The sequence below is a fragment of the Phaenicophaeus curvirostris genome, chromosome 4, assembly GCF_032191515.1.
Source record: "Phaenicophaeus curvirostris isolate KB17595 chromosome 4, BPBGC_Pcur_1.0, whole genome shotgun sequence".
Taxonomy (NCBI): Eukaryota; Metazoa; Chordata; class Aves; order Cuculiformes; family Cuculidae; genus Phaenicophaeus; species Phaenicophaeus curvirostris.
In genome coordinates, this window is record NC_091395.1 from 32,452,418 (window position 1) to 32,670,081 (window position 217,664).

A 217,664-nucleotide genomic window follows, 5' to 3' on the forward strand; every position below is an offset into this window, starting at 1 on the left:
AACAGGCCATGGCATTGGCCCAGTTGCAGTTTTCAAGAAAGAACTGAGACCTTTTCTACAGTTTTGTTCGGCTGAATGGCCGATGCTTCTAACTGTAACCAGGGGCACTTTGCTCTGCTCCAGAGGCTGTTGATGTGGCAGTGAAGTAGGGGAACTCGGGGGACCATGAGGGGATCTGGAGCCGGGGAGCTGGTAGAGATTGAAAGATAGGGGAAAAAGAGCTGTGGGAGTAAGAGGTGCTGATTCATACTTAGATGAATTTAATATTACATCTCATGTGGGAACTGCATACAAATGAGGGGCTCAGTGCATCCCTCATTACAGCAGCTCATTAAATTATCAAGAAAGACAGAAAGTTCCCATCACACCTCCCACAGTGTACAAGTCCAGACTATGTCATTCAAAAGAATCCAACGGTATCTTTCTAATCTGAGGGTATATGTCTGTGTGGACAGGTGCAGACAGCCACACATTGGCTCCGACCTAACCAGACACGAGTCAGTTCCAGGCTGGAGGCGTGTTAGCTCAGCACTGACCCTGAGCTCTCATACCACGGCTGTAATTGCATGCTCTTAGCTGGGCTTGCTGCCTCCAGCTATGTGCCTGCCAGCAGGGCTGTGCTGCTTCAGCATCACTGCAGTGAAGTCCCGGCTGTCCGCCCTGGGAAGACCTGGTCTCTGAAAGCTGTTGCTGCTGCTACACGTACGAACATAATCCCTGTGAGAGAGGCCCAACTAAACACAGCTCCTTTCAGATTTGGCTTTCAATGTTTTTCCATTAACTTGATACATGCTGTTTACATCCTACTGCTGCCAGTGCCAGAGATAACTGCCTTGGGAACAGCTCCCTACAGGTATTGTTAACAGCTGCTGAAAACAAAGGAGTTTGTTTTAGCCACGCCACTATCTAAATAGCCAGAAATACATTACTTTATTATTACTCATAAGACAATATTAAAAACTTTGTCTTGTTCTCCTGGCTGAAAGATGCATCCTGGAAATCTTGTGTGCTGTTAATGCTGGCAGCTGAGCAAATATCCCTGCAACTGCAGCAGAAAGTGACACTGAGGCAAAGGATGTGCGAAGGGTTCCTGTTGCAAGAAAGCATATTTCCTTTCCCAATATATGATTGCCACCAACCAGCACCAACTACTTGTAGTTAAAGAAAGTTGTTCCCTGCTGTGTAGTTGGTTTCTGTGCCTTTTCAGGCTGAGGTTGCAGGATATGCACTGCCTCAGCTGACAACTTGCTCCAAGTGAAAAGAAAGGAAATGTCCTTGTTAGCCTCCAGCTGCTGCTAACCCTCCTTTTTGCCCCAAACCACCGGGAACCATGGTGGGGACACTAACACGTTGGCTTTAGTGGTGGAGTTTAGGGTGAGGTTTGCAGTGCCTGAGCAAATGCTCTACAGACGTAACCTTCTCTGCATGGAGAGGAGAGAGTTACAGGCATTTCTGAGAACGTTTACCCCATCTGAAGCGAAGGCTCTGGACAGATTCTCTTTAAACAGAGATGTGTCTCTCCTGCTTTTGATCATGTCTGAACAATGTATCCTTTTTTATCCTATTCCATCCTTATTTATTGGGAAGAAAAAGCAAAAACTTTGATGACTCCTTTTGGGTTGAGTGGAGAAAAGATGTGAGCTCTACCTACTTTTTTTTTTCTTTAAAAAGAAAACAAACTACAAAACAACACAACAAACAATAAGGCCTTGGCTGTTAAATAAAGTTGGTAGTTTCTAATCACTCTCTGATGCACAGGGGCACTAGATATTTTCAGTGGCTGCAGTGATCCAGCAGCAAAACAGGCATTAAAGCTAAGACTGTGTTTATCTTCAGACAACATACAACTGACTGTTTTCTCTATACTCGGATATACAAATCCTAGCAACTGAACACAGACAATGCTAGTTTAGGCAAAAGGAACTGGCTTTAAAATATTTGATTACACTTCTGAATAATTGTTTAGCAATTTTTTTTATTTCCCATTTCATCATCATCAGATGTAAAGCTACCTTCAACAAAGAGCAATAAAGCAGGGCTGATGGGTGCAGAACCCTTCCTACCTACTCCCAGCTGCATCATTTTCCTGGTGCTAAATCCTCACAGTCCTTTTCTGTAGTGTTAAGGAAACAAATGAATTGACTGTTGATGTGCACTTTTGATAGTTTCTTCAGAGGAGTAAGATTTTGCATCTTTCCAGTGGGTTAGCACAAGTTCTGGGAAGGAACTAAATATGTTTCTAAGATGGATACGTGTGCAATAGGTGTTGCAAATTACTGAAACCCAATAATTGATGTGCTGCCTATGGAAATCAGGGAAATGCACGTAAGGGGAAAAGTGACAACAGATGGATAGGCTCAACTGGAGACACATTTTCAGAAACCACGTGGGTCCTTTCCTCTCTATCATTAGCATCCTCATCTTCCCAGAGTGTCTGCTCTTTCTGACAAGTCCAGGTTTAAACCAGTGTCTCCGGGGAAAATCGGGACTCCTCTTTGCCTGACTCCAGTGCATCACTGCATTTGGCTGAGATTTTCTGGGGGTCACCTGCGTTCTGGGGATGAAAATACAAACGTCACTAGCTTTATGTTTTAGTTTCTGGTATTTCTTCCACAGCATTTTAAACTAATTCAGATGTATTCCTTATGCAAGTCTTCAATCTCCCATTCTAGGATGAAAAAATGGTGTAAATATGTTTTTTATTTCCCCCCACCCTTTTACAGCTGTATTTGCCCCTTTACATCCCACGACCGCTTCCTCCCACTCCTATTTTCGCTATTACAATTTTCCATTCTCCTACATTAAATTTTTCAATCTCTGCTAATAACTCACAATCCTTTTTTGATTCTTTTCACATAGCAAACTTTCTGTACTCTTCCATTTGCTCCATTCTGCTTTTTTGCCATTTCTTGACTCTTCAGTGGCCATTTTACTCCATCACTTGCTTTCTTCTTTCTGCCAATGTGAGTCTTTCCCCAAACATCTGTCTACAAAATCTGCAAGCTGAGACTTTTTGCTGCCAACTTCCAGTAAGATGTGGGAATAAAGCAACAAAATGGATTCATATTTTAAGGTTTACATGTCTGTACTTTGCAGCTTTGTCTTGTCACTGCGAGCAAGTAGCTGGAGGTGGCTATCACTGAGCAGAAGTGCATCTTTGCATCTTTTTTATACAAATGTTGCTAGCCCTCTGTTCTGAGCAGCCTATGCGGGAACAGGAGGAAGGCCCTAATAAAAGACTGTCCACAACAGCTTAAAAAGCCATTAGGCAAAGTGATTCCTAACTCAGCCCATAATCTTGGTTCCACAAGCAAATAAGTCTGTGCAGTCACGTTGGTGCTGTTTCCGTGTGCATCAGGAGCAAAATAATTGTATTATTGTTTCTTAAATTAGCACATAGCTTTTCATGGTATGGGTTAAGGCTCCTGTAGGTTTTGGTTTTCTCTCACAGGGCTATGGACCAAGACCTTTTTAGAACAAGAGACAGCACTTGAAAGCCCAAAGATGGCCCTTGAAGGGTTTCTGCTCAGTTTTTCTTTCTGCTGGAAGAGATTAATCACCGGATAAAATGGAGAGCACTTGGAATGCATGCCTAGTATTTATATAGGGTACACACTGCTTATGGCTGCAATTGCTTGTACTCACACATGCACTTTCTAAGGAGTACTGAATCCCATTTGAGATGGTCTTTCCTCCTAGGAGGTTATAGTCTAAGACATTGAACAACTGAGCTGGAAAGGCACCTCTTAGAGGTCACCTAGCCCAGCATCCACTTCACAGATAGGTCACTTTGCTGAGTGCCACAGGGTGTTGTTCTTTGCACGAGGTGGTTATAAGAGGGTGGTATATGATTTTGCTCCTGAAATAACAGTGCTGAAGGTGGGAAAATACTAAGGAAAATGTTAGCCTTCTGTAAGCTATGGCTTGAAAAATGTTTGCCACCTCGTTCAAGGCATATTGCATTTTTTTTAATGCTAATGTGTCTTAGTTGGCTGATGGTGATATAAAGTCAGTAAGGCAAGTAAAGGCAGGAGTCAGGAAAGAAATCTGAGGAAAACCCAGAAAGCAGAAGGGGGAAGCTATGAAATGCAAGAAAGAAATGTTTGTGACTTAAGAGAAATTGGAGGAAAAATAAGAGTAGCAGAGACTTCTGGGAAAGGATGGACAGCTGCACTTTGGATGGACAGAGAGGAGGAGAGCTGAGAGATGTGCAGTAGCCACACTCATGGCTGTTAACCTGAGCACAGGTGAATGTGGGCAGCTGCTGGCAGCGCCGTAATTGATCCACAGGAAGCAGAGGAAGGGCCCTTGTGAGCTCTACAAGTCTGTCCATCTGCCCCAAGGCAAAGTTAGCTCTAGCTTAGCCCTTCCTGGCAGATATTTGCTAACCCTGTTCTTAAAGGACTTAAGGGCCGAATAGGGCAGTAATGTGATGTGCTGCCCATTTATGCATATAGAGCTAAGGCACAAGTCTTCTGGTAAATGTGACGCTTCTCATGGACGTCTTGCAAAGTGGCTTTTCTAATGAAATCAGCCCCCCACATTTACAATAGAGCCACTGCGGTCAGCCCAAGAAATTAAAATGCTCATATTGAATATGTAAAGCAGCAGCTAACTGGTGGGCCTAGAAATCTAGGGATTTTTTTTTTCATTGCAGAAAATACTGTCTGTGTCGCTCTGAAGGATTTGATGCAATCAGTTGCCAGAGACTTGTGAACTCACCTGGATGAAGCATGGTCCAGACAATGTGGCTGATTCTCCTGGTGCTTTCAGTGGCTGCTGCAATAAGTGGCACCAGTTCATAACCTGGTGGAGATGGCCACAGATTAGAGCTCATGCTCTGAAGGACCTCATATTGAGTAAGGCAGCAAGGAGCTGGCTATAGGGAAAACATGAGTCCTCACACCAAGTCTTTACTCCTGCCCTCTCTGTGTATACCTTGTAGTAGTGTAGCCATTTCTCACTGGCCACTTGCATGCACTAAACAAAATAAACAGCTAAAACCAGACCCCTGCAAGACAATTGGAGATGAATTTCCAGCTGCAGATGCAGCACAGAGGCAGGGATGAGTAGCTGGGAGCGGGATGTTAGCAGGGGGAGCTCTTTAAACTACTGTGAGAAATATCCCTGAGATCACGGTCTGCTCTTCATCCCGCACAAAGATGGTATCTGAAATTATGTGAAATGTGGCATAAGCAGCCCGTGGGAGAAGGGCATGTGGAAAAAGAGCAGGAGACTGTAACTGTAGAAGGAACTGACAGCATTATAAGAGACTATAAAGCAGAGATTTGCAAGAATGTGGAGCTTAAAAATGAGCATGAATTGGCAAAGTGGATCCATGACTAATCACAGAGGCCCATTGTACAATCGAGTCTAACCTCTTGTTTAATGAAAATACTTTTATGAATAAGCCTTATTTAAACTACAGTAAATATCTTTGAATAAAATGTTCAGCCTTAGCATATGATATTTTAAATGACAGAGAAGTCACCCCAACCTTTGGTAAATAGTTCGAACAGATAATCAAGCTCTCTCTTTAAAACTGTCATAGTATTTCTAGCACAAATTAATTGGGGTGGAGTGTGTAATTGCTGGTAACTGGATCTGTTACAATGTTGTGTGCCAAACTGGCAAGTTCTTATTGTCGGATTTCTGCTTCTCCGATTAAGCCTCTGCAGGAGAGGAGCTCTGATTTCCCCTGCTGAAGATCTGCAGTGGCTCTGGGGCTGCCTGTGCTCCAAGGTGCACAGGGTGCGCCAATGTGTGGGAGAGGGCATCCTGGTGTGTTTCCACTGCCCGGCTGAGGCAGGGGCACCTTCTTCTCAGAGGGGCACAGTAACTTCTGGCATCAAGGGCAGTTTTCCTGCCTGCAGGTGCTCGCTCTCAGCCTCTGGCTGGTCCCTTCGTGGCTATGCATGGCTGAAGGCTGCCCTGGGAGAGCAGCTCTTTCCAGTGGGCTGTCACCTGCCTGTCTGCTGGCCTTGCGACTGACCCACAGGAACTATTTAGAAATCTGCTCAGCAGAGTTTATTTTGACATGGGATGGAGGGTCTGGAAGGTTAGACCTGTGTTTGCTGCAGTGGTTTCCCAAACTGATCTTGGTAACCCAAGTTTAGTCTATGTCACATTGAAGAGGTGGCTAAAAAAAGGGACTGTCTGGTGTTTGTGTTTAAATGGTTATTTTTAACTGGGCATCCACTGTCTCATCAATTATGGAACCTGAATGCTACTGGAAATCACCAGGGCTGTCTTTTGTCACACTTGTACTCACTGTTCCTTTCTCCCTAATGGGAAAAATGTGGATACTGATAAACTCTACCGACTCATCCTTTTGTTATCTTCTGCAGCTGGCCTGCTGCTCTTTTGCATTTTGTAGTAAACCTCTCTCCCTCCCCACTTGGGACTGTGTCTAGTGTTTGGTTATTAAGGAGACAGCGATAGCATCTAATGATTCATTTACTGGTAATCCTTTAAAAAGGGAGCCATGACTCTGTCTCCTGTTTTCCTAGGCTTCCTTCCCTCCTTGCCTTACACTGATGAGGAGCCTGGAACTACACTGCAGCTAAAATGATAGCTGTGCCACCTACTTCTCAATTGACCTCTTTTTTTACTGTGTTGACCATTTTCTCTATTTTAAGGCTGCCTTTTAGAAATAACTTTTTTTTTCTATTTATTTTCTTTTTTATTTCTCAATCTTTTTCCTTTTCTGAGCCTACGTGAGCTGTGCTGCTCTCCAATCGCTCCTGTTTGCTGTGCCATGAAAGTGAAACATCTCTAGGTTTAGCACAACACCTTTGCTGCAGTGCCTCAAGGGGACTATAAAACACATGGCCTCATCCTGGGTGATTTTACTTTATTGATGTTATTGCAGAGCCCCATGCTATGGCAACGGAATTACTTGTACTCTTTGGAGCTGGAGCAGGGCGGAGAGAGAAAGAACTCTGAAATTACTTTTTGGGAGCAGCCCTGCTCCAGCACCCCGCCACCTCACTGTGGCACAGGTGTTTATCCAGCAAAGTGGTGACTCACAGGTGCCATGCTCCACCAAAGCCACCTGCGGCAGCTTCCCCGTGCATCACTGCAGCCTGAGAAGACTTGCAGCAGTTCCTCGGCCACCAGAAGGATGATCTCATTGCTTGCTGAGGGGAATAAAGATATAGTCACGTGGAGCTCTGCTCTCGGAGCTGGAAAATGGCATGCCAGCAAGGAACATGTAGGTGACCTAATCGGGCATGTGATTCAGTGTTATGAGACCAAACAGGGCAAAGATCCTTCCTACAAGGGAAGGAAGGAAGAGACCGAAAGGTACACACAAATAAATCAATGCGGTCTTCATAACAAAACCTGCAAGGCAAGGGGGAATGATACGGCATAGGGTCCACAAAGTACTTAGTTTTAAGTATTTCTCTTTGCCTTGCCTATTTTCATGTACTCTTACTCTCCAAGTAGTACTGCCAGTCCTGGGTGATCGCCACATGGAGTCTGATGCTGTACTCTTTGCATACCGTGTCCTGCTCGTTGAGCTGAGCTGAGTTATCATGGTACTGGTTCAAACCCATTTGCCAAACCCAGTTGAAGGATTTACTTAAGTTTAACTCCAGATGAAATCAAGTGCTTTTGCCTCTTCTGAAACGTTATTTCATAGCAGCTTTCCATTTCCATTGGATTTGTCATTATTTCAAAGAGGTTGCTGATTTCTGAGCAGGCATCAAGTAGTCCTTTCTGATTTCAAACATAAAAAATTAAAACCCTGTTCTCCTTCTCCTATGATGAATCTTGAAATGCTATCAAAAGTGTTAGTTATTTATTTAAAATATATGGTCTTGTAAAATCAGGACCAGTGCAGAGAAGGGATAGATTTTCTTTTTAATCATCTTGAAATTGTACAAGACCGAGAATTTTACAGCGATTAAAAATCAGCTCTTTTGGTTTTTTGTCAAGAGAGGCTGTCAGGATAGATTTGATGTAGGTGGAATTCACACCTGTGACAGTGGAAAAGTTCAGAGCTGCTCTGTCTCTGTTGATGGCAGCCGGCACACAGACCTCTGGAGAAAGAGGAGGAAACTTCATCCCAGAGATCCCCAGGGTTTTGAGATGCTGCAACTGGTGGTTCTGAAGCATGTGCCCAGACTATGGGAAGCCAGTGGGCTGCAGCGAGGAGCAGTGAGAAGGGACCAGCTCCAGCATATGCTCATTCCTTGAGCTGTGAATGTGATGGCCATCATTGCTCTTCCCTGACAAGGTATCCCCACTCATTGGTGCTAACTGGATAGTGCTGACAACCCCAAAAATAACATTGTGTTGGCTGCTTTTGGTTCCTTGACCCTGTTAGGTGTATTGGTGGTTAACCACATTTAATAGCCAATGTGAGATAATGAAATAGTTGGCTAAGCACTGATGGGATGAAGAAACAGATCCCAGATGTGACCTCCTGGCCACAGACCATCAGACTGTACCACCCAGCCTACCCTTCCTCATATCCACTAATTTTCACTTTCCTGCGCCCGAAGTTCATGTGTGTCACAGAAAAGTCTTGTGAGAATCTCAGCTGAGTTCTCAGCAGCACCTTGGTCCAAAGGTATCAAGCCTGAAATTTGAAGTACTTGTGAAAATTGGCCTTTTTTCCCTTTCTTCTATTCAGCTTCCCAGCCTGGTTTTAACACTTGTCCACCTTGGGGCAGCCTGATTGCTTCCTCTGCAAAAGGCTGGTAAACTAGCACAAAGGATCCCTCTGCACCTGTGGGATGCACTGCACAATCTGGGAATCTCTCTAATGATTTGGAAATAGGATGGAAACAAGGCTCTTTGCCTTATCTGGAACAGCAACTTTGCTAGGGCAAGTGTATGTCTAAGCACGGCCCCAGCCGCAACTGGAGCACTAAGGGCACTCTTTGCATCGCCTCCGTGGATTCCAGCTCTGTTCTGGCCTGCATGGTTTTAAGGAAGTGAGCTGCAGTCGCGATGACATCAGGCAGCTAATGCTGAATTTGGGCTCAGTGAACTCTAAATGTGCATGCTTCTTGGAGGTGAATCTGGAGCCTTTTGAAAGGACTTTTTCCCTCAGCCACTGTGCTCACCTTTTTGAGTCATAACCACAACGTGTGCGGTGCTGCCCAAATGCAGCGAATGATGCAATGTTTGCTCCTTCAGAGAGGTGTCTCAACAGCTTTCAGTGCGGCATATTGGGTAATCTTGGAAATACAGATATTTTCCTCCTGAACAGGTTTTTAAAAGTCAGAGTGTGTGTGTGCATGGGTGCATGTGAATGGGAGTGGGGCAGATGCTGCTCCCTGCAACTCACTTCTACAGAAGCTGGAATTGCAGCACCTGCAGCTTGTTCCCTAGGATGACCTTTGCTCTCTGAAAGCTTTAGAGACCAGCAGGTGGGCAAAGGAGTTCAAATCTTTGAGCCCTGGCTATAAATAGAAGAGGGTGGCTGATGTGTTCTCCAGCAAAATGGCTGAAAAGCAGAAGTGTCAGGAAATGTTCTGAGTGCAGAAGAAACAAGTAGTTCATTATCCCGCAGCTTTCTTGGGCCTGGTTGGTGCACAAATAGGGCCAAAAATTATTTTGAAGAGCTACATACCAGTGGCAAAGGATGAAGAAGGGAAGTTGGTGAGTTGCCCTGCTTGCCAGAGGGACAATGAAACCCTGAGAGCCTTGTGCTGGGGAGGGGATGCTCTGGGGGGAGAGTGATCCTGGAGGCACCCAGCCAAAGGTTAAGCACAGCTTGTGTGTCCCTGTTATTCACTGTAATACAGTCAGAGGAACCTGCTGTTAGTCCTTCACCCACACTTGAATTTCATCCGTAGCCTCTGGGCCTGGGCAGTCTGTTGTGCTGCCGGGTGTGTTGGCAGTGATCAAGCAGGGTCTGCAGCCCCGCTGCACGTAGGAGGCTTTTTGCAGAAGGGAGCACATAGGTGAGCTCCCTCTAGGGAAACTCAGCCCCTCTGCCCCTAAATCAGTGCTCAGACCTGCAAGCATGGGCACGGGCACCGTGTTTTCATTAATGGGAAAGCTCAGTGTCTCCCAAGACTTCCCCCGCCATCTCTTATCAGTTTATTTGTCATAATAAGATTATGTTAATGCTCATCTTGGCCTGATCCCAGGGGTGTCTTGTATCAGCTAGGAACAACCAAAAGCCACAGCCAAGCCTTTGAGTTTCAGGACAGGTATCTGGGACTATGCAAACCACGTGCCCTAAAATTAATGATGTGGCAACAGGACTCCTCGTTGTTGGCTTGGCGTGTTAATTGCTGCAACTTCAGCACAGCCCACTGTCTGAAAGGAGGGCTTTCTTCTGGTATGCATCTGAGTTTAACTAGTGAAATATGCACTTTACAAGGCACTTTGGATGAAGGAAATATGCTGTATGAATATGGTATATAATACTAATATTCTAAAGACTCCTTCCTTTCTTTAGAGTGTTTTACATAACCTGCTGTACACAGAGCTCTGCTGCTTCTCTGGCAATTTTTGATATTTTGAGGTTTTCACAAGTAGGATGCTGATGTTTTTTAGCGAGGAATCTGGGTCTACTACCAAGTATTTAAAACTAAGCTTTGCTGTTTATTTATTAAATTGTCAAAAGAAAGAAAGAAGAGCCTGGGAGAAGGCTATGGGGTGTGAGATGAGCAGATCCAAAGGCATCAGTGAGTAGTGACCAAGAGGCGTGAAATATGTGCAGGCAGGAGGAGGTGCCTGGTGTGATTCCTTGCAGAAGAAGCTGCTTCGGGAGCGGTCAGGTTGAGGCATGCACCATATAAGTGGTAAGCTGTTCATCATTACTCAGGGCAGCAAGACAAATGAGAAATCAATTGAACATCAAACCATTGTTGCTGATTGCCTCTGTTGAAAATAAATGATTCATCGAGTGTTTTAATTGATTCATATATGTGGCAAAGAGTTTAGTCTTGATTTACAGACCTCTCCACCAGTCAGGCAGGAAAGTCTTGCTCCCACTCACTTTATTTGTGCAACAAACATCCTTTTCTCTTGGCATGGATTAAGCCAACCCACTTACAACCTTTTTTTTTTTTTTCCTCTCTGATTGTTTACTTTGCGTTTAAGTGACTGGTAACTCCAGTCACTTAAATGGTTACATTTTTTTTTTAATTTTGATTGTGTAGTGAGGAAGCCTGGAAGGGATACGGGGATGCTTGAGTGCAAAGCACTGGGCTCTACGCCCAGCAGGGCACGCAGATGACCCCATCCTCAGCGAGCTGCAGTCTACACTGCACCATGGATTTACAGTGTCTGCTGCCAAATCAGTGGAAGAGGGGACGGTTGGAGATGTAAAAGCCTTTTGTAACCCATCGTGCAATATACCATGGAGTACTTTGTTTCTTGACATCTATATGCCCTCTGTAGATATAAGCAGTTTCTCACAGAGTTAGAACGAGGCTGTGCCTCCTCCCTGCCGCTCTGACTCAGTTTACCCACCAGCCCAAGGAGGAAGCGTTGGAGATCTGCCCCAGCTTTTCCACAGCGGTTTGATAGGGTCGTCAAAACAGAAAGGAAACAAGAGGGTGTTTGCTGTAGGTGAGGGAAAGGGATGGGGAGGGAGGTGTATCCCAGCTTGCATAACCAGTGGGTGGTACCGCAGTGGGGAAAGGTGTGAGGAGAGCTGCAAGGACAGGGAGATACACCTTGGCTGATTTAGGAGGTCAAGTCTCTGGAATAAGGAGGGAAAAAAAAATTTGACAGCAGCCCTGTGTGCCCTGAGCAATGTGAAAGGGAAACAACCTGCCTGCCCCTTCATGACCCAAGCCACGTGCCATTGTGGCTGCTGTTGCCATAGAGTTGCAGGGTTTCCACAAGGTTTTTCCATGTACCCTGAGTCCAGGCTGCAGGGAAGCAGTGCGTGTTATCTGAGGAGAGCCTTCTCCATCTGAAAATACTACCATGCCACCAAGCTCCTTGATCTGCCAGCAACCACAAGAGAGATGGTGACCAGCAAACTGAGGCTGAGACTGTGTGCAGTTTTGGACAGTAAAGTATAAAAAGGATTTCAAGCTACTGGAGAATGTCTAGAGCAGGGCCAAGAAGTTGGTGAAGGGTTTAGAGGGGAAGCTGTATGAGGGGCAGCTAAAGTTACTTGGTCTGTTCAGCCAGAAGAGGAGACTCAGGGGAGACCTCATTGCAGTCTACAGCTTCCTCACTTGGAGAGGAGGAAGAGGAGCAGGTGCTGATCTCTTCTCTCTGGTGACTAATGATAGGACCTGAAGGAATGTCAGGAAGATGTGCCAGGGGAAGTTTAGGTTGGATATTAGGGAAAGGTTCTTCACCCAGAGGGTGGTGGAGCACTGGAATAGCTCCCCAGGGAAGCAGTCACTGTGCCAAACCTGACAATGTTCAAGAAGCTTTGGACAACACCCTGAGACAGATGGTGTGAATTTTGGGGCTGTTCTATACAGGGACAGGAGTTGGACTCGATCCTTGTGGGTCCCTTCCAACTCAGGACATTCTATGATTCTAACAAAACAATGGCAATCCCTTGCAGTTATTTGCCCCCAAGCAGAAGAGTCATAACTCAGTTGTCCAGATGATTAAGGATGGAACCTGACTAGCTTCTAAATTGATACAGCCCACAGGTGCTGTTACAGGATGAACTGGATTGAGGAGTTTGTCTGGCTAAGAAATGCTTTCCACCAGGTTGTTTTTCAGGTGGATAATTTTTTTCCCCCAAGGACTTTGCACCAGTGCTGGGGCTGGCAGCATGGGAGAGGCAGCGCAGGAGAGGGGAGCAGCAGGGGTGAGCAGAAGCTGCTGGTTTTTTTTTTCTCTAACAGTTCTGCTTCACTCCACACCATCACTGTGGGGGCTTAGGCTGGCAGTAACTACACCAACCTGGCATAAAGGGTCTCCATCCTCTATATGCACAGGACTTCTTTGTGATTTGATCGAGTGTTTTTGGTTTGGTCTGTTTGGCAGTGAAATGGCTAACAGTTCTGTACATTTGTCTTTTTTTAGGTGACATATTTTTGCGTCATGCTGGAAAGAGTTCTTGTTCTGTGTCAGTCTGCTCGAGGGAGCCCTCACAAATGAGAAGAACAGACCTAGAAACACCTCCTGCGCCATGCCTGAGATGTCTCCTGTGCCTGTGAGCCTGAACCTCCCACTGCCTGACAACATAGCACAAGTATGTTATCCGCATTTCTCTTTCCCTAGTCAAATCCTGTGTTCTGCACCAAAAGGGTTTGAAAGCCTCTAGAGGGTGGCTCCTAGTCTTTTGCCCCCTGCCCAGAGAAGCTGTGCAGGGAGGTGCTGGTGGGAGAGTGCAGTTAAGGACTGAGGACTTTGACTTCAAGATAGGGGATTTTTGACAGGGAGATGAACTTTGGAGTTCAGAAAAAGTAATGTGTGGTGAAGAGGAAGAAGAGGTGCAGAAGATGTTGCTGGGCATAGATGTTGTGATCAGGTTGGTGCAGCCAGGGATCAAAGCTTAGAAAAATGGTGCCTGTGCTAATTGTTTTTTCTTTTTTTGTTAGTGATTAAAAGTCAGCGATGTAAATTTGGGGAGGATTTGGCATCCCCCATCTGAAGGACATACATTAGCAGAGAAGCACCTCTGTAAGCATTGCTTCGGTGCTGGTTCTGCAAAGAGGCTGCAGGAACTCATTATTCACGATTTTATCTTGCTACTTGAAATACATAAGTAGCCTAAAGGTTCCTCTGATGGACTTCTTCCAGTTCTTTGATGTGCCAAAGATAATTTTTGTACGTACTCCCTCAACCTGTCCCCACTCCCTACATATGGTTTAATGTTTCTGCTTGTTATGTTTACCTGTCTGTACTGGACTGTAAGCTCTCCAAGGCAGGGACCTTGCCATTTTTCATGTTGAAGTACCTTGAAGGAGTCATAACATCAACAGCCATAAAATATGATATAAATTATCAAAGCAGTGTCAACTAACACAGCTCAACTCTTTGGCCTCTTCTGCACCAGGTGAGCTTTCTGTGGGGCTGCTGGCTGCTCCTGACACTGGGTTGGCATGATCAGCGCCAGCAGTTCTGGCAGCCTGGCCCCAGTGGACAGCTGCTGTCATGAGAACATGTGATGCCCTGCAGCAAGTCCCATGGCTGTTAGGACAAGTGAAGTGCCCTATTGTGGTTATAGCCAGTGCCCTCCTGCAGCCAGGTTTCTTATGAGGTGCCAGCAGCAGATAAGCTTTTTGGGAAGCCTCTACCCAAGAGAAATCCCACTGCCAGCAGCAGGACCACATGCTCCCTTTGGTTTAATAATCAGTACTATACCCTGGAACTTTTAATAACTCAAGAGCCTCATGGCAATCTGGATTTGAGTTTCTGTGTGTGAGATTATAACAGTGGAAGCAAACAGATGCATCCCTGCCTACGGAAGCTAATGCAAGAAATCTCAAGGGCAAAGCAACAAGTGCTCCCCTGCCTCAGCTCCATGTGGCTCCGGGGCAAAAGCTGCCATCCTGCAGCACTTCTGGGAGCCTGCCGCTCACAGTGCCTCACAGTGCACTTGCAGCTAGGCCTCTCTTTCACCTTCCTTTCTTTGGAGATGGTTTCTTTGTGCAGCCTGGGATGTGTCAGGGAGAGACATTGTTTTTATAACCTCCTGTTATGGCTGGAGGTGAAGCTTCTGTGGTGACAGCTGGGGAGCAGACTTTGATCTGGTGCATCGATGCCTCCTCTGGGAATTTAAGCCTCTGAGTCTTCTTTGCCCTGGGCAATAGTCATGAGGTAAGTAAAGAGCCATCAAACCTTATCAGCTGTCTTGCTATTCCTGTGTCACCACCCCTTGAAGACGGCCACAGAGAGGTCAGGCAGAGGAATCTGTGGGTAAAAGCCCAGTGTGTGGCCCAAAGCAGCGCAGAACAGGCGGTACAAGTCCTGGGACTGGCCCAGCCCCTTGGCACCTTCAGCAGCTCAGGGACTAGCAGCCATCAGGCCAAGAACCCAAGTCCCAGCTAATTCTCTGCCAAGCTCATAGCTGCTCTGTCCTCCCTTTAATTCACGGCGTGTGTGGGCAGGCTGCTATCAGCAGTCTCGCCAGCAGCGGGTGAATCCCACACACTTAGGAAAAATCCCACACAGAGCCTGCTGAGCCCTGGCCAGCAGTAAGGGGGGCAAGATGGGCTGAGGCTGCGGGCGGGCAGGTGTTCAGTCCTGCTCATGCTCTCCAGATCCCACTACCTCCAACCAAACGCCGTGCTGTGCTGCTGTGGCATGATAAGGGATTGCTTTTGGATTTCTGCCATTGCATCCCAGAAAACAGAAGAACAGGGGCTGGTGGAGCAGCAGGGTTAGGGTTAGGAATGGGCAATGGGTATAAACTGGAGAAGGGCAGATTTAGACTAGACATTAGGAAGAATTTCTTCACCATGAGAGTGGTGAGACACTGGAACAGGTTGCCAAGGGTGGTTGTGGCTGCCCCATCCCTGGAGGTGTTTAAGGCCAGGTTGGATGGGGCCTTGGGTAACCTGATCTAGTGGGATGTCCCTGCCCATGGCAGGGGTGTTGGAACTAGATGATTTTTAAGGTCCCTCCCAATCCTAGTGATTCTATGACTCAGTGAAACTGGGACATCCAAGTTCTGCGTCTGACTTTACTACACACCCTTACTTTTCCTACCTGTAAAAATGTTGTTAATGCCTAAGTTTTTTCATGCCAGTTTGGTTTCTGAAGGATTGACTATGAAATCTGGAGGTAAACTAAGCTGAGCTATAGTGCTATTGCATATACAGGTTGCTTTTCTTCTCCAGTGAAGCTTATTTCCAAAGAGAGGGGAGTGGCGTGCTTTCAAAGGCTCCATAAACTGGTTCGCAAGGGGAGGTGCAGACCCTACACCCAGCCAGACTGCCTTGCTGGACATGGGCTCTGCATGAGACCTCAGAAACACCTGCATTTTTAGTCACCTCTTTTGCACATCTGCTCCTGCAGACTTCCCCCATATTTCTTTTAAACAGAGCTATTATTTCACTGACACAGCCCTGCTATTCACTGATGAATTGGATGCTGTTCACTGCAGCTTGAAATACAGTTTTGCTACTCTTAATGCTTTCCATTCATTTTCAATGGTGATTGGATTCATAACAGCAGATATGCAGCTTTCACTCATACTCCATGCAGCAGCAGTACCCTCAGCAAAAGCTTTTTTGTAAATAGGGCGCCAAGCCTTTCAACCAGCTATCATGGAAAGCCATAATGTCCTTTTTCTGCAATGCCCCAAGCCACCTGCAGTTTCTGAAAGAGCACATTGTTTCTCCAGTTAAAGAAACGACACGGGCAGTGTCTATGCTGCTTGCAAGGGAGGGCTCTGGGTGATCTCTTTTTGCCCTGCACCGTCCTTCACACCACTCCCCATCCTGCTTGAGGGTCAATTTCTGCCCATCGGTCATTCAGCTCTAAATGGGAGAATATTTGCAGGGCAGTTATTTTTAACCGCTAGATGAGCCTTGTGATGTTATGCTACCAGATGGGGCTGACTCTTCTGGGGTGCTGGAAGCAGTTCCTGGGTACTGAGATTTTATGTGAACAGCCATAGCTTTCTTCTCGCTGTCTCTGGAAAACCATATGCCTTTAAGTGACCAGTCAGGAATGTGGGTGTTACTTCTTTTCCCTTTTCTTTTTTTTTTTTTTATTTTCTGAAAAAAAGTAGCTTGTGTGGGGAGAAGATGCTGCAACACTTTTTGTGCAGAGAAAAGAAGTCTGACAGCTTAGCACAGCTCAGAGACAGAAAAATTACTTTTTCTAATGAATATGCTAAAGAGACGAAATAACAGGGCACAATCAAAATCTTGTTTAAAAGAATAGCTGTGTCGCTCCTGCTAAGCCAAAGATTTCATCTTTTGCAGAATAACCTTAGAGAAGGAAGGGTGGAAATGCCTGTAAATGCTTTTTTGCTAAAGAAAAGGAAGATTCAGGCTGTCATCCATGTTGGCAACCAGAGGAAAAATCTCTGCCCCGACAGATAAGCTGTGGTTTATTACAGGCACATCCTTCCTTGCTTGCACTTGCCTGTTCCAGCGACTGAAAACAGGAGTTGTCACCCTCAGCCTGGCGCTGTCAAGCACCACCCAGCAGCAAGGCGGCTGCCTTTGGCGTGGTGCAATACCAACCCCAGCTTGTTTTCCATAAACAGAGCTATGTTTGGAAGGGAACGGCAATGTTGTTTAAGAAAAACAGAGTACTTAAAGAAAGATGGATTATACACTGAGCTAGAAAAGCACCAGAGATGGCAAAGATAATCTTTGTGCTAGCTAGCTGGCATGCTGCAGCTCCCGCTGGGTTTCACAGCACCACGAGAAGTGGCTGGCAGGTTGTATTCCCACAGCTGAGAGGTACAGGGAGGAGAATCATACTTTGAATCATGGCTTTTTCTCTAGCCCCACATTTTGTCTTTCTTTCATGTGAAAAAGGAAAGCTGGAATCACCTCTGCACCTCAGGGGTAAGAGAAAGCCACCTTATGTGCCCAGCCCTTGTAAATATTCCCCTCCTTTCAAAACCTGTGGCTGTGTTGGTGTCTTGCTTTGGGCCCGGGGCTCTAGGGAAGCAGGGTTCTGGTGGCATGGTCCTGCCACAGGGCAGCTTGTGGGGTGGCCATCCCCCTGCTCCCAGGCATGGTTCCTGCTAAAGACCTGTGAAACAACACCTGGCACGGGAATAGCTGTCCGGGATTCTCCCTTCCTGCTATTCCTCTAAAGCACTGAGCCACTTGTTTGTCTTGTGGGAGAAGTCCGTAGCCACAGTTAGTGTTGCATATTTGATCCTGTCAGAAGTAATTTCTCTTCCCATATGTAATATTTCTATTGCAAGCACCTATACTTGTTTAATTGAGGTAACATTTACGATTGCTCAATGGACATATTACTTCTATTGTCCCCGTGATCTCAAATACAAATGTTGTGGCAGTCACTGATTCTTTGTGGGCTTAGTGAAAGAGAAGCCAAGAAACAAGGGCCAGAGCTAGCCATGGGTGGCATTCCAGAGCTGATGCCTGCAGAAGTCCTGCATGGTGCCACCACCCTGCCACCAAAAGCAGGGTTAGTGCTGAATGCCTCCAGAACATTTGCTGAAATGTCTGTAGACAGTTTTGATGCACAACTCACAGGGGCAAATTTGATGTTTTAAAGGATGCAGTACCCAATGTCATTGGGTCCAACCAAACAACCTCGGGGCTGCAGGCATGCAGGACTCCTGAACTTCAGGATGTGCTGGAACAGGAAAGGGCAGACAAAGGTATGATGGGAATGTGCAATGCTATCTTTATGAGCTGAGACTGAATCAACTTCAGACCAGAAAAGAGAGGACTCTGGGCTGCAGCAGAAGTCTACGCTGTGACAAATAGCAGCCTCTGGCCTGGACAGGCACACACTCTCCTGGGTGAAAAACTGGTTGGATGGCCGGGCCCAGAGAGTGGTGGTAAATGGTGTGAAATCCAGCTGGAGGCCAGTGACAAGTGGGGTTCCCCAGGGCTCAGGGCTGGGTCCAGCCCTGCTCAATGTCTTTATCAATGACCTGGATGAAGGCATTGAGTGCACCCTTAGCAAGTTTGCAGACGACACTAAGCTGGGTGGAAGTGTTGATCTGCTGGAGGGTAGGGAGGCTCTGCAAAGGGATCTGAACAGGCTGGACCGCTGGGCAGAGTCCAATGGCATGAGGTTTAAGAAGGCCAAGTGCCAGGTCCTGCACTTGGGGCACAACAACCCTATGCAGTGCTACAGACTAGGAGAAGTGTGGCTGGAGAGCTGCCTGGAGGAGAGGGACCTGGGGGTGTTGGTTGACAGCCGACTGAATATGAGCCAGCAGTGTGCCCAGGTGGCCAAGAAGGCCAATGGCATCTTGGCTTGTATCAGAAATGGTGTCACCAGCAGGTCCAGGGAGGTTATTCTCCCTCTGTACTCAGCACTGGTGAGACCGCTCCTTGAATACTGTGTTCATTTCTGGGCCCCTCACCACAAGAAGGATGTTGAGGCTCTGGAGCGAGTCCAGAGAAGAGCAACAAAGCTGGTGAGGGGGCTGGAGAACAAGTCTTATGAGGAGCGGCTGAGAGAGCTGGGGTTGTTTAGCCTGGAGAAGAGGAGGCTGAGGGGAGACCTCATTGCTCTCTATAACTAGCTGAAAGGAGGTTGTAGAGAGGAGGGTGCTGGCCTCTTCTCCCAAGTGATGGAGGACAGGACAAGCTGGAATGGCCTCAAGCTCCGCCAGGGGAGATTTAGGCTGGACATTAGGAAAAAATTCTTCACAGAAAGGGTCATTGGGCACTGGAACAGGCTGCCCAGGGAGGTGGTTGAGGCACGGGTGGATGAGGTGCTAAGGGGCATGGTTTAGTGTTTGATAGGAATGGTTGGACTCGATGATTTGGTGGGTCTCTTCCAACCTGGTTATTCTATGATTCTAGGAATGGCAGTGCTTGGTCATACAAGACCCAAGGGATGTTAAATGAAATCATCAGGCAGGTATTTTTTGAGGCATAGAGAAGGAAGTCTTTTCTGCACATAACCATAATTAATTGGTAGAATTCATTGCCATGGGATGCTTCAGGTGCCAAAATTATACATTGGCTCAAAAAGCAATTAGGCAAATTAATGGGATAGCAGTCCATGGAGGCCTGTTAGGGCTGCGGTTGCAGATGCAGCCTGTGGCTTGGGAAGTCCCTGCACTGCCGAGTGCTGGGGTTTGCAGGGTTGCACCAGTCTCACCCCACTCTTGCCCCCTTAACCCTTATGAGCTAGAGCTGCACAACAGCTGTAGTGTGTGTTCTCCCTGGGCTCACACACTCCCCAGCTTCATGCTGGCAGCAATGCTGCCTGACCAAGGGCAAACTGAGCCAACAGAAGGGCCAACAGAGTGGCTGCTGACATGGGTATGTGGGCTGTGGGGGCAGCAGGGCGGAGAGGGGAGACAGGATCGTGTTAGCTGGTTTTGCTGCACTTTCAGCCTTGCATCCATACATCTCAACACCTTGTCCTTCACCTCGGCACAGTCTGTTTGATTCTGGGATATGAAAGTGCCACTAGATGCGGGTGCAACATCAAGAATTTGCAAGGAAACAGCCCCCATGTATATACAGATGGAGAGGGAGAGAGGGGGAATCTGCAGGCTGTGATTCAAGCTCAGTGCATTTGCATTTTAAATGCTTCAGTGCTTAGTCAGTTTAGATAGCTTAATCTTTGAGAATTAGATAGCTTAATCAGACAGAAATAGAAGCTGCACAAAGAAGGCTCTGTAAAACCCTGGGGCTCTCAGTACAGGAGCCCCAAGCTCGACTTGATTTTTGTTTAATGCAGCAGTTTGCTAGGCACTTTATAGATAAATGTAAAGACAAAGCGCCGGAAAGAGATTTAATGTGTGGGGAATTGTGAAGCACAACCTGTGATTTGTTTATTATATTAAAGAACACAGTTAGGGCTTTAGGATAAAAGGGTATAAAATAAATGTCATAGGAACCCAATTGGCAGCATTTTTTGCCTGGCAAAGAGAGAGGTAGGACATGATTGTGTTAAGTCACCTCTTCTACGCCTGCCTGGGATTGAAGCAATACTAACATTGGCCCAAGGCCTGCCTGGTGCTTTGTAAGGAGTCACAGTTTTGAGGGTTGTTTTTTTTTTTTTTATGTGGCCATCCAGACCCAGTGTGCTGCATGTAGGGCATGGGAAACCAGATAGGGAGGTGGCTGTGGCTGCAGTGGGAGTCCTTCAGGTGCTATAGGCTTGGAGTCATAAGGACACTAACTCTTCTGGTAAGAAGTCAGTCAATGGGTGTGATCTACAGAAAATAAAATACAGAGCCACTGCAACAATTTTTATTGTAAACAAAAAATTACCTTTGGAAATTGGTCTTGGAAAATAACAGAGGTGACAGCAGTGTTTACCTGTGACATAAAATTCCTGGGCCTCCGCAGAAATTCATGGGCCCTGCTGTATAATTTGGTCTCACCTGGTTATCATACCTTGATCACTTGGAAAATCTGTTTTCACCCAGGAAAAATGTACTCGCCCAAAGGTGTGCAAGCATTGGATAATTTACCAGTGCTCCAGAAGGGTGCAGCTGCTTGGTGCAGGGCTGAGGAAGGGAAACTTCCTGCAGGATACTTGCCCTGCAGGGAAACTGTGCAGGCTCGGGGGAGGCTGTGGGGCTGTGCTCAGCCTTTCCACCACTAGGCAACAGGCATTTATTTTGCAGAACTGAGAGAAGTTGTTGTAAAGAAATGCTGGAAGGATCTGCAAGGTGCAGGATCATCTCCTATGCCCTTCACTAATCTCTTGGGTCTTTTTGTTTTAAACTCGCCATCCAGTTAATATCATACTTCTTCCTTCATGGTTTCTTTCCTCGGTTTATTCTCTTTTATTTGTCTTTTTCCTCTAATGATGATTGAGAAACACCAAAGACAGATTCTTTTCAGGCAGCCTCTTACCTCTTGTCCTCCCTTGCTTGCTCCCAGTGCACTCAGCGAGGCTTCCTCTCCTTCCCATTTGCCTGTTTTCTGCTTTGAGGGTGACCCCAGGGTTTGTCTCTGCAAACAAGCCACTCCCGGCAGGGTAATGGGAGCTCCTTGGGATGCAGCAATGTGTCATCACATCCCTGCCCTGTCCCTAAAGCTGAAGCTACACTTTAAGGCCTGAAGCAAAGCGAAAAATCTCTGCAATTCCCATTCCCTAGCCTGATAGCGTAAGGCAGCAGGAGGGAGAGGCTAATGTATCCAGGTCCTTAAGATGTGGGCAGAACTCAGCCTGTCCTAATGATTCCCTTTGAAATCCTATATATATATGTAATTCATCTTGTGCTCCAGTGGGTCCTGCCTGAAACTGGTATTGCAATTCTGTTCCTATGCATCTGCTTTTGTAGTCAGTAATTTGAGGTAGTTTACGTAAATGGGTGGCTTTAATTTGTGTTCCCATTGTAACTGCCTTGCAGCTGTGTGGGGCTAGGCCCTTTCCGCCCAGTCTTTGAGGTGTAAGGGGCCTTGGCTTTCACCTGGAGCCCTTCAGGAGGTACCAGCAGGCATGCGCTCTGCAGCAGGAGATGGGGCAGCCCTGCAGTGCTGCCTGCCTGGCCTCCCCTGGCCCTCCCTGCTGCTTGGAGGGGTCTGTGCCACCCACACCATGCAGAGTGGAGGGCAACAATGGTCAGCATAAGCCTGTGAGGGACATTGGAAGCTGGCTGGAATAGCTTTCCAAGCTAACTGGCTCTATTTGTACAAGGGTCTGTTTGGTTTCCTTTACGACTGATTTTGAAGGATCAAATTGTTCCCAGAACATGCTTTCCAGGCTGATAGGATTGCTATTAGCCATGACCTTACCCATAATCAGTTGTTGGCTCCCCTGACCTCTTCCACAACAGGGTAGAAACTGCTTGTGGCGGGGGGTGTGGGATGTCCCATACCAGTGTATCACTCCGCAGCATCTCCCACAGGCCTGCTCCAATCTTGATTTGGGGTCTTTGGATGAGGCCACAACAAACACTTCAGGAGAGGCAAGGCAGACCACTTCTAGGCGTGAGTATTTCTGCTGTAGAGACGGAGACAAGAGGGAATGGCCTCAAGCTCCGCCAGGCTGGACATTAGGAAAAAAATTTCATGGAAAGGGTCATTGGGCACTGGAACAGGCTGCCCAGGGAGGTGGCTGAGTCCCCTTCCCTGGAGGTGTTTAAGGGATGGGTGGACAAGGTGCTGAGGGACATGGTTTAGTGTTTGATAGGAATGGTTGGACTCAATGATCCAGTGGGTCTTTTCCAACCTGGTGATTCTGTGATTTTGGCAAAGCAGATACGGCTTCTGCATGCAAAGCTAGGACAGCAAGAGGATTTCCTGATAGTTGTGCTTTCATTGTTACCCAGCAAAAGTGTCCTAGGAAGAAGACACCATCCCGCTGCCGGCAGGGTATTTCACACCACTCAACCAGCTTTAATATCAGCAGTTTGACTCTGTACATGTGTGTCTTTCACTTCTACCTTTGTAGTGGAGGCTTTGCTGGAGCTTGTGGCCTGGAGTCTGGGTGCATGGCAGATGAACGTGAACAACTGATTCGTGATATTGAACACTTTCTCCAACTGCACCAATCTCAGCTAAAGCTGAAACTTTCACTGTAAGCAAAAAATAACAGATGCTGGACTTAATCTCTCATCTGTTTTGAGAGGGCACGTAACTCCTTTATAAGTGCAGGAACCTGTCCTCTGGGTTACAAAGCAGAGAAGAAGAGGAGGAAGGGAGGAAGAAACAGCACCACCATGTTTAGTGCGGAGCCTGTGATGAACAGTGTCAACAGGCATAATCACACAGAGAAGAAACACGTCACTTCACATCTTCCCTGGCTACATATTAAAAGAGATAGATCTGGAGTACTGTGTCCAGTTCTGGAATCCTCAACATTAGAAGAATATGGAGCTGTTGGAATGGGTCCAGAGGAGGCTACAAGGATGATGCAAGGGCTGGAGCGCCTCCCATACAAGCACAGGCTGAGAGAGTTGGGGTTGTTCAGCCTGGAGAAGAGAAGGTTAAGAGGTGATCTTATAGCGACCTTCCTGTACCTGAAAGGAGCTTACAAGAAAGCTGGAGAGGGACTGTTCATAAAGGCTCGTGATGATAGGGCAAGGGGGAATGGGTATAAACTGGAGAGGAGCAGATTTAGATTTGACATTAGGAAGAATCTCTTCACCATGAGAGTAGTGAGACACTGGAACAGGTTGCCAAGGGAGGCAGCTGTGGCTGCCCCATCCCTGGAGGTGTTTAAGGCTGGGTTGGATGGGGCCTTAGGTAACCTGATTTTGTGGGATGTCCCTGCCCATGGCAGCAGGATTGGTTCTAGATGATATTTGAGGTCCCTTCCAACCCTAACTATTCTATGATTCTATGATTCTATGATTCTATGATGTTAATGCTGGCTGGAAAATTGATTTTGGAGTTTGGTGGCCAAACAGAAAACCCAAGATGCAAAATATTTCTGGTAGGTCCAAAAAGTAAGGGGTCATTCTGTCTCCAGGTTGTTCAGATCTCCTCAGTGTCAACTGGAAACTGAGCAGCAGAACCAAAACAACCCCTTGCCATTTCATCCAGGTGACCCTTCTCATGTCTTTGCAGTTTTTAGCCAGGTTTTTCTATCTCCCAAGCAGGGAGCAGTGTTTTTCCCAGCTGGTCTCCAACATCACTGGCCTGGCAGCAGCCAGTACAGCTACCCCTGCATCTGGCTGGGCTCACAGTTTTAGTAAGTGACTATCATGGGGCAGAGGCTGCTTTTACACTTCCCTATCCAGCCACATGTGCTGGGAGGCAGGTAGCTGTGTGTAGGCAGTGGTTACAGGGCCACTGTGCCCTGGTTATCCCTGTCAGTGAGTGGACTTTTGAGAGATGCCTCCTGAGCCCAGGCTTCAGTTTGGACCAGTGTGAACATGTCAGAGGACAAGGGATTTTTCAGTCTCTCTTCCACATCAGCCCATGGGCAAACCCAGCCTGCCCTTTAGAGAGGAAGAGTGTTTTACCCAATTCCCCAACTAACTGAAAGGTGCTGTAAACCATGGCCACACAATGGAGACCTGGCAGCATTGTAAGTCCACCTGCTGAGACAGCCTCTCTTCCTGCTGCTCCCAGTACAAGCCACTGCCTTTCAGTGAAAAAAAGTACCTTTCATTGAGCTTACTGCAGCAGGTGACATGCCATGGACTCAGCTGTGCTGTGTAAGTGAGGGTCTCTGGGTGGAAACAGAGAGACCAGCTCCCCTTGTGTGCCTTCCTATGTTCTCTGACCAACCAACACTCTTCTTTCTTTGCTTGCCTTTTTATTCAAAGTCATGGTAAGGTGTTGCAGCTCATAGGCAGGATTGCCTTTTAAATGAAAGGTGATCTGAAACTGGCTGTCAGAAATACTCAAATTGCTCCCTGCCATGTCCCTAGTGCAGGTACCACCCACCTCACCCTCTGCCCCGTTCCCTTTTTTATCTCTCTCTCCCCCTATGTCTTCCATTTCTTGCGCTGAGATCCCTGGCTGTACTGTGCTGTGTGAACTTGTAGTAGGATAAATGTGAGTTGAAGCCTGAGGCTAAATTCAGCTCAGATTTGTGTCAAAAGGCACAGGATCCCCAATGCTGGAAAGCAGGCAGGCCAGTGGTGGCTGAAAGTGCTCATTGTTACAGCTGCAACATCGATGTGCAAGAGGTTATGGCAGGCTTGGGGAGCCAAGAGCTGGGGATCCCCTGGAAAGGAGAGTCACACTGTTCTTCCTCTGAGTCAGTGCCATGCTGCCACCATCCCCTTGTGTCAGTGAGAATGAGAGAGGATCTTCTTCATGGGCACCATGAACAGGGATCGAAATTAAATTTTGAGCAGTGTGCTGGATGCTCCAAGCCCCTTCAAAACTGGAGATTGCGGAGCCAGAGAGGGCCCCCAGCAAAGTGAGGCCAACATGTGTTTCTTACAGAGCAGAGGTAAAGCTTGCAAACCCCCTGAAGCCACGTCTGCACTTGGGGCAGGCTTTGGCATGCTTAGCCCTGAGATCTGCACGCTCTCGTGGAGTCACCTGCACTGCCAGCTGCGTAGCTGGGGCACGCAGGACTCAGTGCCATCTGCGTCTTGCTCCCCTGTCACTGCAGTTGTGAAGGGTTGGGCTTGCATAATGTTTCCCAAGTTTCCCCTCTCTGGAGAGTGCTCTGGGACAGCTGGAAGTCCTGACCAGTGGCTGGTGTGCAAGCAAACTTGGTGGCCAACGAGCCTCAGCAGGTCTGAAGGGAAGCCTCCTTGGTGGCATGGGCAATGGTGCAATGTGGGCCCTGGGAAACAGAGCACCTCTGCATGCTTTAGAGGGCAGCCTAGGAGGCTTTAATGTGACAGCTCCACATCAGGGCTTCCATTTGCCTGTGTAGCACAACTGAAGCCAAAGGCTGAAATACCTTTGGATAAGGATGCCATGTAAATGTTCTTAAAGTCCAGTTAGGTGAAAAAAAAAGTTTAATTTTCCATCTTCCTAACATCAAATTTAAGCTACATTTGCTTTCTGAAGACAAATTTAATTAACAAATTAGGTCAGAAATCATTAAAAAGCTACTCTGTTCATTACAGTGTAGTAATGTGTGGCCAGACCCTTGAAAGTGATCAGTCTCCTCAAAATGGTTCACCAGCTGCAGAGGGCTCAATTTTTCTTTGGTTATAATCTTAGAGCTTCAGTCCTGTAAATCAGTTCAGCTGTGCTCCTTGAAGCTTTCTGCAAGGCGCTGGATGGTCACATCACACTTCAGTGCCTGTGTGTAGCAAGGGTTGCTCATGCTTCTGTTTAGTATTAATGCGGTTACCAAATGTCACCTGTCACAGGTAGATAACCAATGTGACATTGGTGACTCACCCCATGTTCCTGGGAACACCTTAGCCACAGACACACTTTTGTGAGCATAACACACCCTTTCCTGCAGGCTTTAACACACCTTGACTGAAAAGCATCATAGTATTGTTGGCTTGAGAAAACTAGCCACTTGGCTACCTTATAGAAACCTACTACTGTGCAGCTGGCTTTGCATAATGTACCGTTAAAACACCTTAGTGGTGTTTGCCTGGAGATATTTTTAACTCAAAGAGCTGAGGTGCAGAAATCATTAATTTTATAACAATTTAAAACTGAGGTTACCACAATATGACACACATATGTGAAATAAAAAAATTGAGAGATGATTTATGGTAGCTCTATAGGTACATCCACTTGATTAGGTAAATACAAAAATAGACTTATTTTGGATAATACATTTAGGCTTGGACAGAAACAGCATATTTGCAGTTCAATCCAATGATTTATTAATGAATTGTTTTCCTCTCGTGAACTTATAGTTTACATAAATATGTTGCAAAATTTAAGATCTTATTCTGTTTTCACACAAGTTTCTCTGAAGTTTATATTAGACCCACTGCAGTGCAATTTAGCTAATCCCTATTCCCATTTCAATACATAACCTAAATAATATTCACTGCAATAAGCTGTGGTTTTATTCTCATTCTACTTCCAGCTCACCTTAGTCTGTGTTATTTGTCGATAGATATCATTGAAAATTAGCCTGACAACCTGCATTTGAAAACAATTTTAGATGTTGCCACAACCTGATTTGTTTCTATCATTTATTTTTACCTTTCCCCCCTTTCATTTCCACATTAGTTTATCTCCTCTGGTTATAACATCTTCAAGAAGTTATATACAGATCTCCCACCACCATACTTGTTTAGATATGGAAGCATTTCTAGGTAAACTAGTTTACAAAATAAATGGAATGGTTTTAACCACCTTTATGGTAGGATAATCCTTTCTGCTGTGGCGATCTGAGCACAATTAACTCTGCCTGCCTCCAAAAAGGTGGAAGGTTTACACTCTGTGTAAACAAGACCTGGCAGTGTCACTTCTTTCAGGTGGGGCATCTCAGGGCTGCATGTTTTCCACCTTGCCAGTTTTCCATCTCTCAGCAACACTACCCATGTGAAATGAGAGTGACAGTTGTTTTTCTACCAGATGTGCCCACATTTTGACTGTTTACCATCATTTTCTGCTCTGTCTGGACCATGGGATTTATGGGAACCTGGGATTTACCACTCCTTTGCCCTGTATCTGCTGACAGGGGACAGGACAAGAGGAAATGGCCTTAAGCTCCGCCAGGGGAGGTTTAGGCATTAGGAAAAAAATTTTCATGGAAAGGGTCATTGGGCACTGGAACAGGCTGCCCAGGGAGGTGGTTGAGTCACCTTCCCTGGAGGTGTTTAAGGCACGGGTGGATGAAGTGCTGAGGGACATGGTTTAGTGTTTGATAGGAATGGTTGGACTCAATGATCCAGTGGGCCTTTTCCAACCTGGTGATTCTATGATTCTATGATTCTCTCTCTCTGTTGCAGGACCCCTCACCAAGGAAGACAGGCAGTTTTGCATCCAGTGTGCTGTCGCTGGGTCATTTGAAAAGCTGGAGAGGCAACCACAGGGAAGCAGAGATACTTCCTACCTGTCTCACAGGCTCTCAGAAGGTTGTCGGTGAGTAGAAGTGTTTCATTTAAGAGCCAAGGGCTGTCAGACCCCCAATTCCCTGGGTAACCATGAGAAGCTCTACAGAGGAGGCTTTCCCACCCCATAAAACTTTTTCTCCGAAACCTGATTTTTGGCTCCCAAATCTACCCAGACCGACGTCATCCTCCACTCGGGGTGAATCAGCACGGCTGGGGAGTATGGTTTTGCAATCCTTTAACGACAATGCGCCACAGCTTGTCCCTGTATCAACCGGCCAGGGAAACAACATTGGAGCCCGGTAAGCAAGAAACATGTTTAAACCTGTGACTTAGGCAAAGCAGCTGATGCTGCAGCTCTGCACGTGGGCTGCGAGGAATTGTGTTGCTCAGCTCCATCTAGTGGTACTGTCTTTGGAAAGATGTCTGTGCCGTGGGAACGTGCTGTGGATGGTGGGGGTCCGTCAGGCATATTTAGTTATAGCTTTTCTCCTTTGGGATAGATGCATGCGTAAATTGATGCAGAGCTTGACGTATTATACGCACACAAAAACTATGCAGAAGTGTTGAAATGATGCAGAACCGCCAAAATTAGGCACAAAGCTGCTCTACGTAATCCCTGGCTTGCCTGTAACCCTTGTGCTTTATTTGGGGGAACATTTTACTCAGTTGCTGCATTTTGTCTCAGCTAGACGATGAGCTCAGGGGCCAATCACATCCTGGGCTGCATCAAAAGGAGCATGTCCAGCAGGTTGAAGGAGGTGATTCTGCCCCTCTGTTCTTCTCTTGTGAGACCTCACCTGGAGTATTGTGTCGAGTTCTGGAATCCTCAACATAAGAAGGATATGGAACTGTTGGAACGGGTCCAGAGGAGGGCTATAAAGATGACCGGGGGCTGGAGAACCTCACATACAAGGGCATGCTGAGAGAGTTGGGTTGTTCAGCCTGGAGAAGAGAAGGCTTCCAGGAGATCTTATAGTGACCTTCCAGTACCTGAAGGGGCTGCAAGAAAGCTGGAGAGGGAGTGCTTACAAAGGCTTGTAGTGACAGGACTGGGGGCAATGAGTATAAACTGGAGAGGGGCAAATTTGGACTAGATATAAGGAGGAATTTCTCTACTGTGAGAGTAGTGAGGCACTGGCACAAGTTGCTCAGCGAAGCTGTGGCTGCCCCATCCCTGGAGGTGTCCAAGGCCAGGTTGGATGGGGCCTTGGGCAGCCCAGTCTAGTGGGAGGAGTCCCTGCCCATGGCAGGGGAGTTGGAACTAGATGATCTTTAAGGTTCCTTCCAACCCAAACTATTCTATGATTCTATACACCGTCACTGGCTGTGCCTGGGCAGTAGTTCATGAGACAGTTCTTAATCCTGAGTTAGGGTACTCCCTGCTTCTGAAATGCAGAAAATAATAATCCAAAAGAGGGGGTGAGGTGTGGCAGCAACCAAAGTGAGCATGATCCTAAATAGCAGTGCAGTTTTGGAATCTATCTGTGGAACATTGGTCTGGGTCTCAGCATTGGCCCCAGAAAGGACCTGGCCAAAAAAAACTGGATAAGGAGTCACAAAATGCTCTTTATGCCTGGCCAGGGATTAATTTGGCTTCAGTGAACCTTGTGAAGTCGGTGTAGCTCCAGGAGCCAGAAAGGATAAGATTCACGTCAACTTGTTGGCAGGTTGTAACACTCTTGGAATTTTTGTGTTTCCCATGGCAACTTAGTGTAGGAGAAGCAGAAAGCGAGAGAGTGACTCAAAGCAATGGAGGAGACTTAATGCCAAAATCAGCAGGATTGTGAAAAGCCTATTTGCATTTTTCCCCAGGGATGCTCGTTTTTAATATAAAAAGGTGCTAAAAGTAAGGCTATTTGCTTATAATGACATGGGGTTTATTAATGACATCCTCAAACAGGAATTTCTTAGACATACTATTGCGTTTGCGGATTGGAGTGTGTAGCAGAGAGTCCCACTCTGCTAACTAGAGGCATATTTTGAGTGGCTTCCCGGGTCCTCAAGATCAACACATCCACATGAAAGTAATGCTCAGCTTTTGCACGCTGCAGAACCTTTCAATTTCAAACTGCTTTGCACATGTTAACCCATCTGAGATGTGTTCCATCATGAAACAGTTATGCCTTTGGTTTTTTTGTACCACACTATTATTACAGACTTTAGCCCAGTGCCTAGAGGCCCAGCGGAGCTCAGGGCTCTGCATTACACAGATAGAATAAGAAAACAGTTTCTCCTCACAGGAGCTCATGATCTACAAAAGTAGAAAGGAGTGGGAAAGGAGAAGGAGAGAGAGGCACCGGGAAGTGAAGTATGCCTTGTGTCACTCAGTCAGCAGCTTGTCGGGCACAGGCTTTCTGAGTTTGATGCACACGATCACTTGGCTTCCCTGCCTCCTGTTAATGTCAAAGTTGGCAAGAAAGCCCGACAACCGTTTTGTCTCCAGCTCAGAACAGGCTAATACAGACAAAATTTTACACGACACTGTTTTATGAGTCTTTTGCTTGGGTGGTTTCCTTCTGGTCCCTTAATCCAGACTAAGGGTTATTCTCATTGAAATTACTCTTTACACACCATATGCGAAGAAATCTGCTCAGTTACAGTGTCCACTGTCTGTGACTTCAGCGAGACAACTCATGCTTCTGATGTGCAGGGTTGTGTACACATACAGATGTGTATCAGATGTCAGGTCTGACATTTCTCTTCTATAGATTATCCTTGTACCTGCACTGCAGTGTCTTGAGAGCTTGGGCACAGAGCAAATGGATGGATTTTTTTAAAGGTGAAATTCTGCTAGAAAAGCTTTTCTAGCAGCTTAGATAGTTAATTTGTTCAATGCTTCGACGATACAAAATAATAGAAAGGTAACAAGTGTTACTATTACTAGCAGTACTTAGCATAAAGTAGTCCCCCGTGCCCATAGTAAATTCAGAAACATACATGTAAAGTTCTAGAGGACTGTGCAACCTGGGGCATCTTTGGGGGAGGGAAATAAAAAAAAAAAAAAAGGAAGAAAGAAAAGAAACACCATAAAGCTGCAAATACAAATAACTTGGTCACAGTCCATGTTTTGCAAATAATATCTCAGGAGACAATATATACAAGAGACAATGTTCAGATACTGGGTACTAAACTGCATGCTGCATTTGGAGACTTGCTACCAGGACCCTTGAAGCAGAGGGGCATGAGCTTCCTGGAAGTCATTCTGTGGAATATCAGCCATGAGGATGAGATAGGTCCTAGGAGTTTACGATAGACTGCTGGGTGACCTTCTTGTGGGATTTGATACTAATTTCTATTTCCGTCACAGATCTCTGGAGCAGTATAGAAAGGCTGGCATTTCAAACTACTTAGGTAGACGTTTTCCTCTTAGAATAATTTCCAGTGTATTTTAGAATAATATCTTAATATCACTTCCATGGCTAGTTCATTTGGCTTATATTTAATCCTTTTCTCTCCTACCTTATACAAGGAGCATGTAAGTCTTTTTAGGGTAGAAACTTGTTCTGCTTTTACGTGCCTACTATAATAAGGGCCCCACCTCGCAGGGGGCTTAAATAAGATTCAAATAAGATTAACCTCAAATAAGCTGAGTCAATTGCATGATCATGTCCTTTAACCATGTGGGAGGAATAACGCTACTGGACCTTTTTTTCCCGTTGTCAGTTTTCCAAAGTTTGCTTTGGACGTTCATGGCAATTCAGGCATGTGCTACAGAACTTGCCTGTGCAATCTGCCTCGGTGAAGAGCCCCACTCCTATGCCTTGGACCTTTTTTGGGTTTCAACACCTTTTTTAAAAAGTCACCTTCCACTCTGGTGGGTCAGCTCCCTCTGATGACTCTCTGTCCCTCTGTCCAATTCAATACTAGCTTGTTAATGGCAACAGGAGTAGACAAAGAGCAAATACACAAATTCTCTAAATTGTGGAGAAACAAATTAATACTTCTGAAGATTCTGCTTCATTTGTACTTTGCCTTTATGTGATTTATCATCTTTCAACATCTTGCCTGCACTTTTTAATTACTGCAGCCCTTCCATCATTTTTGTAATTTTAAAAAAGGCAATTATATGACAATCTTTATTGCTTAATAGTTGTAGTAAAATGTGCACATGTGTATGTAAGGATGATTGTTCTTTCTTGTTTGTTTTTGTACTATTCGCCTTTTAGATTTCTAGGTTATATAATTGTTCCCTTTGGCTTGCATTCAAATTTTGAGATTAACGATGTCTCTGCTGTAGCGCACTGGGGAGTTGACGTATGGCTAATCCACCTGACGGGCTCTGGCTCCTCATTTCTTAGAAGCATGTAGATGGAGGATTTTGCTGTTAAAATGGCACTGTCAGTCATGTATTAAGTGAAATCAAGGTCCTATCTCCATCTCTAAATCAATGCTAAGAACAACAAGTTCAGTGCTGGAACACAGTGCTACTATTCCTCTTGCAGGTGAGCTTGCAGATATGTAGGAGTCTCAGCTCCCTCTGGCTATTGGGGGGATTATACATGCTTAGCAATTCTGAAAATCAGATGTGTAATACCCAAACCCACTTTTGTTTCCCCCAAAGTAATCACAATTGAAAAATACCCTTTTGAGTCCTCTTATGTGTATAGGACATACGATATTTTGTATCCTACCTCCAGAGAAACCTTACTGGTGAGGTTTCCACCCCTCAATTCATTACATGTCATTGCTTTTGTGTATTGACAAGAGTATCTGGCAGACCTTCCAGCAGTACGTGACACCGAAGTGGTAAGCACCGAATAAGTTGAGATGACAATAGAGTCCATACCCTTTAAAGGGTGTAAAATTGAGACAAAAAATAATTTGAAATGTATACTTATCTTAAAACAACACTTAAGTGTAAGGATGTGACCAGGTTGTGCCCACAAACGCTCGCAGGAATGCAGACGCTCGCAGGAATGCAGACCCACGCAGACCACCAGGAACGGTTTCACGTGGGTATAAGGTATGTGCGCCCATTAACAGCAATTGGCAAGGGAGAGACCTGTTAAACAGCTCCTTTGCTGGCTGTTGTTGCATCACTGACATAATAAGCCAGTAGAAAAATAGCTTTTTAAAAAATGCTTCTTAGATACCCCAGGTGGTGTCCCTGCAGATGGAGAGGGACGGGTTTTTCTGGAACATGTATTTGCATTTCCCTCTTCAGAGAGAAGATGCTTGCAGAGTTAAAAAGACAAGTATTAAACAGTGATGCTAAGAAAAATGACATTTTCAGGATTTGTAAAGAGGATTATGAAAAGCAAAAGCCTTCAAGAAGGCCTGAGTGAACCAAAAATACAATTAGATTATCAGATCACTTTGTAGGTAACCAAAACAAAAAAAACCTTTTCATCATAAAAATTATAGCATGTATGAAACAAAACAACTGGGAAACACTGAGACACTGTCTTCCCTGTGGATAATGATCAGTTCAATGCTATCAAAACAAGACATAAGCAAAGCAATGCCAAAGAGATCGTGTAATGTAAGAAGACAGAAGTACGCAGTGAAACAAAGGAATAAGGGGAGTAAGGAATATTTTGGCTTGCTGGTGCTGCAGGTGGGGAAGCAGCATAAGGACTGATGATACTGCAGGAAGAGATAAGGAAAAGAGTGCACTTCTTGAGTGGAAAAGACAGAGAATAGGAGTCGATTCAGACCAAGTTTGAAGTCTGTAGGTTAGTAATCATTACATTTTACAGCTTAGTTCCTGCAGATGTTGAGAGGCAAGGTGTGGGGTTGGGACATCAGAGTTCTATACAGCACATGTATTGCTAAGAGCAAAGTAATTACAATTTGCAATGCATACCTCAGGAAAAGGGGTTTTAAAATGCTTGTAAGCACTGAATTCTGCTTTTTATACTTTTCATACCATTGTAATGGAAAAAAATTGCTGGCATTTCTGAAACTTTTCTTCCAGAGAGGTAGGACTGTTGGCAGAGCAAAATGCCTTATATTCTGATTTGTTGTGACATCATTTATTGATCTGTATTTTAGTCAAGATCAGGGTGGGGGAAATGCAAGACTTTAATCTTTTCTGCTACTCTATCTTAAACATAATTTAAAGGAAGATGCTTTCATTTTTGAAAAAAAAAGTGATGAAACATAAAACTTACCTTGATTTGAGAGCTATTTTCTTCTTATCTTCCCTAAAAAATGAAAAAGAAAAACAAAAAGACCAAACTTGTGAAAAAATAACACACATGAAGCTCAGTTATTTGAAAAGCTGCTGTCAGCTTACTATAACATCATAGATCAGTCCACTAAACTTTGAAGCTTTGTAGATTCTGTTCTTTGAGAAATGAACAAGCAGTTTTTGCGAGGGAGAGATGTGGGGTTTTTTTCAACTTGCTTTTCATTATTCATCTGCATTATACAATAGAGTAAGATGCTTTTTTTTTCTATAGTTTTGTGGGAATTGTTTTTTTTAATTTATCATTAAAATAATTTCACTTTTTTTTAAATTAAGTAAGTATGAAATCAGCCTTTATCTGAGTGACACCAAAATAAGCAGGTTACCTACCCCTACTTTGAAAAAACCATGATTAAATTATTCAATCCATTGAATTATTTCATGTATGGAATACCTGAAAAAATCAGTTTCTGGATAAGTTCTGCCAGGACTTAGATCTATTTTTGATGTTTAATAATACCCACTAAACAGAACCTATTCGAAGTGCCATGAGTCCTTATGAGTCCTTTGTCTGCAGCCAGGTTTGATTACAACCATGGCTCAGGAAGTTTCACACTAATTCTTTTTCAGAATTCCCTTATGTCTTGGACATTATTACTAAAATAGAACCTTTCTCCAGAACTTATTGATGTATTAAATCCTCATTATAGTTTTCAATAGGTCAGTTGAAGACAGTGCAAGAAAGGATATGGTTCTCTACTGCAACCTTGAACAATTCATGCTGGTTTTGTCACTGCAAACAGCTCCTCTGTAGCTGCCTCCTCTTGAAGGCTTTATAGATGGCAGAGAGTGGAAATATCTTACTTAACACAAAGTATAACAATAATAATGGTAATGGTAATAATAACAACAACAACAATAATAATAAAAAGATTTTTCACAGTGCTGCTCGTTGGGAAAGGAGCAACTGACTTCAGAATTAGGCAGTGACATTATTTTGTGGTAAGGAGAAGCTGAGCTGTTTCTTAGATGGAAAAAGTATCCCAAAACTTAGCAGGAGGCAGATGCAAACACCCTTTTTGTACCAGTCTGGAAACTCTCAGGGATGAGTGGGTCATAGTGTCAGAAGCTCTCAAGTCTGGCTCTCTTCTTCCGATGGGTAGAAGATTGTAAAAAAGGGAGGGAAAAGAGATTTACGTACACCAGCCACCCATTCACATCACATTAAAACCTGAAATAGTTCACCTACTGTAAGCAGCAACTCTGTGACATAAAGGACCATGTGCTTTCATTTAGCTCATTATATTAGTTAAGTGGTTGAAGGAGGCAACGAATCCAAGGACATTTGAAGATATTACTGTATCTCTTTGTTACACCCATTTCAGTGTGGTCCTACCACTGAGTTTTGGCAGCTGTTCTTAGAATAAAATTGCATTATTTTAATTATATAGCAAATTTGCAAGCCTAGGTCTAACAGCTAGGGGCACAGGAGAGGCTGCCTTTGACTTTTTTGTCAAAGTTGGGTTGGGTGCTACAACTAAAAGTGTTTGCTTTAAGTGAATTGTCAAAACTGATCTGACAGAAAGGGAAAAACAGAAAACTCAGTTTGGTTGCTTTATGCTTAGCAATGAGCAAACTTTGAAGCTTTGCATGCTACCATCACCAGGAAGCCTGGGGTGCAGCTGTACTAGTTGCTGCCCTGGAGAGCCCTTGACCGCAGCTTCAGTGGTAGGGCAGGTCACCAAAAGCCAGTGGATGCAGCTGTTTTGCATCATCTTTGCTAGCAGATGGAATTAACGGAGCTCTATAGGAAGCACCTGAGAGCTTTTTCCTTCTCTTTCTTGTTAACGGAAGAGGCTGGCCAAGGTTTAATTAACAATGGGTGTGGGTGGCAGCCATCTTGCCACAGGTGAGACTGCACCTTCAATACTGTGTTCAGTTCTGGGCCCCTCACCACAAGAAGGATGTTGAGGCTCTGGAGTGAGTCTAGAGAAGAGCAACGAAGCTGGTGAAGGGGCTGGAGAACAGGCCTTAATGAGGAGCGCCTGAGAGAGCTGGGGTTGTTTAGCCTGGAGAAGAGGAGGCTGAGGGGAGACCTCATTGCTCTCTACAACTACCTGAAAGGAGGTTGTAGAGAGGAGGGAGCTGGCTTCTTCTCCCAAGTAACAGGTGATTGGATGAAAGGGAATGGCCTCAAGCTCTGCCAGGGGAGGTTCAGGCTGGATATCAGGAATAAAAATAAATTTCACAGAAAAGGTCATTAGGCACTGGCAGAGGCTGCCCAGGGAGATGGTGGAGTCACCATCCCTGGAGGTAGTTAAAGACGGGTAGATGAGGTGCTTAGGGAGATGGTTTGGTGGCAGATAGGAATGGTTGGACTCGATGATCTTTTCCAACCTAGTCATTCTGTGATCTGCGAGGCTGCAGCTTAGCTCGATCCCCTCTGTTAAGGGTGGGGAGATAACAGCAGAGACGGTGGCTCTTCCGGCAGGGAAGCCGGCTTCCTCTGCTCCTCGCGGGAGGATTTAATCCTTCCCACGGCTTTTCCCCCCGTCTCTCCGGGCAGCGCATCCCGACAGCAGCGGCTCGGTTCCCCGCGGTTCCCGGGTCCGGCTGCAGCGCCCGCTGGGCGGCGCCCGAGCCCCCGTGGTGCGGGGATGCGGGGAGCCCCGGCGGTGCGGTGGGGGGGATGCTCAGCTCTCCTTCAGAGCGCAGAGTCCCTCCCTCTCTCCCTCCCGGGGAGTGTTGCGTGGGTTGCATCCCAGAATGGCAATTTAATCCTGCGGCTCTCAGGGGCGGGGAGGGTGCTGCGTGTTTCTGCAGAGCGGTGCTGGGGCACGGTTTGTCCGTGGGTTTCTTCCTTGCTGTACAGCAAGAAAACCAGTCTGCAGATGGAGGATGTGCAGGGTGGGTTTGTGAAGGCTCGCTCACCCACAGGGGCAGAGGTGGCGTGCAAGTTACGGGTGATCTTAAAAATGTTTACTGTAGCATGATCCTGGGATTTCTCTTCAGATTAAAAAGAGAAAAAAAGTCAAGACATCTGTTTCACTGGTTCTGTTTGAGAGACAGGGAGTGTGGAATGCATGTATTGGCCTGGAACAAGTTGTGCATCTTTTAGGGGCAGGGGAAGAGATGGGGTCAGAATTGAGAGCAGTTAAATGTCTGTCTTGCAGATTATAAGATTTTGTGATCTTCCAGAACCTGAAGGGGCTGTTTACAAAGGCTTGTAGCGATAAGACCAGGGGCAATGGCTAGAAACAGGAGATTGGCAGATTTAGACTAGACATAAGGAAGAATTTCTTCACTACTAGGGTGGTGAGGCACTGGCATGGGTTGCCCAGGGTAGCTGTGGATGCCCCATCCCTGGAGGTGTTCAAGGGCAGGTTGGATGGGGCCTTGGGGAGCCTGGTCTGGTGGGAGGTGTCCCTGCCCATGGCAGGGGGGCTGGAATTAGATGATCTTTAAGGTCCCTTCCAACTCAAACCATTCTATGATTCTATGTGTTATAGCTGTTTATCATCTGGATGGGGGCAGTTTGTATTTTCCTAGGTTTTTAGATATCTGTGTAAAAATGTTAATTTTTCTTTAATTGCATGCATGAAAGATGGTCGTACCTGCTCATCAAGCTGCTCAAAGACACACACAGTTTGTGTAAAGACAGCTGAGACTTGGTAGAGGTGAAGTTTAGCTGAGTGTATGTGACTGATAAAAGACTTGGACATCAGCACTGTGAGAGGGACCATGCAACTTCTGAAGTAAACTAGGGACAAGCACTACAGGCTGAAGGCTGGTGCTTTTGGCAGGGTTTCAATTTCATTTACCCCTTGATCTGAAGAGTCAGACTGAAGCTTCCGTTCTCTGTGAAGACATCCAGTCTTGGTTTGGAAATGCCAAGCAAAGATGAAAAAACTTCCCCCAGGTACTTTACTCCTCTGATTAATCACCTTGTAGATTACAACTTTGTCTGATTTCATGAATTAATTTTCTTGGCTTGAACCACAGGGGTTTTGTGTGTGTCTTTCTCTGCTGTGTTAAACATGTCTAATAATTTTCATTTTCTCCTTTTGAAAGATTTATATACTGCAACCAAGTAATCTCTTTTTCTTCCTTTTGATTACCTGAACAGCTGGAGCTCCATAGGCCTCTCTTGCAAAACATTTTCTTCAGCTCCTACCTCTTCTTTGTGGCTCTTTCTGCTTCCTCCCCAGTTCTCAATCAAAGACCCGAAGAACAAGCTCCTCTTCTACTGCTGCTCACCACCCCTGCAGCACAATACAAACACAAGGAAGGGGGTGGGTAGATGTGGAGGTGGGGAGAAGCACATTTTGCTTCCTCAGATGTTTGCAATCTCTTAATTTTGTGTAAACCCAAATTTTTTTCAAGTTTTTTGTTTTCTAGAATACACTCTCATCCTGTGAGGCCTGCTCTTTCTGTTCTTGCGTTTATTGCATTGCATTTGCTGGCGTACCATGTGTTACTAAGCTGAATTTACTTATGATCAAATCCTTTTACCCTTTGTCAGAATCAGTATGATAAACATATGCGTCAATGTATCACAAATAGAAACATATGCATACATACGTTATATGCATGCCTGTTTTGCAGAAGAGGAATGAAACCTTTGTAGTCTGTATATCCAGAATTCTGCAGTGTGTGCTTGCAGCCCAGAAGGCCAACCATATCCTGAGCTGCGTCAAAAGAAGCGTGGCCAGCAGGTCGGGGGAGATGATTTTGCCCCTGTATTCCTCTCTTGTGAGAACTCCTCTGGAATACTGTGTCCAGTTCTGGAATCGTCACCGTAAGAAGAATATGGAACTGTTGGAACAGATCTAGAGGAGGGCTACAAAGATGACCGGGGTCTGGAGAACCTTGCATGTGAGGACAGGCTGAGAGAGTTGGGGTTGTTCAGGCTGGTAGAAGTGAAAGCTCCGAGGAGATCTTATAGCTACCTTTCAGTACCTGGAGAGGTAACTATTCATAAATTCTGGGGAATGGATATAAAGTGGAGAAGGGCAGATTTAGTCTAGACATGAGGAAGAAATTCTTCACTATGAGAGTGGTGAGGCACTGGCACAGGTTGCCCAGGGAAGCTGTGGCTGCCCCATCCCTGGAGGTGTTTCAGACCAGGTTGGATGACGCCTTGGGCAGCCTGATCTAGTGGGACATGTACCTGCCCATGGCAGGGGGTTGGAACTAGATGATCTTTAAGGTCCCTTACAATTCTACAGTTCTATGAATTAAAGCCTGCAGAATCCCACTAGAAACTTCCTCAACTGATGTTTCCTCACTATTTCTGTGAGTTTGCCAGACAGCCAATTTTTAATCCATATAATGTGCTTTTATTGGTGTAGGATGAGAGCTACCTTTTAAAGCAGAGTACCCCGAAGCACTATGTCAACTAATCTACTAAAGTTGTTACACTTTCATGATTATCATTAGCAATCAATCCTACAGTCTCAGAAAATCCAATCAGGTTTCACAGAATCATAGAATCACCACGTTGGAAGAGACCCACCGGATCATTGAGTCCAACCATTCCTATCACACACTAAACCATGCCCCTTAGCACCTTGTCCACCTGTGCCTTAAACACCTCCAGGGAAGGTGACTCAACCACCTCCCTGGGCAGCCTGTTCCAGTGCCCAATGACCCTTTCTGTGAAAAAATTTTTCCTAATGTCTGGCCTAAATCTCCCCTGGCGGAGCTTGAGGCCATTCCCTCTTGTCCCGTCCCCTGTCACTTGGGAGAAGAGGCCAGCACCCTCCTCTCTACAACCTCCTTTCAGCTAGTTATAGAGAGCAATGAGGTCTCCCCTCAGCCTCCTCTTCTCCAGGCTAAACAACCCCAGCTCTCTCAGCTGTTCCTCATAAGGCTTGTTCTCCAGCCCCCTCACCAGCTTTGTTGCTCTTCTCTGGACTCTCTCCAGAGCCTCAACAGGTTTGTGAGTCAGTGTCTATTTTGCATGTAATCTAGTAGGCCACCCCTATGTATGTCCTCATCCTTTCATTCTTTATCCATTGCATTGCATGGGTTTTGCCATTATCTGGCCTTGCAATGAGGGTTTTAATTACTGAGGTCAACTCATTCTCCTCTTTAGTGAGTACCAGTACAATAATGTTCCAGTGCTTTGGCATGTTCCCAGCTTTTTGAAAGGGAGTCTCTTCTCAGCATAATCAGAAGAGGTATGAAATTAGATACCACTGCAGCTCCTGAGTCTAATGAGCAGATTGATGCTAAAGGCCTAGAGGAACAGAAAGTAGTCATGACACTGATATTCTGCCATATATCCTAGGGTTTGTTTATCCTCACAAACAGTTGTCTCTAAACCTTCATTTGCCCTTCACGTTCCTGTATATTTTATACTCTTTATGTAGCCTGGAAGGACAAGTGCTGTACTGTACTCTACAGCACCGTGTTTTGCAAAATCCCTGGCGTGTATTGAAGCTCCATTTTAATTATTAGGAGTGTATTTAGTCTCTTCATAGGCTGTGAAGAGTAACTAAAGGACTGTCTGGAGCATTTTAGCAAGCTGTAATCTTTAACTGGGACCAGACACGGTTATCAGAGCAAACAGCCATCTGTTCATATCCTCCCTTTTAGCCACTGTGCAGAGTTGTCTGAAAGATGCAAAGCAGGGGAGAGAATAGGTGGATAAACTGACCTTCAGAATGATCCTCCAAAGCACCTTATCTTTCTTTCCAGCACGGAAGGGACACGGATTGAATTCTCAAATCATATTGGTAATGAGGAGTTTAATAATTAATTTATTTCTGCTTTGCCTGATTCTGCGCAGTTGGAGCTATACCTTTTCTTAACTGGAGACCTTGCATTTTGGTGGTGTGCATTGTTTCCTGTTCCCCAGCCCTATGGATGGGTGCAGGCAGCAATTTTAGGTCCCAAGATATAGTTAAAACTTATCCTGTAAAAATAACTGGAGAGTTTTGGAAGAGAGATTATTCTCACATGGAAAAGTTTAAGTAAAGAGGGGTTTTTTATTTAATTGGGTCAATTGTGTGGTTAAACTTACTAGATTCAGTATGATGTGTGTGAGGGGGGCTGCCTCCCCCCGTTAGGGTTTTTAGTGGCAAATGTGCTTGAGGGTATGTCTCAGAGTCTGGAACAGGAGCTAAAACCTTACTGACTGTGGACAGCTATTTCATTATTGATTGGAATAGAAAGTCACTTAATGATGATGTCCATAATGTGCTTAGTGAACATGAACAGAGGGGTCTGATTTCAATCACACTGGTAATTTTTGGCTTTTTCATTTAATTCTGTGATGCACTGTGTTACTTTCTCTAGTGCTTGTGAATGGAAGAATTGTTTCATATGAGAGGTGCTTTGTGAACTTAAGAGAACAAGCTTGTTCTTCTCCCACCTCTGATTTTCCTGTTATTTCAGTCCGAACTTTAAGTCCTTCCCTGAAGTGCAGACTCAGCAGCATTGCGGATGGGAAGTTGTGCAGTGACATCAGGCAATTACATGTGCGTCAGAGCCCTGAAATACAATATGAGCAATTAAACGAGGCTCTTGGCAAAATTTGTAGCTGCTCTCAGTCTGTAGAACTGCAGCTGTTTCATCTGGTGGTGATGTCCCCTTAGTCTTGTACCTGTACAGGCACACACTGCTATCACTGCTCTGCTTGTGGCACCTGTGCCAGTGGTTCTGCTCTGTCACCAAGTATGAGGCTGTGTTGTGGAGGCACCCACAAAAGAGACAACCAGCCATTTAAAGATTCATTCCAACCAAAATCACTTAGCACTCCAACAAAGTAAGCCACAAGTTCAGATGTCAGGAGGGAGCGTTACAACTGTCTTAAGAACTGGTAAGTTTTGCAAATGAACCTGTAGGAGAATGACCTAAAATGTGCACTTTCACTCACTCACAGAAGGGAATCTCCCACTCAGGTGTACCCAGAAGGTAGAATTTCTCTCCCAAAGGGGCAAGGGCTCTGTCAGTGACATAAACAGAAGAATTAATCACTTGCTGAAAGGAGGATGAGGGCACTCGGTCCCAAGGAAGTTACCTTGGATATCATCTGAGTCTAAGGGGAGTCCCAACTGCTGACATGTAGCTTTGAGGAGGGGCTGACTTCAATCTGCTCTCTGGTGGGATCCTATTTTATACTGTAGTTCAATCTGATCTCTGGTCATCTTAACTGGCTGGGGACCTACATCTTCTGGGACTGCAAGCCTGGCAACAGTTCTCTTCATCCCCTGCTCCACCAGGCACAGGCACTCGTAATGGGGATTTCAACAGCCAGAAAACCCCAGTCTTTGTATCTTCAGCCAGACTGGTATTTGTCAGGTCCTTAGCAGGCCCTGATCCTTCTCAGGTCCTTTGGCAGGCCCTAATCTTCTGAGTCTTCCGTCAGGGTGGTCACACCTGCCACAAGCTGGTGTCTCAAAAGTGCCCGGAGGTGCAAAATGAAGGGATAAGGGGCAAGAGTGATATGTTGTAACAAGACAAGTTTCAGTAGGATGTGCAAGAAAATTCTTTCCCTTTGGAATAACAGTTGCAGAGCACTGGAACCGCTGCCAGAGACATGATACCTCAATCCACATTGAACATTGAGTGGATAAAGCCCAGGATGTTACCTAGCCCTCTGTGGGAAAGGTGTTTGGACTAGCTGACCTCCATATGTTGCTTTCAGCCAGAGTATTATTTTTTTTTTTATGATTCGTCTGCAGTCATTGATGCCCATTCCTCATATCAAAGTTCCTTCTGACTGTGTGTGATAAAGTCATTTTTTCATCAAAAGATGATTCAGAAGTGTCATTATGTTTCTTCCTGAAGTTTACCTTTTTTTCCAGTCTCTTCATATTTGTGGCTCCATCTCGGAAGTCACTCAGATTCCCAAAGTAGCTGAGTTCTTTTCTACTTTCCAGTTGTGTGTGGGGGTGAGACCTTATGCTTGAATGCAAGCTCCAGAGCATAAGCAATTAACAGCATTTATTGGAAGAGGTGACTCACGGCTTGTTCTTCCCTAATGTAAATCCTCTATTTACTTCAACTTAAGGTAGTTTAGGATGTAAACAGTAAATATTTCTTTAAGGCAGTGAAGCAACAACTGTATTTCTGGCTTCCTTACTGGGAGTTAGGCTTAGGTGATTAGGTTCATTGCTATTTGGAGCATAATCAGCAAGTATTCATTCTCCATACAGCTAGCATATAAAATTTGCAAGAGCTGCATATAGTGCATACTCAATCAATGTAAATCATTTAGCAGCTCACATAATGGACGTCTGGCTATTGGACTGGAAAATCCACTTGGTAATACAGGCAGATGAGTCATGAACAAGTTTTCCATTAATATATAAAATGATTATATCCACAAGAGACTCTGAATGCTGAACAGACTTCAGCTTTCCAGACACTAGAACAGAAGATGAAATGCTTTTGCAGTATTTTTATGTATTCTGAATAAGCTTATTAGGTGCCAAGACGGCATTTTGCTGCACTTAGTAATTTTTACTAATATAGCCTAGATCTAATCACTTGAGAGACCGAGCAATTATTTTCTGTTCACTGAGGGTGGTGAATGTGTGTAAACATACCTGTCTTGAAAGTGAGTTTGAACTTTGCACCAGGGTTTAGTAGTTGCAGAATCTTCCCTGCCTCAGTCAGAAGCTAGGGAATTTTCTCTGTGCCTGAGGAGCACTGTATATTTGTTGTGGAAGTCAAAGCTCAGCTAATAATTCAGCAGAGATTTCCTGGGATTAAACTATGAGTTAGAGTATGGCCTTCATTTAGACCACTGACATCAGAGCCGCTGAGTGTCAGCAGGGAGGGGAAGCAGGTGATGAGCTTTCTTCTTGCCAATGAATGTCAAACTCCTAAACCTTTTCACTCGCTCAGTATCTATTTGCCAGTCAGCAAATGCTATGAGCAGTGAAGCATAGATTTGAGCTCACTTTCATTCCTTTCTTGAATAGCTCCTGTGTAACAGGCGAGGGAATGTTGCCCCTTGCTTTCAATGTAACAGTGTTATGAATCAGTGGGGAAATTAAAGGTCTTACAGCTACTTATTTGAAATGAGAGCTTGTTTAAACTCTCTTAAGACAAGAAATCTCTTCACTATCAATTATCTTACCTGGATTTTGCTTAGATTCTCACAAAATTTTCTTCTATTGACTACATGAGTCCATCCACTCTCCGTGCTTGTTTGTACACCCATATCACAAATGAAATGGGCTTGTCTTTGTGAGCATGACCTTTAGCTGGTTTTTTTTGCAGAGAATGCCATGTGTCAAACTCACTGATTCTTAGCATTCCCCTGCCTTGACTCATGAAGCAGGCTTTGTCCCATAAGCCCTAAAGAAATAGTAGTTAGCAGTTCATTTTTCTGTGACATTTTGTTTGCAGATATGTTTTTTACTCTCGGAGATGCTGGTAGCTTAAAGAAAAAAGCACTGATCAGAGATTTTGAGTTATCCATAAAGAGCCTGGGAATCTCAGTTATAAGAGAAGAGAATCTCTTGGGTTTTAAAACCTATATACTGGTACTCAGCGCTTGTTTTCAGTCCTGGATCTCCAAGTGATCCATGGTGACAGAGACTTAGTGGGCAATACCTGATACTTTGGGAGTGGAATTCTGCTCCCATAGAGAAATATAGTTATGGAAAGCTGTCTTTTTAATGCTGCTACAAAAGGGCAAAGCACTTTACAAAGATCTGGTCTCCCCAGAGAGAGAGCTCTAACTCCAAGTAAGATAAATGATAACAATTGCTCATGGATGTAAAAGGGAGAGGAGGAATTAGAGAACGTGGATGGTAGATCAAAGCTGTAACATTTTGTAAATGATAATGTGAGAACCTCCTCTAGGCCATGGATCAATTTCATGCAATGTATCTTTTATTCCTGACTGACAGATTGGGCTCTCCATGTATACTTTTGTTTCTTCCCCTTCCACTCTAACCCCTCTTCTCCTTCACCTTTTCTTGTGCCTGGAAACCCTGATTGCAGGTCATGGTGGTGTGAGCTATCTGCTTAGCTGCTATGCAGAAGCAGGTAAAAAAGATCCCTACCAGAAACGGCTGAAAAGTGATTTGTATGAATCTCCCTAAATCCAGCCTCTAATTCAGTTCTTCTTCAGCAGTAATGGAAATTATTTCTCATTTACATGGACAGAACTGAGATGACAATTGGACTCTAAGTTGCCCTTTGAAAACCTGTAGGATTTGTCCCTAGGATATGACGTATGTATACATAGCTGCTAAAAAAAAAGGCATCCTGGTGTGTTTCCAGGTACCGACCTAGGCTGGTTGTGGAAGCAGTTCAAACTGATGTGACTCTGATATCTCTGTCCTGTCTTGCGTTGTGTCACAGCTTCAAAGCAATGAGCAGCAACAAACTTGAACATCTTAAGGAAGCTAGAGAAATTAAACAAAATCCACTAAAAAGGGAGAAAAAGGTCTCTGGTTAGGCAATTGATTAGATTAGCAGCTACCCACGTTTCTTGATTTTCTTTCTAAGCATGGAACAAAGGACAAACATAAACTTTTATTCCAGAAAAAGTCACTCTCCAGTAAGACAAACAATTTTTCCCCAAACTTTGCTGGTCACAGAAGACAGGGAATTGTAATTGATGAACTATCTTGCAGATGTTTACAAAGATTTACATGTGAAGATTGTTAATCCTGAAGATGCAGTGGTTTTGGTGAGGAAGAAGCTCACAGGATAGGGGGACATAACAAGTGTAAGCTGGTTTCCGACCTAAGAGTAAACTGCAAATTACCCAGCTGCAGTTCTTGGGTGGTACAGTGCTTGATACAGCAGACTAGGACATTTTTATACATTATTTTCTTGGTAGAAATAATATGTTCGAGTCTGTGACTAGACTGATAGAGGAAGGTAAAATTGTCATGTGCAATAAATATGATATGAGCCCTAGGTTACACTATTGAAATGTTGACATTCAAGTATTTTGGCGTTGAGCAATTTTTCAGCGTTTGTGTTGATTAATTTGATGTTTTGTGTCTGTGTGTTTGAAATTCCTGGTAGCACTGCCAGGAACTATGGTATCTAAAGATGCAAATAGCATGAGCTTTTAAGTATCAGGCATTACAGCTAATGGATGTTTGTGGCTTTCTCCTCTGAAGGCAATAAAGGCTTTGAAGGAACAATCTATATGGAGACTTCAAATAAAGAATAATAGAGTGAAAGGCTGTTTTACTTTCTGTGAATGTGGAGAAAAAAAATGGAAGAGTGCTGTAGTTTTAGGATGCTGATAAAGTCTCAGTGTTTTGAATCAATCTGGTGCTGAACGTGTACCAGCTAAGTACGGAAAAGATACTGTCTGTAGCAGAGAAGAAAATGAAGTAGCTCTTTAAATTCAAACTTTAGTGAGTTTCTATGAAGTAGTTACCATATGTGCCTACAAAAGCACTTTAATTCTTGACAGGTAATGTTGTACTAAAGAAACTAAAGTGGAATTATAGTGGGGTTTGGAGGTTATACGCTTCATGGGAAACCAGACTACTAGGATAAATTTTTCCACTTGGCTTAACCTGCTGCCCTGTGGGGCTCCCTGTTAGAGACTGAGGCAGGCCAGACTCCCCTCACTGAGTTGTCATCATTCCACCTGAAATGTGCCCTACTCTTGTACCTCCCTCTGCTAAGTTATCCTATAGCTATATATTTCCAGGCCTTTTGCTTCCTTAAACAAAAGCAGGCTTCTCTACTGCTTTTTAAAGTCACTGCTTAACCAAGATAAACAAATATATGAATTGAGTAGATATCCTGACACGCAGATCACCTTACAGGATTCATAAATTATCAGAGGACAGGTCCAAATCTGTCTGAAAAAGTCATTGAGATTAATTGTGTGTATGAAGCACAACATAATATTACACAGTACAACCCAAAGCAAGGTGAGGTGCAGAGAGTTAGGCAGGGTTCTTGCGTCAGCACTGAAACTGCCCACAGTGCAAGTGAGAGGACGTGCTGAAAAAGCAGCAGTACGCAAATGCTTTATGGCTCGCCCACAGCCTGCAACTTACTCGAGTCTTACTTTTTTTTCCTGGGACATTTATTTAAACGGAAAAAAAAAAAGCTTGACCCAGCTTTGAGGGGAACCTTAATCTTTAGCCTTGTTTTTGTTGCTTGTAAGTGATGGTTCTATGCACATCTCTTACAATGACACCCTGGTTGCACACCTTGTGTAGCTGGTGGCATGTGGCCAGCATTACCTACTTTCAGGCCAACTTAGCTCAATTTTTTTCAGTGAATGGACTGCTGAATGGAATTGTTTTTCTGCATGAATAGCAGTGGGTTGCATTTTGATGTTCATAACACGTTCTGTTAAATCTGACGGCAGGAGTTGTAGAGGAAAAAATGTGGTAGAAGACTCAACAATGACGTTTAGCTGTTGTGGGATTCACGGAGGCAGAGAGCTCTGGTTGTATGGATCAGGTTGAAGGCCTAGATAACTTTTGCCCTTTCTTGCAGGCTGTGTTCTCCTCACTTTTTCTATTTTGGTCTCTTTTATCTATTTTGTTTATTATCCAAGGTCCAGAGGGATATGGGTGAGGAGTATAGTCAGGACCCTAAATTTCAGGAAAGCAGACTTCCAGCTCTTCAAGGAAATACTCAATAGGACCCCCCGGGGATATGGTCCTTAGGGACAAGAGAGCAGAACAGAGCTGGCAAAGATTTAAGGATGCTTTCCATAAAGCACAAGAATGCTCAGTCTCCAGATGTAGAAAACCAGGCAGGGAAGGGAAGACACCAGTGTGGCTGAGTTGAGACCTGCTGGTCAAACTGAAGAGCGAGAGGGAACTGCACAGGCAGTGCAGGCAGGGACAAGGAACCTGTGAAGAATATAGGGAAGCTGCCTGGTTGTGTGGGAATGGAATCAGGAAAGCCAAGGCACAGCTGGGACTGAACTTGATGAGGGAAGTGAAGACTAACAAGAAGGGTTCTACGGGTACGTCAGTCAGAAAAGGAAGGTTAAAGAGAACGTAACCCCCCTGATGGGTGAAAAGGTGACCTCATGTCAACAGAAGAGGAGAAGACTGAGTTACTCAACAACTTTTTTTCCTCAGTCTTCACTGACTCCTGGGTCAATGGATGAAAGATGGGGACCAGGGGCATAAAGGCCTTCCCACTGTAGGGGAGGATCGGGTTCGTGACCACCTGAGAAACCTGAACATGTATACATCTATGGGACCTGATGAGATGCATCCTGGAGTCCTGAAGGAATTGGCTGATGTGGTTGCCAAGCCACTCTCCGTGATATTTGAAAAGCCATAAGAGAAGTCCCTGGTGACTGGAAGAAGGGCAACATTGTCCCCTACAAAAAGGGTAGAAAAGATGACCCTGGGAACTATTGACCTATCAGCCTCATCTTGGTGCCTCGTAAGGTCATGGAACAGATCCTTCTAGAAGCTATGCTAAAGCACATGGAGGGTGGGGGGGTGATTTGAGACAGCCAGCACGGCCAGCTTCACCAAGGGCGAGTCCTGCCTGATCAACCTAGTAGCTTTCTATGACGGGCAACCACAGCAGCGGACACACTAAAACCAACAGATGTGATCTATCTGGACTTCTTTAAAGTCTCTGACGTGGTCCCCCACAACATCCTTCCCTGTGAATTGGAGAGATATGGATTTCATCGGCAGACTGTTCAGTGGATAAGGAATTGTTTGGATGGTCATGTTCAGAGAGTAGTGGTCAATGGCTCAATGCCCAGATAGAGATCTGTGACAAGTGCTGTTCCTCAGGGGTCCATACTAAGACCAGTGTTGCTTAATATTTTCATTGATGATATAGACAGTGAGATCGAGTGCACACTCAGCAAGTTTACAGATGACACCAAGCTGAGTGGTGCAGTTGCCACACTGAAAGGATGAGATGTCATCCAGAGGGACATGGACAGGCTGGAGAAATGGGCCTGCGTGAGCATCCTGAGGTTCAACAAGGCCAAGTGCAAGGTCCTACACGTGGACTGGGGCAATCCCTGGCTTCAGTACAGGATGGGGGATGATGTGATTGAGAGCGGCTCTGCAAAGAAGGAGTTGGGGGTGCTGATCGGTGAAAAGCTTGACATAAGCCGGCAATGTACACTTGCAGCCCAGAGGGCCAACCATATCCTGGGCTGCATCAAAAGAAGCGTGGCCAGCAGGTTGAGAGTGGTGATTCTGCCCCTCTATTCCGCTCTTGTGAGAGCTCATCTGGAGTATTGTGTCCAGGTCTGGAATCCTCAGCATAAGAAGGATATGGAACTGTTGGTACGGGTCCAGAGGAGGGCTGTAGCACCTCCCATAGGAGGACAGGCTGAGAGAGATGGGGTTTTCAGCCTGGAGAAGAGAAGGCTCTGAGGAGACCTTATAGCGACCTTCCAATACCTGGAGGAGGTACAAGAAAGCTGGGGAGGGACTGTTTACAAAAGCTTGTAGTGATAGGACTAGGGGGAATGGCTTTATATTGCAGAGGGGCAGATTTAGACTACACATAAGGAGGAATTTCTTCACAACAAGGGGGTGGTGAGGAACTGGCACAGGTTGCCCAGGGAAGTTGTGGATGCCCTCTCCCTCAAAGTGTTTGAGGCTAGCCAGCCTTGATGGGGCCTTGGGCAGTCTGGTTTACTGGGAGGTGACCCTACCCGTGGCAGGGGGTTTGGAATTAGATAATTTTTAACTTCCAACTCAAACCGTTCTATGATTTAGGATGATGCCAGTAGGTTGCTCAGACTTTGGAAGAATTCTGAAAGTGAGACATGAAGTCAACTCAAAAGGCTCAATGCTATGTGTGATAAAGGATTTGGGTACTTGAAGGCTGAGTGTTACACATCTGGCCATTCAGGTTGGGAATTTCTGCTTCCTATCCTTGTACTTGGGTCGCTGTACAGATCATCAAGTTTCTTCCTGGATGTATCAATGCAACATGCAAATAGGTCCTCATGGGATGGGAATTTACAGAATAGCTGCAAATGATGATTTTTGTCTCAGCTGCTAATGCAGCTATTTCAGTGTGATGAATGGTTGGATTATAAGCCTTCTGGGGCAGAGTATGTTTTTCTTGTGTAAGTGGCTCTGGTATTCTTCAAGGTTCTTCAAGTCTTCTTAAAGACTATCCTACAGCATGCGGTTTGTCTGCTTTTGTGGTAATGGCATATATAGAATTAGGATTTGGAGGTGGAGGGGAAGCAGCAGGGGAAGTACCAACAGTTTACCTTTGACACGTGACCTAGTATAGCTACTGATAATGTTGATAAGCAGGGGAAAATGCGTGCAGAAATATTCCTTCCTCTTTGTCTATAAATATATATAACACACTAAGCATATTTCTGCATGCTTTTTAAAATTCTCTGCAGCACTCTCTCTTCTGTGAGCATACAGGATTATGCATTAAGGCAGAATTAATCCCTCACTGTGGAACACACAGGCTCAGCATATGCCACGGCTTTGCTCCAAGAAGGAGATTCAACCATAGCGGTAAAAGAACAGCAGATTCTTGGCAGGACCTTCTTCCATTTGTCTCTGAGAGTGAAACAGTTAATAAATCAGTCCTGCATCACTGCTGGATTAGCAATCACACTCCCAAATACTAATAACTGTTCTCACTCTTTCTGCTGAAGATTACCCTTAAATCCTATCAAAGGACAAGATGCTTTTTGCCTTGACTGGAATTAGCACCCTAGTGACCTACAGCCTAAGTCAGTAGTCAGTAAACTAACTCTCTGACATGGTGAAAGAAGAGGGTGCCATAACTAGACCTACTGTTTATTAAGATTGTTTTAGTTTCTCCTGTCAATGCCTCCACTTTCATATTTCTCCTTTTTCTTTCCTATTTCCCCCCCACATACACACCTTGGCCACTCAGGCAACGTAAACTGAAGCTGAACAGAAGGAAGTTTGCCACAATAAATCACTGAAGAGTCTTTTGAGGGACTGCACAGGCTGGGGGAGTTTTGCAAATCTGAAGACTCTGGAGGAGCTGGAAGAGAATTAGGAGAAGGTAAGTACTTATCATGTTCTTTCTTGTTAAGAGAGCAGATGAGCTTACTTACTTCTTGTCTGCAGTTAAATATGGTCTGTAAAACTGCCTGCTTCTCTTGGTCTGAAAGCAGAGAAACAGTACCAGAGATAGGTCATAAATTGATGAGAGAATTAATTATCTGTGAACTCTCCTTGTCTGCAGTTTTGCAGGAGACTTGCTTTAAGCTGAATGTTGGGCATATAAGCTGTTGGAACACTTTCCTTGGTTTTTGAATGCTCACCAATGAAATAGTTTGGTTTCAGCAAAGACTCCTTACTATACCTTGTAATTACTTCATGTTTATTTTTATGTTTGTTCATTATCACTGGGATTCATTTGCAAAAATACAGGAGTATTTTATGTGCAGAGAATATACGTAAAGCAAGATTGCACTAAACTTACCAAGCATTTCATTTTTAAGGAGCAGATATTTTAAACATAACTGAATTAGAAACCTACAAGATGTATGTACTATATTTTGAATAGTAATTTATATACTTATAGATTCATTATATGGAAGATTCATGTTAAAGTATCTTCATAGTTTTTCTCACAGCCTCAGAATATTTTTGCTAATCTGTTATTAGATTTAAAGGATGGTCTGAAGGATTTAAAGTTTCTTAGTTTGAAGACAAAGGTAACAGGATATAAACTGAAACGTATAAACAGTGTTTAAACTCTATCTTGAACATATAACCAATGATGCATGCTTGTGCAAGTAACTTTTTCAAGTGCTTCCCAGTAAATGTGCAACCACAGTATGTTTGCAGAGATGTACTTTCTGATATGATCCAGCATGGTTATCTTTTGGAGTGATCTATTAGATAAATAAATGGGCTAACATTCAGATCAGGGCTCATGGTGTCTAGCTCTAAGACTTTTGACTCTTTTGTTCAGAACTATTGAATCATAGAATTAAGTTTTCACCAACATTTTAGCAGCTATTTGGGAAATGGTGTAACTATTTTAGCTGAAACATGATTAAGAATATGGAAAGGCTTTAAGACTTCATGCTGGTAGTTTTCAGTCCTTCTCTAGAGCTTTGAACCCTGTAGTAGTCGGGACCTTTGATTTTTTTTTTAATTTTTTTTTATTTTTCATAAAAGCTTAAAACTTCTTGGCTTATTTTAAAACAGAAAGGAAATTACAAGATATTTTTGGTACCTCACACTTGTCTTTTTAAAAAGGAAGGAATTAGATGTGCTGTGTAAACATTTGCATCTTAGCTTTTAATATGCGTACAGACCTAGTGTGATGTAAAGAAAAGCTGTTTAGAGAATAGTAGACTCTAAGCACTGTGGCCATCAGGAAAATCCAAATTCCATTCTTGCTTTGCCAAGGTTTATTTTGGTTTTTTATCACCTTGGACAAGGTGCTTTATCAATCAGGTCTCTCAACACCTAGGCTACCTCTCTACCCAGGGGCATCACAGTGGTGAGTATGTAAGGGACAGTGAGCTGCTTCAGTATTGCTCTGATGGGCAGCATGTGAGTACCTACAAAGGTCACTCTCTCTCCCTGCAGCAGGTCCTGCCCTGAGGAAGGTGGCTTCAGGTCTCCGTAGATGATGAGTAATATTTCAGCGCTGTGGGTTGGCCCCCAGGCTAGTACTCAGCTGGCAATGGAAAATTACACGACCACAAAGAACCAAATGTGAAATGCTGAGCCGTATTGCCAAGCTGGAGAAAGATGCAGTGCTTCCATCTTGTGTCATATAGTGTGTACTCCATTGTGTTTCTTCATCCTCCCCAGCACTGCCTCAGGACACTAGAATCCCGAGCCATGACTAGGTTTTAGAGGTACTGTAGTAATACAAACACTATTGCTACCACTAACCAGCTTGATTTTGTTTCAATAGTGATCTGCTCTGCAAAACCACGAACCCAAGTTAATTACACAAGGCAAGGGAATGTGGAATTATTACAATAATTAGACCAGGACAGCAGCCTCAGTCCAGGAAAACAGCTTTAAACACAACTGTGCTGGAGAAAGTTCAGTCCAGCTCATTAGAACCAAATATTAAGATCACAACCCTTTCCTGAAACGTCTTTTTTAAAACTGCCTCTCCTATTGGCTGCTGTTATCTGGAGAACTGCACTGCCTCTGCTTGATAGCATGTCCTTTTCCTCTCCTGCCCAGCCAAACTGAGACCAGCAGCTCCTACCTAACCATGACTCTGCCCTCTGCACCTGCCCTGGCCTGGTAAGTCAGAGGTTGTAAACCTCCTCTTGTGCTCTTGAGGGTATTTTCATCTAACGTGTACTTGTGTGCTGATTTGTTTCAATAAACATCGATAGAGGAAAACATAGGTATGCCTATATTTGGGATTAGTATTTACACTTTATTTATGACACCTTCTAGTTCTTGAAATTCTCTGAGACTAACAGACACCTGGTGTTCCAATCATATCTTAAGTTAACTCTATCTGCAGAAGCTGATTTTTCCAGTTTTTCTCCTTCATCTGTTATGAGTACTGGCCTGAACTGACTGACCTTAACAGCTTCGCTCTGCCAAGTGAGGTCTACTGGATTTTACACCTGCTGCTACCTCACCTGTCTGGATGTGACTGCTATCACGTTGCCATAGCCAATGACTGCTCAGAGGGCTAAGGTTAGGCTTTTGAAGCAAATGAAGTATGTAGTCACCCAAGTCACATCAATTAGAATGGAAATTTTTAACTGCAACTCTTCTAAAGTTCAGTACAAGATTAGTATTTATGAAATGTTGTAAAACCAATTTCTTAAATCTCCAAAGAGTGGATTGTGTCCACAGTGGCATCTCCTCAGTCTGAAAACCTGTGAGACAGCATTTCTTGGGCTTTAAGGTGAGTCAGTTCTCACTAGGGAAGGACAATAATACTGCCTTAATGGATGATAACTTCAAAGAAATTGGTACAGCCCAGCTGTTCACAGCCTGTGGACTTCAGAAAAAATGATGTGTTTGATAGTGTTAGGAGCAGAGAAAGGCTGATGAGGAAAAAGACCAAAAGGAAAAAAAGACAGGGAATGACTAGATAACTGCATGGAGATGAGGAAGAATGCCTGAGGGAGTCAAGTAAGGAATACGGATGTATGCCTTATGAAATGGGATAGATGGGGTTAAAGTAAGAAAGTAATAGTGAGGAAATGTAGTGAATATGAGTATAGAAGAGAGACAACCTGAGAGGAAAAACATAGCAAAAAAGGTAATATATAATGAAAAAGGTCTTACTGAGCTGACAGAAAAATGACCCTAGAGGATAAAAATGCAAAACTATAAAGCCTGAGGCGAAACATTAGCCCTGGCAGCAGAGGAAGTTAAGGTCTTTGGAAGAAGGAAAAGAAAAGAAGACAATCTATGCACATTTAGAATTAATTTTAACTCATATCCTATTGAAAGTTTATTCATCAGGTATGATGCTAAAATACTTACGTTTTCTTTTCCTGAGTTGAAAAATCTCAAAAAGTTGAAGTTTTAAAGTACTGAGTTTTTTTAACAGCCTTTCCTACAAAAGGTCTCATGCTTTAATTACCATCACTGAATGGTATGGTGTATGATCCACAGAGACTGCCACCCAAGGACTTTAATTTTTTAGCAGGCCTAGCTTCCTTGATATGCCTGCAGTGTGACACAGAGGAGAGATTCCCCGGATGGCTTAATGCAGGCTGAATGTAGTTATTATTGCACTGTTGTTGAAGCAGCACAAGCCTCAGTGTGGCCTGTGTATGTCTGAGTAATGTTTGAGAGCTGAAATCTGTGCTGTTGTCATTGTACTTATTTAATGTGTACGTAACTGGTAGTCAGGTGCAGGACTGTAGCACAGATGTGTCAGGACTGAACTTCATAGATGCAAGAACAATGTCAACATTTATAAAAATGCAATAATCAACACATTTGCTTTTTCACCCGCTGACACAGCTTCATGTCTTGCTAGTCCTGGCTACTGCTAGGAAACTATGTGCCAAAAGAAAACATCCCGTTTTAACAGGGTTTACATCTGAGGGAAACTTGAGCTCCTGAAAGACTTAATTCACTTTAAATGTAAAATATAATCTGGGCAGTCTAATTTTTCCTAGCAGGAGCAAGAATACAGTAGATGATAATCTTATCCTCCAGGAGAGTGAAGATTATAAAAAGGACGTTTTTAGAAATGGTTTCCTTCTAGCTGAAGTATGAAATTTCTCGTAGAAGATGAGTTGCTTTATTCAGCTAAGTTTTCATGGAGACCATAAAATTAATATTCAAGTAGCTCAAACCTCTTAGCATTATTGATTCTAAAAATATGTATTCAGGACTTAATATTGTTTCAAGTAAAAGGGGTAAAACTCCAGTCTAGCCCTTTGTGGATATAGTAAGTAATATGTATTTGTTTCACGTTTACAAAGTAACTCTTTTCTTAGAGTTATCTTATACCAAACTCTGTTATGCATCTGATTTATGTAAAGCAGCTTACGTGAGTGCCACTGAAGAACTTCAGCTGTTATTATGAGTTCTTTACCTTCTCAGTATGTGTTAATTCTTGTATCCCCGCTCAAAACACTTATCCCTGTTCTTGAAAGCAGAACCCCATCACCTTACATCCTTTTACCTCATTGAAAAATGAGGTAAATTTTTTTGAAGCCCAGATGAAGAAAAGAAGACAAAAGTATCAAAGAGCAAAATAGAAGTTATTAGATAACTGAAAGAATATATACACTGAGTGACAGAGAATGCAGGCAAAATAAAACACATCAGTCAAAGCTGGTAAATATTCTAAGGCTAAAATATTCCTGAAAAGTTATAGTAGCACAACAAAAGCAGCTTTTCTTTGTTTCAGGTCTTTGGAAAATTTTATTACTAGCTTTAAGGGTCATTGCTGCAAGTTCAACCAGCCTAGAGAAAGTGTTATTTGTTCCTATTTCTAACAAACCACATTGATGAGACTCTGGAGTACTTTCCTCATAATAATCCCCTTGTTTGTTCTTGTATTTCTACACAATAGCTTTTTAATGTCTTGTCATGCCAACGTATGCCTTTCTATTGAGAAATTTTCCACATAGAAATTATTCTTGCTTCTTTTGTTGAACAAACAAGCTATGTAGTATAGCTTGTTTCACTTACTCATATTTACACTTGCTCTGAAGGATAAACTTCTTCGAGAGTTAAGGAGTTTGACTCCACCACTTAATTTCCTTGTGACTGTGGTCTTAGAGACATTCAGGACTGGGTGTTTAGTTTGAAGTGTTAATCATCAGGCTCTGGTAACATTTTCAGAAATGCTAAATGCCTGCTGTGATGACAGGATTGTTCAGGGGAACACCTAAACCTCTAATACTCAATCTTTTCAATAGCTTAATCCTGGAACAAAAACATTGGGGGACTCAGAGAAGAAGCCATTTTGGGATACGTAAAAAAAGAAGAGTCCTCATTTGCCTCAAGTAGTTAAGTGCAGCCAATTCTTATCACCCACCCTTGTAAACCCTTTTAAAATATGTGATTGCAAGTTTCTGAATAGGTGCTTTGTCTTGAGCCTGATAGTAGCAAATGTTCACACAGTGAGACTCCTGCTACTAAAAGCAGCTTTAATGCATATTCTGACTGAGACCTGTGATCAGTAAACTTACCCAAAACTTTGTTGTAGCCAAGCACTCATCCTGCTGTGAATGGCATAGGACTTGTAAGGTGACTGCTCCTATGCCTTTCTATTTTTATATCCGACTGGGCTGGGAGCACAGAACTGTAGCTCTTGAGCTGGAGTAACAGTAGTAAGTTCCATTTTATGTTGATATAAATTAAGATTTGTACCCTTGACCATCCTGTGCTGTCATTTGTCTCTAGTTCCAATGAATCAAGTTCACCTCCAGTGTCTAGAGACCCTCAGCACATTGAGCTAGGTGAGCTGAGCCAGATACCTGATGCATTCTGTGTTCAAATACCATCTGCACCCTCCTTTTTGAGAGTACGTTACCAGTCATTGTGCTTGGCTCTTGATATTTATTCTGGTGTGGTTTTAGAGTTTCCACTGTCCTTCTCTGAGAACATTGTGTATTCTGCCTTCATGACTACAGAAAAGGTTGCAATACGAGGAGAGGCGGGTCATAAGCATCTTCCTTTGTATATTTAAACTTGCGCCTGTCCGTCCTGAAGTTATGTTCCCTAGTTCAAGTACATCAACTAGAAGTGCTCAGCTCTGAATTCATGGCACTTTTTACTAATAAGCTTTGGATAGTTTTAGTATCTGCAAGTCCTGTCAGTATGACAGTGGAGTGCTGCAAAAAATTAAATAGCTTCCATACAGCCAGGTCCTAATAATTAAAGGTTCCTTTTAGGTTAGGAATGAGAACTTAAAATGTATGCTGTTTCACTAGATGGGAAGCTAGCAGAAGCTCTGCAGTGCTGAAGTTCATGTGCCCTTGTAGCTTGCTTGCAGGAATCTGGACATTTGCAGTAGGCCAAACTGGAACCTAAAGACACAGGTTGTGATTCTCCATCTGAAAGGAATATGGGTACAGCCTCCAGATTTATTAGCTGAAGGTGGAAGAAAAACCCATTTCTCAATGTTTTTCATGCAGGCAATTAGCATGGATCTACTGCTATCTTTTTAGCTACAGTTGCTATGGAAAATAGTAGTTAAGGCTGGCAAGACTGCACAAAAGGGAACTCTTGTAAATGTAATAATGATTCAATTGTTTTAATCCAATATTCTTGAAGACTGTGGTGGCTCTGCTGTCTGCCAGTTTTTAATATTTGTACAGTCATGGAATGGTCAAGGAGATGCTTGCAAAAAAGATTTGTCATGGAAATCCATTCTCTGTTGTTTGCTATTGATTATTTTCCATGAAGGCTCCAGCCAGCCACTCAGTGAAAAAGACAATGGATGAAAAGCGTACACATAACTCAAATAGTCAATAGCTGGTATGTTCATGAGCAACCAGCATCTCAAAAATAGGCCACCAAACTGTTCAGCAAAAGCGTACAGGGACAAACTGTGTTTCTTGGCAGTGACAAGTATTTGTGAGTGATTGTGAATTAGAGAAAATCAAAATTAGAGTCAGCTGGCAAATAGTATTCAGCCAGCTCCAACACTGGCACTTAAAGTCTCAAAGAAAGTGTAGAAAATAGTCTGCCTGTAGGGGACTATCTGATACAAAGATAGTGCCTCCTTTTGGTAAAACTTACACAGAGAAGATTCAGTCAAACAACATTGAAAAATACAAAGTTTCATTTTCTGCTGCTGTGCAACTTTGCCATTTGCATACAAATGTCTGGCGCTATCAAGTCTGGAGCATCAATATAAAGCTCATTATTACCTAAAGAAAACTACAGGGAAAAATATTAAAGCTACTTCAGTATGATTACAAGAAGATACTTTGTGTCAGTTTGATGTTAAATCAAAATGTCAATGTTGTTTCAGCAGTGGGATACTGCAAAATGATAAAAGCAAGACTTCTTTTTTTCTTCTTTTTTTTTTTTTTCTTCCCTAACAGAGCATTTGCTGGCAATTTAAAGGCCAAGCAGTGTATTGAAAAACAATATGTAATATGCAGGAAGTATAAGATGAAATGTCTAATAGACATTTTGTAGGTCTTCAGGCATCTGAAATAATAAGGCTGAGGATATGTGTAAGAAGTTACACAGACCATCTGTAGTGAGGCGATTATCGCACTAATTACAAACAGCATGATCCACAGGGACATGTAGGCATCCCTTTGTGGACTGCAGACCTAGTGCCTATATTGATTACTCAATAGAAAGCAACCATGATATTATGGTTTTGGTAATTTATTCAGGTATTTTACAGAGACTGTGGAGGCAATAGATAAATAGGATATAATAAATAAACAGATCTTGAGACCTACAGTGCTTCTACCATACTAGAAGTTCAGCACTGTGTAAGCACAGTATAAAAATCTACATATTGCAGACAGGGCTGTTCTGTCTTCCCTGAATGTTTCATTGCTTGGCTAAGTTAATTGTACACAAGCACAGCATGATGTTCCTTAGCTGCTTCCTTTCAAGCTGAGGGAAAACACTTGATAAAGGACAAAAAGACTGATTTGCAGCAGATCAGTCGAAGCAAATCCCATTTTAATTGAAAAATGAAAGCATTTCTTCTCATTTACTCTCATTTCCATTTATAAATGGAAAAGTTTAGGTGTATTTTTCATACTGCAAAGTTACTGAACTGCTTTTACTTAGATTTAATGTTTGTCTTTTTAAGGAGTCGCTGGAAATTGCTAGCTAGAGATGTGAGTTTCAAAGCTCTTCATAACTGATACTATAATATTATCGGGAGATAAGGAGAGATTAAAGGAACTTTCAATAGAATGTTTATTCACGTTGCTTCTTAGTTAATGAAATTGTTACCTTTGGTTGTTAGTTACCTACAAGGAAGACTCTTCATAAGGACTCTTTGCTGGCTTTTTGGATACCCAGGCTGTAGTTCCAGGAGAGTATTCTGTCAGTAGCTCCCAATAGCTCATTTGTCTTCATTCACTGGAAGCTACCTTACCCTCACTTGTGCCAGCGTGACTGACTTCTAACCTAAATCTGTGAAATGGTCCATTTAAAAATGACATATGTTCTCATTTCAGTAGGGAAAACTCATTTTGGAAGTCTGCTTTGGAATGCAGTCACACAAGCTGTTGGATTGTGCAGGGTATTAACTTCTGCCAAGGGGCTGTGAGGAACAGTGCTAGGAACCTGTGGCAGTGGATGTTCTGTTGAAGAAACAATGGCAAGAAACAACAGCCTGAAAATACAGACTCTCTTTAGAATTAAAAGGGTGGTATTCTTGCCATTTCAGCAGACTCCTTTAAGAGTATTTTCTCCTATTACAATGAAGGAGCTAGACCCTGTCTTAGGTACTTTCAAATTCCAGTTTTGCTAGGAGTGTGTTTTACATGCCATACATGTCAGGAAGAAGTTAAACAGCTTGTACATAAACTTGGAAGAAAAGATACATAAATAGGTGGGTTTTATTCTTTTAGTATCTGATCCAATGACTTCTTAAAGTTAGTAGAAAGTCACAACCGACTTCAGTGAACATTAAATCAAGCCCTAAACCAATAACTCCTGTTCAGTGCTACAGTCATTGAAAGACCCTCATCAAGTGGATAGAAATGCTTTTACAAAGGATTCCTGTCATCATATGGCTCAGCCTGGTTCCTTATCCTAGGTCCCTCAGCAGCATAACTGCTTTCATCTCTTTGCCTTGCTTTGCAAGAGCCTGAGGCATCATAAAATCCCTCAACCCTATACCCTTTGTTGAATATAAGCATATTCTTTGACAAACTGCTTGGAACAGGCATACTTCAGCTAGCATTGAAGTCTATCTAAATAGGAATGTTTTGTGGTTCTTTTGTTGCTGTTGGTCTTGTTTTGTGTGGGAAGATGATATGTTTTGTTGATTTAAGATCTTTCTGCAACTTTAGAGACTTCTAGTTGTGCATTTGGTGTTTGAAAGCAGCTGGATTCTTTTATCTCCAAACTTGCCAAATGGAATTTATTCCACAGACCCCTTGGCATTTTCCAGAATAAGCTGCCAACTCTGACTTTTTAAAATAACTCTATAGCTTTTTTCTTCTTCTTGTGCTGTCAGCTTGTTTTCCAGGTATTTTTGGTATAGAATAAAAGCTTGAAAACATATGCATAAAGCAGGCACATTTCAAAAGGAAGACTAAGTTTTTGAAGAAAAATAGAGTGAGAAACAAAGGCATATTGGAACATAGACCTGCCAGGCTTTTAAGATCAAATGTAAATCATCAGTATCATGCTGTGGCATGCAGAGAAATCTCAGAACTCACTTGAAGCTGGTAATTGAGCACATGGAAATTGTTCCTGTGAAAATGATAAATCATGAAATATTGCATTGCCCATGCAGTAAACACTGCAATTTTGTGAATCAGTTTTCTATGCAGATGTTTTTTATTTTGTTTGATTTGATCTTTTCATTAGGGGTCTAATTCAGAGTTCCCAGTGAACTAGGAAGTAATCCACATTCAGAATATTTGAAATGTCACCACATATATTTCTGTTGAGTACTGTAAGTGGAAACTCCAAAATTGTTGGAAAAGACTTCTATATTCAAACACGATATGGAGTACATACATAACTACAACTCATGAACATTGTAATACATAGCTTTTCAAACCTCTGTTTTTCTATTTGGATGTTTGTATTGGTGATCTTAGGAAAGAATAGTGATGATAAGCAAGCCAATGATGCCCCCTAAAGAGAGGGAGTATGGGAATCTGCTGTCTGCACTGCAGTTTTGTCATACATTGGACTTGGGGTTGGCGACTACTTTTTCAGAGAGAGAATTATCTCTTATATTTGCTGGACGAGGACCAACAACACTCAATACTAGGGGATATTCAAAACATTTCTGATGCAGTTTAGGAATATACATGTAGGTTTCAGGGTCTTGCTCAGTGCTGCCTGACTGCAATTGAGTACTATGACAAGAACCATTAAAGAGGTCTGGGTGGTAACCAAAGTCCTGTCATATTTCTGATAGGTCTCTTACATGCTGGGTATCTCCAGCCAATGTTATTCAGTGTATTAAATGGGGACAACATTTCCTCCATAGTGACACTGTGCACTGCCAGCTTCCCAGACATGCAGAGCAGCTTAGAAAAATTTTCTAATTAGAAAAATTTTCTTAATTCTATATGTCTACTTGTGGTGGGGTGACCTTGAAAATGGGTATGATACTCATGTCTTAATGGTCATCCACACCATCAGAGCAGAACGTTTTATTTATTGCTAGCTAACCTAAAATTCCCCATAAGATACGAGTGGCAGGATAATTTATTTACATAAGCCAAATATAGATAGCAAAGTTAGTAGGTGCAGAGGCAAGCCAAAAGAAATAAAAGCAAATCTTTATATCTACCTGTATTTTAGGTCATCTTGAGCTAACATACAGTCAGAAAGCTTTGGTGCTTTATGGCTTGGATACAGACTCTTTGCTTCACTGGACTGCAAACGAATCAGTAGTTCGTTGAGAAATAAATGTTCTTTCAGCTGACTGATGATGCTTAAACCTCAGTACGTAGTTCTTCACAAAGCCATATTCATATAAACCAACCAGATACAGACATGTAAGATAGATCAGAAATTTAGTACATTAGCAATTCTTGAGGCTTATCATGCCAACAACCAATGTGTTTGCTGAGACAGTGGATTAGAGAGAAAGATTTTCAGGCATTATTTTCTGAACCAGCAGACAAAAAGACATAGAAAGGATTTACTGCTTTAATCAACTTTTTATGTGCTGTGCAGAACTACAAAAATATTGTTACCAGTGACAGAAAAAAAATTTCCTGCCATATTTAAGCATGATCAGATTAAAAGTGCATTTTGCATGCAAAGACCCACTTCATAAAGACTGTGGATGAAAGCCTAACTCCGCTGAGACCTGTAGCAAATATCCTATTGACTTAACTGAAACCAAGATTTTACCCTGAATTTATAAAGTGGTAAAGCACTACTAAACCACACGCACCATAGCGCACTCCCAAAATTCTAGTGGTTTGTTTTCAAGGATTGGCAAAAGTGCTGTTGTGAGGTGGTATTAAGCCAGTGTTTCCATTGTAGGTTATCCACCTTTGTTGGTATGCAGAAGAATGTTGTTAAACACTCCCCTCCTAAAACTATTCTTAATGTCAAATGGACATTTTTACATGTTACTTTAGGTTTTAAATGCATTTGCCTATTTGCAGTCCTTTGGAATTTGCCTTTTGTGAATACATGAGATTTACCTGCAATTGCCTAAATATGTCACTATTTTGTTTTAACATGGGTTCAAAATATCACAGTTTTGCACAGTGTAGGGTAACCAAATTCTGAAGATCTCTGTTATGAGCTTCTCCAATTGTTTCTGGCTTGTTTCAGAATAACTTTGTCTGGGCACGGAAACAGAAGAATCCTAGGTGCTAAGACTTCCAACGAGGACAGTTAACTAATTCTATGACACCTTCTTCCTAGGAACTGAAATAATTTTGTACAGATCACTGTGCCTTTCAGAAGGTGGTACTGTCCATAACTTTTGAAATCAAAAGGTCTGTAATTAACAGCAACTCCAGTCTGTATTGATCTGCTCAAGAACTGAGCATCGTTGTAGTCATACAGGATGGAAGTGCCAGAAGAAACATGGAACTGTAATAATGGAGCTGCTTCCAGACAGTTTGCTAGGTATGTGAAACAGATGTAGATGCACTGTTACTGACACATTAAAGACTGTTGATGTTTTTTTTCATGGGCATACAGTGATTGCCCCAAATTACTAACCTTCTTAAGAACATGTTCAAGCCAAATTGATTTTTGTAAAGATTCACATTGTGGATTACACTGATCATCTTATGTCTCCATATTTAAATGGAGAATGAAGTTTCATTTACTGAGTTAAAGAAAATTACTTCCTGTAGTGGCAGTACAGGAGACTCCCTAAAGGTGTAGTTCCCCTTACAGTCGAAAGGTGGTAGTACAATTTCTATTCCAAGCGCCCAGTAACACAGAGCAACAGCATCCATTGCTTGTACTCATGGAAATGGGATATGGCAACAAAAGAAGGATGAAAATTCATAGATGAAATCGCAAGTAGTTGTTTGTCAGGAGGTGGTTATGACCATGATCTTCAGTAATTCTGAATGTGGCCATGATGGCCAGGTTCAATTTGCTCTAGTACAGCTATCAAGTCAGCTGGTGTCGGGGTGGACATGTGTAATGAAGGGCTTAATGAAAGCTTAGGGTGTTGGAAGAGCATAAAATGAAAAAGTTCTTCTCACCATCTCTGATGTTTTCAATAAAGTCTCTAAAGGCAATAATTGATGTAATAGAAGCAGCAAGTTAAATTAGGCCTAGGTATTGATTACTACAATGTTAATCTCAATGTGTTTTATAGTGGGGTGTGGATAGTTCATAGCAAGAAAATGGTGCTTCTGTGGAAAACAGTACTAGATTTTCCTTAATTTAAAAAGGAGAGAAATCACCATGCAGTAACTGCCCAAACAGAGATTTAAGACAGGCTGTTCCCTGAGAAATGTGGGCACTGCCTGGCACATTTTATTGCCTAGGAATACAGACCAAGTAAGATGCTGATGCTAGAGACAAAGAACTACTTAACCGCTTTTTTCACTGGTCAACAATGGGATTTCATTACCATTTTGTCTGTAATAAATCCTGCTAGAGCAGTTGATGGTTCGGCATAGTGCTGACTGTAGCAGTACCTGGAAAACTTATTTTGCACGAGGGATACATGATTTTCTTCAACAAAGTATAATCACTTAGGATCTAATATTCCTAGGACAGAAATATTTAGATGCATATGATACTGCATCCAAGCTGAGCAGGCAGGAACATGGCTACATGCAGTGTGTGCAAAGATTGTGATAGAATATTTGTATCCTTGGATCATATAGCAGGGATGCTACTGTGAATCTGCTTAGAAATAAAAATAATAACTTGAGATCCTGTAATAAAAGTGCTATGCTTAGAGATGTGTAATATTACTTCAAAAATACTGGCTCTGCGCTGCAGTGCCTATAAAAATTGTGCTTAGTCCTAATAGGTTCAGCCTTCACACCAGAATAAGGCACCCTATGGAATCAATGAAATGCCTTCAGTCTTAGCATAGAACTAGCAAAAAGAAAACAGCAAGCACAGGGCTTTGTCCAAATGTTCTTGCTTTCAGGAGCTAAGGTGAGGTTAAAAAGCCGCACATTATCATATTTGTCTACTGAGGATTCCCTTATGGATATCATCTACTGCAGCAGGGCTGTATTTGGAGAAGGCAAAACAAGTAGTGGTATTTTTCAATTCTCTGGCTTCCAGTTGAAGGGACAATGAGATATATTGCTGAGAAAGCTTGTGCAGGTCAAGGCAGAAGCCTGTTTCTGGGGTGGATGTGAGAATGTTATGCCACAAAACCAAGCGGGTTTTTTTTCTGTTCCCTGATTTCAGCCTCAGCCTAGGAGCAGGAGGAAGTTTGAAACTTCTGCAGACAAAAGATTAGTTCCAGGCACTGGGATTATCCGAGATCCTTCTATATAAATCTATGTATTATCTATGGAAAATAATGATAGGAGCAGACTCACACCTTTGATTCCTTCACACAAGGCCACTTTTAGAAATCAAGGAACCCTTTGTGCATGGAAAATGACTTCCGCAAAATCTGAAGGAGAGAAGATAGTGCTAATGTATCTCACTGTAGCTCTATCCTCCCTCTTCCAGCAGTCTTCGTCTTAATTCAGAGTGATTTCTGCAGCATTCTCTTTTTCTCTGGGAATTCATTTTTTTCAGGCATGGCATAGTGTATGGTTCCTAAATTACAAGTAATCCACTCAAATAGCTGATTTGAACTGGAGTGCTGGAAAAGATTGCTAATGATGGTTTTGAATAAGCACTTTCATTATTTCCATTCCACTTGGAACCCCCACATGCACAGAAAGCTACCCAAGTCTTTCTAAATTGGAGGTAAAGCCATAAAGAGTTCTAACTGGCTGCATGAGTCAATCACATTGGAATATAATTCTACTGGGGGATAATTTTGATTTATGTGTTTTAACTTGTTCCCTTGTACTTAACAAATGTAAAGACATTCTGAGTAAGTAGTGCTGTTAGTGGAAAGTTCCTTCTGGATGTCCTGGAGTGTGGAGACATCTATTTCAGTTCAGAACCTCTAGGGCACAGATGGTGTCACAGCAGGTGATGGTGTCTCTGTGCTGACTTGATGAAGCAGGAGAGCTAAAGGTAATTATTTCTTGTTCCTTTTTTGAGCTTCCTGGGCTAAAAAGGCTAAATGCAGAAGTCATGAATGCTGGTTATAGTGATGGTGTCAAGGTACAAAAATGCAGGGAGAATATGAAGGGTGGACAAGGCGAGGACCAAATGGTGATACCAGCTACTCATTTGTTCTCCAAATAGAAGCATGTTTGACTTATCTTTTACAGATGCACCTTCCCACATGTATACCAACAGCTTAGTTCCAATTGCTGTCTCCTATTTGCTGTCATGTAATAACTGTAAGCAAACCAAACAGTTTTATTTAATAATAAAGGCGAGTAGAGCTCTGCAAACAGGACACTGCATGTACTGTGTTCAAGAGGCTTTTGCTACATATACCGTCATTAAAATGTACCCAGATGTGGTTGAAATCACTAATGGCTGTTAAAGGCAGAACCCACAGCACTGAAAAAAAGGTCTTCCATGTGATTCTCAATCTGAGACAGCTAGGAAGCTGTGCTATGCATCTTGGACGCAGTGCTCTGTGAGGATGAGACAAATTCAACAGCACCTTTTTTATCTTCCAAACTTACATTAATAGATACAATCCAGAACTTAGCAAAGACATATTGAAACTCAGATAATTTTCTGCCTGAATTAGAAACTCCCTGTTCTGTAGAAGCTTGCAGACCTGTTTCCCACTTTTCAGTTATAATGATAATGGTTATGTATCTGGATTTCCTGCCTTTCTGGATAAGGTAGTGAGGCACGGATGAGGCTTTCACCTTTCACTTACATGCTGCTAGAATTCTATAATTTCAGATGGTCAATGAGAAATTCTACTCTTCTGTTTGTCATTATCTTGATGCAGATATGTAGACCCAGTGTAGCTGCTGCTTCTAGTCTATCCATTCTGCTCCTACAAACGTGATTGAGATTTCTAGCTAGCATTCTTCTTTTAATGTTATGGGGCTTTTTTATTAATTTAAGTTTCAATGTGTTATAATTCATAGGCATTAAATTTGGATTGAATCAATAAAGAAGAGTGAAGTAACACAATGTTAAGTGGCAATGTTTTCAGACAGGATCAATGTGTTTGTTTTAGTGATGTAAGAGGAAATCTAGAAGCATTTTAAGTAATTTTGTATTGAAAAGGGAAATGCTATTATGCAGTCTTTGTGATTAGAAACTTACAGAAACTCCACCCTGTAGGACAAGGAAGATCATCAGGGTACAAGTAGACAGTAGAACTAGGAAGATTTTTTAGGTCTAAGACAACTTTGCCACAAGTACAGACAACTCAGAGTTCTTGACATTCTGATGTAATAACTGACCCAGTAAAAGGAGGGCCATTCTGAAATATTTCTTGAAAAAGCAATCTTAATTGACTTCTGGACTTTGCATAGGAATAAAGGCAAGACATTCTGCCTGTGATGGACTGTTGAGTTTCTGCATTGATCTTTTGGATCTCTCTTGATTTTTCTACATCACTCAGCCCTCTTAGGAATGGATAGACCTGTATTTAGCTATTGGCAGGGTTTATCTGAGGTTAAGCACCTTGTTAGAGATGATGCTTTGCATCTTACATTGTCAGACTGCTCTGTGGAATTATATGGTATATGTACTGCTCTCCAGGCAGTTGAACATCATCTCCGCTTCTCACCCTAGGGAGTGACTTGTTCATTGGCCATGTTATGCAATCATATCACAAAAACCTTAGGGACTGTGAAACTACAGGCCTGTCAGTCTGACCTCAGTGCCAGGGAAAGTCATGGAGCAGGTGATCTTGAGTGCTATCATGAAGCACATGCAAGAGAACCAGGTGATCAGGCCCAGTCAACATGGGTTCACAAAAGGCAGGTCCTGCCAAACAAACCTGATCGCCTTCTATGACAAAGTCACTCGGCTGCTGGATGAGGGAAAGGCTGTGGATGTGGTCTTCCTGGACTTCAGTAAAGCCTTTGACACAGTTTCTCACAGCATTCTGCTTCGGAAACTGTCAGCCTCTGGCCTGGACAGGCACACACTCTCCTGGGTGAAAAACTGGTTGGATGGCCAGGCCCAGAGAGTGGTGGTAAATGGTGTGAAATCCAGCTGGAGGCCAGTGACAAGTGGGGTTCCCCAGGGCTCAGGGCTGGGTCCAGCCCTGCTCAATGTCTTTATCAATGACCTGGATGAAGGCATTGAGTGCACCCTTAGCAAGTTTGCAGACGACACTAAGCTGGGTGGAAGTGTTGATCTGCTGGAGGGTAGGGAGGCTCTGCAAAGGGATCTGAACAGGCTGGACCGCTGGGCAGAGTCCAATGGCATGAGGTTTAAGAAGGCCAAATGCCGGGTCCTGCACTTGGGGCACAACAACCCTATGCAGTGCTACAGACTAGGAGAAGTGTGGCTGGAGAGCTGCCTGGAGGAGAGGGACCTGGGGGTGTTGGTTGACAGCCGACTGAAGATGAGCCAGCAGTGTGCCCAGGTGGTCAAGAAGGCCAATGGCATCTTGGCTTGTATCAGAAATGGTGTGACCAGCAGGTCCAGGGAGGTTATCCTCCCTCTGTACTCGGCACTGGTGAGACCGCTCCTTGAATACTGTGTTCATTTCTGGGCCCCTCACCACAAGAAGGATGTTGAGGCTCTGGAGTGAGTCCAGAGAAGAGCAACAAAGCTGGTGAGGGAGCTGGAGAACAAGCCTTATGAGGAACAGCTGAGAGAGCTGGGGTTGTTTAGGCTGGAGAAGAGGAGGCTGAGGGGAGACCTCATTGCTCTCTATAACTACCTGAAAGGAGGTTGTGGAGAGGAGGGTGCTGGCCTCTTCTCCCAAGTGACAGGGGACGGGACAAGAGGGAATGGCCTCAAGCTCCACCAGGGGAGATTTAGGCTGGACATTAGGAAAAAATTCTTCACAGAAAGGGTCATTGGGCACTGGAACAGGCTGCCCAGGGAGGTGGTTGAGTCACCTTCCCTGGAGGTGTTTAAGGCACGGGTGAACGAGGTGCTAAGGGGCATGGTTTAGTGTGTGATAGGAATGGTTGGACTTGATGATCCGGTGGGTCTCTTCCAACCTGGTTATTCTATGATTCTATGATTTAATCTGCTCTTAATGAAGCCTGCCAGATCAGTTTACGCTATTTGTCACTATTTTCTGGCCTGGCTGCCAGAGCCTTGGCGATGATTTCTGCTTTTAAAACAAGGAAAGAAACAGGCCGGCCTGCAGTTGGGAGTGTTAACCGAAAACAAAATCTATAAGAAACCCAGGCAGAAATCCATCTTTAATCTGTTTCCTGTGTGTTCTACGCTAGATGAAACCAGATTAGTTTTAATCCCCATAATGACTATTTCCTTGGCTGAACTCAGGCAAGATCCATGCAGGGACTGAGGCCAGATGTATGGTCTGCCCATTCTCTGGGGTAGACTAAAGTTCAGGAACACTCTATCTGGAAAAGTCACAATGTAGTGCAGCCTTGTGCACAGTACTGTGGTTTGTTAGTGACCATGCATGGAGCCAGATTGTGTTTCTGCTCTGAGCTCTGTTGCATTTCTGGTTTATGAGTCAGTATGCAGATCCCTGCTGGCTCAGGTGACCTAGCTCCCACATTGTAGACATGGCCTGAAGTACCTAATGGTCACCCTGAATGCTTCAGGGTATGCTATCCTTACCAGGGACACTAAATACATGTTTCACAAGGCATTGTCTAATTATTGTGTAATTTTGTATATAAGATTAGTTCAGAAGTGGACATAGATATTCTGTTGAAATATTTTCTAGTTTCGTTTTTGGTTTTAGTTTTAGAAGGCAAAAGATTGTTTGTAATGCATTAGGTTTGGTGTATGTCCTATGGATAGAACATGAGGGCCAGGGTTCAAGGATCAAACATTAGGGAGGCCTGACTCGTGTATAGTGTTTAACTAGGAATGTGATGCTTGACAACTCTTAAAAGTTTTAGTCATGTAAGGTGCAGAGATTGTCCTGCTGGGGCTGAACTTTCTCAAATCTAGTTGAAGTGAACACCATACACCAAATCTCCTTTGTTTTTCCTGTGTAAAAGTGTGATAATATTTAACGCTTTCACATCTTCATGTAACACTTGAATTTCACAGACCAAAAGGTGCGTGTGCACAGCCTCTGACAAAGTACTGCCCTGTGTGACGGTCAGAGTAGACCTCCCATCTAGGTTAGCTTGGGTATTAAGTGCAATTCATGGGAGCGGTTTTCTTTTTTCATTTAAAAGTCAAACTTCTTCCAGCACAGGGAAACCCCTTTGGGGGATTTTGTGTTAAGGAAAGTCCCATCACCTGTGGCAGCAGCAGCATTTTTGTGAAACCCTGGCCTAGGTTCTTGAACCACCTGTTCAGAGGAGCAACATCCCAAACAACACCTCACCTTCAGGCAGCATGTGTCTCCTTTGTAGAAGTGTCTCCACTACACAAGAAAGGAACGTAAATGCTGTGGGGTTTGAAGCAACGCTTACTGCCTGCTTTGTCCCACCTGGAGAGCCCCTTTGCACAGTGGAGTGTAGGAGGACCTTGTGTAAATTTGGGGGAAAATGTTCTGTAGGCAAAATGCTCTCTCTTGTTCATCTTCTAAAAAGGAGTAGACTACAAAAATCAGTCCTCATGTATATTAATGTAGTTCACGCAAATAAAAGTTGCTAGAACGACAGGTCAAGAGAGATCTCAATCCACTGAGTCACAACACAGATACCATAGAGGTAGAGGTTTACTAAAGGTTCCCCAACAATATTTTTCAAACTGAAATCACTGATTTTGTGTAGCAGTAAGCAGGTAACTTTGCCTTCTTGGCCGTTTGACTTTTGATTTGCATTACCAATAAAATATGTATCTGCAAGGGTGGCTGCAAATAGGGGAGGATGGGGAGGCATCTACCTACCCAGGAGTCGGAAAACATTTGAGTTGTGATTGCCATTTTATGTCCTTCACAACCTCAGTAGGTCTTCAGCTGCTGATTTAGAAAGGAAAGCCCCCTTGCCCTGCCCAGCCCCATTACCAGGGCCCTAATCTCCAGTCTCCCTGATACAATCTGACAGATCTACCCTCCCCACCACAGCTGTGGGCAGGTTTGTCTCCTCTGAGCTGAGAGAGAAATCGTATAACAACAGCGTATCTTTCCTGCTTCTGCTCCACTGCACACAATGCCTCACTGACTCATACAGATCCTTCCAGGAGCTTCCTTGAGTTTTAATGTAGCACAATTTCATAATGTAGAATAAGTGACTTTGAGGCTGATATTTTGGTTTTGAATGGGGTAGATGTAAACGGTTTGGGTCTTACGTCATTAAGTGAGGTCCTGGTTGCTGGAAGAATAAACACACAGGAAAAAAAAATCCACTCTGTAAGATGCAGTATTGGTTGCTGCAGTCAGCCATACTATCAAGAAAATGCTTCCCTTCCTCCTTTCTTCCCACAAATGTTGAATAATACACCTTGTTTACCAGGATTTACAAATTATTTTTACTTTGTGAGTGATGCAGTGACAGTGGCCCCTACACTGTCATTTAATTCATAATACCCTTGGGTATTTTTACCCTACATTTCTAATGCGATTCTTAAATAACTGTATTTCTTGCCCTCTAGACAGATCAGTTCTAATTTTATAATGAGAATTTCAGTGTTGGATTATTTTAAAAAAGAATCTAGGCCATATACATTATGTAAGGTTGCCATAGTAACACTTTCTCTGAAGGGAAAAGTGACTGTCGTTTCCACAGAAACCACTCCCTGCTGAGACAGGTGTCTCCAAGGGAAGTGAAGGGAATATAAATGAGAGAGAGAAAAAGACGTTCACAGATGTCATATGATCTCTGAGGCATCCCCACAATGCTGCAAATTCATCTGTACATTTCTGGGTTTATTTTTAGTTTGCTGGTTTTGATTGTATGACTGGCACCTTTTCTTGTCATGTAAACTCTGGCCACCCTTCCCTCACATGGAACTGGTGTTGCAACTGGAGGTACGGCAATGCTCCACCTTGGCAGTGAAGTGACCTCATCAGATACTAAAATCCAATGCTCTAGGAACCACTGTGCGTGGGAGAATTTGAATGGTAAATGAGAATTTCCCCTCTTTTTTATTAGCTTTTATTTTCCTGAAAGAAGTCAGCAGAGACAGACAGGTAGGGAAAACCTTCCAGAGAGGAACAGGAGAGGAGTGACACTCGACTCATTTATCAGTCAATGGTTTTGTTCTTTTAGGGTACAAGCATGCACTGCTAGAAAAAATGTATTCTGAAATATCGGGATGTAGTAAAAAGGAATTAACTCAAGTTCTAAGATTTGTTAAGTGAGAAAAAAGGAGAAATTTATTTAATGTACTTTAGTGTCAATAAGGCAACTATGGATTTCTGAAATCCTTTTGCACATTTTTTTCACAAATAGTGTTGGTTTGGTTTTTTTTTTTTTCTTCAAGGGCAATAAAACTGTGGCATTAATTCAAGGCTTAGTGCAGCCATAACTACAGATTAACGGGCTGGCTACTTCATCTTCATCCTGTCATCTCTCTGCTGCTTTATAGGGAAAGCAGGCTGACATGGTTATTAAATCTGGCAGCTGTGTTGTATGCACATGGGGAGCAACTAGAGCACAGCATATAGAAAATGAGTAGCTTTCAGATAACAGCCTTCTTTTCACTGCTGCGAGGCTTGAAAGGCAGCCTAAAAAGCTCTTTCTCTTCTTTGTAATCACCAGTCCCTGGATCAGTGCGCAGATAACCACAAATACAGTTGCAAATGTAAGTATTCCTTGCCTGTTTGGTGCTTTCAGGTTGCTAATTAGGATTTCTACCTCAGTGTTCTGCTTGAAAAAGCAGAGAGATGAAAGCTGAAAACATCCTGACAGGGAAAGCTTCTCTGCAGTATTGTTCTGGCTTTCGGTGGAAGAGCTGCTGAGAGAAAGGGATGCACAAAAGCTTTCTGGAACAAAGAGTCTGTAGTTGTGTTTGTTGATTTTTGAGATGTGCTTGTCACTTTATCTGTGAGAAGAGAAGCCAAGCAAATGCAGGAGGTACTTCTAGGGAGATGGTTTCCTGCTTAGAGAAGATAATATTAGATATACAATGAGAAAGATACTTCAGCAGTAATAGATGTCTTGTGAATGCATAGGAGAGAAATCTACCATGGTATTTTTCACCTGGAGTATTTTCTTTAAAAATCCATAAATGCAGACCCGGACTTCTCATTAAGAAATTCGACAGTACCTTATTATCAGAAGCGCAAACAAATAGTCGTCATAAGGGGCACCAGTAAGTCTGCATCTGACTCGATAAGAACAATGAACATAGCACGGTGAGCAATGCATGTTTTTCACCAAATTCATTCTATCTGTACGTGAAGAAGATCTTTATCTGCTACCTGGCATGAAGGCAGGATAGTAAAGTGGTTGGGAAGCAGCGGAATTGAAGGTGTCTCACAGTGCTGTGATAATGCTGTAAGGGAAAGAATTGGTATTTGTTAGTGGCTTTTTGGTCTCATAGCTCTGAAGGAACAGCATCTTGGGGTGGGTTTTTTTTTAATCTCCTTTCTTATTCAAAGCTTCTGTAGTGCCATTGTCTATTGAGTTTATGGCTAGTGAATTCTTCCTGTACTGTGAATTAAATCTGCTTATTGAAAGCAGCCTGTGATCACTACCAACTACAAATGTCAGATAATCGCACAAGAAATGCAGACTGTAGCTGGTTTGCTTGTGTTGCCACATCATGTTTATTGCTTTATTTATGGGGAACATTGTGGTACTGTAAGGTTTCAGTGAGCCTTGTGAAAATGTTATCACAGTTAACAGGTGACTGCCATTAAGTGACTGGGGAGGCAGTATATATGCTGTGTCATTTGCTGCACATAGAGGACTAAACATATTCATGGTATAACCACCCTGATAATGCTGCTACACCACAAGTATATTTGGTCTATCTGTTGTTTTAAGCTGTGTTTGCAATACTTCAGCCTCATCTTACAGACATATGTGTAGAAATGCCTGTCTTCATTGTAGCAAGTGAAAGGTGAATTTGTAGCTTGTTTTCTCCCTCTTGTCGACTTTTTCTATCATATGCAGTCAGAAATTCATAGCTGTCCTGAAACTTAGCTGAGAAAATGGTCATTTTTTATGACAGCTGTGGAGCTAAGCTTCCCAAGTGTGCTTGGCAACCAGCCAACTGCTGAGACAAGTGGTGACCTTTCAGGACAAGGTCTCTCACAAAAATGTCAAAATATTAAAATGACAGACATCAAATACCATGTGCGTGGGGAAGGGTTGTCAGCTGGCAGGCTTTAGGCTGAAGGCAGATAATCCACTGCTTGCTTGGATTAAACATTGAAAGCCCTTGCCTGGGTCTCTAAAATGTAGAGAAATCATTCATATGTGTCCTGAATAATTTCAGAAATTTTTCTGGGAATATTTGGGACATGGATGGAAAATTTCTGAGGTGTTTTATTTAAAATCTGCTCAGGATCTTCCTGATGGCTGTCCAAAAAAAGGAGCTTTTTGCTTTTTCTTTTGCACTTTGCATCGTATGCTAGTTTCCCTATTCTTCTCACAATGTAGATGGATCCTGATGAAGCCTGAGCAGAGTTCATTGATGTGCAGCAGGATGCTGAAATTCTGACAACGTGTGTGCTGACTTCTTAGGCATATGCTCACTGAATATTAAACAATCCCCTGCTGTTCTTGGCGCTGCAGCCCTGAGCTGAAACCTCATTTACTATTAGATGCATTGATGCTTTTTAGCTTTCTTTGAAGGCACTAAGGTCTGAGCATTCTCATGCTTGCTGATGTGTCAGCTTCCAGATACCTTTACCCCCTGGTAAACAGATCAGTGACACTGGGATTGCCTGCCTTGTTGGCTTTCTTCCTGCTGCATAAATATTTCTGGGAGGTGTGAAACTGCCTGATCCTTTACCTTGGGCTGTAGGAAAGTCAAACAGTGTGCATGGTTGATCAGGAAACTAAAGTGTTCACCTTGTGGTTGATCTCACTTGGAGAATAAGAAAAAGTATAACAGTGGCTGCACCAAACTGGTCTTGTCTGGCCAGTTTGCAACTGGCCACAGTTCAAGAGAATTCTCGGCATTCTCTATGCAAAGCACAGGGTGAGCTGCCAACATAGGTAACCCCTGCAAAACAGGCAATGGCCAGATTTAATGGTGCCATATCTGTTGTTACTTACCAAGATGCTGAAAAGAAATAGTCCTTTCCAGTGTTTCTTTCTTTTTTGCTTCCTTTTTTGAGACAGGAGTTCTGTGTCACTCCAAGTTCTCTCTCTTGCTACAAGGAAGCAACTTTTTACAACTGTGTTTTAGTGTTCTTCACTTCTACTGGTGGAGAAGTTGTGTCCCACCCTTCCTGCCCTTTAGAACTGGAAATACTGCATTCCATGGCTGCTTTCTCTCTTCAGTAGTCATAGGAAAGACTAAGTCTCCATGTTGATCTTATCTTCCCAGTCAGTATTCTGTGATCATTCCTCCTTTTTCCTAATTCCCTACAAGAAGAATTAGGAAACAAATGAGGTAGGTAAGGACAAGTTCCCATTAACATCTTATATCCTTCCTTTCCTTTCTCATTTCCTTCTGTCTTCAAATTTATATCTGCTTTCTCACAAGCATTTCTGTGATTTGAGATTTACTACGTCCTAAAAATCTGCTTGATAGAAAAGCATTATGTTCACGTAGTTTAGCAGTAAAAACATAACTGAGAGACCAATTAATGGAACTTACCACAACACAGATACCTAGGCTGAGTTTTGGATTTTGATCTTCAAACAGCAAACCACACGTAGGCACAATCTATTTAATAATCCCCGATAATGTTACAAAAAAAATAAAACAGGGATGCTGCTGTTTTCTGTGGGCTTTGGATGAAGAAAAAATTCGAGGGAAATAACTGAATATATTCGTCAGGGGCTGTAATTTCTTTAAAATCTATTAAACAGGGCTTGGTTGTTTTGTAAGAACCTGTGCACTGTTAGATCTGTGTTAAAGATCAGTCATTATACCTGATATGAAATTATGATACCAATGGCAACAATGCCATTATCATTTTATTTTGCATTTCTGTTCTTATTACTCTTTACTATTTCTGCAGCATCTAGGAACACTTTTATTGGAAGGTCAACAAGCTAACTACTGTGTAGAAACAGAAGTTAATCCTTGGCCCCAGACTGCTTACAGGCTATTTTGAAAATAAAGCAAAACCCCGTTATCATACAGTTACCACCCTTCTTGTTTGGTGTTTTATCTAAATTCAGAATACAGATGTCAGTAATACGTTATAACTAAATTGGTCATCAGGATACCAGAGTTTGCCTAGGCACGGGCTTGAAATTGCATGTAATTAAACTAAGAAAATGGCATACTCTGACCTTATTTCAGAGCTGTCTTAATGATTCACTTGGAGTATCTCCCTTAGGCTGCTAATGTTTAGCTGTTAAATTAATGAAGTGTATTAACTGAAATTAAATCAACTGACCAAAACATGACTATAATTACAAAAAAGTTGTGGGTCACTGATGAAGATTCCTGTTAAAATCATTTAGACACAATTGCGAATTACTAAGCTAATGCTTATGATAAACTTGATTACTAAGGTAATAGTATTCATTATTAAGTTTAATGAAGCATGTTTACCTGTGGTTATTTACAGGATCTACATTTCAATATTAATTATTGATATGAAATAACAGAAACATGAGCCATGACCATCAGCTGGTAATTTACTTATGGACCACGTACTGTGATTCAGGCAGGTGAACAGTGGGGATCATAATGTGGGATGAAAGTCTTCATCTGTATTTTCTGTAAGACAAATTTTTCCCATATCTCTGCTCCTTACCCATCTTACAAGTATATTTCAGGAGAAATTACATATCTGTTAACATCATCTTTTCTGCTACCTTTTGTTTGAATGGTATGATGTAAGGTACACGGTAGATTTTATACCCATAAACTAGAACTGAATCTGCCATCTAAAACTGGTCAGAACAAAACTCTAGTTTGCAAATACATACTATAATACACTATTCCATTCTGAAGACATTTCATTTATTCAGTTTGTGCACTCTTCAGATTACCCTTCATAAGACAAGGCTGTAGCACGTGAATAAAAGCTGTAACTTAGCATTGAGGTATGACTATTGTATGCATCAAATGTCTTTTTTTTTGTGTGTGTGTGTACAGGGATCAATGAATAATCAATCATAAATGCACCTTGATCTGGATGGCTAAAGCAGTAGTTTATCAATCTAGTTAACTAGTACTTTGAAAGGATTTTGCAGAACTTATTAGTTCAGGAATATTAAGATCGGTGCCTCTTTTTTTAATGAGACAATAATATGATTCCAGAATGGATAAGTTGGAATGCCAAAGGCAAAATAATTTATCCCCAGGAGTGGTATGGATCACTGTTAAGAACATTCTGAAATCCTGTCCTATCATTCATGTATTTCAAAGCATTCCTAAAAGTAATGACCTGATTTTGAAGGCAGTAAATCAGAAATAAACAAATCACTGTAGTTTGTTTGAGTTTCCTTTACATATCTAGGGTAGTAATTAAAAAAAAAGTGAAATTATTTTTCTGTTCTGTTTTCTTCCTCCCCTTCAATTCAGTGGGAATTCACTCATGCAAGAGGCCTTTTTAAAACCAGGAGAGTCTACAGACTGGAAGTGAGCAACCTCTGTTGAATATATTGCAATGAATCAGCATCCATTCTTCTTTGAATGGAAACAGGTCCACGGAGATATGTCCTTGGCTCTGTCTCAGCAGAATGAAGAGAAGTATTTCCTCCTAGGTGGTAGGGCTAGTTTTTTGAAAGAGGAGGTTGACTTTGACTCCCTTGACTTTCTGAGCATTGCCCTACTAACATAACTGTATCCACAGGTTGTTACAGATTTGCTACAGTACTTGTAGCCCTCAGACAGATTTTATATTAGTTATTAGAAAATGCTGAGGCATTAGATAATTACTATGTAGAAGTGAAGCAATGAGGCTAAAAATTTATTAAATAATTAAATGAACTAATACTACCCAAATTATTTTAGCATGTTTGGAGTTCCCAGGGCAATATACGTATTAATCTTGGGCCAAACATAGCCATCCTACAAGTGAATGTAGCTCACAGAATCACAGATTCACAGAATGGTCAGGGTTGGAAGGGACCTCTGGCAATCATCTAGTCCAACCCCACTGCTAAAGCAGGTTCACCTACAGCAGGTTGCACAGGAATGTGTCAAGGTGGGTTTTGAATATGTCCAGAGAAGAAGACTCCACAAACTTCCTGGGCAGCCTGTTTCAGTGCTCTCTCCCTCTCAGAGTAAAGAAGTTTTTCCTCATGTTCAGTGGAACTTTCTGTGTTCCAGTTTGTACCTGTTACCTCTTGTTCTGTTGCTGGGTACCATTGACAAGAGTCTGGCCCCATCCTCTTGACACCCGCCCTTTAGATATTTATAGGCATTGATACTCATATCACACAGTCACATGTCAAAATTTTACCCTAGAGGGGCTTCCAACAATCAATGTTCCTGCCAAAGTACTCTTTTTCTCTATAAAATTAAAATTCTGCAATTTCAGATGAGAAACAGAAAAATTGCTCAGCATTTTTCATTTTAAGAGCATGTTGAGAGTTAACAAAATGAAGCTTGGAACATGGATAGCTTTGTATAGTGCTGATAATGAACACCATGCTATGGATGTTGAGGTCTTCTAGAAATCAATAATTATTGATGAGAAAAAAGTAATTATTTTCATTGTAATTAGTAAGAGATTTATGATGGTTTGGTTTGGTTCTGACCTTGATTGCTCATGCACTAAAATTAAAATTGCAGCAAATTCTTTTTTTTTCCAGAAATCTTTGTTTCTTGCTCAGCATCAGAGTGTGCAGGTAAGGGAGGACCACCATGCAAAACACTGTTATTTTCCTTTCTCGGGAAGTATGAATCTATCCTCTTGGGCCAACACCAGGCCACATCACTGTCCTTAAAATGTCTTCTGAAAGGCTTTACTTTGCTTTGTTCTTGAAGCTGTGAGGACAGATAGACACAGAGGGGGCCTCACATGATTGCAAGTGCTGTGGAGAGCAGAAAGAAGAAAGCTTTTGATCCTCAGCCAGCTAACCCTAGGAGAAATCAGAGCTGATGTTATGCAGTCCTGATTTATGGAGCAGGGAAAAGAATGCTTATGTCCTTCATCAGCAGAGACCCCATGCCACTGTAAGCCTATCATCTGGAAAGCCATTTCCTCTAAATACACTTTTCCTCCATTTGTCACTGAGCAAAGTTTGAGTGTTGCCAGAACAAGTGGCACAACATCACTATGTGATCTTCTGGTGAACTGTCCAAAGAAAAGTTTTTATAAAAAGCGCTCAAGAGAGCCCTTCAACTGATTGGTTTAATCAGGTATGGAGATTGAAAGTAAGTATAGGGCTGCCTATCAATCTGACAGTGCAATTCTCCAGGTCAGTGGATTGCTGTCTCTTTACAGGACCATCTGTCAATGGGTATGCGTACAAAGAAGTCCATAGTGGTTTGTTTATCTACTGATTCAGAACAGATGCTCAAATAGCACAATTTTCGTGAAGGAAGAATTGATAAAGAGTGCAGCTGGGGTGTGGATGGTACAAAAAACTCCATCATTTTCCAAAAGGCACAATGAATGGCTTAATTGTTGCTGCTAACAATTGTTGGCCATTTTATTTGCTATAGACAAAGTATGATCCTACTAAGAGCCAACTCAGAGAAATACAGTGACAGAGGAGTCTCTTTTCTCCGTTCACTTGGCTTCATTCACTGAACAGTTTCTACTGGCTCTGTCTGGACCAAAACCTTCCAGTATTGCTCACCTGCGAAGCCCACTTCTTGACCACCACGAGATCCTAAACTGATTAACATAGCTCTAAATAGGGAAGGAACAGCCATGACAGTAAGGAAATAGTATCAGTGCAATAAAAAGGGCAGCATTTCATGTTGGGGAATTTTTGTAGTGTGATATGTAAAGGTACTTTCTTCTGAGAGAGCTGCCAATGGGAATAGTTATCCTCAGATAACTATCCTTAGATAGCAGAGAGTTTCTTTTAGTGCCTTGTGAATTTAATCTGTCCTCTTTTGTTGAACTGTGTTTGATGTGTCTTGTTTAATACGTTTCTCTGCTGCAGAGTTTACACTTAAGGCCATCGCTGGTGCAACATTTTAAGTAAATTTGACTGCAGTACTGATATCTCTAGAAGTCTTTTCGGAGTATTTGATTTTTTTTTTTAATATCTACCTGAATGGGGTTTCTATTTTTATCTCTCTACCTATTATCAATCTTCTTTTTGTAATTGTTGATTGAGGCTTGCTACATAGAAATCAGTCTTATGAGTGGAGAAGAAAGGAATTTTCACAATAGAAATGTGTGCATTGTTTGGTCTCACCTAATCTCTTTTAGAGGTTTGTTCCATTCTCTTTGGCCAAAACTTTTGTGCCAGGTGTGCTAGATCCAGGTGTATGTTATCCTTATTGATTGTAGATGTTATAGTGGTTTGTAGATGGAAAAGAAAAACAGTGTGAATTTGACCCATTACCTGTTTTTGCAATGAGGACACAAGTCTTTAATTGGCATCAAAAGCAGACATCTTAAAGCAGGCTTTTTTCAGATATTAGTACCCTTGCAGCAAAGATGGGTAATGGTACCCTGGACTGCATTAGGAGAGGTATTGCCAGCAGGTCGTGGGAGGTGAAATTCCTCTCTATTCAGCACCAGTGAAGCCACAACTGGAGTGCTGTGTCCAATTCTGCAGTCCCTGGTACAACAGAGATGGATGTACTGGAGAGGCCAGCAAAGGGCCATGAAGATGATGAAGGGATGGGACCATCTCTCTTATAAGGAAAGGCTGGCAGAGCTGTTTAGCCCGAAGAAGAGAAGGCTCAGGGATCTCTTCAATGTTTATAAACACCTGAAGGGAGAGTGCAAAGAAGGTGGAACCAGGTTATTTTCAGTGATGCCCAGTAACAGGACCAGAGGCAATGGGCACAAACTGAAACACAGGAGGTATTGTCTGAACATCAGAAAACAGTTTTTCACTGTCAATCAAGCATTGGCAGAGTTTGCTTAGAGAGGTTGTGGAATCTCCATCCTTGGAGATATTCAAAACCTGACTGAACATGGTCCTGGGCGACCAGCACTAGGTAGCTCTGCTTGAGCAAGGATGTTGGACGAGATGACCTCCAGAGGATCCTTCCCCCCCCAAACCATTCTGTGATTCTGTAATTCTATTAATAAGCATCAAATAAGAAGACTAAACATAAATAGCTTTAAACATACTCATATCAATACATTCTCAGCATAAAAAAAAAAAAAGATATCAGTGTTATATTACACAATCACTAAGACAGGATAGAAAGAAAATGGCCTATTTCACAGGACACAGTTAAGTTAGTGTACATATTAATGTGATTTTTAAAAAGGCATTTTCTGGAATAGAGCCTCTCCCTCTTGTTTAGTGTTCAGGCTCCAACTGCAAAACAGGATTTTAATCATTCTCAAATAAAGGCACTAGAATTTTTATCATGCAGAGCAATCTGGTTTTATTTAGTCGTGTTCTCAGAAGGAACTCAATAATTTTGGCTAAATATTTTTTTGTAATGAGGCAAACATCAGGCATGCAAAATTTCACTCGAGCCACTAGACATTATCAGTCTGTTAACTGCTGAGAGCAGGGTCACTTAATGGAGAAATATGAAATTGCTATGCTTACAGATGACACTATCAACATGCACTAAAAATGCACAATTTACAACAAAATGCTGCCTTAGGCAGGCATCATGGCCTTCATTACCTCCATGTAGCAAGGACGTTCCTAAGTATAGCTGTAACAAGATTTCTTAAAAAAATTTGAATAGTAATTCATTCTGTTGAGGATGGTGTCAAACACCTCTGTGGATTCTTTTCCTTCTAAAAAGTGGTATTGCAACTAGCTGTGCAGGCTGGGATTTCTGTGGATGAGGAAGGAGTGCAAGGCAAACAAATTGGTCCATACATCTTCAGTTTCATTTTTGGAACTGCTACTGGGTAAATTTAACATTTTCCCCTTGTTCAAAAGTTAAACTGATTTTTGAATCTGCAGAATATTTCCTTTAAAGAGTGCCTGTGTCCTGTTATTCTGAAACGTGCACATTGCTGCTTTTGGTGGAATATCAAGGGATTCACATGTGTTTTGTTTTAGGCATCATCATATATAGAGATGCCAGTGGGACTGACTGGAATATAAACTTCCTTTCTGGCTGGCTTGTGCTTTTTGCTGTCTTTAAAATAACTACATTAATCCAAGCAATTACTTAATTTTAGCCATTATCTTGCAATAATCATTGCCTCCTTCTGTGAGGTCTCTTTCAGTTTGAGCCTGAGTGAGAAAGCAAGCAAGAGCAAACAACGATCCTTTCAAAGCACGAAGCCTCCTCTAAACATGCGACATTGCTGATCTTGACAAGCGCGCAGAGAAGCACAAGCGAATGCACAGAAATTTTTGAGGCCTGCTGTTCAGCCAGACACTGGGTACTATGCAATACTGCCTCACAACAGATTTTCTTCCTTCCATGCAAATGGAATCACGGTGTGCAAGCTATAATTTAATCTATATCATAGAAAGGGTCAAGGAACGAGGCAGCATATTCATTGTTTTGACAGCAATAAGAAGACTGAATGCTGAAAGAAGTGTGCTTTTTTTTTTTGTTAAAATAACAGAACAAAAAGCAGACTGAGATGGAACTGATTTCGTATTACTACAAAAATATCATAGTGATGCTGGTTATAGAGATTTTAATTTTATTTGATTCTGTATAGCTTCAGGAAACCTTTGCTATCTTAGATAACATTGGTATTGGTTTTGCACTTCTCTTAATTTATTTGCTTGAGATAGAAGATACAGTATCCCCAAACTTCTTTGCTGGGCAGGTAGTATTTCAAAAGACTGAGTTCCTTCCCTGCAGTCACCGCTTGCAAGAAATATATCTAGACATTTTTGGTTGCAAATAAAAAGATACAGTCTAGTTGATGCTAGGCTCATATGGAATAAAAAATAAAACGCCACATTTAATTCTTAATCGTATCCTTTGGACTTCCATATTAGTTACAAATATGTTCTTATGTAGATTTTTCCCCATAACTTAGAGGTGCTATGTAAAGATACAATGTCATACAAATATTTTCTTATGGAGAATTTATTCTAAATATGTGCAGAACTTGTAACAAAATATAAATTTCTGAAACATTTTAGCATTCTGTGAATTCCATTTCTTTTCAAATCAGTGAGAGCATATTGAATGGAATTCCATGCTTTCAGTATTAATTTAGTAGGTTTGCTTGGATCTCATAGACGATACAGAAATTTGTGAAACCATTAGTGCTTTCGCTCTGGAGTGAGCCATTAATCTATGGACTTGTTTGTTGTTCTTGCTGCTGCTAAGAAGCTTTGTGTGCTCAATCTGCTGATATTGTCTGTTATCCATTTATACCCAGGCTCTTATATGGGTGATTTGACTGAAGAATTACTCTGGGATTATTTTGACCCCCCAGTGCAGTTTTCTTAGGCTGCTATAAAATAGCACGACATAATGAAGTCCAGACATGGGGATGGTTTGGTTCTGATTACATGACAGCTTTAGCCATATGCTACTTGGATCGAGGGACTTTTGTATTTTAATTGAGTTCTCCTGCAAGCCTAAAATTCGTAATCTCTTTTGATATTAAGGTCTTCTTTCCCTCTCCTGCTGTCCAGAACACCACCACAACAGAGCTTTGTTTGAGAACTAGCATGGCTCTGTTTTTATAGAGGAATGGGTAATCACCAGGAACCTGACTTGAGAACACCTGGAATTCATCAAAATTTACTCTTAATATTTTCCTCTTAATAATTTCCTCTCTTAGTATTTGAGGATACTGAAAACTTGGACTGTTGTGTTTGCTTGCAGGCTTCTATGAGTACACATCACCATCTTTTAAAAGCATTTGTTCATTCAAGTGAATGATTCTGACCTTTGTTGCGCCTCTGCAGTTCTGTTTCAAGTTTTAATTTTTCAAGTGTTTCCGCATGCTGAGTAACTAGCACACTTTTTCTAGGATTGCTGGGTAGAAAAGGGGTGTAAAAGTAAGCTGGATATAGCATTTTTCTTAGTATCTCCCTCACTTCAGTTCAGCAAGTAGGCACATGACATGAAATGCATGAGTAGACTTATTCAAGGAGAGGTAAACTGCCAATGTATTTTGGGAGTGGGGACTGCACTGTGAGGCATAGACCACTCTGATCATTATGTAAGGTAAGTGTGTATGTGTGTGTGTGTGAAGGGAGTTAATTCCTTTTAGTTCCTGGATAAATCCATGGTTGACCTCATTGAAGTGGCAGTGAAATCAGTGGGAGTTCTCATATGCTTAAAAGGAAGGCACACATTAAAGTGCTTTCTCTGAAACAAGGTCACTGCATAGCTAATCAGAGCATTTCTCCTGTGATGGGCAAATACCTCCTGGTCTCTGACCATCCTTTGCTCTTGTTGATGCAGGGGTTTGGTTCAGTGCCAAAGAAGCAAGTGGGATATTTACTGCTGAGATCAAGATGAATAGGGTTTGTAATGGGAGCAGGACCTACTGCTGTCTTGAAGGCAGTCTTCTAATTAATCATATCTATTTGTTGTATGACAGTGAAGTCTTCACAGAAGAGTTCTTTTGAATATCCCCCTTGAGTTCTTCTGTGTGAGCTGGGCATCTCAGCTCACACAGAAGTGCAAGGAACTGGGGAGGCTATTTCTTTCTCCTTGTGGACAAGCTGGTATTGCAAAAGGAGACGCAATGTAAGTGAGATCCACCTAATAAGGGAGATAACATGTTTTTTCATACCAGTTTGTCTGTTCCAAATGTAGTCCTGAAAATAATGTATACTGTTATCTAGAAAAGCATTCCTTGGAGATGAGTTACCTTGTAATTTGAAATTAGAGTGGATGTGTGTGCTGCCAGTGTCAGCGGCTCTTTTTTGAAGTACCAAACACTCTGAATGTAGGTCTGCTCCAAAGCCAAAACATTTGTCCTTCTGAAATATTTTTGTGAACTCTAAAGCTAATTATAGCTGAGGGGTGTTTCAGCACTGTTTGAAAAAATCCCATTAGAAGTGCATGAATCACCCCTAAACAGCAGTGGAATTTCAATATTGTGTCTAGATTCATTCACAGAATTTATAAAGAAATGCTTGAAGTATAGTATAGCACGGCCCAAAGTAGCTTAGAGCCAGTTTGGGCATAGAAGCCCAGTTATGGCAGCATGGTGTCCAAGACAGGCTAATTTGCTTTGCTTCTTAGATGTCTGGGTTTTCCAGTACTCTAGCAGCACATATATTGGACAGCTAGGTTAGAGCCAGCTTTGATATTTCTCATTACAGTGCATTCTAGACAAACCTCGAGGCTCAAAAACTCTCAGAATACCAGAATGCCAGGTGAGATGAGAAACTGAGGCCTTTAGTCTTCAAGTAAGGCAGAGCACATCTGAATGGCAAATAAAAGATGTGCAGAGAGTAGTTTGTACTCGAATGACCTCCTCCCAGCTCTATGCAACTGGGGCCTGTGAACCACCTTTTACTAGGACACAGGTCTCAAGGAAAATAGGGAGAAATCTTGGAGAGATGGAATTTAAGCTTGTAGGTTTAGCGTGCTCTGCAACCCCAAAGTTAATCTTTACCCGTGGTATATTTATTTTTGGAAGCACCTCTCCTTTTATTAGTGTGTGTTATGTTTGGAATGAGTGACCTTAGAGTTTTAAACAAAACTTATCCTGCCAAAATAGTTATCCTATCTTGTTTATTGGCTTTCCAAGGATGTATTTCTCAAATCAGTAATGAAAGTAGTAGCAGTTTGTATGTCCAAAATGTCCTCGGTGAGAGCTTCAAAGCACTGTAAATGTATCCACATAGTAGTGTTGATGTACATCAGCTATATAACCCTTGTTTCTTTCCACACAGCTTCTAATGTTTGTGGGTTTTGTTACAGTTACACAGTAGGCTATTATAAAATTGTACTCCTGTGAAGGAGAGAAGCAAGTCTCTGTGTGCGGTGTGGCATTATTTACACTATTAAGTTCCAGGCAGGTATCTCTGGTTGATCTGATCCTTGGTGTGGCATTACTGGTGATCTTGGAGGAGACATGGCAAGCATTGATGAGAGGCACATTCTGGATGGGAGCTGGCAGATTAGGGGGAGATCCCAGCAATCGTTCAGCAGTACAGAAAGGAGTAGTTGTAAGCCTAACCCTTCTGTGTAGAGAGCCATGAATGGTGAGATGATGACAGCAGTTCTTTCATGAAGCCACTTTGAGCACAGGGATATTTCATGTAGTCAGATGTGGTTCCCAAGGGATAGACACATCTCCAGGGTCTTTTCTGGCATTTGCTAGACCTCATAAGGCACCACCAAAGAGTTAAATAGTTCCACAGCGTGTCCTTCACTCTCTAATTAGGAAATGGTCCAAGAGCGCAAAGTTCAAAATGCACATGGTCTGAGCTGGGACTAAGCCCAAGTTCCCACTGATTGCAGCCTCATGTGTTAGTGTGCTGCATCTGTACAAGATCCCTCTTCCCTTTGCCATTTCTGCTATTTGTTTTCCTCTTTTGAAAAAAAAAAATTAACTAATTCATCTACAGAGTTTCACTTCTATTGTCACTACCCCAAGTCTTTCATTGCTAGTGCTTGCGTGCTTTCTGTGAATAACTTGTGACCCACTTTATAATTGAAACCAGGCCAATAAAACAACAAAAATCTTCTCACTCCACTCCATTCTGCAGCATCTGTGGCTACTCTGGAGAGGCAGGACAAGTAGTCTTCTCCCATCAGAGGTGTAGATATGAACTGGTCATGCCTCAGCAGGGGGCATGAGGTTTCCTGTTGGCCCCCAAAGGAGAAGCAGAGGATAGGCAAAATAGCACCCAGCTGAGATTGTGCTTTGAGAGGAAAGGGCACAGTGAGGCTAGGCTGAGGCTGCAAAAAGTGAAAGGGAAAAAAACAGTTTTACCAAGTAAACAATAAATGGTAGAAGCTAGATGCATGGATGGTAATATGTAAGGGGATGGAGTCAAAATGTTACCCTGTGGAGCCTGCAACCTAGAGAGTGGGCGAAGTGAAGTTCTGATGATTCATAACCCAAATACTTTCTGTTTTCAGATGCAAAAATCATAAACATTTCCCTTTTTTTGCCTGTCAGAATCTTTCTCCTATTTGTTTTTTTTTACTTAGGACATTGAATAATAATAATAATAATAATAGTAGTTGTTGTTGTTGTTGTTTTTTATTATTATTTCAGAAACTTGCATTTAGTTAAAACAAAGCCGCACCTGCGTTTGAAAAAATATATATCAAAAAACATTTTAGTGCCTGCTGGAATCAAACTGGAGCTTTTGGGACCTTGAGTTTAAGAGTGGCATGGTTTGAGGGATCATAGCTTTTGGTCTCACTCCAGAATGGATGGTAGCTTCTAGGGATGGCACTTGGGTTTCTGCTTATGAAAAGGAAGGTGATGATTCTGGTCACCACCTCTTTCCTTCTCCTTCTTCCAGCCACTTGTGTTCACTGCTTCCCTCCCCTGGCTCTTGTGTTGTTTAATATGGCAGGGAGATGAGTCAGGTCATTAGCATGTCTGAAAAACATCTCCAGCAAGACAACTTTCGTCTGTGAGCTTTCACACTTTTCCTGGAACATTCATAAGGGAGGGGGCAGCTGGGAATGGCAATGAAGAGAGGAGGCAGGATGACCCTTTTGTAAGTAAGTTGTTAACTTGGCTTGGTTGTCTCACTTATCTGTTGCCTGGGTTGGTACTGTTGGCAGTGCTGGTAACAATTTTCCTGCATCGTACAAGGCTTAAGGACAAAGAGGCAGCTTCATCCTTGGCATAATTCTGTGAGTGGAGTTGCAGGAGTTATACCCAGGGTGACTATGTCTAAAGAGTGCCTTTTCAACATAGTCCACTAAATCAGCTCATTCTTGCTCTCTTTTGTTTCTTTATTTGTGGCTACACTGAATTAGCATCCTAAATAAATTGCCATGGGAATCAGAGATGCAATAGCTAGCTTGCTTTCTCTTTTGCATCTACAAACAGTCTTTTCATAGCAGTCTTTTCACAAACTCGTGTACAATGTTTGGGTACTTGATCCATATCCATCAAGGGCTTTTCTTGCCTATCCCATTTCATAAAAAATGTAACAATATAAGTAACATATCATATAGTTGATTGATAGAAAACTTGGGGGAGATATACTTTATATATGCAGATGAAATATCTCTCTAGAGTGACTTGTCTATATATTGTTCCTCACTGATGTATTATTTCTACGTTTTGTGATATGTGGATTGTAGAAAAGAAAGAAGAATAGATAACTTGATTTGGTGAAGCAGGACATCCTTTGCATAGAGGACAAGGTAAAAAAAAAAAGAGAGGTTTGTAGAAAGACAGAAGGCTGAAAAGACAGGCCTTGTGATGAAAAGAGCTTGGGGGGGGCAGATCAATAAGAAAGGAGAAACTCTGAAAAGACCTTGAAGCTCAGGACAAGAAAGTATGGCTTTCATGGGGATATAGGCAACATGGCTGCAATATGGAACAAAAGATGAGCTCAGTGGCTGAATTTTCTGTGGAGAAAAATGTAGGCGCATTGGGAATAAGATTCAGCGTCAGAAATCAACATAATTAAAGTAATCAAATACTGTGACCATATGGTGGATCTGGGCAAAGATTTGCACTTTAAAAATACTAGGAGAAGAGAGCTCTGGTAATATTATGTTGTTCATGTGGATAGCAAAGGGTTAGCTAAGCAAGCAGCCTGGATAAAAGTGTACTAGTGTACGTTATATACTTGGGTGACAGCTGATGGAGCCGTGTGATTGCACTAGAATCTCAGATACCATTGAAGAACATGCCTAGTGTGTCTCACTGTGAAGCAAAATTTGTAAATGGGACCCCAGCACACTGTGAAGCGGCGAGATGTGCCAGAATTCTCGCGCAGCTTGTCAGCAGAGAGCTGCGATATGCCTGCCCCTCTGAATGAGGTGCTAACTTCAGCATCTGCTTCTGCAGGGGGATCAGCTCCTTTACCAAAGCAGAGGGGGAGGGAATTGATTTGTGCCAAGACTATGCGAGTACGGCAATGAATGTAGTGTGACTCGACTGCTTTAATTTGCCCCCAGCAAAGGATCTTAAAATCAGGAGCAGTCAAGGCATTGAATGCAGTATGCCTGAAACACAGGGTAAAATGTGGCACCAGAGAAAAGCAGAAAGCTGAAAACCAGAAGTGTGTACTTGTAAATCATTGACATAAAAGTACAGGAATTTGCACAAGCAAATAGTAAAAGCTGGATAGAATATAACAAAAGGTAGGGTGCCTTGGGAGTGTGAGAGAAGAAGAGGTAGATGCTGAGAGAAGATTTAATCAGACAAAGGCCAAAGAATACACAGTGAAAGCCAAAAAAGATGGCATGTGCTTTAAGGAGGATTTTAATCATTGCTAAAGCAGAAAAGAGCTCAAAGAAGCTGAGGCTGAAGTACAAAGCATTATATTCATGCAGGGAGTTATAAGAAACTTGATGAGACTGATTTTGGTGGCAGACAGGCCTCACAGCCAAACTAGAGGCATAAGAAAGTAGGACAGAGCTAGGATGAAATGGGAGCAGCAGCTGTAATCGGGGTATTCAATTAACTGGGAAAAATTCAATTCAAACAACAAAGGAGAGAGGAACTTGGGGAGACAGGTGGGATGATAGATGGCTGAGGCAAGATCAGAAGGCACTTAAATTTTAGGGAGTAGTCACTTCATGCAGTACCTCTTCTGTCACTTTATTAAGATCACTAAATGGACAGAGAACTATTTGCTTCTGTGATACATTACCTTTCCTTGAAACGACATTGAGGGACTAACGGGGGGCACAATGCAGAGATGAAGAGGCTCAACACCTGCACTTCTGACGGCATTAATTTTCTGGACCAGCTTGGTTGTCTTGCAGAACTTTGCCTTAAGGTACTTCTTTTGTGACTGTGCTCTTCTGGGGAGATCAGAACCAAAAGAAAAGGTGGTTAAGATGAAGGTGATGAGAAGCTATCATAGAGGGATCTAAGAAGGTTGGGGGTCAAGTGAAGAAGGTCAGAGTTAAGTGATTTGTGACAGAGAAGTGAGAAACCCCAGTGTCAGGAAACAAAAGTGTGAGGAAGGATGAGAATAAGAAAAAGGATGGAGAGAAGGAAAGTCAGTGACTTTGCAAGTGAATATGGGCAAAGCTTAGTTCTGAAGTGTTTTGTTTGTTTTATTGACCTAAAAGGAACAATGCACTGAGGATGCCTATGTGCTTTCTAAGACTGTTTGCATGAATATGCAGCAAAGATGTGCTTTCTTTGTAATGACTTACTGGTTTTTTTCCTTCTGCTTTAAGCATTTTACTGCCTAGCGGCAAACTGTCAAACACTAGCCCTTCCTAGTCTGTCCCTCTTGTTCCCCTGCTTAATAATGAAACACAATATCTTGAACACCCAGAATGCAAAGAAGCTAATCATTGGCTTGCATTGTGGCTGGCAGGGCAGGCCCGCCTCTTTGGCTTGTGCTGACAAGCTGTTTATGTTTGTGCAAGGCCACCCTTTAACTCAGCCGCCTGATGGCCACAATGGGACCAACTGTCTGAATGCTGTGGGGAGCTAAATCTTCTGATCAGAGGCACAGTGAATTTCAGTCTCTGATACTCCAGCACGGACTTCATGGAACACTAGTAAGTAGCCCTCTGTCTCGCTGTGGCTTTTCTTGTAAGACTAAGCATGTTTTAGCAAGGCAGGTAGGTGCTGTCATTCAGAGAGGCAGCTATTAGAGTATTTTCCTCTGTCTGAAGTAAAAGAGCAGCTACTTTGTATGCAGTGTCATGACCACAAGGACTACGCTATTTCAAGCTCAAATGAGACGTTCCTGAGAGGCAAAAGGGAAGAAGTTAATAGATATACAACCCATTTAAACTTGCCAGGTTAATTTTTCAATATGACTTTAATTAATCTACATCTAGTTTTCATTTCTATCTGCGTTGTCAGTATTTGATCATATGGTTGTGTTTTAAACAGCAGCAGTTTTTGCAAGGTGATAAGTAGTGTCTGGAAAAGTGTGAAGGGGCTAGAAATGGGATACTATAAAATGTATGCTCCCCATAATGCTGATAGGAGCTCTCATGTTCAAAGATATACGCCTAGCACTAGAAAAAGCAAAGTCATGTTCAGAGATTTCAGTCCTCTTTGCTGGCTGCTATTAAGAAGTGTTCAGGAGGAAAAGACTGCAGAAATGGAACAAAATTGACTTTTTGTGTCTTTAATATGTTCAGAATTTTAAATGGAATATTCCATATTTGGACAGTGTTATTCAACTTAATTCTGCATTGCAGATATTGATGGACTTTTCAGATTTTCTCTTTTACCTTTTACACCAGCAAAGAAATGTCAGAGCAAGAGACTATGCAGAATCTCAGAACTAGTGTGGTCCTGAAGTTTTGGCAAGTCTGTGTCTAGATTTCATGTGGTAGCTGAGGAGCTCATCTCAAGATCTCAGTTTATAAATGGAGAAAATAAAGATAGAACACACTAAGTGACTGTGCCATGACCATAGAGCAAAGTAAGTGTTAGCACTCAACAGTACTACTGAGGTTACTGTAGTATGTTTTTTTTTTTTACTTCCTTTCATTGATTTTACAAAATCCTATCAGACAATGCAATTAGTAATTTCTAGGGATGACCGTGCGCACAGAGTTTAAATTGGTTAAGAGAAATGCCTCATGATGTGGCTGCATATCCATACTGCTCTGAGGTCAAAACTGGGTGGAAAGCCTTAAGCACAGTAGGTTCTAGCAATAATTTTAGTTCTTCCTTCATTTGGCATGGTTGGGAATGTCCCATATAGCACTATGACAGCACTTCAGCATTGCCAGGATGGTCCTTTCTCTAGGCTACTACTTCTTTAGCTCTCTGACGAACCAGAAGTGCCAGGATCTGAAAAAATTTCATCTCAGGCTTTAAGTTCAAGATAGCAGGGGGAAAAGTAGAAACTGTCACTGCAAATAAGCGTGTTCAGAATGCCTCTTTTTAAAAATCACAGGAGTAATTTTACTTCTAAGTTTCAATCAGGTCTCTGTTAGCCTTGAGTCATGCCAAAAAAATATAAGCAAATTGTACCCAATAGAAGGATTCCCTGAGGGTTGTGCTGCCGTCTCTGTCATGCTGCTTGTGTTTTGGGGCTCTGCACAGCTTCTGCAGACAGCCGTGATGCAGTCTGGAAACCTTTGGCTCAACTCTCCAACTCATCTATAATGCTTTTAAGGACTGCATCATTCAATGAATTGCAGAGGGCCAGTCAAGCAATATTATCTGTGGGAAGCAGTAGCTAAGAGAGAGTTAGACAGAAATTTGCGAATAAAACTGGTAGAATTATGGGCAGCTATTGTACTCAGTATACTTTAACTAGATGGGTCTTCATGCTTCCAGTTGTTCAGCTCTGAGACTAAGCCTCCTCTACAGCAATACAGTGCATGGGTGGTAGCGAGTGGACTAAAGCTAATTACAGCAATAAGCTGCTTCTCTGCCAGGCTATGAACACAAGCCAGAAGTTTTCAGTTACACTGTCTAAGTAGCAGATAGATGATAAACCTTAATTAGTAAAGACAAAAATGGAATTATTTTTTATCTATAGATTAAGAAAGCAGTATCTCTGTACTTAAATAACTATGTGAGCCATGAGATGCACATCAGGCATAAATGTACACTTAGTAGTTCTTGCTGTGCTCTCTCAGTACATAGTTAGGAGTAATCAATAAGCTTATCACATTGCCTCTCTTGACTAAAGAAAGAACTCCCTTGTGCGTCATGAGCTTAACACAACATGGCTTGCTCTGTAGGGTCACACTATACCTGTTTGATTTACCTCAGGGTAAACAGGCAGAAAATTAAAATTGATTTGTCTTCCTCCCAGAGAGATAATTTTCAAGATGTATTCACAGGGCTTGTTAAAACAGGGTGCTGAATCAACGTTCTTCATAAAAGAACTGACTACTCTTAGTCTGAACTGCCTATGCTATAATTGTACTTTCTGATTCTAGGATGGCAGGCAGTTTGTGAAAACAGTATTATTTACTAATACTCATTAACTGAGCTTGCTGATAGCCTGGGAAGCAGATAAGGATATCGTCCTCAGCCTACAAAGCAAGGAAATAAAATCTTCAAGAAAGCTGGAAATGGAAACAAGATCTGCTTCCTAGGTCTGTTACTTTGCTGCATTTAGTTTTCTTCTTCTAAAGGTGCACCATATGTTGACTGTGGGATTCCTGCCAACATTTTCCTCTGTCTAGGTCTGCAGGCATATTTGTGGTAAAGCTATTGTTCAGTTATTCAGCAGTTACTGGTAGCTATTAGTTTGAGGTTGACTGAAACCCTGACCTCTTACCATGACCTCTTACCAGTACTTTCCAAATATACTTACAGTTACCAGATTATAAAGCCTGTAACATTGAATCTGATTTACTAGATTCCCCCTTCTTTGCCCCTGATAATGTCAGACCACCTCCCAGAATGAATCGATCTCTTGGGAAAGAACAGCTGCCTAGGTTAATAAGAGTTTTGAGATGGTGGAGCTCTAATTCATGACACTGAGCATTTGAATTCTTAGTGAAAGTAAAAGGCTTTAATGGTGCTTTTAATCTCAGGGGTTTGGCTTGTTAGCAGGTGCTCTGCTGATGTGTCCTATACGCTAGACACACATCAATTAAGGTTATGATAAGGGGGAGCCTGTGAGTGAAACACTACATGTGGCCCCCCTCCCATCAGCTGTTTGAGTCGGACCAGAAAACTGAACTTCTAGGTAACAGGAAAAATTTAGCAGGCCTGAAAGAAGCAGTGGCAGCCTTCTGTCAGATTTGGACAGGCTTTCTTGTAAAATAATACACCATCAGTAATCAGGTCTCTGTGGGGACAGAGGATGAAATTTGCAAACAACCTCTCCTCGGTCTCCTTGGATAAGTTGTCCTCTTAAATCTGAACCCTCTAACTAATACCCTCTGTGCTAATATCCTCAACTTTTGTCCATACCTATGAAAGCTTTTAAAATCTTTCATTGTGGGCTTTTTTTTCAGGTCCATTTTCCCAGGTATTAGATCCATTTCTAGGTCAGGGATGTTGTTGTCGCTAAAATGGAACATACTGGTTAGTTCTAAACAATCAAAAATACTAAGCATGCAGCCTTTTCTATTAAAAAAGAAGAAGCTACAGGGTTGTAGTATTCGGATCTTAATCATACATCAACAGCAGAGGGTCCCCTTCTAATGTGTGCATTTTACTTTGGTAGTATTACTCAGAGAAAGCACTGCACTTAGGAAAGAAGAGGATTGCAAGGCTGGTTATATGTGTAAAATTCACCCCAGGAGAACAGAGGAAGTTTCTCAACCAGGAATTTGCCACAGGGCTGGTTCTGTAGGGTGGTCTGACTGAGATGTAACAGAAAACATAGCTCAAGGCAGAAAGAAAAGGGATCACTTCCTACCTTCCTTGTCTGTGGCAGAGAGTGAATTACAGTAGGTAAGTGTTTTTCAGGTCTGTGCTGCCTTAAATCTGTGTATACCAGAGTCCACTGGTTTCTTTCCCACCTGACATGCCTTGCCTCCCAGCTGGCCAGCAATGCTGAAAGAAATGAGTGTCAGTGGCACACAGATACTTGCACTGGCAGTGCTCTGTCCCTGTGCTGGGAAGATGTTCTTTTGGACTCCATAGGCAATTCCCAAGCTTTCTTCTTACTGGACTCACTGGCTTAAAGAACAGGCTCTCTGCATTGCTCTGATACTGTGTAAAAGGCACAATCTTAAAAACTAGTTTCTTTCAGGGTACATACAGGATTCTCTCTAGCTCACCTCTCTTGGGCTCAGAAAGCAAATAATATCCCAGTATGTGCTTAGCAGGCAGAAAATATTACAGATGCCACTGCTCCTTCCTCAACGATGGAGCTTTTAAATATTTCCATTTCTTTTCTTCTTGCTGATGTAGTTGGGCCAAAGGTCTAAGAAAGCAGCAACTTAAGCTTGTAGCATAAAATGTCCCTAATTGAGTGGGTAGCTTGCTGTGTTCTGTCCTGGTTGCTGTTGTCCAAACAAATTATCACAGCTACTGTTGGCTTTTCCCTCTTATGACTACTGCATCACAGCATGTGAAACTGAGAAGCATAGTACCTACTAAGATTCAAGGACTGCACTGCAGTTTCCCTCAGGAAATTGAAGCATACTGGGGCTTGCTTTCCTCCTAACATCTTCTTTCTTACAGAGTATCTTCAGTTGGCACTTTACCTACTGCTTCCTGAGGTATGTTATAACCCTATAATGTACCCTAATTGTAAGATGTTAGTGTTTGTTACAGTAATGTCCTGCTGCAGGTCTTACTCTGGCAAAACTCCCACTCGACAGTAGGGGGACTGGTTACTTAAGAGCTGAGATGGGACTGTGAAGACTTAAAAGTGGTTCTTGTAGGTGTGGTTTAATTTGTGTTTCTGATTGGGATGCCTACCTTTAGAGTGGTACCTTTACTTTTCAATTAGTTTTTAAGTGCGTAAGAGCAAGTTGATAGGTATTTGACGAGGTTAATATTAAATCCAGCACTACACTGGCTGAACTTTCAGAAGATTAGAGTTTTCAGACATTGCCTTCTTGAAACCATGTGTTTCTTTAAATCTGCCTCTTTCTTTCCATTGTCCCATCATTTTCTCCTGCTATCCACTCTCCTGTATCACTTTGAAATCTATGCTGGACAGTCATATACACTTTGGGACCCAGACCTACATGAGAACATTTCCTTGGTTCACAGTGACTATGGGAAACGTTAAGCTGTCACACACAAATACACAGATGGGAAAATGTGAGCCAAGGCTACAGTGGCTCTGACTGCAAAAAGAGGATATAGGAGTGGGAAGAGATGATCACATGGGTACAATGAGCAGGGGCAGCATTCTTGTATACGTGTGTACAGGCACGTACATTAGGGTATTCTAAATAGAGTTATCTTGTGTTCCCACCTGCCTCAAAACCCTGCACAGCTTTAAGCCTCTCAGCCTTTTACTCTGGCTTTGATATCTCCTAGCTTGAGGCCCCTCATCCTTAGACCCAGCCTCCAGTTCATGCCAGTGTAGAGCATCTAGTTCTTCCGTGTGGTCCATGCTTCCTTGCCAGAACCACATAGTTCACAGCCACTTCATCTTTCTGCCACAATTCCTCTCCTCCCATCCTAGAACTGCTTTTATTTTCCAGGCCTCCCAGATCTTATCCTCGTGAAGCTCTATGCTCCATACCATTTAGGATACTTGTTCTCCCTGCCCTGCAGTCCTTAGAAGCTTTCCCAGAACCCTTCATTCTTTGCCATATTCTCCTTCTACTTTTGTTCTTCCTCACTACAGCCCAGTGTTTGCAGTCTGAGAAACAGGGGACTGTTTCTTCTCCACTGGAGTCTCAAGTTATTCAGTACAAAGGTCTCAACATATCTTCTTGTTGTAATTGAAGGCAGGAAAATAGGACAGGTTCATAATAAACCGGGCACATACTAGCCACTTTGTATTCTATAAGAATGGATAGCTCCAGGCAAGGTCAGAGAACAACCAAACCAAGGAATAAATAAGCATGGTATATTTTTTTCAGAAAATGTAGCCCTTTCTATTTCTCTTGGCAAACAAAGTGTCCAGTATTCAACACGAATCTTGTGAACCAACTTTGAGCCCAGAGCTGCTTTTGAACTGTTTGCTGTGATTCTTCATGTGCTCATTTCTTTGTGTTACTGGTCACATGGTAACATTTCTGATTCTTGGATGAACAATGTTTTCAAACAAAAAGAGGGATTTGAACATATTACTTTTGGTTCAGAACTTTTCATGAATGCAGCCATATGAAAATGTGTTACATCAGTGTTTCCTGGATATTTGCTCTTGAAAGAAAGCTTACTTCAGTGATGAAAGTTTGTGAAAAAAACAGTAACATTGAGACATTATGATCTTGTAGAAGCTAGGGTTGGTTGTTTATTTCTGAGAGAAGTACTCTATGATTCAGGGCAGTACAGAGCAGAAGCATGAGCCTGGCACAAACTGAGTGTATGCCAGTATTTAAGTGTCATGGTTACCACAGAAGTGCAACTTACACCTTGAAGTAAGATTGCAGCCAGGAGGAGTGTGAGGTTTACTTACTGTTTCATGCTATATTTTCATAAGCAGCTTGAGCATTTGGCTCACAGTTTTGTTTCTTCCCCTGTTCCTGTCCATAATGCCCCATGCCTGTGTCAGCTGCGGAACTGAGCAAAGCCCTGTGAGCTAATTGACCTCACTCACCTTGCAGAAAATTGATGCATTTGGTTATGGGTCAATTTTCTGCCAGGCAATGAACTACATCTGTTCATTGGGAGTCCAAGAAGCACCTCAGTGCAAGGTAAGAAGTGGGAGTGTACAGCCACAGGGAAAAAGAGAACCATTGAGACCAGTCTAATGTTTGTCTTTTGAAAAAATGTTCTTCCAGTATTTGAGCCTCCTTGATGAAAACCACTGGGACATATGAATCTTGCGGGCTTGTTACAAAGAAATCAGAGAGATTACAAAGCATCCAGCCATTAACTCCTCTACTGTGGGGTTCAGGGTGGGGAAAAAGAGACTACCATTCCAGCTCCTCCAGAAGGGGAAAGGCTGCATGTGTCTGTCACCAAAATGCTCAGAATGAGATCACATGCCCCAGGCAAGCCCAGATCCCTGCAGTCACAGATGTTAGTGAGAGTTGATGGGAAAAAGTGGCTTAGTGCTATGCTTATTCTCCCTTTTTTTCTGGGGACAGCCAGGGGCTGTAATGAAAACGGCAGCAACCATGGGGCTTCTTCTGCTGCGACATCAAGGTTATAATGCATTATGTTTTTGTCTGAGCTGTGTATTTACTTTCTGTGGAAAATAAGTAATGCATTATAAAGCAAAATATGTACATTATAAAGCAAAATACCAAAAGCACTGAAGCAGCCCAATGCTCATCTAACAGTGGGAACAGGCTGCAAGGAATATCACACCATATTATCTCTCTGGAAAATAAAATGACAATTATTTGTCTTTCTGGGCACCAAGCTGAGGTACTAGAATAAAATATGTAGTAAGTGAGGCCAGACCAGCTGAGTACAAGTTCAGCATCTGAACTCAGACTCAAGGTATTCCATGCAGAGGCTTTAAAATGCTAGTGGTAAATTTATTTATAATATCACAAGTAATTAATCTTTAAAAATGGATTATTATCAGTGTAAAAATCTACATTACTTTATTTCACCAACAGTAAGTGAACTAAAGCTTCGCCTCAAACTCCTCCAAGAGTGGATGTTTCTCAGTTTATCAGACTTGTGTTTTTTCAGTCTGTACAAAGCCTGCCTGTCTGTTTGCATCAGAAGATTAATCTAGGGCTTAAATTATAGCTGACTAGAAATCTACATAAACATATTTAAAATCCTGCACCAAGTAGTCTACTGCTAAAATGAAAGGTGAACATGTAGCTGTAGTGCATCCCTGGTTTGTTAATCTGCCATCCTAAGTTTCTATCATTCAGGCAATTTCACAGATTCAAATTAAATGGCATCCTCCACTAAATCCAGACCTTTCACTTTTCACCTTTCACTTTCTCAGTATTTAAACTGCAAAAGAACAGGATGGAAAACAAATTGCTTTCATCTATACCTTTGCAATTCAGCAATCCAAATATAACCACACTAGACTAGATGGGAGCAGAATCCAGGCCAAGAGAGATACATATTCTGCCATCTACCGTGCATCACAACCTGTCCATCACTGACTGTGGAGGAGCACCTTTTCCTTGCTTTAATGAATATACAATGAGGTTTTAAAAAGCCTTTCAAGAATCTATGAACAAAGTTGCATATAAGCAGTATAATTAGTATTTAAGCTGCATCCTGCTCCACTCTTGTCTGACTAACATAGCTAACATAATTGATGGTGAAAAAATAAGGGTTGTTTTCTATTTACATGGAAAATAACAGGGTTGTTTTGTAGCTGGCATTTGAAAAAATCCTAAATAGAAGCTGCCATTTTTCTGAGAAGACAAATCACTCCTAGCAGGTTGTTTTCCCTGTCTGATCTGTTCTTTGAGGTAGTCTTTCCTACCTGAAGCTTTCTACAGTAAATTTTCTTTCACCATTAAAACTGGTATCTTCTATCTCCATTTCTCCAGAAATATAACATCCTTGTGCTAGACAGGAACATGGTTCTTGAATGCCTCAAAATTCATGGAGACAGAGTGAGAGAAAGTGGGCATCAAAAGATGCCTTAGTAATATCCAGGCAACAATAAGGGAACACAAAGCTAGCCTGCCTGGAAGCAGGAGCTGCCTATGGACGATAGGTTGCTGGCATCCTACACGGGTGATAAGAAAGGGGAAATGAAGAACAGAAAGGAAAGGAGAAAAAGATGATGAATAAGAATCATGCCCAGAGCCTGGAAAATGAAAGGTCATTTAAAATCAGTCTTCTATTTTTGAATCTTGAATTTTCTTCATGTTAAGCAGAGTTGTTATTTGTGAAAGCAGCCTTTAACGTAAACAGGCTAGGTTTTTTTGAGGGAATATATATTGCAGCATACCTGAGAGATCAGTGTAAATTAATGCATTTGCTCCTCGGGGAGCATCAGTCAGCAGGAGCATCATAAACCTAAAGTTGTTATTTCCACCTACTCTCCACTTTAACGCCATATCTCACCATAAAGAGTTCTTATTCCAAAGATAACAGTAATTCAGTTTCTCCTGTACTGTGATAGTACAGTGGGAAAGAGAACCTACGTGTTCAGAAAACCACACAACGTTTCTACTATACCCTATGAAATAATTTCTGGCCCCAAACCTGGAATTTTGCTCTACCAGGATCAAATAATTTGATTTAATAAAAAATGTCAGTCTTGATAAAAGCAAGATGTAGTCACTTCACCCACTTGTTTACTAAGCAGGAGAAAAACAACTCAGCTGTTAACAAACCTTGTTTGCTGCTGTTTCCAATAATATTATTTGTTTCAGCTGATTCCTGTACCTTTCAAGTGTTTTGCTGCTTACTACCTTGATGGGAAAATGGAACAAAAGAGAGGAAAAATGCTAGAATGCAGGTCAAAGATGCACAACTGTGTGGTAGCAGCTGAGCAGTAGGGCACATGAAATTAGTTCTCATGTACTTCTTGTTTGTGTAGGATGCTCTAGTATCTAATAATAAAACTGAGTTCATGTGTAGCCTTTCACATTGGATCATGGATCGTATTTCACTCATCTGGAGGGCTGCCTGTTTTCACAAAAACTGTAGGAATATAGCACCTTCGACATCTCTAGCATTCTGTCTGATGTGACTGAAATTATTCAATGGGATTGGAAGGAATTGTGACAGCATAGGCAAAAATGCATGCAAAGAAAATCTGTTAATTATTTTCTCCTTTGCTTCTGTCAATTAGAGCATTTTGTGGGTTTTGGTTTGGGTTTTTTTATTTTTTTTTTAATAACGCAACTGATTTTGACATTAACAGTCCAGTCATATCAATACTGGCTTGAGGTATCCAGGTAGGAGATGAACAGACAATCAGTGCAATCCTAATTGTGCAAAGATAAAAGACTGAAGAAGTGAGAAGTCTCAGGACTCTTAGGCAGAGTTTTAACAATGGTGTTTTTACCTTGTTAATGACTCACAGCAGTGAGTCACCCATGCTGTAGTGAAAGCCACCTTGTTATAGGGATTGTCACTGTTCAAATAGTGTGAGATTATTCCCAGTAGAAAAGCTCACAAAAGTCCTCTGGCAAAACTAAAGACTAAATAAAGCTTGATATTTTAAAGTAAAAGAACATGCATATCACAACAACATTAGTTTTAAGCAATGACAAAACTTTTTATCCACCATAGAATTGGTTCCCCAGGTTTTTATTGGGAAAAAAAGTCTCCTTCAGTACTGATTTAAAGGCCTTGAGGTATCCAAAAATATTGGTGACCCCTCAAGCCTCTAATATCTGAATTAACTTAGGACAGTAGGTAAATAGCTGAAAATTCGGACTGAAAGTGACATAGGAGCTTCAAGTCACAGACTTCGATTGAGTGTTTTCCGAATGTTGCTTGTGATAGTTTTGGTGAAATACTCATTCTTTTAATTAATGGATTGGATCACCCTACAGGTTCTCTATCAGGCAAATGTCTGCTGTCTCTGAGAGTTGCCTTATTAGAGAAAAAAACCCACCAAACCAACCTCAAACCTCCCAACACAATAGATTTGTTTCCCACCTGGAAGCATTTAAAGGATGTAAGTGGATCAGCATTCACTCCCCACTTTATAAAAAATAGGTTGTTCTAAATAGCTTGCTAAACTGCTGACCTATTTCAAGTAACACACTGGGATTTTTTTCCCCTGCTTCCAGAGAGGCAGCGGGGAGGAAGGGCAGCAAGGTTGGTTTGTTTCTGGCAGGGTGGAGGGGGGTGTGTGTGTGTGTGTGTGTGTGTGTTTTCTGAGGGGTCTGGGCTGCCACCTTCCTGAGGGGTGTGTGGTGCTCTTGGCTGCTGGAGGCTGCCCAAGGGAGCAGTCAGTCACCTCTAGGCGGGAGACCGTCCTACGTGGGGCTGGCTGTTTATTTGCAAAGCCGTTCTACCTCAGGTTACTTGTAAGGCTGATGCTTGGGGAGTTCTGCTAAAACTGGACTGTGTTTATTCCCTGATTTGCCTGTAATTTGCAGATTATGAAAACCAGACGGATGACTCCATGCTCTGCAAGTTAGTATAGGGATGGAAGCTTCTGATATAAGAGCAGCTTTTACAGAAAACACTGAGTTAAGAAGATTCAGGCTCAAGCTAGATTGCTTCTTCCCTCCCCCCACTTTTGTCTATTTTTACTGCATCATTGGTATGTGTCCAAGGAAAGTCGGCCATATCATTTGGAAATACAAGGGGATAAACTTTTCACTGTCGGATCTCTTCAGGCTGAGAGACTCCAGAGTAAATGAACTGGGAGGGAGAGAATTAAAAGGAGAGATTTCTTTAGGCAAACTTTTTTGGTTGTCTGCTCTGCCAACAGCAGTGTAGAATAACGAAGAAACTGCAGCAGTCCTTTCCCACTGCCTTTCTAAAGAATGTAAGTTTACCTTTTCAGATTTGTCTCTAACCATCTGTGTGCTTTTTCTGCTTCTGAGTGTTTTGTGAGAGCAGAGTTTTTTACAGCCAGTGAGTCCCTGCCAGGAGCTCCGCTGTGTGAATGAGTGAATTGCTTTGTCTTGCTTTCTCTTTTTTAAGTCAGGGTGGTAGCGTGGAAGCCGAGCTGTTTGACACCAGTTTCTTTGACAGTCATGCTAGCTCGACTTCAGATGTCTTGTCGAAACCTTTAAACCTTTTCAGTGTTTGTGCAGAAATTTGTTTGTAGTTGGCAAAAGACAATAGCAAATGTTTTGATTGAACTGTGTGTGTCAGGCCTGTCGTAAGAGCAGGCGTTTCAAAGAGGATTGTGTGATGCTGTGTAAACAGGACAGGATGTGACAAGGGAAAACAAATGTTTCCTGCTCTTTAATATTTAAAAGAAATAATTGAAACAGAGCCAAGGAGTTTGCCTAGGAAAGAAATAGTGATGTTTATTCAGAGCAAAATAATGACTCTGTGAGAGGACAATGTAAAGGTTTAATTAGGAAAATTCTGCTTTTTGCAGCTGTTTAGTTCTTTGATGTTGGCATCAATGTTGCTATGTTCTGCTGTTGTGCTTTTGTGAAGAGTAACTGGAGCCATTACCTGACGCATAGCTCGGTTGGTTTATTTCCCCTCTTCTAGGTTATTTTACTATTTTCAAAATGCAGTGTAGGCAGACTGTCAGGCAGATTGATAAGTTTAAGTAAAAACAAAGAATTGTAATGGTAATGTAATGGTAGTATACCAAGAATAAGATAATTGCCGTGAAGTCAAACGTTCATTAGGCCAAAACAATTACGTAAATGTTCATTTATATGGGGACAAGTAAGAAAATTATGGTGAAAGTTCAATGACTAAATAAATATATTTGAGGTAAAGATGTGGCATAAGAAAAGATGCTTTCTATTCCAGCCTTGGGTGTTTTGCCTTTAAGGGACAAAATGGATTTATTACCTGGATAACAGTTCTATGGACAATTATTGTGATTTAATAATCAGCTGTTTTTAATTAAAATTCCACATTACTGCTTGTGTGAGAACTGAAACTAAATTGATTACTGATACCAATGAGAGCTTCTAGACAATGTGAATACTTGGAATAAAATTGAGAATATAAACTGTAGGGCTTGAAAGGCACATTAAAAGGTTTTGTTTGTTAAAATCTGTGTAAACTTGTTTATTTTAAAGCTAGTCTCATAATTTTCTGGAAGATGGACTCATGATAGCTAAAGACTGGATTTTTTATACAGAGAAGGTCCCAGAAAGTTACTGTACCTGGTCTTGGGACTGCCTCATCCTGCTAGAAAACAAAGCCAGCAGAAAGAGGTGATTAGTTCCCGTTTCAAGAGTTTTTTTGGGGAATCAATCTGTTAGTTGCTGACAAAATGAAATAAGGCTCCTGTGCTTTAGACCTCATCCAAATGTGCTTACAATAAACTAAAGGAGTCCTCAAACTTCTCAGCATAGCATTTGACAAACCTGAGTTGTGAAGAAGCTCCCTGGTCTGATCTGGACCTGCAGTGCCCATAGTTTGGCCATAAAGAACATCTTGGGGTTTTCTTCATTGAAGGCTCATTTCAGTCCTTGAGATTCATCCTTTTTTCATGAGAAATGGTTTTGATACACCTTTAATACACCATGGCTGTCCTCAGGGAGAAAGCTAAACAGAACTTCTTTGTTGCTTCAAGGAGCACCATAGCGCATACTGCTTGAGGGCCAGAAGGAAACGTGAAAGTGGGTTTTATGACAGAACCAATTCTAGATTTTATATAGGACTTCTGGCAGAGGGAAAAATTAAAATAATGGAAACATTTATTTCAGCCCACTGGGAAAATTTGGTTTCTTTGTGTAATTCATAAAGGGAGACAGCAAATGTATCATGCCAAATACTTTATTCTGTATTTATGTTTAATGCCTTTTTAGAGGATCTTAAAGTTTTGTCTATTTCATGGTAGTTATTTTCCATGTACTAATTAGACTGTGTGAGTTCAGTGAAATCTTGGTTTTGAGGCTGGCTTTGACTCAAGCAGTGTCTATAGCCTCGCAGCACTTCTATTATGTCCAGAGGTGTGCACAGTGTTTAGAAAATTAGACATACCTGGACAAAGATGGCAGTATTTCTGGGAGATTACCCCAGCCCGTGATAGTGTTCTTTTTCCATCAATCCCTGTTTTAGCTTGAAGTTCAGTTATCTGGAAAATCCCAGATAACTGATGCTTGAAGCCACCATGAAAAAATGCTGGGCCTGTCTTTGCCTGATTGGTTTATTCCTAACAAAACAAGGATTTGGACAGCTTATATAAGCACAGTGATGCTCCTGATTCCTTGGAGGAAAGCTGAGGAATTAAATTAACTGAAGAAGTTTTATGTGTTGTAACACAGAGAAAAGTGTTGTGCAATACTGTAGGTAAGCCGAAATTTAATCATCTGCATAAAGTATTAAATATGCACAGTCTTGCAGAAACATGTAATATTGTGTCTAGATGCATGAACTGTTTATACCAAAATAAAGACATAGTGTAAGGTAGGTTAGGATAAATCCTTGAGCCAAATGTAAAAGAATTAGATTTGATCAGTTGACAAGCATATTGTCTCATCAAAATTAAATATGTCTGAGGATACAAGAGGAGCTAGTTTGAACTATTTGTTTATACACAGCAACAAATATATGTATTACTCCAAATAATAAATTCAGTTTATAAAGAATGATCCTTAATATAATTGCATTGTAGAACAGAATAGCTCTCGAGATTTAAATAGTGTTTTAGAGGCAGACCAAGATTCTGTATTATAAAGAGCCATTAATTTCAAATAATCTACAAATGTACTGAAAACTCCAACACAGTGATTTTCTAATTTTTTTTTAATTTTTCAAGCCCTAAAAATTTTCTCCTGGAATTTTGCCCATCCATGTTTTGCATGGTAGCATCTATGAACTTGTTTTTAAGTCAGTCTTCAGGGACCACGTTTAAGAAGTCCAGTGTCTGTCACATTGAAATCCACTATTGCAGACCCTACACTTGGCTGACACCTTCAACCAAAATTAGATATGCTATTTCCAGAGACTGCAGGTTGTGTTTGTGTTATTACTGGTGTTTATGGATTTAAAAAAAAAAAAAAAAGGGAAGGGGGGAACTAACCGTGTGAAATGCATGATGCAAGTTGTTGAAAAAAACAAGGCTCTGAAAAAAAATCAATATTTATTGAAAGGCATACATGCTGGAAAGGAAATAATGATTGTTTGGAGGTTTCACAAATACTGTAGGGAAAAGAACATGGCTTAGCATTCACATAAATGGACTTCACATCTCTGTACCTCCATTTTTGATAGGTTATGTTTTAAGACGCACTTTTTCTATTAGAAATGCCCTGCCCTTGTATTTTTTATGCAACATGAACAGATTGGAGACAGTCCCTTGGTGTGTTGTAAGGTTTATGTTAACATGTACCTGTAATGGAGCGTGCTTTGTTGCAAACACTTAGCAAATGCAGTTTGGAAGAATTCCTGTTTTGTGAGAAATCGTGCAAGATTTCTATCTCTTCCCCTTTATTTTTGATCAACTGGAATAAAGGCCACCTCCCACTGAACAAAAGTCAGATTAACCTTTGGAGAGATGAAAATGGCATTTCATGTCAAACTTTCTGAATTGCTTTATTTCTCTAAATACCAGGTTTTATTTCTGTGGCTTAAATAACTAAATATTTCATAAATTGTAACATTAAAGACACTTGTATTTGTTTTCTATCATAGATGGTCTAGACATACCTCTTGTCACAGAATCTGTTGACATATCTTGGCATTACATGTCATTCCTTCTAATCTGAGTGGTTGGCTGTATTTGGATTGGACATTGCTTATTTTAAAAGGAGAATTTACTTAGAAGTCAGTAATTACGTTTGATCACAGGAATAACAATTTGTAACTGAAATAGCATAAAGTTAAATGAATGACATAACATGTCAGCGTAATATACTGTGTGAGGACAGCCAAGGATCTAGTTAGCTGAGAGGTCTGCTGGCAACCAGGCAGCATTCCCACTTTCCAGCTGGACTTAAGGGCAATAACTCAAAAGCAAACCCCATTCAAAAGGAAGAATTGAAATAGCAATTGTAATATAGTTCTTGAGGTGCTGAACAGGTAGTGTGGCAGGTAGATATTGGGTTCCTCCATCCCTTTTGCTAGTTTCAGTATTTGTTAGTTGTAGAAGAGTTAGAAGAGACAGCTAAATAAGGAAGGAGACTAATCATAGACAGGTGAAGAATGTTAGCAGCATGTATTCTGGCACTTTGTATATTACATGGTGATCCTGTTAACACAAGCATCAAAATATATCCTATATAGTTAGACTGCTACAACAGTTTGCAAACAAATTGCTGCTGGAATGGCTATGATGGTTTGCTGTTATTATAGCCTAGGTTTAATATCTAACTTTAAGAATATGCCTTACCACTAGGAGAAGACAAATGACTTAATGTACTGTAATTATGTATACCTTAAATGTTCTCCTAGAAGAACTCTGGACAACTTTGCTTTTTCTGGTCAGAACTTTTGCTCATATGTAAAAGTATTATTCATTCTCTCTCAGTTTAAAACCTTCTAAGTATTATCAGGTTTGGATGTATATTAGGAGCAATTAATTTGGTAGATGATGATCTTCCATCCAGAGTGGATGCCCTCTGTGAAAGAGGCATAAAGATTTGAGTAGATGCAGTTACTTTTGATCAGGTTTTAAATGCATGTCATGAATGTTCAGCAATCTGCCTGCTCCTAATCCGGTATGGATTTATTTGTCTTAGTGTTATTAGTCTGCCTAAACACGTGTGTGATCAGTTTACTTCTGGGTGACTTTCTGTTCTTTTGTCATGTAAAGCTATTTGTTCTGTGCTACCATGAGCTTCTCTTCTTGATTATTTTTTTCTTTCAACTCTGTAAGCATAGAGTGACAATTCCCTCTTTTTCTGTTGTTATCTCTTTTTTTAGTTTTGTTTTGGTTTTAATGGAGGTTGAATGGTAGGTTTGAGGATTCCCTTAATTGAACTTGTAATTTGGAAAACCGTCACGTGTGGAATGATGGCTGTGAGAAAAAGTGCAAGTTTTACTCTCTGCAAAGATTTATACTGTGCCTGCCTCCTCCCATGTCAAAGTTTAGTAGAACTTGGTTATTTGTGAGCTTGAAGGTATATGGTATGTACCAGTATGGTCTGTGAGGCACTCGGGAGTTGATTTAGCATGGAAAGAGCACTGTGGGGATTGTTCTGAGCTGCACAACTCTGACTAGTATGAAAATATACATGTGCAAAAGATGCTTCTGCACCTTGTGCAGAACAAAACCTCTCCAAATCAGTAATAGAATCTTGATAAACTGCACTCGACACAGTTACTTACAGAATAGCAAAAAATTAAAAAAGATTGCACTCAGAAGATTTTGCTGGACTTGGGACTGCTCTTGAAAAGATACCAGCTGTTATGTTGTTGTGTGAATCTGAATGCACTAATCTCAGTAGTCGTCCTTGGAGAGACTTAGTATGTGTATCATATTTAGCCCCAGCCATATTTGGCCCATGATCTATATTATTAGAAAACTTGTATTCTCTGTGAGAAACAGGACATCCAAAGAGCAGATTGTCACCAGGTTCAATGATGTCAGGTGTGTTCAAGGCCACCCTGTTTTTTTCTGAGAATAGGTATGTATAGTAAACACTGTAAATCAGACTGCTTACAAGTTCCTCAGGAACTAAAATGACGCCCAGGAATTAAAACTCAGGACTGAGGAATGAGCCTTTTTACAGCATACATAGATTGTTGAAGAGGAAAAACTGCCGCAGTTTCTCTGCTTTTACACAGTACTTTCTTCTTCCTTTTCCAGTGAGAAAACAGTATTCATGAAATGCCCTTCTACAACTTTCTCTCCTGTAATCCCTGTGTTGGTGGAAGTGTTAATGTAAATCTTCAAGGATTAAATCCCACAAGATAAGCTTCTGCTGGTGGTTTGTTTGTTTTTTTTTTTGTTGTTGTTGTTGTTATCTTGAAACCAGATTTAATTTGATATTTAAAGTTCAAGTAATTGAACTGTACTGGGTTTGGGAAACCTAAGACCCCAAAATCAGGTAGAACCACAGCCTAAATTCGTACCACCTGAGGGTTTTTTTGTCCTTAGTTACTGTGAGACAATACTGTAATATGGGTTAGTGTTGTTAGTGTGTAGTCTTCCCAATGTGCTTGAAGTGTTTGCACGACCGTCTACAAAGAACAGGCTTTTCTTTTTACTTATTATTGAATTCTTAGTCTGCTCTGTGTAGTCTTGGGAACAACTGATCTTTCTGCATCTTGGCTCAGAAAACATTTTATAAGAAAGAGATAAAATTATGTGTTACACTATGAAGATTTCATCCTATTTATCAAGTATGCAGTAATTATTTTGCATCTAAAATAGCTGGAAATAAATTTTGACCGTGAAATACAAACACGTTCTGAGATACTTCATTACTCATTAAAGATGAATAATTTTCCATTCACTCACAAATATAATCTCCATCTTTTGATGGAGAGAAGTGCAATCCTTCATTACACAGAAAACACAAGTCAGTCTGTAACAGAGGACTGTTTTCTAAGAACTGCACTACATGTTCTGCGTAGGCAGAGAACCTCTTCATCCCTTAGTTTCCTCACTCTAATTAGCTTTTTAACTATTCCTTTCTAAAAAAAAAACAACAAAAAACACAGACTAGATCGATGCATGCAAAAATATTTGTATACAATGATATGAATTTGCAAAAACGAAGCGAGTAGTTACATTTCCTCTGCTTGCAAAGTCCAAAGTTTTTGTCTTAGGAGAAACTGACACGTTGCACAGTCATGAATACAAGTAGAAAAGCAGGAAGGCTTCTTCCTGTACTTAACTTTTGGGATGGATTTTTAACTGTGCTCCTGAATGGTGGCTTTTATCCTCTGAACGACAATCATTATTTTACCTCTGAGATGTGCCCTTGTAGAAGGGCTGCTCAGAAAGTGTGTACCCTCTGGAGGGACCTCTGTTGGGGAAGGTGGACAGCTTTCAGACTTTTAAATGAGGAGAACCAGGATAGTGATCAAGGCATGATTTCCCCAAGGTTTATGATGTTGCTTTTAGAATAATACAGAGTACGTCTGCAGAGAAACGAGACAAATGTCACTCTTGAGGAAATATCACTAGAAGTCTCTCTTTTTTATTTAAGGATAAAGTAAATTTGTAAAGGTAGGCGGAAGTAGGGAGAAATGCTAAGTTAGTATTGTGTTCACTATGAAAGGTTTCTCTGCTTGGGGTGATGACTAATCAGACTCCATTGTTGTGTGTCTTGTTTGTATGTCTTCAAAATGGGTGTATGCGCTAAAGCCACTCTGTAGCCCTGGGTGGCACTCATCATGGAACAGTAGTTTATTAAGGCAGCTGTCTGACAGATTCATGTCACCTGACATCCTGAAATGGCAGGGCTCTGCAAAGTGATAAACACAGCCCTGTAGAGCCATTAATGTCCATTAACTGCACCAAAAGGGAATGGCTACTATGACAGTTCCTGTGATGTCTACGCTTTTTGAAGGTCCACCTGGGTCAAATCAAAAGTAAATCTAGCCTAGCCTTATAATTTGGATGGCGGCAATGGGTTTCACAGCTGATAACATGTAAGCTGCCAAAAAAACCCCAGTGACTGCTGTTTCATCAGGCTTCCAAAAGCACTTAATTTATTTTAAATACATCCTAACATCCCCTCACTGTGTTAGAGTTTTTGCTTAGTCCGTGAGAGAGTGCAGAATCTGTAAGTCCTATTTTAACTCATGGTTACTTTTAACAGTAGTGCCTAGAGTGGGTTACTTTACATACACTTCTAAAGGGTTTTGTTGATTACTGCATATAACTGATATCAGTAACAGCATGGTACTTTTGTCACAGTCATCACAAGGACTACTTTGAAAGGGTCAGGCAGTTCTTATATCTGCTCACAGAGTTGGCAAAGGGATTAGAATACTAAGATTTGCTTCTGTTCTCTTACTGCAAAAGATTCAGCAAGATAAGCTACTATCTTGCACCTCTTTCTTTACAAAAATGGTAATCCAAATCAATTCCTGGCTAGGAAAATTAATTTCACAGTGTAGAAAGGTACGTAGTGTCACAGTTATGGTTAAATGGCAATAGTTGAATTGTGTGAGGCATTAAGACATGGGTTAATTATGCTTGTATAGGATATGTGTTGTGTGTATCTAGTGCTATCACAGTGAGATTCTGATATCTGGAAGAGATTTTCAAGTGCTATCACAATCCAAATAATAATATGGATGATTTAAGACAATATTGCTCTCAGGTGTTCTGATGCCAGTGTTTTTTCCGAGTGCTTTTTTAAAATTAAAAAATACAACTGCATTTGCATGGTTATTGTTATCTAGACTGTCTCCTAATTTACTTTTCATGTACTTCAAAATGCACTGGTTTTCCTGTAGAGCAAAATGGATGTATTTTCATATAGAAATGAATGTATTGTGCATCTCTGTTCAGCTTGGGAACGTCTTAAAATTGTGTCATATGAGCGGTTCAACTTCCCTCCTCTTTCATTAGCTATGCTTCGCAAGTTGTGATGTCAATTACAAAGACTGATATTCATGAGGAGAGATATGTATGAGAGTCTCCTGGAAATATAATTTTTGCACAAGTCTGATCTACATCAGTGCTGGGCATTTGCTTACGAGCAGCCTGGCAATGCCCCTGTAGGAGCTTTGGGCATCTAGCCTGAACCTGCCTTGCATGTTGAGAACCCAGAAGAGCTTAGCAAAGTTATTTTTGGAGGTGAAGGATGAAGGTGGACACCTTTTACTGCCGCAGCCACTTGCAGCTTTTGTCAGACGTAAAACCTTGTACCTCAAGGAAAAAGCTTGAGGAGAACCTGAGCTGAGCCAGCATGGCTGCTTGGCTACTAGAACTGTCTGGAGATGCGGCCCCCTTAGGGGTATGGCAGCCTTTGCAGTGAGGTAACTGCATCTTACTGAGGCTCTAGCAAAACTCTGCTGTGGAAACACATACTGGGAATCAATGCATTTCTGCAGATAAGGCACAAGGTACAGGGAGCACTTCATCTCTGCTGTAGAAAGGTTTCAGCTTTTTCCCATAACAACAGTTCTTTAAATAGGAACACTGGCCACCAATCAGCAAACAAGCATCCTTGCTGAGGACTGGAAAGACGTGTTTACTGGGTGAAGCTCAGCCGTTGGGTGTTTCCAAGTTTCAGACTGCTAGAGGTGACTACTGCTTAGTCAAATGGAGTGACCCTGTGAATGCGGAGGGGGAGGACACAATGTGGCAGCCAGCATGCTCAGGAGCTCCCCATGGGACCTAGAGGTGGCCTTTTGTTACTGTTTGGTCGTTCAGCTCGTCTGCCTACAACCCTTGTTAAAACCCATAGAGCTCCTTTTGCCAAGGTTATTCTGACATTGTTTCTCACTATCATTGGTGCTGCCAGACTACCTGCTGTATGCAGTGATGTGTTTACCTACTTGCTGTGAAAGTTCAGTGTTGAGTTTTTGCCAACATAAAGAACCTGCCTGGGTAAACCTCTGCCTGCCACTTAATGCTTGAACAAGGTTTTCTCTGAACCCAAGGATGACATAAATATTTGGACATATTGCTGTGGTTTTGAAAGACCTTTCAGTTAACAGGAAGACTTAGGAGACATAGAAGGTATCATCACTGGTGGGCTCTGCAGTAGAAAATGAGGTGGGTACTGTATAAAAGCTAAGGTAAGCATGGAGATGCAGCAGCCAAATTTCATCTTTTAAACAATGGAAGTGCTGCAGAGGATGTAAGTGCAAATTGAGCCTGCTTACAGGCCGGAGAGGGGCTCGTCCTTCACCCTCCTTCTCAGTCCCTCTCCCATAAGTGATTTTGGCTGAAACCATACCTGCTTGGGCAAACAGTCTGCTGTGTGCTAAGACATGAATGCCTTTGCTTTCTGCCTCCATTGTTTACTTTTTTTAACACTTGGATTCTGTCTGCTGTTTGTTGCTGTGGAATACCTGTATTTTTTCTCCTGGTTTGTTTTCCATGTGCTGTGTTTGCTGGGAAATGGGATTTTGAAGGATGCAAGCAAAAAATTCTAAAGGACTGGCAGTGCTTAAGTTAATTTTGTGAAGAAGTTACGTGGCATGTGGTGATTGCTGGGTGCTGCCTTCTCCCTTGCTGAATTGAACTTAGTGCTAGTTTAACAAAATCCCGTTGAAGTAAATGGAAACAAAAGCAGAGGAACTTTACTTTGCAGTGGTCAACAGAGAATCTATGACTAAGCTCCAGTAGCTGATGTGTATCAGCTCTCCTAAGGAAAAAAGGAAACTAAGATCAGAACTGTAAGATCAGGTAGAGATGCAGAGTGGGACAGATCCAGAGAAGTGTCGTGGGAGGCAGTGCAGGGGATGGACTCTGGGCAGTTCAACCTTCGCTACACAGCCCCGTACCAAAAGCACTAAACACTTGCTACTTGCTTTTACTCTTCTTGCCATTGCTCAGCAACTCTGAAGAAAAAGCCTAGAGTGTTTTTCAATGTACCTTGTATCTAACAGTATGCAGAAAAGGCCAGGGACTTTCTTTCCAAAAAGATTCCTGCTCAACCTCCTGCTTTTTCTTTGTACTGCCTGTTATCCTGTGCCTGGAGGGGTTAACAGTGATTAGTATGGAGTCTCCATGGAGCACTTTTATTTCAAGTAGCATTTCACAGCAGATGTTTATGTAAGCAGCAGTGATTTGATGTGCAGTTTTAATTATCTGTCAGTTCAACTTGGGTTTTTTGAGCCTGTGTGTCTGTAAAGGCTGAACAGAGGTCTGTGAGTGTTAACTAAATAGGTGGGCCTAGAGAATGAAAAATGTGCAGCTGTAAAGGTAATTTTAACAGCACTAGGTAGTTAATTGGGGAGGGTTTTCTTTCAGTATAGGTGCTCTGACTCACTGCTTTGGATGGCAATGTATGAGTTTAAATCCTCTTACTTAGGCCTGCATAACATCTAGGCCATGGGATAATTACTTGGACCTATCTCACTGAGGTTTTTTTTTTTTAATAGCTCACCTGAGAATATGACATTTTATTAAACTTGGAAAGGGCCCTAAATGACAGCTCTGAGGCTGTCATTTAATGTAATACATGACAGTTTAATCCTATCATTTCCCTTGGCGTGCCCTTTTCTACTCGCTTCCTACCCCTTCTCTCTGAAGTCTCATTTGTCAGAATGTTGGCAATTTGGTTGGGAATTCCTGGACTTCAGCTGCAAGCACTCAAATTGTCCTTGCATGTGCAATAAGTGTAGTGTGCTCCAAGTGTGCTGGAATTTATTGTGTGGTCCTGAAAAACTTAGAGAGCCTTAAAGAAGGTTCATATCTCAGCCGAATGATGACTGTGTTGATCACACAAGATCTAACCTGCTAGTCTTAGAACCATAGAATGGGTTGGAAGGGACCTTAAAGATCATCCTGTTCCAACCCCTTTGTGATGGGCAGGGGCACATCCCAGTAGGTCAGGTTGCTCAAAGCCTCATCCAACCCGGTCTTGAACACCTCTAGAGATGGGGCATCCACAACTTCCCTGGGCAACCTGTTCCGGTGCCTCACCACCCTCATAGTAATATAATTTCTTCCTAATATCTAATCTACATCTCCCCTCTTTCAGCTTAAAACCCTTATCCCTCGTCCTATCCCTGCACTCCCTGATAAAGAGCCCCTTCCCACCTTTCCTGTAGGCCCCCTTTAAGCACTGGAAGGCTGCTATAAGGTCTCCCCAGAGCTTTCTGTTCTCTAGGATAAACAAGCCCAGATGTCTCAGCCTGTCCTCATATGGGAGGTGTTCGAGCCCTTTGGTCATCATTGTGGCCCTCGTCTGGACTTGCTCTAACAGATCTACGTTGTAGATCTTGTCCTTCAGTGTGTGCAGGGCAGCCATCAGAACTCCCCTATCCATCCCAGGAGAGGAGAGCTGAGAGACAGGGTTTGTGGGGATGGAAGCAGGACTATTGCACTACCAACGGGTGGTGGAGAATGCCTCCCTCTGCAGTAGCCTTAAGTTGTGAGGAGGGGAAGAAAGAAGAGAAAGGGGTATTAGATGCCAGTCATAATCCTTCCTTCCTCTACAGATTGGAATGTGAAGCATTAGTATGTTGTTGTCTTAGGAGGCCCATCCATGTATTTCAGGTGCTCATCCTCTTATAAGCTTTGATTACAGACTGAGGAAAGAAAGGAGGGAAAACAAACAAAGCATTAAACATGTAGAATTATTAAGCAAGGTTTCATGTATAGCAGTGGCTTCTATTCCTGTTGTTCCTGTGGCTTTAAAAGAACCCCAATTCATGATATCAACACCTGGCACTTGTTCTGAAAGTGGAACCCATTGTGGTGGATGCCAGGAAGAAATTCCAGAATATTCCAGAATATTGTTTCTGTTGACCGTACTGCCTGGCCCTGCCACCTTAGTGGCAAATACCCAAAAAGGGAAAGAGAAGTAATAACAGAGAGGAGAGAAAAGCACTTTGTGTTTGGTGGTGCCTGACTTGCAACAACGTGACAAGCAGGCAGGGCAATCATAAAGGCAAAGCTTGGGCTGCCTGAGCAGGGAGGCTAAGCTGTCCCAGCCTGACTGCAGTTAAGCTACAAACACCGCAACCTTGGCAAGCTAAACTAGGTATAAGCAGAAGACAGAAAGAAATAGAGTAAGGTGGCAAAGGCATGGGAGGACGGGTGCTGGGTGTGCTGGGAAGGTCTCTGGCAGCCCTTTCAAGTTCTTTGCTTCCCAGGCATGTGTTGTGTCACAAGCTTCATGGAAAAGCATCTGCTCCACTGGATCACAAGATGGGGGAGCGGCGGTGGCTCCAGGCTAGTGGGGAGGAACCAGAACCTAGCAGAGCTCTTTTGGGGGCAGATGTTCCCTCTAGCTACAAGCCCACAGTGGGAGGGAGCTGTGGCTCTTCCTAGCCCTTTTAAGCTGTGGCCTGAGCTATTGGAGAACGTGGGGTCAGGGCTGGAAGTTGCACTTGCTCTGTGGGAGCTGCTGGGTCTGCATGAGAGTGCAGCTGCAGTGGGGAAAGGTAAAGGTGGCTGCACTGCCGCTGTCTCATCAAAGTGACTAAGGCCTTATGATTCCTAAGTGTGGCCATGGTCCCACAATGAGAGAGCTTGATTGTTTCACCCTACTTTCTTTCTTGGCGCCAAGATCAACTTAAGGACACGGAGCTGGGTGATGGCTGTAACAGCCCATCCTCTCCTCTATTTGTGTTCTCAAAGTAGCTCTCATTTCCAGCAAGACAGCTTTGGATAATTGTTTTCTGGTGTCTCCCACCTCTTATTTTCCAGTCTTAATTGCCAGGGCTGTTTTAGTTGGCCATTTAGTTTGAGTTAACCCAATAATTTTTTTTCTGCTGACCTTAAAATCTCTTTTGTACAGCAGGCTGAGTTAGGCTACTCTCCCTTCAGTCAATTTATAGTAGAGACTTGAGTACAGACCATCAGTCTTAACCTGGACTGCTTGGATGACTTATTTAGTATTAGGAAAGGATATAGCAATATCTGCCTATGAGTAAAATTAATTAACTGTGGAGGTTTTTTGTAACTTATTATTTATGGTCTCCCTAAGAATATGAATTCAGGTTATGTTTGGAACAGGGAAAAATACAAATTATTCCAAAACTATGACAGTTACAGGGGATGATAACAAGCGCTAGACCATCCATGGCACTATGAAGATGGCACGTGCCATATATTTTTTTCTCTGAGCTTACTTCCCTGGTAAGTCAGCAGGAATGATGATTACAGCAAATTTCTGAGGGAAAGTAGCCTATTTTTTTAAAAAACAACCAAAACAAAAACCAAAGTAAACTAAACAGCAACAAAAAACCAAGCACACAACAACAACCCACCCTTCCATGTCTCAGCTTAAAAACCACACGCATACAATAAACCTGTTTGAAGCAGGCGGGTAGTAACTGCTATGGGGGTAAAGTGCAAGATTGTTCACTGAGCTATGAATCCATTTCCTCTTCTGTAGGGAGAAGAAACCAGCATGTCAACATTCAACATATAAGAATAGAAATCTCAAGGGAAATGCTATGACTTTTGTTTCATTTTCCTTGCCACAATATCACATTTTTTCATTGAAGAAGCAGGATTATTTTGCAGGATATCAGATCATTGTCAGCAGGCAGCTTCTCACAGTTAATTACAAGAGAGCTGCACTTTGAAGCAATCTCTCATTTGGCAGTGTAGATCCCTGTGAGAGTGTATGCAGTTGTGACTCCTGCAGTCTCCTTTGGCCATGAGGTACTTTATGGGATCGGTTCTGATTTGAGGGGTATGTAGTCCTTACTACTGACTGTAAATGGAAATAGTAATTTGAGCAATAATTGCCATTCTGGTTTAGCGTATGTAAAATTGATGCTTGAAATGAGCAAGGAAAAGCAAGCAGCTAAGTGGTATCTGCACGCCTCTGTCCAAGAGTCTTTCACCTCAGTTCTGGGGGTGCTGCTGCTGAATTTCCATTCTTGATTTTTGTTTTAAGTGTGTCTTTGTTCCGTGGCAGAAACAAAAGGCCTTGTATCTCCTCATTGTGGGAGTGAAATATGTTGCTTGCTCTTTGCAATGGGGGTTCTGTAGACAGTTTAAAAAGAAAACAGAAAAACCCCAACTAAACATAAAAAACCACCCTCCAAAAATGTGCCTGAAATCTCTGGCATTTTAAAACTGTGAATCCTGTGCAGATGCCTGCTTCTTCTGACCTGCTGAATGTTGGAGCTAAAATGAAACAGACTTTGCTCTTTCTCTCTGACAGAGTTCAGCAAATGTTGAAGAAATCAGAGGATCAGTTTTTTGGCACTAGCACTGAAAATCCTAACATGCACACACGCTGCCTGATGTTTCATTTCAGGTTATAAACTGGATTACAACATGCTTTCACCCTGTAGGCATTACCCAGGGAAACCAGGCTGGATCTGCCTGATGCAAAAAACCAATCTGCCTAAATGATTGCTAAGTGGAAAGTATAAAAAATGATGTATTCAGAATCTATATTTTCAACAGGAATTTAGATTGCATTTCACTTATGCTAAATGTTTATTAATACTATCTACCTCATCAGTGCAAGAGTGGAATAAATATTATATTCCAGAAACTGTGCTTAAAGAGCTTAAGACAACATTTTAGACTTCTAAAATAACTATATCTGTCCTAATTAAGTCAGAGTAGCACAGACAGTATTTAAACCCCACATTTTTTTCTTCGTGATGCAAATGGGCCTCTGTGTCCTTTTATTTATGGGAAGCTTTGTTAGGCTTGGTTAGCTCAAATACTTGCATAGGATTTGTTTTTCGAAAAGAAAAGATACACTGTATTTAGAGATGCAAATACTACCTTCTCTGCAAAACCCACCAGCTGGAAGACAAAACTAATTCTATGTTACTTTACTTCAGTAGTGTCTCTGTATTCACAAGCATCTTTTTAACAACCTTCTCTGCACAGTTGAAATATACAAGAAGCCGCATTTCTTTTTATTTCCTTTGGTAATAGCCTAGTGAAATCTGTATTGATCTTTGATTTTTAATTTTTTTAAAACAAGTAAATAGATTTACTAAGAGAATACATCTTTGCATTAATGTTTGTACTAATACTAAACAGTTTGCGAGCTTTGATTCTTATGTTCCTTGAATATGAGTTTGCTAATTGCCACCTTAAAGATTTGATGAGCTTGAGGTGGGTCAAATACACAGCTCTGTAGCAGAAGAAAGTGGTGCTGGTTTGTGTGTCAGTAGCGCAGCTTTCTGTAGAGGTTCTGTACTTCTGATTTAAACATCTGGAGAGACAAAGAGCATTTATGGGGTCTTTTGTTGTTGCTGGAAGTTGGAGCTGGGAAGAATTACATTCCAAGAAGTACTCCGAATCCTGGAAAAATCAGAGTGGGATCATTAAGTGTTAAACTTTATCTTCTTTATAAATGGAAGTGCTTTCATTTAATCTGTGGCGACTGTGCTGGTAATGGATGTTACGTAATATTTACTCTCCCCTTCGGAGTTAAATCCTTTTTCCGATTTGCAAGTAATATTTGCATATGTATTTGTTCACTGCATTGACATGCCAGATGCACAGTGGTAGCTGTCTCCGCCTGCTAATCCTGTAATAACATTCTGGTGACCAAATTCAATGGCCCTGCGCGGAGCCTCGAAACAGCTGATTGCTGAGTAGGGAGGAAAAAAAAAATAACCCGGCGAATCTCATTGCAGCTCTCTGCTGCATCCCTATCCCACAATCCCTTGCACCATTTGCTGCAGTCTTTCTACACAGGCTGAGTGAGAAAAAGATGTGCTAAATAAAGATTGATTGGTTTGAATCCTGGAGGGGTCTCCCACTTGTAAATGACCCAGGGGAAAAAAAATTCATGACGACTTCACTGGGCCTCCTCTTAGTCTTCCATTTTTCTTTGCACCTGTCCTCTGTGTGGAATGGAGCATCATTCCTTAGAGCACAAAATCCATTGTGCATCTAAAAATTACTATGCTGTGATAGGGATTCTTTAAGAGTTTTATGCGTGAGGCTTGAAATATTAACAGATGATGATTTGTTCGTTTGGATTACTGCGGAACTGCAGCTCCGTCCCTGCAAGGATTTTATCTTCAGCACTGCACTGATTAAGCTATTTTTCTACAAAGATGGGTAGGTCTAAAATGCTCAGGTTTGCTCTCTGTTATTCCTGGTGGCTGCTGCTGCATTGCTCCTTCAGTTTTGGACCCTGATTGTTTATTATGCTTCTGCATGCTGTAAGAATGAAGAGGGTTGCTGTGTTTTAAACAAGGCACCAAGCTGATTGCAAGAGTCGGAGAGAAAAGAATGCAAATGTAGCTTATCAAGCCTTTTACACAAGTGGGCTGTGTGGTGGTTATGATATTAATTTGCTTTGTATGTTTTGTATCTGCTAATTTGGGGGCTGCTGCTAGAAATGGCTGGAACCTCTCCTTTATTCCTAAAGACTGTGGATGGGAGATGTATCTGTTATAAGGAGTTTTAAAACCTAACTCCCTCAATCCTTGAAGCAACGTTATTGACGTTCCCCACCCTTTCTTATGGCTTCTGAGGCCTAACTGTTCCTTTGGAAACGTTGCCCGTGGAAACCTATTCATTCATAATACATGAATAGACCCTCTGCGTTGTGAATACCATTGATAAGAGGAGGATGAACAATCTGCGAGCAATTTATTCTCCTCAGGCTGTACTTTCAGGCTAGTTGCAGCTCTGGCTGGGTGGAGTTCAGCGACAGCAGTGTATCAGCATCAGAGAATTCTGCTCTTTTAGGAATAAATCCTGGGAACTGAAAAGACAGTTATGTTTTCCCAATGTCTTTTTCTTGGCTGAGCCATGGAAACTGATAGAGAATTTGGTAACTGTTGAGGAATTTCAGAGCTCATTTGAAGATACCTGTAGGAGGGGGCACTTTATAGCTCTATTAAGCTGAAACAACTCTTCTGGAACCGGTATTTGCTGTACCGTAACAATTTGTTTTTCCTTTTCTAATACTATGGGGAGTTATTTTCATAAGGGTGGGGCTGCACCCTGGCTTTCGTTCCTGAAGTCGTGCATGCATGCACAGCAGGGCAAGGCTTTCCACTAGCTTAGAGAGCCATTGTTTTCTCCTTTCTTTGCTGTATAGTATATTTTGAATGAAAATCAACAGTCTTATCTCCAAGCAGAAGGAAAAAGAACAGTGTTACTGTTGGGGTGGCTGGAAAGATAACAATTCCTGACCCTCAAAGGGGTGACAAAGGCTGTACATTTCAGAACCTTTTTCGGCACTTGATTTAGCAAACCTTAACTGGGTTTTCAGTATGTGCTCCTTATAGGTAAATGGGTGGGGTTTTATGTTGTTTGGTACAATGTTTCACAAAGCTTTGGCTTTGCCTGTTTAAATTATGAAGCCTAAATGTATGGAGAAGTGATTCTCAGCCTTATTTTCAAAGTTCATGGTTCAGCTGCTCTTTATTAGATTGTGAGACAGAGTGAACATCCACAAAGAGCTCTGGCAGTTTCTGAGATCAGAAGTTACTACTACAAAAAAGAATGTTTTTCTTGTGAAAATAGTGTTACTTTGCAAAATCTCCTACTGCTAATGCACCCCAAACACATGTTGCTGTTTACAGGACCTGCTGCAAGCGTTGCTGTAAATCAGAATAAATACTGTCTTTGGCGAAATTCAAAAGCATTACTTAAAATCTCCAGCTCTTCCTCAAATAGTATTCAAGTTTACAGTTGCTTTTATTGAGTTAATGGGCAATCTTCCTTCTCATAGCTAAATCACATTCATCAAAAGGTGGAATTGGGTCTGGGAGGCTGCAGAATCTTGGAAATTCCATACTCAAAAAACCTGTTTTTAATTAATCACTTGTATAAGAAGTTTTCCCAGGTACTGGCCAAAGCTTGACACGTCCTGATTAAATTCTATTTTCAGGTGCATGTTTTAAAGCTGCTTTGTGTGAGCATAGGAGATGAATAACAATCATGGCCTGCTGTGTTCCCAGACAAAGTGTCAAATATTAAAAGCACTTATTTCTGAATTGTTAATGGTTTCCTTCACTGACAAAGCTTAAAGCCTGAACATTTGAAAATTAAAGTGGCTGACAGGAGCTTTGCGTATAAAATGCTCAGAATAATCTGATTTTGCAATGACACTGAAGGAATGTAAAAGACTAAGATGAAGATCAGATGAATCAGTACAAAATTTTTCAGGCAATATTGGTTTTCCTTGTATAAACGCTATTTCCTAGTGTAGCTGTACTTGATGGAGGAAAGACGAAAACATCTCATTTCAAGAGAACTTCTATGACATGACAGACAGCATTCACTGGAGACCTATTCTTTGTATTTTAAGTACAGGTTTTTTTAAAATAGGCTGTACTTAGTCTATAACAAAAAAAACCAACAAAACCCCCCCAATTACACTGTTCATAATGTATTGGCCTCCAGTTTGGAAATTTGCTTTTGAGAAGAAGTCTTCCTGCTTCTGATTATCTTCTGTGGTTTTGGGGGTCTCCACCCTTTAAATTTTGGGTCAAGAGAGTGGGAAGCAAATACAGCTGCATTAATGGTGAACTGAATTTTCTTTTGAAACGTATACTGAAGTTCTGCATGTCATACACCAAATACATGAATACATTAATGTGTATTTGGTAGTCTCCTTTTCCCACACTCATTTGTGATAGGTGGATATTTTTGTCTATTTCTTGTAATGCCATTTTAACTCAAGATTTTAAAAAATAGTGAGTTCCTAATTGATCTCCGAAGGTTTTTGTGTGTGATTGATGACATTTAAATAGTTCATGTTTATGTAATGTTCATATTTTATCTTATGGGGAAAGAAGTTATAAAAGTGAAACTAATTATCAATTTGGGAATCATGCACTTTTGGTTAGTGAACAAATATTATATTTTACAAGCATCATAGCAACTTTTAACCTTGAAGATTCCCCTTTCTTGGAAAGAAAGGAGCAAAAGGTCCCACTGTAAGTGTTGTATGTCAAATTACGTGTCAGTTACTGCTACTGGGTATTTTAATTGTGAATAACTTTATGCTGTTGTGCTTGCTAGCTCAAAAGTGATTCTCCCGGAATCTGTTATCAGAAATAGTCATTTACTCTGTGTAGTAAGTAAACCATACCTGTATGGCTAAATAAACTGTTCAAGAAGAACAGTAAGAGTTCAATTCTCCTAGATTAGTGTGCTGTGCATTCAGTACAGGAAGAAGATCTGATGTAATGCTGCTGATAAAATACTATGGGTCATGCAAATCATCGTGGAATCGAGTGACCTTTAAATGAGCACGATCAGCACAGAGGCAAAGGGCTTGTTATTTCTGTCTTGGAAAGCCTGAACTTCCCTCAAACCAAATATCAAATTGTCTGAAAGGGATGACATGAAAACTAGGATAGAAAATGTTTAGGGAATAAGTTACTACCTCAGGAGCTTTCCTGCGGTGAAGGAGCCCAGCTGGGCTTGCTGTTCACATGGAAGAGGAGTTCCTGTTCTGGTGTGAGTGCCAGAGAACTGGCAGAAAGTGCCGTGGCAAAGATGCTGCTGTTGGTTCTCCAGGGACTGAAGCTCTGTTTCCCAGTGCTCCAGCTGCTAGGAACACTGATGGAGAGGAGTTCTTGCTGTGCCACCCTGTCAGGACATCTGCTTGTCAGGTTTTTCTAAATTATTTTAGCACACAGCTCACTTTTCCTTGAGCTTGCTTCCTTCCTTTTCCTCCCCATCTTCTCTTTCCACGTATTAATTCTGTTGGCTAACATCTGTACCTCCAACTGAAAAGAAACTGTTTTTCTCTGCCTGTGACTTGTTCCAGCTCAGGAGGTGTTCCAAGCCTGCTGGTGTTCCTTTAACCTGCAATTTTAATTCTGTCAGTCAGCAGACTTTTTTTCTTACCCTTTTATTTCATGCTTTATATACTAGGGCTATGAAAAATCTTCAGTCCTAGAAACATGCTTCTTACTACTCTTACTGCCTAGAATGCCATTTTTCTTGTGTATATTCTTTGGATGTGCTTTATGTATCCCTTACCCTGCCTTTGCTGATTCTCAGCAGCTATCAGTTGCCTCTTCTTTGCTCAGTTTGTTCTGTTGTGAGGATTTTCACTTCACCTACCCCATTGTCGTTGCTGATGCAGAATTTTACCGCTTGCTTCCCAGGGGCTGGCAGGTTCTGGAAGTTCGTTCTTGGGAGCTTTTTGGATTCCAAACCTGCCAAATCTTTGGCAACACTGGCACTGATAAGGGAAAAAAATTAGGTGAATAATTTCCAAATTCTGTCTGTGATACAGCAGTTCCCATTTAAGCATTTTGCCAGCTATAGTGTACATATAAGAAATCCTGTTTGTTAGCACTGGATGAACTTACTGGCACAAGAACGTTTTTATCATGGGATTTCTTTAAAACCAGACAACCCTGTAGCTCTTTCAGTCCACAGGCAACATGCTTTTCCAGAATGCCTGCCCAAAAAGAGGTGTTTTGTATGATGTTGTACACTTGGTTCACTGTTTCCCAGGCTTTCATCAGTGATAAACCATTTCAGAAGTTTAATTCTTCACTTGTTGTTCTAGTTTTATATGGAAATACACATTCCTGCGTAAGGATGAAACGTGAGTGTAGTAGTTGTTGATTTTGTTATTTTGTTGAGTTTAAAAGCCATTTTTCTTCTTTTCTTCTTCTCCCCACCCCAATCCAGCAGTGTGCAGCGTAGAAGGGAACAGGACCCATATGTCAGTGGTCTAGGATGGCCAGTGAAGGCTCCAACATCCCAAGTCCTGTGGTCCGTCAGATTGACAAGCAGTTTCTGATTTGCAGCATATGCCTGGACCGCTACAAGAACCCCAAAGTACTTCCTTGTCTGCACACTTTCTGTGAGAAGTAAGTAATTTTCTCATGCTGGTATTTACGTTATGCAAAAAGCATGGAACAGTGTATCCTTTAGTGGACAGGGACTTTTTACTTGTAAAGGTCATATTAAGGCATGATAAAGTCTGGGAATGCTGGAGACGCAGGGATGTAGAAAAACGCTTTCATTTGTGGCAGGCAGGAGGAAGATATAACAGTGGAATACTTGGAATACATTCCCTTTATGCAAGGGTAAATAAAAAGTAAATCCGATGAAAATGATGAATATAGTTACAACAGTGTGAAAAGTAATGGCAGTCACAATTTGGACCTCAAATTAATGGCCTCAAATTTATACTGCCTAGCCTATAATTAGAAACAATTAGAACCTTTCTTTGTTGGTTTACAAAGCAGAGAAATAATCATCCCATCCTTTAATGTCCCAGGGTTAGATATATATGCATTATTAATAACCTGTGATTAAATGTCTTCATTATTCTACAGCTTGGTTGGCTGAAGTGGAAAAACTCTCTGAAAAGAGATGTGATAAAATGGCAACCTGCCTTCTACTGTATTCAGCTGAATGAATTGAATGCACGTAGCGATACTTTAATGTTATATTATCCATCAAATGGTGGAGGAAATAAAGCATCTGCAAAAAAGTTAACTGAAAAATTATTCATTAAAATTTTTTGTCTGATGATAGGATGCAACTCTTTGGATTATATATTGAATGGCAGTGGGATTTTAATAAATGGTATTTTGTGTGAATATTTAGTTCAGAAGATTTCCAAATGTTAATTAGAATTAATATGTGTGTATCTAATTTTGCAGGGTGTGCAAGAAAAATTGTCGAGCTTAAAGTGTGTCAGGCAAACTAGCCATTTGTATAAGAACAGGAAACCCCAACTTTACTGAAGTTAGCATTGAAATACTCACTGAAGTCAATGAAGTCAAGATTTTCACTACCATGTATTAAGTTTCTTGACTTCAGCTCACGTGTAAATCCTAAGGTCAGCTTCTGGTTTTCACTGTAATCTTCTTATGCTGATCTGGTTATGGAGAGAGGCTTGAAGAACTCTGCCAGTACACTAGTGATGTGTAAAGCCTAAGCTCTCCTTTCACAGAGCCCTTAGGGAGGTCAGGAGGAGAGCTGCCAGAGTAGGATCAAGAGTGGTGCAAGCAAAGCCCTTGGAAGTGGATAAGAGCTGTGTAGCTGTGCGAGGTCACGCTTTCTTGGCTGGCGTCTCACGAGGAATTTGGTGTAGTGCTGCTTCCCTTAAGAATTGCATTCGGCAAAGGTTCCTGTACTTATGGTCTAAACTGAGTTGCCAGTTGCAGCTGCAGTTGGATGTTGCATGCCTAGCAGCTGTTAGCTAGATTTTCAAGGCCAGAAGTGGCACTAACTGTCATCTAGGCCAGTCTGCTGCATACTGTTGGTCACAGAACTTGTGTCAAATTTATATTGTATGAAATTTAGAAAAAAAAACCCCAAACAAACCTCACACAGCCACCCCCCTAACACTCACATAAATCAAACGCAAACAAAAATCTCCTCCAAAACTCCCCTTTAACATGAAGTGTGATAACTTAAGATGTGTTTCTCTAAGTAGTAGAGAGCTCTTGTTGATTCTGGCTGACTGCCAAATAACTTTCCTGATTGAAATAAATGAAAAAAATTCCATTGGTTTCATTGAGACCAGGTTTTAGATCTGAAACACTAAACCCACAAATAGAATCTCCTTTACTAAATTTTATTAGAAAGACAAGGGTCATCGCCAGTTAGTCAGTTAAAGACAGGTTTAAATACTTAATGTAGTAACTTAATGTCTGTTGAACTTTATTTAATAGTTTATCATTTTTACTATTTTTGAGTAGGATGCAGCAGATGTCTGGAGACATGGTTCCTCTCTGCACAAATATCTCAAGGAAAGGCACATAACTCTTATAATGATGTCAGCTTATTGAACTTCTTTTCACATGGCAGATGAAAAAGAGGTTTAAAGGAAAAAAATCCCCATAACCACTTTTACTTCTGAAGCCTGGTCATGTACCTTTCCTTTTCTAAGCAGGTGTAGCACTATTTCAAACTAGTTCTTAAAGTGAAGGGATTTTTTTTCCTCTTTGATTATACTTTGCCTCTCTCTCCCCTTTTACCTCCTTTCCCCATAGGTGCTTACAGAATTACATTCCAGCCCATAGCTTAACCCTTTCTTGCCCCGTGTGCCGCCAGACATCCATTCTGCCAGAGAAAGGGGTTTCTGCACTCCAGAACAACTTCTTTATCACCAACCTGATGGATGTCCTGCAACGAACGCCGGAAAACAGTATTGAAGAGTCTTCCATCTTGGAGACTGTCACCGCTGTTGTGGCAGGCAAACCACTCTCCTGCCCTAATCATGATGGAAATGTAAGTGAGATGAAGTCCTGTGATGTGTACAGGTACTGATTGGGATCAACGGGTCTGGTTTGTTATGGATATTTTGTTCTAAAAGTATAGTGGAGGAATTGGAATCACACTAGTTTTTTAATTGTATGGTATGTCAACAATAGACAAGTGATTCTTAAAATTATCACAAACACTCTTAGTGGAGCATTTTAAAGGTTATTATTTCATTTTTCTGTCTCCTTTGCTGACCTGCTGGATTTAGGTGGACTTGTAGAACTGATTTGCTATACACTTCGATTAATGAATAACTGGTCTGACTTCTTTACTGTGTACTATACTTACATGTGTGTTGTGGTTACTGATTAATACATTCCTAGTGTTTTCTTTCATTTTATTTACTCTCCTTAAGATGAATCATAGTTCCTTTCTGATATAGCAATTGTCATAGGAGGTGTTTGATTGTGAAATGCAGAAGGAAGTCAAAATTATGATGTTACGATGTTAGCATTCTACACTATCAGCTGATGATCCTTTAGGTGTGCTTAGATAAAACTGGTTTGCTTGCAATTCAAAATGTGTCACCTAATACCTCTCTGAGAACTTCTTTCTAGGGACAGGTGGATTTGTAAGTCCTTTAAACCAAACTCATTTGGCTTGGCTTGAAACATAGCTTGTCTTTTAGCATGATGAGTAGCATGTGATGGGAATATCTTCTTGCTTCAGTAAGTATCTAGGAAGGTTAGGGACAGGCTGAGAGTAACTCCAGTTTAAAGCTTTGTGGAGCTGGGAAATTGAAAGTTAAAGTGCACACATTAGTCTTTGTGATGGGAGGAGCCGAGATAAGCTCTGGGGTGAGCTGCTTGAGGCTGGTCAGGTGGGTATTGCTGATGCACAGGGTGTGCAGGGTAAAGTGCTCAGCACCTTAGGCATGACTGAGGAAATAGGCTTTTACTGTCCTCATGGGTACACAGCATAAGGGCACTTCATGGCAGGTTCCTGGCTGGTAGCAGCTTTGCTGAGGGCTTCATGGAGCGAGAGACAATTGAGGTGTTAGATGGAGGAGAATGCCTTTGCAGAACAAGCAGTCATTCTGCATTGAATCCTCTCCACATTAATTTTTGTGTTGCTTCGGGCAGGGTCAGACCCACCTTGGTTTTACTGCCAAGGGAAAACTTGGCATCAAGTATATTCCATTTAAATATTACCAAATTTTCTTTGCATTAGCTTGGAAATAAGTTTCTGTTTAAACAAGGGTTTTTTCTTCAATCTTTCCAGCCATGCTAGATTTGAACATCTTTGACTAAAAGCAGATAGAAACTGATGTGCAGATATTTCTCATTGCCTTGCCTGTCTGCTTGTATCTTAGCCTTCCTCAGGCCATGTAGATTAGATACTTTCCCTTCCAGCTGATCTCTTATTCTCACCACTCATATTTTCCATACATGTGTGTATCCTATTCCATCTGTGCACACCCTCTCATCCTCCGTTGTGGCATCTTTTTTGTGTGTGTTCTTATGAAAAAAAAAAATTAGCTTGTAATATATTAATGGGAGAGATGGCTTCCCGTGCTTGAACTATAAACAAATACTTCCTTGTGTTTATCCAACAGGGAGCATAGATCTGTGTTCTTGTTAAACTGGGGTAGTAGAGCACACACTGTGGAACTTTTGAACCAAACAGAATATTCTTATCTTCTGCCTACACATTAAAATAAGATTGTCTTTATTCTGACCTGTGGCTCACATTGCACATACGCATCCTGGTTTGGAAACATTGATCTGCAGTCACTTAGGGGCAGGTATAACAGCCAACACAGGGAAGGCTGTGAAATTCTAGGTCCATTAGTTCATAATATGTAATGAGTGGCGCAGCCTCATTGCAGTCACTCATCCTGAAAAATCTATGCTCAGATTTCATTTGAATTAGAAGTGAAAACCAGTCTGAAGTCTGGGATCCATGCTTTTACAGGTGCAGTGTATTTTCTGCCTATAAAGCGTAACAAGAGAGCATACCCGATATTAAATTAAACTCCTGTAACAAGAGAGCCTGCCTTATCTCTGACTAGCTTTTTCTCAAAAGATCACAGAACAGCTTGGCAATTTGACAAGTATAAGATCTTGACTAGAAAAACATTTCCTTAGCTTGTGCAGGTGCTAGTTACTGCCTGTATGCTTCTCTTAGAAAAATAAAAGAGCACCTATCCTTGATATTCTGATGAAATGACATCATAACATACCTTTTAAACTTTGGTTTTTTCTTGTAAGCTTTATACTTCCCACCATGTCACTTACATGTGTATCCCATTAAAGTGAAATCTGTTTTTTTCTGTACTCTGCAATGTTCTTCGTGCCATTGAGGCTAAATAAAAAAATTGAGAATGTCAGTTAGACTCTTAATGAGCATTAGAACTAGTATATTGAGCTCACTACTGGTGAAATTTTGTTCTGTCTCACAAGGAACACTGAATACAGTTAGGAAGCAATAGAGTGACTGATGAAATCATACCTGAACTGGAAAGTCTAACAAGGGATGTGGGTGGTTCACTTCTATGTGAGCACTTCGGTTAAGTCATCACAGTCTTACAAAATTCTTAAAAATTTGCTTTCAGGTTTTCTACATATGTAAGGCAAAACTCACAACTAGAGAGGACAAACCCCCACATTCTAAATTTTACCACGTATCTGGGAAGTGTCCTGAGATAATCCAAACTTACATTCTTCCAAAAGCCAGCACATACAAAGTAAAGGTACACATTAGCCCTAGGACAGAGAAATTAAGTATGTGTGTGAGATGAGATAGAAGGCTGGCAAAAAGCAGACATATCCTTGTTCTCTGGACTGCTCTTTAATTCGAACAAATAGAAGGCAGAGAATGAATAATGTGATTATTCAAACGTGATTTAAGGGAAAGGGGGCTGGTAATTGATGAGAGCCTTTTTTCTCAGGACCTGAACTTTGAAGGGCTGGAATTAGTGTGCTTTGGCTTTGGGAAATCTAATTCAGAAGTACCTGCATCCTTGATTATGCAAATTAAAAAGTATGCATGGATGTCTAATTAGAGCATTGGGCTGAAATATGCTGGTCTGGTTTGAATTGTGAGTTAGTGGATGGGATTTCAGAACCAGTAGGTATTAATTAATGTTTCATTACAGCTGATGGGAATGTTCTTGCATTCTTCAGTGGAGATAAAGCTAACGCCAGTGTTGGATGCCATAGTATATCTTGCGCAAGAGCTCTGTTCAGTTTGGAAAGGAGGGGTTCAGGCAAACATTTTTTCTGAGATGTTCTCTAAAGCAAATCTGTGATTGTGAAAAGCTTTCTAGGGATGTCACAAAATATAATGCCCATGTTGGGCATGAAGGGGAGAGAGGAAAAAACAGTAATGTATATCTATCTGTAGCTAGAATTTAAATTTATCTAAGAAATGCCAGACAAAATCTTAGGAAATCAGCTTATCTAGGCACTTGAAGCCTGAACTGTATTAATACTAGATTTTATTTCTCCTTCAACTATGACACAATCCAAAGATTTTATTGGGAAATGAAAGCTGCTTCGCTCAAACTATTTTGAATTTGACTGATGCAAAGCTGATGATTTCTATGCAGACATACACATTAGGTCTTTGTGGTCTGCTTGCTATTACAGTTCTAGATTATGTGCATCTCTGTCACTTGAAGAAAGAGAAGAACATTAATGAGGCTAAACTTTAATATGTTAATTAGATGCTTTCTTTTTTTTCTCTTGCTGCAAATATAATGGTGTTTATTATGAGATGTCCAATAGCATTCAGAAATATTAAATTATTTTAATAATTGCATCCAAAGATAAAAATATTGCATAAGTAAAGGGCTTGTTAAAGTATCTCGGACCTAAGCATTAAAGTATGAAGAGATGGAAAGATGAACTTCTGACACTCATTCAAAAGAAATGAAAATTTTTGACCGTATAAAAAGATGTAAGAGTTTCCTAATGAGATATTGTTCCTTTTGGTTGTTTCTTATTGCAAATTTTTGAAGCCTTTGAGAAGAAATTAAATCATAAACTCTTTTTAATTTATTTCTTCTATGCACTGTAAGACTGCATCACATCTTAGTGCCTACCAAAATGTAACTGGCAGGCCCCAGAGGATCCACTAGTGTGAGACTGCTAAACTCACAGTGACTAGAGTAGTGTTGATGGGGGTTGTCATTGTTTAGAAAGTCTAATTTTTCTCCTTGATGATATATTTGATCTTATGCAGTTTATCTGGAGCAGCTTTTAATTTTCTCTAAAGTGGTTTACACAAATGACCAACAAATGACTAAACCCTCATCGCGTGTGAATCCCGTATCTTGTGAACAGAGATAAGAAGGAAGAATGGGAATAAGGTGGAAAGAAGATTATCCAAGGAAAATCCTTATTAATGCTACTAGCCACATGTAAATCATGGTTCTTACTCCCCCTTCCTGTTTCTCAAGACGTCTTGGTAGAGCAGCTACTTCGTAAAGTGCTGTTACAGGTCCCTCTGCTTACCGGAAAACAGCCTGTTCTACACAACCATCTTGTTATCAACCAACATTTCCGGCACAACCACCTTTGTGCTAGAGGTCTGAGTGCCAGAAGCATCAGCTTATTCAATATTATGATGCTGTGTTCTGATGCAAGAGACCTGCCAGTGTCTTTCTTTGAAGCATATACTCGGAACTTCCTTATATACGACTAATAAGCCTAAAATGCTTTGTGCTCAAGGACTTCCTAGCTGTAAGAGAAGGTCTCATGCTGAATTTGCAGATACGTGCATTACGTTGAGTAACGTATGATTTTAGACACAGCACTTTTCTGTTTCTTTTTCTTCATGTCTATATTCAGAATTTGTGGTATTTATTACATGTAAAGATATTTTTTTATCTCCAGACAGCATCTTACTGGGTACATAACAGGTTGAAACACTCTCCTTCTCTTTCAAGTGTAGATCAGCACTCTTATTATAATCTCAGATATGAGGTTCTGATGGTTTTAAAGGATTAGTAATGGGATATGGAGATTTTTTCCCCACAGCATGTTGCTTTGTTTAGGGTGCTTTTCTCTAGCAAATAAACATGCTGTTTTGTGAGCTCCATCAAATTTATGTTCCATGGGTGGCCCTGTTATGAATAACAGCCTATTTTTATACTGTCTTCGGCAGACTCTCTGGGGAGTTGAAGGATCAGTTTACTGAGGGGACCTGAATGCTCTGTTTTTTGAGTTGTTACATGCAGTAGGGAGAGACACCAAAACTTACTATTACACAGTATAAAGGTGATGTTAGGACCAGCCTTGAAGTCCAGCTTTCTGTTTCCCAGGCTGCTGTTCTGACACTTTCTGATAGAATAAAATGCATTTAAACCAGCATTTTGATATGAAATATATAAGAATAGCAGCCATCTCTTAGGCAGTAATTTGATACCTAATAAAGGAAAAACTTTGTCTCAGAGCTTGGATAACATCATGAGTTCAAGACCCAGTAGGATGAGCTTTGAGTGATGTTACTGCTGCCATGTTTGAATTTAGAGTTGTTGCTTTCCCAGGTAATGGAGTTTTACTGCCAGTCCTGTGAGACAGCCATGTGCCGGGAGTGTACAGAGGGAGAACATGCAGAGCATCCCACGGTACCGCTGAAGGATGTGGTGGAGCAACACAAAGCTTCCCTCCAAGTCCAGCTGGATGCTGTCAACAAAAGGTATGGAGACTCCACTGATTATTTTCCATTTTAAGTTTTAGCAATGGCTATCTGTGTTATTAACATAAATGTTATAATGTGCTGGTGCCATGGACCTTTAGAGGGAATAGTGAGGCTAGCATAGGGAAAAAAGTCCACTGAGTGTGATGCACTGAGGGATTAGAGGAATGAGCAAAAGATTCCTATGTCTTTCACAAAACAGAGTCTATTAGAAATACAAGTGTCCTCCAAAGAAGGGGCATAAACTGTTAGAGAGAGAATTACCAGCCAGCCATGAATTTAATGATAAATAAGTAATACTGGATGCTTAAAAGTCTAGTACAAACACTACAGTGGCAGAAAGGATAAAAAAGAAAAGGAAAAATAGAGTGGGTATAGCTGTATCTTCCAAACAGATACGTTTGCATAAAGGACAGAGGATCCATGACCTCCTTATTGGAAATGCCTAAAATCTAATGGATTTCTGCACGGGAGGGCCCCGGCTTGATCTTGTCTTATGAGACCAAAACTACGATGTGGTTATAAAAGGCAGGGACTTAGTTCTGGAAAATGACTGAGTTTAAAGATAGCCTGCTGCTGAGATTGCCCCTTGCCCTGATATCTTTTGATGAAACAATGTTTAATGACTTTTCAAACAGCAATCTTTGTAATTTAATCCCTCCCTCAGGCTTCCAGAGATTGACTCAGCACTTCATTTTATATCTGAAATCATACACCAGTTAACCAACCAAAAGGCTAGCATTGTAGATGACATTCATTCCACTTTTGATGAACTCCAGAAGACTTTAAATGTGCGAAAGAGTGTGCTGCTTATGGAACTGGAAGTGAATTATGGCCTTAAACACAAAGTAAGATGCATGTTTTGTTTCAATGAAAAGCTATTAATTTTATCAGCCAGTTTTTTCAAATTATGCAGGGTGCCACTTTGACAAATTGTGCCTGAGATCCACAGGAGAACTTTACTTTCCTGAAATTAAGTGCTGCAGAGCCTCTTTTATGGGTGCCTAGCCTTATAAATGGAATCCAGACCCTGTATAGGCAGGTAGCCCTTTGTGCGTGGTGTGTGAGGATCTGAAATGGCCAACAATTTAAACAGGCATCTGCTTAAAGCCAACATGCTGATGTGCAAGTGACAATAAGGGAACAGCAAAGGAAAGCCTAAAATTCTTGGGCTGCAATCCTATGGACCACAGTTTTGCTTTAAAGTACCTTTTTCCTTTCAAGTGCATAGTAATGTGTTTTATGTTAGTTGTCACTGGTTGGAATGCGTAAAGATTGGAGGGACATCTAATTTTCTTAGGGGAATGCAGAAAGCAATAAATTCCAGAGCTGTATTTACTCTTATTTCCTATCTGGATGATTGAATTTTGCTCTTTTCCTCTGTAATGTAGACCAAGCTTCCAAAGAAGGAAACAGAAATCTGCACTTTTTAGAAGATAAGCCTGGTGGGTAGGGGGTTTGTTTAGGATTAGTAAGTGTGAATTGGGCAAATGAAATAATTTAGTGCTTGTCTTCCCGGGCATGAGTTTTTTTCTTTTTTATATATATAAGAAAGATCTCTTCCCTCAAAGTATCCTCTAAAAGAAAGTAGCATCAACAGCTGGAGTCTCAACAGTGCCTGATAATATCAGCGTCTTTGGGCATCCTCTTTGATTACCAAGCATCTCCAGATGTCTGAAGCAGAGGAATGTGGCATTCCTGGATCTGGAATACGCTTGATCATTAGGAAGGTATTGAACTGCCAGACCTATGAAAATGGAAGAATTCAAATATGCACAAGATGTCTACTTTCAGAAACACCAGAAATACAGGACTTTTGGGGCAGAATTTAGTCATCTTCAAAGCTAAGCAGCAGCTAAGGAGCCTTTAGCATCAAAAATTTGGTCTTAGATCCCAGGTTCATCTAAAAGTATCATAGATGTAACAAAAACTTATTTTCTTAGCAAGCAGATATTACTCAGAGTGTGTACAAAGTTCACACAAAATGGGTTATGTTGTTAACTTATTGCTGTTTAAAGGGATTTAAAATAGTTTAAAAATTATTCGGGACATTAGAGAACCAAATTTTCACAAAGCTGCACATCAGCAATTAAAAAGGCATCTCCCCTGTTTGTATAACAGAACAATTGGAATTGGATTTTACTTTTGAATGAATAGTAGCAAAATAACTCAAATCCAAATATTCCATCACTCTGATACTGTAGTTTGCAAAAATGAAAAAATGAAAGGGTTATACTTTACTAAGAAAGCTGGCAATTCAGTTTCAGTGGAAAAGAGGCCTCATGTAAAACACACTAAAAACATTTTTAATATTAGTTACGGTAGGATTTAATATTTTCCATCTTTGTAATGAAAGAAAACTATATTGAGAAAACAATGATTTTAAAATGCAGCTGCAAATTGTCTTCCTCCTCAGTTTCTGATTTGTTATCCCAAGCACATGGTTTTTTTGTCGTCCTGGGACTTTATTAGCTATGGTATATGTATGAACTACTTATGTAATTGAATAAAGACAAGACAGATTAGAAATGCCCTGTATTGAATGCTGGGAGGTTTATAGATGCCTACAAACCCAGAAAATTTGAAATTTCAGTGCAGTCTTGAAATTTGTTTATTCTGTTTTGCTTGCAAAATATTTTGTGTTGTTATCACTTCCCTGTATCATTAACTCATCAGCCTGGATTTTCTCTGGTGGGTGAAAAGCAGACAGCTTTGTAAAATTCAAAAGAAAAATGCCCTTTGAATGCAATGTCATTACGTGGTGTGTCTCAGTAAGGGAAAAGTATCTCATAGCAATAAATACACCTGGTGTCTAAGTTTACTTTAAAATCAATTGAAATATTTTGAAAATATTTACTTTGCATTGATGGCCAGGAAAATAACTTCTCTGATCCCCAGTAATGCCTGTGCCTGCATTCTTCTCTGTAGGAAAAACATACCACATGTGTGACTGGATACTTTGGCTTGGGGATTTAATCAGTGGAGGGGGAGGTGGGTAGCTGGAATGTCTGGGCTTCCCTGGCTGTCATGAATTTCTCTGCTAGGTTGTTATAATTCAGGGATGCTTCTTCCAATTCATTGCAAACTGGTTTTAAAAAAAATGTTAGGCTTGTTCCCAGCCCACATCTCACAATTATGAGGTCAATACTGCTTTAAGGATTTTAGACTGAGGGCCAGAAACTGAGCCCATGATGAAAGCTCTTTCTCAATCTTAAATATTGAGCAGCTACTTGCTGCCCACCAAAACTTCAGGCTACTCAGCCCAACTCTTCCCAGAATCCACAAGCCATCCTTTATGTTTTGCTTTCCTGACTGCTGAAACTTAGGCATCAACTTACCCACTTCTGCTAGGGAGACTTTTCCTTTCTTCACTTATTTAGATGAGAAATCACACTTTTCCTCAGAATGGATGAACAGCTCTTGAGAGTGCCTTCTTGTCTGACTTCATAGAGGAGTTTCCCTTGGCTCTGAAGAAATAGTTTCAAGATGTTTCTTGCTGCCTGCCTCCCTTATTAGTGGGTGTGCTGACTCCAAAATACCTCTATCTGAGCGCACACCACTCAGTTCCTAGTAAATATCTCATTAACTGTGACTGCTGAGAGTTTGATGAAGCAGGGTACAAGCTTCTAGATTTGGGTCTTAAAAAAAAAAGACAAGACAAATAGGTGGGGCAATAATTCAGTCTAGTGTGATGGTGGATCTGTGAAGCTTTGAAGAATGCAGGGTGCATTTTTTTCTGTTGCAGCATGATATTCTAAGAACATGTAGGGGATCAGTGTGGTACTTTTTCTAAAATGAAGTTTTAAGATAAACTCTAAAATAAAGCACTATAAATTTGGTTTCTACAAAGGTCTTGAGATATAAAGCATGCTACATCTGCAAGATAGTTCTACCATGACGCTAATCTGGTATTTGGTAATGCACACAGGTCCTCCAGACACAGCTGGATACCTTACTTGAAGGACAAGAAAGCATTAAAAGTTGCAGCAATTTTACGGCTCAAGCCCTCAACCATGGCACTGAAACCGAAGTTCTGCTGGTGAAGAAGCAAATGAGCGACAAGCTGAATGAACTGGCTGAGCGGGACTTCCCATTGCAGCCCCGTGAAAATGATCAGTTGGACTTCATAGTTGAAACAGAAGGCCTGAAAAAGTCTATTCACAATCTGGGTACTATTTTAACCACCAATGCTGTTGCCTCTGAAACAGTTGCCACAGGTGAGGGGCTGAGGCAGACAGTGATTGGACAGCCCATGTCTGTTACCATCACAACTAAGGACAAAGATGGGGAGCTCTGTAAGTCTGGGAATGCTTATCTCACTGCTGAACTGAGCACGCCTGATGGGAGTGTAGCAGATGGAGAAATACTTGACAATAAAAATGGCACTTATGAATTTTTGTATACTGTTCAGAAAGAAGGGGACTTCACTTTGTCACTGAGACTTTATGATCAACATATCAAAGGCAGCCCGTTCAAACTTAAAGTGGTCAGATCAGCAGATGTGTCTCCTACCACTGAAGGGGTTAAGAGGCGTGTTAAGTCTCCTGGCAGTGGTCATGTGAAGCAGAAAGCTGTGAAAAGGCCTGCAAGCATGTACAGCACTGGCAAAAGAAAAGAAAATCCAATTGAAGATGATTTGATCTTCAGAGTAGGTAGGTGACTTGTCTACTACCTGCTAACACACTTAATTATTGTTCAGGGAAACTGGATGACTAAAAAAAAAAATCTAGAAGTTAGATTATTTTAAGGTTAAAACTGTAAGAAAATCAATGTGATAATACCTCTTGACTTTTATTCATATGTAAATTTTAAAAGCACATACTTCAGAAATTCTGTTTGCAAGAAATATTTAATTGGAATTTGGATTGAGAAATGCATACATTTGATTTGGGATAAAATGTTTTACTACATCTTCTGTCCTGTACTGGGCATCATAAAATGAAAATATGATAAGGTTGATGCTTCAGATCAGATTAAATTACTTCTTTAAAAAGTTGCATGGCAAGAAGGGAAATGGGAGGACTACTTCCCTAAAACTATTGCCTTCAAGATGAATTCAATTAATTAACCTGGAGCTATACATACTAAATCCTGTGGTCATATATAGTTATTTCATTATGTCAGCATTAGGACAAAATTAAAATTTCCTTTATTTGCTTTTTTTCCCCCCCCAGTACCTAAATATATTTTGTTCTTTATGTAGTGTGATGCTTGGCAAAAATGTAACATCTTGGGGTAATTTACTGTGGTTTTCTTTCAGGTCTTTTGAGATACTCTGGTTTTAAGCTATATAATAATATAATTTTTAAAGTCTGTTTTTATTGTATTTATGTAAGGTCTGCTTATATAGTTAGAAAATACTTTTCACTTTGCTTATGCAAAGAAAAAAGCAAATTAATTCTTCATACTTAAAAGTCAGGATTTCAGCAGTACGACAACCAGTTGGCAAGGTGACTTTCCCCTTTGTAGAAGAGAATGGATGGTGGTTAATCCTGGAGGGTTTTCAAGTAATTCTATTGAAAATTCACCTGGACACTATTCATCACTTGGCTAGCCCTGTCCATCTGATTGCTCATCTGTCAATATTTCTAATAGATTCCTTGCTGTGATAAAGAGTACATGCAATGCCATAATGATTTTATATCAGAAAATGCATTCAGCAAGCATACTTTGCTTCCTGAATAGGACAGTACAATGTAAGCTTTGGATGGGGCTATTCATAAAATGACCAGCCTTTTTGCCAGATGACCTGTGCATTTTCTTGTTGGATAAATGACCCCATAAATATAACAGCTCAAAGCATTTTTTACAGAGGCAATGACATCCAGTTTTACGGATGCTAAGGCTAAATTTATGGTGAATGCTGAGTCAAGAGTTAGAAACATGATGCAGAACAATTTATCCTGAAGTGGAGCCAGCCCTACTCAGCTGTACCCATGCTTTGTTGTCCAAAGCTGGTAGGCGACATTTGCTAAATTAATACTCAGACATAGCCCCTTCTCTAGCAGGAGGGTGTTCTTGTTTCAAAAGCTATTGCTGTGGTCACTACCAGCAGAACCCCTACTAGCAATATGATGAGGTGAGATGATCTTCCACAGAGCAGAATGATCAGCCTCAAGTTTCTGCTAGAATACAAGGGAACCTGTGGCTCTTCCCAAATGCAGTTTCACTGCTGGTACTGGTAAGTGTGCCACAGAGTATGTGTAATTGTAGCCTAGATCTTTTGGGGGCTTTATTTTGAGACAGTGTTAAACAAAACCATCAAGAATAATGTCTGAAACCTGTCTGAAAGGAAAACATCTCTAATCTCTTGTGCAATGTTTGTGACACGTTGTATGCTACACAGAGAAAGGGCTGGATAGACGGGTTCAGACAGAAAGAGTCTGTGGGTCTATAGCAAGTAGGTGCAGGATACAAAAGCTTTTACAACTATACTGTGCCTGTGAGTAACAGGGAAGCTCCGTTATGCATTGTGGCTGTCACCTTCACTGGGTGCTAAGCCCTCTTGTTTGCATATATCGAACGTTAATTTGTCCCAATGTGGAAACTGTAGATATCAAGAACTTTTTTTAAAATAAAAAAAAAAAAGAGAGAGAGATGTTGTGAAATTATTTTACAATTCAGTAGTCTTATTATGGAGCTTTTGGTGTGGATTAAAGTAAAGTCAGTTTGTAATTTCTCTTTCTGTATCTTGCTGCTCATGAGCAGATTCTAGCCTGACTACTAAATGGCAATGTAGCTCTGGTTTGGGTTTTGTTGTTGGTAGTGATGTCTATTTAATTTTTTTGGCTTTAACTGTTCTCTCCAATGCACCGTAAACTCTATACATCTTAAATGTTTTCCAAAAAAGCGCAGTGCCATTTATTTCTGTTGTGATGCCATCACGATCACATGCTTTATTTTGGAGTTCTGCCTCCTCCCCTTCTTCACCACTCTACCCCCAAACAGTGAAGAGAAATAGAACAGGATCTATGCGTGTCTTGGAGCTTTTGCTTGGTGAAACCTATAAGAAGTGCCAACATTTGGGATATATGGTTTGCTATTTTATTGAAAAACTAAGCTATAAGTAATACTTCATCCTATTACATGCACTACATGTTCAGTTCTCAGCCGCTCGTTTCACAGAATGACCCTACATAGAGAAGTCCCTCCGGGCTTCTGTGGGCTTATGTATAAATCACCTGAAAGGTCTCTTAAGCTATTGTAGCTGCAATGCCCTAGCTTTTTACCTTCCTCCCAAATATCTGAAATCAGTGAAGACAGGTAAAACTCCAAAAATTTTCACAGGGATTTAAGAGTTCATTTAGTTCCAGTTTCAGCTCACTTTTTGAAAAGTTTAGGTGTGGTTGGTTTGATGGGGTAATGTAAAACAAAAAGTATCAGTTTCCCAACATCAAATGTGTATCTCTGAACCTATTGTTGATTTCCTCTGACAGCCATGGCCAAATCTGGTTTTTCATTTTAAACAGGGCAAGATAAATCTTGTATTTGGGCTGCCAGGAGCTCGTACAGCTGTGTTGAAAAACCACATTGTGATATTCCTATGGGCATACAGAGTGTGCTATTATGTATATATTGATATATGGGCTTTTATGCACAAGTGAATCCATCAGCTTCTAGCAGAAGATTGTTCTTGTGCTAGTATTAACAGAGATAGCATTATTACATTAGTACAGTTAAGTGCTTTTGTTCATGGGGAACTGTGCATTGTATCTTTTGCCAATTCCATGTTATTCATGGGTTTTTAAATGGCATGTGGTTCTATTCATACATTTTTTGGTCAGCCTATTGAGTGCACATTCATACGTTCATGTAATTCATTATTTACAAGAAGAGAATATTTCTTGCTTCCTCCTTTTCTTTCTCAATAACTTATATCCTAAACCTTTTTAAAATTTTTTTTATGCAGGTGTGAACTCTTAAGAGTGTATCCATGCAGTATCTATATGGCATGTACTTAATGTATACAAATGAAAACAAGAATGTGCTTATGATGCCTGGAAAATAACAACTATTTTTGCTACCTCTACAAGTAGTAGGAAGCACTGAAGTGAGAGGGAAGGCTTTTTTCCATTAGCCTGCTTTTCTGCCTTAGACCCATGCTAAGCAGAGGTAAATGGAGGTGAGGGATGTTCTCAGTGTCAGTTACTTCTGTCTTCCCTGGTAAGTCTCTCCTCTGCCCTCTAAAGGATGGTTAAGAGCCATGAGTGGCATCAGTTAGCTGTTCTGTCCAGGATGCCATCTTGTGCTCTAGCTTTGCCGTGCTGTGCCATATGTCTTGGTATTTTTCCTCTTCTGGCACTTCTTCTGACTGGGTTTCGTGACACCGTTTAGCAGTAGTGGTGCTATTTTCCACTTTAACTACTTTTTCTCTTAATTTATTTATACTCAGGATTGGCATCAGATACAGACAGATGGAGAGTTGGCTCTTTGCTAGAAAGTTCAATTTCCCTTTTCCTCACTCTATCTTTACTTGTCTGTTTAGTCATGTAACTGAGCATCTAAGTTTAGCTGGTACATTTAATGTGTGTAAATCACTTTGATTTTATAAAAAAAGTGCTTTTTAACAGTACCTTCTGTCAGCCTCTTTACTGGGTATGGATGTCATCTTCTGGTCTGTTATCAATGCTGAAAGCAAATAGGAGTCTTATGGTGAGTTTACTCCACATAAACTCTTGAACAATGTCCATGTAACAATAGCTTTAGTGCAGTTTTAAAGCAGGCTTAGGTGGAGCAAAGGGATTCCTGATTAGGTATTTCTTCTTTAATTTTCTCTGAAGGCTTCTGCCTGAAGCTTTTGTATTGGATTGTCCTGCCTTGCCTAAAGATAAATAATTTTTGAGATTTTATAAAAATACAAGTGGATTATAAGGGTACACATCTCCTTGAAAAAAAAAATGTATTTTTACAACTGCAGTTAGCCCTGTGTACGGATGGTCCAGAGGAATCTTCTCCCAGTATCAAGCAGCATTTTCTTCCTCCCATTGCACGATCCCTTCTCTACCTTTCCAGCAAGGTCCTGTCCTGGCCAAATTACAGCCTGGCTAAGGACATCAGAGAAGGAAGGAGCGTGCATGTATATTTGTTCCGTGCACTGCATGAGGAACAATACATGAAATGCAGAGGCCCCTCTGGCACACTTCAATCAATTGTTCTTCATTCTCTATTTCAAAACCGTGGAACAAACCCATTAATAAGCAGTATGATATAGCAAGATGCTTTCTATACAGAATTTATATTTCTGTAAAAATAGGAATACTTAACACTGGGGAACTGCAATTTCATTTTTCAGTTTCATTCTGAGGAAAAAAGGAGCAAAGCTAGGGTATGTGAAAATAACTCCTTGATACTTTCTATGCAGTATATATGTAGACCTCTGCATGCTTTTTGCTTTTATCCTTTTTTCAGTACCACATAGAGAACAGTTGAAGAAGTGATGTAGGTAGGAAAGCAGTGGTACTTACACCACATTTTATGTCTACTTGCAGCCTCTGGAGTCCCCCCACTAATCTGGAAGATTTCTGCAGGGTTTTTGACTCTCAATCCATTCCCTTTCTGCTGGGGTTAGTGACGTGGTTTTCCTTTATGTTTTAGGAAGCTAGTAAATCCAGATTAGCAAGCAGGGAGGATATTATTCATATTAATAAAACTTAGAAAGCAAGAAATGCTCCTTCTATAATTACGACCATAAAAAAATTTCATTGTACAGCAGGTTTGTCCAGATGCCTAGCACTTACAAGCAGATTTTTATTGCAGTTTCATGATGTAATTTTTAACATCTGTGATGTTAATGAGCTTTTAGATTTTTTCTTTCTTTTTGGTGAGATTCAATCTGGCCTTTATTGTACAAGAATAAAAGATTGAAATTATGAAGCACTTTGTGTGCTAGATTGTCTTGAGCTGAAAATGGATTCTCTTCTGTTGACAGCATATCTTCCAAGCTAAATTAATTGGTTTGTGCAGGCTATGCTCAGCAACACCAGAAGGAATTAGATAGGGCTAAGGCAAATCTGATTGTTTATTTAGAGAGCTGCGTACAAAGATGGTATAAGAGACCTAGCCCACAAGCCACAGATCTGCTTCCTAATAACTCTGTTCAGCGTGCCCTTTTGATAACTCTGTCCTCTCCCAATCCCACAGAAGTTGCACTAAGATCATAGAAACACTAGGTTGGAAAGGACCCACTGGATCATCAAGTCCAACCATAAGATGTCTGTCTTTTCCTCCTTTGTGCCCCTAAGTAGCTTAGAACAGGAGGGAGGCAAGGCTGGGCAAAGATGAGGCATGAAAGGTGCAGGCTTTCGGGTTCAGACTGGGCTGCTTGGGAAACACTGCAATGAGGGTTACACAACTGCTTTCTGGATCCACCCCTGTGCATTTGACATGTCAGTGTCTCTGTAGGCTGAAGAGTGATGGGTGACTGCTCATGACTGAGAGAAGACAGAGCATGAGGTACCTTGATACAGAGGGGTGGTATTTAGTAGTAAAAGATTTGCTGACTTTCTCAGGCAGATATGTTTATAAGGCAGGAATCTCTACTGCAGGAAGGAGCTATTGTCCTTTGGTATTACAAAGGCAGTTGTAGGATCCTGCTTTTCCAGAGGCTGACATACTTTCTATGAGCTTTCCTCTCATCATCTGAACTGCTGTCACTGCTTGTACTTAAATTCAGATCTTTGCTGGCATGGTGAACTATTCAAATCAGAAAGTTCATAGTTATCTGTTTTTATCTTGAACATAAGTTAGGAAATAAGCTGTGGTTCACTAACCTAAGCTTTCTTCTTTAGAGAAATTTGTGCCACTGTATAAAGGTCTGTGTGCCTACGTGATGGGTTTAATAGCTGCAAAGTACTATTTTACAAAGACATTCCATGGAGCTGAATTTCAACTGCATGCTATGCTAATAAGTTACTACTCCTTAAACTTACTGTGAAATGTGTTACTATGGCATTCCTGGGTAATTTCTTCCATTTTTCCTTTGATATGTGTTTACAAGGACCCACTGAACAACACTCTGACTAACTCTTTATATAGGTCTGTCTTATCTTTAAAAACTAAATTCCTTGACAATCAAGAACATTTTTCTCAGGGTAAAGAGCATACATTCCATAATGGTTGTGCTAGTTGGTTCCAGATGCTCTAGCTTACGCCTCCTCTTTTCTAACAAATGTTTCCCCTTTACTCTCAGTAGTGAAAGGAATGTTTCTCCGTTTTCATCCATTGTCTTTGGCTAAAAGGCAAAAAGGAAACTTATCATTTGTATGTGGTGGAAAAAAATTGCTGCGTGCATCCCTCAGGCACTGCTTATTAAAAGAATGCACTGAAAGGGCTCAAATGTGTGTAATGTAATCAGTACGTAATTTGCTGTTCCCTGAATATGTATTTTCCCCTTGCAGTACAAAAGTTGAGAAGTATTTGCCTTGCTTAGAGCATCTAAGCATATGGAGTTCAAGAAAACAAGCCTTAAAATAAAGGGACATGCTCGCAAGACCAAGTGCAGTAGATTTTAATGTTACCTGTTAGCTGGTGACAGGAAGTATGCATCCCACAGCCATCACTACAGCAGAAAGAAGGGTTATTAAGAACATACACATGCCTAACAAAAGCTACTTACAAATTAGAGCCAATATGTATATTGGTCACCACAGTCAGAACAGTTTTAATCACAAAGCTTCAGGATATTTTGGACTGACTAAAATAAAACAGAAGTTTTTCAGTTAAAACTATGTTTTGAAACCAGTTAATTCCTGATACGCAGCCAGTGAATGCTTGTAAAATACTTGACCAGGAAAAATAGTGCTGCATCCAAGTCCTGGAAAGAACAGCTTATAGAGTCTTTTTGTTTCCAAATTCATTCTGAATAACCTCAGGGTCCAAGATCATAATTGCAGTGTTGTCTAAAGACCCCTGAGCCTCCTATACAAACAAAGTAGGAATTTGGATGCTGTTCCTGTGCTCCAGGTGCAGTGTGGAGCCACTTTAGGGCTGACCTTTTAAAGACATCAGTTTAAGTGTGACTCTCTTTGGAACATTTCAGAACAAACATATAAGTAATGAGGCACCTACACCTAATGAACTTTTGTGAGAATTTGACATCTGACAGCTCCTTATCCCCTTACGCCACTGGGGAAAAGAATCACAATTCTGTGTAAATCACTATTGTATTTGTCCTGAGTAAAAATGGGACCTCACTGTGTGCATACGGCTTTATTAGGACAATCTAAACTCTTTACAGAAGCGTTCAGCCACTGGGTGCTGCTCTTCATAGGCCAACGTGTCCCAGTCATTCAAAACCAGTTCTTCATCTGGGTTTCCCTTCTATGGGAATTTTTAAACCTATGGCTGGAAACTGTACAGGTGAATAGGAAATTTCCCTGTCTTGCAATGGCCCCATCCAGAGCGATCACTGATGCGTTTTATCTCAATTTGGTGACTTCGCTTAGGAGATTTAGCTAATTACTCTAAAACCTTGTCATCTGTCCAGGTTCTTAGCCTCTGTCTGTGTGTTGCCACAGTACTTCCCCCTTCATTGTCTTTGCAGTGGAATAAAAATCCACAATTTAAAAACAGTCCATCACTTATAAAACCCCCCAAAACATTTTACTGTTACTTCATGCAAGAGGCTAGTTGTGAACACTTTCATTTGTGCAGGCCAAAGAGGTAAATACCTTGATGGGGGCTTAGATGGCATACTTGCCAAAGAATAAGAACAATTCCCTCTTGTACTTAGAATTGGGGATCTGTTACTGAGATGGTCCTTTGAAACTACAGTAGCAATGAGAACTCTTCAAAGTAGAAATCTATAGATCAAGGATGCATGTGTTGGCATTCAGGTCCTAACTAATGAGTTCTGTCTAAAAATGGGAAACCTGGTTTCTTATGTGCTTTGTGTTCAATTCTAGGCACCAAAGGAAGAAACAAGGGGGAATTTACAAATCTTCAAGGTGTAGCTGCATCTACAAATGGAAAAATATTAATAGCAGACAGTAACAACCAGTGTGTGCAGGTATGAAAATATGCTGCTTCCAGTATTTTTCTATTTCTTCCCACCCACACACCTTTGCTTTCTTTTTACTCCAGAAAAGACGTTTTATACAATGAAAGCAGATATAGAAAATACAGAGGAAGCTCAACTCATTTATCATCCATTATCATTCCAGCTTCTTGACCTGCAGCTATCTTTTCCAGATCTACACTATATCTAGTATGTGTATCAGAGTTTATTTACCTTCCTTAAGATGCTTGGTGATGAATGAAGAAAATAAACGGTGCAATAATCTGGAAAAATGCCTTTTTTGTAGACATCATTTTAAATTATAAACTTATCACATTGTGTTTCCAAATATAAATCTAGGCCAAAGTGCCACAAATATAATTTGTTAAGCAAATGCAAATATGAAAATAAACACGTAGGTGTAATTTTCAAATTACTTCTAGTCTGCTTGACTTTTCTATCTGATATCATGATTAAATGTTTTCTGTGGTAGCATCCCTGACACCCTTGATTTCTTGCCTTCTGTAACCTGTGTGAAAATCAAGCCGTGCCCTGTGTCTTTCCTACCATTAGCAATTTGTCATCGCTCTTCAGGCTGCCCATGTGGTTGCAATGAACAAGGCGGTAGCGTGTGGCTTGTTCTTAAGAATGTGAGAACCAGCAAGCCACATGCAGAAAGAACTCGTTTCCAGGCCTCTTTGAAGAGGCAGAGTTAAATATTCACCAGCACACTCACACTTTGTAATTTACAGCCACTTCAGAGGAACTTCAGTGTCTAATTACCTGGCTTGGGGACACAACCAGCTGACTGAATTTTGTGTGGCTTAAGCCTCTCCTAGGAAATGGTCTGGTAGTTATCCCTAAGTCAAATAATTAAACAATGAATTTCTCTTTTAGCTTCTATTCCTACCCTTCCTACAGATGTAGCATTTGACTGTGGCTGAGTCACTCAGTGCCTCAGTGTCCTTATTTCTAGTATGGGAATAATAGCTCTTCCTTCCAGCTGAGAGGGACATTGTGGAGCTTAATTCACTTATATTTGTAAATTGCTTTGAGATTGCTGAAGAAATAGTGCAATGTAAGTGCAGAGAACTTCTTTATTTTGAAATTAGGGTCCAGGTGGAAGGCGCTTCTTAAATTAGACATATTACTTTCACGTATGGACTGTGTCAAAGTGCTTCATGTTTCTAACTTTTTAACTGTAGTGCTCATTATTGTCTTGTTAAAAAGTGAGCTCCAAGAAATAGATGTTGTTGTTATGCAGACTTAATTTTAAAATGTATGTTTTCTGTTGCAGATATTTTCCAATGATGGTCAATTCAAAAGCCGTTTTGGCATACGAGGGAGGTCTCCTGGCCAGCTGCAGCGGCCAACAGGAGTGGCTGTGCATCCCAGTGGTGACATCATTATCGCAGATTATGATAACAAATGGGTTAGCATATTCTCATCAGATGGAAAATTTAAGGTACAAGTTTCCACATGAACTCTCCTGAGCTTTCTCTGTCTTAGAAAAGAACGCAAAGTAGCGGTGGTTTTGTCAAGAAACTACATAGTTTGGTTGTAACTTAGTCCAGATTCCATTGTTGTGATGTGGAAGTCCATGACACAGCCATGTTGCAGAATTAATAGGAAGAGGTCACAGCTATGATGCTAATGTTATACTAAATAGAGATTATATGCTCTGTTTTACAGTGCTGCATACTGGGTGCTTGGATGCCTTCCCATAACTTAGAGTCAAGGATAGCTGATGTAATCAAGTCTAGCTAGACTAGCTCAACAAACTTCATATCATTAGTGTTCTGATTATACAGAAAGGTGTGTGCATATATGTATACACATAGACAGAAGTAAAAACTTAGGAGGACATGAGGCTCTTCAGTGATATATGGAGGGGGAAAAATAAGGTAGTAGACTGATGACGGCTTCTATTTACTCTATACATTTCATTAAATCAAATGTGTAAATCAGCTATGATCTTGTTGGTAATAAATGCAAGGAAGGGAAACCTAGGATGATGTTCTATCTATGCTGCAGCATAGATAGAAGTGTTCTAGGTGGGCTGATGTGCAATGGAAAAACTAAACGGCAGAAACAATGTCTTAGGTTTCAGAAATAAGAAGTTCTATGAAAAGTGCACCTTATTGTCATAGCAGCTCTGATCCCTGTAATAGAAGTAAAATAAGAAGGCAGCAACTACACTGAAATCATGCTTACCAGCCTGTAATATTTATTTTGCTTGAGTTTACGTGCAATTCTAGAGAGAACTAAAGGTTGCCTCCATTTGGTGCTGTTCTCTGAATGCGTGTTACAGACTCTGGTGACGCATGCTGGAAATAGCCACCTATAGCAGAGACCAGCAGTACACACTGTTCAGTGAGATAAAGGACCTGCAGGGAAATTTCTGCCGCAGTTCTAGAGTCCTATGTTGGAGAGAAATTACCTGGCAGCCTAATGACCAAAAAGCTGAGCTGCTAATGTATATACCTAGAAATGGCTTCCTTTTGAGTAGTCTTTGCAAAGTGACAAATGCTATAACAAATAAATAATTGTGCTTATGTAGTTTTCAGTAGCCTCCATCTGGGAAAGAGTCATGTGTGTGCTTTTAAGAGTATCCAGATCTTGTGTAGACTTGAAGCTAAAATATGCAATATAAGTGTTAAAAAAATGTTAATTACTTACATTGCAGAGTATTTGATTTTTCCTTGTCAAGTACTTTTAAAACTGTACAGCTACACAGGAAAACTTTATTCTGACTTAAGTCCTTGAATGACTTGAAGGCATCAAAACAAAACCAAACAAAGATATAACTTAATGAAAACTCCAAATACTCTGAGTGACCCAAATATGTTTTAAATAATTATTAGCATCTTTAATGTGAACTGGCTTGATCCAAACACAGATCAGGGACAGTATATTTTCCTTCCTTCTGAAGACATCATGTAAATCCAGCATTTTGGATGCTGCCAGATCTGAAGGAAAAAGCCACGGCTCTAGGAAGCCAGGACCCTGTGTGCTATACTCCACTAGCAAGGAGACAGGTATTGAAAAACATGGTTAAGGTAGTTCCTCTGGTGTGGAGCCTAGCTTTGATTTTAGTCAATGTTCTGCTTGGATTGCAAGAGCTATTTAAAGTTGGAAATGTTTGTGTGGCTAATACAAACTAATGCATCAGGCTTTATAGTTCTTGGGAGCAGACTGATTAAATGAGAGATGAAACATCAATGATTTAAAATATTATCTTTAGATTGAATGCAACAGGCTATATTTATGAGAGAAAAATACACAAATGTTTGTAGAAGCATTTTATATATGGAGGGCAGACATAATCATATAGTTGAAGCACAGGATGTGGATAGAACAGCTCTAGCCTGTGGGATTCTGGGCAAAGCCTTGTTATTCGTTGTATGTTGGCAATGGCAACTCTTACAGGGGCTTTGTCAGATTCAACTGGGCAACACTTGCTAAGTTCCACAGAGAGCTGGATAAAAGGAAAATGGTGTTTCCCTTCAAAGGATGGTGCCTGCGAGTCATTGTATGTGATCTCTGATGCAGGTGGTCTGCTAGCTGTTAACTCAGCATTATCAGGGGACTGTTTTGAACTAAATCTAACTATTTTTGTTGTTGTTCCCTTTTTTTTCTGTATTTACTTATACTTACTCTCGCTTAGCAGTGTTTTAATAGTCATGTGAGCCAGAAGGCAAATTTCCCCTGGAGCCAGACCCAGGCATTTCCCTGATTACAGCACAGGGCTCACTCACCCCAACAAACTCCACGGCCAGGCAGAAAAGCGCTACCTTCCTCAGTTGCTGTTAGCAAAAGAGACAGAAATCCATCTTCTCAAGGCTGTAAAACTTGCATAGCACAGAGGTGAATAAACCCTAATCTAAGGTTACATCAAAACATGAGCCTTTTAAAATGAAAGGCTGCATTATCCTGTGAATGATAAAGCCTCATATAGGGTCTTAGGAATCAGGACTTCTGTTTCTGGTTATGCCACGGTCTCACAGGTGACAAACAATCTCCCGTTTCACTTCCCAGTTCTTTGTTTTTCTCATCTGTAGAAGGCAGATAACAGTGCTCACTCCTCAGTGAATTACTCTGAAACTGCTTGAGAAAACTGTTAGAGAAGACAAATTGCTAGGCTAAGGAGAGAACGCATGCTGAAACAGCAGTATCAGCTTCTGTGCCAGTGGTGGTGTTCAAACCTAGTGAAGGAACTGGAACACAGGCCCAAGAGAATGATTCTCAGTCCTCTGAGGAGAGAATTACTTTCTTTCTAGTCTTGAAGGGTTGTATTTAAGATAGCTTATTATCAGCCAAACAGGGCTGCAAGTCAACTTAAGGTCAAGTTAAGAGGAGTGGGAAAAGATGAAAGGAAACATTTTATGTCAGACACATTTTTTCTTGTCACATTAGAAGAATTAAGAAGGGAGATGCTTGAAGCTGGCTGCATGCTTAGGTTGGAATAGTTCTGTGGAGTGTGGTTAAGTGGTCACTGGTGAATTAAGATAGTCGCACAAAGGATAAATCCATTTATTGTGTGACATTGAAATGTGTGACAAAGTTCTATCTCCGTATTAGGAAAGTTCTCCAACAGGAAAAGAAAGTATGCTGAAACTCTGTAAATTCATTCCAGACAGTCGTGAACCTTTCAGACAGCAGCAAGATTGGTGGAGTTAAAGCCCTAACACACCACCTTGTACAGTGCAAGAGCCTTTATAAACTTTTATATATGCTAATATATATGCGGGTAGGATGATTCATAAACACATATTTGAAAACCATTTTAAATTCATAAGAGCCTATAAAATAAGGGACAAAGTGTCCTTGACTGAATTCAATTAAACACAGTATTTGTATAAAGGGTTCAGATGATTCATTATACTTTATTCATTTCTAATGGCAGAAAAGTCCGAAAATACTTCCGTTCATACACTTAACAGGAGTGACTGGGTTTCATAATGTTCTGTTCTAAATAATCAAACCTATAATTCTAAGAAACCTTCTGAAATAAAAATATACAAAGCATATGTTCAGCCATATCCAGTAATGTTTCATCAGCATATTTTGATCTCAACTGGAAACAGAACTCTAGCTGGGCATAATTTATTGCTGCCTGCAAATTATGTTTTAAATCCTGGCCCAAGAACGGTAATTTTTATTACTCTCCTCAGCACTGAGTGCCCATGGTACATGACTTATTAATGATGTTTTTTCATATGTATTTATATGGGCAGGAAGACACTGTACTCATGAGTCTGAGTCATTTTTCCATAGGAGTCCTGGAAAGATGGTAAGGAGGTGGTGCAATGCATGAGCAGACAAACATACAAGCGTCCTAGGAGAAAGAAGGCAATATGATTCAATCACCCAAAAGGAAGTAGATCTACTGATTTGCATTTGCTTTATGTTTTTGCTGCTTTGTTGTTATGCAAACCTGAATACATTTTGTAGGTCTGCTCATATATTTCCCCTGGTGAACACAAAGTAATTTTTAATAGTTTTTCCCACCCAGCTGTTATGCTCCAAGAGTGAGCTCTGGCTGCTTTGATGTAGCAGGCAATGGTAAAAGCATGTTTTCCCATCCATAAACAGGCAGTCATTCATCTCAGGAATAGTATGCAACAGCAGGCAGAAATCCTTTATGCCTGTCTGCCTATACTACTGGTACACTAGTGTTGGCTGTACAGCCATTTGTAATAGTTTCTGACAGATGCTGTAGTTTATCAAGACACACAAATCTGATTATCGTATTTTTCTTGAGTTGGATATTTGGACTCAATTGCTGAGTTGGCAGCTTTTACACTCTAGAAAGAAAGGACATACAGAAAGCAGTCTTTATTTTCAGCTGAAGAAAAATGAAGTACACAATAAGAGCTGATAAAAGCAATCACTTCCCTCTGGAAAGCATTCAGTGACAAAAATATCTCTCCATCCTGCTGTGTGCCTGTAATACAATCTTTGAACTGTACTATCTTATTTCTATCATGCCAACATATTTTCCCATTTTGTGTTTTCCCTTTTAGGCCAAAATTGGGTCTGGAAAGCTCATGGGCCCTAAAGGTGTTTCTGTGGATCGTAATGGACACATCATTGTAGTGGACAACAAAGCATGCTGTGTTTTCATCTTCCAGCCAAATGGGAAAATAGTCACTAGATTTGGTAGTCGGGGAAATGGTGACAAGCAGTTTGCAGGTACACTTGATGGTAATATGTAAATCCCCTTTTCTTGGCTCTTCTGCTCACATTTGCATGATGTTTGAGCATGTGTTCTACTCTTTTTTTCCTAGGGTGGAAAGGTTCTACCAAACATACAGTTCCTATTCACTTTACCATTTGTTTAACAGGTCAGGAGGACTGCAACATCTGTTCAGCAAACGTAGCTGTAACTAGATTGTTTTATCTACCTCTCTGTGCCTGGAAGCATTTCAGATCAGTGACCGAAGAAGGACTTGATCTTAACTAGCATTCTATAAATGCTCTGTAATGCCCACACTTAGCTGTTCACAATAATCAACTCCAACACCACGCTTTGTGTTTCAAATGATCAGGTACACATTAACCAGTGTCCTAAGTGGTATCTCCTCATCCACAAATGGCGGGAATGGGATAGTCTTAAGAATGAAATCAGGAGGGCACAGTTACACAAACAGAAATGCCAGTTTGGGGAAACTGCCACTTGACTGACTGCTTGCACACAATGCCTTTCAATTAGAACATGCAATTAAGTTTAAACAAAACAACAACTCATATATTTTGAGTGAATAGCTATTCTTTCAGAACTTGAAATGAAGATGGCAAATTACATTTGCAGGTCATTTTGCAGGTGTTGGGTCAATCTGAATACGTAGTTATAGATTGGTCTGATGTTCTGACTGGTTCACAGCACAAGAGAGAAATAGCATAACTGTTAACTAGAAATATATATATAACTAGAATATATAACTAGAAATAGTATAACTGCTTTGATCTTACGTGAGATCTCTTGTAATGTCTTACGGCACAAGTACCATATATATAATTTATGAGAGCTTTGGCTCCAACACAGCTAAGTATCACCAGCATTTTCTGTGTCAGTCTAATTTCTTTCATTTTACAATTTATAAGAATACCTCCTGAAATTAAATGTGCAAATGCTCTGTAAAAGTGCATTTGTGAAATGTATTGCCTCTTCTAGGAGGTAGGTTACATAAAACAGGCGAATTGTCAGTACTTGAATGTTTTCATTTTAGGAGTTTTCACCCTTTTTATAGTTTACATTGATGTACTGTGAGAACTGATCAGAACTGAGTTCTGATCTGTTTAATAACACAAACTAGCACCAAGTATTTTGATTCAAGTACTTGCCTGTTTTCAGGCTGCCATTTGGTTTTTATTAAAGTTTGCACACATGGTTCAATATACAAAGTAAAGCAAAAAATGCACTTTTTGTTTCCTTGACAGTGTTCTTCTAAGTAACTTTTGTATGTATCCTAAAACTTGTTTGCTCAACTGATTATAAGAAGTGAGCACACAAAGCATAGACAATTTCAATTAAGACTTTCCATGAATATTTTGGGGAACTATTTTCAGTGCAAATATAAATTTATGCCTAAGCACTACATGTTTTATTTTCTTAATAAGCACATAAATAGCTACCTAATGTATCTGTGATCTACATAGTCATCTGTATATGAGAGAGGAAGGAATGAGCAATGTTTATCGATAACACCAGCTGACGATTGGTTGAAAAAGACATTATTTCTGTTTACAAAAAGGCATACTGAGCTTTTTAAAACATGAAATAAAATTATTTTTAATTTGAAATTTATATTCTCAATTTGACTACTGTTGCTGTGAGGCAAATATATTATTCTAGCAAGCTGAAGAACTTTTTATTTAAGCAGACTTATTGATTTACTGGTAATATTGTTTTTCTTCCTCTGCTTTGCAGGTCCTCATTTTGCAGCTGTAAACAGCAACAATGAAATTATCATCACAGATTTTCATAACCATTCTGTCAAGGTACTGTCAATTAATGGCAGCTTGGAAGGCTCTTCATTTTATTGTGGTACTTTCTTGGGGAAATTAAAGTATTGTTGAAAACAAAGAGATCATACTCTATATGTATGAAGTCTAATATAAAGAATGTACATTTAGAGACCTTTGCATGCAGTGTATTGCCTAATGGAGATAGTATCCGTTGCCTTTGGTGCCACTACAATGTTCTCTAATTCAATTGCTAAAGCATAAAGTGTACCTGAAATAAATAATATCAACCTAGTTATTTTTATTAGCTCTCTGCCAAACCTGTTATTTACTTTGTTCTTTCCTATTTTAAGTAAGTCTGGTAATGGCTTTGGAATTTCCCAGTATAAACTTCCCACATTTCTAGTTGAATAAAATTATATGGAAGCAAAGATACCTGACAATCTTTATTTTCATGCCTATAAATTTTAAGATTACTGGATCCATTTATGACCCAATACTTTTCACAACTGCATAACACAGCCCATCAGTTTTTGTCTAGTACCTCCTGCACTGGGGTAGAACTGGCCACAAGTCCTTACACCCCAGGAGTCCTGACTCATGGCCTATTAAACAGTCATGGTAGTATAGAGTGGTATAATTGTTTGTCCCAATAAGACATGGATACATGTTGAGATGTCATGTGTTGGAAAATATATATGAAGGCGATACAGGCCATTTCAGAAATTACTCACATATGCATGCTTGTTTTCAGGCTATGATATTCCCTTTTGTTCACTTTCTGAGCTCTTTTTCCCACCCTCAACATGCAGCAGCCACAGCAGGACACAGGCAGCTGTACTGCCCAAGTTCTCAGACTATGTGTGCCTGTCCCACGCACCAGTGAAATCCCTGGGATTTCACCTAACGGCTGCCAGTTCACTGCAGAGTGAACAGGAAGATGAACCCTCAGTCCAGCTCTTCAGTGCTTATAACTGAAACAATAAATTCTATATATTCACCTGAAATAGGAAAACACTGTCTGATAATAGACACTCTCATGTCCTGAGTGGTGCTGAAACATCTAATTTTTGAAAAGCAACCTCGCTCTTGTATCATTTTGGAATTAGAGAGGCAGTGGCAATTTATGTGGCTTGTATTACAACAAAGAAACCAAGACTGCTGCAGGAACGCTAAAGAAACGCTAAAGATCATTTACGTGGTTGAGCAGCAGGAGGCCTATGACTCCATAATTTACCACTCAACCAGCAGGGCTTAATGTGGTAAAAAGAATGCCTGGAGAGAGTTAACAACAAGGACAAACTAAAACAAGAAAAAGCAAGAGAAAAGATGTAAGAAGTGTGGCATCTGAGTGAATTTATAATTATTGCATTCCTAATGAGAGCAGCACGTTCCTGGCTGTCTCTGGTGTGACTCAAGAGGATAAAAATATTATTTGTTACAATTTGATACTAACTGAAAAGATTCTTATTTTTGTAGCATTCTGTAAACTGGTACAGATAATTGTTGCCACTTTGGAGAATAAGTTATAATCCAAGTGACTCTGTTATCTCTTGTTTTAAATAAGAAATACATTTAAATAAATTACACTCTTAGGGAATCCCAAAGGCTCTTCCTGTCACTGGTGTCTTGAATTAAACATCGTAATCCTCACTCAGCAACGTTATCCTCTATCCCCCCTTAACCTTCAAGCATGTTCTTTACTTCAGGCATCTGCTATGGAGAATCCTACTCAATATAGACTTATCTCTCATCTGGTCACTCACTATCCCCACCTTGACCCAGGGAGAAAGCAATATATCTTTGTCTGTTTTCTTCTTATTAGTTAATGATTTTCTAGTTTTGTTCGTATTCTGGGGCACAAACCTGGTACTTCATTTCCTTCCCCAAATGTTTTTTCTCTGTTAACAGTGAGTGTTCAGGAATAGGATGATTTCCTCACATCTCCCTCCTTATTAGCACTTCACTGTGCACCTGGCATTTGCCAAGTCACTGCATTTTCTTGTGCAAGCCACAGCCAGTCTCTAAAAGCACTGATGGACTTTGTGAGCACAGCTGGGCTGGGGTCCAAGAAGGACCAAAATAAATAGAGATGGCTATGGTACTATGCAAATGACATATAGTCATTGATTGGTTCCATCTTTCTTCTGTCTAAATCTTTTGCCATCTCTGAGAATTCAGTCGCTGAACTGCCTATACAGAGAGCAGCAACCCATGATTCTCAACATGTGTTAGATTATGAAAGTCAGAGAAGAGTGCATCTGCTTAGTTGTGTTTCTGTAGGACTGATTTCCAGTGCCTTATTTGCACTCAGCTCTTCTTAATTCAAGATGTATAAGCTGCGAAAGGGTTCTTGGAGCCCTTCTCCTCTGTGTCCAAACGGAATCTGATCATAAATGTGAAGGGAAATATGGTGTAATGGAGCTGGAAGAAGAGATGGGCACCTTTTCTCCCATGCTCAGTATGTATGTAAGGGGTGTGCATTCCTGCGAACTCTTCAGTTCTCAGTTTTATTAACAGGTGAACAGGTAGTAGGAGATGACTAATGTTTAATAAGATTACATACATAAGATTTTTGTTTCAACCCGTACAGGTGTTTAACCAAGAGGGAGAATTCATACTGAAGTTTGGATCAAATGGAGAAGGAAACGGGCAATTTAATGCACCAACCGGAGTAGCTGTAGATTCTAATGGAAATATTATTGTAGCAGATTGGGGAAACAGCCGAATACAGGTAAAGATTTGTGTATTTCAAAGGTGCTTAATAACAAAAATTCATGATTGGTATCTCTGGCCACTGAAGTCTTCAGACTTCCCAAGAAACAGAATAGCAGCATTAGAAGTGATGTGGTTTCTAACACAGCCTTTTATAAGCTTAAATGCTGGTCTGTCCACTTTTAGAAGTGGTGGTGTTGGACCGTGGACTTACCAGTGTGGCTGCTAGCAACTCTGATGGTTACTGTGACCAAGACTCTTGTCTCCAAGTAGATCCTCAAAAGCTATTTGATGACTTAGGAGACTTACAAGCACTGCTGAAATAATAGGAATTTATGATCACCATAATAGAAGATTGGGGACATGGTGGAAAATATGAAAAACGAAAAGATCTGTATACACCCTGAGGCAAATGGAGCGGACTTTTATCTTTTTTTTAAATGTTGAGAAAATAATTCTGCTTTTATGCTATAAGTTGCACTTTTAAAAAAAATTTTTCAAGTGCTGATGACAAATTCTTCTTATTTGCCAAAGGATATCTAATAAATAACTAACTGTATGTATGCATCTTCACATATAAATATAAAACTAAGGGAGCTGCTTGTGAGTTTTTCTCAGGAAGCACTGTCAGCAGTGTAAACAAGTTCCTGATTTTCTCTGTGTGAGAACCTAAGAGTCATGCCAGCCACAACAGTAATATTTGCTAGGAAAAAAAAGTGTTGTTTGAGTTCCTGATTGACTTTGGTTTATTGTAGTTAGCTATTTTTAGAACAAAGAACAGCCAAGGTGCTCTTTTTATTATTATTAGCTCATTGCATGTTTAATTCTTGGTAAAGTTCTTGCCAGCTTTAATTAGTTATTTTTAATAAGAAAATGCATTTGTGTGTAGACTTGTAAATTATAACAGATCAGATCCTGCCCTTGTTTATCCTAGTGTACATCAACCATTTCAGAAATGAGAAGTGTAATGGTATAATTGAGAGCAGATTTACGTCCGCTATTTTTCTTTTTTATTAATGACATTTATTCTGTGCTTTCTTACCCTCAAAGGTCTTTGATGGAAGTGGATCATTTTTATCCTACATTAACACCTCTGCTGACCCACTTTATGGTCCCCAAGGTCTGGCCCTTACTTCAGACGGACACGTTGTAGTTGCAGACTCTGGAAATCACTGCTTCAAGGTCTATCGATACTTACAGTAGCAATGAGCTTTGGAGCTTGATGATCATCCATCCTTAAGAAAGGACTAGTCCTAGAGATCTAGTGCAGGATATATCCTACTTTTAATAATAAGAGTCTCTTACGGACTTCTTGTGTTAATTTCCAAACTTACTTTGTTTACATAGGAGTTTCACCTCTTATGTTTCTCACTGAACTTTTTGTTGTAAGGGTTAGTACACAAAATCGTCTTCAACTGAATTAAAAAAGACAATGTGATGTTAAATGCAAACCGCGACTTTTGGAACTGGAATTAACTAATTAGGCAAAAATGAGGAAAATTTGGGAAAAATCCCCAAAGCTTTTTGAAGACTGCAAAGGGTAGCTCCTGCTCAGAGCTTCCAAATTTGAAGAAGTATTATTCTTATGCATTATTTAACCCAGAGCTGATCCTGGGAATCTTCTAGGTCTCATTATCATCTTAGATCTTACACTGTTAACATTCTTCAGTCTTGCTATCTATAACAAGTAGGTCCTTTTAGTATAAGGTTAAGTCTCACAAAATCCGTCTAGCTCTAACCATCTAGCACTTTGAGAATCAATGCAACTTCCCTACTCATGTGGGATTAATGAAGGATTGTTTCATCTGCTTGTTTTTCACTCTTCCTTTCGCTCAGTGTGCCGGAAGGACTTTGCAGAGACATGACATTTCGAAAGCTCTGGAAAAACTTAATTGTAATGATACATTAGTGAGAGCTGAATTTCTGTATAATGACAGACCTTTTGACACCAAACTAGTTCATTAGGATCAGGGTTATTACAATGTCAACTCAATTAATCTCATGTGTGCCACTCTTTTGTATGTATTCATTGCCATGTTTCCTTAAGGCAACTCATTGTATTAACCAATAAAATGAAATGCAGCATCACACAGGACAAAAAGCCAGAGAGGTACCCCTATGGAGGACCTACATTATACAACCAAAGGAACTATGGTAAACAGAGGTTGTATAGGAGAGCCAAGGGTTACCAAAGCTATTAGTTTTTACTAAAAAAAAATTAAAATAAAATAAAATAAAATTACAAATTAGAATTAATTTGAACCAATTCCTTAAGTCCTTCATCAAAGGGAATTTTGTTAGAGGACGAAATAAGGACTGTGAGATTTGTTCCGATTTGTTTGTTTGTATGTATGTATGTATGACTGACGCAAAAATTAAAAATAGTAAATGTAGGTTATTTCAACAAACTGGAATATATGTATGCCATTTGACAATGGCAGTACTCTGAAAAATGTCCCTCCTTCTTCCTGCCCAATCTGTCTACTGTGTTTGTTGTTGAGTATTAATTTCATTCGAAATGCTTACACTCATATGACTCAGTTCTGTTTTCAATGTTGTTTTGAGTTTTTTTCTTAGGCGTGAACTTGTCCTTTCTAAAGTAGCATTGGCTGTATTCTTATTTCTAAACCCAACGGTCAAAGGATGAATTGCTAGTCTAATATAGAGTGGTGCTCACTTTTAAACCCCATTTGAGGAGCTCGTGAGCTTGCTGCCAATGCCTACAATAACCTAGGAAGTACTGTCTTTGTTTTCTCCTTTTCAGGGCCTTGAAACAAAAGGGCATTGGGTCAGGAACAGGGGAGTATTTTAAGCATGTTCGCAAAATTGAAAGGAATCTTTGTTAAATTACTCATAAGTATTTGTCTTATTTTTAGAAGGATAAGGTTACTGTTTCAATGGATTTGAGAGTAAATAATGGGTTTTTTTGTAAAGATGCATTTGACTTGTAAAAATGCAGCCCCAAGGTTCTTAAATGTGGAGTTTGTCTGTTTTTTAATTACTGTTTCTTAAAGGTATTTCCTCTTCTTTTCCTTGTTTATTTTTTGTGCATACAGCAAATTTACAAATTCTTGTGCAAAGGTAAGTTTCATTATTTCATTGGAATAAATATTGTGTGTATAAGGCTTAAGGTTTGGACTATATAATGCAGCTAAGAAACTGGTGGTAACATTTTTGAAATGTTAAAACTCATTTGTAATTACCAAGAGAACAAAATATCCTCTGCTTGAACTGAGTTTGTCCTAAAATTCTGAAGATATCTCAGTGATTGCACAATAAACTGACCTATCAAAATTTAACAAAGTTGTAGATCAAATTTTCTGATGATCAAGTAATTTCCTTTTAAGTGTCCTTATAACCAACCTTCTGGCAAACAATTTCTGACAATTAAACAGCCAATTTATCAATGGAGAAAAGGTATGTAGCATTTTAACTGTATTTATTAATAAAGAAGAGAGGTTGCATGGGTCCTCTGAGATAAAAACTTAAAAAGAAAATAAGAAATATGCTGTTGCTTTCAGTTATGGATACTATTAATCAAATCTAGTTCCAAATTTGGATTTTTATAATAATATTTTACTTACCTTGCATTGTTTCCACTCAGGAAACATTGCCAAATCCTGTTGCCAGGAACTCTGAGAACCACAGAAATCAGACCCTAACCTATATATCAAAATATATACTTAAGATTGCATTGTTCCATGTATACACTTTTCTTCAAAAGACTTCAAGTCCCTTTGACTAGGATTTCATATAACCAGGATTTCTTACAACCAATGTCAACCCACTGCATCCTTATAAATTATGGAATTCTGCTGGCAACCCCATTACACTTAGGGATTATGTGGATTTTTGCATAAGATTGAATAGTCTTTTGGGGTTTCAGACATTATTGAGGTTTCAGACATTGCCACCAGAGCAGCACATATTGCACCTTAAAAATGTCACTGATTTGGAGTTCTTTCTGATGGCAAATGCTGCCATTTACAATTTCAAATTTGGTGGCATAGGACATTCCCTTCCAAGGTCTGACCTTCTCTACCTGGCACCAGGAAACAGAAATGCATTGTTTTTATGGTGTGTTTCTGAAGCCAACTCAGCTAAAATGCTTGGCTTACAAACCTTACAAAGAGCAACGAAAGCAGAAATTCTGTTCTAAAATGCTGGCAGATTCTTTTTTCATCCAATTAAGTGAACATCAGAATTGCACTCCTTAATTTGCTGAGTTGTTAGCATTTATAAAAGGCATTCTGCTGCCAGATTGCAGGTATTACCAAATGTTCTCTTGACTTCCCTGGAATGCTAATTGACTAGCCGCACAGCATGAATTGTGAAAGTACGTGCTTCATTTAACTAATCTTCCGCTCAAAAGTAATCTTTAAAAGGTTATCAGATCTTGTGTGATTTGGAGCATTTTAGGACAAACTAGGCAACCGTATTTTCATTGTTTTGTGAATAGAATAAAAAGATCTATTCAGATAAATCCAATATAAACAGTAGAGGATTTTTACATAGGCTAAACCAGCAGCAATGTAGCTGAAAAAGAAAAGGAAAATTGTTTAGGCAAGTATTTGCCTAATATAGACAGAGAGTTATTTATTAATAAATGTTCTTTTGTTCTGTAAAAGCTAGAGGGCTTTCCATTTTATGTCAATATTTTTTATAACTAAGGATCTAGTGTTGCCATAATGAGAACTACAAGTGCCCAATATGTTGTGTTTGCTATAAAGAAATGAATTTCAGTTGTAGGTGGCAGCTAGTTGTGAAATCACAATGTACACTGAAACTTTTCTTCAAGAATTTTGAGCAGTGATCGTTTTGACCTGTTTGTGGAGAGTGTACAAAAGGTATTTATGCTACAAAGTAGGAAGATTCTTAATGGGGTATGTTATTTCTAGTGAATGTACAGCACTTCAGTTGATGTTTGTGAGCAACACAGCCTTAACCCTGACACTTTTACTTTGGCTTTATGACATTGGGAATGTTCCCTAAGCTGCACAGTGTATGCCATAACCCTTTTAGAAATCTCTACCAGTTTATAAGCTGCAGCTTTCCAGTTCTAGGAGCGATTTTGTCTTTTTTTCTTGATTTTTTTAAAAAGTTTTTGTACATTCCATCTTTGTAAGTCAATCTTGTATTTTTTTGTGTACATGTAAGCCTTGCACTGTCTTGACACTCACAACGAAATACTCTTCTCACTTTGTTTTTGTTGTTGTTTTTGGTTTTTTTTAAAAATCCCTCTGAGGCTAAGTACAAACTTTGTCTCCTTAAGGTCAAGGATGAGAGATGTGCATCAAAGTGTTTGTGTGTGTGTAGTTTTAGCTTCCTGTGTGCCACGGTATTCTTGATGCTTTAGCTGACAATTGAAAAAAAAATTACTCTGTCTTGGAAATGTAGGAAAACCAGAATCAAATGTGTACCTTTACCACGCACAAGAAAAAAAACAAATAATAAAAATAAAGCTTGTTTCCTCTGTTATTTTCATGGTCAAGGATTTATTTTTCACATGTTGCATAGTCACTGTCACAAAAAATAACCCCATAATGAAAGCAGATGGGTAATTTTTTTCCAAAAGGAAACACTGACACCACAGGTCACAAGCCAAGAACACTGTGATTGTTTCATGGGTGTTTAGCTTTTCTGTTGACATAGAGGAAAGAGGGACTTTGGTTCTTCTTGGTAAAAAGGTGGGGGATTAGAGCTTCTTTGTCTTCTCCCCTCCTTCTTCTGTTCAGTTCAGTCATCAGAATTAGCATTTTCATTGTTGGCAATAAGATTATCAGTAGTAAGTTTTTCCACTTGTAACATGGAAGTACACAGTACCTTCAGCTATGCAGTCCTACAACCTTTCAAGGGTCTGCTGCAGAAAACCAAACTTAAGTTCTTGCAGAACAGAAAATTTGCCTTGGAAGTTCAATCTGACTCCTTTCCTGCAAGAACAAGTTTTCAGCTCATGTTAACTTTTCTTTTTTTAGACAGTAAAATATGTCATCTTGGTCACTTGTGAGCTCTTCAAACATGGATCCTTTGAGAACTCACTCACAAAGTAAGCAAGAATCATCAGATGCATCATGTGGCCTGGAAAGAATCTCATTGGAGGGGACTAGAGAGGTCTGGTGATGTGTGTGGCAGGACACTCAGAAATGAGACAGCTGAAGTACAGAGCAGCCACTCTTTTTCATGGATCTTTCCCCCAAACACTCTAAAGAAATCAAAATGCTTTATTTGTCTTCTAGCTAAAAAACCCCCGCAGCTTGAAGCACAGTAGTGTTGGTTTGATATTCTGAGTTGCAGAGTACCCATTCCTCCCCATGTGAAAAAAACCCATGAAGGACAGAGGAAATGGCACAGAGTATCCTGGGAGCTGCAAAGGCAGGCGGAGAAAGGGCAAGATTCTTGTTGCGTTCCCAGTCTTTTCTCATTAATATGCTACAATTTGTTTCTGTCTCCTGGATTATGGCAGTAGAGGCTCTCCACCACTGAGCAAAATCAGGCAGGCAGAAAGGAAGGCCATTGAGACTAGGGAACGTGGCCCTTTACCAGGAAAATTCTGCAGTAAATGGCCTCTTTGCACTTCCCGTGGTACCTATGTCAATAATGGCCCCAATGCTCCAGCAGCATCTGCTAGAAGTTCCGTAAACTGCAGTCTCACCAATGAGAAACAACCTCAGGGAGAGTAAGGCCAAAATAGTGAAGGGTGCATCCATTTTGGGAGCCTGTCTTGAGATAACTAGGAACTTTCTCTTCAGAGTGCTAACCACTCACATATCACTGAATGCTCAAAAGTGTTTAATTTTTCCTTAGGCTGAAGTTCCCACATCCAGCTGTGCTGCTGTGCAGTTAACCACCCCCACAGTTTTGTTGACAGTTCATGTGAATGCTCCCTAATTTGCACCAGACAAAATTACCTTGGTGAACTGGAACAGTCAATGTAATTTCTGTGGACAGATGTTCTCCCGAAGCCCCCGCTGGGCTGGTAGAAGAGACGCACCACGTATACTGCTTATTGCTATCTCCAGTCAAAGGCTGCTGGCCTGCAGATCTTTTGGCTAAACTAGGCATATGAGTGCTTGCTTATTCTTTTAGTGAAATGCTTAGATACCAACAGCCTGGTAGTTAAGCTACTGGCCTTAGTGACTTGGTAAGTGCTTACTTACATCAGCAGTTCTGCTAGCAAAGATGTGGGGGCAGTAAGTTTTGGAGGGGGGGCCAGCTAGCATTTCTCACTAGGTTAGATGTTTGTAGGGAGAACATCTGCTTAGAGTCCAAACGCTTGTCCAAGGATGAAATAAGGCAGCAGATGCTGTAGAGATTGGCCTGTGTGGGATCCTTGTAGGTCATATTGCTTCCTGATAACTGGCCACATTCCACCACAGACTGCTTAGACCTCAGAGGAGTATGTATGGCCTCCCATGGGTAAGCACCTCCTGGAGGTCTCCTTGTCCTCTATCCTCAAGCTCTACTGAAGCATCTTTTTGCTGTCAGATGTTGTAAGAGGTAGCCACAGGACTTGGATTACTTTTGTGGAAATAAACTGCTCTGCTATTCAATTTGAATTCTTCCCTTCTGCTGAAAAAATAGGTCATGTAATTAAAGACCGCACTATGGTGCATATATACAAAAGGAAACAAAATTAAAGTAGGACAATTTTAATTCTCCTACTTCCTAACCTTCCTACCTGCTGCTGCCACTTTAATGTCCTTTTAAAACATAATTTATGAATGTCATTCAGTTACAGATTTGTAGGAGCAAAATGAAGGAGGGTACAAATTTCATTTCATCTAAGCATATTTCAACACTGACAAAGCAATGTATTTTCTCTACCTCAGGAACAGCAAAAACCTGTTTTGGCTGGTACTTAAAAATCTTGATCAGACACCTAGCATAGAAAATTTCAGCTTGGGAAGCTACAGCTTAAAGGAAATCACAGGGACATGAGAAAAATCTCGTAATAGAAAGGCATAGTTATGTCCCCCTTCCACAGCATTTCCATCCATTGTCTTGTTTTTCTACTAATAGTATATGATTAGCAGTTTTGTGAAATACTGCATTTAGACATTCTGAAGCCCATTAAAACTGTTAGATCTTTATGTGTTTTAGGTGTGTTGTTCATTCCACTTTACCCAGTAATGGAAAACTACCCTTACATGACAAAGCATAAGGAATGCCTGTGTATTCTCCCTCTGTTTGGGACCTCTTTGACCCTGTGGTCTTTAAGACTAGTTAGTTGTGATCTGTGATCTGGTGCTGCAAAATTTGGGAGGTGTTAGGGAATCTCTTATTACAGAGTAAATTGAGCCTAGTGATTTGGTCATGAAAGGGCTTCAGGGCTGCCAGTGCACTCAGAGCAGCTGAGCCTGGCATCCTCACTGGGCACAGGCAGAGAACACCTGCTGAGCCTCCTGCCTCACCACCACCCTAGAGCATGATCTAACGTTTCAGATGCAGGCGAATGTGATGAGCTGCCTGTCTTGCTGTGAACATGTTCAACCACTGAAACCAGGAATGCCATCTACCTGTGGCTCCAGGTGTGTGTTCTGGCCGTGTGCTGGCTCCATCCAGGGATGAGACCTGGGCTTTTGCTGCCCACCTACTTTCAGATGTGGCAGGGAGATGGGAGAATTGTTGCCTCATGAGTGTGCTGAATGGAAGCCCCAACATACACACCCCAAGCCCACTTCACAGTGAGCATCCCTCTGAAACCCCTTCGTCCCTCTCTCATTCCTCTTCTCTCAGCGGCACATCCAGCTCTGACACCTACTCTGCCACTCACACATGTCAGTCAGGAGAAAACCCATGCCACAACAGGTGCTTTGCAGATTCCGTAGCAACCGTTTGCTTGACAGTGGTAAAAAAAGGAGCAGAACTCAGTTTTATTTCAGGCTATGAATGAGAAGGAAGGGGCCCACATCTTGGAGGAGAGGAGGTGACGGGAGGGAAATAACTGTCATGGGGAGCACGGGGACATAGTGGCTTTGAGGGCTGGCCAAAGGAAGGGAAAAGTGGAGGGACAGAATATGAGCCCTCACAGCAAATGAGAAGATGTGCCAACAGATTTCACCTCAGGTTAGTAAGATGAAAATGAGATGCACAAGGAATGTGAAAGAACAGTAAGCTTTGTGATTTGTATGAATGTTAAGCTTCCTATAAATAACATCCTTTCTAACTTGCATTTCATTTTTAGCAATACACTGGTATGCACAATGAGGATCAGCATCATGGGCAGGTCTGTGCGGAAGAGCACCTCAAATTTCAGGAAAAAGGGCACCCTGAAAAGCCTTGATTCAACTTGTGTGTTTTCATTTACTTGAATTTAAACTCTAGAATGAGCATGACAGATACGAACCCACTGCTATTAAACTGCAAAACCATTTCCCAGAACTGCTGTAGCTGAAGGAAGGTAATTTACAGGACAAATAATAATTAAACTGTAAGTAATTAAAGTTGCTAGAGCAGTCACTGCAATGAACAACTGTTGCAAGCACCACCAAATATGCCCAGGTCCTTTACCTACCTGGGCAGAGATCATTTTCTTTCTCCATGCCCTGTTGCTGCTATCATGGGCTATTTGTACAACACATACCAGTTCAGACATCTTACCTTTGCTGCTGGGCCCCCGAGATAAAGGAACACATTGTACACCTAGCACAGAGGCCCAGTGCCTGCTGGTAGAGATGTAGCTACCTGGAGGCACAAAGCACACATCCCACAGATTGTCAAACCCATGGGCAATGACAAGAAATTCAGAAACAAGTATTTTTTCCCTGGTGATTAAAACTAGTGGTGGTGGGATTTTCAATGTTTTTTAAACTTTTTATTTTGTAAATTTTTATTAATTTCAACAATACAGCAAATACATATTGAAGGTACAATGATAACATCTGATGATAAAATTGCACATTGTGCACACAATATAAAAAGTATAGGGATGGAGTAGCATGTGAAGACAAAATGAGAACTTCAGAACATTGTACTCTGAAGCCCAGGCCAAACGCGAGACTTGGTGCAGCTTCTGCAGCTTAACACATTCCCTGTAGCTCACACCCCATGTCACTCACACGGAGCTGCAGACAAAAGCCAAGTTCTGCTTCCCAGCCTCACCTGTCTTCCAGTGCCTGCGGTATGGTTTTAAAATCAACCACCACACATAGTATTATAAATCACAGAATTGTTCAGGTTGGAGAAGACTTTTAAGGTCATTGAGTCCAACTGTAAACCTCACACTGCTAAGTCCACCATTAAGCCATGTCCCCCAGCGCTACATCTACCTGTCTTCTAAATACCTCCAGGGATGCTGACTCCACCACTTCCCTGGGCAGCCTGTTCCAATGCTTGACAACCCTTTCAACTAAATAAAAGTCTCCCAATATCCAATCTAAACCTCCTCTGCTGCAACTTGCGGCCATTTCCTCTTGCCCTGTGACTTGTTACTTGGGAGAAAAGATCTACCTACTTTCAGGTAGTTGTAGAAAGTGATAACATCTCACTAAGACCTCCTTTTCTTCAGACTTCCCAGTTCCCTCAGTTGCCTCTCATAAGACTTGTTCTCCATCCCCTTCACCTCTGGATATACTAAAGCAATTTGATGTTCTTCTTGTAGTGAGGGGCCCAAAACTGAACACAGTATTTGAGGTACTCACCAGTGCTGAGTACAGGGACAGAATCTGTTCCTAGTGCTACTGGCCACACCATTTCTGATACAAGCCAGGTTGCCATTGGCCTTCTTGGCCACCTGGGCACACTGCTGGATCATGTTCAGCCGGCTGTCAATCAACACCCCCAGGTCCTTTTCTGTCATCTTCCTCAAGCCTGTAGCACTTCACAGGGTTGTTGTAACTGAACTTCAGGACCATCGGCATTGTTGAACCTCATACAATTGGCCTTGGCTGATCAATCCAGCCTCTCTAGATCAAAGAATGGTTTGGAATGGGCTTTAAAGATCATTCAGTTCCAAAGCCTCTGCCATAGGCAGAGACACCTCCCACCAAACATGGGCTGTGCAAGGCCCCATACAACCTGGCCTTGAACACCTCCAGGGATGGGGCAGCCACAGCTTCCCTGGGCAACTTGGGCCAGTGCCTCACCACCCCCATTTTGAAGAATTTCTTCCCAACGTCTTCTCTAAATCTTTCCCCTTCCGATGTAAAGCCACTCCCCCTTGTCCTAGCACCGCATGCCCTCATAAAAAGCCCCTCCGTGGCTTTCTCGTAGCCACCTTCAGATACAGATCATAGAATCATTAGGTTGGAAAAGATCTTTGAGATCATTGAGTCCAACTACCCCCGTCTGCTCCTAAATCACATCCCCAAGCACCCTGTCTACCTGCCTTTTAAAGCCCTCCAGGGATGGCACCTCAACCACCTCCCTGGGCAGCCTGTGCCAGTGCCCCATGGCCCTTCCCGTGAAGAAATTTTTCCTGATGTCCAATCTAAACTTCCCCTGGTGCAGCCTCAGGCCACTCCCCGTCATCCTATCAGCCGTTACTTGGGCAAAGAGGCCAACACCCTCCTCTCTGCAACCTCCTTTCAGGCAGTTGTAGAGAGCGATTGGGTTGAGACCAATGGCATGAGGTTTAATGAGGCCAAATGCCAGCTCCTGCATTTGGGTCACAGCAACCCTATGCAGTGCTACAGACTAGGAGAAAGGTGACTAGAAAGCTGCCCAGAGGAGAGGGACCTGGGGGTGTTGGTTGACAGTGACTGAAGATGAGCCAGCAGTGTGCCCAGGTGGCCAAGAAGGCCAATGGCATCTTGGCTTGTATAAGAAACGGCGTGACCAGCAGGTCCAGGGAGGTTATCCTCCCTCTGTACTCGGCACTGGTGAGACCACTCCTCAAATACTGTGTTCAGTTCTGGGCCCCTCACCACAAGAAGGATATTGAGGCTCTGGAGCGAGTCCAGAGAAGAGCAATGAAGCTGGTGAAGGGGCTGGAGAATAGGCCTTACGAGGAACGGCTGAGAGAACTGGGGTTGTTTAGCCTGGAGGAGGCTGAGGGGAGACCTCATTGCTCTCTACAACTACCTGAAAGGAGGTTGTGGAGAGGAGGGTGCTGGCCTCTTCTCCCAAGTGGCAGGGTACAGGACAAGGGGGAATGGCCTCAAGCTCCACCAGGGGACATTCAGGCTGGACATCATAAAAAAAAAATGCACAGAAAAGGTCATTGGGCACTGGTGGAGGCTGGCCAGGGAGGTGGTTGAGTCACCTTCCCTGGAGGTTTATAGGAATGGTTGGACTTGATGGGTCCTTTCCCACCTAGTGATTCTGTGACTGTATGAGAAGCTCTTCCCTTTTCTCTAGGGGCCGGGAATGGGGTGGGGGGGAAGCCCCGCCCCCTCGCGCTCCTCCCGCCTCCCAACCCGGAAGGGCGCGCGCTGCCCTCTGCGCGGGAGCCCGTGTGGCGGTAGGATTGAACCGCGCCGGGGAGCCGGCATGGTAAGCGGCTCCTCATGGGGCTGTTGGAGAGGGTCCAGAGGAGCCCAGGAAGGTGGTTGGGAGGGGTAAAAGCACCTCCCAGACGAGGACAGGCTGAGAGAGTTGGGGTTGTTTAGCCTGGAAAAGGGAAGGCTCCGGGGAGACCTTCTAGTGACCTGCCAGTGCTTGAGGGGGCTCCGGGAAAGATGCGGGGCAGCTCTTTGTCAGGGAGAGCGGGGATAGGGCGAGGGGGAGCAGGTTTAAGCTGAAAGAGCGGAGATTTGAATTAGGTATTTGGAAGAATTTTTTTATGTGACGTGGGAAGGATATGGAGCTGTTGGAGCGGGTCCAGAGGAGGCTACAAGGATGATCCGGGGGCTGGAGCACCTCCCAGGCGAGGACAGGCTGAGAGAGTTGGGATTGTTCAGCCTGGAGAAAAGAAGGCTCTGAGGAGACCTTATAGTGACCTTCCAGTACCTGAAGGGGCTACAAGAAAGCTGGGGAGGGACTTTTTATAAAGGCTTGTAGTGATAGGATGAGGAGAAATGGGTATAAACTGGAGAGGGCTGGATTTAGACTAGAAATAAGGAGGAATTTCTTCACTATGAGGGTGTTGAGGCACTGGCACAGGTTGCTCAGGGAAGCTATGGATGCCTGGTCCCTGGAGGTGTTCAGGGCCTGGTTGTATGAGCCTTTGAGCAACCTGATCCAGTGGGAGGTGTCCCTGCCCATGGCAGGGGGCTTGGAATGATCTTTAAAGTCCCTTCCAACCCAACCCATTCTATGAATGTAAATTTACTTGGAAGAGCAAGCCCTGTAACTACAGCTTGATGGAGGCGCAGCACCCGCTGGTCCCACTGACTTCAGCAAGAGGAGATGGATGGCCATCAGCTACCTGTGTGTGAACAGGCTGGGATGCGCCCCTGCATCAGAGGCTGGTGCAAGCAGAAGGAATTGCCAACTGGGCCAAACAGGGCTTCAGGGCTTTGTGGAGTTGTGGCTGCCTTCAGCAGCGTGAGTGACAGTGAAAATGATAGGCCTGGTGTGTTTGGTGATGGTGATGTGGAACACCTGGCAAGGAGGCAGGAGAAGGGACATCAGCGTGAGAATTAATAGAATTTACCTAGAAAGCACACTGATTTATTACTTATCTCTCTGTTGGAGTGCTGGTATGAAACTGGGCACCTGAGGGACGTAGCTAATAGGCATGTGCTATCGGAAACAACCGACATTTCACATTATGCGCATATGGGTGTTATTCTTGTTGCGGCTTATGGTGTTAAGTCTGTTTGGGAAGGGAGGGAGAAAGATCAGTTGGTTTTTCTTCATGCTCCTACTTGCATGTACATGGCAGCTCCAGGTTCTAATCCTGTGAGATACTGGTGTCATAGGAGAGGTCATCACTGACTGAAGCAGGAGGGAGGAGACTTGCAAACACATTAATAGTGGCTTTTGTTAAATGTAATACAGAATTGCACCTGTTATAATACAGAATTGCTCCTGTTCATGTCTGTGTGTTATTGTAGCTTCATAAGATAGTTTCTAAACTTATTTTAAAAAATCTAAATTAATCTGGCCGTTTTGCTCACGATGCAATTTTTAAATATTTTGCTGCCCTGCCATGTGATTTATTGAAGAAGGAAGCAGCACTTGAAAAGTAAAAAATGGTATCAAGCCTATTCTGCTGGGACACAGGACAAGAGGGAACGGCCTCAAGCTCCGCAAGGGGAGGTTTAGGCTGGACATTAGGAAAAAATTTTTCACAGAAAGGGTCATTAGGCACTGGAACAGGCTGCCCAGGGAGGTGGTTGATTCACCTTCCCTGGAGGTGTTTAAGGCACGGGTGGACGAGGTGCTAAGGGTCGTGATTTAGTGTTTGATGGGAATGGTTGGACTCGATGATCTTGTGGGTCTCTTCCAACCTGGTTATTCTGTGATTCTATGATGATTCTATGATTCTGTGACTTGGAAACCAATCAATGTTGTCTTTCTCAAAGCACCGTATTGTTAGAATCCCCACTTCCATTGACTGAAGGGCAACAGTTTGGACTTCAGTAAAGCCTTTGACAGAGTTTCTCACAACATTCTGCTTAGAAAACTGTCAGCCTCTGGCCTGAACAGGCGCACGCTCTCCTGGGTGAAAAACTGGTTGGATGGCTGGGCCCAGAGAGTGGTGCTAAATGGAGTTAACTCCAGCTGGAGGCCAGTGACAAGTGGGATTCCCCAGGGCTCAGTGCTGGGTCCAGCCCTGTTCAATGTCTTCATCAATGACCTGGATGAGGGGATCGAATGCACCCTAAGTAAGTTTGCGGATGACACTAAGCTGGGTGCAAGTGTTGATCTGCTGGAGGGTCGGGAGGCTCTGCAAAGGGATCTGAACAGGCTGGACTGCTGGGCTGAGACCAATGGGATGAGGTTTAACAAGGCCAAATGCTGGATCTGCACTTGGGGCACAACAACCCTATGCAGTGCTACAGACTAGGAGAAGAGTGGCCAGAAAGCTGGGTCATTGGGCACAGGTGGAGGCTGCCCAGGGAGGTGGTTGAGTCACCTTCCCTGGAGGTGTTTAAAAGATGAGTGGATGAGGTGCTGAGGGGCATGGTTTAGTTGTTTATAGGAATGGTTGGACTTACGATCCTGGAGGTCTTTTCCAACCCAGTGATTCTGAGACAAACTTTATTTATGCCTTTTTTTCTCTCCCCAAAAAGGAGACCTTTTTCTGACTGCATCCTATTTTGGTCTTTCTATCCCCCTTTCAGTTTCCTATAGCTGCAGACAGCAGTGCAGGCTCTTACAGCCTGTGGAACAGAGGGTAGAGCAAGGGGAAACACTCCCAATTCAGCTTATGGCCACTGCTTTTGGGTTGTTGGTGGCTATATTGAACACTAGTAATAAAACTATAATTTTCTGTCAAATATTTTATATTCTAATATTACAAGAGGCGTGTCAAAATAGTGTTTCTGAAAGTGATTGGAGGAGGATATTTCTCAGTTTTGTCTTACTAGTAGCAGTTCCTAAGTAATCATTCCTGCCTTTTGCATGTATTTCAGTCCATGTTGTTTAGTGCTAGGTAATAACAACTGCAGGTAAACTAAATAAAAGAAATAGTTTTAAAAATCTGACCTTGGAGTTATAAAGTTGGATAGGAAATTTGAAGAAAGACATAGTACCTGAAAATGCACTTAACCTCTTAAAAAACCCTGAATGGCCTGTGTCTTACATTAGTGTCTGTAACACAAGATAAACAATTCTAAACACAAAAAGCAGAAGATATTCCTTCTTATATTTTCATGTATTTGGGCAAATTGCTAAGAAAGCTATAAATACGTGTTTTTAATCTAGTATGGCAAAACAAGGAACTGTGTGGGTATGCCTGGAAATGTTGAGGCTTGGGCTGGATTAAGTTACGTGAAAGGTTGGCTCCAAACATAGAACATGGATCCATCAGTTAAATAGACTGCTGGTGGATTAGCTTGGTGTAGTGATTATTTGGGAAGAAGTTTCTTTGAAAGTCGGGGGTTGGTGGCAAGGTATATTAAAGGATGGCAAATATGAGTTAGGAATAAATAAGGTTGAGTTCTGAGTGAATGTCAATTATTCAAATGGCTGAATGTTTGTTTTTGGTTTTTTTTTCTTGTTCTAGTCCAAGAAAAAAGGTCTGAGCTTTGAGGAGAAGAGAGCCCGCATGATGGAGATATTTTTTGAAACAGTAGGTAACCTGTAGTTGTCCTACATTTACCTTGAGAAGGAACTTAATGTAGCTGTAGGTGAACTCTTTATGTCCTGCTGTGCATTTGACTGATGCTATGTCACCAATGTATGAACTACAGGGGCAGAACTTGATTCGTGTAGTTTCTGATCAAGGGTCTTGTCCCCAAGTAGAGCCAAGGCATGAAGATGCACAGGTGGTGTTAAGTGCTTTATGTGCTTCCTAGCCGAATATTCTGATTTTGGTTCTGTTACTATCAGAGGGATAGCAAGAGATCAGGAAATGTCTCACTGCAGTTTATGGCAGGAGGAAGAAATCTAAGCATTAGGGAAGATGAGAGAAGAACTGGAAGAGATCAACAGGGAGAAAAATCCTGGAGATCCAAAAGCAGAGCTACAATAATATTGATGACATACGTAATTCACAGTGTGTTTTACCTTTTAAAAAGATTTTTGTGATGTTTGAGTACTTGAGCAAAGTGGTGCATCCAGTGCTGACAATCTAACCTGGGTTCTGTCTGCCATAACTTGAGACACAATATGGTGGCTTTGAAGCAGCAATGAAAAGAATAGGGCTTGTTGCAGTAATAGTCTTTTTAACTATTATTTGATTCTCAGAATGTTCTAATTCTATTGAGGGATATGCAGCCTGTTCCCTAGCAAAACATAAACATGCGATGTATTTCCTGATTGCTTTTGTTGGCACTGATTTATAGTAAAAACACTCAAGCATGGATGATGCTGTCATTTGGAGCTGAAGTGTCTTTTATGTTTTGCACAGAAAGATGTGTTCCAGTTGAAGGATATAGAGAAGATTGCTCCAAAAGAAAAAGGGATTAGTAAGTGTTTACAAATGTTATTTCTCTTGAGGAGCCACTAATCATTCTTGAGACAGGTCATACAGTGTAAATTTTCCTGGCTATATTTCTAGGTTTGTGATTGTAATAATGAAATAAATAACAAGAAAGGGAGACTGGTCAGTGGCAGGGCTGTAGTGTTAAAAGCAACATCAACAGCAGATTCCTATCTCAGTTTGCTAATGTTTGTCTCGCTTATGTTAGATGTTGTGGCTAAAATGGGAGATTATTACGAGGTCACAGCTAACTCCAGGTAAACCGCTAAGACATGGGATGGGTTTTTTCAGGTTCTGAGATGCCTGTCTTGCAGTGACTTTTAGTCTATGAAATTGCTATGTGTACTCAGGTAGTGAGCAGAGGATTTAAATGCCTGTCTGTAATCCTACACATATCTTAGCACGCTAGTCCAGATGTACACAATCAATGTTCTCTTGTGTTCCACCCCCCACCAGCTTGAACAGCTGCAAATGAAAGGGGTTTGTCTTCAGTGAAAACCTTCCCGATGAGATCCATTGGTTTAGCATTAGGTCCAAGAGGATTTATCTGATGCTTATGGGGTTTTTTTATGTTCCTAATTCTGCTTCCTTCTATGTTCATTGACAAAAGAGGGGCAAAGCATAATATTTGTTGTTGCCACTGTTCTTGACTAGCGTGTCTTCGTGGCACTGCAAGATTAAATGAACTCATTCAAAGAACTGTAGATGTGAATATCGCAAAGCAGTGCTTTTCTGTTACATCAGCAGGTAACAGAGGCCCTTGTAGGCTTCTGAAGAGATGTGGTCCTGTCTTTTATAGGTTTTCAATGTCTAATTGTGATTTGCAGGAGGAAGATGCCAAACCATAAATACAAGCAATGGAATTTCATATTTAAAAATTTGGACTGTAGAGTTTCTAAAACCATTAACACCTTTGAATAGTCTAAATTTAGACTTGAAATGGAAAGTCAGACACATAAATCAGCTTCAGAATCTTTATAACCTTTATATCTGCAACACTTGAGGATAATAACTCCTTTGCTTTGTTGAACGGGTATCATTTTTTAAATGGTGAATTATAGCACACATTTTCTAGGAAATGAACAATTACATTCAGAAGTGTTGTAGATTGCAGATGACTTTCTGTAGTGGAACTGAATATAATCAAATGTAAAATCTGGCCCTCCTTAGTCTGTAGACAGATGGCTTTAGTGCCTCTGTTGCTGTTAAAACACTTTGAAAAGCATTACAAAGTGAAATGTAATTATACTCCTAATCAAGAAAGTATAAGTTAATCCATGTTGGAATTAAGATTGCAAGACAATTTCTCAAGTACCCTCTCATGAATATGTTATGGTGTTGTACTGTGATGTGCATATAAGTTTTATGATACTCATGAGTGGTGTTTTACAAACATCTGGTAGCTGACTGTACAGAATAGCAGCCTTTATGTATAAACTGCTGATTTCAAAGAGATTCATCCCTTAAGTGTAGCATCAGGTGTGGTGTTCTCTTGAAATCTTCCAGCTAGCTGACGTTATAGTAAAATATTCACACAGATGATTGTAGATGATGGCTTATGGTATCCATAATTATCCAGAGTTTAGATGCTATGCAGTCCTAATTTGATATTTTTGCTTTTATTAGCCTCAATGTCAGTGAAAGAGATTCTGCAAAGCTTAGTTGATGATGGCATGGTGGACACTGATAGAATTGGAACTTCAAATTATTTCTGGGCTTTTCCAAGTAAAGCTCTTCATTCCAGGAAGCGTAAATTGGCCGAATTGGAGTCTCAGGTAAATCTGTTTTAAGGAAAGTAGCTGTTTACCTGAATGGGTTTGCTTTTTTCTTGTACACCCTTGTAATTCGTGTTCGTATTGTGCTCTCTCACATGTGCACTTGTACGTGTGCACACACGCACGGATTTTGCTCTAGGAATCATCTGACACTCATAGTATGACATTCCCATTCTCTTGCTATCACAACAGAAAAGTTTTGAAGGTTGTTTTTGTTGGAGCTTGAGAAGACTTCTCGTCTGCTTGATGCTGAAGTGTGTTATTCATGATGCAAAACATCATTTAAGGACTTCCCAATATGTTTAGGCAGCATATGCCTTTATGTATCTTTTATTTAATGTAGGCCATATTGTGGGAATGATCTTAAAGCCACAAGAGGACTGAAATGCATAACCCAAGTAAATGTGGCAATGATTTCTATTTATGGTTATTTTCCTTTCCTCTCTGCTTTTATTAGTAGCCTAATTTGCGAGGGCTTCAGTAATCCCATATTACACGTTTATTAGGAGAGGAGAGCACATTTGTCATGATCTTGTGCAGAAGAGCGAGACATCTTTTGTTGCACCATTACTGTTCTATTGATGTGTTTTTTTCCTACTTCTTAGGAACTGTCTTTCTTGCTTATTTTCATTAGAGTGGAAAAGCATCTATTCGTCAGTTTATTTGGAACCGAAATTAACAAGAACAATAAACTAGCTCTATGGTCTGATTGCACCACAACACTGCCAACTTTTTGCATGCTTGTTTAGTATTATGTCAATTCATTGAAGAATCATTTGAATTCATGTCAAATTATTGGTAGCACCTGAACATTTTTATAGACATTTTTTCTTCAGGCACGGTTCTGGTATCATCATTGCCATCTTATGTACTTCATTGTCAACTTCAGTCACTTCTTTGAAGCTTCAAGTTAATTGTATAAAAACCCCATGCTTGTTTCCCCAACTTGAATTGAAAAAAGAGTTTATGAATCCAAAGACCATTCACTGATGCACACTAAATAGCCTGATCAAGAGAAGAGTACTGGTACTCTCTCACGTGCCCAATGTGTTTGCTGCAGTTTTCAAGATTAAGAGTAAGATGTGCTAGAACTTGCACATCTCTTCTCCTTATTTGCTAATTCATGTCATTTTTATGAGCCAGTGATACATTCAGGACTCTGTGGCAGTAAGGAGGAAGTACTGCTGTCCTTCCCATCATTAACTGGAACTGTGTGTTGGCAACCCTTCAGGCATATGCTTTGGATCAGTTGGAAAGTGCCTCTTGAGATAGCTCTTGTGGCACTGTATGAGTCATCAAAATTATTAACTCCTTAATTTTAGGTTCTGCCACCGATTTGCTGTATGTTTCGTGTAACTTTCTCAGCATCTCAGATGACCTACTAGTATCACAGATATACACTGTACCTTGTGTCTACTGAGGTTTGGTTAATATGAAGTTGTCTACTCCTTTACTGCCTTTGGTTTCAGAACTCAAATGAGTCCAGACGTGAAAACTTCCTTGATTTAGCTGGATGTGCTTGTATTATTTTCAGGCATGGATTTAAATCTTGCATGACTGGGCTTAAATTCATTTTTATTGACTAGTAGTAGCAGTGCAGTGACTCCTGCTCCAGTGAACTTTTGTTTGTCTGGAACAGGACATCAGTTCTCTGCACTGTCTTGAAACTGAATTTCCTAGTAAAGTTACTCAATGTGCAGTATATTCACACAAGTTTTAGACCAGGCTACTTGCTCTGCCAGAACATAAATACCAACTGAGTGTTTACTTCTCTGCCAGAACAAACGCATGCCCGAACTTCTGCTTTGTTCACCAAGCACCCTGGTGCAACTGTCTTGCTGAATGCAAACGATTTGCTCTTGGATATTTTCTGGTTTTGCCATAGTATAACCAAGCAGTTGAATGAAGGAGTTTCCATTTGTTTTCTTTGCCATTGGGCCCAGCTGCATCATGAGTTTCAAAGGTAATTGATGAAGTAGATCTCTGGCATGCCCTGATGAATATCTTCCTTGGAATGTCTTGCAGAATCTGCCTAATGTGCTCAACCGTAAGTAGCCAGGAGTTATCTGCAAACACAGCTGTACTTCTTTAAATATACCGTTACATTATTAAACATAAAGCCATCTATTATTATGGAATTATAATAGGCATGTAGTTATTGTATTGTAATGTTATTTTATTGTTATTTCTGTATAGGACATAAACTATGCTGATCTAAACAGTTTTATAATATGAAACTGTTCCAGCTGAAAGAAATAGTTTTGTTACCAGACTCTTATTTGCAAACCAAGTCCTGTTCCTAACATGTGGGCTTACTGATATAAGAGCTCATGTTAGAGTTCTTAAAAATACTTATATTCATTACCTTACTTTTCTGATGAGAATGGAAATGTTTCAACATTTCAGGGAAAAACGTTTTCACTAGCTGAAAACAACTTCTGTATTGACACAGTGGAAAGGAGGCATTTTCAATGAATAGCGTTCTAAACATTTTTTACAAGATGACAACAGATTCTATCTGTGAGTTCAGTTTAGCTATTTTAGTGTTTGTATTCTTCTTGATGTGAGCACATACAGATTTTCTTTATGGTTTCTAAATGCAGTCACCGAGTCTCACAAAACTTCTTGTCAGAACATGCAAAGCAGAGGAAGAAAGTAAGCTATTGTACCATTCCTGTTGCACGTTGCCCGTCTTTGTTCATTCCTGCGTACAGCTTGTGGCATGCCGTGAGACGTGTTTTCTTTCTGTGTTTGTCCAGATCGCTTGTTAACTGCATGAGTATGTCTCTTTCTTCAGCAGTGAAAATCTGGAATCAAGCCACTACTCTTAAAGGCACAAGTTGGAAAATCTAGCAGCTCAGCTCAAACTGTCTTTAAGGCTTTTTACCAGGAGGCAATATCTTTGTTTGCTGAGGGCAGGGATAAGTAGTGAAGGGAAAAGAGTGACCCCAGATGCTGAACTCAAGCATTTGAAGAACATGGAAAAATAAAATAAGCTTCTCCATGATGCAAATTCTTCTATTAATTCATAGAGTCTAGGCTTATTTTTGAAAGGTTGGGCTTGCCACCAGACCTTTTGCCTGCATACTTAGTAGTGTTTTAGCTAAGTTGCTTGTAGCTCTCTGCATCTTACAGAGCTTGTGATCTTAAGGAGGCCAGTTTAGGAATGGTTCTTGAAGGAGATCTTTTGTTTTAGATTTTCTAGTGATTATTGAGCCACACACTTAGAGACTCAGTAGCAAAGAAATCTGACTCATTATTGGTAATGAAAGGCCCAGTTTTGTTTGAATGTTTTGTTTGAAGTTACACCTCACAGTAGTTGTGTATATCCTAGATCTTTTTCAAGAGGGATTTATTATGTCATCAGTGTGATCCCCCCTGTGCAGAGAAAAGGCCATTAAAACAATGCTTGAAATAAAGTTTCTTTGGACATAGCTTCCCCCCCTGCTCCCATCTTTCAACTTGCTTTTGTAGGGTGTTTGGAGAGAGGCACTAACATCTGAACTGATATATATGCCAGATCTTGTGCTGATCTGATTAGGGTTAGGATCTTGGTGTGGCTCTCTGTCCCAGGGTTACTATTTGGACTTCTTCCTGTTTCTCTGAAAAGCGAGGTCAGCTAATATCTCTAGTTTGCATAGCATCTGCTGCAATTTTATTCTCTGATAGCTCAGAGTGAGAATTGCCAATTAGGCCCCTATGGATCTTGTATTGATTTGGTTTGCAGTGGCATAGCTGCCCTTAGGGGTTTTGCCTTCTGCCAGATGCTTATTCTCCGCCTCTCTGTTATGCTAATGGAACTACTGAAAAAGTAAAAGGTGTTGGAAGCTGCATTTTGTTTAGATGAGTTTATGGTTGCATCGGTACAGCTATGAGATGGTAAAACTAGAGCAGGGGTATGGATTGAGAAGGTCTGTTTTAACAAGGTTTATATGTGAAGAAACTTTCAATGGAACTTAACCTTGTTGAGAGAACTCTGGAAGCTTTATGGCAGGGTGATGCGGTTTCATTCTTTATTGATATTTTCCTGGCAGTCAGGTTCTGGAATATTGAATTACCCATGATCAATTACATTATGACAAAATGAGATGTTTGTTCTTGGCATAACAATACTGGAAGCTTAAGGTTTTTATTAAACCAAGGAAGAATTTGACCTATGTAGTGTAAGCAGGAAGATCATAATTTATTGATGATTCTGCTGCCTTTTGTTGACTTCATAGCAGGCATAAAGTGAGGAGACTGGAGATGAACAACTCCAGCATGTTAATCACAGTCATGTTCTATCACAGGCAAGAAATGTTAATCCATTTCATACAATTAGCTCCCTTGCTTATTTGGTTTTTGTGTTGTTCTGGTATGTGTGTTGCTACAGAAGGAATGTAAATGTGAAGGACATGTTGCCTACTGAAGAAGAGAAAGCACTTATGCGACCAAAACCTTGACAACAGTTTTATCTGTTAGGAAATGGTGTATCTGTGAGTAGGGAAAAGAGGAAGCCTTTCTGATGTAACCGTAGTATAAACAGATTCAGCTTGGATTTTCTTTCATTTTTTTCATCTACGTCTTTGATAGAACACTTGCGACTCTGCTGTCTGTTTTAGATAAGGTGAATTAATGCTTGTTTGCATTTTGCTTTTCAGTGGCTTGAATTAACTGTTGTTTATCTAGTTACAGTGAGGCCTTTTTCACCTAAGAGCTGACAAGTCTGTAAAACACAACCCTCGGACACCATAAGGAGTGTCCCATCTCTCCGGTGTGTTTTCTTCCATAGCCAGCATGCCTGGGGGAATCTCAGCTGGAGTTGCAGAGGGCAGGTTTGGTACTGACACTACAGGTCTTAAGGGAGACAGAAGGAATTTCAGTGATCCTTGGTGACATTGAAGAGCGTCTGGCGTTTAGTGTTGCAGGAATATATGCTTGAACAATAAGGTCATAGCAGGTTGACACAACATAATTTAATATCCCAAGCACAATTAAAGGCTGGGCAGAGAATGGATTGAGAATAGCCCTAAGCAGAAGGTCTTGGGAGTGCTGGTGATTGAGAAGCTGGATGTCAGCTGGCAATGTGTGCTTGCAGCCCAGAAAGCCAATCATATCCTGGGCTGCATCAAAAGAAGTGTGAGCAGCAGATCGAGGCGGGAAGTTATTCTGCCCTTCTACTCTGCTCTTGTGAGACCACACCTGGAGTCCTGTGTTCAGTTTTGGAGTCCTCGGCACAGGAACGACATAGCTCTGTTGGAGTGAGTGCTTGAAGATCATCAGAGAGCTGGAGCATCTTCATTATATGGGCAGGCTGAGAGAGTTGGTCTCATTCAGACTAGAGAAGAGAAGGCTCCTAGGAGACCTTTCAGTACTTACAGGAAAGGTGGGGAGGGGCTCTTTATCACAGAGTGCGGTGACTGGACGAGGGGTAATGGTTTTAAGCTGAAAAACGGCTGATTTAGATTAGATATCAGAAGAAATTTTTTACTGTGAGGATGGTGAGACAGTGAAACAGGTTGTACAGGGAAGTCATGGAGGTGTTCAAGACCTTGTTGGATGAGGTTTTGAGCAACCTGATCCAATGGAAGGTGTCCCTGTCAATGTCAGGGGGGTTGGAACTGAATGATCCTTAAGGTCTCTTCTAACCCAAACCATTTTATGATTCTATGATTCCATGATTTTTAGCAGATAGGGACCCAAAGTATCAAGTTCTCCGAAGATCAAGAAGTTGTTAGTGTAACTATTGATACTACTGTGAGTGGTAGTAATTCAGCAACTTGGGGAAACAACCAATTTATTTTTTCCACCCAATCTGGTTTTGTCACAGTTCATTTCACTGTTCAGCAGAACCATTCACTTCACCATTTTATTGTTAATTGTCACACTTGCCTTACTTCTCATGACATTGCTTTCTTGTGAGGTTTTTTTTGTGTTCTTAGGCATTGCAAGAATTTTAGCAGCAAACAGTTTTATAGCTGCTGTTCCTTCTGAGGCTGAGTAGGATGGTATCACCTTGTACTGCATCAAACAATCTTTTTAAAGCAGGATACGGGATGGACTTTGTATGCTGTTCTCTGTGCTTCCTTCAAGATACACGTGAGCACCAAAGACTTGGGGAGACTTTCTGGCAATTATTTTTTTCCCACTAAGCATTGCATAGGACCAGTGTTAGTTAAGATGGAAGGGATTAGTTGATGTTTCATTCCTTAAATCCTTGCCCTAGGGTTGGTAAGAGGAGGGATTCTGCCTTCTCATGACTCATGTATTGAGCCAGGGGAAAAAATTTAGAAATGAGTACATCCTAGCTCTCCTTTGGCAGCTCATTTAAAAAAAACCCAAAACAATAAAAACCCAACAAAACTTCAATAATTAATTTGTCAGAAACAGTGACTTCACGTGTACCAAATTGTTTGTACTTGTAAGCATTGAAATATGAAAAGAGAAAGGATTAATTTTATTAGAAAAAAAAAAGAGACTCAGGGAATGCTGGATTAGGAAATGCTTTTTTAGGAATGCACATTATTTGAAAATAGTTAATGGAAATAATCATATTGGTGAGTAATCTGGCTTGAAGCCTCCCAGAGATGTTTGACAACATAACTAAAAGGAGAGAAAGTTATTTGTTCAGAATGCACACAGAAAATTTTGAGTTTTCACCATCAGAAAGTTCTTTCAAGATGCAACTTGGTTTATTTCTATCCTCTTAGCCAAATATATTTTACTGCCTCAAATACTGTGGCTGGATTAGCGCATGGAAAGTTGCTGAATAGAGACTGCTTGAGACCACTGACAAAACTTCTGCTGTCCACATTATTTCAGTCTGAGCTACTTCCTTCTTGATCCAGTTCTCTCACTGAATTGCCAGTGTATTTCCATACAGTTCAGAGGTTGATTCTGGACTGCAAGCAAGTACAAATGCTCAGAGGCAGCTGGCTTTAAATAATGAATCCTGAACTGAGGCAGAAATCCATGGAGGTAACAGATGTTCAGTGAGGACTAACAGACCTGATAGTGCTTGGAGTCAGGTGATGTTGCCCAAGATGCCAGACAAGATGTGTGCCCTGGCTGGCACTTCGAATCATCCAGGGAATGCCTGTGGGATTTAGTGCTGTGAAGCAAGCTTTTTACATCGCTTTGTTGAATTGTCCACAGTAGGTGGTGTATCAGCCTTTAACAGAGCTCCTTACACACCTCAGATCTCTATTTCAATTATCAGCCTGTGTCAGTGGTTTTGAATGCAGGGTCTCACTTGTTTTTTGTCCTCGTTGCAGTGATAGACTATCCCTAGAGGTACATGTGCAACACCTTTGGAATCTGTTGCCTAATGCTTTTGATAGAGCACTTTATTTTTGGGGTACAAGGTATTCATGTTATGATCAATTTAATAGCTTACAATTTAATTTTATTAGTTTACAGAAAACGTAATAAATTGTCTCTTTCCAGGAAAAATAAAGATCTAATTACTGAAGAGTTCTCTCTTTTAATGTCCATTATAATACATAGGCTCCATGTGTTAACTAAGCACCTGTGACAGTCTTCCCGTATCCATGCTGGGTCTTCCTTTTTCCCCTCATATTTGAGGGCATTTTATTTAGCTTTCCACTTTATTTATTCTTTCTTGGATTGGCCTGGCCATTTTGATCATCTGCAGCCTCTGTTTGCTGGGTGATTCCATTCCCTTCTGGCTCGACTTTTTTTCTCTCTTGCTAGTAATTAATGACTCTTGCAACAGGAACAATTAGTGGCTGCTCCCTGTTTTCAGCCTGTGGGTTTTTATTGACCTGTATGTTTTCTTTGAAAGAAGGGACCAGACACATAAAGAAATGGCTAACTGTGAAGGTAGTGCGGTATGACTGGCTAACTTCATGCTATCCTGTGGGAGCTGTAGCAGTTAAGGAGTATCCTAAAAGCAAGAGGCTGTGAATTTGCATCATTTAAACATTGATTATATCTGTACTCGTTTGTTTGTTGATCCTGTAAATCTTTTTCCCTGAATCAGTCTCCTGAAAGTTGCTAATAAAGTTTTATTTGAAGCAGTCCAGGGGTTTTGTTACCTCTTTGCATCTTGCACTTGAAAAATGTTGATGCCTTTAACTGATTCTGAATTTAGTAAGTCCTAAAATGTCCAGTAGAGAATACTCTTCTAATGCTGTAACTTATTAGAGCCTTCTGGAATTATGTGTAATGGCATGCTACAAAGCCCTGGAGGGTATGCTTAGTTACTGCTGTCATGGCAGACTTCTAAAAATACAGTGCTCTGGAGGCTTCTGTTAGAATTAAGCAACCTCATAATTTGCTGTTCGTTAGCTGAATTTCATGCTTTTCCCTTTACTAGCTGTTAATATGCAACTAAATTGATGGCAACTGTGAAGTGTAGGTTTTCCTTTCCTGCCTTCTTGATGAGCATAAGCTAAAATTGGCATGATTAAAGAGCAATTTTTTTAAATAAAGCTGGCTCTGTAGTAACTGTAAAGATTATAAAGTAGGTTTGAAGGAATCCTCCTCCATTAAAAAGGATATGTTCTTAGAGTGCCCCAGTAGTGTATATTATATAATAATTCTGATACAATGCAGGAAAAAATACCAACTTTTTCTGTGAAACAGTGATTCTTCTTTTTAGGTAATGTCATGATACGATTTACCTTTCCTTTTTGAAGAGCTTGCACACTAGCTGCTGGCTCCGTTCCTGACATTGCAATGAAACTGTTGATCTGAAATGCAAAGAAATTAGGAAAAGACGTGGGACTTTCACTTCAGAAGACCACTCAGATCTAGCACAGATACAGCCCTGTGCCTTGCACATCTCCCTGTGCCCCACAGTAGGCATGGCAGATGTGAGTGACAGTTCAGCATATCAGCATCCCATAAGGAAGCTTAAGGGCTTAGATGTTCTGTGCTATCTGGCAAACCTGCAGGTTTGCCTCTGCTGTAAGGCCAGAAACTTCCAGCCTGAGGATAAGGTGGAGGCAATACTACTTTAAAGGCTGGATTTAATGGAGGCAGGGAGTTGTAATCTTGTTTAATTGGAACTCTGACTTTCACCTTAAAATCTTGTCATTCAATTAATGTAGCGTATTTTACTTTAGAAAATCAGCATGCATGCAGGAATAAAAATACTAGTGTGCAATCATATATCTCACTTCATAGTATTCTCATCTTCTGAAAGAAATGAAATAAAAATTAAAAAAAAAAACCCAGAGTATAAAACCAAAATATGTGAAGTTAGTTTGAAGCAGAGACTTTAGAGAAAAGAACTTGTCACAGTCAAACAGCTCATTAATGAACACATGGATGTTCCATCAAAGATTATTTTTGTATCAGGAATTTGATATGACTTGCTTTTCTGTGACTTGCTTTTCTGTGACTTGCTTTTCTGTGACTTGCTTTTAAGCATTACTTAAAAACAATGAAATTGGCATAAAGAGTGAATATCCAAGAGTGCTGTTGAAACTCTGAAATTTGATAGGTGTATTTTTACTGAGGCCTTTTATTTTACTGGTAATATCTCGGTGTAATATTTGGGCTTTTTTTAAGTCTGTGGAATAAAGTTTTGATTTGTTTTTTTTAGTAGTCGTTAGGCAGGACTTGAGCTTAGGGAATATCAGATTAATATTGTATTTTAACTTGGAACTGTCTGTGCTTAGCCTCTGAAGGCATTGCCAGTGCATGGCCCAGCTGGTTAGGACAGCAGTCTTTAAAAGCTCTTTAGGAGAAAATTAGAATTTTCTTCTTTCTCTCCCAGTCCTTCCAAGTTGAATTTTTTTTCAGTGTCCCTTCTGCCTTGAACAGACCTGTTAACTATAACCTTGGACTTTGTAGGTTTAGTAAATACACTATTGTGCATCTTTCATATCCCGGTATTAAAATTTTCTTTAGTTCTGTCAGTCATGGAGATGCCTTTTGGCTCTTTCAGCTTTCCCTATTGGACTGCTTGCATTTGTGAAATAGGGTTGAACAATGAGGTATTTCAGCTTTTTTTTTTTTTGAGGTTGATTGGGCATACTTGGTATTTGTATCTGAGTGGACAGCCATCTGTCTCCCGTATCTTGCCAATTATGCCAACTCTGAAAGCAGCCAGAGAAATTCAGTTCTTCTATTCAGGTTGCGTAACTGTTTCTTTCACCTTTTGTCTGTTAAGGAGGTTGGCCTGGAGTGGTTATTTTCTGTTGCATAACGAGTACTTACCAAATGGTGTAGCCAACGATCGAAGCAAAACCAAAAGCTAATGGCAAGACGTCTTCTCCAGGTGAAATTTAACATAACTATTATGGCAAATCTAAAAAGATGGAAAATAATTCAATTAAAAGCTACTTTTAATGTAGAGAGTTTTAGTGTATGGTAGTAATCTTATATTGCTAGCTGCAGTTCTTTTAAAGGTTTGTGCATAGACAGGTGAGGGTCCCAATGGAGTGGAAATTCCTTATTTATTTACTCTGGATACTGCACACGTTCTGTTTTCCTTAGCCAAAAGCAATTGCAGGAAGAGGGACTCCTCTCGTACTCAACATGAACTGAGAACAGAGCCTTGCCTAATTTATCATGTGATAGTTCAATCTCGCTCTTGTGTTAGCATGCAAAATAAATCAGGATTATAGGCCTAAATTTACTCTTGAAATGCAAAATGGATTGGTTTTGTGGGCCGGGTAAGTAAATCAGTATCACCTGCATGAATACTCTAGCAAAACATATCAATACTGCTTATGAATGCAGAGATCTAACTAATGAATTCTCTATTTGAGTATTTTTATTGTGCTTTGTCAGACAATTGTATGGAGTGCCAGATATTTGTTCAGGTAGTTCCCTGAAAAAAACCTTCACTTACTTAAGTTGCGTGTCTGATACTTTCTTTTAATCACTGATATGTTACAATCCAAAAAAAAAAAAATTCACTTATTACTTATTTAGTACATCTTTTAAAAGATAGAACTTGCACAGTGACAGAAGTAATTGTGTGTTATTTTGTAACCAGTCTTATCTGCTTAAAAGAATCAGAGCACCAGGCCCTCATTTTGAATAGTAAATCTGACTTGTCGGTCTCCTTTCTCTCCAGAAAACTAGATTTATTCCCTATCTTCTCCCAAGATTTTTAAGTGACTCTTTCAAAGAATTGCATTAAAAATGAAGTAATCTTTTTATGGTAAAATTCATAGCATGCGTAAAGAGAAGAGAGTTCCTGTATCGAACATTTCTCCAGTACACCTATAATGCAGTATTTAAGAAAAAAAATTGTGGGTGCAGAGATACGGTGGGCCATATCTGACCTTTCTCATTTTCTACGGTCTGTTTCCCATCCATTTTATGGTGTTCTTTTGATTAAAAAAATTCTTGATGTCCATTCTTTGATTTCTGGGTTAAAAAAATCTTGCTCGATACTGCTTTAATTTCTACTTTTGTTCTTACCTGTATTTTTTTAACTGTTGCAGTCACCCAGTTGTTTTTCTCATGCTCCTTCTCAGTCCCAGCAAACAGAATTCCCTGTTGCATATTGAAGTGACTTGTAATGACTTGGGGTAAGACATTGCCTGCTGCTTTTCTCTTCCTTTCACAAGTGTTACAAGAAGAAAAAAATAAATCTTTTAATTGTATTTACATAACAAGTGTATGTTTGTGTGTAGTTGCTGTCTGTGCTTCACTAATGGTGCATCACATCCCTGACCTGGACTTGGGACCTGCTCCTAGAATCATAGAATCATAGAATAACCAGGTTGGAAGAGACCCACCGGATCATTGAGTCCAACCATTCCTATCAAACACTAAACCATGCCCCTTAGCACCTCGTCCACCTGTGCCTCCTGCTGCCGTTCAGTTCACTGGATGGGTTATATGCACAGTGGCATTTCACGAGTGGTGTGCAGGCATCCTGAGAGCAGAGTAGAGTGGCAATACTGCAGTTCATGGTAGTGCTCTCTACACTGCTGTATGCATAATTACCTAACTGAAAAGTTTACTACCGTGTATTTGGAAGTCTTGGCACGTATGTATTTGGGATTGTATATGTAAAAGAAGTAGTTGTATGCTTGCTTTGTGTAGTACTTTAGAAAGCAATTCTGTGCATTGATGCACTGCTTTTTTTTTTCCTCTTAAGTTTTATTGCTCTAGTTAAGAGTGATTGCTGAGCGGTTTCTTTTAGTAATGTTCTATGCCTTTGTTTTAACACAGCAGGCCTGTTTTCAATATTTTCTGATTGTTCTTTGGCTGTTAATCTTTACATTTTACTCTATATTATTAGTCTACTTTATGGCTTCGATTCTTTTTATCTTTCTTGAAAATCTAGAGGAATGCTTTGAAGTACTTTCTCTCCATGCTTTCTGTCAATTCCACTTAAGGTTTTCAGTGGTGGGTTATATTTAACATAGGAAAGAAATACACCCATTTACTGCAAATGTCACCCTTATACTCTTGAACTGCTTTTGTTTTAAGTTAAAACAAACTGGCCTGAAACAAAGCACAGTGAACTTCAAACCTAAAGTAAATAACTTTACAAAGTTACAAACAATTAAAAAATAGATGTCTTGAATTCTTGTGTAGTGCCACAGTGAGTGGTGCTCACAATAGCAGTAGTTTTTAATACCATATTTGGTTGAATGTTTTGGCTGAAAGAAAATTGAGTGTATGGTATTTCTCTGTAAGACCATAATGACAGTAGGGTAAGAGCTGTGAATGCTCAGGGTGGTTAGTATATGAGACCTGGGTTTGATTCTTGTCCAGTGTACATAGTAGGGTCTGTGTTTGCATGGCTTATACCAGATTTGTAGATATTTTAATGTGCTAAGGGGGCAAGCTTCATGTTTGGTGGGATATTGGTGGTTAGAGTGGCTAAGAACAAGGAACCAAAAGGAATATGACCAACAAAAACTTTTACTGGAGAATAAAAATCCAGTTGTGTAGAGCTAAGGCAATAACATGCATGGTTTGAGAAGGAGGAAAACTGAAACCTGCTGCTGCTGTGTGTCAAGGTTAAATGCTTGTCTTCCAAATCTACGTCACCGACTTGCCAAAGTAGTGCCTTAGTAATACTGCATGCATAGTATATTTTAAATTACTTCTGTACCTCCAGTCTGTAGCCTTTGATACAAACCAGACCCCAAGGCCTGTGATGGAGCTGATGGTTATCATCAGCACATAGCGCACACACAAACTGCTGCACAAATAGGTATCTAAACATTGTGAAATTTTTGCAAAGTAAGAAAGAGCATCCCGTTGCTGTAGCTTGAATTGACTTTGTGCCAAAGGTAGGGCAGTGGTCAGTAAATTGACCACGGTGGTCTATAAAATTGAAGGTACTGTTTCCTGGCTCTCCTTTTTTAGTGCTAGTTCATTACTTCATTAATCTGGCTTCTTGCAGGTTCCCACTGTGTTTTGCAAACACTGAAAATGCTCTTATGGAGATTTTTTTTACTTTTTAATTGTTTAGTCTCTCCTCTTTTTCAAAAAAAACTTTCCCCTAGACAACATATTTCCAGCTTTCTTGCATCTTTCTTAATCTTGTGCCAATTCGGAGCAGTCAGACACAACTCTTTCTAGTGCAGTAGAACATCTCTTTCTGCACTTGCTTTTCAAACCTGGTCAGTTAGACTTGTGGCAGGAGGTTGTTCATGTGTCACAGCAGGCATCTCTTAAGAAAAGTGGAGGGGAGACAATAAGTAGCTTTTTCTCCACATCAGTCTCGCTGCTATTGGCAGGAGTCCGATTTCTCTGAGTGGTTAATGTTCCTTGAGAACTTATTTGCCAGTTCCCTAGAAAACTGTGCCAATTGCTCCAAGGATTGAAATCTTCCATCTGTTACTGTTCTCCTTTGCATAAGGCTTGTCTACAGCTGAATGGGAAAGTGAGTCACTATTGGGCTAGATGTGATCTTCTACTGTCATGCATACACAACTCTTGCAAATTCCACCTTTTTTTTTTCTTTTTTTTAGTGCCCTATAACCTGTCATCTGTCATTTGCCCTTACCTCTCAATTAAATGTTGTATCATCTGTACTCATCCTTCTTCCAACTCCTTTATCCTTGCCGATTATCTTTCATATACAGCTGTGTTCCTACCTCTGTATCCAAGCCTTCCTGCTTCTCCCATCATCATGGCTTCTTTACACAGACCCTGGCCATCTGTTCCTTGCCCTTTGCATCCTTGTCCTATATTTGGGCTCTTTCAATATCTCTCTGCCTTCTGCTATTCCTTTCCTTATGCTCATCTTATGTTTGTTGTCATGGGAATACCCAGTGTGACTTCTAAATAATACATGCAGAGCTGTGGTTTCATTTTTATTGTAAATTCTTGATTGTGAAGACAGAATTAAAAAACAAACAAACAAAACCAAGAAATTAAAAGCTGTGAGAGAAGAAAGCAAAATTTTGAATAAAATTGTATAAAAAATAATCATTGCTTTTAGACAGAAGATGAACTTCTAATCTTCTAACTTTGTGGCATGACAAGCTTGCATGTTATGTAGGTCAGAATCTAAGAAATTTCTACAGTTCTCAGTGTTTGTCATTACTGTCTCTTTTACGATTAAATGCTGTGGAATATAGAGGACCAAGAAAGTAATAAGGTGCCGTACTAGGAAACATGGTTCCACGCTGGAAACCAGATTTTATGATTTTATTGCAATTACCCGAGAGCTCCTTCTGTGCTTCCATTTTAGAGAATGCAGAAACATTCCTAAAGAACTTCACCAATATGAAAAAAAACCCCAGAGAAAGTGACACCTGTATGGCCTCTCTTGCAGAAAGCATCTTTCTTACAGTATATGGGCCTAGGCAAGCTCCTCGGCTTCTCTGCTTTGTCTTTTGAGTTTTGCTCCAGAGAAATTCTTTGTTCAGAGGTAATGAACTATGTGTGGTCTGGTGTTTTGTCTTTCCTGGGCTTCATGAACTGCAAACTGCACCTAAATATTTGTCCTCTTCTGAACAATATGATTCTGTTTAGTCTGGCATAATGTGGGGACTAGCACGCTTAATTTTTCAAGAGTTTTTTGGAAAGCCCGGAAAGAGTACTCCTTAACTCTACACCAAAATTAAGATGTCGGTGTACTTCAAGCCACATACTGAAACCCACACTGCCTCTGTGGTTGCTTGCAGTGAGAGCAATGAGTAAACAGCTGGACATATTTTTCCCCACGTTAGGTATGCTTTACCATTAGTGTAATATAAATCGAAGAAAAATTAAAACTTTGTTTTTTGGAAGTAGACTTTCCTGACTATATATATATACTTACACATGCATGAATATTTACTTATCCAGAAAGAGTAATTAATTTTTAAAAACAGTTATAAAAGGAACCCTTACTCTCAGTGAGCTGCAGTTGGGCTGGATCCTAATCTGTAAGGCCCACCAGTGCAGAGTTTCTTTTTTACCACTATGGATGATTTCTGTGATTTGGTAGTAAGTCTACCTGATATTTATCATGCATTTACATTTAATATTTATTTCTGAAAATACAGACATAACATGAGTTTAGATAGAAATTGGGAAGTGATTATAGCTCCAAAACAGTTCCATTTGCATTGTATGAATGTGGTCTTGGTGTTTTTGTTGCACAAGAATATAGATGATATGGTGAAATTATCAAAACTAGAGATTGCAAGTATCTAGGGATGCTTTTCCATTCAGTTAGATCTTCAGTAAGAAAGAGTGTAGGTGCAGAGGCTTCATGTGAGAACTTTTTGAAGGAAGGCAGAATGAAATCTGGGTTCCAAGAGCCACGTTTGTTATCGTCACAATTAGTCTGATACACTAGTTTTCTACCTGACTAGTGCTCAGAACATCTTAAAGCTAATCCAAACACTGAGTTCTGACAAAGTACACTGTCTTTTCTTCTTTTGTTTTTCCTTTTTTTCTTTTGCCTTGGTTTCAAATGCAATAACTAGTTTCCGAACCATAATTTACTAGAATTCTTTTTTTACGTTTTCATTTATCTGATTTAATGTTCTAAAGCGGTCTGGCTAATGCTGAGTATTGTGTCCCTGAGGGGCGAGTAATATATCCTGCTCAGGTTAAGAGTTTCCAAAGTGTCTCTGGGTAACTTCCAACTAAACTGGAACGGCCTGGTTCAAGATGGTGACATTGTTTACAAATTATTTCTCCTGGAATAGCAGGAAAATGGAGGGAATATTCACACCAGCGCCATGAGATGCAACTTGTGTGAGATTCCTCTGCCTCGGGCATGAAGGAAGGGAACTCTGAAATCCAGCAGTGTGAGTGTGGCACAGAAAAAGAGGTCTATGGCTTTGCATGCCTTTCAGCTACTGAGGCTTCTATTCACCAGCATGCAAAAGGGATTGAGACCATGCTAATAGCATACCAGACTTTGGCAAGGCCAATATTGGCAGCTGAGCAGGTGGATCTGCTACAGCTTTTATCACTGCTTCCATGGAATAAGGAGAGCTGGAAAAGGACAAAGGAAATCATCTAATCCAAAGCCTCTACGTCACGGAGTCCTTCACTTAGAAATGCTAAATTATGGTATGAAATAGGATTTTGGTCCCATGATGAACATACAGTACATAACAAGATTGTGTACCACAAGAGTGAGACTTTCTTGGACTTTGACCTGCTTCCTTCAATTCTTTTTCTGTGGTTCAGCCTCAAACTTGTATTTGTATGCTTTTGTATTTATTTTGTGTTTATTTTTATCATATAAGTTATGAATGTATATATTTCGAAGTGTATATACACCTGTTTATTTAAATATATTTCCATGTATACACATTTTACAGGCATGTTTAATATGTTACTGAAAAGGTTGATTTTGTTCTTTGTTTCCTTTATCAGTTTGCTGAAAACAGTCAGAAGAAAGAGGCTTTACAAAAAAGCATTGAGAAATCAAAAGTTGGACGTGAAAATACTGTAAGTTGGTTGGGGAGGAGGCATTCCTACTAAGAAATAGGGCTACAAGTACGCACAGTTTGTAAATACTAATGTAGTCATTGGAAATCCATTAAGAATTCTAAATACTGGAGATGAGAAAGGGACAGAAGAAAAATCAGGTATTAGATTATTCCTTAGCTGGTTGTGCACTAATGAGTAAAATATTGACAATCGGCTGCTCCAAGGCTGAGAAAACGTGTGACTGCCTGTAATCTTACAGGCTTTTTCAGATTTAAAGATACTCATCTTTGAATCTTTAAAACTTGAACATCTCATAGGTATGTACCAAAGTTGCCAGTGGTTGTCAAACTGCCTGGTATAGTAACTGCCTGATCTAGGTGTTGGGGGTCTTATTTTTTTAAACTTAATTTATCTAGATTTCTAATTTGCTGTTCTGAGTAACCATGTAAGCTTGGTGCTCCTTTCATGCTGAAGCTGTTAACACTGCAAAATAATATTTAGGCTTCATATTTCTCATATGTATGAATTGTGTATTAGTTAGATGTACTTCATACGATATTCTGAGTTGCTGTTTTGTTTTGAGATGCTCATTCTAAAGTGGTTTAAACCTCCAGTAAATAAATGCTTAAACAGAGATAGCCAGAAGTTTTCAGTTGGAATTGAATTTTGTAGCAAAGTGCTAAATCTTAGAATCCAAAATGTGTTATAGAAGTGCTCTGGGAATCGTAGGCAGTTTTCTGATGCAGTTGTACTTGTTAGGTTTCCAAATGGACTATTTGAGACTTGGGCTTCTCCACAACATGGCCTGCCCTGGTCACAAGAAACTATTGGTCTTAGAAATCCTGATCAGGCTGATGCTTCCAATATTATGTTTCCAGATTATGCACCAGGAAGAAGTCCTGAGAAATCTAGATTGTGATGTAGGTCTCTGAGCAGCTGGCCTCCATACCCCAGCATCTGGAAGCTTTTGTTCTCTAATCTCCATTTTCAGAACATGCTGAATTCAGACTGTTGGCAAAAGCACTGTTAATATGGATGTTTGGGTAAAAAAAACCCTAAAACCCAAACACCTGAAGCTGCTGGGCTGCTGTGGAGATTGCCATTGGCTAAAATCCTGATGGTTTATAAACTCATGCTCTCTGGCTTTTTTAGGCTACCCAGTACCCTACCGTCAGTTCTTTGTATATTAGCCAGTTACAGTGTTTGGCTGTAACTACAGACTGTAACTACTAATTGGAAGTATGTGCTGAGTTGGCTATGGGAGAGGTTATGTTGAGTCAGTGTCTGCAGATTCTTAATGATCAATAGACTGTTTGAGGTAGATATTGTATACTCTCCAAGCAAAGACTACCATGTCGCAAACATCTTTATTTTTGAGACCTCTGCTCTTAAATGGTGTGGGAAAAAGAAGGAGAAAAATAAATTCAGAGGTTGTTCATACATAGCATCCTGATTTGCAGCATTGGGAATGATAGGTTTTTTGTAAACCTCTGTTTAATTACAAGCCTAGCACTCCTAAATACCATTTAACCTTTAAGCCCAACAATTAAGAGATCTGTTTGGAATTTGCACATCGAATGCAAAGATGTAGAAAGTTGGGGTTTTATTTATCCATTTTGGCCTTAATTTTTTTCCTTCCTGTTCATACTCTATATCATTTTATGTCACTGTGAGCTTTGTATATGCATCAACTGTTCTGCTGGTTCATTGACAGAAAACAATAGTGAAAAAGCTTATGAATTTATATATTTTTATTTTTTTAAAAAAAAACATTCTGTGCAATAGTTAGTGGTTTTTATTTTTGTATTTTTTTTATACCTCCCAACATACTTTGAATCCTCAGGCAGAACGTGCAGCTCTAATGGAGGAACTTTCTGCCTTTCGGCAGAAAAAAGAACAGTTGAAAGCAGAAATAGAAAAATACAAAGAATGTGATCCAGGCGTCGTTGAAGAAATGCGTAAGTTGTGTATTGTTTAAAGTGAACTTTTGCATGAAAAGGTCTACACTTCTTTAGCTTAAAATCTGGTATGCAGAGATAAGCCAAAAAATAACTGCTTTTCCTTTTAAAGCTGTAAGCAGTACAATACAGCTACACTAACCATTTCTTTTTCATGTTCTGTTGTCTTACATAAAGTTTTTTTTAATTGATATTTACTATGCCAGCAACTGAGCAGTCAACAAACTATCTCAAAATTTAAATACCTTGACATATTAGAATTAATATGAGGGTCATATTAATTCTTTAACTTCTATGTGTGCTGAACCATAGAACGTGTGTAGGAAGAACAGTCTCTAGTTTCCACTTACATTCAATTTCATGCTGGGAAAACGGGTATTGTCTTACTTACTTTGTCTTGTCTATTTAGAACATAAGCATTCCATTAGAGATGCTTAATTGTCACTAACACACAAATATGGTATTACACTGTTGACTTACCATTTATACTGTCTCTGACATGCTGTTTTTCCATTGGAGTTTCCAATTCTAATGGAATACAAGGAATGATGGGTGACTTTAATACTTAATACAGAATTGGGGACTGAAATGTAATTAATATTCTGATCCTTAGCATGAAAATGAAAAGCATGCATGAAGTTTTATTGAATTCAACTACTTCAGCTTTCATGTTTTATTTATTAGGCTCTTACGTTGCTACCCAAACACCGCTGCATATTCAGTTGCTGCAATGCCAAAATGCCATTACAGAGTGATGAGAAACAGGCACAGATATTTTCAGAGAAGATATCTGACTGAATCTTTCTCTTACATTATTCTTCTAACGAAGTCCACGGGCTTAGAAATGTGCTGAGAGAAAGCCAGACACATAAACAGATCTGGCAGCATGCCCCAAAATTGGACAGGTATTATTTATTTTGAGGGGCTGTGACATTTTTTGCCAGCTGCATTATGTTTCCCCAAGGATGTAAGAGTATGCCAGGGAATAAGCAAGATTTAAACCTGAGGTTACTTACTATGCTGTAAATCTCTTGCTGTGTGCTCTCCTGAGGACAAGTAACAGGCACATTCCAGCTGATTCCAACTGTAAAAATGAATGAGGTCAGGCAGATACTGACAGCAGAGGCATTTGTAGTGCCAGGTATTTTAACTGCTGAGAAACCCTCATAGTAAGTGTTGCTCTGAACGATTTGAGGAGCATCTTTTTTGAAGCAGTTATAGTGAGCATGTTCTTAGATACTATGCACAAGAAAGCAGAACACAGCTTGAATGCAAGGGGAAGCTGCATCAGCTTGTAACACAGAGACTAATATCCTGAAAAGAGGGAAAGGGAAAGAAATGTAATTGTTAGTTACTTCAGTCATGCCCTTCTGTTTTGTTCTGGGGTTTTTTTTCCCTTCTCTTTCAAGTGAGTGGAAGCTCCAGGTGAGCTTCTGCAATGGAGGGATGAGCATTTAAGGGAGCTGGTGAGGTCAGCCTTGTTGGGCTACCTGTCTTTTCTTGGTTTTGTCTTGTCTATTTAGAACATAAGCATTTCATTAGAGACACTTAATGGTCACTAATACACAAGTATGGTATTACACTGTTGACTTAACACTTGTTGACTTGTACTGTCTCTAACATGCTGGGTTTTCATTGGAGTTTCCAGTTCTGATGGAATACGTGGAATGGGCGACTTCCCAGGAAGTATGTAGCAGTGTTCTAAAAATAATTTGTCCCTGACTTTTGATGAAAAATTTTCTGCTTTGGTTTATGTTTCATCAGTCACTGTTGCACTGGCAGTGCACATTGTTGCTGGCATGTAAAAATGAATAAATGGTGACGTCAATTTTGGGGACTTAATGTTTTTGTCAAAGCTGAATGGAATTTTACAGGCTTTAGGGGAGAGATTTTAAAAAAAAATAAAAGGTGGGAGGGCACTTCTCAAGTTCCAGAGTGCAGGGAAGTGCAAAGGCAAAACAAGATCCAGGAAGTTATGGTTTTCAGCGTAAGAAGGCAATAAAGAATCTCAGGCAAGGTATTCAGCTAGACATGAAAGTTACTGCTGCTGTTTCACAGAATAACTTTGTAATCACAGTTACTGGTTCACAGATTTTAAAGCATTTTGAAATTGCATGAGCGATGTATTTTCCAGTGGCTGTAAAATTTAGGTAGAACATGTCATTCTTTCAGTTAGATTACTATCTCTAAATTACCTCATTTTAAGTCTGAAATCAAAGGTGGCTGTTATGCTATGTAATTGCACTCCTTTTAAGAGTTGGTTTGTTCAATATAATGTTCTGTAATGGACAGTTGTCACTTTTCACATCTGGGTTTTACCTGTTCTTTAATGACCTGTAAGGAAATCTTGCTGGTGCTTGGTATAAAATTCTGCATCCCATATCATAGAGCTGTCTTGATTTTTGCTGTGGTATTTTCAGAGTGTATCAAATTGTCATCTGATTTCAGTGGCCTCCAAAACTGGTTACTGCTTTGCTGTGCCTTTTTAAAAGCTCTTTCCCTCAAAGGCCTGTTGTAGAAACAAGCCGATTGTACGACAATGAACCTCATTAAAACACATGTATACTAGTTCCGGGGTCAAACCGAAGTTTGGGTGATTCATAGTAAATACCTGGAGACTCAACTAAATGCTGAACTTCTGTCTTGTTTCCCGAGTCTTGTAGTGGGGAAAGTCATGTTTGACCATGTAACTAAATATGTTATCATACGTATTCACGAGGGGATAAATCAGAATACAAAAATATCAACTCTGGGTTTTTTCTGACTTCGCTGATTATCCTTTTAATATCAGTAACAAATGTTTTGCTGTATATTTTGGCTTAATTTCCTCAGCTTTTATATTTGAGAGCTGAAGTAGAAACTCTAATGCCTTTACAAGTTTATAGGATTTCAATGTAGAATTTCAGTATTTATGTATGTAACAATTAAATACATAAATAGCTGTTTATTCTGTAAATAACAGAATAAACAAGATTTAGGGACTGACCACTAGAGGAAGCTACATAATAGTCCTATCTTGTGGAGATATTTGGATAATTCTATTTTACATGTAGAATATTGTAAATTGCAAAATAGGTATATTTCTTCCAACAACCGTTGCATTTCATTGGTTTGGCCTTGTCTTTGCCACTTGGAAATGTTGATTATGCCTTCTTGTGTGAATTGGGATTGAGTAATAAATTCTTTCTCAACATTAAAGGCAGTAAAAGTGATAACAGTTATCGGAAGTAAAAAAAAATAAAAAAAAAAACAACTGATATTTTATACTTCTCTGTTAAACTTGTAATCCCGCTTCAGCTGGCACAGGACAGAGCCCTTGCTTCACAGCTTTGAGGCAGATTTCTGTAGGCTGGAGGGTATTCTCATGGGGAAGCAGCTGTTGTAGAGATTATTCCTCCGGGAGAAAGGCTTATATGACGTAACATGGATGTATGCAAAATTGGATACACGTGATGCTGCTAGATTCCCTAAAGTTTATGGTAGATGACAGAGGCATGGAGAATGCAAGCTTTCAATAGTTTGTAATTTATGCAGATTTTCATAAGACAAACAAAAAAAGCTCCGCATAACATCAAGATTAACCTGCTGCGTAAGTTTTATTCTTCCTGCCTAGCAGAGAGATATTAGTGAGCTAATAAAATTTTTCTGACAATTAATTTTATAGAAAGGTTTGACTGGCAACCTAACTGTATGAATGATACAGATTTTGCTCTGAGTTGTTGGCCAGCGTGTAACTGGAAACAGCTAAACATTTTCAGTGTTCACTGTAAAATAATCATGTCTAGAGTTTCAGACTTTGTGTTCTTCCACTGTAATTAGAGGAATGTTGATTTATACTATCTTATAGCACTTTTGGATCTTAGCTATTTTTTCACAGTAACCAGGCTTTTGATACACTGTACTTTTGCATAGAACAGTAATCTTAGAAATAGTTACGTACTGACTGAAGTGTCTTCCGTGTAGTATGATTGCTAATATTTATGGGGCTGGTCTTAGATGTTGCCTATCAGCATTGCTGTTTTATTTAGCATGTTTTTAGAATTACTGATAATTTTTATGTCTTAGGTTTTTGCTTTTTAAACACCGATCTGAACGTGTCTAGACAAACTGCATTCTCCAAAATAAGCAGATTGCCAGGTACAACACATGTAATGTAGCAATTTTGGTGCCAACCTTTTTAATTCTGCTGTCTTTGTTTAATTGTACCTGGTGGCAAGAGATGTAAGTAGTTTTAAATATACAGGAGTTCAAACCACAAATTTCAGGTAGTTATCCTTCTGAATATCTGAAAGTGTGATTTCAAAGGCATGGCTGCCAGTCCAGTTCAGAATTAGATTATTATGTAAAATATAATACTTATATGGCTACGTGAAATGAAGTTTTTGGGAAAAAATCCAGGCTTTACTGAATACTATGGTGATGTTGTGCTGTGTGTAGTATGTACTTAAAAGTGTCTTTTTTCACTGTAGATGCTTCAAAAATTTCCAATTCTCATGTGACTAAACACTGAAAATTTGAGCTTGACAAGCTGTTGAGAGGAGTTGTATTTGGGTATAGAGACAGTATGAGGAAATAGTTCTGAGTTTACCAGTTTCTTCATTCGTCTTAATGTCTTGAGGCTAAATGCTGAAAAGGTAATGTTGATTTAGCTGCTGGATTTGCAGGGTGCATAGTTTGAATTAGGGTTTTTAGTTTGTTTTGGATTTTTTGTTGTTGATACAGCCAGCTGTTAGGTTCTGTTAGATTCAAATCAATTGGAAAATGTGTTAAGCATACAGATGTACTTAATATTACCAAAATTTAGTATCAAGTGCTAAATTCTTTTTTAGGGTTTCATACTAAGGCTGGGAATAGTCCCTGTTCCTGGACAGGAAACAGTAGTGAAGAAATGAAATGAAGATTATCCTATACTGGGAACGGAGAAGCTTTGAAATGAGCTTTATCAGTTTTACACAAAATTCCTCAAAACGCTGATAACTTACAAAATGGTTTAATGGGGTTTCTTTTATATTTTGTGGCAAAGACTATTCAGAAAATGTATGAGAGAGGTTATTTAAACTAAAACAGCCTTGTCAGTGGTTTCACTTAGTGAACTATTAAATAGCTATTTTTATAAATGTAATGATTCACTTGGAAAAGTGAATGTCTACAAATAATTTGAAGCTTGATGTAGGTGCCACTGGGAGCAATAGGGTACAGATCAAGCCTGTAGAGAGAGTGATTTTTAACCACTTCTAGATCCAATATGTTCAGTTCGCCGTTAGAGGATGTTTGCTAGCTACTGACCATGAAATATGCACCTGGCATCTGAGAGACAGGCTGTGCTTTTTATGGTTTATGCATCAATACCATTAGCAAAGACTCTGCAATTAGAAATTAGTCCTTGTGTTGAAGTTAGACTAGTATCTCCACCCAAACATGTGTTAGTCTTAGACCGTTAAACCAAGCTTTCTTTGTGGTAAACTGACGCTTGCTTAGAAGTACATAGACAAATAATAGATTTAAAAGCAGGCACCCGTTTTTTACTTAGACAATTACCTGAACGATGAGACTATGTAATGTATTAAACTTCTGAAAATTTGGATGAGGTTATGCCAGGAAATTGACAATGTATGTTCCAGTGCACCAGTAATGAAAGAACTCTACTAATTGCATCAACCTAAGATATATTTTTTTATGCTTCCCCTGTTCTCTGTACTGTTCTTTGAATGACTTGTCATTCGGTTGGAAGGTTGGCAAATTAAATTACCTGTTCAAAAGCTACGTTAAAAGACAAAGCAGAATTCTTTAGAAAACTGAATGTAACTATTCCTAATTCTTTCTAAAAATTAAAAAAATCACTTGTATGGAATTGTAGTTACACATAGTAACAGTAAACATGAATTTTAACTGTTAAATAAAGTTGAAAAAGGAACAGGGTACTAATAAGTGGAATTACAAATGTGCACTTGATCACTAATGCTCCAGGCTCCTTCAATAATTGTAGCGAATCAGAAGGAATTGCAACCTTAAAGCAGTATTTCTGCTCCCTTATCTTCATCCCTTCCGTTTTTCTTTTTCACTTGAAAAATCAAGGGAGGCTTCTTTGTAGTTCAGTTACTGAAAAAGCTTGCTGGTCTTTCAAACACTTGCAGAGCAGAATCTGGCTGTGATGACCACTGGCCATAATATGGTAGGTTTGAGGGACTTCCCTGACAAAAGTAGGTTAAACTACTAGGCTTGGCCCTTCATTCCTGTGCTGCAGTTCACCAGTGATTACAGCAAGTCAGACTTGTCAGCTTGAGTTAGGAACTGACAGTATTTTGTGTCTTTGCCTTGTGGTGGACTCTTCTCATGTCTTTGAAATCTCTTTCCACCAAACAGTATGTCTGATGAAGTCTTTTGCCACCTTCTTTCTCCACCTTCTTCAGGCGGCTTTCATACATTTGGTGATTTGTCATACATCTCCCAGGACTGTCTATCGTGCAATAGTTTGTCCTAACAAGCAACCAGGGATCCTCTGACCAACTAGGAGCACTTGAAGTGAAAAATTTTCAAAGGGCATATTCCTGAACTCTGCAATGAGTTGAACTGTGTAGAAAATGAATTTGAAAAAAACTGAACGAGAGCAGAATAGAGGTAGGTAAATGGGTAAGCAGTTTCTGACACTTAAAAAGAAAGGAGACTGTAACAGGCATGGAAAACAATGAACTAAGCATCACCAGGACAGACTGCTGCTGCTTAAGATGCATCAGCACATATATTTCTAGAGTGCAAATCTTAAAATGAAATGTGGGACTTTTGACTGAAGCTCGGAAGCTGAAGTTCAGAAGGGTCATTTGATGTTCAGCAAAAGGCCCTAATTTGCTATGTATCAGAGAATTTGTCTATCTCTGTGTTTGGCCTGAAGTTCGGACTCCAGCTAAGACATTACTCTGCAATGAAAAACTGTCTTAAAAACACATGCATACATATGTTTTTATACCTCAAACAGATTCCATCAAGATTATTATTCTTGGAAACCTTTGAGTTACACTAACTTGCTTTAAAATTAAGCTGCATTTTAGCTGCTTAAGCAAAAAAAAAAAAAAAAAAACCCACAAAGGAAAATTTTAAAATAATTTATCTTTTAACAGTGTGGTTTTAATTGAACACTCAGAAAAGAGGCAGTTGGAAGACCAGATCTTCAGCTAGCATATGTAATATTCTGCTTAAACAAACTGGCTACTCTGGCAAGTTACCTTTACCCAAAATTAAATGGGGAAGCTCACAAGGCTTATTTTCATTCTTTCAGTTTATTTTGTTTTTTATTTGTTTATGTTAGAAGGGCAGAAAAAATATGTTGGGTGAGAAGCAGATGGGTGAAATGTGCAAATAATATTTTTGTTTGAGTCAGTAAATCTTTATAACAAAAGTTGTTGAGCTGCTTGGGAATGGTAGACACTTGATAAAATTTGTGATGTGGAAGATGGCTACTTGTGACTACATTTATGATACTCCTTGATTTAGAAATGAATTGGCAGCAATCCATTTGGCAATGTTTAAAAGCCATGAAGAGAGCATCAAATGGAACTAATCTATAGATTTTTGTGGAGTGATTATTTTGCTTCTGTCTCCCAGTGCAAGACCTGCTGAATTAGTTGAGAGTGGTACAGTTCATTCAGGCTGGTTTTTGATAAACTTATGGTGATGTCGAAAGGGATTTTTTAGAAAAATACTGGTTTGTATCTTTTTATTACTTCCGTATGCAAAATGAGGTCAGGAAAGGTGATGTGGATTTTTAATTTGTTGTCTTCAGTGTTAAGTTGCATGACTGACAAGTGTAGTCTTCCCTGGTCTGGTTTAAAAAAGGTGTTGGCTATCTCATATGTTAGAAAATCTCCTATATATTATGAGATGGTAGAGTATGTTTTCATTACAGGTTTATCTAGATTGGGACCGTGTATTACCAGTGTATATTCCTAATATAGATGACTTGTTCTGTGTTATTTAACTGCAGGCATTTTGCAAGACAAGTTGTGTGAGTACAAGGCTAATCTTGGCACTGGTAGTGTATCTGAGAGTATTTTTTTCTCTCCTCCTCACTGTAACATCATATAAGCTACTATAGTTTCACTGGAAGGAGATGAGAGAAAAAAAACCCATCTGGAACACAAATAATTTGGAAACACCTAGAAGACACAGAGGTTTTGTCTTTGCCACTGTAAGACACCTTTGTAGATTGGGAGAAGTTTGTCTTTCGTGTTTTGACTCAGTTCTGCATGGTACAATGGTAAGGAAATGAGGGAAAGCAATCTTGATGAAAATCCAGTAGCGTGAATCTCAAAACTACTTTATAATTGTACTCAAGAGGTATTCATTAGTAAATCAGTATCAGAAAGGGAGGTAGAATCAATGAAGTTGCAATAATCCATTGTGTCTGTGCATCTTCTCAGTATTTATATTAATGGCCTGGACAATAGAATAGAAGACGTGCTTTTGGTATATTTGCAGATGGTGAAGCTAGGAAAGGCTTCATGGCCAGAGGACAAGGTGAGATTTCAAAATGAGCCTGACAAATTGCAAAAATAGTCTAAAAACCACTGAATAAAATTCACTGCAAGTACAAGGACATATAGTCATTCAACGATATTGTGTTATGTAGATGATCTGGAGCATATAGTTAAGTGGCAAGAATTAGAAAAAGATGCCAGAATTATAGTAGTTTACAGGTTGAATATAAGACATGCTTGTTACAGAAAGTGAAATCACCGTACTAAGATACAGAAACAGAAGTATAGCCACCAGTGAGATGTATTAAATATCTTTCTGCTCAGGTTTGCATTAGTGAAGCTTCAGCTGTAAAACTGTCATCATTGGGTATCCTACCTGGAAGGCATATGACTAACGGGGAGAATTCAGAGCAGAACAAAAAGACAATGAGTAACCACATTCTAGGAGGAAAGAAAATTATAAAAATAGGGCTCAAAAGAAAACAACTCCTGGTGAATTTCACTTATCTCCTTCAAAAACTGGAAGGAATAGCCTATAGCTTAGGCTTGTGGAGAACTCAGCAGTAAGTAATAATTGCAGGGGGAAGAAAAGGTCAGTTGAAAAAGTGTTCTAATGATGACAATAATCAAACACAGAACTAGATTGCCTGGGAAGATTTTAAAAGCTCTCACACTGGAAACCTTAAAAACACGCTGCAAACGCCTCAGAAATAGCATAGGTAAGGTTGGACATGCATTTGAATCATGGGTACAGAGACCAGAGGAGCTCCTGCAATGCCTTCCAGACACTTCTCTGCAACTTCTGTGCCACAGAGTGACATCTGGAACTGGACAAAAAACACAGCACTCTGAGAACCTTGTAAAATGGAGTTCAACAGCAGTTTGCTGTGGGTATAGAGTACAGAGCTTTTACTTGTAAATTAAGTGGGGAGAGAGGAATTACCCACTTAAAGAAAACCAAGTATTCTTAGGGAGCCCTGAATCAGAAAGCTGGTGTGTTTGCATCCCTTTTGTAAGCACATAGCTTCCCTCAGTTGTTTGGATAAGAATAGATATATTTTAGTTATGCAATTAAGATTTCAGCATGGGCTTTCAGCTAGAATACTTGAAAGGCAAATGGTCTTTCTCTGTGGGTACATGAATGCAGTAAAGGTAAGTGCAAGAGCATGTGTTTTGTGTAGGGGAATCTCTTGGTAGCGTTTGTGACAAATTCTGTTGGACATTTCTCAAAGAGAGACAGTGTACGTCCTGATGAAATTTGACAGTGTGACCTTTTCATATGGGGCAGAGGTAGCTTTTGCTGATGGAACTTGACACTTTTTTCAAACACACTAACAAATATCGCAGACCTTTTAAAAGTATGTTCCCAGAGATGTTGTTCAGCTTGTTAGTAATTTACTCTGCACTGCCATGTCCCACCATATAGACAAGAGTGGTGTTATGTTATGTATTTGCTCAGGGTTATTTTCAAGCATGTATACACGCACACAGAGCTGTTGCAACAGAAATGCTAATTTCATTTATTCATGTATCAAAATTTTTTGAGAATTTTTCTATGTCTTCTTATGTTATAAGCCAAATGACTTATTATCTTACATACTACGCTTCTCAAAATAGTTTTAGATCAGTAGGTAGGTTTCATAATTGTCAGCACTTTTTCTTGTTGTTCAGAAACTTTATTCAGAGTTTAAATGTAAACAGAAATACTCATTTTCATTATTTAGTGATATGTCAGTATAAATAGTTCTGTTGAATTTGTGATGTCATTTAAATGAGAAATCAGGTATGTGTGTTGATTTGAATTTAATCCTGAATGCTGAAGCATTGTGACTTGTTGATTAATATCATGGAGATAAGTGTTATGTGGGATACTGGAGTATGGGGGAAGAATGAGGTGTTATTTTGGATTCAGAGGAGTTGACAGAATTTTGATGCGCTATCACTCTGCTACACAGGCGTTCTTTATTCTAGTTATAAGAGGAAACACTCCTTTGGAAAGCATGGAGGAAGGTGAAGATTGCATATAGTGTAGAGGTATCTCTGCCTAATACTTGGTTACAAAATATTCTTCTAAATCTGTTCTTGCTATGTTGTGAATTACCTTGCTAACAGTGTTGTAGATTACTTAGTCCCAAGGATATTCAAAGACTTTAAAGAAGCCACTTGATCACGTCAGTGCCTTGAACAATCTCCAATGACAAGCAACAGTCGCTTGATCACGGTCTGTAGTGTGAGTTTGTGGATGGACATGTCAGTAGGAGTTACTAGGTAGTTAGCTTTTGTACTTTCTGTGGATGACAGGTGTATAATTTCTATGTTTCAGCTTCTACCCTGGCCTTTTGAGACAAGCTCTTTAATTGCATGAGACGTTTTCATTAATGGGAAAGATTTTGAAAATTGTTTATCACAGGATATTATAATGATGCTTCTCCCAGAGAGAAGCACAAATCTGTCACAGTGTGGTAATAGCAAGATAAGCAAGGTTTCTGGAAAGTGAAGGCAGCCTGTGGGCCAGAGAATGGATTGCAGAAGGCAGTGGATTATCATAGTTATTGGGGAATCAAGTTCCCATACTGTTTTTATGGTAGTTGCCACTTTTTCATTCTTAAATTCAGTCTAAGTGGATGCAGAATTATTACTGGGATTCAAATCCACTTAATGCAATTAATTTACCCTGACCAGTTTCATGAAAGAGATTCTCAATCTTTGGGCTAGTAATCCTCACTGGCCTGTGAGAACAGTTGCAGCTGTTGTCTGCATTTCTTACGGAAGAATTGTGATTCACACTGTAAAATTACTCCCTCAAGCACATGCTGAATGCAGTTGTATTTTGCATGTATCTGCTATCAATCCCAAAGGTTGATGAGTGATTCTCTCTGTGAAAAGATGCTAGTTTTTTCTGCCGTCATGCATCTTTTAAGTGAGGAAATTGATACAATTTTCTTGTGGTATTAGTTATAGCAGATCAAAACTGGCACCAAATTGTGCTAGTTCTATCAATATACGTAACTTTTGTTATTCCATAGAAATCGAAGTTTCTGGACCTGAGAATTTTGTTTACACATGAAAACAGTACTTAAAATAATCCTTAAGGTTATCCTGAAAATGCCAGAGTAGAAGCTAGCAGAGGAAAGAAAGCTACAGCTTTTTCTTAATTTCCAAGTCTGTAGGTGGTTGTGAGCTGGTTCTGGCTGTTGAGATGGTTTTAGTATTGCTGTTGGAGCTGGGATATGTTACCTTTACAGACTGATTTTGAATATTGTTCAGTGACTGCTTCCTTAATGTTACTTTAATGATAGATGAAAGACTTCAAAAAGCCTTTTTAAAGAACCTGAAGGTAAGTTTGGAAAATGCTTATGAGGAGATGGTAGTGTTTGTTGCTATTGCAGTTGATTTTCACACGTGGAACTGTCCAAAGTCTAATGGAAAGACTAACTTAGTTTCCTGGAGTGTCTAGATTGTATTTGTGAGGCATGTAGTGGTCTTCTTACTCTGTGGAAATACTTGAGACTTCAACAGGTTTTTGCCATTCCATTTTAGAATGCAACTAGGACCTTTAATTCCCATCACCACCCCTTCCAGGGCAAAAGTGAGCGAATCTGGGGGAAGGAGGAAAGGAAAGAGGTGGCTATAGTTCTGCAATATGCAGAGAATGACTGTAGGGCTTCCTGAGTCAGATCAGGAACAATGTGGCCTGACTGTGCTAAGGTTTGAGCCAGTATGTATTGCCAGTTCAGATTTGTTCAGAAACATTGCTATGTTAACATTTTTGTGCTGCTGGACTTTGCTTCTGACCAGGTGCTATCTGTTTGCTTTAGAAGGCAGCTTACTGTACCTCCTGATGCTGCCCACACACCCTTTTGTCAGCTCTGTCTTCTGGTCTCTACTCCTGAATCCCTGTGGGTCACTGGTAGAATGTCACTCCCCTACATTAAAAAGCTTGTTTCCAGCTCTCCCTCACTTTCTTTTTAGACATTCATTGCTTCTGGGACTCCCTTTCCCTACCCTTGCTTTCCCGTAAGTGTATACAGGAGGTTGTCCTTGTGCTAAAGACAATCGCAGATGCTTAGGACAATGGTTCAGATCCCAGAATCTGGGCTTTTTGAGTTCTATGCATTTTTTTCAGAGATACCTGGGGCTGAAGGAAGAAGAGACTTCCATGAGGAGTTGTGAAAAAAAACTCTTTGACCCTTTGTCTTTCACTGTTTAGGGCATGTTTCTAGATCTGTTTTACTAACACAACAGACTAGTGTAGCAAGCCATGCTGTTCCTACGCCCTGCATTGCTGCACACACAGTGATAGCTTTTTTAGGTTCAGGAGAGAGAATGCAAGCTTCTGTTTTCCTGCTTAGAAAATGCCAAGTGTGCCTGAAACTGGTCAGCAGAGGATAAAGGTGTGTGTGTCAGCCAAGGGAATGACTTGTATCCTGCAGGCCTGGGAGCAGGAAAGTCTGTTGATGCATTGTCACACGAATTGGTGAAACAAATGTGTAATGTCCAGAACAAATGGATTATTCTGTTGCTTCCAGACAGCAGTTGTATATATTGTCAGCCTATGTGCAAATGCATAGATAAAAAGTAGAGCATAACTAGAGCCTAATAGTGGCAATGAGACCATCTGGAACATATGTTGTGTCGTGTATTGCTCACCTCTTCTCCACATTTGGCCCTTTCTTTGTCTTGCACAGCTGCCACTGGAGCACTATTTAGTAGCTGCCAAAAAACAAGTTCTGGTAGAGCAGCTGTGGTCAGCAGGAGGATCAGCAGGACTCCAGCCTAGCTTGGGACCAATGGTTGTGGTAGGTTTGGCAACTAGCCAGTTGCCCTCAGCACTGTCTGAGTTTCTCTTTTTTACAGTTCACACAGTTTGTGTCCTGATTCTTCTTTAGTGTATACATTTTTAAGTTCCCATGCTATTGTCTTCTTTAGGTCTTTAACTTATTTTTTCAGTGCAATCTAAAAGCCAGGAGACCAATGGCTGTATGATCCTGTGGAGCTAGAGAATAGGTAGTCAGAAGTCAAAAGAAGCATGGCCAGCAGGTCGAGGGAGGTGATTCTGCCCCTCTGTTTGTCTCTTGTGAGACCTCATCTGGAATATTGTGTCCAGTTCTGGAATCCTCAACATGAGAAGGATATGGAGCTGTTGGAATGGATCCAGAGGAGGGCTACAAAGATGATCGGAGGGCTGGAGCATCTCCCATAGGACAGGCTGAGAGAGTGGGAGTTATTCAGCCAGGAGAAGAGAAGGCTTCAAGGAGACCTTGTAGCGACCTTCCAGTACCTGAAAGGGGCCTACAGGAAAGTTGGGAAGGGACTGTTTACCAAGGCTTGTAGTGATAGGGCAAAGGGGAATGGATATAAATTCGAGAGGGGCAGATTTAGATTAGACATAAGGAGGAATTTCTTCACCATGACAGTGGTGAGGCACTGGCACAGGTTGCCCAGGGAAGCTGTGGCTGCTCCATCCGTGGAGGTGTTCGAGGCCAGGTTGGATGGGGCTTTGGGCAGCCTGGTCTAGTGGGAGGTGTCCCAGCCCATGGCTTGGGGGGTTGGAGCTAGATGATCTTTAAGGTCCATTCCAAGCCAAATTTTTCTATGATTCTACATAGCATGACTCTTGTGTTAAATACATAAAGTAGGTGTGTCTGAGGTACATCTGTTTTACTCTCCTCCTTTCCCTCATCCTCCTGGCATGTTCACATACAGATGATGCAACCAATGAAAGTTTGAACAAGCAAGTATAGAAGGTTTCCAGAAAGTAGCCAAGGTGCAGATTCCTTCAGATAGCTAACTGCTTAACCCATAGCCACGTGGCAACAGCTGTGGGGATGACAGTGTTTTCTGGAGAATGGATGAAGTGTGTTTCCCTCACCCCAAATTATAAAAAGAAACGTGAGAGGAAAATTTAAGTGCAGGAATTAGTGGTTAAGTAAACTGCGGTGCCATCCTGCAGCAGTGGCAGTGACAGTTTCACTTGGTGATGAAAGACAGTGCAAGCTGTCTTGTTTGCATGAGCTTGCTCAGGCTGGACATGAGGAACATGCGTGTGCCTTGCAGCTTGCCAGGCTAGCTGGTGTTGCCACAGATACAGTATGCTTGATGGTCTGTCTAAGCAACTTTCAGTGTGGCAGAATAAATCCATACCTGCATCCCTGTTGTGCTGTTGTGTACATGAGCATGTGGTTCTGCCAATATAAATGGAAAGTCACAAGCAGCAAGCGCTTATCCCAGCCTCTTGTGAATGCATTCCCTGCACGTGCCCGAGGCTTTACAAGTGGCTCTTGTTTCCCCAGCCCTGATCCCCCTGGCAGCAGAGTAATGTGGGAGATGTGTGTTCCCAGCCTCTGAAGGACCGAGGCAGCCTCTTCTTCTGATATTCAGCCAGATTGTTTGAATGTCACCTTCCCCATCCTGAAGTTCTGCCTCCACTTGTGATCCTTCCACACTTCCACCATGACTCTTTGCTGCCTGTCTGTAATCAGTCCCAGGTGGGGCATGGAAAGAATTATACGGTTGAAATATTTCTTCATTTTACTTCTATAAATTTTACTCTCGGGAGTTCTTGTTTGTTTATTTGTTTGTTGTTTGGTTGGTTTTTGTTACTTCTCTGCTATTTAAGTCACTGAAGGTGCTGTGTATTGTGAGATTTCCCTGTTATAGCTTCCTGCTCTTACTACCGTGATGTCATTTCTAGCCAGGGCTTGGTTGTAGGCAGCCACCATCGTTCTAACCACCCCAGTGCGCAACCTGTATCTGTAGGTCATCTCAACCTTTTCTTTGTCAGAGGTGAAAAGTTGTATTTTAAAAATACGATTACGTGTTGTGTATTTTAACGTGCATAAGCAACTTTTTAAGGCTGACAAGTACACCATGCTGCCGCTATTTTTTTAATGCATTCTACCATACAGTCACTGTGCTTAAAGCACAGGGCTGTGTGCTGAAAGCTTTAGGAACTTGGAGCTACTGTGTGATGCCAAAGCACGGGGCTCAGCACATCAGCTCTTCAAGGAAAGCAGAGGTTTCTGCTGAGACCTAGCAGATGCTGTGGACTAGGTTGGCACACCTGCCACAAGGATGCTGTCACCTTGCAGCTCTGTATCCATGTAGTTTACTACTTCCCCTGCTTCATTTCAAACTTCATTACTTGGAGTCAAATGCAGCTTTCAAGTTTTTCTCTAGAGTTTCAGAAAAATGAGTGAAATGTCCTAGGTAACACATTTAAGGTCTTGACCAGTGCAAGCCCTTACTCTGGGCTTGCTTTATGTGGTGTTAGGGAAAGTATCATTCAAGTGCCTACCAGTATGTCATCAGTGGTGCTAGTCATGGAACTGAACAAGTGAGGATAGCAACATGCAGTCAGCAAAGCAAATAAGGAATATCTCTCTCAAGCTAGGAATAACTTGAATTTCTGGTGCATGCAAACAAGCAAAAATATCATCTTCTCACCCATTCCCTTTTTTGCTCATCTTTCTGTTTTGTTTTTCTTCACGCCATGCTCAAGCTTTCTAATTGTAAGCCACTTACAGGAACTGCAGTGGTTTTGGAACAGTGTTTTACTCTGATTAAAATATTTTTCAGATCACTTTATTGAAGTTTCAAGGGTAAAATAATGAGTGCTTTTCTTCCTGTGTACTAGCAAATGATTTTTTCAACATAATTTAGTTTTGCCTGAAGAATAATCTTTATAACAATGGATACCTAATCATATATTCACTTCTCAGTACCCCTGGAGACAAATTTCGTGCTGACCATGCGAATTACTATTATCACGCTAGTACTAACAAGACTGACTGGGAATACCTAAGTTATATGTAGGTGTGAGAACCATAATGATTCTGATAAATTCCCATGTTGCAAACCAACCAACTTGATTTGATTCAGTACTTATTTTAATGGGAGCAAGGCAAGCTAAGGAATCTTTCTTGATACTGTTTAGCCTTATGGAAACTATATGAAAGCTGTTTGTAGTAATGGTAGTTTCCAAATCTAAATACGTAATAGTAATGGTAGTAAGGAAGGGAAGTCAAGTTTAATAATCAAGAGCATTATTTTGTCCTTATTTCATTGAGGGGGCTCTCAAAGCCCAAGAGACCTTCTAGAGCTATATGATAAACTTCTAGATTAATGTGATAGACTGCTACCCTTGTCGCTTTCTGTATCTATATACGGTCATGCATACTCATGTGATGGATTACTTATGTATACAGAGGATTATAAAATATTTTCCATCTCAGTTGCCTCTAGTATCTTCAGGTCATATATCTAGTTCCAGTCTTGGTACAGACAATTAAGCCCCCAGGCAAACCAAACTAGGATCATTTTATTTTAAAATTCACTTCAATAACTCATAGTTCATGTGGTGTCTTTTATGTTCCCTTGCTCCCATTTTTCCTTAACTTAGCTTTGTGCTTGTTGGAACCTTAAAATCATAAAAAAGAAGGGTTTGGAAGCAGTAGAATACCTTCCTTGTATTCTGTGGTTATCTGAAAATGATCTCAATAAAAATTTAATCTCTGTGCCTTGACTGTTGTTTGATTTTACTCTGGTGTATGCTTGTTTGTATGTTTGTTTTTCTTCTCTATTTCAGGCCAAACAAACAAAATTGCCAAGGAGGCAGCCAATAGATGGACTGGTGTGTATGCATTTATATTGCTTACCATACTGAAACTGCTCTAGTCTGAAGCTAAAAGACCTAGTAATTGTGAAGAGTTCTAAATTTGATTAGGACTTGATGCCCTCACTTATAAAAACATGTAGAAATATAATTTGCTGATAAACTATCATGATTCAAAAAAAATTACATTTTTCAGTTTAGTTACTGAACATACTTCACAGCACATAACATATTTGTTTTTCTGGTGCTTTCTTGCACATCATGTTAAAACCTGCAGCTCATTTTCTTGGCTGAGTTAAAATATCTTAAGATGAAAAAAATATTAATAGAAAGAGACCAGAAATTATGGTGTCCAGGTATTCAGAAAGTTTACGAGAATGCTTGTGGAACATTATTGTTCCTCCCATATGACAGATACTTATGTAAGGTAGGTATTTCTAAAACTAATTCATCAGCTTTGACATGGAGGAAAACGGCTGCATATTGTTCAGAAAGGTTACTGTGATAACAAATGTATAGAAGTTTAACTTAATTTTCTGCTGTTGCTTAGCTTTGCTATGTATTTCTGTTTTGCAAAGCAAGCATTATCTGTGTCCTTACTTCTTTAGTTAGTTGGAATATTGTTTCTCAATTTTTTTTGTTTAGAATTCATCTGCTACTGATGAACTGCTCACTACCATTGGTTAGGCCAAGTGCAGCAGGATATCATCTTTTGATTATTATAATTTTATATCTTCCTTAGCATGGGATTGTTCTCTGCATGTGGGGAAATAAAGTTATGTATTTGAAAATAACTTCGTGGAGTACTATTGTCAGGGCTTTGTTGGTGACAGGCTGTTGGTTTCAAGGTCTTGAGAGAGTTAAAGGAACTGTGCTGCAGCCTGTAGAAAGCACTTTGCTGTTTAATTAGACAATTAGGTTATATGCTGTAGCGTATTTTTTCTTCTGAAAAGACAGTTTTAAAACCTAGTGTCTGATGGTTAGAGAAAAGAAAATACTTTTAAGGTGTGCAGACACAGAAAACACTTCCTGTTTTAAAGAATGCTGCACTTTATGTATGTTAGCAATGAAGTAGTGAGTTTCAATCAGTACTTCAGTGAAAAATGTTACACTGAAGAGAATGTATATGCTAAAATAATGTGATGCTTAAAGAGAAATGCTGACTGAAATAAAGCTACATGAATGTCATTTTTTTAAACTTTCAAACAAATTGTACGTTATCTGAACACATGTGCAGGACTAGAAGGGACTTCTTAGTTAATTTGAATCTGATTTTCACAGTTGTAGACAGTCACACAGTAGGTGTCTAGTTGAAAAAGAAGCTATAAAATACTTATTATGCATATTCATACTTTCCTTGGCACTCTACAGAAGACTTACACTATAATTGTAGCTTTCAGTCTTCTCATAGAAAAGGAGCAAGATAACCTTCAAAAAAGATGATGTATTTTACTTAGTACTCAGTAAAACTATGTAATTAGCAAACCCTTCCTGTTTTCTGTTTTAAATTGACTTAATAAGGATGTTCTCCACTACGCACCTCTTTTATACACACACAGAGTGCGCAAATAGGATTTTGTTGTAGCCAAAGCTGTAATTCATGCTTTCCTAAACATTAAAAACTGAACATTTTTCATTCTGTTTACAGATAACATCTTTTCAATAAAGTCCTGGGCCAAACGTAAATTTGGATTTGAAGAGAGCAGAATTGACAAAAGTTTTGGAATACCAGAAGATTTTGACTACATTGATTAGTGTTCAGCAGTTGATGGCTGACATACTTGTACATAGTTTGTTAAATGTTCTCGGTGGGCATTTAAATGTGTCTGGATCCTCTCCAAACAACTGGCCACCCTGTAATTTGCATTTTTTTGTTAAAATTAATAAAATTCTAAAAATATTTGTTGCATTTCCTTTTATTCCTTGTACTTCCAGAAGGAGAGTAAATCACTTGGTTACTTCTATGAGACAATCTAAGAATGGACAGGGGTTTTAAGGAATAATTATCACAAAGTCCTGAGACTGGCTTTTACTCTTCTTTTGCTTTATTAGGAGTTAAGACCTAGAAGCTCCTGGGATTTATGTTTAAATATGTTGAAGACATTGGAGTGGAAATAACAGGGGACAATATGGAATAGAATGAATTTTTCCCTCATCTCAATAATGAAATACAAGAGAGACATAATCCGTTAATGGAAAACATGGAGAGACGAGATGTGAGTAGAAGGGGTGAAGTCTTACTTCAAGTTGTTCTTTATTGTGTTGCTAGAAATGCTTGTGAGATTAGTGACAAAGTTTTGTTTGTTGTTGGAAAATAGTAATACATCAGAGCTAAATCTTTTCCAGCGGAGGTACTGGATTTAACGCCAAGAAAGCTTCCCTGATCAAGATTGTTACTGCATAGGAAAGCGAGTAATGAGCATTCATCCATCCATTTGCGTCACAGCGCACTAAGATTTAGGATACTAATCTGGGATGAGAGAGACCAAATTCAATTTACTGTTCAAATTGAATTGAAGATGCTGAGCGTCTTTTGGTTTATGTACATTTTTCAATTTCAGACTGAAAAAAGCAGCCAACCAACATAATAATGAAATTTGGAATGTCTCATTTTTGTTTGGTGAAATTTCACAAGCACCCCACTTTTTATCACCTTCTGCTTTCTAGCTCTGAGCAGTGTGTGCCTACAAAAGGAAGGGTGGTAAGTACAGGCTGGTCTCCTACTTCCCACAGCTATGCATTGCAAGATTGTGTTTCTACTGTACAAGCCTGGAGGATATTGGCTTTGCCTTTACAAGGCAGGCGGGTCTGCTGCAAGGCAGATGGGTCTATCGCTGGAAAGCATCTGTCTTCCTTTTATATAACCTCTGATGAGAGTATTGCTGAAACGGTGACATGTAGCTGGTTATACATTCAGAAGTCTCTTATGCAACCTTTCCAATTAAAATGCTTTCTAGCAGTTCATGTTAAAATCCAAGGATTTTAGGTGTGCCCCTGGCTATTGTCATCCCATGTCTATGAAGACAGCAAAGTTATTGATAAGATACTGAGTGGAAGATTTTCCTCTTATAGAGGTAGCATAGCAAACTTATCTGTTGCCTAAGGAAAATGTATGCCATGCCTGGCACATGGCAAAATGTCACTGTGCTTACAATTGCAGTGAACACTTTTCCTTTTATGTGTTTGGGAAGATTTTATTCCTAATATATGCAATATTAAACATTTAATGTGTTAGAAACTAAGTAATGGCTTACAGGCTGCTTACTGATAAAAGCTTAATCAGGTGGGTGCTGTTGAGCTGAATGCAATGTTTCTCACCAGGTCTGGCTTTTGCCCCATGAATGGAGTATCTCCACCAAAGCTAAGTGATGGTGCCAAACCAAAGTCCTGACGCACTTGTAGCTTGGCTGCTTATTCTTACTCTTAGAACCATAGAATAACCAGGTTGGAAGAGACCCACCAAATCATCGAGTCCAACCATTCTTATCAAACACTAAACCATGCCCCTTAGCACCTCGTCCGCCCGTGCCTTAAACAGCTCCAGGGAAGGTGACTCAACCACCTCCCTGGCCAGCCTCCACCAGTGCCCAATGACCCTTTCTGTGAAAAATTTTTTCCTAATGTTCAGCCTAAACCTCTCCTGGCGGAGCTTGAGGCCATTTTCTCTCATCCTGTCCCCTGTTACTTGGGAGAAGAGGCCAGCTCCCTCCTCTGCACAACTTCCTTTCAGGTAGTTGTAGAGAGCAATAAGGTCTCCCCTCAGCCTCCTCTTCTCCAGGCTAAACAACCCCAGCTCTCTCAGCTGTTCCTCATAAGACCTGCTCTCCAGCCCCTTCACCAGCTTTGTTGCTCTTCTCTGGACTCGTTCCAGAACTTCAACATCCGTCTTTTGGTGAGGGGCCCAGAACTGAACACAGTATTCGAGGAGCGGTCTCACCAGTGCCGAGTACAGAGGGAGGATAACCTCCCTGGACCTGCTGGTCACGCCGTTTCTGATACAAGCCAAGATGCCATTGGCCTTCTTGGCCACCTGGGCACACTGCTGGCTCATGTTCAGTTGGCTGTCAACCAACACTCCCAGGTCCCTCTCCTCCAGGCAGCTTTCTAGACAGACTTCTTCTAGTCTCTTGGATTCTGTGCTGTGAAACACTGAAGAAGGAGCTATTTCTATTCCTTGTAGGATATCTCTCTTAAATGATTTTTTAAAATTTTTTTTATTTTTTTGCGAAGTATCTGTGTTTCTGTGGATCTATTCTGTACCACCTGACAGATGTCAGAAGCCACTTGGCACATTTGTGTGTGAGAGCATGTATCTGCCACACATAAGAGGATCACGATGACTCAAAAGGCTTGTCCATAAGAAGGAATGTTGGGCACGTGAACTTGTTGTTGGTTCTTACCTCTTAGAATCACTTTCACTTGGCTGAATTTCTGCTTGTCAAGGAGTCTCTGGCAACTTGTAGCCTGTAGCAGTTAGTGCACCAAGACTTCTTCAGGTACTTGTGGACATTGGGATTTCTTACTGATTTTTGCTGCTTTGCAAGTTCAAGAAGGAAATGAAGACGACCAGCTATGTAACTTTAGCTGCAATATTGTGGCTTCCTGGCTGTAGAGTGGACTGTAACAAAGCCATTAAATATAATAAATAGATGCTAAATAACTGTGCTTGCAGTAGACTTGCTTAGAGATGCTGCAGTCAGCCAGCACAAGGAATTTTAAGGAAATGTCAAACACAGCCCTTGTACTTTGGACACAAAACTTAAGTTCAAGGAATTTCCAGCAACATAATTTTCTGTCGAGTTTTGGTTTTGTTTTACAGGTACAGAATGCACATGATTACGTGTGCAAAATGATTGCACATGCTCTTATTTTCTATTCCTGTCTTTTACTTCGGGTATTCTTTAGCATACCTGGTGGGAGAATGTGTCTCCTCCTTTAAGGAAACAATTTTGGAACAGCCAGAACAGAAATTTCTCAGCTGAAGAGAGGCAGGGAAGAAGAGACACCTTATCAGAAACTGATGCTTAATCTTCTAGTGGAGTTGATGTATTTTATGCTAGCTTTCTCATGATTCTGCATTTTTTTACTTTGGGTGAGTTTCCGCGGGAAAAAAACCCACAGATTCTTGCTGAGACAAAAAGAGACAGTTTGTCTGTCTTGCATGTTCCAAGATGCTTTAAGGCTGCTGCATCTGCTCCCTTTTAGAGGCTTTTTTCTTAAAAGGGTGTGCAGCAGACTGCCAAGTCCCCCAGTATGAAACCATGTATAATTGTGTGGTTTGAGGTGTGTGTTTACTTTAATTTTTAAGAGAAGCTGAGGCTCTTGTTCTCTGCTGAGTTAAAAGTCACTAGCAGCTAAAATGATTCTCCTTCTCTTGAGATGTTTCTGACTATAACAAAAGGCTATAACAAAAATGAAAACAATCAATCTGATCCTTGTGTCCATGTTAGTTTCTTCAGAGTTTTCCTGAGATAGAATCTGGGATATTTCTAAAGAATCCAACATGAAAACAATGGGCTTCATATGCTCGCTTTTGCTGTCACTCTTGTGGTTATGTCACAGCTACATTATGTATATGTCTTCCTCTTTTTTTTTTTTTCTCCCTTCTGCCCTGTAGGTTTTCTGCCCATGTAAGGTAAATATTTTCAACTGTTACAGCTAAGTCGGGAGGTCAGGCGTTTATTACAAGTCATAGTTATAATTGAAGCAGCCACTAGTGCAAATTGTGAAAATCAAAGGCAGTTGTTTTTAGCAGAGTCTGCAGCTCTGTCTGCAGCACTATCAGGTTCAGCTTTTCAAAATAATCTCCTGAGGGGTTTATACAGTACTAGGCTGAGGTGTGCTGGTAAACCTGCTCTTTGGGATTGATGTTGATTAGCCAGTGTGAAGAAAACCTAGACACAGGGGAAAATATTTGCTTGTACCTAATATGCTTAGAAACTTTACTACTTTAAAGAATGTTTGCTGGCTATATCTGCCCTGAAACAAGCTATTCTTCCTCAGCTTTTCTTTTAACTAGCCAAGCATGGACTTTAGGGCTCCCTTTGTGGTACTTGCAGAGCATTAAAATGTTACCAGTCACAAGGGTTTAGGTTTTGATGTAATTCAGCTGCTAAGCCTTTCATTAATGCATCCTCTGAAATGTCATTACTTTTTTGGGGTATAGCAACCTACATGTTTTAAAAGGGAAAATCCAGACTCTGAAGCAAACTGCACCATGACACTCTGCTGAGTGGCAAAGCTGGAACTGAAACTCTACTGGGAGGATGATAAGCAAAGAAACCCAACCTGTGATGGTGACCAAGAAGTTTGATGTAAGAGCTCCTTACAGAGTCCAGCTGTCACCCAGGCGTATTTCCACCAGTCAGCTGATTGGACTGATGCTAATCTTCACCTTGTTTCTTGTAGAGGTGAGGTTTGTAGGATTACATTTTCTGTCATTTCTCTCCTTCTTTTCCTTCCCAGTGTTCTTAAATTTTGCAGTGGATTTCAGCTAAATTTAGTCTGAGGGGCTGCAGTGCGAGCTTGCGATTTATCTGTTCTGCTTGGCTGACTGCCTGGTAAATACAGGCTTTCCCTTTTCCCACCTGCCAGTTTAGGGACCCAAGAAGGAGCAGAGCATGCTGGGGGTGGGAGGAAGAAGGAAAAATGTCAAAGATGGCTGTGAAAGACCTGGAACCATTTGGTGCCTGCTGGTGGCAGGGTTTATGCGAGGGACTGGCAACATTGCTGGGGATGAGATGGGATGATGTATCCATCATTTTAGTGGGAAGGAACAGGGATCCAGGAAACTAGTCTCTTGGCAGCCTGACTTTACCTCTACTGTTCATGGAGCTACAATTATTAGTCTGTTGGTTTCTAGCACTATAAGTTTATGCAAAGCTTTACTGAGACAGCAATTAGATATCTTGTCTGCTCTAAAGAATCAGCACAACCCAGAAGTGCACAAGTCTGCTGGGTTCAACAGCTGAAGTCCTTGGCTAATCCTCAGTGTCATGCAGGTGGCTGGATTCTTCCCTGTGCAGTTAGCTGCCATCTAGATACACGGCTTGTGTAAGTATTCTTGTGCTTAAGGGATCAGCCTTCACAGCAGCGATAGGCTTTCTCTTCAGCTTCCATTTCTCCTTGTTTCTTGTGCTTTTTCTCTTCCACCTCTTCACTGATATTTCCCTTTCAGATCTGCTTACAGAAACTACGTAGGCTGAACAAGCAACACACTGCAGTTTGTACAGATGGTTGTGTCTTCCTCCTCTTCTTGCTGACACGCTTGTCAGCGTACACCTCCCAGTGCACAGGCATGCAGGAAGGTAGGCAACGATACATCAGGCTTGCCTCTTTAAGTTGTGTGTGCAGAAGGTTTTGGGTCAAAAAGGCTAGAGGGCAAAACCATCTGTGAACACCACCACAAGCACAACTGAACGTTTCATGGTTGCTTCGGAAGCTTTATAATGCCCCACAAATGAATGAAGAGTTTTTATATTAAGGATAATTTGGTCATCTGGTCATTACCTCACCTAACCAGAAAAATTTTCCTTTTGAAAAAAAACAAATTCCTGGTGAAGTATTTATAAAAACAGCTTTCAAGAAAAATCTGCTGGACAGTTTTCTGTTTCCAGTTATTTAGTGAAAACTCAAGCTATTCTGACAAACAAGAAAGCCTTAAAAACTTCATTTAAAAAAACAATGCATCCTTTTTGCAGAAAATGTTACTTGTCTACTGGCAATCTGCTCTAAAGTAGATCCTATAACCAGAGCGGTGCCTTTTTTCGCATTGTGATGAACTTGCATTGTGCTGCTGCTGAAGCTCAAAAGTAAAAAGCTGTTAAAAATTATGGCTCATAGAGAAAGGCAGCTGAGAAGAAGTTGTGTTTGAAGTGAAAAGGGAGTAGTTAACCACCTGCACACCGAGGCCATGTCTAGCAGAGATACATCTCTTTCCCTGGTTGCCTTTGTTTGTGTCACCTGCCTGGTTGCATGATGGTGGCATTCTGAGCTCAATTTTTATACTGAGG

The 217,664-nt window shown here is 40.8% G+C and overlaps 2 protein-coding genes across 14 annotated transcripts; both read left to right on the forward strand.

Annotated features, from left to right (window-relative positions):
- The first annotated feature begins 50,886 nt into the window (after positions 1-50,886).
- On the forward strand, positions 50,887-160,531 carry TRIM2 (tripartite motif containing 2). 9 transcript variants are annotated; one of them, XM_069855726.1, is made up of 13 exons: positions 50,887-51,017; positions 53,177-53,239; positions 123,142-123,323; positions 125,463-125,700; positions 131,225-131,376; positions 132,044-132,224; positions 135,305-136,028; positions 144,279-144,382; positions 145,668-145,835; positions 150,397-150,577; positions 152,304-152,374; positions 154,932-155,072; positions 156,104-160,531. In XM_069855726.1, the coding sequence occupies exons 3-13, from the start codon at positions 123,190-123,192 to the stop codon at positions 156,254-156,256; spliced, it is 2,247 nt and encodes a 748-aa protein (XP_069711827.1). In that variant the 5' UTR covers positions 50,887-51,017; positions 53,177-53,239; positions 123,142-123,189; the 3' UTR covers positions 156,257-160,531. The 9 variants fall into 9 exon arrangements, with proteins under 9 accessions (XP_069711827.1, XP_069711826.1, XP_069711822.1 ...); XM_069855725.1 differs by lacking the exons at positions 50,887-51,017; positions 53,177-53,239 and adding exons at positions 71,509-71,777; positions 72,418-72,460; XM_069855721.1 differs by lacking the exons at positions 50,887-51,017; positions 53,177-53,239 and adding an exon at positions 71,509-71,777.
- Positions 160,532-167,408: 6,877 nt separating this feature from the next.
- MND1 (meiotic nuclear divisions 1) lies at positions 167,409-211,535 on the forward strand. 5 transcript variants are annotated; one of them, XR_011337359.1, is made up of 9 exons: positions 167,409-167,485; positions 171,108-171,173; positions 171,933-172,011; positions 173,652-173,800; positions 190,553-190,627; positions 192,453-192,567; positions 205,727-205,837; positions 209,626-209,670; positions 211,301-211,316. XR_011337359.1 is itself a non-coding variant. In XM_069855729.1 (8 exons), the coding sequence occupies exons 1-8, from the start codon at positions 167,483-167,485 to the stop codon at positions 211,405-211,407; spliced, it is 639 nt and encodes a 212-aa protein (XP_069711830.1). In that variant the 5' UTR covers positions 167,409-167,482; the 3' UTR covers positions 211,408-211,535. The 5 variants fall into 5 exon arrangements, 4 of the variants coding, with proteins under 4 accessions (XP_069711830.1, XP_069711832.1, XP_069711834.1 ...); XM_069855729.1 differs by lacking the exon at positions 205,727-205,837 and having other exon boundaries at positions 211,301-211,535; XM_069855731.1 differs by lacking the exon at positions 205,727-205,837 and having other exon boundaries at positions 171,954-172,011; positions 211,301-211,535.
- The last annotated feature ends 6,129 nt before the right edge of the window (positions 211,536-217,664 follow it).

Bases quoted from the DNA above. Each gene is read 5' to 3' on its own strand.
- TRIM2 (XM_069855726.1), top strand. From the start codon at position 123,190: ATGGCCAGTGAAGGCTCCAACATCCCAAGTCCTGTGGTCCGTCAGATT. The intron at 132,225-135,304 runs GTAAGATGCATG...TAATGCACACAG, and splicing joins ATTATGGCCTTAAACACAAA to GTCCTCCAGACACAGCTGGA. The intron at 155,073-156,103 runs GTAAAGATTTGT...TTACCCTCAAAG, and splicing joins GGGGAAACAGCCGAATACAG to GTCTTTGATGGAAGTGGATC.
- MND1 (XM_069855729.1), top strand. The intron at 172,012-173,651 runs GTAAGTGTTTAC...TGCTTTTATTAG, and splicing joins TCCAAAAGAAAAAGGGATTA to CCTCAATGTCAGTGAAAGAG. The intron at 192,568-209,625 runs GTAAGTTGTGTA...TCTCTATTTCAG, and splicing joins AGGCGTCGTTGAAGAAATGC to GCCAAACAAACAAAATTGCC.